Source organism: Bombina bombina, chromosome 2 (genome assembly GCF_027579735.1).
Source record: "Bombina bombina isolate aBomBom1 chromosome 2, aBomBom1.pri, whole genome shotgun sequence".
NCBI classification, from domain to species: Eukaryota; Metazoa; Chordata; class Amphibia; order Anura; family Bombinatoridae; genus Bombina; species Bombina bombina.
The window spans coordinates 516,085,683-516,374,040 of NC_069500.1; the positions used below are offsets into that span (position 1 = coordinate 516,085,683).

The following is a 288,358-nucleotide window of genomic DNA, read 5'->3' on the forward strand; positions in this document are numbered from 1 at the left end:
TTGAGTTAATTATCACTGATACTGATTTTTAGCACACATTTTTTAGTGGAATATATATACACACATTCTCTATAGCGCTATACTGATTTTTTATATACCGATTGACTTTTTTACACATACTGTTCGACTATTTATATTGATTAATTTTTTATACTGATTGGTTTTAGTATAAAATTCACAAAAAGTGATCCAAATGGACGAATTATCCTCCAATACCCCCCCACATATCCCCAAATCCACAATTAGTAGCCTAAGGACAGACATTAATTTTGATATAATTCAAGCCCTAAATAATGATAATAAACAGACTGATGGCCAAGTGGTGGATATAGATGCTACATTTAAAACCTTAGAGAAATTATTGATTTCAAAAACTAAGTACACTGCTGAAATATCTTATCTCAAAAAATGCTTGGAGTTAAACATTATCCCCAGGGGATTAATCGTACAGAAAAACTGTTCATTTAATATGGAACACCAAGCCTTTTCTGAAAGGTGGATTACTGCCACCAGAGAAATTTCACACACCTTGATGCAAATCATTATAGATTATTGAAATTATTTGTTAAAAGATTTAGATAAAAATATAAAAGAAGAAGAATCGAAGATGGAGCATATTAGTGATCTTAATATATTCAAGAGCAATTGTGCTCAAGAATTAAGAAAATCAAAGATGAGATTATCTCAAAGAAAACCAAGAAAATACATAGGGATCTTAACTTAGCTACACAGAGTAGTGTTGAACCTGAGTTAAACACTAACAACGAAGAACCAGAAGAAGTTGAGACCGTAAATACAAGGACTGAGTGGACAAAGGTGGCCTCAAAGAGAAATAACAATAGAAATTCACAGAGACAGTGGATACATAATGAGAATTATCATTATAATAATAATGATAATACGAGCAATAATGAAAGGTACTACCCAGAACCAAGGGATAGATTTTTTAGAGACCATCCCGATTCTAGAGATTACATGAAAGGCGATAATAGGGGACATCAACAAAGGTGGGACCAGACACAAAACCCACAGCACAAGTCCCCATCCAATAGACCACAAACAGGTTTCTATTATAATCATTATCAAAGTCCTGGGAACCGGTTCAGATATGGAGACTATGGAGTCAGATATCCCCGATATCCTACAAGGGAAGAATATATTAGAAATAGGTCTCCAAGACAATATATGAGGGAAGAGAGACCGAGTAACAGATCACCACCAAGGTGGGGCAATAGGTTCCAGACTAGATTCCCATCCTATGAAGGAAAAGGGAACTACACACGGGATTATTACCATAGACAAAATTATAGAAACACAAATCCCAGAGTACAATTTAAAGAGCAGAATGAGAGATTGCCCCAACCGAATGCACAATATACAGGTGCGAGGAATTACTGGGAAGAGACCCAAGTACCCACTAGAAACAGATTTGAACCTCTGACACATGAGGAGGGTATATATAAATCCACTCTAACAACCCCAAAACAAACAGCCAAAAATATATCCAGCAATATGGAAGTCCAAAATGAAAATCATTTTTTAGGGGAAGGGAATCTGGCCCCAATAGACAGAAACAAACAATCGAAAAGGAAAAATCGAACACAGGACATAGAAGAAAGTCCAATCATAAAAAGAAAAACCACAGGGGTAGAAGAGCAGGATTAAAAATACAACAGAAAAAGGGAAAGGAAGAATTAAAACAAAGAGATCTATTAAAAATTGAGTCCAATATAACACCGTCCACCAGCAAATCAGATCCTAAACAAAAAGGGATATATAATCTGAGTAAAGTCATTCTTGATCCTAGAGATATTGAGGTTTTATCTCTAGGCCTATCTTATGCTCCATCTAGAGGCCTCGACAAATTTCAGACATACACCCATGTAAAACAGTTAGTACGAAAACTCACCTTAAAAAGGTTTTTCAGTAAGACAGCATTAGAAAGATCCAACAATCCACCAAGAAATATTGAAATAGCAACACACAGTCAAGATAGACCGGTACACACAACTTTAAAACCAAAATCGACTTTTTTTCCTATCACACATAAAGGGCCCCACATTGAGACATTCGAAAATATTGTCTGCAATGAACTAAAGAAACTAAACAATACATCTCTTAAAAAATGTCATCACAATTTGAACAAAGTACAATTGGATACTATTGTAAATTTGGAGAGAAATAAAAATATCACAATCAAACCGGCCGACAAAGGGGGAGGGATTATAATTTTAGATAAGGATGATTATGTAAAGGAGTCAAATAGAATTTTAGGTGACTCCGACACATACAAGGTTTTAACAAAAGATCCCACAGAATCTTTTAAAAAAAAGATTTGGATAGTATACTTACGTCCGCTAAGAGTAAAGGAATATTGAATCAGCAAGAATACAGGTATATCAGGTATATTCTATTATTTGCCCAAAATCCATAAAAGTCAGACGAACCCCCCGGGGAGACCTATAATATCGGGCATTGGTTCAATTACCTGTAATTTATCAGAGTATATCGATAGGAAACTTCAAAAGTATGTCAAAGATCTCCCTTCCTATTTAAGAGACTCTACCGAGGTCCTTAATATATTGAATGACCTTGAATGGGGAGAGAATTATATTCTAGCCACATGTGATTTGACTGCCCTATATACAAGTATCCCACACAATTTGGGTATAGAGGCAGTCAACTATTTTTTAGAAAGAGACAATGGAGTAAGTCCTGATCAGAGAGAGTTCATTTTAGACAGCATCCATTTTATTTTAACACATAATTATTTTTATGATGGAGGAAAATTTTACAATCAAATTTGCGGTACTGCCATGGGGACCAGGTTTGCGCCTAGTTATGCAAACTTGTATATGGGAAAGTGGGAGAACCTTTTTTGGGACTCCTGCCCAGCAGGCGCAGACCTGGTCCTCTTCAAAAGGTACATAGATGACATCCTAATAGTGTGGAAGGGCAGTATTGAAGATTTGGAACACACTATACATGTAATGAATAAGAACACTGCAAATTTAAGATTCACTCACGAACTAAGCAAGACTAATATCCATTTTCTAGACTTGGACATATATGTGGAGAAAGGCAAGATATCCACCGCAACGTACTTCAAGGAAGTGGACTGTTGCAATTATATCCACCAAACCAGTTGCCACCTCCAAAGATGGAAGAACAATATTCCTAAAGGTCAAATGATGAGGATCAGAAAGAATTGCTCAGATGACGGGAAATGGAGGGAACAGTCAAAGATTATAAAGAAGAGATTCCTCGAAAGGGGGTATGAAGAGAATACCCTAGACAAAACCATAGAAGAAATTGAGAACATGGACAGGAAACCGATGTTACAATATAAATCAAAGAAAAAATGTGAAGAGACTACAGGATTGGAAGTACCGTTCATAACCGAATACAGTGAGAATCGATTCCTAATTGAAAACATCATAAGAAAAAATTGGCACTATTTAAAGGAGGATAACATTATTGGAAAAGACCTGAATGAAACACCCAGGTTTATTTATAGGAAGACAAGGAATTTGAAAAGCATCCTCGCACCAAGTGTCCCAAAGACTTTAAAAAACAGAGCAAACGACGATTTAGGTAATCAACTGAAAGGTTTTTTCCCATGTCACGTATGCAAAGCATGCAAACATGGTAGAAAAACAAGGACTTTTAAATCTAGAACAACAGGAGAGGTTTTTAATATAAGAGATATGATTAAATGCCAAGATAGTGGCATTATATATCTAATAGAGTGTGGATGTGGACTTCAATACATAGGTCAAACCTCCAGGAAACTTAAAGACAGGATAAGAGAACACCTGTTACAGATTAAGTGGAAAAAGGATGATTTTCCCTTATACAAACATTTCAAAGAAGTCCACAACAGTTCCAACAAAACTCTTAGATACATGGGAATAAGCAAAATTAAGAAAAATTGGAGAGGAGGGGATTTTGAAAAGTCACTTTTGAGAGAAGAATCCAAATGGATTTTTAATTTAGACTGCATATTCCCCAAGGATTTTAATGGTAACACAGAAATATTGCATTTATTATAAACAAAGCCATAGCCCTATATCTCCTGTTATATATCCTCTGCATTTTATCTCCCATTTTTTATCTCCAATTTTTTATCTCCAATTTTATTGATTTTTTTCATGTTCAATTTTTAAGTCCAAAAATAAGTTTACCTTTTAAAAGTTTTTTAAAAAAGTTTTAAAAAGTTTTGAAAATGATTTTTATCAATTTTATGACTGTCTGTTATATTTTAGGACCTCTCTATGGACAGATACTCCAAACCGTCTATGGATTTAATATATTGGATTTAATATATTGTATTTTTTCAGTGGTTTTTATTAACGTTTTTTACCACTATTTAAATTTTATCCATTTTTATTAACATTTTTTAACCACCATTTATATTTTATCCATTTCTAGAACGAATTTAACCATTCTATGAATGAATGATTCAATTGAGCTGAACATCACATGTGGCTTTAATAAACATTTTTAGGACGCTAAGTATATGGGATTTTACATATCAGTTTTTAAGAATATATTATTAGGTTTTAAATAATAATAAATATTCATGTACCATATTAAGACATTTTTTATATAGGATTTCATATATATTGATTATTTATATGGATTTTTATATGGATTTTTATATGTATTTTATATTGAATTGGTATATAGTTATAAATGCAATTTGATCTAAGGCTTTGAAGATGTATTTCTATGGATGTATTTTAATTAATGATTTTAATTAATGGTTCTATTAGATACATCGTAAATACATTTATATTTCCACTTTTAACAGTGGAAGATGTGTGTTAACACGAATGCAACCCTGTTTTTACACGATTGTAACCTAGCTTTCTATTAGGAACATTATTATGTTAAAGGAGCGTATTGGTATTGATATAACATAGATCGTTAATACCTGTGGCTATATAGTGTAAGGTAAAGGAACTCCCGATGAGGGACTTGAGCCATTATACCGCCCTAGGGATGTTATTCCCTCTAGCTGACACATAAAGAAAACGAAAACCCGGAAGTGACGTCACACGCAGAACGCCACTTCCGGTTTCGTTTTGTAGTACAACAAAGATCTGATTGCGAGATCCCACAGAGGACACAGACAGTGATGCAGGAACATAATAACACATATCCAATATATTATAAACATCCGGATCAGTGAAACAGCCTTTACTATTCCGGGTCCATATGGACAAATGATAATAGCGCATTTTTAAGATTCACTCACGAACTAAGCAAGACTAATATCCATTTTCTAGACTTGGACATATATGTGGAGAAAGGCAAGATATCCACCGCAACGTACTTCAAGGAAGTGGACTGTTGCAATTATATCCACCAAACCAGTTGCCACCTCCAAAGATGGAAGAACAATATTCCTAAAGGTCAAATGATGAGGATCAGAAAGAATTGCTCAGATGACGGGAAATGGAGGGAACAGTCAAAGATTATAAAGAAGAGATTCCTCGAAAGGGGGTATGAAGAGAATACCCTAGACAAAACCATAGAAGAAATTGAGAACATGGACAGGAAACCGATGTTACAATATAAATCAAAGAAAAAATGTGAAGAGACTACAGGATTGGAAGTACCGTTCATAACCGAATACAGTGAGAATCGATTCCTAATTGAAAACATCATAAGAAAAAATTGGCACTATTTAAAGGAGGATAACATTATTGGAAAAGACCTGAATGAAACACCCAGGTTTATTTTTTATATAGGATTTCATATATATTGATTATTTATATGGATTTTTATATGGATTTTTATATGTATTTTATATTGAATTGGTATATAGTTATAAATGCAATTTGATCTAAGGCTTTGAAGATGTATTTCTATGGATGTATTTTAATTAATGATTTTAATTAATGGTTCTATTAGATACATCGTAAATACATTTATATTTCCACTTTTAACAGTGGAAGATGTGTGTTAACACGAATGCAACCCTGTTTTTACACGATTGTAACCTAGCTTTCTATTAGGAACATTATTATGTTAAAGGAGCGTATTGGTATTGATATAACATAGATCGTTAATACCTGTGGCTATATAGTGTAAGGTAAAGGAACTCCCGATGAGGGACTTGAGCCATTATACCGCCCTAGGGATGTTATTCCCTCTAGCTGACACATAAAGAAAACGAAAACCCGGAAGTGACGTCACACGCAGAACGCCACTTCCGGTTTCGTTTTGTAGTACAACAAAGATCTGATTGCGAGATCCCACAGAGGACACAGACAGTGATGCAGGAACATAATAACACATATCCAATATATTATAAACATCCGGATCAGTGAAACAGCCTTTACTATTCCAGGTCCATATGGACAAATGATAATAGCGCATTTTTTGGCGCGCAAAAATCATTTGGCAGTTTTTGGGACAAACAGCCTATTTAAGACAAGGGACCTAGTAGAGCCATACCAGTCTTGAGAAAGATCCAGTAGGATTGAAACGCGTAGACAATACACTGGTATAAACGGCTCAGGTCCCCATCTGGTGAGTTTTTTACCAATTATAGCCATATTTTCTACTACAATATTGCACTATGTATTTTTATGTTTTATTTAGGACAATGAAGAGGCTTTAAAAACCGCACCTCGATTAACGGATCATTAGGAACATTAGGACAAACACCAATAATCACATCCCAAAGAGGATATAATCGGACACATATCACTTGGAAGAAATTTGGATATTCACAGCAAGAGATGTTTTGTTAATAACTTCACACATATATAGACTAATTATCGTTTATTTTCAAAAACATTTTTTAAGAATTTTTCAAAGAAAAACTTTTTTCAATTCTTCACATTTTTTCACTTTTTTCACAGATATTAGTCACAAGGAGAATACATTTTTTGTTTTTTGATTTTTGAAGGTGTACACCTAATTTTATGGTTGATTGAATTTTTATTTTTTATAACTATATGATTGTTTCACATGTGAGAATTCGCACTAACTTTATCACTGTAACTATATCATTCAGAAGCTTGATCATTATTCAGGAGTATGAATATTAGATCAGAGTCAAATTCTAATATCATTGTCTTTTTTTGTCAAATTCTAATATTATTGTCTTTTTTTATTATTTTTTTAGTTCATCCTTTGTTACAATAAATATGTATATCTTTTAAGGTTGGCTGACTTAGAATTCTTTGGGATCTCCTTGACTCTACTTAGCAGAGACCCCTACTTTAGGTTATCTCAGCGCTCCTTATAGCCACTATTCTCTCATACAGGCTTGTCCATTCAAAGTTTTACCCTAGAATAGAAAGGTGGGAGACTAGGGGAAGCTCAGATAGTTTCAATCACTTTGACTATTGCTATAGGAAAGTGCAATTGTGTAACTTCTGTGACTCTGTGATCTAGTTTTTAACTCATATTCAATAAGCAACTTATATGTTCTGATAGTATTGAAAGATGGATTATTTAAGTTATTCGAATTCTCTAATGTAAGATTTTTGTTAAAATCACCTGTACATATTTGCTGTTCCCATTATGTATAAGGGTAACAATCGTGAAACCAATGTTCGGCCAAAACCTAAGCTCACGTGAACAAAATTTGGCCAAAATGAAAGTTGGCAAAAATCTGAAAGAATCATTGGGACAAAACTATTTATTTTGCCCATGCACATCTCTAGTAATCTAGTAATAGTTTAGAATTTGTTTATTTATTTGTGACTAGTCCTAAAGCCCGTGTACACGGGCCAATTTTTTAGGTACCGCGGTTCCAACCCTCGCTCCCTCTCTCTCCCCCCTCTCTTTTGCGCTCTCTCTCTCTCTCTCTCCCCCCTCTCTTTTGAGTTCTCTCTCTCCCCCTTATTTTGCACTCTCCCCCCTCTTTTGCTCTATCTCTCTCCCCTTTTTTGCTCTCTCTCTCCCCTCTTGTGCTCTCTCTCCCCCCTCTTTTGCTCTCTCTCTCCCACCTCTTTTGCTCTCTCTCCCCTCTTTTGCTCGCTCTCTCTCTTCCCCCCCCCCTCATCTGCTCTCTCCCTCTTTTGCTCTCTCTCTCCCCTATTTTGCTCTCTCTCTCCCCCCTCTTTTGCTCTCTCTCTCCCCCCTCTTTTGCGCTCTCTCTCTCTCCCCCCTCTCTTTTTCTCTCTCTCCCCTTCTCTTTTGCTCTCTCTCCCCCTCTCTTTTGCTCTCTCTTCCCCTCTCTTTTGCTCTCTCTCTCCCCCTCTCTTTTGCTCTCTCTTCCCCTCTTTTGCGCTCTCTCCCCCTTCTCTTTTGCGCTCTCTCCCCCTCTCTTTTGCACGCTCTCTCCCCCCTCTCTTTTGAGCTCTCTCCTCCTCTTTTGTGCGCTATCTCTCCCCCTCTCTTGCGCTCTCTCCCCCTCTCTTTTGCGCACTCTCTCTCTCCCTCTTTTGCGCTCTCTCTCCCACCTCTCTTTTAAGCTCTCTCTCCCCCCTCTCTTTTGAGCTCTCTCCCCCCTCTCTCTCCCCCTCTTTCTCTCCCAGTCTCTTGCGCTCTCTCTCCCTCTTTTGCTCTTCCCCCCTCTTCTGCTCGCTTTCTTTGGTCTCTCCTGCCGGCCACGCCCATCCCGCGCGCTCCCACTAGGTCACGCCCCCTCGTCACACCCGCCAGCCACGCCCCCTCGTCACACCCATCACGCCCGTCGGCCACGCCCCCATCACGGTACGCCCAACGCCGGTCACGCCCCCATCAGGCAGCTTCCGCAGTGCACACTACTCTGCAGCTGAAGGCCAGGTGTGTTTGTCCGCGCGCAGTCTCTACTGCGCATGACGGCTTCAGACAAACACACTTGGCCTTTTATAATATAGGATGTTTGGAGCCAAAAGAAGTGGAGAAAGAGGGGGAGGAGCTATGTTGTTCAGCCTATCAGTTCCTTTGTTTGCAATTATGTACAGTAGGTTTAAACATTTGTGTCTATTGTCTCCTGAGCAATTCTGCAATAGTCTTAATAAATATTGATGTTACAGACAGCAAGTATTGCACTAAATGCTTGACTTTAGCCATACAGGCTTGTCCATTCAAAGCTTTACCCTAGCATAGAAAGGTGGGGGACTAGGGGAAGCTCAGATAGTTTCAATCACTTTGGCTATAGCTATAGGAAAGTGCAATTGTGTAACATCTGTGACTCTGTGATCTAGTTTTTAACTTATATTCCATCAGCAACTTATATGTTCTAATAGTATTGAAAGATGGATTATTTTAGTTATTCGTATTCTCTAATGTAAGATTTTTGTTAAAATCACCTGTACATATTTGCTGTTCCCATTATGTATAAGGGTAACAAATGTGAAGCCTATGTTCGGCCAAAACCTAAGCTCACATGAACAAAATTTGGCCAAAACGAAAGTTGGCAAAAATCTGAAAGAATCATTGGGACAAAACTATTTTTTTTTGCCCATGCACATCTCTAGTAATCTAGTAATAGTTTAGAAATTTCTTGTTTTCGCTAATAGATTGAACATATAAACCTTTGTGTTTTTTTGTCATTAGTATGTTGAAATTAGAACTTTAATTGTAGCTGCACATACATTTTATTAAAATAATTTATTAAAGTTAATTTTTAGCACAGGTGCTTTAACGTTTTCTTCATTCTGAATTTTGGCTCCCACCCATTTGCTTATCCACATCCTTTTTCCAGTTTTGCAGCAATCTGTTTTTGAATTACAATATATCACAGTGACTGGGATACCACAGTGATACAAACCTAACTGGTACTCATACAAAATCATTAAATAATATATACTATAAATAAAATCTACAATTTACAAGATATTTGTTCCATGGACCCAATATTGCTTATTTTATATTTGTTTCACAATACATATTTTGAAATCATTGAAGCAATGGGGAAAACAACAAGAAAACAAGGAATTTCTATCTAGTATCTGTTCAAATTGCTTTCATTCAATACTGTTCTGGAAACAAATGCAGTATCAATAGTTTGCTACAAATATGACAGGGCACATTTTCTTTTCTCTGAAAATTTTCATTATCACCTTTAGAAATATATTTATTGTATTCCACTTGATCCAGACTCAAGTGGAAGTTTTGTGACAGGGTATTGATGTTGTGCAGAAAAACTCGTTTTTGGAAGAGGAACAAACTTAAATGTCTTACCAAGTAAGTGACCATCCATGCTTGTGTAATTAGTCTTAAACAACTTATATATAAATGTAAAGTCAATTTGTGAATTCATTTTCAATAGTGAAAAATATATTTCTTGTGTGATAACACTTCTCTGTTACTGTATATCCTATAGGATAAATATAAGTATTGTTGCCATCAAATTATTATTATTATTTTAAATTTGTGCTCAGACATTAGTCAGTAAGGGAAACTAATTTATGTATGAAAAAGGCAAATATTATAACGCACTTTTCTCAAATCAAGACTTACCTAGAATACCAACTTTATGCTTAAGCTGATATAATTGTAATATAAAATATTACTGTGCAAAACACATTTACATTTTTATTTTTATTGTATGACTATATTATCACCATTGGCTATTAGGACACATGATCTTGTAATCTACTGGTCAACACTACTCATATATGCCTTTTGTTAATTGTTGTTATAAGGTGTATTTCTTTGGTCTGTCTCTTAAGGATCTGTTTAGTGGAAATTAATAATAGAGTTAGGATATTTTCCAAAATTTTACTTTTCAGTCTGCTCTTATTGGGATGCTTAGCCTATATAATCATGTAAAATACAGATTAACTGTTAATGTTCAAAATAAAAATAAAAAAAATCTTAGGGTATAGCTATGCATAAAAATAAGCTTGTTCTGTATTTTATTTACTGGTAAAAGACACCTATAAAAAAGGGTGGGTAAAAGAAAATAATCTATAATCTATCAAATGTTTGGAGTGATACAACACTGATCCTTTAATAGTAGTCACCAGTATGTACATTAAATGAAACTGTGAGTCTATTACTTATACAATACAACAATGCTACAAATGAAAAACTCCTTGCAGCTACTCATTATGTACGTGAACTGGCAAATACAGAATAAGAGAAAAAGCAATAGATATACATTGATGGAAAATATCTATCAAAAGATAAATAGATAGATAGATAGATAGATTTCCAATCCCAGTATATATCTATTGCTTCTTCACGTAGTCTGTATTAATACATGCAAAAAAAAATCACTTTATTTTGCCAGTCAGATAATATATATATATATATATGTATATATATATATATATATATATATCCCTCATACTTTTCCTTTGGTATCCAAACAAGGCAATACGATACATTTATGAGTAATTAATTGTCAATTAAAAGTGATATTGAGACAGAACTAAAGTGGAGATGGGAAGTTGTAAAAGTTTATAAGGATGTATGATAATACTGGGTATGAAAAATTGTTATCCAGACCATGGGGCCGAATTATCATTGTGCGAGCGGACATGATACGAAGTAGCGTATCATGTCCACTGCACATTGATAAATGCCTACAGCGTATGCTGGTGCAATGCCGCCCCCTGCAGATTCACGGCCAATTGGCCACTTGCAGGGGGTGTCAATAAACCTGATCGTATCAACCCGATCTGTCCGCTGCCTCAGAGCAGGCGGACAAGTTATGAAGCAGCGGTCTCTAGATCGATGCTTCATAACTTCTGTTTCCAGAAAATCCTGATTCATCTTTCACAAAACAAATTGGGTTTATAAATAAAATTGGGGGGAAAGGGGGTTATAGGGGCACAAGTCACATTTGTTATCTATATCATACAACTTAACTTTTGATAAAGCACCCTTAATACCTCCTAAAAAGCAGTATAATCATTAGTCAGGAATTAAATGCTATAAGTACACCCATTCTCAATGTTCGTGAAAAGCCATGCACCAAGGAAAGTCCTGCTTTTATGGCCAATAGCTGGAAATGTCAGCATCAGATAATGGTACACTCAACAAAAAGTGGTAAAAGGTAAAAATAAACAAAGCAAACAAAAGATAAGATTTTTTTGGCCTTTATCAAATGTATGTGAAATATTAAATCACAGTAAGCGCGTGCAAAACAATGGCAAAGATCAATTGGAATCCAACTACTCACTTCAAATTGGTAACTTCAAAAATTCTTAAATTTCTCTCGGGTCCAAATGGTTTGTTTTATTTTTTCCTTTTTCACTGAGGGTGTCACTTGACGCTGATGTTTCCAGCTATCAGCCAGAAAAGTGCGGCCAAACCCACAAAAGAAAATAGAAAGAAAACAAGACACCAGCCTCGGATTTATCAACTCATATTTACTTTGTTCTTCAGAAAAGCTTTTTCTCTTGATTGTTTGTGTTAGATATATTACATTTTATGATATACTATAGATAATAAATGTGACTTATATCCCTAATACCTACTTTCCTCCCATTTTTTTATTTTGCTATAAACCATTTTGAGGCAGAAAATTGTCACTAAATTATTATGACAATAAATTGCATCTGACAACAAAAATAAAAAATGTTCCTTTATTATCACATTAAAAGGAAATGCAACTTCAGTGTTTTAAACATGTTAAAAAGAAGACTGAATTGTAATAAAAATGCAGAATTAATTTATTTATTTTTTTGTCTGGGAGAATAAACCCCAGTAGGAACAAATAAATCATATTTAAATTATATGAAGATCATATTTACATGGATAGCAAAACATACATAGAGCTGCAAGGTGAACAAAAGAAGGTCCCTCCAAACTATAGAGTTTCAATTTATCCCAAAAGCTTACTTTAGCTCTGACAAAAAAAAATTCTATAAATAAGTGGGAAGTGATATAATTATTAGACGTGTACAAAGACAACAAAATGTTTTACATAAATTGTTTATCAAGAAAAAAATATTTATATTTTGCATTATCCTATATTTTGTACATGGGGTCATTCAGAATTTGTTTGTTATGAAAAACTCACTCACCAGATATTTACTATGGATAATGTCTATACGGTAGCAGAAGAGCATTTGGACATCAGCTTAAACGGACAGTCTAGTCAAAATAAAATATTCATGATTAAGATAAGGCATTTCATTTTAAACAACTTTACAGTTTACTTTTATTATCAAGTTTGCTTTGTTCTCTTCATTATCTTTATTGAAAGGTAAACTTCAGTAGGCTCATATGCTAATGTCTAAGCACTTGAAGGCCTCTTCTTATCTTAGTGCATTTTGACAGTTTTTCACAGCTAGACATGTGTGTCATATAAGTAACATTGTGCTCACGCCCGTGGAGGTATTTATGCTCTGATTGGCTAAAATGCAATTCTGTCAAAAGAACTGAAAGAAGGGGGCAGCCTGCAGATGCTTAATTACAAGGTATTTACAGAGGTAAAACTTGTATTAATATTTGTTATGCAAAACTTGGGAATGGGTAATAAAGGGAATTCTGGAGTAGATTCTTCCTTTAAATAAAGTTAGTAGTAATTAGTTATATATATATATATATATATATATATATATATATATATGTGTGTGTGTGTTGTCAGGATTAAGAACAGAACTGCTTTCATACTTATTAGCTTATTAGCTGACACAGGATTTAAATAACTAATAAGGGCATTGCTGGATCGCTATTGAATAATGTAAAACTGTAAAAAATTTGAATTTATCTTAAAATAAATGCACATATATAATGATTATCAAGGAGAGAGTAACATTATCTAACAACATATAAAACATGAATATACAATAATATATAACAGCTACAAGTATTAAATGTCTTACATATAACAATAATCAGAGGATACATTTCATGAAACACATCAGGCAAACTGTCGTACTTTCTGCAGGGTGTATTTTCACTGAAACACTCTCATTGCATGTTAAAGCTGGTAGAGAGTTTTTCACCACAGTATTGATCTATTTGTGATTAAATGTTGCATTTTCAAACTTTTTTTTCTCTACAAATAGTGCAATATCATAATCATACAGCTGCACAGAAAACCACATATGGGGGCCGATTTACTAAAGTGCGGACGGACATGATACGATGTAGCGTATTATGTCCGCCGCACAACGATAAATGCCAACAGCATACGCTGTCTGCATTTATCATTGCACAAGCAGTTCTGGAGAACTGCTTGTGCAATGCCACCCCCTGCAGATTCGAGGCAATTGGACGCTAGAAGGGGGTGTCAATCTGCCCGATCGTATAGGATTGGGCAGATTGAAGACCGCAGCCTCAGAGGCAGCGGACTAGTTATGGAGCAGACCGTTGCTTCATAACTACTGTTTCCGGCGAGCCTGAAGGCCCCATAGTATTCTATTCTATTATTTATTTATTGCCTGTATAATTTGCTCACATTGAAGCAAAGAAAGAGGGAGGGGATAAAGACAGGGGCAAAGCGGCAAGTTACTAAACCTGCAAGTAACAAAGCTTCCTGTAGCAACTGCCAACACAGGAGTTCATTGTTATCAATAACCACATGAGGGATCCTCAGAGCTGCATCTGGCAGGATACAGACAGTTTACCTTCTCTCCCAGCTCACTTTCTCTTCCTACAAGGCATTCAGCACTGCTCACTTTACCTTCCTTGAAGAGTTCTGGACAATACATTTATGTAATTATCTCAATGATTTTAGACTGTTTAATACCATTGTCAAATATATACTTCACTATTATTTATCAGTCAGGCAATTAATGGAGTTTTACCTTGAAAATACTTTTAGTCAACCCAAGGAATCATGAAAGCTTTATTTTCTTATTATTCTTTATCTTAAAGAAATAAGTTTGTGCAAAGCACTGAGTCACTGTGATGTGGGTGCAACATTTACAAGGACTCTGGTATTTGGAGCAGGCACAAGGCTAATGGTAGAGCCAGGTAAGGTGAGGCAGACACAGTAGTAAGGTTTGCAGTTTGCACTAATGTTGTTTTTATAGCAGCATCCTGTGTAGATTTTCTAAATATATTTAATACTCAGTATTACTTGCTGAATCAAAGGGCACTAAAATTAAAGGTACAGGCTGCTATGATAATTCATTGTAAGAAGCAAACTTTATGTATTATTGCTTTCAGTTATTGTGTATATTAGATATTGATCCCAATAGGACCCAGGTTTCTATTAAATAACATGGATCTGGGAATCCATAAGGCTCTAGAAGATGTTTACGTTCAATAGAGTTTATGAAAAATATAATATGCCTGTTAAGAAACATTCTAAAAAAGGAAAACAATATACAGAGGTGCAAGATGGAAAAAAACACAATATTCTGTACAAATGAACTAAGAACTGATACTCTCCTTTAGGTCAGACCGCAGCCTTCTTGCAGTCTCTCCCTTGTGACTGTGTATAGATAGATAGTAGTAGTAGATGGCGCTGGTCTATTGAGAGATTTTCTCTAGTAAGTGAAGAGAAAAAAGGCTTGATGCATATATTGAAGCCAATTAATATGGGTGCAGTATACTCACTCCATAAGATGAATCTTTACAGCTGAAAGGGAACGTAGCGTCAGATGGCAAGAGTCCACAGGTTCCTGGAGTTAAATACTGAATTTTCAGGTTTATCCAAAAGTGGACTATAAATGAATAGAGACCCAAATGACAAAAGTATCCAGTGTATAATTGAAAAAATGTAGTAACTTACTCCATAAATAAGGAGATTCCAGCTCAGCACAGCAAAACAAGATTTTGACAATCTTTCAACAAAGGATAAAAGGTTTTATTTGCTCAACGCGTTTCAACGTATTACACGTCTTTATCAAGAGCATACATTAAAACAAGTAAAACAGGTAAGTAAAACCAAGTATTGAGTGTGTCTCTATTCATTTATAGTCCACTTTTGGATAAACCTGAAAAATCAGTATTTAACTCCAGGAACCTGTGGACTCTTGCCATCTGACGCTACGTTCCCTTTCAGCTGTAAAGATTCATCTTATGGAGTGAGTATACTGCACCCATATTAATTGGCTTCAATATATGCATCAAGCCTTTTTTCTCTTCACTTACTAGAGAAAATCACTCAATAGACCAGCGCCATCTACTACTACTATCTAAGAAACATTCTAGTCTAAACTTATAAAATGTACTAATTAAATGCACAGATGGTCCATTCTACTCCATATGAGAATTTGGCCATTGATTGGAGGACACATATATATGTGTGTTCCTGATTTGCTCACTGTTCTTATCCTTATTGTGCAGTATGAAAACATGATTTTTTTTCTCAATATATATATATATATATATATATATATATATATATATATATATATATATATATATATATATATATATATATATATATATATATAGTAAAATCTTAGTTTAATGCTGTGTGGCTGAGAAAATAATTTAGAACCGTAAACTCAGATTTATTTTTTTTACAGAAAAATGTCCTTTTAAAGTGGTTCATGCTACTCCAAATGAAAATGTTGTGAGTGATTGGAATATACATATCTATGTGTGATTGGCTTAATGTTCTTATGATTCTGTGTGCTAGATAACTGATTTTAAAACCTTTTTTGTGGGGGGGGGGGGGGGTAAACTCACAGCATGAAAATGTGATTTGTTTAAAAATAAAATATTCTCACAAAATAGAGTTTTTTTTTAAAAAAAAAACAAATTACAGAAGAATATCCTTTTAAGATCTGTGAATTCAGGATATTTTGTTAGTTACCGAAAACAAAATCATATCAAATTCATAAAAAGTAATTGTAGTGCAATTACATTTCCTTATCATGGCATTGATAGGAAAAAGGGTACTTAATTTATATTAGCAATATAAATAAGTATTAATAATCAAGAAAAACTGCTGTTGTGATACCAAATACACTATCTACACAACATTTCCATGATTCATATTTCCAGTGTATACTGTGCTAAAAATTCTCTGGTCATTATTTTTTACCATGGGCTTGTAATACCAGATTGTGCTCTAATCTTAGCACAGTCCCACAGTCTTGATATTGCACCCAACGCCATCAATAGCGCTCCACTTGTAATCTAGGCCATAATGAGGCATAAGGGAAATACTTAATACTTATGTTTGTTTGCTTTTTTCCACAGGAGATAAAACCCACTCTTCACCCTCAGTGTTTGTGTTAAAGACTGAGAATGAAAGAGATGATACCACTGGCTGTCTGGCAAAGGATTTCTACCCAAAGTATGTGGAAATGTATATGAATTCTACATCACAAAACTCAGGTGTAATAAAAGCCTCCCCTGTTATCTCAAATGAGGGAAAGTACAGCGCGGTGCTTGTGGATAAATTTGAAGGAAAAGATGTACGTTGCCAGGCAAAGCATCAGAATATCTGGATAAAAGATGATATTTTCACTCCAATACAAGAAGGTAATTGTTGTGTTTATTTGTATATATTTGTAGTTTGATTTGTAAAAAGTAACAGAGAGATATCATGTGTGTGTATAATATATATATATATATATATATATATATATATATGTATATATATATATATATATATATAAATAAATATATATATATGCAGATGGGTGGAAAGAGAAATGTAGATCAGCCATTTAGCTCTCTAAGGCAGTATACAAAATGGAAGAAAATAAGTTGCACATATAAAGTTGGATAACTTCTGCTTTTATAATTGAAGGTGACTCTATAAAAATCTGTCTCTCAGTGTATTTTTCACAATCACTACTTTCATATGATGGGGGAAAGTCTACTCTCTCCAGCCAAAAATACTACCATATGGGATATATATATATATGGTATCTTATATGGAATTTAACATTTGAAAAAAACATGTTTGAATGCCAACTCTTTGGAGGTTTGTACCCCAAAGACAACTATTGGACCAATTTTATTCTGGTTTCATGTGCTTTAATGACTGGGCTTGTGTAGACAATAACATGTAATGACAGAAATATATCACAATGTTATTTTTGAAACAGACCCAGTAGATAAGGGAGAAACTCCAGCTGATGAAGACAGCAATTCCTGTGAAGAACCAACCAATGGTGACAGAAAAAATATTATTATTATTATTATTATTATTATCATTGTAATGTGAAACATGGTAACACAATAGAATGTGCCTTAATGTTTATATTTAGTATAAATAAAGAAATGTGCCCTGTACATAATAAGTGTTACTTTACAAAAATGGGTGCAAACAGGAAATATTTCATTCATTTTATAATGATGCAAAGAATATTGTAAGGGCAGCAGGAGGGAGTTGCTTGTTGGCATTAAAATATATATAAAATAAGTGGCTGCAAACGTTTGGAGGAAAATGAGCAAAATTCAGCGGGGAGGAAGCTTTTGTGTCCTTTCGCCCCCTACCCGATATCCATGTGTGTGTCATGAAAGTTCATATTTATGGTAGTGTAAGGTAGCAAGGTCTCCTGCAACGAAATTAAGGACCTGTGCCATCTAGTGGTAGTAAAAATCCCTATCAGTGTAGGTTATGGCAATTGTGTTGAAGTCTAAGGGGTGGGTCCTTACTCACCATCACCAGTTATAAATCATGGTTCAGGAGGATCAGGCCTCTTTTCCCTGGGATTTTTACATCAGTGGAAGTTTTCCCCACCCTCCTGCCCAGTTTTCAGATTGATGTTTACAGTTAGGTGGCATCATTCAGGCAAATGGCTTCCCCAGAAAATGCTGGTCAAGTTAGGCTAGAGGCAGAGATAGGGTTAATTGGCATAATCACTATAAGCCCTCAGCGTCGGCCATTGGTGCTCCCCAGAAGAATTGCTGTGGGGATTTTCATTCTGGTGCCTTATAGGTTGGAGTGTCCTTTCCAATATCATTATCCCTTAGTAGTGAGAGGTCACAGCCACAAAATATTTTTGGGTACAGAGTCTGCAGGGGTGACAGTAGGGCTAATCGGCGGGATGATGCCCCCAGGTCCTGCCCTGGGGGTACCCCCGCCCCACGGGTCTGCTGACTGAAGATCCCTTAGGACATCTGTCACTCATGACAGAATGGGGCGGAGCCAGGTTTCGGGTTCCCACTCCCCTTCAAAATTCCAAGAACACGTGGCCTGACCTCTGGCTATATGGGGCTAGATTTTGCTTGGCCTCAGATGCCACAACTGGTTTAATATGTTTATGACTTCTTGAAGTCGAGTTATTTAAATCTGTTAAATAAATGCAACCATGATATGGTCTTTAACCTAGCTCTTTGTGTCTGTATCTTATTAAAGGTTTATTTGTTAAGTTAAGGGTCTGGAACTAGCAAAGTTGGGTATCAGCTCTTATGTATTAAATCTAATTCTAGTTTTTCCCCAATCATTAAATTATTAATTTTAGATATAAGGCCTTATCAACATCTTTCCACCATGTCAGAACTTAGATATTATCCCCAGACCAGGGAGCTTTAGAGAATCATGTTCTAAGTCAAAATTTTAGTTAAGCTATATAAGCATCTATAGCTAGGACATTTTGTGAAACATTGCTTGCATATAGTTATTTTTACATTTTTTTTGGCTGTGTTTATGAACTGATGATGATGCAAACAATAATTTATTTTCTTTATTTTGCTCTGAAAACAGAGAAGGCTAACACATTATCCATGGCAGTCCTTGGTTTGAGGATACTCTTTGCCAAAGCTTTGGCATTCAACCTTCTTTTGACTGCCAAATTTTTCATCTGTTAAGGTGAGATGTTATGCAGTAAAAAAGGAACTCAAAGGAAGATTTTTTTATATACTGAAAATAATGATGTATATTTTATTGCTAACTTGTCATATGAATGATATGTGATTCTATGTTAAACATTAAAATAATCTACATGGCTCGGTATACACAACTGACAATCTATAGGCTACAAATGAATCCATTTAGACAAAGCATAAAAATATTAGATTCTTACTTACTTACTTAATTAGATGCTTACAATTAAATAGAAGCTAAATGCATGTCATTATGATTTTAACCAATCAGGGGTCTGTGAGCCTTTTAAATAGAAATAGATTTTAAAAAATGCCACCGCCAAAACATATCAGCTGTTACTTGTGAACTGTATTGCTTCCTACCAAATTCTTGTGGAGTTATAATTTTCATATTTGGTCTACAATAAAGTTTAATGTTTTTTTAAGCCTAAAATTGGTGCCACACACCATTATATACATTTTTAAAGTTAAATTTACTCATATTTAAAATGTGTTTTAGAATAAACCAATGGCACCACTTTTACTGAATTTTAAGCAAAATGTCTTTAATGATTTATGAAAAAAATTCATATATTCAGTCAGTTAGGTGCTGTGTATTAATAAGGAACCTTTATTTACACATCAGTCACTATATGACTTAAAAGAATACACATACTAGCACTCTTGTTTTTCCTTATTAATTATGAGCCAGCACTGCACTGATTAATTCTACTGCTTGAGCATTAACTATGCTAGAAGTAAGCTTTTTATGCTTGGCAGATTGTTGAAAGTAAACTGTTTTTCGCTCTTACGCTAACCCAACAAGTGCAAAAAGCCAAAGTTAGAATACCGCAAGAATGTGCACATATTACCCCATAGAAGTCAATGGAGAAACAAAGTGGAAAAAAACACTCCATTCTTGCACAAACCTGATCGTATATTCTCATTTGACCTAACCCAACATGAAAATATGAATATTTCACATTCCAATGTTCTTTACATAAAAGAATATTTCTATTTTACTCATAAATACATATTTCTACATATACCCAATGGTATTTTGGTACAGCTATTTCTATATATACAGTAGATGATTATATTTAGGTATAGATATATACAGGAATATCTATTTAGAAATAAAAAAAACAATTCTTCAGAATATTGGAATGTCGCATTCTATTGGCTGTTCCGATCAGCCAATAGAATGCGAGCTCAATCTGATTGGCTGATTGGATCAGCCAATCGGATTGAACTTGAATCTGATTGGCTGATTCCATCAGCCAATCAGAATATTCCTACCTTAATTCCGATTGGCTGATAGAATCCTATCAGCCAATCGGAATTCGAGGGACGCCATCTTGGATGATGATTAGTGTTAGGTTTATTTAAGGGGGGTTTGGGTTAGATTAGGGGTATGTGGGTGGTGGGTTGTAATGTTGGAGGGGGTATTGTATGTTTTTATTTACAGGCAAAAGAGCTGAATTATTTGGTGCATGCCCCGCAAAGGGCCCTTTTCAGGGCTGGTAAGGTAAAAGAGCTTTGAACTTTTTTAATTTAGAATAGGGTAGGGCATTTTTTTATTTTGGGGGGCTTTGTTATTTTATTAGGGGGCTTAGAGTAGGTGTAATTAGTTTAAAATTGTTGTAATATTTTTCTAATGTTTGTAAATATTTTTTTATTTTTTGTAACTTAGTTAGTTTATTTCATTGTATTTAATTGTAGGTATTGTATTTAATTAATTTATTGATAGTGTAGTGTTAGGTTGAATTGTAGATAATTGTAGGTATTTAATTTAATTAATGTAATGATAGTGTAGTGTTAGGTTTAATTGTAACTTAGGTTAGGATTTATTTTACAGGTAATTTTGTAATTATTTTAACTATTTTTAGCTATTAAATAGTTATTAACTATTTAATAGCTATTGTACCTGTTTAAAATAATTACAAAGTTGCCTGTAAAATAAATATTAATCCTAAAATAGCTACAATATAATTATTATTTATATTGTAGCTATATTAGGGTTTATTTTACAGGTAAGTATTTAGCTTTAAATAGGAATAATTTATTTAATAAGAGTTAATTTATTTTGTTAGATTTAAATTATATTTAACTTAGGGGGGTGTTAGTGTTAGGGTTAGACTTAGCTTTAGGGGTTAATCCATTTATTAGATCGGCAGATTAGGGGTTAATTATTGTAGGTAGCTGGCGGCGACGTTGTGGGGGGGCAGATTAGGGGTTAATAAATATAATATAGGGGTCGGCGGTGTTAGGGGCAGCAGATTAGGGGTACATAACTATAATGTATGTTGCAGCGGTATACGGAGCGGCAGATTAAGGGTTAAAAATAATATGCAGGGGTCAGCGATAGTGGGGGCAGCATATTAGGGGTTAATAAGTGTAAGGTTAGGGGTGTTTAGACTCGGGGTACATGTTAGAGTTTTAGGTGCAGACGTAGGAAGTGTTTCCCCATAGAAAACAATTTGGCTGCGTTAGGAGCTGAACGCTGCTTTATTGCAGGTGTTAGGGCTCTACGCTCCTTTTTTGGAGACTAACGCAGCCATTCTGTGAACTCTAAATACCAGCAGTATTTAAAAGGTACGGGGGGAAAAAAGCACGCGTAGCTAACGCACCCCTTTGGCCGCAGAACTCTAAATCTAGCCGTTAGTTAATATGCATCAGGTTAGCGCAATCTCAAAGCTCTGGTTAACATCAAAAATAAATTACAAACTACAGTTACATGAATAATAACACTATCTAATAAACAATGTTGAAAAAAAAAGTATGGCACATAAAATTAAAAGGGCTCAAAGATATGAAGTCTCATGTGTTAGAAAAAAAAGGCAGGCAAAGGGCTTTAACATTGGGATACATACATATACCTGTCTAAAGATGGATAAGTATATATATATATATATATATATATATATATATATATATGTGTGTGTGTGTGTGTGTGTGTGAGTAAATAAATATTTATGTATTTATATGTGTATATATGTATTTACAGTGATATATATACACATATAAACAAATAACTACATATGTATACATATATAGACATATATAGAAGTGCAATGGAGCCCTTTGAAGTTAAGTAGATGAAAACATGTTAAAACATATTTATGCAATACTCATATTTAATAAAGTGTTAATCCTGTGTATTTACTGTAAATATTTCACATTCCAATGTTCTGCACATAGCAAAATATGTTCTATGTATTTAGAAACATATATATATATAAAATTATATATATATATATATATATATATATATATACCTATATATAATCATGTATATAAATATATATAGGCATAAATATATATTTGTGTGCAAAAAAAATCATATATATATATATATATATATATATACATGCATTTATCGATAAATATAACATATGTGAAGAACATTGGAATCTAAAATATTAATTTTATCATGTCGGGTTAGGGCAAATGAGAACGTGCAATTGTGTTTGGTGACTTCTATAGGAGAATAGGTTATTACGCATGCATGCAATCTTCTAAATTTGGCTTTTTACGCAGGCCGCTAGTGCGCAAGCGAAAACAGTTTACTTTCAACTTCTAATATAAGTGCTACCGAACAGGAGCAAAAAAACCTTTTTCTAGCGGAGTTAACGCTCGATTGGGAGCATTAAATAACAATCCACTTGTTATCTGGCCATTAATGCAGCTGGAACAGATTACTTGGGTCTGTAAATACAGCAAGTCTCTTGAAAGGACATGTATTGATTGTACAAGCAATGAAAAATCGTACATGTGTATGTACGTGTATATGTGTGCGTGCGTCTACGTGTGTGTGTTTCAAAAGCGTTTTAAAAATGCAATAAGAGCAAACTTCATATAAAATGCAATGCAACTTTTATGTTTTTGAGATTACATTTAAATCCTACTGAATAACGAAGTACTGCAAGATTCTAGTTTAGTAACCTTAAGTTGTCCCCAGTATTAAGGGCTTTCTATTCTTAGAGAAAATAGAAGGTCAAATTTTAAAGGGACAGTTAAGTCAAAATTAAACTTTCATGATTCAGAAATAACATGCAATTTTAACCCTTTGAGTGCTAAGCACTTTCCCACCTGGGTGCTAAGATTTTTTAATGTTTTTTTATTTTTTTAACAATTCTTTTTTTTAACTTTTTTTTTTTCAGACCCCCCAAGACTTACACTGTTGGAAAGTTTAGGCGATTACCTTTCCAATGGTGGGTATTGGGGGTCTGTAGCTGCTTAGATGCCTGAGATACAGGCTTCTAAGCAGCATGACCCCTGCTCCTATACTTAATATTGTTAAGTATTAATAAAGTTGCGCGGTGAAGTCATCACGTTATTGCTCGTGACGTCATCACGCAAAACGGGAAGCCCCGGTGATGCCTGTCACTCTACAGGCACGATCGCCGGGGTAGGAGCGGGTGGGAGCCCCCAGATCTCCCTCAAGGTGGGAGTGCTAGTGATGGCTCTGAGCCGTCATTAGCACCAGAGTAGGAAACTCTGTGACGTCTCAGAGCCGTCATTAGCACTCAAAGGGTTAAACAACTTTCCAATGTTTTATATTATCTAAGTTGCTTTGTTTTCTTGATATCATTTGTTGAAAAGCATACCTAGGTAGACTCAGTAGCAGCAATGCACTACTAGGAGCTTGCTGCTTATAGGTGGCTGCACTTATATGCCATCTTGTCATTGGCCCACCTGGTGTGTTCAGCTATCTCACAGAAGTGCATTGCTGCTATTCAACAAAGGACACCAAGAGAATGAGCAAATCTAAAAAATAAAAATCAATTGTAAAGTTATTTTAAATGGTATGCTCTATTTGAAACATAAAAGTAAATTGTTAGGTTCCCTGTCCCTTTAAGATTGGTGTCTCAATTCTTATTGAATATAGCTTCCTTAGTTTTATTCCATTTCTTACTGAATTTGGTCAACTGTTTCCTTTTTATTTAATTTAATTTCACTGGTTTGTTTATTGCAGGTTCTAGAGCTAGCAGCTGAGAAATTGGAACGTCTGACTGTCTTTCTAGCACTTAAACATCATAGCCCATTGTTATTTGCAAAACTGCTGAACCATATTTCCAGCTTTTAAACAAATGCTCTCTATTCTATTCTATATCTTATTTTAGTTTTGTTTATTAAAAAAAAGTATATTAGTTTGTAAATGTATTACTATAACCATAATCATCATTTTCAGTTTCATTTAAGACTGTGTTGTAACCATGCTTGTATTTAAAATAATAGCAAAGTTTTAAAAAATTGTTTTTTTAGATGTAATAAGAACTATTAAAAGAATAAAATTAAATTCAATGTATGGTTGCCTTCTGGCTACTTGCAGTAGTGATGGCAGATAAGAACTGTCCATGGCCCAACAAATCTGCCAATGTTTTCTATAAAGTGTATTATTAATCAGTCTGTAATATAGCCTTATGCTTATCCTAGTCATTCGTTAAAGGGACAGTCTACACCAGAATTTTTAATGTTTTAAAAGATAAGTAATCCCTTTGTTGCCCATTCCCCAGTTTTGCATAACCAACACAGTTATATAAATATATTTGTTACCTCTGTGATTACCTTGTATCAAAGAGGCCTATCTATCAAGCCATCAACTGCGCTGCATTCGACAGCACCAATACGCTCACCTAACATCGCCTAACATTGCGGCCGCAGACCTGAATACGCTCTCCATATTTATAAAAAAAGCTGTCAAAAAGCCGCGCACCAAGTACTGGGTGATGAGCAGCGGACTGTTGTTAACTAGCAGTCATCGATCTCGCTGCTATTCGGCTTTTTACCAACTTTATTTATACCCTGTCACTTAACACCGCCACAATACTAAAATGTTTAACCCCTATCCCGTCGCTCCCGGACCCCGCCGCAACTTTAATAAAGGTAATAACCCGTATCCCACTGCTCCCGGAGCCCACCGCAACTCTAATAAAGTTATTAACCCCTATCCCTCCCCTCCCGGAGCCCACCGCAACTTTAATAAAGGTATTAACCCCATCTCCTGCCGCTCCCGGAGCCCGCCGCAACTAAATAAAGTTATTAACCCCTATCCCGCTGCTCCCAGAGCCCTCCACAACTAAATAAATGTATTAACCCCTAAACAGCTGGCCTCCCACATCACTACCACATACTAGACCTATTAACCCCAAAACCGCCAGCCCCCCACATCACCATAAACTAAATTAAGTTATTAACCCCTAAACCTAACAAGCCGCTAACTTTACATTAAATATTAACTCATCCCTATCTTATAATAAATTTAAACTTACTAAACTATATTAAACTATTAATTAACCTACCCTAACTATTATACTACACTTAAATTAAACTATATTAAACTATTAATTAACCTACCCTAACTATTCTACTAAAATTACATTAAACTATATTAAACTATTCATTAACCTACCCTATTATGCTAAAATTATATTAAACTAACAATCAAATTAACTATATTACATAATTAAACACCTAACCCTACTCAATTTTTTTTAAATCTACTATTAAAAATTACTAAGTTACACAAAATAAAAAACACTAAGTTACACAAAATAAAAAATAAATTATCAAATATTTAAACTAATTACACATAATCTAATTGCCCTATCAAAATAAAAAAAAAACCTAGCCTACAATAAACTACCAATGGCCCTTAATAGGGCCTTTTGCGCGGCATTGCCCCAAAGAAATCAGCTCTTTTACCTGTAACAAAAATACAAACACCCCCCCAACAGTAAAACTCATCACCCACACAACCAACCCCCCAAATAAAAACCTATCTAAAAAACCTAAGCTCCCCATTGCCCTGAAAAAGGAATTTGTATGGGCATTGCCTTTAAAAGGGCATTTAGCTCTTTTTCTTCGCCCAAAGTCCCTAACCTAAAATTAAAACCCACCCAATAAACCCTTAAAAAAACCTAACACTACCCCCCGAAGATCCATTTACAGTTTTTGAAGACCAGACATCCATCCTCAACGAAGCGGAAGAAGTCCCCAGCGAAGCCGACAGAAGTCTTCATCCAAGCAGGCCGAACTCTTCATCCAAGCTGACAGAAGTCATCCAGAAGGCATCTTCTATCTTCATCCATCCGGTGCGGAGCGTCTCCATCTTCAAGACATCCGGTGCGGAGCATCCTCTACATTCCGATTGGCTGATAGAACTCTATAATCCAATAGGAATTAAGGTGGAAAAAATCCTATTGGCTCTTGCAATCAGCCAATAGGATTGAGCTTTCCTCCTATTGGCTGATCCAATCAGCCAATAGGATTGAGCTTGCATTCTATTGGCTATTCCAATCAGCCAATAGAATGCAAGCTCAATCCTATTGGCTGATCTGTGTCGGATTGAGACCGGCTGATCGTATGTTACATCACAAATTTCAACTTTTGCCGGTCTGTAGACTTTGATAAATGGGGCGAATCAGGCTCGCCACAATTATGCTGCAGAATTCCAGCGTATTTGTGGTTGACAGCTTGATAAATATCCCTTTAAGTATCTTCTGAAAGCCCTCTGATCACATGACTTTTTATTTATTATCTATTGACTTGCATTTTACCAATTAGGGCTGTGTTGTGCTGACTCTTAAAGGGACAGTCTAGGCCAAAATAAATTTTCGTGATTCAGATAGAGCATGTAATTTTAAACAATTTTCCAATTTACTTTTATCACCAATTTTGCTTTGTGCTCTTGGTATTCTTAGTTGAAAGCTTAACCTAGGAGGTTCATATGCTAATTTCTTAGACCTTGAAGCCCACCTCTTTCAGATTGCATTTTAACAGTTTTTAACCACTAGAGGGTGTTAGTTCATGTATTTCATATAGATAACACTGTGCTCGTGCACGAGAAGTTATCTGTGAGCAGGCACTGATTGGCTAGACTGCAAGTCTGTCAAAAGAACTGAAAAAGGGGCAGTTTGCAGAGTCTTAGATACAAGATAATCACAGAGGTTAAAAGTATATTATTATAACTGTGTTGGTTATGCAAAACTGGGAAATGGGTAATAAAGGGATTATCTATCTTTTAAAACAATAAAAATTCTGGTGTAGACTGTCCCTTTAAATAACTCAACGGGCGTGAGCACAATGTTATCTATATGGCCCACATGATCTAGCAGTCTCCTGTTGGGTAAAGCAAATTAAAAAGCATGTGATAAGTGGCTGTATGTAGTGGCTTTGAAACAGGCAGACATTTAGAGATTTAAATGTTATAAAATATATTAATATAACAATGTTGGTTTTGCAATGCTGGGGAATGGGTACTAAAGGCATTATCTATCTTTTTAAACAATAACATGTTTAGTATTGACTGTCCCTTTAAGTCAAACAGTGTTTGCCTTTAGTTTATTCCATTATACAACTACCCTTTGGGGAATAAGTGCTTCTGCAGATTACTTCTGTACCTACTACCCATCAGCTGCTGTATTTGTGCAAAATACTTACAGCCTCGGCTATAATAAGCCTCTTTATATACTTAAAAGTTTATATCATATCACTTCTCTCTCTTCTCTCCTCTAAGCTATACATTTTAAGTAATCTAGTCTTCTTTTAAGTTTTATTTTTTTCAACCATCTGTCCTTTAAGTGGTCCTTCTGCAAACCGTATCCAGTTTATGGCCCCCATTTATCAAGCTGTGCATACGGCAGCTTTAGGGGCTGATCGCTGCAGGCTCGCATGAGTGAGCCTGCAGCCGAGAGTTTGGAAGCAGCAGTCATTACACCACAGCTTCCTAACCAGCATTCCTGCTATTAGCTAACTAATTAGATCTCCCAAGCTACGTTCACCCTGGAAGACTGGTAACCCACTACTTGTGTGCCATTAGGCTAGCACGAGCAAGGGGTGGCATTGCACAAGCAAATGCATGAGCGAACACTGTCTGTTCGGCAGTTGATAAATGCCTTCATATGAATTTAAAAAGGTTCTAGTCTATTAATGTCTTTCTGGAGATATAAGAATGAACACACCATTTGTAGTATGTGCAGGTGACATATTCAATGACAAAAAAAAAATGCTCTTATGTCATATGTCACTCTAAAAGGGGCACTTTTCTCTGGTGGGAAAGCTGGAGGATGCAGAGGGTCATTTGAATATAATTTAACATTTTTATTTTTTTTTGTCAAATCTTTTTTATTAAGGTAGCAATGACATACATAAAGAAAATCTCACAATGTAATGGCAACATACACATAAATCAGGTTTTGTATATCTAATACAAAGGTATGTCCTAGAAGTAATGAATAGTACTGGGTCCTGGACAAAAACAGGTTCAATTAGCCATAAGTAGCACCTCTTTTAAAGATAACCATTTGAACGTGGAAAGGATGTTTCTTAACGTGAATTAATTATGAGACCAATCTTTCTTGTAAGGAATCTAAGAAAAATGAGGTAGGTCTTTAGATATCCACACTATAGCCAACAGGATATAAATTGATCATACATAAAGCAGAAGAAATACTAGTAGTCATCTGTTTCGTGTTCTCTCCTCAGAATTCTGGGGAGCTTAAAACATTTCTTCAATTACCCAGAATAATATAGAACCTGATAGGCCACTTATGGGCCTTATATTTAACATAACATACCAACAGCTGCAGCTAATAAGCCGACTTATGTTTGTCAAAGAGTAACTCCCTAATAGGTAACACACAGCTGAGGATCTAGAATATGCAGATATGCTGTCAGTGTCTGCAATACATCTGTGACAGATTGCAGCTGTCAGGTACAAATATGTGAAGGACACCTGCCTTAGAGTCTTAGTAAAATTAGCAAAATAAGCTACAGATTATTATCTTAGGGTGGGGCAGAGACTCCCTAACTCTGCCTAGGGTTGCGGAGGGTTTTAGTCACCCCTATCCACTTAATTTCCCTATAAAAGGGGGGGGGGGCATATAAGGAAGTTACCACAAATACTATTACAGGAGATAAAACTTTTAAGATGTATGGGCCACTTTTGGACCTCTAGGTTATTAAGTAAATATTAGAATAGCATTCAGTAAAAGGCATAAAGCTTAACAGGAATAACAAGAAGTAGATCTCTGTGTCTAAGATACAGAACAATTGATAGGCATACGCTCTGTTAACCTATATTTATATAAATGTCATGACCTCAATGAAGCTCCAAATCCCACGCCCACACTGTAATGTAGTATAAGTTTTCTAGGCTTCTTATTAAGGCCTCTCTCATGTATAGTGCTAAGCGCTAAAGACAAACACAGCAGTAATGATACAGGTATCTAATCATATAGTACTAGTGAAGCCCTGCTATGAAAAAACAAACAGTAACATTCACACGTATATAGCATTTAGCAAACCTGGTAAATGGAGGTACAACTTAGGTGTCAAAAAACAGCAGAGTCCACATACAGTATACATATCCACATATCATGATTATGATAATTGTAAGAGGTCAAAGCTAAGAGGCAACAATACATCAGCTATAAGTAACAGTCTTGGTATGTGTGACTGCCGAAGTTCTGGTAAGTAAGTCGCAAGTAGAGTTTAATTCTTAGGCGCTGAGGAGAAAAATCCAACTGAGCACCGCCTGCTGCAAATTTGTCCTTAGAACTTAACCCTCGCCTCTACGCCAAGACAGCATACCATCTAATGCAGGCTGTGGGTTGTGTAATATATTATCGTCACGCACATGGGAGTTGGCCATACTCCCAGGCACCATCACCCAAACTTCATTTCAGGTTTCCATGAGGAGGTATACGATCATGTTCCCACTAACGTGGGAGAGACACAGCCTTCTGCTCACATCTTTACGCGGGGTGGGGCTGAACTGAGATACCGCTTTAGGAAGAGTAGACTTGTTTTGCGTGGGTCCAGCGTCTATATCCGGCTCCAAGATTTCCGTCTGCCCCAGATCAATCTCCAAGTCAGCAGACTTTTCATGCGTCGCCAACTTTGGCGGGAAGTAAGCAGTTAGTTCCCTCGTGGGCTGCAGAATTAGGATCAGTTTGTCGATCCTATTGCAAAGCTTCTGTTCAAGTTCATCCATCTTTGCTTGAAAGTAAAAGTACATATCCTCCATGATCTATGATCTATAGTACACTGAGTACCTCAAGGTCTTTATGCTGTGGTATAGACGTTACCTCTGAATATCTTGCCACTCATTGCAGAGCTTCTTATTCTTTACCGGCTCGCTTCCTGAAGCCCAATGCCCCTCCAGACCACAGAAATACTTTAGGAAGGTTATATATCCAAAAAAGGATATTTTTAGTGCCTAGATTCAGCTTTTATAATTTATGATGCACGGAGTTCACACACAGTACGTCTGCTTAGTATGGCAGCTCATTTAACATTTTTAAAAGAACTATATTCTATATTGTATTTAGCACATAAACATTTTTAAATTTACATAATTTAATGATTGAAAAGGCAGTGGTACACACTTATATCTACAATGCTATTTTCTATATTTGATATTCTTAAATAGTAAACTGTGCTGAGAAATAGAATATATAGTCCATATCCATCACTCTGAATTCCCCGTAAAGCCCTGGATTACAAGGGGAGCTCAAAAATATTAGCTCTGTTGAGCAGTAACACCTCAATAGTTACATCAATAGTGCTCTTACTCTTATTAAAAGATAAAAGTAAAAAGTTATCACTCAGATGAAGATCTTATACACTACATCTAGAGATCTGATAGCGCGGCCATGCTAAATTCCTCTCCCAATAGACTTCTTTGGGGTGCACTAAAAAAAAAGTTCTGGCTTTCGCTCGAGCTAACCTAAAGGTGTGCTAAGCCAATGTGCGCTAAAGCCAAAGGTACATTAAGAAACAGTTTAAGATTGCCTGAATCTCACGATCACCAATCCAAACGCAGAGCTACATATCTGTTCCTTAAGAATGGTGATAAGTGCGTCAGGCTCACTTTATATATATCTTACAGTTTCATACTTTTTTGTTTCATTGTGATGCATTGACCTATATGTTTAACTCAGTCCTAATTTCTCTTTAAACATTTAATTTATTTAAGAGGTTTAAGGGCATTTGCTGCACTATATATGTGTTTAACTTATAGGATTTTTTCCTACAGTGTTACTAATAAATAGAGGTATAGTAATCTCACACAGTGCTCACATCAACTACTGAGTATTATACAAGTGCGACACCTAATTACCCCATGCTAGGCACTTAATTTATTCTTTATATTCTAGGTCTAATGTTAAGGATATAGTGAGAGCCACTACCCTCAGAAGTTTCTCTATCCAGTTCTATAGGTTGTTGAACCTTATACTTATTTAGATGATATTAGAATGCTACTATAGTTTTCCAGCTCTATTTTAATCATAGATGTTAGCAGTACTCTGTAACATATACTGATATCAATGATTAGGATTCCTAATACCCTTCCACAACCCCTACTAGTTTCAGGCACAATTTAGTTATAGTGAAACATCTGACCGTAGGTCCACAAGCACAGTTTCTGCATTTTTTTATATTTTAATAGTCCACCTATTCTCATTATGTGGCAAGCCAAAGAAGCCATTCCCATATTTCGCTACTATGACTGCTGTGACTTATTCACCTACAACAAAGGCGTTGCCTGCGGCCGGGGCAGCTTTCTAACACATACAATGCCCAACAGCATAGTTGCTTTACAGTATATACTTGCTATGGTCCACTTCCCATATTGACAAATGCTTCATTAGTAACACCTATCCATACAGATTGTGCTTTTGCTAGATATCCAATTTAGCGCTCTTCTGTACACCTATACGGATTCTGTGCCCACTTCGCATTGTTGGCTGCTCTGAGTTCTTGGTGTGAGACATATTTATCAAAATCCTTAATATGAAGTGGCGTCCATTACTGTACAGTGACATACAGTTCCCTTTACCTACTACTGGTGCAGGCTGGTCCTGCTTGACCGCTATCATTCATTATCTTATTGTATATTATACCTTGACTGTGCTATATTCACTGTGTTAGTCTTGTAGGTACAGAACTAGGCCCTATCACGTCAGATGTACCATTAGCCCACTATGTAACCAGTTTATCGTTATCTTTCCCCTTGCTAACCATTATGTTCATAGGATTATATATGAGTATGCTGCCCTATAACACTGAAGCCTGCTTACTCAGTATTGGCTACTCATTATATTTATATAAATACCTCCCTCCCTAATAATAATGAGCCGTTTAGCTCCTAAGTTACATACTTTAATTACCATATTCACCTTACCACCTCCTCCTCCCTTCCCCCCCCCATAATAAACCTCCTATTCTAGGAGAGCTAACTACGCGGCTTGTCTTTCTCATGACGCACCCTAATTATAGTTCCTTTTTTTTACTAATAACCCCTGCAGTACAATATAACGCTGCCCTTGTCTACTATTCCTAGCTCAACAGAATTGCTTGGGTATCTAGCACAATATATTCACATGTCTAAATTCAGTTTATGTAAAGAAGGCTCGCATTTTGTTAATCATGTTGCATATTTATACCATTCCTCTGTTATCTTTATTCATAATATATTGCCCTTATGACATCTCCCTAGTTATATAAGGGTATTTCAGTGTCACCCTACCCTGTTAAAATATACATCAGAAATATAGTGTCAAAAAGTACAAAATAAGAGGTCCTTCACTTGGGGTCCATGAGTGGCTCCTTCGCATTAAGGCTTACCTACCTTATATTATGTTACTTATAACTATGTGGCCATTCAATTCATCTGATGGGTTTACAGTTTGTCCAGCAATCATTGCCTGTACTGAACATGTAATGTATACTGTACGTTTCCCTTACTTGTTTTCGTAGCCTACCCTGTAACAATTTGCTTTCTTTTGTATGCAAGTTATGGCAACTATTAATTGTTTGTATTGAAAAGAACCTCAATAAAAAAAAAAGAAACAGTTTAAAAACCTTTTTTGTTCACTCTGAAGAAAAATGTTATTTTTAAGAGATAGATACATAGGGCAAGATTACATGTGGAGTGCTAGTGAGCTTGCGGTAGCAATTAGCGCTTATAAAATTAACCAGAGATCAGATCTCTGGTTAATTTTTTAAATGTGCCCTGAATGCCCCCAAAATACTGTCTAGTGTATTATATTAAAAAATAAATATAGCTGCATCTTTATTTTTATATTATTACTGCACTAGGCAGTATTTTGGGGCTAAAGTTGCCTTTACATTGTAGTCAATGGGAACTGTTTGTTCCCATTAAATATATATGTATTGTATATGCTTATATACATTTATATTTATGTGTTAATATGTATATATATTAACACATAAATATATATACGTATATCAGCATACACATATATATTTAAGATTGCTGCCATCTCTGCACGATTAACCCACCTTGCTGCACAATGTTCTGATGCCATCTCCGACAGCATCAGAAAGAGGCTCCCATAGGAGCCTTTGGTAGTGCGCTCTCGTGAGCGCAATGCTTCCCAGCAATGCGAACGCGAGCTCTCATTCATATTGCTGTGAACTTGTAATACTAGCGCATATTAGCGTGTGCTGGTATTACTAAGTGGAGCGCTAATATCACTTTATAGAAAGCGATATTTAGTGCTCCACTTGTAATCTGGTCCATAGATAGATTATAGATAGATTGATATATGTATCTATATATATAGAGCTGAAGGACGAAGCACTCTCTGGTCTTATCAAGTGTACAACACATTTTTATTTACAGTGACATTTCGGGGTGTTCACCCCTTCATCAGACCAACCATATATATTATTTTTTATTATTATTATTATTATTTTTTTAATTAGTGAAAAACACAACTATGAGGTGTTAAAATTTCCAATTTACTTCGGACATCAAATTTGCTTGGTATCCTTTGTTAAAGATAAATCTTAGGTGAGCTCAAGAGTGTGCACATGTCTATAGCCACCTGGCATCTACCTAGCTTTACCCTTTAACAAATGATGTAAAGAGAGCAAGGCAAATTTGATAACAGAAGTAAATAGGAAAGTTTTTTTTATAAGTTCATACTCTATCTGAATCATGAAATTTTGACTTTACTGCCCCATTTACATTTTTTTAACAGGATATGGAACATGACAAGGTATTGGTTGGGAAGGGTTTAATACCTTGCCCTATACCATATCACTTTGAAACAGTGTGTGTTTTGTATAATTTTATTCTACACTTTACTTCAGGGTTCAAGTCATTTGCTTAGCCCTGTTACATGATGCACTCCAACACATAACTCACAACTTATAATATTAATGATGTTTAGTGCAGCCACAATATTTAATGAAATTATAGAGCGAGCAACAGATATGTTGCTGGTAATACTTTTTTACCACAGACAGATTGTGCGCTAATCTTAGAGTGGTCCTGCAATATTGATAGTGCACATATAACATGTCCGCTGCACATCGATAAATGCCATTCGCTGTCTGCATTATCATTGCACCAGCAGTTCCATACGGAGCTTGATAAATCGGCCCCTAGTACACTACTTCTACTCATTCACCTCTATGAGTACAGTCAGTTGACCGAAACCAATCAGACATTTTTCCTCTAACCCTGTGCTGGGGGATTTCTGCACTACATATTTTATGGATGTTACAATAAATAGCTATTTACGATATTATCCTTGGAATACTCATTTTGGACTTTTGTGCACTTTACATTTTGGAATGGCAGGGGTCCTTTTCCAATTAGCATTTAAGATATTGGCGTTACTGCATACTGCAGCCTCATTTTATGATGTCATTGGTTAAGTGGATTCAGCACATAGCGGTAAGTCCTGTGTACAGCAGTTACAATGAGGCAGCTCCATTCTGTGTTTTGGAAGTAGTTGGAGATATGTGGTATACTGTTACTTTAAGAAAAGACACTCTGGAACTGAGAGGGAACTCTATGGTCAGCAGCCATCTTCTCCAGTTTTCACTTACATTTCCTGTGAATTGCAGAGTATCTTGTGAACATGTCCATGCTGAAGCTAGAGAAACTTTGAATAAAGTCCTTGTTACAATCTCTTTACTCAGACAAGTGACTTTTTCAGCACTTCTGACACCATGTCATGTTTCTTGTGTGGGTATTTAGCATTATGAATAAGCCCTAATGGATAGTAGGTACACAGAGCAGGTCTTTATTCAGCTCAGATGTAAGCAACAACACACAACTGAACTAACTAAGAAACTATCTTAAAGAAGATGACTGCTGACCATAGAGTTCCCTCCCAGTTCCAGAGTGTCATTTCTTAAAGTAACAGTATACCAGCAAGACTCCAAAGAATGCTCTTGCAACAATATGACCTAAACATCATTTATACTCCTGGACATGATATATTTATATCTGATGGGCCCCAGTGGATCCATCAGGACAAGAAGAGGACAGGTTATCAGAAGAAAGGGTCATTTATACATTGTCATCATCAGAATCTATTGGGACTGAGATGTTATCTTATTTACAAACTTCCACAGCAGAAGAAGCAGACTTAAACAAATTTAAACAACTTCTCTCTGAAGGTTGGCCACAAAGAAAAAGGCAACTCCATCCAAGTCTGCAGTCATTTGGCAATTTAAGCACTTGCGCATGGAAGATGGTCTCTCATTGCTGGGCTAAAAGATTGTGGTTCCTCGGAATGCTCGCAGGAAAATTCTAGAAAGTCTGCATGAGTGCCATCAAGTTATACAGAGAACCAAAAGGGGGGTTCGGATGATCCTGTTCTGGCCCAGCATGCCCAAGGACATACAACAGATGGTACAGACCTGCAAGATTTGTGCTAGTCACCTACCAGTTAATCAAAAGGAACTGTTACTCTTACTCAGAATTCCTCACCTACCTTGGCAAAAAATGTCAGTTGACATTTTTGAGTGGAAGGGATTGTCATTTCTTGGGGACATCCAAAAACATTTTATGTGAAAATGGCTTAATGTAGCTTAATGAGTAAAAAAGTGGCCAAATGTAAATCAATTGCTGCATAATTTTTCACAACCCAAGATTTCCACTATCCAAGCCTATCCTAGAAGTTTCATGGATTATGGTGTCCCACAAGGCAAATGAGTGACATTAAGCTAGATTTTTGGGGAGCTTAATGTGGCTTAACGTACAAAATTGAACTTAACCAATTTCCCTCAAACTTCCCACAATACATTAATCTATCTTTTCAAACATATACTAAAAATTTCCGGAAATTTTATAAAACATACCAAAAGTTATTTCACATTTAACATTTTCTTTACAATCCTAAAACATTTAGGGGCCTATTTAACAAAGGTCTGTCGGACCTGATCCAACAGTGTGGGTCAGGTCTGACGGACCACGCTGAATGCAGAGAGCAACATGCTCTCCGTATTCAGCATTGCACCAGCAGCTCTTGTACCAAAATTCACCTAAACGTCAATCAATTGCCTTGAAACTTGGCACAAACTCAGTTTTTCCCATTCCAAACCTATCCTAGAAGTTTAATGGATTTTGGTTTCCCACAAGACAAATAAATGACATTAAGCTTGTTTTTTGGGGAACTTAATGTGGCTTAACGTACAAATTGAACTTAGATGTTAACCAATTTCCCCCAAACTTCCCACAATACATTAATATATCTATTCAAACATATTCTGAAAAAAAATACTTACCTATAAAATAAACCCTAAGCTAGCTACAATATAACTAATAGTTACATTGTAGCTAGCTTAGGATTTATATTTATTTTACAGGCCACTTTGTATTTATTTTAACTAGGTACAATAGTTATTAAATAGTTGTTAACTATTTAATAATTTCCTAGTTAAAATAAATACAAATTTACCTGTAAAATAAACCCTAACCTAAGTTACAATTACACCTAACACTACACTATAATTAAACTAATTACTTAAACTACCTACAATTAATTACAATTAAATTAAATAAACTAAATTACGAAAAAAAACACTAAATTACAGAAAATAAAAAAAGAATTACTAGAATTTTAAACTAATTACACCTAATCTAATCCCCCTAATAAAATAAAAAAGCCCCCCAAAATAATAAAATTCCCTACCCTATACTAAATTACAAATAGCCCTTAAAAGGGCCTTTTGCAGGGCATTGCCCAAAGTAATCAGCTCTTTCACCTTTAAGAAAAATAAAATACCCCCCCAACATTAAAACCCACCACCCACACACCCAACCCTAATCTAAAACCCACCCAACCCCCCCTTAAAAAAACCTAACACTACCCCCTTGAAGATCACCCTACCTTGAGACGTCTTCACCCAGCTGGGCACAAGTGGTTCTCCAGAGGGTCTGAAGTCTTCATCCTATCCGACCAGAAGAGGACCTCCAGACCGGCAGAAGTCTTCATCCAGATGGCATCTTCTATCTTCATCCTTCCGGAGCGGAGCAGGTCCATCTTCAAGACATCCAACGCGGAGCATCCTCTTCATCCGACGGCCGACGACTGAATGACTGGTCCTTTAAGTGACGTCATCCAAGACGGCGTCCCTTGAATTCTGATTGGCTGATAGAAGCCTATCAGCCAATCGGAATTAAGGTAGGAAAAATCCTATTGGCTGATTCTATCAGCCAATCGGAATTCAAGGGACGCCATCTTGGATGATGTCACTTAAAGGACCAGTCATTCAGTCGTTGGCCGTCGGAAGAAGAGGATGCTCTGCGTCGGATGTCTTGAAGATGGACCCGCTCTGGAAGGATGAAGATAGAAGATGTTGCCTGGATGAAGACTTCTGCCGGTCTGGAGGTCCTCTTCTGGCTGGATAGGATGAAGACTTCGGACCCTCTGGAGGACCACTTGTGCCCGGCTGGGTGAAGACGTCTCAAGGTAGGGTGATCTTCAAGGGGGTAGTGTTAGGTTTTTTTAAGGGGGGGATTGGGTGGGTTTTATAGATTAGGTGTAATTCTTTTTTTATTTTTGATAAAGGTTTTTTTTTGTATTTTAGTGTTTTTTATTTTTTCTAACTTAGCATTTATTTTTTGTAATTTAGCAATTTTTAATAAGGTTAAAAAGTATATTTAAATAATTTTAGTAGGGTTAGGGGTTTTTAATATGTAATTTAGTTAATTTAATTGCTAGTTTAATTTAATTGTAGGATAATAGTTAAGGTAGGTTAATTAATAGTTTAAATTAGTTTATTTTAATTCTATGGGTAAGTTTAAATTTATTTTAAGATAGGGATATTGTTCCTCAGTAGCCACATCCCATTGTAAAGGACTTCTAAGCAGCAAATCATTATGTCTGTCCCGGGACAGCCGAAGGATTGAGCCTCATGCACTCTCATGTTATTTCCCTATTCAGTTTAAGGAAGTTTACTATGAAATCTTATGAGAGTTAAGTGAAATCTCATGAGATCACAGTAAAAAAGTTCATGACCTCAGGCTGCTGTTCATTTCTTCACCGGGAGATGAGAACCACACAGCCAAAGCTATCAGTCTCAGTGCCTGCACAGTTACTGTCTAATAAAGTACCCAATCCATGAGTCTCTTTATGGTCCCATAAGAGTCAAGTGCCACCGTGTCTAAGAATTGTCCCCAGATACTAATGTCCGCACTTACCTACTCATCTGCCCGACAGTGAAAGCAGCTCCAGGTTTAAGAGGTCCTCTCCCTCCTATGGACCTGCGATAAAAGAAAACTGAGTAAGAACTCTCAGTATGTCAGAAGTAGGGCAGCATCAGTATAGAAGGCTCAGTGAGAATTATATCCCACAAGTTCTCATTGCTCTAAAGCCACCAAAGCTCTACTGAAGAGACTGATATGGACTACTGCTACACCCTAGAACAAAGCAGCACAAACGTGTACTACTTTAAAAATAATAAACTCTTTATTGAAGAATCTATACTAACACCTCACTTTACCACTTCCTATCACTAACATAGGCAAAGAGAATGACTGGAGTGGGAGGGAAGGGAGGAGCTATTTAACAGCTTTGCTGTGGTGCTCTTTGCCACCTCCTGCTGACCAGGAGGTGAATATCCCAATAGTAATTAAGATGATCTGTGGACTCATCGTGTCTTAAAAAAGAAAGTTATTTACATTTAACTATTTTTTTATAATCCTAAAACATATGGGGGCCTATTTATCAAAGCCAGACATCGCTGCCGCGGATCCACATACGATGCCCTTATTTATCAAAAAACACGTCAAGTACGGTGGGATGAGCATCAGACTGTTGTTAACTAACAGTCATCGATGTTGCGGTTATTCAGGTTTTTCCCAACTTTATTTATACCATTTCATTACTGTCCATGAACAAGCTCATTTCTCTAAAGCTAATATTTTATTTCTCATGTGTTAATGTCCAAGAAATAGCTTGATTTATACCTCAACAAACAATATCTCATAGCAAGTTATTTTTATATTTATTTGTTATATGATACTTTTACATAAATTAATGTGTATTTGTATTTCTAGAAGTCATGATATGCTTTTATCTCATGTTATTATTTTATAAATTATTATTAAAGGTACACTGAACCCAAAAATTCTCTTTTGTGATTCAGATAGAACATGCAATTTTAAGCTACTTTCTAATTTACTCATTTTTTCTTCGTTCTCTTGCTATCTTTATTTGAAAAAGAAGGCATCTAAGCTTTTTTTTGTTCAGAACTCTTGACAGCACTTTTTTATTGGTGGATGAATTTATCCACCAATCAGCAAGGACAACCCATGTTGTTCACTAAAAATGGGCTGGCATCTAAACTTACATTCTTTCATTTCAAATAAAGGTACAAAGAGAATAAAGAAAATTTTAAAGGTGCTTAAAATTTCCTGCTCTATCTGAATCACAAAAGAAAAAAATTGGGTTCAGTGTCCCTTTAATGCTAGAATTTGTATATATATATATATATATATATATATCTTTGCACATATTTGTGTGTGTATATACATATATATATATATATATATATATATATATATACATATATATATATATATATGTGTGTGTGTGTGTGTGTGTGTGTGTGTTATGTCAGAAATCTTTTGCAAACATATTTACATGTCCCTAAATTCCTTTTTTTTGTTCTAAACAATGTTGTCTTTCATATATCTGTGTTTATTTATAACACTATATATAGGGCAGTTTTCTCTCTGTACCTGTGTAACCCCTCCTGATTGCAATCTAGTCTTAAAAACCACCCCTACACATGTGTTATAAAATCGGATGGCATATAAGATGACATTTCTTAATGAAAATGAAATTCAAGAGATGGAAGAAATACACTAAAAATAGCAGGACAGTAAAGAGTTGATTTTAATTTCTGCTGTATCTGAATCATGACAGTTTAATGTTAGGTGGGCTATCCCTTTGAGCTATCAGTTTAAGTCTTTAATATTATTTTATAAATATAAATAAAACTTACTATTATTAACTAAATTATTCCTATTTAAAAATAAATACTTACCTGTAAAATAAACCCTAAGATAGCTACAATATAATTAATAATTATCAGCCAATAGAATGCGAGGTCAATCCGATTGGCTGATTGGATCAGCCAATCGGATTGAACTTCAATCCGATTGGCTGAGTGAATCAGCCAATCGGATTTTTCCTACCTTAATTCCGATTGGCTGATAGAATCCTATCAGCAATCGGAATTTGAGGGACACCATCTTGGATGACGTCCCTTAAAGGAACCTTCATTCGTCTTTAGTCCGTCGGGCCAGCAGGGTGTTCCACGTCGGAGGTGTGCAAGATGGAGCCGCGGTTGGATGAAGATAGAAGACACCGCTTGGATGAAGACTTCTACCGGATGGAGGACCTCTTCTGCCCCGCTTGGATGAAGACTTCGGCCAGATGGAGGACCTCTTCTTGCCCCGCTTGGATGAAGAATTCGGCTCGGCTGAGTGAAGACAACTCAAGGTAGGGAGATCTTCAGGGGGTTAGTGTTAGGTTTTTTAAGGGGGGTTTGGGTGGGTTAGAGTAGGGGTATGTGGGTGGTGGGTTTTAATGTTGGGGGGGTTGTATTTTTTTTACAGGTAAAAGAGCTGATTACTTTGGGGCAAAGCACCGCAAAAAGCCCTTTTAAGGGCTGGTTAAAAAGGGCTTATTACTTTGTAATTTACAATAGGGTAGGGCATTTTTTTTATTTTGGGGGGCTTTATTATTTTATTAGGGGGCTTAGATTAGGTGTAATTAGTTTAAACTTCTTGTAATTCTTTTTTTATTTTCTGTAATTTAGTGTTTGTTTTTTGTACTATAGTTTAGTTTATTTAATTAATTTTAATTTTAGGTAATTGTTAATTTATTTAATTAATTTAATGATAGTGTAGTGTTAGGTTTAATTGTAAGTTAGGTTAGGATTTATTTTACAGGTAATTTTGTAATTATTTTAGCTAGGTAGCTATTAAATAGTTATTAACTATTTAATAACTATTCTACCTAGTTAAACTAAATACAAAGTTGCCTGTAAAATAAATATAAACCCTAAAATAGCTACAATATAATTATTAATTATATTGTAGCTATCTTAGGGTTTATTTTACAGGTAAGTATTTATTTTTAAATAGGAATAATTTAGTTAATAATAGTAATTTTTATTTAGATTTATTTAAATAATATTTAAGTTAGGGGGTGTTAGGGTTAGGGTTAGACTTAGGTTTAGGGGTTAATAAGTTTAATATAGTGGTGGCGGTATGGGGGGCAGGATAGGGGTTAATACATTTAATATAGGTGGCGGCGGTATAGGGGGTGGCAGATTAGGGGTTAATAGGTATTATGTAGGTGGCGGTGGGGTCCGGGAGCGGCGGTTTAGGGGTTAATATATTTATTATAGTTGCGGCGGGGTCCGGGAGCAGTGGTTTAGGGGTTAGTAAGTTTATTTAGTTGTGGCGGGGTCTGGGAGCAGCGGTTTAGGGGTTAATAAGTATAATGTAGGCGGCGGCGGTGTAGGGGGGGCAGATTAGGGGTGTTTAGACTCGGGGTACATGTTAGGGTGTTAGGTGCAGACACTTCCCATAGGAATCAATGGGATATCGGGCAGCAGCGAACATGAGCTCTCGCTGCTGTCAGACTCCCATTGATTCCTATGGGATCCGCCGCCTCCAGGGCGGCGGATTGAAAACCAGGTACGCTGGCCCGGAATAGTGGCGAGCGTACCTGGTAGTAGTTTGATAACTACCAAAAGTAGTCAGATTGTGCCGAACTTGCATTCGGAACATCTGTAGTGACGTAACCATCGATCTGTGTCGGACTGAGTCCGGCAGATCGTAGGTTACGTCACTAAATTCTAGTTTTGCCGGGCTGTAGGGCTTGATAACTAAGGCGAATCAGCCATGCCACAAATACGCTGTGGAATTCCAGCGTATTTGCGGTTTACGGCTTGATAACTAGAGGCCATTGAATGTTTAAGTATTGTAAAAATATAGTTAAATGTGAATAACTTTTGGTATGCTTTATCAAATGTCCTGAAATTTTAATAATATGATTGAATGGAGAGATTAATGTATTGTGGTAAGTTTGGGGAAAATTGGTTAACATCTAAGTTCAATTTTGTACGTTAAGCCACATTAAGCTCCGCAAAAAACAAGCTTAATGTCACTCATTTGCCTTGTGGGATACCAAAATCCATAAAACTTCTAGGATAGGCTTGGATAGTGGAAATCTTGGGTTGTGCAAAATTATGCAGCAATTGATTAACATTTGGAAACTTTTTTACTCATTAAGCAACATTAAGCCATTTTCACATTAAATGTTTTAGGATGTCCCCATTTCTTGTCATAATAGACTATTTTTCCAATTATCCTGAAGTACTAAAGTTGTCTGATAAATCTGCAACAACAGTAATTACAAAGCTAAAAGCAACATTTAGTAGACATGGCATCCCAATAGAAGTTATCAGTGACAATGTACCCTTTGCCAGTGCTGAGATGAAGGCATTTGCTGCACAATGGAGTATTACATTTACTCATTCTAGTCCTGATTACCTCCAATCAAATGGACTAGCAGATAGAACTGTAAAAACAATTAAACTCATGCTCCAAAAAACATGGGAATCGGGGGTAGATCCTCATATCGCGTTACTAGAATTGCGCAACACTCCAATAACTGGAATGGCCAATTCCTCACCACAGGGTTTATTGGGTCAGACTCTAAGAACCAAGTTACCAGTTGCAGCTCCTGCATTAAAGCCCCAGATCTCTCAGAATGCACACCAAACATTGAGGGAGCTACAGCATAGGCAGAAAGTATATTATGATCATGGTGCTAAGTCACTACAAGCCTTCCAAAAGGGGATGCAGTGCGTATGGAGACATTAGCGGGTTGGCAGCCTGCACAGATATCATCTGTTGGTCCTGAGCCAAGATCATATGTAATTAAAACACCTGATGGCAGACAGTACATGAGAAACCGGCATCATCTCAGGATGGATTACAGGTATGAACAAGGTCACTCAGAGCCAAAGGTACTTGTACCCGAAAGAGGAGAAGAGTCACCAATCACTCACAATACTGACTCAGAGACTGAAATGCCAGGTTCAGATGCAAACCAAGGAGAATTTGTCCCTATACAGTCTGCAGAAGCTGGACACAAAACATCATGAACTGGAAGGGCAATACACCTTCCAGAGAGACTAAAAGATTATGTTGTAGGATAAAATAGATTGAGCCATAGGAGCACATTTTTTGTTTTTTGTTGTTAAGATGTGTTAAATGTTAAGAGGGGATTTTGAAGTAGTTGGGGAGATGTGGTATACTGTTACTTTAAGAAAAGACACTCTGGAAATGGGAGGGAACTCTATGGTCAGCAGCCATCTTCTTTAAGTTAGTTTCTCAGTTAGTTCAGTTGTGTGTTATTGCTTACATCTGAGCTGAATAAAGACCTGCTCTGTGTATCTACTATCCAGTAGTGCTTATTCATAATGCTAAATACCCACACAAGAAACATGTATAACATATGGCAACAATAACTATACTCTGTTGGGTGAGTCCTTGACACTATTGTATTAAGATTTTTGAGCATTGGATGTCCGGGGAAAATAACTTAAGCTTGTTTTCTGGTTCACTTAACCAGTTGTCAATTAAACTTGAAGGTACGTTTGTGGTATAGGGTAGGAGCAAACAAGGTCTGTGGTCCCCCACAAAAGGTTTAGCCTTGCAATAGTGTTTGTTCAACTGTCTTAGATAATTTTCACGCTGCTTTGTTTATTTAACTATGACAAGTGAGTCTCATAACAAGAGGCTGAGCTTTCTTTCTAATCTAGGCCAAACATTTTTATTGTGGAAGTTAAAAAAATATTCTTTATTTTTATTTAGATTATGAGTGGATCGCTAATGAGTGGAAACACAAAAAATTATCAGCACAACACATAGAAAACATGGCACTCACCAGCAGGCACACAGTAATGTTTAAAAGCAAAAACGGGAGAATCAGTTGCATTTAGCACCAAAGTTTCAAGCCCAGGACCAAGTCAAGGAGTTTCCTTTCCTGGGTCCCTAACCAGCACCTACACAATGCCTATTTTCAAACAAAAAAAACTGTAAACCTCCCAGGGTGACACAGGACTCTGTAATTTTCTATGAGTACATATGAAACACAGGAATGGATTGCACTCTCAGAACGGACAATGTACACATCCTAAGTAACTGTATACTCCACAGCCCTGAACACTGACAGACAGATGTACAGTTACTAGAAACCCAGGCAGTTAACCCCTGAGTTGCCTGGGTGACTGGCCAATAGGGAAACTTACGAAAAATTATCAACACAACACACTCAGATATATATATAGATATGTATTTTACATGAACAGTCTCAGATATATTTATATATATATATATATATATATATATATATATATATATATATATATTGGGAGGAAGAAAGGGGGGTCACCAGCGCTAAAACTAATATAGGAGAAATAGCTAGTAAGTTATAGATTGTGTAAAAAAGATCTTTCAGTGATTAAAGATGTGATGATTTTGTTAGACTGCACTCACTTGGTTGGTCGGAAGTACAACAAAACTTATATATATAGATAAGTATAAGAACTGAGCGTGCAGCCTAAAGTGTGAGTCAGTGTACCCGTGTCACTGAATGAAATGTGGGTCGAAAGAGAATATTCTCAAAAGTAAATAGGCGCACTGCTATACAATTATAAATAATGTAGTATTAATATACTATGTGGTGTATACATAAACAAAGTTCAAAACCAATCAGTTGGTACAGGTTAGTTCTTTCCCAGTAAAGTTCTGGTATAGGGTAAGTGATAGCGCTTACCAGAGCCAACCTCAATCCTATGAGGTAAGTGATCAGCAATGGAGTATAGATGATCCCTTTGGAACTGTGTGCTCTCGTGGAAATCTTTTGGTATCTGTTGCTCCTTGCCAATGGAGATCCTGGACTCTCTTATGAAAGCAAGAATGATTCTTTGGTTCTCTCTATGGTATTTGCTGAAGTACTGCAGGTTTTTAGAGGAACTTGTTGGTGAAATGGCAATCTTGGACTCTCAATGGATTACTTCTTCTTTCAGAAGCTTGGATGTCCAATATTCTCATAGATGAATAGAAAAAGAGAAAAACAACATAGAGTAGTACTGCAAAATGATTAAAGCAGAAACTAAATGTATGTCCTGGTGTAAAGTAAGTATATTGCGCTTACCAGAGCAAACCTCAATCCTATGAGGTAAGTGATCAGCAAGGTGTTAAAGATGGTGTTTTGGATGTTCCAAGAAATTCCTGGTCTTTTTTCATCAGAGGGAATGGCAATCCTGGACTCTCTTATTAGAGTAGGGATGGTCCTTTGGTTCACTCTTTGTTGGTATTATACAAAAGTGTCTTGAGTGACTTATATCGGAATGAAATCCTGGGCTCTCTGTGTATTTATTCTCTCTTTTGGTATTGGGATGTCACTTGTCTGAAAGTGTCATGGGTAAATCCCCTGGATCATTGCACAAGTACTTATACAAAATTGCTTGGGTCACTCTATTTTTAAAATTTATTTTTGGGTAGTGAGAGCCCAGGATTTCATTCCGATATAAGTCACTCAAGACACTTTTGTATAATACCAACAAAGAGTGAACCAAAGGACCATCCCTACTCTAATAAGAGAGTCCAGGATTGCCATTCCCTCTGATGAAAAAAGACCAGGAATTTCTTGGAACATCCAAAACACCATCTTTAACACCTTGCTGATCACTTACCTCATAGGATTGAGGTTTGCTCTGGTAAGCGCAATATACTTACTTTACACCAGGACATACATTTAGTTTCTGCTTTAATCATTTTGCAGTACTACTCTATGTTGTTTTTCTCTTTTTCTATTCATCTATGAGAATATTGGACATCCAAGCTTCTGAAAGAAGAAGTAATCCATTGAGAGTCCAAGATTGCCATTTCACCAACAAGTTCCTCTAAAAACCTGCAGTACTTCAGCAAATACCATAGAGAGAACCAAAGAATCATTCTTGCTTTCATAAGAGAGTCCAGGATCTCCATTGGCAAGGAGCAACAGATACCAAAAGATTTCCACGAGAGCACACAGTTCCAAAGGGATCATCTATACTCCATTGCTGATCACTTACCTCATAGGATTGAGGTTGGCTCTGGTAAGCGCTATCACTTACCCTATACCAGAACTTTACTGGGAAAGAACTAACCTGTACCAACTGATTGGTTTTGAACTTTGTTTATGTATACACCACATAGTATATTAATACTACATTATTTATAATTGTATAGCAGTGCGCCTATTTACTTTTGAGAATATTCTCTTTCGACCCACATATATATATATATATATATATATATATATATATATATATATAAATTTAAGAATAAAAAAGTAAATTATTTTCTAAGGCCTAGATTTAGAGTTGGGCGGTAGCCGTCAAAACCAGCGTTAGAGGCTCCTAACGCTGGTTTTTTCCGCCCTCTGGTATTTGGAGTCAGTCATTAAAGGGTCTAACGCTCACTTTTCAGCCGCAACTTTTCTATACCGTATCCTATCTTTTCAATGGGATCTTTCTAACGCCGGTATTCAGAGTCTTGGCTGAAGTGAGCGTTAGAAATCTAACGACAAAACTCCAGCCGCAGAAAAAAGTCAGTAGTTAAGAGCTTTCTGGGCTAACGCCGATTTATAAAGCTCTTAACTACTGTGCCCTAAAGTACACTAACACCCATAAACTACCTATGTACCCCTAAACCGAGGTCCCCCCACATCGCCGCCACTCGATTCAATTTTTTTAACCCCTAATCTGCCGACCGCCACCTACGTTATACTTATGTACCCCTAATCTGCTGCCCCTAACACCGCCGACCCCTATATTATATTCATTAACCCCTAACCTGCCCCCCACAACGTCGCCGCCAGCTACCTACAATAATTAACCCCTAATCTGCCGACCGCAAAGCGCCGCTACCTACGTTATCCTTATGTACCCCTAATCTGCTGCCCCTAACACCGCCGACCCCTATATTATATTTATTAACCCCTAATCTGCCCCCCTCAACGTCGCCTCCACCTGCCTACACTTATTAACCCCTAATCTGCCGAGCGGACCGCACCGCTACTATAATAAAGTTATTAACCCCCAATTCGCCTCACTCCCGCCTCAATAACCCTATAATAAATAGTATTAACCCCTAATCTGCCCTCCCTAAAATCGCCGACACCTAACTTCAATTATTAACCCCTAATCTGCCGACCGAATCTCGCCGCTACTGTAATAAATGGATTAACCCCTAAAGCTAAGTCTAACCCTAACCCTAACACCCCCCTAAATTAAATATAATTTAAATCTAATGAAATAAATTAACTCTTATTAAATAAATTATTCCTATTTAAAGCTAAATACTTACCTGTAAAATAAACCCTAATATAGCTACAATATAAATTATAATTATATTGTAGCTATTTTAGGATTTATATTTATTTTACAGGTAACTTTGTATTTATTTTAACCAGGTACAATAGCTATTAAATAGTTAAGAACTATTTAATAGCTAAAATAGTTAAAATAATTACAAAATTACCTGTAAAATAAATCCTAACCTAAGTTACAATTAAACCTAACACTACACTATCAATAAATTAATTAAATAAAATACCTACAATTACCTACAATTAAACCTAACACTACACTATCAATACATTAATTAAATACAATACCTACAAATAACTACAATTAAATAAACTAACTAAAGTACAAAAAATAAAAAAGAACTAAGTTACAAAAAATAAAAAAATATTTACAAACATTAGAAAAATATTACAACAATTTTAAACTAATTACACCTACTCTAAGCCCCCTAATGAAATTACAAAGCCCCCCAAAATAAAAAAAATGCCCTACCCTATTCTAAATTAAAAAAGTTCAAAGCTCTTTTACCTTACCAGCCCTGAACAGGGCCCTTTGCGGGGCATGCCCCAAGAAATTCAGCTCTTTTGCCTGTAAAAAAACACATACAATACCTCCCCCCCAACATTACAACCCACCACACACATACCCCTAATCTAACCCAAACCCCCCTTAAATAAACCTAACACTAAGCCCCTGAAGATCTTCCTACCTTATCTTCACCTCACCGGGTATCACCGATCGGTCCTAGCTCCAAAATCTTCATCCAACCCAAGCAGGGGCTGGCGATCCATAATCCTGCAGCTGAAGAGGTTCAAAAGAGGCTCCAAAGTCTTCATCCTATCCGGGAAGAAAAGGCGATCCAGACCGGCAACCATCTTGATCCAAGCGGCATCTTCTATCTTCATCCGATGAGGAACGGCTCCATTGTGAAGACCTCCAGCGCGGATCAATCTTCTTCCAACGACGTCCAACTGAAGAATGACGGTTCCTTTAAGGGACGTCATCCAAGATGGCGTCCCTCGAATTCCGATTGGCTGATAGGATTCTATCAGCCAATCGGAATTAAGGTAGGAAAATTCTGATTGGCTGATGGAATCAGCCAATCAGAATCAAGTTCAATCCGATTGGCTGATCCGATCAGCCAATCAGATTGAGCTTGCATTCTATTGGCTGTTCCGATCAGCCAATAGAATGCAAGCTCAATCTGATTGGCTGATCGGATCAGCCAATCGGATTGAACTTGATTCTGATTGGCTGATTCCATCAGCCATTTAGAATTTTCCCACCTTAATTCCGATTGGCTGATAGAATCCTATCAGCCAATCGGAATTCGAGGGACGCCATCTTGGATGACGTCCCTTAAAGGAACCGTCATTCTTCAGTTGGACGTCGTCGGAAGAAGATTGATCCGAGCTGGAGGTCTTCACGATGGAGCCGTTCCTCATCGGATGAAGATAGAAGATGCCGCTTGGATCAAGATGGTTGCCGGTCTGGATCGCCTCTTCTTCCCAGATAGGATGAAGACTTTGGAGCCTCTTCTGGACCTCTTCAGCCGCAGGATTATGGATCGCCAGCCCCCGCTTGGGTTGGATGAAGATTTTGGAGCCAGGACCAATCGGTGATACCCGGTGAGGTGAATATAAGATAGGAAGATCTTCAGGGGCTTAGTGTTAGGTTTATTTAAGGGGGGTTTGGGTTAGATTAGGGGTATGTGGGTGGTGGGTTGTAATGATGGGGGGGGTATTGTATGTGTTTTTTTACAGGCAAAAGGGCTGAATTTCTTGGGGCATGCCCCACAAAGGGCCCTGTTCAGGGCTGGTAAGGTAAAAGAGCTTTGAACCTTTTTAATTTAGAATAGGGTAGGGCATTTTTTTATTTTGGGGGGCTTTGTAATTTCATTAGGGGGCTTAGAGTAGGTGTAATTAGTTTAAAATTGTTGTAATATTTTTCTGATGTTTGTAAATATTTTTTTATTTTTTGTAACTTAGTTCTTTTTTATTTTTTGTACTTTAGTTAGTTTATTTAATTGTAGTTATTTGTAGGTATTGTATTTAATTAATGTATTGATAGTGTAGTGTTAGGTTTAATTGTAGGTAATTGTAGGCATTTTATTTAATTTATTTATTGATAGTGTAGAGTTAGGTTTAATTGTAACTTAGGTTAGGATTTATTTTACAGGTAATTTTGTAATTATTTTAACTATTTTAGCTATTAAATAGTTCTTAACTATTTAATAGCTATTGTACCTGGTTAAAATAAATACAAAGTTACCTGTAAAATAAATATAAATCCTAAAATAGCTACAATATAATTATAATTTATATTGTAGCTATATTAGGGTTTATTTTACAGGTAAGTATTTAGCTTTAAATAGGAATAATTTATTTAATAAGAGTTAATTTATTTTGTTAGATTTAAATTATATTTAATTTAGGGGGGTGTTAGGGTTAAAAGTTAGACTTAGCTTTAGGGGTTAATACTTGAAGTTAGGTGTCGGCAATGTTAGGGAGGGCAGATTAGGGGTTAATACTATTTATTATAGGGTTATTGAGGCGGGAGTGAGGCGGATTAGGGGTTAATACATTTATTATAGTAGCGCTCAGGTCCGGTCGGCAGATTAGGGGTTAATAAGTGTAGTTAGGTGGAGGCGACATTGGGGGCGGCAGATTAGGGGTTAATAAATATAATATAGGGGTCGGCGATGTTAGGGGAGCAGATTAGGGGTACATAGGGATAATGTAGGTGGTGGGGGTGTACGGAGCGGCAGATTAGGGGTTAAAAATAATATGCAGGGGTCAGTGATAGCGGGGGCGGCAGATTGGGGTTAATAAGTGTAAGGTTAGGGGTGTTTAGACTCGGGGTACATGTTAGAGTGTTAGGTGCAGACGTAGGAAGTGTTTCCACATAGAAAACAATGGGGCTGCGTTAGGAGCTGAACGCGGCTTTTTTGCAGGTGTTAGTTTTTTTTTCAGCTCAAACAGCCCCATTGTTTTCTATGGGGGAATCGTGCACGAGCACGTTTTTGAAGCTGGCCGCGTCCGTAAGCACCGCTGGTATCGAGAGTTGAAGTTGCGGTAAATATGCTATACGCTCCTTTTTTGGAGCCTAACGCAGCCATTCTGTGAACTCTAAATACCAGCAGTATTTAAAAGGTGCGGCCAGAAAAAAGCACGCGTAGCTAACGCACCCCTTTGGCCGCAGAACTCTAAATCTAGGCATAAGTGAAGAAAATATGAATGTAAAATATGCGTTTTGAGCATTAGGTTTCTCAATTTACATCTTAACGAGGTTGGGTTAGCGCACATGAGAACTTAGTATTCTTAAGGCGCATTATTGAACTAATGCACATAAAATATTTTTAAAATTCTATGGATTATTTAGAATATTTTACAGTATTTTTAATAATTGATATTATTTTTGTATTCTGTGCGTTATATGTAATATTTCAATAACGCACCTTAAGAATATTAACGGCTAGATTACGAGTTTTGTGTTATAGTGGAAAAGCAGCATTATCAGTTATAACGCTGCTTTTTCACTACCACTGGTATTATGAGTCTTGCAGATTTAGGGGCACCGCACACTTTTTTGGCCTTACTGCAAATCAACTTACGCAAATTGCGTATATTCCTTTTTCAATGGGATTGTAACAGCACTGGTATTACAAGCTTGCCCAGGGAGGCCAAAAAGTGAGCTGTACACCCTATCCCGTAAAGATTCGTAATGCATTCTAAGGTCTGTAGTTATGAGTTTTACACTACAAAGCTGTAGCATAAAACTCATAACTAAAGTGTTACAAAGTACACTAACACCCATAAACTACCTATTAACCACTAAACCAAGGGCCTCCCGCATCACAAACACTAAAATAAAATTACTAACCCCTAATCTGCCGCTCCAGACATCGCCGCCACTATAATAAACATATTAACCCCAAAACCGCCATACTCCCGCATCTCAAATACTAGTTAAATTTTATTAACCCCTAATCTGCCGCCCCCAATGTCGCCGCCACCTACATAAATTTATTAACACCTAATCTGCCGCTTCCGACACTAGAATAAACATTTTAACCCCTAAACCGCCGTACTCCCACATCTCAAACACTAGTTAAATATTATTAGCCCCTAACATCGCTGCCACCTACCTATATTTATTAACCCCTAATCTGCTGCCCACAACGTCGCCACCACTATACTAAATTTATTAACCCCTAAACCTAAGTCTAACCCTAACCCTAACACCCCCTAACGTAAATATAATTAAAATAAATCTAAATAAAAATTACTATCATTACCTAAATAATTTCTATTTAAAACTAAATACTTACCTGTAAAATAAACCCTAAGCTAGCTACAATATAACTAATAGTTACATTGTAGCTAGCTTAGGTTTTACTTTTATTTTACAGGCAGTTTGTATTTATTTCAACTAGGTAGAATAGTTACTAAATAGTTATTAACTATCTAATAACTACCTAGCTAAAATAAATACAAATTGACCTGTAAAATAAAAACTAACCTGTCTTACACTAACTCCTAACCTAACCCTACAATTAAATAAATTCCCTAAATTAAATACAATTAACTAAATTCAATACAATTAGCTAATTTACAACAACAAAAAACACACTGAATTACAGAAAATAAAAAACAAATCACAAGATCTTTAAACTAATTATACCTAATATAATAGCCCTATCAAAATAAAAAAAGCCCACCCAAAATAAAGAAAAACCCTAGTTTAAACTAAACTACCAATAGCCCTTAAAAGGGCCTTTTAGCTCTTTTACCTGTAAAAAAAAAAAATACAAACAACCACCCCAACAGTAAAACCCACCACCCACACAACCAACCCCCAAATAAAAACCTATCTAAAAAAACCTAAGCTCCCCATTGCCCTGAAAAGGGAATTTGAATGGGCATTGCCCTTAAAAGGGCATTTAGCTCTATTGCAGCCCAAACCCCTAATCTAAAAATAAAACCCACCCAATACACCCTTAAAAAATCCTAACACTAACCTCCGAAGATCCACTTACAGTTTTGAAGAGCCGACATCCATCCTCAACGAAGCAGGGATAAGTACTTAGCGAAGCGGCAAGAAGTCCTCAAGGAAGCCGGGAGAAGTCTTCATCTAAGCCGGCAGAAGTGGTCCTCCAGACAGGCAGAAGTCTTCACCCAGACAGCATCTTCTATCTTCATCTTTCCGACGCAGAGTGACTCCATCTTCAAGAAGCCTGGCGCGGAGCATACTCTTCAATCGACGGCTTCTTCTACAATGAAGGTTCCTTTAAATGACGTCATCCAAGATGGCGTCCCTTAGATTAATTAAGATTAATTAAGGTTGAAAAAATCCTATTGGCTGATGCAATCAGCCAATAGGATTGAGCTCGCATTCTATTGGCTGATTGGAACAGCCAATAGAAAGCGAGCTCAATCCTATTGGCTGATTGGATCAGCCAATAGGATTGAAGTTCAATCCTATTGGCTGATTGCATCAGCCAATAGGATTTTTTCAACCTTAATTCCGATTGGCTCATTGTATTCTATCAGCCAATCGGAATCTAAGGGACACCCTCTTGGATGACATCATTTAAAGGAACCTTCATTGTAGAAGAAGCCGTCGATTGAAGAGGATGCTCCGCGCCAGATGTCTTGAAGATGGAGCCGCTCTGCGTCGGAAGGATAAAGATAGAAGATGCCGTCTGGATGAAGACTTCTGCCCGTCTGGAGGACCACTTCTTCTGGCTTCGATGAAGACTTCTCCCGGCTTTGTTGAGGACTTCTTGCCGCTTCACTGAGGACTTCTCCTGGCTTCGTTGAGGATGGATGTCAGTGGATCTTCGGGGGTTAGTGTTAGGATTTTTTAAGGGTGTATTGGGTGGGTTTTATTTTTAGATTAGGGGTTTGGGCTGCAATAGAGCTAAATGCCCTTTTAAGGGCAATGCCCATACAAATGCCCTTTTAAGGGCAATGAGGAGATTAGGTTTTTTTATTTAGGATTTTATTTGGGGGGTTGGTTGTGTTGGTGGTGGGTTTTACTGTTGGGGTGTTTGTTTGTATTTTTTTGACAGTTAAAAGAGCTGATTTCTTTGGGACAATGCCCTGCAAAAGGCCCTTTTAAGGGCTATTAGTAGTTTAGTTTAGGCTAGGTTTTTTTTTATTTTGGGTGGGCTTTTTTTATTTTGATAGGGCTATTAGATTAGGTGTAATTAGTTTAAAGATCTTGTAATTTGTTTATTTATTTTCTGTAATTTAGTGGGGGTTTTTTTTGTAATTTAGCTAATTGTATTGAATTTAGTTAATTGTATTTAATTTAGGGAATTTATTTAATTGTAGGGTTAGGTTAGGTTTTATTGTAAGGCAGTTTAGTTTTTATTTTACAGGTAAATTTGTATTTATTTTAGCTAGGTAGTTAGTAAATAGTTAATAACTATTTAGTAACTATTCTACCTAGTTAAAATAAATACAAACTTACCTGTAAAATAAAAATAAACCGTAAGCTGGATACAATGTAACTATTAGTTATATTGTAACTAGCTTAGGGTTTATTTTACAGGTATTTAGTTTTAAATAGGAATTATTTAGTTATTAATAGTAAGTTTTATTTAGATTTATTTTAATTATATTTAAGTTAGGGGGTGTTAGGGTTAGACTAAGGTTTAGGGGTTAATAACTAGTATAGTGGTGGCGACGTTGGGGGCGGCAGGTTAGGGGTTAATAAATGTAGATAGGTGGCGGCGATGTTAGGGGCATCAGATTAGGGGTTAATAATATTTAACTAGTGCTTGCGATGTGGGAGTGTGGCGGTTTAGGGGTTAATATCTTTATTATAGTGGTGGTGATTAGGGGTTAATAAGTATAATGTAGGTGTTGGCGATGTCGGAGGCGGCAGATTAGGGGTTAATAAGTGTAAGATTAGGGGTTTTTAGACTCGGGGGTCACGTTAGGGTGTTAGGTGTAAACATAAATTTAGTTTCCCAATAGGAATCAATGGGGCTGCGTTACTGAGCTTTATGCTGCTTTATTGCAGGTTTTAGACTTTTTTTCAGCCGCTCTCCCCATTGATATCTATGGGGAAATCGCGCACGAGCAGGTAAAACCAGCTCACCACTGACTTAAGCAGCACTGGTATTGGAGTGCGGTATGGAGCACAATTTTGCTCTACGCTCACTTCTTGTCTTTTAACACCGGGTTTATAAAAACCTGTAATAACAGCGCTGTAGGTAAGTGTGCAGTGACAATAATGTGCAAGTTAGTACCGCACCCCTTTTACCGCAAAACTCGTGATCTGGCCGTAAGTAGATATGCAGGTATAGGTAAATACAATTGTATAGAAATATGTATATAAGAATAAAAAGGACATTATCCTGTAAGTGAAGAATATTGGATTGTGAAATATGTACAGTAAATATACAGTAAAACACAGAACCTTGCGCAGCAAAGAGGTAAGTAGCGTACCGATGGGCAGCAGTAAATATATATATATGACTATATACATATACACATATTAACACATATATCTATATATATATATATATATATATATATATATATATATATATATATAGTATATGTATATACAGCAGTTAGTAAATATATATGTATATGATTATACACATATATATTTATGAGTTAATATGTGTACTTTTCAGTGCCATTTTTTTCTAACACCCCACTCCCTCCAACTTTAAAGCCCCAAAACTGCCTAGTGCAGTTTTTTTTATTTTTTAAAAAAATGCTACTTTTTTTTAAATAAAAAACTAAAATGCCCTCTATTTTGAGGGCATTTGGGGCACTTTTAGAAAATTAACCAGAGATCTAGGGGCAGATGTAACAAGCAGCGGATGCTGCTTTCTACACCCATTGTTTCCGCCATTAGAAGACCTCTTCTCCTTAACTTCCGATATGATCAGGGTTATTTACACCCTCTAAGGGCCCATTGGCAGCTGGTGAGCAGGGGGCAGCGATGTACAAGCATTTCGCTAGAAATGCTTGTGCAATGTTAAATGTTGACAGCATATGCTGTCGGCATTTAGTGCTGTCGGGCGGACAAGCTCACGATAGCAATAACCAGCCACTTATAATGGCTGGTTAATTATTGTTTGTGGGAACACGATAATTTAGTGCTCCACTTGTAAGCTAGCCCTTTAAATTTTAAAGTTTCATGGTTAAACAAAGGCTTAGCTCGCTAAAGAGCAGGAAGCAACAGTGGTTGGAAGAAGGTGGGAGTGGGCAGAGAAACAGATATTAAAAGCTAGATGTTATCATGCAGTTTTCAGTTGAAGTGTGGTTCAGACCTGAGTTGTGGTTTAGCAGTGCAACTTGTAAAAAACAGCTCATATCTAGCACAACCTCAAAGCTTGCTTCATTTCACAAATTGTATCTTTTAAAAAGCTTGAGTGTGATGTACTTGCTTTTAATACAGGCATTTACATTGTTTTAGGAATCGCAAAATAAATACAGCAAAGCATAATCAAACCAACAGGATTATATATTTGGTTTTCATACGGCAAGTAACTCCTTTGTTGAAAGTGTTAATTACGTATATTTATAGCAAAGTTAGACATGAACCAACAATTTTAAAAAAGTTTCCAATTTACTTCAATTATCAAATTTGCTTCATTTTCATGTTTCATATTCTAGATAGAAGATAGATAGAAGGGATATTATCAACCTAGGTAGCGTGCACATGTCTGGGGCACTACATGACAGGAAATAGTGCTGCCATCTAGTGTTCTTGCTGATGTATAACATTGCAAATACGATTTTAAATCAATCTGATATACTGATGCTAAAGGGCGAATAAATCATCATATATTTTACAAAATATGAGGGAAAAAACATAAGAGCAATTAATCTCAAATTCATGTACAATGATATCTACCAATCCCTCTTATTTAGAGAACCTTCCTACTTCCAAAATATAATGTCACCTTCAAGTGGAAACAGAGTTAAAGGGACACTAAACCCAATTTGTTTTCTTTAATGATTCAAATAGAGCATGCAATTTTAAGCAACTTTCTAATTTACTCCAATTATCACATTTTACTTTGTTCTCTTGCTATCTTTATTTGAAAAGCAGGAATGTAAAGCATAAAAACTGGCCCATTTTTGGTTGAGAACATGGGTTATGCTTGCTTATTGGTTTGCTAAATGTCAGCTACTAATAAGCAAGCGCTATCCAGAGTGCTGAACCTAAAATGGGATGGTTGCTTAGCTTTAAATTCCTGCTTTTTATATAAAGATAGCAAGAGAATGAAGAAAAATGTATAGTAGGAGTAAATTAAAAAGTTGCTTAAACTTGCATGCTCTATCTGAATCATGAAATAAAAAAATTGGGTTTAGTGTCCCTTTAAGTTCACATACAGACAGTTACGTCTGCCAGTCTCTCTTTGTTAGGCAACAAATCTTCTTGAAAAAATAAAAATGGTGAGGAAATCACTGCTCCTTCCGTGATAATCCAATCATCAGCAACTGTAAAAACAAAAAACAAAAGAAGGGCGCCTCCTAGTGCAGATATCCCACAGTAAACCTCCACCATATGATACCCTAATGCGATTATACTCACAAAGGGCTAGATTACAAGTGGCGCGGTATTATTTTTTTCGCGATCGTGAAAACTAGGCTAGGATTTTAATTTATGCTCTTGTTGTGTTATGTTCGTATTACAAGTTCACAAAAAATTATTTTGCACTAGCGTTAACCAGAATAGAGCAAAAAACCTAACTTAAGTTTTCATGTGCAAGTACATGTACTTCCCCATAGAAATCAATGGAGAACACCCAAGATCACACAAATGCCATTGCATTACCGCATTCCCCATAAAAGTCAATGGAGAAAAAAAAATTGTATTTTTTATGTCTATATATGATTGTAAATGCATATATACAAATATAAATACATTACTAATATATGTACAAATATATAAATATATATACATACATACAAATACATCTTTAGCAATGTATATGAATGTGTCTCAATGTTAAAGCCATTTGCCTGCCTTTTTTTCTAACTCCAGAGATCTCCAATCTTTGAGTGACTTATACATTTTTTGTGCAATATTTTTATTAAAAAAAAATGTTTTTCAACTTTTTTGTTTTGGAAAACAGTTAACCACAGCTCTGAGGTTGCAGTAAGGATTTTGCTCCACTTGTAATATCAGCACAATGAATCTAAACCAAAATTGGCAGTAGGATCATTCAGGATCTGTAGTTATAACGCGTCTCTTAAACATCTTGGGCGAGATTACATATGCGACAAAAGCTCAAGCGTAACTGCTGAAACTTGCGCCACCGTAGTTTCACTTTGCACATCGGGGAATCGCATATACGGCGCCGGCAGTTCATAAAGTGCCGTAAGTCTGATAAACTAGTGATGTCCAGAAATAAGCGTAAATACAAATTTCTGGAGTCGCCAGTGACTTACCGCACTTTAGAAACTGCCAGCGCCTAAAAAAATAAAACATTTGTCAAATCTCCCATAAAAGTCTAACCCGCCTCCAAAAACGTAAAACCCCTATATCCGCCATCAAACCTACATCAGAACTAATAATAACATAATTTATGTAAGAACTTACCTGATAAATTCATTTCTTTCATATTGGCAAGAGTCCATGAGCTAGTGACGTATAGAATATACAATTCTACCAGGAGGGGCAAAGATTCCCAAACCTCAAAATGCCTATAAATACACCCCTCACCACACCAACAATTCAGTTTAATGAATAGCCAAGAAGTGGGGTGATAAAGAAAGGAGTAAAAAGCATCAACAAAGGAATTTGGAAATAATTGTGATTTATACAAAAAAATCATAACCACCATAAAAAAGGGGGGTGGGCCTCATGGACTCTTGCCAATATGAAAGAAATTAATTTCTCCAACATTGGTGTGTCCGGTCCACGGCGTCATCCATAACTTGTGGGAATATTCTCTTCCCCAACAGGAAATGGCAAAGAGCACAGCAAAAGCTGTCCATATAGTCCCTCCCAGGCTCCGCCCCCCCAGTCATTCTCTTTGCCGCTCTGAACAAGTAGCATCTCCACGGAGATGGTGAAGAGTATGTGGTGTTTAGTTGTAGTTTTTTATTCTTCTATCAAGAGTTTGTTATTTTAAAATAGTGCTGGTATGTACTATTTACTCTGAAACAGAAAGAGATGAAGAGTTCTGTTTATAAGAGGAGTATGATTTTAGCAGCAGTAACTAAAATCGATTGCTGTTCCCACACAGGACTGTTGAGCTGAGAGAACTTCAGTTGGGGGGAACAGTTTGCAGACTTTTCTGCTCAAGGTATGACTAGCCATTTTTCTAACAAGACTGTGTAATGCTGGAAGGCTGTCATTTTTCCCTCATGGGGATCGGTAAGCCATTTTCTTAGTTTCAAACAGAATAAAGGGCTTATTATGGGCTATAAACTGGTAGACACTTTTATGGGCTAAATCGATTGCTTTATGTCAGCCGCTCTGGAATCAATCCGGGATGTAACCCAACTGCTAGCGTGAATTGAAAGCACACGCTAGCACACTGAGAAATATCCAGGACGTGACCCACTCAGGAAGCAGATTAGAAGATAACAAAAATGAATATTGTTCCAGAATGCAGGAAAGCCACAAAGGATAAAACGTCCCTTTAAGTAGTACAAAGAACAAAAAGGAAATGCTCTTACTTGAAGCTTCTGAAAAAGGTCCTCTTTAGCAGGCTTGTAAAACAAAGGAAAAGTTCTCTTTTGCAGCTTGTAAAAGTATAATGTCCCTTTAAGCAGGTTTATAACAAACAGAAAGGCAAAGTTCTCTTTTGCAGCTTGTAAAAGTAAATGTCCCTTTTAAGCAGGTGTATAACAAACAGAAAGGCAAAGTTCTCTTTTGCAGCTTGTAAAAGTAAATGTCCCTTTTAAGCAGGTGTATAACAAACAGAAAGGCAAAGTTCTCTTTTGCAGCTTGTAAAAGTAAAATGTCCCTTTAAGCAGGTGTATAACAAACAGAAAGGCAAAGTTCTCTTTTGCAGCTTGTAAAAGTAAAATGTCCCTTTAAGCAGGTCTTGTTTATCAAAGAATAGGTTTAAAGGTAAAGGCAAAAGCAAGGTCAGGCAGGCAGAAGTCGGCATCCAAATATCAGCAAAAGGTAGAGGCAAAAGACAAGGTCAGGCAAGCAGAAGTCGGCATCCAAGTATCAGCAAAAGGGTAAAAGCTACAGGCAAGGTCAGGCAGGCAGAAGTCAATGTCCAAATATCAGCAAGTAGGGATTAGGCAAGAGGCTTGGTCAGGCAGGCAGAAGTCGGTACACAGAAGAACAAAACTGATATGGTACTCACAATCCAGGGAAACAAACAAACGGGCCCAGATTCAGATCTCCCGCCGAGATTTAAAGGGCAGGAGCGTAACCGTCATCAGAGGGTGTGAGAGGAAGCGTCATGTTGCTAAGCAACATGACGTCAGAGACACAGAGAAGTTCCGGGAGCCGCGGCGACACGGCGATGAACGGAAGCGTTCATGACAGCACCCCCTCCTCAAGGACCCCTCCGGGGGACAGGACCAGGTCTATCAGGATGAGTCTTGTGGAAGGTCTTGACCAATATAGGAGCATTTACTTGATGAGCAGGTTCCCAAGAACGTTCCGTGACTGGATAACCCTTCCAATGAATGAGATAATACAATTTCTTGCCCCGCAATTTGGAATCTAGAATATGGCTGATCTCAAACTCAGGATGTCCATGCACCAATAACGGTGGAGGTTTAGAAAAAGGCTTAGAATACCTGTTAATCATCACAGGTTTTAAAAGAGAAACATGGAATACCGGATGGACTTTGAGAGACTTGGGTAAAGCTACCCGATAAGCAGTGGAACATACCTGACCCAGTATTCGGAAAGGACCCACATATCGTGGTCCCAATTTGTTAGAAGGTTGTTTCAGGCGAAGAAATCGAGAGGAAATCCAAACTTTATCACCAGGGCGATATTTGGGAGCCTTCTTCCGTCGAAGATCCGAAAAGAACTTGTAACGTCTAGAAGTTACAGAAAGAATACGATGTATCTTCTGCCAATGTCGAGTTAATCTTCGGGCTGTAAGATCAGAAGCAGGATTCACTGTGGAGGAAGTATGCAAAGGGAATGTCCTAGGCTGATATCCGTAAGCTGCATGAAAAGGAGAAGTCTGAAGGGAGGAATTGTACCGGGCATTATGGGCCAATTCAGCCAAAGGAAGGTAAGAAGTCCAGTTAGAGTGATAATGATCCACATAATGTCTAAGATATGTTTCAAGACACTGGTTTACTCTTTCAGTCTGACCATTCGATTGTGGGTGGTGAGAAGTAGAGAGAGATATAGTAGTACCAAAATGTTTACAAAGTGACCTCCAAAATCGAGAAACGAATTGTACCCCTCTATCTGAAACAATATCTAGAGGAAATCCATGGATTCTTACAATATGTAGAATAAAAAGTTCAGAGAGTCTTTTGGCAGATGGTAATCCTGGCAAGGGTACAAAATGAGCCGTCTTAGTGAACCTGTCGACCACCACCCAGATAGTATTGTTCCCAGTGGACAAGGGAAGATCGGTAATAAAGTCCATGGATACATGAGTCCAAGGCTGGTGGGGTATAGGCAATGGTTGGAGTAATCCTGAAGGAAGTTGGCGTGGAGTTTTGTTCATGGCACATTGTGTGCATACTGAGACGTAATCCTTCACATCTTGAGAGAGTGTAGGCCACCAGACATGTTGTTTGAGGTTTCGAGTGGTAATACTGATGCCAGGATGTCCAGAAAGGGGACTATCATGAGCCCAAAATAAAATCTTGGAACGAAGGCGTTCAGGAACAAAGAGTAAACCATCGGGAGGTTTACAGGACAAAGGAAGATGCTCTTGAGCGGACTGTAATTCTTGTAACCAAGAAGTTGTTAACTGGGCAATGACTTCATGAGGTTGGAGAATGGTACCAGACTCAGGAACTGGGGTATCTTGAAATTGTCTGGAAAGTGCGTCTGCTTTAATATTTTTTGAACCAGGTATGTAAGACAAATTATAGTGAAACCGAGAGAAGAATAATGACCAGCGTGCTTGCCTGGAATTTAGTCGTTTGGCTGTTTGGAGATACAGAAGGTTCTTATGATCAGTAAGTATAGTAAATGGCAAAGAAGTACCTTCCAGCCAATGTCTCCATTCATCCAATGCCATCTTGATGGCAAGCAACTCTTTATTCCCTACGTCATAGTTAAATTCGGAAGGAGTGAATTTTTTAGAGAAAAAAGCAACAGGATGAATCCTTCCAGTCTCTGGTATTCGTTGAGACAGAACAGCTCCAGCAGCAACAGAGGAAGCATCCACCTCCAGAATAAATTGAAACTCAGGATTTGGATGACGAAGGATAGGAGCTGAGGAAAAAGCTTCTTTGAGAGATTCAAAAGCTTCTATAGCCTCAGACGGCCATACTTTACAGTTTTGTCCTTTTCTTGTGAGAGAAGTAAGAGGAGAAGTAATAGTAGCAAAATTCTTGATGAACTTTCTGTAATAATTGGCGAAGCCTAGGAAACGTTGTAAAGCCTTCAAAGAATCAGGTCTAGGCCAATCCAAAATGGCAGAAAGTTTAGTAGGGTCCATTTCGAATCCAGATGCCGATATTACATAACCCAGAAAGGGTATGGATTTTTGATGGAAAGAACATTTCTCCAGTTTAGCAAACAGATGGAATTCTCTTAGACGTTGAAGTACTTTCTTGACGTGGTGCACATGATCTTGGTGGTTCTGAGAAAAAATTAAGATGTCGTCCAGGTATATGATAACAAAAATATTCAAAAAATCACGAAAGATCTCATTTACAAAATGCTGGAAAACCGCCGGAGCATTGCATAGCCCGAAGGGCATGACCAAATATTCATAATGCCCAAATCGAGTGTTAAAGGCAGTCTTCCACTCATCTCCTTTGCGTATACGGATCAAGTTGTATGCACCGCGTAGGTCGAGTTTGGTGAAAATGGTGGCTCCCTGAAGATAAGTAAAAAGTTCAGGAATAAGGGGCAGAGGATAACTGTTCTTGATGGTAATCTGATTCAATCCACGATAATCAATACAGGGTCTTAATCCGCCATCCTTTTTTCCCACAAAAAAGAAACCGGCCCCTACAGGGGAAGAGGAGGGTCGAATAAATCCTCTAGCCAGATTGTCTTTTATATATTCTTCCAGAGCCATGTTTTCTGGTTTAGAAAGTGGATATGTCTTGCCTCGAGGATAGGCAGCCCCAGGAAGGAGGTCAATGGGACAATCAAAAGGGCGATGAGGAGGAAGACGTTCAGCTTCTTTTTTGGAGAAGACATCCACAAAGTCATGGTAATGCATAGGTAAGGATTCCGGAGTTTCAACTGTGAGAGCAATAGTGAGTGGTAACTTAGTAATCTTTTGAAGACATTTAGTCTGGCATGTAGATCCCCAGGAAGTGAGTTCACCGAAAGTCCAAGAAAAAATGGGATTGTGAATCTGGAGCCAGGGTAATCCCAAGATAATGGGAAATTGCGGAGTGGAAATGACATCGAAACAAATTGTCTCAGAATGAAGTATTCCTACGGTGAGGATTAAGGGTTGAGTAGAAAACTGAATGTATCCAGAACCCAAAGGATCTCCACTGACCGTAGAGACTGAAATGGAATACTCCTTCTTTAGTAAGGGTATAGAATGAGTAGAAACAAATGTAGAGTCAATGAACACACCTCCAGCACCAGAATCAATTAGAGCTTGGGTATAGATCTTCTTATGTCCAATTAGAAGAGTTACTGGAACAAAGAGTTTCTTGTATAGGGAATGACCACTATTTTGGCTTAACTCAGTTCCCTGGACTAGAGTTAAGCCCTGGCTTTTACTGGCCTAGTAGGACAATCCCTTAATAAATGTCCTTTAAGGCCACAGTACAGACATAAGCCAAGAGTCCGTCTTCTCAAGCGTTCAGTCTCAGTTAATTTTATACTTCCTACTTCCATGGGTTCAGCCTGATCAGTAGTAGGAGAGGCTGGAGTGACTGGATTAGAAAAACGAGGAGCTAAACGAAAAGGAGTTCGAGTGGAAGTCCTCTGTGTTCTATCCTTTTCTTGTTGGCGTTCACGAAACCTGGCGTCGAGACTGATACAGAGATTTATTAAGGCTTCTAAGGACTCTGGAAGTTCACGATACACCAATTCATCCTTGAGACGCTCAGAAAGTCCTTTACGGAAAGCGGCTCTGAGTGCTCCCTGATTCCAAGTGGTTTCAGAGGCAAGGGTGCGGAACTCAATTGCATATTGAGAGACTGGTTGATTTCCTTGACGTAAATCCAGGAGAGTAGCTTCAGCAGCGGATGACCTTCCAGGTTTATCGAATACGTTTGAGAATGTAGATAGAAATGTATCAACATCCAACAGTATAGGATCATTCTTTTCTAGCAAAGGTGACACCCAAGCCAAGGCTTTTCCTTTCATTAAGGAAATAAGAAACGTGATTCTAGAAGAGGCAGTAGCAAAGAGAGTAGGGCTATTTCGGAAATGAAGACGGCATTGATTCAAAAAGCCTCTACATTCTTCAGGATTCCCATCATATTTATCCGGAAGAGGAATCCTGGGACTTAGTTGTACCTGAGACTGATTGTTAGGAATCGGAGGAGGTAATGCCTCAATCGGATTTGGATTGGGATTAGGATTGGGAGGTGCGGTAGCAACCAAATTTTGTAATAGAGCAGTAATTTGATCAAGTTTAGTGTCCAGAGACTGCAAGTGAGTGGCATGAGAACCCAAGAGCTGTCCCTGGTGAGCCACGGCCATAGATAATTCAGTGGGGTCCATTTTTATGGCCCGTTTGTAATGTCAGCCACTCTGGAATCAATCCGGGATGTAACCCAACTGCTAGCGTGAATTGAAAGCACACGCTAGCACACTGAGAAATATCCAGGACGTGACCCACTCAGGAAGCAGATTAGAAGATAACAAAAATGAATATTGTTCCAGAATGCAGGAAAGCCACAAAGGATAAAACGTCCCTTTAAGTAGTACAAAGAACAAAAAGGAAATGCTCTTACTTGAAGCTTCTGAAAAAGGTCCTCTTTAGCAGGCTTGTAAAACAAAGGAAAAGTTCTCTTTTGCAGCTTGTAAAAGTATAATGTCCCTTTAAGCAGGTTTATAACAAACAGAAAGGCAAAGTTCTCTTTTGCAGCTTGTAAAAGTAAATGTCCCTTTTAAGCAGGTGTATAACAAACAGAAAGGCAAAGTTCTCTTTTGCAGCTTGTAAAAGTAAATGTCCCTTTTAAGCAGGTGTATAACAAACAGAAAGGCAAAGTTCTCTTTTGCAGCTTGTAAAAGTAAAATGTCCCTTTAAGCAGGTGTATAACAAACAGAAAGGCAAAGTTCTCTTTTGCAGCTTGTAAAAGTAAAATGTCCCTTTAAGCAGGTCTTGTTTATCAAAGAATAGGTTTAAAGGTAAAGGCAAAAGCAAGGTCAGGCAGGCAGAAGTCGGCATCCAAATATCAGCAAAAGGTAGAGGCAAAAGACAAGGTCAGGCAAGCAGAAGTCGGCATCCAAGTATCAGCAAAAGGGTAAAAGCTACAGGCAAGGTCAGGCAGGCAGAAGTCAATGTCCAAATATCAGCAAGTAGGGATTAGGCAAGAGGCTTGGTCAGGCAGGCAGAAGTCGGTACACAGAAGAACAAAACTGATATGGTACTCACAATCCAGGGAAACAAACAAACGGGCCCAGATTCAGATCTCCCGCCGAGATTTAAAGGGCAGGAGCGTAACCGTCATCAGAGGGTGTGAGAGGAAGCGTCATGTTGCTAAGCAACATGACGTCAGAGACACAGAGAAGTTCCGGGAGCCGCGGCGACACGGCGATGAACGGAAGCGTTCATGACACTTTATTTAGGTTTTATATGCAGTATGAAGTTGAATTTCACACTTTTATAACTTTGGGGAACGTTTTTTTTTGCGCCAGGCACTTGTTAAGACACCTTCCCAGTCAGGAAGGGCCTTTCTCTGTAGTAGGCAGAGCCTCATTTTCGCGCCATTACTGCGCAGTTACTTTTGAGAACAGTACATGCAGCTGCATGTGTGAGGGTCTGGAATTCACTGAAAAAGTTTCTAGAAGGCTTCATTTGGTATCGTATACCCCCCTGGGATTGGTGAAGTCACAGCAAAGGCTGAGGCTGGGACTGTAAGGGGGTTAAAATTGTAAATGGCTCCGGTTTCCACATTTTAAGGGTTAACAACTTGAAATTTGGGGTGCAATACTTTGAATGCATTAAGACACTGTGGTGAAAATTTGGTAAAGATTGAATAATTCCTTCATAGCTTTTCACATATTCAGTAATAAAGTGTGCCCTGTTTAAAATTTAAAGAGACAGTAACGGTTTTGTTTTAAAACGGTTTTTGTGCTTTATTAACCAGTTTAAGCCTGTTTAACATGTCTGTGCCTTCAGATAGATCATGTTCTGTATGTATGGAAGCCAATGTGACTCCCCCTTCAAATATGTGTGATAATTGTGCCATAGCGTACAAACAAAGTGAGGACAGTACTGTCACAAATAGTAAAGTTGCCCAAGATGATTCCTCAGATGAAGGAAGTAGACATAGTTCTACATCATCTCCTTCTGTGTCTACACCAGTTTTGCCCACGCAGGAGACCCCTAGTACTTCTAGCGCGCCAATGCTTGTTACTATGCAACAATTGACGGCAGTAATGGATAACTCCATAGCTAATATTTTATCCAAAATGCCAGCATTTCAGAGAAAGCGCGATTGCTCTGTTTTAAACACTATAGAGCAGGAGGGCGCTGATGATAATTTTTCTGTCACACCCTCACACCAATCTGAAGTGGCAATGAGGGAGGTTTTGTCAGACGGGGAAATTTCTGATGCAGGAAGACTTTCTCAGCAGGCAGAACCTGATGTTGTGACATTTAAATTTAAATTAGAGCATCTCCGCGCTTTACTTAAGGAGGTGCTATCTACTCTGGATGATTGTGACAATCTGGTCATCCCAGAAAAATTGTGTAAGATGGACAAGTTCCTTGAGGTCCCGGTGCACCCTGATGCTTTTCCGATTCCCAAACAGGTGGAGGACATAGTGAATAAGGAGTGGGAGAAGCCAGGCATACCTTTTGTCCCTCCTCCTATATTTAAGAAATTATTCCCTATGGTCGATCCCAGAAAGGACTTATGGCAAACAGTCCCTAAGGTCGAGGGGGCGGTTTCTACACTAGCCAAACGCACGACCATTCCTATTGAGGACAATTGTGCTTTCAAAGATCCTATGGATAAAAAATTGGAGGGTTTGCTTAAAAAGATTTTTGTACAGCAAGGTTACCTCCTTCAACCTATTTCGTGTATTATTCCTGTCACTACAGCGGCGTGGTTCTGGTTCGAAGAACTAGAAAAGTCGCTCAGTAGGGAGACTCCGTATGAGGAAGTCATGGACAGAATTCATGCACTTAAGTTAGCTAATTCCTTTATTTTAGATGCCGCTTTGCAGTTAGCAAGATTAGCGGCGAAAAATTCAGGGTTTGCAATTGTGGCGTGCAGAGCGCTCTGGCTAAAGTCTTGGTCAGCGGATGTATCTTCCAAGACAAAATTGCTTAATATCCCTTTCAAAGGTAAGACCCTTTTTGGGCCAGAATTGAAAGAAATTATTTCAGACATCACTGGGGGAAAGGGCCATGCCCTCCCACAAGATAGGCCTTTCAAGGCTAAGAATAAGTCCAATTTTCGTTCTTTTCGCAATTTCAGGAACGGACCGGCCTCCAACTCTGCAGCCTCTAGACAAGAGGGTAACGCTTCCCAGACTAAACCAGCTTGGAAACCGATGCAAGGCTGGAACAAGGGTAAACAGGCCAAGAAGCCTGCTGCTGCTACCAAGACAGCATGAAGGGGTAGCCCCCGATCCGGGACCGGATCTAGTAGGGGGCAGACTCTCTCTCTTTGCTCAGGTTTGGGCAAGAGATGTTCAGGATTCCTGGGCACTAGAAATAGTCTCTCAGGGTTATCTGCTAGAATTCAAGGAACTACCCCCAAGGGGAAGGTTCCACATGTCTCACTTATCTTCAAACCAAATAAAGAGACAGGCATTCTTACATTGTGTAGAAGACCTGTTAAAGATGGGAGTGATACACCCAGTTCCAACTGTGGAACAAGGTCAGGGGTTTTACTCAAATCTGTTTGTAGTTCCCAAAAAAGAGGGAACTTTCAGACCAATTCTGGATTTAAAAATTCTAAACAAATTTCTCAGAGTTCCATCGTTCAAAATGGAAACCATTCGAACAATCTTACCCACAATCCAGGAGGGTCAATTTATGACTACCGTGGATTTAAAGGATGCGTATCTACATATTCCTATCCACAAAGATCATTATCAGTTCCTAAGGTTCGCCTTTCTGGACAAGCATTACCAGTTCGTGGCTCTCCTATTCAGGCTAGCCACTGCTCCAAGGATTTTCACAAAGGTGCTCGGGTCCCTTCTAGCGGTTCTAAGACCAAGGGGTATTGCAGTGGCACCTTACCTGGACGACATTCTAATCCAAGCGTCGTCTCTTTCCAAAGCAAAGGCTCATACAGACATTGTTCTAGCCTTTCTCAGATCTCACAGGTGGAAGGTGAACGTAGAAAAGAGTTCCCTGTCTCCGTCGACAAGAGTTCCCTTCTTGGGGACAATAATAGATTCTTTAGAAATGAAGATTTTCCTGACAGAGGTCAGAAAGTCAAAGCTTCTAAACGCTTGTCAAGTTCTACACTCTATTCTGCAGCCTTCCATAGCTGAGTGCATGGAAGTAGTAGGGTTGATGGTTGCAGCAATGGACATAGTTCCTTTTGCTCGAATTCATCTAAGACCATTACAACTGTGCATGCTCAAGCAGTGGAATGGGGACTATACAGACTTGTCTCCAATGATTCAAGTAGACCAGATGACCAGAGACTCACTCCGTTGGTGGTTGACCCAGGATCACCTGTCCCAGGGAATGAGTTTCCGCAGACCAGAGTGGGTCATCGTCATGACCGACCCCAGTCTATTAGGCTGGGGCGCGGTCTGGGATTCCCTGAAAGCTCAGGGTCTATGGTCTCAGGAAGAGTCTCTTCTCCCGATAAACATTCTGGAACTGAGAGCGATATTCAATGCTCTCCGGGCTTGGCCTCAACTAGAGAAGGCCAGATTCATAAGATTCCAGTCAGACAACATGACTACTGTTGCTTACATCAACCATCAGGGGGGAACAAAGAGTTCCTTGGCGATGAGAGAGGTGTCCAAAATCATCAAATGGGCGGAGGATCACTCCTGCCACCTATCTGCAATCCACATCCCAGGAGTAGACAATTGGGAGGCGGATTATCTAAGTCGTCAGACTTTCCATCCGGGGGAGTGGGAACTTCACCCGGAGGTGTTTGCCCAGTTGACTCAATTATGGCGCATTCCAGACATGGATCTGATGGCGTCTCGTCAGAACTTCAAGGTTCCTTGCTACGGGTCCAGATCCAGGGATCCCAAGGCGACTCTAGTGGATGCATTAATGGCGCCTTGGTCCTTCAACCTAGCTTATGCGTTTCCACTGTTCCCTCTCCTTCCCAGACTGGTAGCCAGGATCAAACAGGAGAAGGCCTCGGTGATTCTGATAGCTCCTGCGTGGCCATGCAGGACTTGGTATGCAGACCTGGTGAATATGTCATCGGCTCCACCATGGAAGCTACCTTTGAGACAGGATCTTCTAGTACAAGGTCCATTCGAACATCCAAATCTAGTTTCTCTGCAGCTGACTGCTTGGAAATTGAACGCTTGATTTTATCCAAGCGCGGGTTTTCGGATTCAGTGATAGATACTCTGGTCCAAGCCAGAAAACCTGTGACTAGAAAGATTTACCATAAAATATGGAAAAGATATATCTGTTGGTGTGAATCCAAGGGATTCTCATGGAGTAAGATTAAAATTCCCAGGATCCTCTCCTTTCTCCAAGAGGGTTTGGATAAGGGATTGTCAGCGAGTTCTCTAAAAGGACAGATTTCTGTTCTATCTGTCTTGTTACACAAACGACTGGCAGCTGTGCCAGATGTTCAAGCTTTTGTACAGGCTTTGGTCAGGATCAAGCCTGTTTACAGACCTTTGACTCCTCCCTGGAGTCTAAATTTAGTTCTTTCAGTTCTTCAAGGGGTTCCGTTTGAACCCTTACATTCCATAGATATCAAGTTATTATCTTGGAAAGTTCTGTTTTTGGTTGCTTTTTCTTCTGCTAGACGAGTTTCTGAATTATCTGCTTTGCAGTGTGATCCACCCTATCTGGTGTTCCATTTAGATAAGGTGGTTTTGCGTACCAAGCCTGGTTTTCTTCCAAAAGTTGTTTCCAACAAGAATATTAACCAGGAAATAGTTGTTCCTTCTTTGTGTCTGAATCCAGTTTCAAAGAAGGAACGGTTTTTACACAATTTAGATGTAGTTCGTGCTTTAAAGTTCTATTTAGAAGCAACAAAGGATTTCAGACAAACTTCTTCTTTGTTTGTCGTTTATTCCGGACAAAAAGCTACTGCTACCTCTCTTTCTTTCTGGCTGAAAAGCATCATCCGATTGGCTTATGAGACTGCCGGACGGCAGCCTCCTGAACGAATCACAGCTCACTCTACCAGGGCTGTGGCTTCCACATGGGCCTTTAAGAACGAGGCTTCTGTTGATCAGATATGTAAGGCAGTGACTTGGTCTTCTCTGCACACTTTTGCCAAATTCTACAAATTTGATACTTTTGCTTCTTCGGAGGCTATTTTTGGGAGAAAGGTTTTGCAAGCCGTGGTGCCTTCTGTTTAGGTAACCTGATTTGCTCCCTCCCTTCATCCGTGTCCTAAAGCTTTGGTATTGGTTCCCACAAGTTATGGATGACGCTGTGGACCGGACACACCAATGTTGGAGAAAACAGAATTTATGCTTACCTGATAAATTACTTTCTCCAACGGTGTGTCCGGTCCACGGCCCGCCCTGGTTTTTTAATCAGGTTTGAAAAATTTCTTTCTCTATACACTACAGTCACCACGGCACCCTATAGTTTCTCCTTTTTTTCTCCTAACCGTCGGTCGAATGACTGGGGGGGGCGGAGCCTGGGAGGGACTATATGGACAGCTTTTGCTGTGCTCTTTGCCATTTCCTGTTGGGGAAGAGAATATACCCACAAGTTATGGATGACGCCGTGGACCGGACACACCGTTGGAGAAAGTAATTTATCAGGTAAGCATAAATTCTGTTTTATCAGGTAAGTTCTTACATAAATTATGTTTTCTTTCATATAATTGGCAAGAGTCCATGAGCTAGTGACCTATAGGATAGCAATATCCAAGATGTGGAACTCCATGCAAGAGTCACTAGAGAGGTTGGGAGAAAAATAAAAACAGCCATTTTCCGCTGAAAAAATGAATCCACAACCCAAAATATAAGTTAATTCTCATAAATGTGAGGAAAAAACTTAAATCAAAAGCAGAAAAATCAAACTGAAACAGCTGCCTGAAGAACTTTTCTACCAAAAACTGCTTCCGAAGAAGCAAATACATCAAAACGGTAGAATTTAGTAAATGTGTGCAAATCTGATCAACTGAAGCTTCATTCTTAAAAGGCAAGAAGTGGAAACTGATCTAGTAGAATGAGCTGTAATTCTCTGAGGCGGGGCTTGACCCGACTCCAAATAGGCTTAATGAATAAAAAGTTTTAACCACGAGGCCAAGGAAACGACAGAAGCCTTCTGACCTTTCCTGGAACCAGAAAAGATAACAAATAGACTAGAAGTCTTCCTGAAATCTTTAGTTGCTTCAACATAATGTTGAAGAAGAATAGAGAGAGGGCTTCAACATAATGTTTCAAAGCTCTCAACACATCCAAAGAATATAAAGATTTCTTCAAAGAATTCTTAGGATTAGGACACAAGGAAGGAAAAACAATTTCTCTATTCATGTTGTTAGAATTTACAACCTTAGGTCATAATTTAAATGAAGTCCGCAAAAGTGCCTTATCCTGATGAAAAATCAGAAAAGGAGATTCACAAGAGAGAGCGGATAATTCAGAAACTCTTCTAGCAAAAGAGATGGCAAAAAGAAACAACACTTTCCAAGAAAGTAGTTTAATGTCCAAAGAATGCATAGGATCAAACGGAGGAGCCTGTAAAGCCTTCAAAACTAAATTAAGACTCCAAGGAGGAGAGGTTGATTTAATGACAGGCTTGATATGAACCACAGCCTGCACAAAACAATGAATATCAGGAAGTTTAGCAATCTTTCTGTGAAATAAAACAGAAAGAGCAGAGATTTGTCCCTTCAAGGAACTTGCAGACAAAGCTTTATCCAAACCATCCTGAAGAAACTGTAAAATTCTAGGAATTCTAAAAGAATGCCAAGAGAATTTATGAGAAGAATACCATAAATTGTAAGTCTTCCAAACTCGATAATAAATCTTTCTAGAAACAGATTTACGAGCCTGCAACATAGTATTAATTACTGAGTCAGAGAAACCTCTATGACTAAGCACTAAGCACTCAATTTCCATACCTTCAAATTTAATGATTTGAGATCCTGATGGAAAAACGGACCTTGAGATAGAAGGTCTGGCCTTAATGGAAGTTGTAAAGGTTGGCAACTGGACATCCGAACAAGATCCACATACCAAAACCTGTGAGGCCATGCTGGAGCCACCAGCAGCACAAACAATTGCTCCATAATGATTTTGGAAATCACTCTTGGAAGAAGAACTAGAGGCGGGAAAATATAAGCAGGTTGATAACACCAAGGAAGTGTCAATGCATCCACTGCTTCCACCTGAGGATCCCTGGACCTGGACAGGTACCTAGGAAGTTTTTTGTTTAGATGAGATGCCATCAGATCTATTTCTGGAAGCTCCTACTTCTGAACAACTTGAGAAAACACATATGGGTGGAGAGACCATTCTCCCAGATGTAAAGTCTGACGACTGAGGTAATCCGCTTCCCAATTGTCTATACCTGGGATATGAACTGCAGAAATTAGACAGGAGCTGGATTCCACCCAAACAAGTGTCCGAGATACTTCTTTCATAGCTTGAGGACTGTGAGTCCCACCCTGATGATTGACATATGCCACAGTTGTGATATTGTCTGTCTAAAAACAAATGAACGGTTCTCTCTTCAACAGAGGCCAAAACTGAAGAGCCCTGAGAATCGCAAGGAGCTCCAAAATATTGATTGGTAATCTCGCCTCTTGAGATTTCCAAACCCCTTGTGCTGTCAGAGATCCCCAAACAGCTCTCCAACCTAAAAGGCCCGCAGCTGTTGTGATCACAGTCCAGGTTGGCCGAACAAAAGAGGCCCCTAGAATTATACAGTGGTGATCTAACCACCAAATCAGAGAAAGTCGAACATTCGGATTTAAGGATATTAATTGTGATATCCTTGTAAAATCCCTGCACCATTGGTTCAGCATACAAAGCTGGAGAGGTCTCATATGAAAACGAGCAAAGGGGATCGCGTCCGATGCTGCAGTCATAAGACCTAAAACTTCCATGCACATAGCTACTGAAGGGAATGACTGAGACTGAAGGTTCCGACAGGCTGCAACCAATTTTAAACATCTCTTGTCTGTTAGAGACAAAGTCATGGACACTGAATCTATCTGGAAACCTAAAAAGGTTACCTTTGTCTGAGGAATCAAAGAACTTCTTGGTAAATTGATCCTCCAACCATGTCTTCAAAGAAACAACACTAATTGATTTGTGTGAGATTCTGCAAAATGTAAAGACTAAGCGAGTACCAAGATATCGTCCAAATAAGGAAACACTGCAATACCCCGCTCTCTGATTACAGAGAGTAGGGCGTCTAGCACCTTTGAAAAGATTATTGGAGCTGTCGATAGGCCAAAAGGAAGAGCAACAAATTGGTAATGCTTGTCTAGAAAAGAGAATCTCAGGAACTGATAGTGATCTGGATAAATCGGAATATGAAGATATGCATCCTGTAAGTCTATTGTGGACATATAATGCCCTTGTTGAACAAAAGGCAAAATAGTCCTTATAGTCACCATTTTGAAAGTTGGTACTCTTACATAGCAATTCAAAATCTTTAGATCCAAAATTGGTCTGAATTAATTTTCTTTCTTTGGGACAATGAATAGATTTGAATTAAACCCCAGACCCTGTTCCAGAAACGGAACTGACATGATTACCCCTGATAACTCCAGGTCTGAAACACAATTCAAGAAAGCCTGAGCTGTTACTGGGTGTGCTGGAATGCGTGAGAGAAAAAATCTTCTCACAGGTGGTTTTACTCTGAATCCTATTCTGTACTCCTGAGAGACAATTCTTTAGAAATCATATCAGAAATAGCATCAGGAACTGGAAAAACCTCTGGAATAACCACAGGAGATTTATAAACAGAATTTGAACATTTGCTAGTTTTAATATTAAGAGGACTAGTTTCCTCCATATCTAATGTAATCAACACTTCTACAAATATACTCCATTTTAAACAAATAAGAGGATTTGTCAGTGTCAATATCTGAGGCAGGATCTTCTGAATCAGACAGATCCTCATCAGAGAAGGATAATTCAGTATGTTGCTGGTCATTTGACATTTCATCAACCTTATGAGAAGTTTTAAAAGACCTTTTACGTTTATTAGAAAGCGGAATGGCAGACAAAGCCTTCTGAATAGAATCAGAAATAAATTATTTTAAATTTACAGGTATATCTTGTGCATTAGATGTTGAGGGAACAGTAACAGGTAATTAACTACTACTGATGGATACATTCTCTGCATGTAAAAGTTTATCATGACAACTATTACAAACCACAGCTGGAGGTATAACCTCCACAAGTTTACAACAAACACACTTAGCTTTGGTAGAACTGTTATCAGGCCGCAGCGTTCCAACAGTGATTTCTGAGACAGGATCAGATTGAGTTATCTTGCAAATGTAAGAGAAAAAAACAACATATAAAGCAAAATGATCAATTTCCTTATATGGCAGTTTCAGGAATGGGGAACAATGCAAACAGCATTGACATAGACATAGAAAAAAGGCAAGAGGCAAATAGGAATGGGGACTTAAATCATGAAAATATTTGGCGCCAAGTATGACGCACAACAAACAGAAAAATATTTTTTTGTGCCAAAAACGTCTGGAAACGACACAATTGTGTCATAGATGACGCAACCTTGTGAAGGACTTGGTGTCAACTAAGACGCCGGAAATGATGAATTTGTGTCAATGAACGTAACTTCGCGCCAAAAAAATCTTGCGCCAAGAATGACACAGTAAACTTTGGCATTTTGCGCCCTCGCAAGCCTAATTCTGCCTGCGAATTTAAAAGACAGTCAATTTGAAAAAGAAACTATACCCCTGGTAAGAAATACATTTTTTTTATAAAAAAGCATTTCCCAGATATGAAACTGACAGTCTGCAAAAGGAAATATACTGGAAACCTGAATCATGGCAAATATAAGTACAATACATATATTTAGAACTTTATATAAATACATAAAGTGCCAAACCATAGCTGAGAGTGCCTTAAGTAATGAAAACATACTTACCAAAAGACACCCATCCACATATAGAAGATAGCCAAACCAATACTGAAACGGTTATCAGTAGAGGTAATGGAATATGAGAGTATATTGTCCATCTGAAAAGGGAGGTAGGAGATGAATCTCTACGACGGATAACAGAGAACCTATGAAATAGATCCCCCGTGAGGAAAACCATTGCATTCAATAAGTGATACTCTCTTCACATCCCTCTGACATTCACTGTACTCTTAGAGGAAATGGGCTTCAAAATGCTGAAAAGCACATATCAACGTAGAAATCTTAGCACAAACTTACTTCACCACCTCCATAGGAGGCAAAGTTTGTAAAACTGAATTGTGGGTGTGGTGAGGGGTGTATTAATAGGCATTTTGAGTTTTGGGAAACTTTGCCCCTCCTGGTAGGATTGTATATCCCATACGTCACTAGCTCATGGACTCTTGCCAATTACATGAAAGAAAAATGTATTACCCCTAAACTGACAACCCCCCACAACGCAATATGCCTAATTAAACTATTAGCCCCCTAATCCGCCATTCACACACATCGCAATCTACCTAATAATACTATTAACCTCTAAATTCGCCAATACCCAACATCACAAACTACCTAATACATGTATTAACTACTAATCTGCCATTCACCCACATTGCAAAGTCCCTATTAAAACCATTAACCCCCTAATCCATCATTAACCCACATCGCAACAAACCTTATAAATCAATTAACCCCTAATCTGCCAAACTCACACAACGCAAATACCTTATTAAATTACTAAGCCCCCTAACCTAACACCCCCTAACTTAACACACCCCTAAATTAACCCCTATAATTAGTAATTTAATTAGTTATTTGCATTGTGGGGGTTTGGCAGATTAGGGGTTAATAGATTTATTAGGATTATTGTGTCGTGTGGGTTTGGCGGATTAGGGGTGGCGAGGTGAAAATGGAGCAAAATTTCTTCTTTTTCACCGCATAAGTCCTTGCGCTGAATATGTGATACTGATTTGCGACGCGGTTATATGTTAGCTTATGGGAGTAAAAATTATGGGCGATGGGTGAAATATACGCGCCGCATTTATATGTGCCGCTCCATATGTGATACCAAAACCACGTAAAAACCGGCGTCGCCGGATTTTGCAGGCGACGCCGCATATGTAATCTTGCCCCTTGCAAGCAACATTTATTTGTTGTAAGCTTAATGGGTACATTGTAAGTTTGAGCTTACACAATATTTTGGATTCAAGCTATAACTACAGATCCTGAATGAAAGCTGATGGTGCATTCTGTAACAGGAGCAGAGACCTGGTTTCAGTGAGCAGGGACTCTGTGATCTCTTAGCCGGCTAAACACAATCTGGTGCTTTCAATTTTGTGAGTATCTAATTATGGTATCATATGGTCGAGGTCTACTGTGGGATATCTGCACTTGGAGGCGCTCTTCTTTTCTTTTACAATTAATGAATAACGTTGTTGCCAAACTGCTGCCGTCTAGTGCTGCAGAAACATGCAAACACCTGACCTTACCTTCCTGCTTTTCAACAAAGGATAACAAGTAAACTAAGAACATTTTAGAAGTAAATTGGAAAGTTGTTTAAAATTGTATGTTCTATCTAAATCATAAAAAACAATTTTGAGTTGTATGGCCCTTTAATAGTGGATTGAATAATGTTGCAGAAAAAGAGATGTAGGGCAAACTGAATTTATTAAAACAGAATTTATGCTTACCTGATAATTTAATTTCTTTCATGTTGGTGAGAGTCCACGATCCATTACACCTGGGAATTCTTCTACCCTACCACTAAGAGGAGGCAAAGATTCCCAAAGACCAAGAACTCTATAAAACCCCTTCCACTTCACCTTTACCTCAGCCTAACTTAAAGCCGAGCACAAAGTGGAAGGAAAAGTAATAAGAGCCAACAAAATAGGGGCAGGGAAAAAAAGATGTGCGCAAAAAAGGAAAACAAAAAACCCCAGAAAGAAAACAAACAGTGGACTCTCACCGCTATAAAATTAATGAATTTATCAGGTAAGCATAAATTATGTTTTCTTTCATACAGGTGGTGAGAGTCCATGATCCATTACTAATACCCAAGTTGTAGAACCCATGAGTAATAGCAGAAAAAGGGTCGGATCTAAGAAACATCTTTTTCACTGAGAAACTAAATCCACAATCCTAGCAGAGCCTAAAACAGGCAATAAAAGTAACCAACAGGATAAAATAAATCAATCCTCACATAACTTCATAAAGGACAACCTATCCAAGGCTGCCTCAGAAGAAGCAAGAACATAAAAATTGTAGCAAAAGTTGGTCCACTAATAACACATTCTGAGCAGAAAGTCATTTAGGTAGAGGATGACCTGCCGCCAAGAAAACTCTATGAAAGAAAAGCTTTAACCAAGAAGCCAAAGAAACAGACAAAATTATCTGAACTTCCTAGAATCAGCAAAAGGAACAAGCAAACTAAAAGTTAGTCTATAAAGCTTAGAAGTGTCAACATAACACTACAAAGCTCTAACAGAAACCAAACCATAATGAGAACACTGAATAATAAAGAAGGAATAACAATGCCCCAACTTATATAGACAGAAAACATATCCAAAAGAAAAATAAGAATAGGAGGAACAAAATAAAGAGTTTAAACAGATGAAATTGCTAAACTAAACTAAATTTCCAGAAAGAAGTTTAATATCCACTTGATGCATAGGCCCAAAAGGAGGAATCTGCAAAATCTTTAAGATCAAATAAAGGTTCCAAAGAGGAAAAATTGAATAAAAACCGGCTTAATTCTAGGCCAGACTAGGAGGCCTATCTATCAAGCTCTGAATGGAGCTTGAAGGGCCGTGTTTCTGGCGAGTCTTCAGACTCGCCAGAAACATCAGTTATGAAGCAGCGGTCAAAAGACCGCTGCTCCATAACCCTGTCTGCCTGCTCTGATGAGGCGGACAGGAATCGCCACAATTCAACCCGATCAAGTACGATCAGGTTGATTGACACCCCCTGCTGGCGGCCCATTGGCCGCAAGTCTGCAGGGTTCGGCATTGCATTAGCAGCTCTTGTGAGCTGCTGGTGCAATGCTGAATACGGAGAGCATATTGCTCTCCGCATTCAGTGAGGTCTTGCGGACCTGATCCTCACTGTCGGATCAGGTCCGCAAGACCTTTAATAAATTGGCCTCTAGGACTAAACCATGAATGTCAGTAAGATTAGCAATCTTCTTAAGGAACATAACTAAAAAGGACAGAAAATTAACCTTCCAAAGAACTGTCGTATAAACCCTTAAAAATAGCAAGAGATCTGGGAATACAAAAAGAATGCCAAGAAAACACTTGATTTGAAAACCAAGAAATGAAGACCTTCCAGACCTTTAAACAACAATTCCCCTAGTCACAGATTTATAAGCCTGTATAAGAAACTCAATAACTGAACAAATAGTTCAAAGGATTTTTGATATAATCTCCCTCCCATCAAACCAAGAGAACTAGAATCCATATAGAAAGAACAACTGAGAAAAATAGAAGGTCTGGATACAAAATAAGTAGTCAATGAGAAAACTGGACAACAGAACCAGATCTGTATATCAAATACTGTGGGAACAAGCTAGAGCAAAACAGAATCACCAAAGCTCTTCCTGCCAAATCTTAGCAATCACCTTGGAAAAAAAGAACCGAGCAACCAAAAACACAGTTCAAAGATCCCTGGATCTTACACAGTACCTGGAAAAATTGAGATTCAACTGGGAAGCCACCAGAACTATCTCTGGGCAACCCCAAAACTCTATTATCTGATAGAACATAACCAGATGAAGAGACCACTCTCTTAAACGGAAGAACTGAAGATTGAGAAAAAATGCTTTCCAACTATACAGTCCTGGAACATGAACATCAAAAATCAGACAGCAATAAGCTTTTGCCCAGGAAAGAAATAGAGGAATGACCAACAACATTCCGGCACTGTTGTTCTAATGAAGTTCATAATTCCAGGAGAAAAAGTAGTATATTCTTCCAGTAAGGAACAAACAGAAGAAGCAATAATACTCTTTGAAGCAAGAACAGTAGTAGTAATGGTCAGAATGCATTAAAACATGAATGCATTTATTGCATAAGATTGCTAAAGGAAATACCTTAGCATATAACAATATAAACATTTAACACCTGTAGAAAAATGTCCACATGATCCAGCTTCAAAGGCAGATTTAGGGACAGAATGACAAGGCTCTATAAATGCAAAAAAAAAAAAACCAACTAATAATAAAGTTAAATGCAGAAAACCACGTTTAATGATGATATCCCCATTACAAGAGCTCTTGAATAAAGGGAGACACTCCTTATGGAATAAAACTAAAAAAAACTTACAATTTGAAAAATCACTAATACAAGACGTACATCTTGCATCAAGATAGCACAGTTAAAAGTGAGGCGCCCGTCAAAATTACATAATATATTATAGAAAAGAGTGCCAAAAATTATGCAGACTATCATGCCAACACACCCAGAAACAGAAACTGGTGTCCGTTAACGTGCGTCAAAAAATGTACGTATGCAAAAAGAAACTAGCAGGAGTAAAAATACAGGGAGTGCAGAATTATTAGGCAAATTAGTATTTTGACCACATCATCCTCTTTATGCATGTTGTCTTACTCCAAGCTGTATAGGCTCGAAAAGCCTACTACCAATTAACATATTAGGTGATGTGCATCTCTGTAATGAGAAGGGGTGTGGTCTAATGACATCAACACCCTATATCAGGTGTGCATAATTATTAGGCAACTTCCTTTCCTTTGGCAAAATGGGTCAAATGAAGGACTTGACAGGCTCAGAAAAGTCAAAAATAGTGAGATATCTTGCAGAGGGATGCAGCACTCTTAAAATTGCAAAGCTTCTGAAGCGTGATCATCGAACAATCAAGCGTTTCATTCAAAATAGTCAACAGGGTCGCAAGAAGCGTGTGGAAAAACCAAGGCGAAAAATAACTGCCCATGAACTGAGAAAAGTCAAGCGTGCAGCTGCCAAGATGCCACTTGCCACCAGTTTGGCCATATTTCAGAGCTGCAACATCACTGGAGTGCCCAAAAGCACAAGGTGTGCAATACTCAGAGACATGGCCAAGGTAAGAGAGGCTGAAAGACGACCACCACTGAACAAGACACACAAGCTGAAACGTCAAGACTGGGCCAAGAAATATCTCAAGACTGATTTTTCTAAGGTTTTATGGACTGATGAAATGAGAGTGAGTCTTGATGGGCCAGATGGATGGGCCCGTGGCTGGATTGGTAAAGGGCAGAGAGCTCCAGTCCGACTCAGACGCCAGCAAGGTGGAGGTGGAGTACTGGTTTGGGCTGGTATCATCAAAGATGAGCTTGTGGGGCCTTTTAGGGTTGAGGATGGAGTCAAGCTCAACTCCCAGTCCTACTGCCAGTTTCTGGAAGACACCTTCTTCAAGCAGTGGTACAGGAAGAAGTCTGCATCCTTCAAGAAAAACATGATTTTCATGCAGGACAATGCTCCATCACACGCGTCCAAGTACTCCACAGCGTGGCTGGCAAGAAAGGGTATAAAAGAAGAAAATCTAATGACATGGCCTCCTTGTTCACCCGATCTGAACCCCATTGAGAACCTGTGGTCCATCATCAAATGTGAGATTTACAAGGAGGGAAAACAGTACACCTCTCTGAACAGTGTCTGGGAGGCTGTGGTTGCTGCTGCATGCAATGTTGATGGTGAACAGATCAAAACACTGACAGAATCCATGGATGGCAGGCTTTTGAGTGTCCTTGAAAAGAAAGGTGGCTATATTGGTCACTGATTTGTTTTTGTTTTGTTTTTGAATGTCAGAAATGTATATTTGTGAATGTTGAGATGTTATATTGGTTTCACTGGTAAAAATAAATAATTGAAATGGGTATATATTTGTTTTTTGTTAAGTTGCCTAATAATTATGCACAGTAATAGTCACCTGCACACACAGATATCCCCCTAAAATAGCTATAACTAAAAACAAACTAAAAACTACTTCCAAAACTATTCAGCTTTGATATTAATGAGTTTTTTGGGTTCATTGAGAACATGGTTGTTGTTCAATAATAAAATTAATCCTCAAAAATACAACTTGCCTAATAATTCTGCACTCCCTGTATGTGCATTATAAAGTTGAAGAGGCTAGTCTTTAGACTGCTGCTTCATAACTGCTATTTTCGGCGAGCCTGAAGGCTCGCACGTAAACAGGGGCATCAAGCTCCATTCGGAACTTGATAATTCGGCTCCAACAGCGTTTCCACACAGCCTTGTTTGCACAAACTCTATTTTATTGTCTGGTTTATATCTGCCCCTAATTGTTCTCAGCAGGAGAGAGGGACAAATAGAAAACTATTTTAAACATGGTGGTGCCCATTACTTCATAGAAACTAATGGAAATATTATGATACCTGTATCAGCGCTAACAGTCACTGGTAAGACCAATCGTAAAGCCAGTTGTCCCAAAATGGTATGTGAAGATTTGTTTGAACAATAGGTTCTAAATGTTGATAAATGTCAGACTGTAGTTCTCATCACCAATAATCCCATAAAAGATTGTCTGCAGCCTGAAGTATAAGTGAGGGTTTTTCCAAACCCACTGGAGTATGGTAAATACTGAAAAAGAGAAACACAGGCGCAACCCAACTCAGGTGCAAATCTGTTTCCAGTGAGCCATTCAGAGCTTGATAATTCGGCCCCTATGAGTGTTGCGCTAACAGTTACACACAAGTAAAAAGGGGTTTATTGCAGCTGTTTCCATGCATCTGATGTAGCGCTCATATTACAAGTTGAAACACGCAATTGTTTGAGCACAATTGAAGTCAACGTGCATCGGGATAGCAAGTCCTCAGACTTTGTTTTGTAAGTGAGTGCGTTAAAAACTGCTCCACTTGTAATCATGCCAATAATTGTAAAAATAAATCTACATATTCTAAGGCAAATGTTTGCTTTGTAAGTATGTATTTACTGTTTAATATTCCTTTTAACAGTAGAATCCTATAATCAACAAATGCATAAAAAAGATGATACAATAACACAACTTGGATTTGAAACAAGTAGTAGATTTTTTTCACAAATTTCAAGATTTCATTTTATTGCCCTTTTTTTATCACATGACATCCACAAACTCATATATGTATATGTTGTAAACACTTGCACAATTTGATGATGGAGGTTCTTTAAATGTTATGCTCTCTATCTGAATCATGAAAGTTTAATTTGAGTAGCATATGCCTTTAAGAGCCTTGCTCAGAGGTTTGCACTCTAGATCAGTAATTACAGATACACTGATGTGTCATAAATCGTGCATGGCGGTGACAGAAAATTTAGACTTGTAAAAATACAAGTAATATTTTCTTTCCTCAATTTGTCCTTGTAAAAAGTGTCTGTTACTTGACTTAAAAAAATGAGCCAGGCACATCAACAGGCAAACAGAAAACATAATTTATGCTTACCTGATAAATTTATTTCTCTTTTGATGTATCGAGTCCACGGATTCATCCTTACTTGTGGGATATTCTCCTCCCTTACAGGAAGTGGCAGAGAGAGCACCCACAGCAGAGCTGCCTATATAGCTCCCCCCTTAGCTCCACCCCCCCAGTCATTCGACCGAAGGCTAGGAAGAAAAAGGAGAAACTATAGGGTGCAGTGGTGACTGAAAGTTTAAAAATAAAAATATATATGCCTGTCTTAATAAACAGGACGGGCCGTGGACTCGATACATCACAAGAGAAATAAATTTATCAGGTAAGCATAAATTATGTTTTCTCTTGTAAGATGTATCAAGTCCACGGATTTATCCTTACTTGTGGGATACCAATAACAAAGCTTTAGGACACGGATGAAGGGATGGACAAGACAAGGACCTTAAATGGAAGGCACCACTGCTTGTAGAACCTTTCTCCCAAAAATAGCCTCCGAAGAAGCAAAAGTATCACTTTGTAAAATTTGGAAAAAGTATGAAACGAAGACCAAGTCGCCGCATTACAAATCTGTTCAAAAGAAGCCTCATATTTAAAAGCCATGTGGAAGCCACAGCTCTAGTAGAATGAGCAGTAATTCTTTCAGGAGACTGTTGGCCAGCAGTCTCATAAGCCAAACGGATTATGCTTTTCAGCCAAAAGGAAAGAGAGGTAGCCGTAGCCTTCTGACCTCTCCGCTTACCAGAATAAACAACAAACAATGAAGATGTTTGACGGAAATCTTTAGTTGCTTGCAAGTAGAACTTTAAAGCACGAACCACATCAAGATTGTGCAACAGATGTTCCTTCTTTGAAGAAGGATTAGGACACAGTGAAGGAACAACAATCTCTTGATTGATATTCTTATAAGAAACAACCTTAGGAAGAAACCCAGGTTTGGTACGCAAAACCACCTTATCTGCATGGAAAATAAGATAAGGGGAATCACACTGTAAAGCATATAGCTCAGAAACTCTTCGAGCCAAAGAGATAGCTACTAAAAACAAAACTTTCCAAGATAGAAGCTTAATATCCATGGAATGCATAGGTTCAAACGGAACCCCTTGAAGAACTTTAAGAACTAAATTTAGGCTCCATAGCGGAGCAACAGGTTTAAATACAGGCTTGATTCTGACCAAAGCCTGACTAAATGCTCGAACATGTGGCACATCTGCCAGACGTTTGTGTAGAAGAATAGACAAAGCAGATATTTGTCCTTATAAGGAACTAGCTGATAATCCCTTCTCCAAACCTTCTTGGAGAAAAGACAATATTCTAGGAATCCTAATCTTACTCCACGAGTAACCTTTGGATTCACACCAATAAAGATATTTGCGCCAAATCTTATAATAGATCTTCCTGGTGACAGGTTTTCTAGCCTGAATCAGGGTATCAATAACCGACTCAGAGAGAAACCACGCTTTGATAGAATCAGGCGTTCAATCTCCAAGCAGTAAGACACAGAGAAATTAGATTTGGATGCATGAACAGACCTTGGATTAGAAGGTCCTGCCTCATTGGCAGAGTCCATGGTAGAACCGAGGACATGTCCACTAGGTCTGCATACCAAGTCCTGCGTGGCCACGCAGGTGCTATCAGAATCACTGAAGCTCTCTCCTGCTTTATTCTGGCAACCAGACGTAGAAGCAGAGGAAATACATAGGCCAGATTGAAGGACCAAGGCACTGCTAGATCATCTATCAGTACCGCCTTGGGATCCCAGGACCTGGACCCGTAACGAGAAAGTTTGGCATTCTGACGGGACGCCATCAGATCCAATTCTGGTGTGCCCCCTAGCTGAATCAGCTGGGCAAATACCTCCGGATGGAGTTCCCACTCCCCCAGATGAAAAGTCTAACGACTTAAGAAATCCGCCTCCCAGTTCTCTACACCTGGGATGTGGATTGCTGAGAGATGGCAAGAGTGATCCTCTGCCCATCGGATTATTTTGGTTACCTCCATCATCGCTAGAGAACTCCTTGATGATTGATATAAGCTACAGACGTGATGTTGTCCGACTGAAACCTGATGAATTTGGCCGCAGCAAGCTGAGGCCACACATGAAGTGCATTGAATATCGCTCTCAGTTCTAGAATATTTATTGGGAGAAGAGATTCCTCCTGAGACCATAAGCCCTATGCTTTCAGGGAGTTCCAGACTGCATCCCAGCCTAGCAGGCTAGTATCTGTTGTTACAATGAGCCACTCTGGCCTGCGAAAACACATTCCCTGAGACAGGTGGTCCTGAGACAACCACCAGAGAAGAGAATCTCTGGTCTTCTGGTCCAGATGCAGTTGAGGAGACAAATCTGCATAATCCCCATTCCACTGTTTGAGCATGCATAGATGTAGTTGTCTGAGGTGTAGGCGAGCAAAAGGAACTATGTCCATTGCCGCTACCATGAGTCCGATTACCTCCATTTACTGAGCCACTGATGGCCAAGGAATGGAATGAAGAGCTCGGCAAGTGGTTAAGAGCTTTGATTTTCTGACCGCCGTCAGAAATATTTTCATTTCTACCGAGTCTATCAGAGTCCCTAGGAAGGAAACTCTTATAAGAGGGAAGAGAGAACTCTTTTTATGTTCACCGTCCACCTGTGAGATCTCAGAAAAGCCAACACAATGTCCATGTGAGACTTGGATAGCTGGAAAGTTGACGCCTGAAATAAGATGATGTCTAGATAAGGCGCCACTGCTATGCCCGTGGTCGTAGAACCACCAGAAGGGACCCTAGCACCCTTGTGAAAATTCTGTGAATAGGGATGTATAGATACGCATCCTTTAAGTCCACGGTGGTCATATATTGACCCTCCTGGATCAGAGGTAGAATAGACCGAATAGTCTCCATCTTGAATGATGGAACTTTGAGGAACTTGTTTAGAATTTTGAGATCCAAAATTGATCTGAAAGTTCCCTCTTTTTTGGAAACCACAAACAGGTATGAGTAAAAACTGGGATTGGGCGGATCACCCCCATGGTATGTAGGTCTTCTACACAGCGTAAGAATGCCTCTCTCTTTGTCTGTTTACAGACAATCGAGAAATGTGAAAGGGCCCCTTGGAAGAGAGCCTTTGAATTCCAGACAATATCCCTGGGACACAATTTCTAAAACCCAGGGATCGTGAACATCTCTTACCCAGGCCTGAGCGAAGAGAGAGAGTCTGCCCCCTACTAGATCCGGTCCTGGATCGGGGGCTACCCCTTCATACCCTCCTCTTAGAGGCAGCTGCAGGCTTCTTGGTCTGTTTACTCTTGTTCCAAGCCTGGTTAGGTCTCCAGACTGACTTGGATTGGGAAAAATTTCCCTCTTGCTTTGCAGAAGAGGAAACTGAAGAGGGACCACTCTTGGAATTCCAAAAGGAACGAAAATTATTTTGTTTGGTTCTCATCTTATTTGATCTATCCTGAGGGAGGGCATGACCTTTCCCTACAGTGATGTCTGAAATAATCTCTTTCAGCTCAGGCCCGAATAGGGTCTTTCCTTTGAAAGGGATGTTCAAAAGTTTAGTTTTAGATAACACATCAGCAGACCAGGATTAAGCCATAACGCCCTGCATGCTAAAATGGCAAAACCTGAATTCTTTGCCGCTAATTTAGCCAGTTGAAAAGCGGCATCTGTAATAAAAGAATTAGCCAATTTAAGGGCCTTAATTCTGTCCAAAATTTATTCTAATGGAGTCTCCATCTGAAGAGCCTCTTCTAGAGCCTCAAACCAGATAACAGCTGCAGTAGTTGCAGGAACAATGCACGCAATAGGTTGAAGAAGAAAACCTTGATGAACAAAAATTTTCTTCAGGAGACCCTCTAATTTTGTATCCATAGGATCTTTGAAAGCACAACTGACTTCAATAGGTATAGTTGTACGCTTAGACAGAGTAGAAATAGCTCCCTCCACCTTAGGAACTGTCTGCCACGAGTCCCGCATGGTGTCAGATATGGGAAACATTTTCTTAAAAACAGGAGGGGGAATGAACGGAATACCTGGTCTATCCCACTCCTTAGCAATAATATTCACAATCCTCTTAGGGACTGGAAAAAACATCAGTGTAAACAGGAACCTCTAAGTATTTATCCATCTTACACAATTTCTCTGGGACCACTATAGGATCACAATCATCTAGAGCCGCTAATACCTCCCTGAGCAATAAGCGGAGGTGTTCAAGCTTAAATTTAAAGGCCGTCATATCAGAATCTGTCTGAGGAAGCGTCTTTCCTGAGTCAGAAATTTCTCCCTCAGATAACAAATCCCTCACCCCTACCTCAGAGCATTGTGAGGGCATATCAGATACGGCTACTAAAGCGTCAGACTGCTCAGCATTTTTCCTTAACCCAGAGCTGTCCCGCTTTCCTTGTAAACCAGGCAGTCAGGATAAAACCTCTGTGAGGGTTGAATTCATAACTGTGGCCATGTCTTGTAAAATAAATGAATTTGACGCACTAGAGGTACTTGGCGTCACTTGTGCGGGCGTTACTGGTTGTGACACTTGGGGAGAGCTAGGTGGCGAACTCTCATTTACTTCTGACTGAGAATCATCTATTGCTCTATATTTAAGTGCTAATATATGTTCTTTATAGTTTACAGACATATCAGTACAATTGAGACACATTCTAAGAGGGGGTATCACAATGGCTTCCAAACATATTGAACAAGGATTTTCCTTGGTGTCAGACATGTTAAACAGGCTAGTAATGTAACAAGCAAGCTTGGAAAACACTGTAATCAAAGTAAATAACACTTAGAAATAAAACGGTACTGTGCCTTTAAGAGAAAAAAAGCTGCACAAATTCTGCAAAACAGTGTAAAAAAGCAGTAAACATAAAGAAATTTTTACAGTAGTATCATATAGCCTTAGTAACTTTGCACAGCTATGCAAATAAACAATTAACCCCTTAATGGCAAAACCGGATTGAAAAAACATTAAAACCAGTAAAAAAGACCTTCAGCACTTTGCCACAGCTCTGCTGTGGCTCCTACGTGCCCTTCAGAACAATTTGTGGGGGAAAAAACTTGTTTTACAGCCCTCAAAACACGGCAGGAACCTCTGGAGAAGCAGTTAGAAGTCTTAGAGGAAAAGAAACTGCACAACTGAGGCCCGAAAATAGGCCCCTCCCACCTCACTCGAGTTTTGAGGCCTAACAGACAAACACTAGAGTGTCTCTAAATTAACCATGTGGGTTAGAAAACTCAAAAACAAGCCACAATTACCCCTTTAGTCCCTTCAAAAAACTTTATAATTGCATCATTTACTGAATAAACAAAAATGTTTTTAACAAACAGTGTCACCAGTAACTAATAAGCCCTTTATGCAAGCTGAAATTCCTATCCAAGTGTCTGAATACAGCTTACCCTTCACTCATGGGGATATTGCCAGCCTTTTCTAGAAATAACATAGTCTGTCTAGAAAAAAATAGACTGAACATACCTTAATGCAGTTTAGCCTGCAAACCGTTCCCCCCAACTGAAGTTTTCCTGTACTCTTCAGCCCTTGTGAGAACAGCAGTGGATCTTAGTTACAAAGTGCTAAGATCATCATCCTCCTTGCAGAAATCTTCATCCCTTTTTCTGCAGAGAGTAAATAGTACACACCGGTACCATTTAAAAATAACAAACTTTTGCTTGAGAAAATAAAAACATTTTTGTCACCACACTCCTCTTTGCCTTCCTAGCAGTTAAGCAGGCAGAGAGAATGACTGGGGTGGAGCTAAGGGGGGAGCTATATAGGCAGCTCTGCTGTGGGTGCTCTCTCTGCCACTTCCTGTAGGGGAGGATGAATCCGTGGACTCGATACATCTTACAAGAGAAAAAGAAAGTAATTTAAGATCAAATAGCAATAAAATGCTTTCTAAGGGCTAGATGATATAAACTTAGCTCAAACCAAGTTTTTCTCACCTACACTTGCAGGGCTGCCCTGGGAGAATGATCGTAACGATCCTGCGAGTAGCGAGGTGGATCTTATTGAAAGTAATAGAGTTTGCTGGATAGGGACACTTCGCTCCTTAGAGTGAAGTTAGCAGTGAGCAGGGGGCGCACTTTAAAAATTAAATCCTGCAGCCAATATAAATCACAGTATGCTGCTTTCTGCATATAGCATCTTACATTTGCCTATATTTTATACATGTGTTTTTCTATTAGGGTATTAAGTATTGGTATTGTTTTGAGAAAAGCTCCCACCTTTTAGTTGGCGAGAAAAAACTGTGAGATCTACAGTGCGAAAATTATGCTGGGATTAGAGAGACATTTTTATATACACCAATGGAACACCCATGTTCAGCCCATTTTACAAAAAAACAACAATTACACTTTAAAAGATAAAGAGAACAAGAGGGGCGCCTCATGTGCATATCAATATGCTATATAGTGATGTAAATCAAGTAAGCCAAGTGGATACTCACATGCGGCTATAGTACACTTATGTACTAGTAGGTGCAGGCTGGAATCTAAGGTGTACTAACACACCAAATGAACAGTGGCACTACTCGGGCTTTTCCTCAGGTAGTATAGTTGTGTATACTATATTAGTCTCCTATAAATCTCTAGAGGAAATGGTGCTTGTGCATAAATCTAAATCCAAACACAAAGGAAAAATGATATAAAGAATACCAAGATTCCCAAAGTATGCACTTGCAACACTCTGGGCCCTGAACTAAAGGACGGAATATCCCAACAGGATTTTAAAATATAACCTTTATTATAGAAATTTAAAAAACCAAGTGGTTGGTTTATAACACACACAATTAAAATACACTCCAGTACCGAGATCAGTGTAGTAGGTAATATGTAAGATCACTAAATATTACGATTAGGCCTGTATAATATCACAGTTATAAGTGATCTCAAATGTAACCCAAAATGATCGCTAGTTTAAATTCACTCAAAGGCTTGCAGCAAACAAGCTAGAACAAAAATTATAATCAGGATAAATTATGATCTGAGAATCAGAAAGAGTGTTATAAGCTTATAGAGTTAGATACAAAGCTCAAAGATTATGAATAATACGTATATGTCTATTGGAATTAATACTAAATGATATTAGTGTATCCAATGTAACTTTAGTTAATATGCATATTAATGGTGAGCTGAGGATTATATCAAGTACGCTTATATTTCTGCCTGAATCTAAGCATCTATTAATTCAAAAAAGTTTTCAGTGTGCCAGTCTTATAGCAGTGATCAAATGCTACAGAACAGTAGCAATAACACAGTCACTTTTTGAGAAAACTTCTCTTTTATAAGTAAGAATACAAAATATGTGTAAACTTGTAGCAGTAGAGTCACTTTATTAAGTGGTAGAATATATTCTGTGTTAAAGCAAATAAATAGGAACCCCAATTTTCTGCTACAATAAAAATAGCTCAAAGATAATCAGTTTTCACTGCAGTGTATGTGACTGTAATTATAAATTTAGATAGAATCAAAATATTAATTCACCATCCAATCCATGTTTAGATCCACTTATAAAAAAACGTTTAAATCAACCTTGACTAAATACAAGGTAATTAGACTGGTTTATCTATATGGTTGATGCCACGAATGTGACAGAGTTTACTATAACCAAACTTAAATCTATATTCAGTTCGTATGGCCTTCCAGCGTTGTGGAATTACGCTGAGTTTGGCGCAACCCAGGCTATATTTGATAGATATCTTACAGCTTTTTAGCACAGCTTCTATACATGTGATGTAAAGGTTATAGAGGTAATGGATTTTGGAACCTGTACTAGTTAGAAAATAAGAGTAACACTATAGACTAAGTCTGGCACAACCCAGGCTGGTAGTAGAATTATTAATGTATAGTGAAATGAAACTACTTATGTTACTATTCGTGAAAGGTTAAATGCTCATATGGTCGATACCTGATAGATTCTATCACTGTTCATGTTTAGCAGTTTGCTAAATCCAACACCACCCAGGTGGTGTGTAAAAATAAGAATCACTCCGTTAATAGCGCTATATGCAGTCAGATTTTAATATATATATTTTGGATATTAATATTGTATATTCCGGAAGTAGTCCAGTCATGTAATAATTTGTACAAAAATATATAAAAAAATGTATTTCTTATATTGTAATAGCACTAGATCTGGCACAACCCAGACTAAAGATTGATTTAGTATTGCTCTATTAGTTAGCACTGTTTATATTGTGGATACAGTTTAAACTATTTCTGGCACAACCCAGATTAAATTAGTAACAAATAGTTCTCACAGCATCAATATGGCAAATGCTGTAAGTATCAAGCAGTTTAACAGTCATATAGTATTCCTTACATTCATCTGACATACATTTATCTATGTATATAGAGGCTATGTTGAATGATAGGCTAAGTCTGGCACAACCCAGGCTGTATATTTTATAGTATTACCAGCTAAATGCTGAAGTAGATGATTCTAAGTGAATCAATATAGCCGGTGCTGCGCTTCTCCGGTTGTTCAACATTCATACATGACTCATAACATTCACCAAACATTGCTATTGAATGGATTATTTTGACCGTTAAATTAATTAGGCACAAGCTATTAGTAGATATTAAAGTTAGATTCTAGAATGGCACCTCGGTGTAACAATACAGATCATTATTTGTTGTGAACAGTGTTCACTCATCTATATAGACCCTGATAGTCTGTGATCATGCTGAGTATTGCAAGTGAACTTAGCGGCACATAGATACAAGGTACTGGGCACTTAAAATTAACAAAAAGGATAGAGTGTGAACTCGTTCAGCACTCTCCCCTGACACGTTTTGCCTCTATAACCTTTACATCACATGTATAGAAGCTGTGCTAAAAATCTGTAAGATATCTATCAAATATAGCCTGGGTTGCGCCAAACTCAGCGTAATTCAACAACGCTGGAAGGCCATACGAACTGAATATAGATTTAAGTTTGGTTATAGTAAACTCTGTCACATTCGTGGCATCAACCATATAGATAAACCAGTCTAATTACCTTGTATTTAGTCAAGGTTGATTTAAACGTTTTTGTATAAGTGGATCTAAACATGGATTGGATGGTGAATTAATATTTTGATTCTATCTAAATTTATAATTACAGTCACATACACTGCAGTGAAAACTGCTTATCTTTGAGCTATTTTTATTGTAGCAGAAAATTGGGGTTCCTATTTATTTGCTTTAACACAGAATATATTCTACCACTTAATAAAGTGACTCTACTGCTACAAGTTTACACATATTTTGTATTCTTACTTATAAAAGAGAAGTTTTCTCAAAAAGTGACTGTGTTATTGCTACTGTTCTGTAGCATTTGATCACTGCTATAAGACTGGCACACTGAAAACTTTTTTGAATTAATAGATGCTTAGATTCAGGCAGAAATATAAGCCTACTTGATATAATCCTCAGCTCACCATTAATATGCATATTAACTAAAGTTACATTGGATACACTAATATCATTTAGTATTAATTCCAATAGACATATACGTATTATTCATAATCTTTGAGCTTTGTATCTAACTCTATAAGCTTATAACACTCTTTCTGATTCTCAGATCATAATTTATCCTGATTATAATTTTTGTTCTAGCTTGTTTGCTGCAAGCCTTTGAGTGAATTTAAACTAGCAATCATTTTGGGTTACATTTGAGATCACTTATAACTGTGATATTATACAGGCCTAATCGTAATATTTAGTGATCTTACATATTACCTACTACACTGATCTCGGTACTGGAGTGTATTTTAATTGTGTGTGTTATAAACCAACCACTTGGTTTTTTGAATTTCTATAATAAAGGTTATATTTTAAAATCCTGTTGGGATATTCCGTCCTTTAGTTCAGGGCCCAGAGTGCTGCAAGTGCATACTTTGGTAATCTTGGTATTCTTTATATCATTTTTCCTTTGTGTTTGGAATCTAAGGTGTACCAGCTAACCCTTTTAGTAGGACAAGGTGATCTCACAATGAAGCAATTCATGTGGCTGCTCTCCTCCTCATAGATAAAACCAGAACTGTATTGAAAATAATAAAGAACAAGAGGGGCGCCTCATGTGTACATCAATATATCCATATATATGAAAACAAAGAAAAGAGCCAAATGGGTACCCACAATTCGCCCAAGTACACTTATGTACTAGTAGGAACTGGCTAGTATCTTCAGGTGTACCAGCTAAACCTCTCCAGGTGAAGAGTAGATAGTGCAGGGGGATTCTATGCCAACAATTACACTTTCCTATGCCAACAATTGAACTTTGCATTTTCTATTTATAAGTCCAAATTGCTCTGTGATTTTTGCACATTCAGTTTACTAAAATTACGATTCCACTGTACATATGTAATATGAATTATTCCTGCATAAACTACATATAGATTTTACATTTTTGTTAAAATACGATTCTACAAAGAAGAATTACGAAGAATTTTGTTACGATTTTTGATGCACCTTAACAATACAATTTTTCTCTGCTTATTTTTGTGTGAATGGTTCAAATATTTGTTTTGCATAATGTTTAAAATAGGTATTTTACTGTGCACTTTTCATATGAAAATGCAGTATACGCCCCTTAGCGACACCCTGTTTTTAGATCATTCCACCAGGGAAATAGAAGGACTGGCGAGCATTCTTTAATAATCTCACCAGCCCAGAGAGCTTTCAATCATCGAGCCCTAAGTATTAAGAACCACAACCAATGTAGTCCAGGGCATAAACAAAAAAGAAACACAGTAAAAAACAATAAAAGACAAACTATGGGTTATAACAAGGACATTTACGTTCCTCTACATATGGACATGATGACTTAAGTGATTGCCTGTGCACCAATGCTGAGAATTTTAGTCTCCGAAAAGCATCTGTAAAAGCACTTTCAAACTCCAGTACAACTATATTCAAAGTCTATTATGTTGAGATCAATATTCTTGGTAATATATATGTTCACAATTACACACATGCACATCATTTAAAAGGGGGTGAAATTAATTATTAATATTAGGAGATTATTTGGGTAATATTTGGGTAAGAAATGAGTTCAAGTTTTGCTTGCACACAGGGTATAGAAAAACTTTCTGTTTTTTGCTATTTTTAATCACTTGAATGACATGTAGATAACGTTGGAGTAGCACAAATGTACCAATGGCACTACAGAACAAATAGTAGACAAATCCCTCATATATTTGGTACATAATGATACTTCATGGGGTGGTGCTTATGTACTTGTAATAGTATTCGATAGCTATTCCAGCATAGAGCTAGAGAGAGTACACATTTTAGCACTCAATCACCAAGATTACAAGTTGTGCACTAAATCTGGTGCATAAATAACCCCAAAAAAATAGCAGTATCGCACTCTCCAAAGAGCTGCCATTACAAGTTACTGAAAAACCTTCTTTTGTTGTGCTATATGGTGCGATAAGTCTCCATACCGCACAAAAGCCAAGGCCTGACTTTACGTGCTCGTGTATGTTTTCTCCCATATACATCAATGGAGAGAAAGTGTAAGAAAAAAAAGCTGCAATCGCGGAATGGAGATCGCTGTAACGCAACCCCATTGATGTCTATAAGGACACCCTAACATAAACCCCTAGTCTAAATACCCCTAATCCGCCACCCACCAACATTGCCAACCCTAATTCAAGTTATTAACCCCTAAACTGCTGCCTTCTGACATCGCGGACACTAAATAAACATATTAACCCCTAAACCGCCGGCCCCCCACTTTTGCTACTAATAAAATACATTTATTAACCCCTAAACCTCCGGCCACCCACATCGTTGCTAATAAAATAAAGTTTTTAACCCCTAAACTGCCGGCCCTCAACATCGCCAACACTAAATAAACCTATTAAACCCTAAACCGCCAGCCCCCCACATCGCCAACACTAAACATATTAACCAGTAAACTGCAGCCCCCCACATCTCAAAACACTAAATTAAACTATTAACTCCTAAACCTAACACCCCCCTAACTTTAAATTAAACTTACAATATAACTCTTAAAATAAATAAAAACTTACCTGTGAAAAAAACTGCCTAAGATTAAACTTAAATTAAATTATAAATTAACCTAACATTACTATTTAAAAAAAATAAAATTAAAATAAAAAGCAGCGGATGATCGCATGAAGAGGATGATCCATGTTGCTGAAGACCGCGGCCACTGAAGAGGACCAGCGCTCCAGATGAGGACCAGCGCTCCGGATCCGCACATTGCTGAAGACCGCTCCGCACCTCTGGGAAGAAGATAGAAGATGGTGCCGTCCTGGAGAGAAGATCTTCGCCACCTGGATGAAGACTTTGCCCCACTTGGACTTCAGGAACGGTGAGTAGATTTTCTGGGGTTAGTGTTAGGTTTTTTTATTTAGTTTTTTTTTGGTGTTTTTTTAGATTAGGGCATTTTTTTTATTGTAATAGGCACAAAAGAGCTGATTTGCTCATGGTTAGCTTAGGCTTTTTTTAGACCTAGGTTTTTTATTTTGGGTGGTTGGTTGGGTGCAGGGGTTACTTTTATGGGGGACTTTGTAATTTTTGTAGGTAAAAAAGCTGTTTAACTTAGGGCAATGCCCTATAAAAGGCCCTTTTAAGGGCTATCGGTAGTTTATTGATAGATTAGTGGGTGTTTTTATTTTTGGGGTGGATTTTTTTGTTTTTATAGGGCTATTAGATTAGGTTTAATTTTTATTTATTTGGATAATTAAACTTACAATATAACTATCTTAAAATAAATAAAAACTTACCTGTGAAAAAAACTGACTATGATTAAATTATAAATTAACCTAACATTACTATTTAAAAAAAAAAAAAAAGCAGCTCACATACTATTGGCTGATTTTAATATTTCAGCCAATAGGAGTGTGCGGTGGACGATCGCATGAAGAGGATGATCCACGTCGCTGAAGACCGCGGCCACTGAAGAGGACCAGCGCTCCAGATGAGGACCAGCGCTCCAGATCCGCACATCGCTGAAGACCACTCCGCACCTCTGGGAAGAAGATTGAAGATGGTGCCGCCCTGGAGAGAAGATCTTCGCTGCCTGGATGAAGACTTTGCCCCGTCTGCACTTCCGGACTTCAGGAACGGTGAGTAGATTTTCTGGGGTTAGTGTTAGTTTTTTTTAATTTTGTTTTTTTGGGTGTTTTTTTTTTAGATTAGGGCAATTTTTTTTATTGTAATAGGCACAAAAGAGCTGATTTGCTCATGGTTAGCTTAGGTTTTTTTTAGACTTAGGTTTTTTATTTTGGGGGGTTGGTTGGGTGCAGGGGACTTTGTAATTTTTGTAGGTAAAAAAGCTGTTTAACTTAGGTCAATGCCATACAAAAGGCCCTTTTAAGGGCTATTGGTAGTTTATTGATAGATTAGGGTTTTTTATTTTTGGGGTGGCTTTTTTGTTTTTATAGGGCTATTAGGTTTAATTTTTATTTATTTGGATAATTTCGTTTATTATTTTTTGTAATCATAGGATTTTTTTATTTTTCGTAGTTAGTGTTTTTTTTATAATGTTAGATTATTTTTAATTTTCATAATTTTACAGGGTTTTTTTTGTAATGTTAAGTTTTTTAAATTCTTCCGTAGTGTTAGGATTTTTTAATATTGTAATTTAGGTTTTTTTATTTTTAGTTTATTTTATTTTTTTAAAATAGTAATGTTAGGTTAATTTATAGTTTAATCTTTGTTTTTGTTTTTTTCACAGGTAAGTTTTTATTTATTTTAAGATAGTTATATTGTAAGTTTAATTTAAAGTTAGGGGGTGTTAGGTTTAGGGGTTAATAGTTTAATTTAGTGTTTTGCTATTTGGGGGCTGGCAGTTTAGGGGTTAATAGGTTTAGTTTAATGTTAACAATGTGGGGGCTAGTGGTTTAGGGGTTAATAGGTTTTTATAGTAGTAGCAATGTGGGGGCCGGCAGTTTAGGGGTGAATAGGTTTAGTTTAGTGTTGGCGATGTGGGGGGTGGCGGTTTAGGGGTTAATAAGTTTTTTTATAGTAGTAGCGATGGGGGGGGGCAGCGATTTAGGGGTTAATATGTTTATTTAGTGTTTGCTATGTGGGTGGGTGGCAGATAAGGGGTTAATAAGTTTAATATAGTATTTGCGATGTGGGTTGGCAGTTAAGGGGTTAATAGGTAGTTTATGGGTGTTAGTGTACTTTGTAACATTTTTGTTATGAGTTTTATTAAATATTTTTGTAACGCGAAATCCATAACTACTGGTCTAAGATCGCAGAATGGATCACGGCGGTATAAGATATAACGCTAGCGTTATAGCCAGACCGCACAACCTGTAATACGGGAGACCTCAAAATTCCACACTCAAAAATCATTTTTTGGAATGGAGAGTTGCGTAAAGGCTAAAATGCTAGCGGTATAGCTGTACCGCCACGACTTATAATACAGGAGACCTGCATATTAAGCGCGCAATGGCCAATTTTTCAGTGGTAGAGCCGTACAGCAACACTTGTAATCTTGCTGAATGTCTGCAAAAATGCTGCAAAATGAAGCCAATACAAAAAGAGTTTAAAACTTAAAGTGAATGTAAATCATATGCTTTCTAATGAACATTATTAATTCCTAATATACTTGCAATGTAAACCGCAATATTTATTTTGGAAAATAAGCATCTTGTGATATTATAATTTAATTTATAACTTATCTACGTCTTGAACGCCAACTCCTCCCATCCTTGACTTCCGGTATTGCTTATTTGCGCATGCGTTTTGAAACAGCTGTTAATATGCGCCGCAATCCCTAATAAAGTTATTAACCCCTAAACCGCCGCTCCCGGACACCGCCACAATCTACCTTAGCTACCCCGGCGCCATCTACCCCATCTACCCCGCCGCCATCTACCTTAGCTACCCCGCCGCCATCTACCCCATCTACCCTGCCGCCATCTACCCCGCCGCCATCTACCCCGGCGCCATCTACCCCGCCGCCATCTACCCCATCTACTCCGCCGCCATCTACCTTAGCTACCCCGCCGCCATCTACCTTAGCTACCCTGCCACCATCTACACTATCTACCCCGCTGACATCTACCCCATCTACCTCGCCGACATCTACCCCATCTACCCCACCGACATCTACCCCATCTACCCCGCTGACATCTACCCCATCTACCCCGCCGACATCTACCCCATCTACCCCACCACCATCTACCTTACCTACCCCCCGCCATCTACCTTAGCTACCCCGCTGCCATCTACCCCATTTACCCCGCCGCCATCTACCCCATCTACCCCGCCGACATCTAGCCCATCTAGCCCGCTGCCATCTACCTTAGCTACCCCACCGCCATCTACCTTAGCTACCCCGCCTTCATCTACCCCACCTACCCCGCCGCTATCTACCCCATCTACCCCGCCGCTATCTACCCCATCTACCCCGCCGCTAACTACCCCATCTACCCCGCCACCATCTACCTTAGCTACCACACCGCCATCTACCTTAGCTACCCTGCCGCCATCTACCTTAGCTACCCCGCCGCCATCTACCTTAGCTACCCCGCCGCTATCTTCCTTAGCTACCCCGCCGCTATCTACCTTAGCTACCCCGCCGCTATCTACCTTACCTACCCCGCCGCTATCTACCTTACCTACCCCGCGCCATCTACCCCATCTACCCCGCCGCTATCTACCCTAGCTACCCCGCCGCCATCTACCTTACCTACCCCCTAAAGTGAGCTCCTACCCCGCCGCCTGCTATATTAACTATATTAACCCTAATTATATTAGGGTTAATATAGTTAATATCGTTATTATATTATATATAGTATAATAACCCTATTTAACTCTAACATCCCTAACTAAACTCTGATTAAAATAAATCTAATTAATATTAATATTATTAATTACAATATTCCTATTTAAATCTAAATACTTACCTATAAAATAAACCCTAAGATAGCTACAATATAATTAATAATTACATTGTAGCGATTTTAGGGTTTATATTTATTTTACAGGCAACTTTGTATTTATTTTAACTAGGTACAATAGCTATTAAATAGTTATTTACTATTTAATAGCTACCTAGTTCAAATAATTACCAATTTACCTGTAAAATAAATCCTAACCTAAGTTACAAATACACCTACACTATCAATAAATTAAATAAACTACAAATTTCTAAACTAAAATACAATAAAATAAACTAAACTAAATTACAAAAAATAAAAAAAAAATTACAAGATTTTTAAGATAATTACACCTATTCAAAGCCCCCTAATAAAATAATAAAGCCCCCCAAAATAAAAAAAAATCTCTGCCCTATTCTAAATTAATAAAGTTCAAAGCTCTTTTACCTTACCAGCCTTAAAAGGGCCTTTAGCGGGGCATGCCCCAAAGAAAACTGCTCTTTTGCCTGTAAAGATAAACACAATACCACCCCCCAACATTACAACCCACCACCCACATACCCCTATTCTAAACCCACCCAAACCCCCCTTAAATAAACCTAACTCTACCCCCCTGAAGATCTCCCTACCTTGTATTCACCCAGCCGGGCAGAACTCTTCATCCGATGCGGGCGATGTCTTCAATCAAGCGGCTAAGAAGTCTTCTTCCATCCGGCGATGTCTTCAATCAAGCGGCAAAGAAGTCTTCTTCCATCCAGGCGAACTCTTCTTCCATCCGGCGATGTCTTCAAGCAAAGCGGCATCTTCAATCTTCTTTCTTCGCTCCTCCGCCGCGGAGCATCCATCCGGCATGAAGACTAAACGAGGAATGAGGTACCTTTAAATGACGTCATCCAATATGGCGTCCGTCGAATTCCGATTGGCTGATAGGATTCTATCAGCCAATCGGAATTAAGGTAGAAAAATCTGATTGGCTGATTGAATCAGCCAATCAGATTCAAGTTAATCTGATTGAAGCGAAGAAAGAAGATTGAAGATGCCGCTTTGCTTGAAGACATCGCCGGATGGAAGAAGAGTTAGCCTGGATGGAAGAAGACATCTTTGCCGCTTGATTGAAGACATCGCCGGATGGAAGAAGACTTCTTAGCCGCTTGATTGAAGCCATCGCCCGGATTGGATGAAGAGTTCTGCCCGGCTGGGTGAATACAAGGTAGGGAGATCTTCAGGGGGGTAGTGTTAGGTTTATTTAAGGGGGGTTTGGGTGGGTTTAGAATAGGGGTATGTGGGTGGTGGGTTGTAATGTTGGGGGTGGTATTGTGTTTATCTTTACAGGCAAAAGAGCAGTTTTCTTTGGGGCAAGCCCTGCTAAAGGCCCTTTTAAGGGCTGGTAAGGTAAAAGAGCTTTGAACTTTTTAAATTTAGAATAGGGCAGGGAAATTTTTTTATTTTGGGGGGCTTTATTATTTTATTAGGGGGCTTAGAATAGGTGTAATTAGCTTTAAAAACCTTGTAATATTTATTTTTATTTTTTGTAATTTAGTGTGTTTTTTTTGGTAATTTAGTTTTGTTTAATTTATTGTATTTTAGTTTAGATATTTGTAGTTTCTTTAATTTATTGATAGTGTAGGTGTATTTGTAACTTAGGTTAGGATTTATTTTACAGGTAAATTGGTAATTATTTGAACTAGGTAGCTATTAAATAGTAAATAACTATTTAATAGCTATTGTACCTAGTTAAAATAAATACAAAGTTGCCTGTTAAATAAATATAAACCCTAAAATCGCTACAATGTAATTATTAATTACATTGTAGCTATTTTAGGGTTTATTTTATAGGTAAGTATTTAGATTTAAATAGGAATATTATAATTAATAATATTAATATTAATTAGATTTTATTTTAATAAGAATTTAGTTAGGGATGTTAGAGTTAGATAGGGTTATTATACTATATATAATATAATAACGATATTAACTATATTAACCCTAATATAATTAGGGTTAATATAGTTAATATATATAATATAATAACTATATTAACTATATTAACCCTAATTATATTAGGGTTAATATAGTTACTATAGCTGGCGGCGGTGTAGGGGGATTAAATTAGGGGTTAATATTTTTAAAATAGATGGCGGAGGGGTAGGTAAGGTAGATGGCGGTGGGGTAGGTAAGGTAGATAGCGGCGGGGTAGGTAAGGTAGATAGCGGTGGGGTAGGTGGGGTAGATGGTGGCGGGGTAGGTGGGGTAGATAGCGGCGGGGTAGCTAAGGTAGATGGCAGCGGGGTAGCAAAGGTAGATGGCGTAGGGTAGCTAAGGTAGATGGCGGCGGGGTAGCTAAGGTAGATGGCGGCGGGGTAGATGGGGTAGATGGCGGCGGGGTAGATGGTGGCGGGGTAGGTAAGGTAGATGGCGGTGGGGTAGCTAAGGTAGATGGCGGTGGGGTAGATGGCGGTGGGGTAGCTAAGGTAGATGGCGGTGGGGTAGCTAAGATAGATGGCGGTGGGGTAGCTAAGGTAGATTGCGGCGGGGTAGATGTGGTAGATGGCGGCGGGGTAGATGGGGTAGATGGTGGCGGGGTAGGTAAGGTAGATAGCGGCGGGGTAGATGGCGGTGGGGTAGCTAAGGTAGATGGCGGTGAGGTAGCTAAGGTAGATGGCGGCGGGTAGGTAAGGTAGATGGCGGCGGGGTAGATGGGGTAGATGGTGGCAGGGTAGATGGGGTAGATGGGGGCGGGGTAGGTAAGGTAGATAGCGGCGGGGTAGATGGCGGTGGGGTAGCTAAGGTAGATGGCGGTGGGGTAGCTAAGGTAGATGGTGGCGGGGTAGATGGGGTAGATGGCGGCAGGGTAGCTAAGGTAGATGGCGGCGGGGTAGATGGGGTAGATGGCAGCGGGGTAGATGAGGTAGATGGCGGCGGGTAGGTAAGGTAGATGGCGGCAGGGTAGATGGGGTAGATGGCGGCGGGGTAGGTAAGGTAGATAGTGGCGGGGTAGATGGCGGTGGGGTAGCTAAGGTAGATGGCGGCGGGGTAGATGGGGTAGATGGCTGCGGGGTAGGTAAGGTAGATAGCGGCGGGGTAGATGGCGGTGGGGTAGCTAAGGTAGATGGCGGCGGGGTAGATGGGGTAGATGGCTGCGGGGTAGGTAAGGTAGATAGCGGCAGGGTAGATGGCGGTGGGGTAGCTAAGGTAGATGGCGGCGGGGTAGATGGGGTAGATGGCGGCGGGGTAGGTAAGGTAGATGGCGGCAGGGTAGATGGCGGTGGGGTAGCTAAGGTAGATGGCGGCGGGGTAGATGGGGTAGATGGCGGTGGGGTAGCTGGGGTAGATGGCGGTGGTTTAGGGGTTAATAACTTTATTAGGTAGCAGAGGGGTCCGGGAGCGGCGGTTTAGGGGTTAAACACTTTATTAGGGATTGCGGCGGGGGATCGCGGACCGCGGTTGAAAGGTAGATAGACATTGCGCATGCGTTAGGTGTTCGGAATTGTTTGCGCATGTGCTACATGTGAACGAGCATGGATTGTCAATGCCGATTTGTTAGGGAACGCATGCGCAGTTTGATCGCGTTACATGTGCAAAAAGGGGCTGGACGCCACGGGGTATGAGCTATAATTCGTTAAGGGCAATGTCAATCAAATTAGATACGAGGGACAAGATGGCGGGCGGAGGAAGAAAGTAAGCGAAGTAGGGTTATAAATCTTTCGATTATGGTTTTAGTCTTAAATTATAAAAAAATTATGAATTAAACTAACGTTTATTTTAGGTAATTAACAAGATGAGGAAGAGTGGTGAACGTGACTTGACATTCACTTTAACCTTTATTAGGTATAACAATAAAATAATGTTTTGATTAAAAATGCAAAAGCATACTCATATGATAATATCAGTAAAGAATGAAGAGTAAAATATAGTGAGAATATATTATCCAGAACCTTGTAATCGCCGTATGTGAACCACCAGGCTAAGTGCATAAGATGGTTGTAAGTAATAGCGTTTGCGAAAAGTTCTGAATTTTAAATTTGTTTAAATTATTAAATTGCCTCTAACAGGTTTTTTAACTATTCATAGAGTTATCTTTTGAACATTAAAAAAGAGAGAGCAGAGACGCCACTGATGCGTTTTGCCATTGTGGCTTTTTTTTAAATGGCAATCACATTCCCACCATATGATTGGAGTAATGTGAAATATTAAGCGCTTAAATTACATAAAAACCAAAGATAATCTTAAATGTATATGTAACTCGACATTCCTCCAATCATATGATGGGAATGTGATTGACATACAGGGAGTGCAGAATTATTAGGCAAGTTGTATTTTTGAGGATTAATTTTATTATTGAACAACAACCATGTTCTCAATGAACCCAAAAAACTCATTAATATCAAAGCTGAATATTTTTGGAAGTAGTTTTTAGTTTGTTTTTAGTTTTAGCTATTTTAGGGGGATATCTGTGTGTGCAGGTGACTATTACTGTGCATAATTATTAGGCAACTTAACAAAAAACAAATATATACCCATTTCAATTATTTATTTTTACCAGTGAAACCAATATAACATCTCAACATTGACAAATATACATTTCTGACATTCAAAAACAAAACAAAAACAAATCAGTGACCAATATAGCCACCTTTCTTTGCAAGGACACTCAAAAGCCTGCCATCCATGGATTCTGTCAGTGTTTTGATCTGTTCACCATCAACATTGCGTGCAGCAGCAACCACAGCCTCCCAGACACTGTTCAGTGAGGTGTACTGTTTTCCCTCCTTGTAAATCTCACATTTGATGATGGACCACAGGTTATCAATGGGGTTCAGATCAGGTGAACAAGGAGGCCATGTCATTAGATTTTCTTCTTTTATACCCTTTCTTGCCAGCCACGCTGTGGAGTACTTGGACGCGTGTGATGGAGCATTGTCCTGTATGAAAATCATGTTTTTCTTGAAGGATGCAGACTTCTTCCTGTACCACTGCTTGAAGAAGGTGTCTTCCAGAAACTGGCAGTAGGACTGGGAGTTGAGCTTGACTCCATCCTCAACCCATAAAGGCCCCACAAGCTCATCTTTGATGATACCAGCCCAAACCAGTACTCTACCTCCACCTTGCTGGCGTCTGAGTCGGACTGGAGCTCTCTGCCCTTTACCAATCCAGCCACAGGCCCATCCATCTGGCCCATCAAGACTCACTCTCATTTCATCAGTCCATAAAACCTTAGAAAAATCAGTCTTGAGATATTTCTTGGCCCAGTCTTGACGTTTCAGCTTGTGTGTCTTGTTCAGTGGTGGTCGTCTTTCAGCCTTTCTTACCTTGGCCATGTCTCTGAGTATTGCACACCTTGTGCTTTTGGGCACTCCAGAGATGTTGCAGCTCTGAAATATGGCCAAACTGGTGGCAAGTGGCATCTTGGCAGCTGCACGCTTGACTTTTCTCAGTTCATGGGCAGTTATTTTGCGCCTTGGTTTTTCCACACGCTTCTTGCGACCCTGTTGACTATTTTGAATGAAACGCTTGATTGTTCGATGATCACGCTTCAGAAGCTTTGCAATTTTAAGAGTGCTGCATCCCTCTGCAAGATATCTCACTATTTTTGACTTTTCTGAGCCTGTCAAGTCCTTCTTTTGACCCATTTTGCCAAAGGAAAGGAAGTTGCCTAATAATTATGCACACCTGATATAGGGTGTTGATGTCCTTAGACCACACCCCTTCTCATTACAGAGATGCACATCACCTAATATGCTTAATTGGTAGTAGGCTTTCGAGCCTATACAGCTTGGAGTAAGACAACATGCATAAAGAGGATGATGTGGTCAAAATACTCATTTGCCTAATAATTCTGCACTCCCTGTATACATTCACCAATCATATCACGTACATGATGATTGACAGCCCAAACAGCTAGTCGGAGCCCAACCAAGGGTATATGAATCACGTGAGAACACCGCGAGTTTGCCCTTTGAAAAAGCCACTACTGAGAAAAGAGTCAGTGGCATATCTGCTCTCTCTTTTTTAATGTTCAAAATATAACTCTATGAATAGTTAAGAAACCTGTTAGAGGCAATTTTTCAGGATATGATTTAAATTTAAGAATTTTTCCCAAACGCTATTACTTATAGCCATCGTATGCACTTAGCCTGTTGGTTCACATACAGTGATTACAGGGTTCTGGATAATATATCCCCACTAAAATTTGCCTCTAAATACTTTACTGATATTAATCTAAACATTATTTTATTGTTGCAGACATTGAGTGCTACATAATGTACTCTCTCTCCAGCTCGCTGGAATTGCTATTGAATATATATAACGTTCTCACCCCCGTGGAGTTATTTACGAGTCGCACTGATTGGCTAAAATGCAAGTCTGTCAAAAGAACTGAAATAAAGTGTCAATCTGCAGAGGCTTAGATACAAGGTAATCACAGAGGTAAAAAGCATATTTATATAAACATTTTGGCTATGCAAACCCGGAGAATAGTAATAAAGGGATTATCTATCTTTTTAAACAATAATAATTCTGGAGATATGAAACCAAACATTTGTCTTTCATGATTCAAACAGAGCCTGCGATTTTAAACAATGTTTCAATTTCCTTCTATTATCTAATATTATCTTAATATGATTCTCATGTTATCCTTAGTTGAAAAGCATGCCTAGGTAGGCTCAAAAGCAACAATGCATTACTTGGAGCTAGATGCTGTGGCTGCACACAAATGTGTAGTGCGAAGCTGCTCCTTCTACAAAGGATACCAAGAGAATTAAGTAAATTTTGATAATAGACATATATTGAAACGTTGGTTTAAATTACATGCTCTCTCTGCATTATAAAATACATTTTTGGGGTTTCATGTCCCTTTAATATATATTCTTGTGCACCACCTAGTGGCTGATATAATCACAGTATACATTAATAAGAAGCTCTGTCTGGTCTTGCTTTGTACAATAAAAATGTAAACAAATATTTACATAATGTATTTGCGTTATAGATGATGGGTAATAATATACATTTACTATACATTATTTATCACTGTAAAATAATGCTTATTGTGAGAACTCATTCAAAGTCTGAAAATGGGTCCAATGTCCAACTCAAGACTAAGTAAATGTCTCATGTCAGACATATATAACTTTTAAACAATATTATTTTAAATATAACAGTAAACAAACATATTGCATGTTCATAAACATTGTTACCACTAGCATGGTAAATTCAAATTTGGCTTGTCATGCAAGGTGAGGCAGTTGTTTGGTATAGTGACACAATATATATATATATATATATATATATATATATATATATATATATATAAATATATATATATGTTAATGTTCTTTAAACCTTGATTTTTGTGTCATATGGTTTAAGTCTATGACATTTTTTGTAGATAAATTATTTAATAAGTTTTTCTACAGGATTGTAATTGATCCCATAATTGATTCAAGTGACATGAAAGTTGAATATGAAATGGCAAAAATAGCTACTGTAAAAGTTATACATTTCTGTAAATTTAGAGTGAATGTAACCTGCCACCAATACAGAGGTAATTAGCTTTCACTGCCAGCATTTAAAGCCTCAGACTTAAAATGTATTAACTACCCTGAATTTGCAAGCTTTCTTATTATGCCCAGCATGCTACACACGCATATTAATAATAATAATAATGGAAGGAAAATAGGAAGTAAATTATACAGCCCACAAATGTTATGATCTAGACCAGGGGTATAAAGCTCATTGTATCCGGGGGTCATTGGCCAAATGTTCTTCTTCCATAGAGACCCTTGAACAGAGTGAGTGCTCTGAAACTTGAGATACTAGAAACTGGAAGTGACATTTACCCCAGTAGTAGTGCATGGTAGAAGCTATAGACCACAGTAGACATACACAGTGGATATTTATCTTGTCAAATGAAGTGATCATTCTGGAACTGTATCAAAAGTGGCATTTATCCAAGCAGTGCATGATGTGAGCCTACACTGGACAGCACATGCTTCTCTTTATATTTATCTTGTGAATGCCTATATAGAACACAAACGTATTACACCTCTTAGGACCCTAAAAAAATTGATGAGGCCAAATTAATAATTTGCCTAATAAATATAGGAGGGACAGATTAAACTATTTTGAGGGCCGTTTATGGTCCCAGGGCTGGTAATTTGAGACCACTGATCCAAACACAACCCTGTGACCCCTGTGAATCACTTTTACAAAAAAACATTTTTTGCAAACAACAGTATATTGCAACACATGCACCTAATCAAAATGAAATACACTCTTGTTTCTTGTGCATTTTATACTCAGCTGTAACATATATTTTTTTCTTATGACTTCTCTTTGTTACCAAGAAAATATAGGCCTTCACATTTTCAGTTTTTATGGAGAATTTAAGTCTACTTTAAAGGGACAGTATACACTCATTTTCATATAACTGCATGTAATAGACACTACTATAAAGAATAAGATGCACAATTACTGATATAAAAATCCAGTATAAAACTGTTTAAAAACTTACTTAGAAGCTTTCAGTTTAGCTTTGTTGAAAAGGTAGCTGGAAAGCCCACTGCAAGTGGGAAATAAGACACTTTCCCCCCCCCCCCCCCTCCCCCTTCTTTTGCATATGAAAAGACCCTTTACACAAACAGGAGCAGACTGGAGAAGGTATACATCAGTATTCACATAAAACTTTGGGGCTTGGTTAGGAGTCTGAAAATCTGAGCAATGTTATTTAAAAATAAGCAAAACTAAACATTTTTTTTTTAAAAAAACTTAATGGGCTATATAAATAGATCATCTACAAAACATTTATGCAAAGAAAAAATGAGTGTATAAAGTCCCTTTAAGGAAATTGGGATTTTTTTTAATGTATATATAGAGCTAAGGACGAACACATTTTCATGACACATTCCCCTATATTACAATCAGTTCTAAATAATTAACTCCAAATTAATCTACTGCTGACATCTTCTGGAGACGAAAAGTACTACAAGAACTGAGAACAGGAATATATCTTTACAGCATTACATGTATGAGAAAAACTACAAGTTGATTGCTAGACAGGGACAGAGCTCTACAGCATGAAGACAAAAAATTGTTTTATTCTTGACAACTGACTTTTTATTATGCCCAGGTACTTTCTGCAATATGAAAATGCAAATCTTACTTTTCTAGAACTGTTGCATATATTTGTAAGCAAAATCTAGTTTGCAAATCGGATTTATTAGAGATTCAAATATAGGGCTGTAAACAATCAAGCTGCAAAAATGTAACTTTTTTATAAAAACCCTGTAATCTATATTATTATTAACCCTAACCATCATCTGCTCTACTGAAATTAATTCTAACCATGACCTCACCCCAGAACACATTAAGGGCTAGATTACAAGTGGCACGCTATTTAGCGATTTTGCTTGAGTGTTAACACTGCCTGAAGTAATATTTTTGCGTGTGTGGGTTAGCGTGCATTTTACAAGCTGAAAGTAAAATATATAAATAAATAATGTAGTAAATGAACTTAGATTGTAAACTCAGTAGAGGAGGGCCTTACTACCCATGCATTAATTTGATTTATTTGTATCTGCTTTTCATTTTTACCATGAACCAATGCCATTGTTTACCTCTGCTCATCTAACTAGACCTGCAGTATTTCACAGTGTTTTATAAATTAATTGCAATATTCAAAAGTATAGTTAGCATTTAGGTTATTTTGATTTAACAAATTGCTAATTACATAATGATCTACATAAAGATAAAAGAGAAATTTACTAAAGTAGTCAAATGTATGACACCAACACAGGAGTATAGTTACAGTTTAAATGTAACCCCTTAATGACAGCTGTCTATATCACTTCCAGGGATGTTATTGTTTGAGTGCAGGTTGCCCAGACAGAGATGGAAGTATTTGTGGCAGCCGGCATACAGTGTACTAGCCTATGTTAAGGGGTTAAACAGCATTATTTACCTAACATTTTCTCAGGAAAAAAAACATTTTTTGAAGTGTAAAAGTTACTCTTTCATTTGTATGGCAGAATATAGCTTTAAGGCTCACTGTCTGATAAGCATATCTCCCATTACTTTATGCTGCAAGCATAAAAAAATGTTCTGTCTTTTTCTTTTCAGTACAGGAACATCAATTTGAAAAAAACAAATAAATAAGAAATTAGGAAGGTAAAAACGGAATAAACAATAATCATTTTGTTCCCTTTAAGCACGGTGCTATGCATAATTCTCACCAAGTTGCACAATGTCACCCTCTGCTGGTAAAAAATAATTACTACTGACCTCAATCCAAAAAAGTAGGATAAAAAAGTAGGCCAAACGTCTCAATACTTTTCCTATTTGAAAATTTACAGCTGCTACATTATGTTTACATATTTTTATCGTCAGTGTGTTTTTGTACGGTTCTGTAGCACTGTGTGCTGCTGTCGGAGAATGGATAACAATAACAGTATTGCCAATTAAGTTTTGTTGTAACTTCGCTGCTAACATTAAAGCCAATGAGTTTTGAGGATGGTACTCAAGGATACTGAAGCTGACTGCTGCTAAACCAGAGCAAGGACTATAAACTTTAGACAATATGGATACAGTGAACAAAATGTCTGAAAAACAGGTGAGTAAATATGAAATAATGAAAAACCTTAGGAATTAAATGAAATATATAAATAATACATATCACTGTAATAATCTCTTAAGACTTGGTTGTATAATAACATTTATGTACACATACAACATATCTATGCATCTATAGAATGTATATAAAGAATTGCACAGTGCTCATACCATACACCCTAATGGCTGAAACTGGCTAGGATAATGCTTATGTTCCTTAATATCACCATAATATATTTCTATTGCAGTGTAACATTTATAAATATGAGAGGAATTGCTTTATGATTTTGTTATTCTTTTAAAGATCTCCACACAACACATACACATTCTCCTTGCATTTGTGCCATTCATCTGAAAATTATCTATCTATCCCTCTGTCTGTCTGTCTGCTTGTCTATCTATCTATCTGCCTGTCTTTCTAGCTGTCTCTCTAGAAAGTAAGATGGATTACTAATAATACTTAAAATCTAGTGATGATTATTTGCAATGGGACACTTTTATGGGTTGCCTGAAATGGATTTGAATGCAAAGTAGGCTAACTACTGTAGACGGGTTCTGAAGGCCTGTATCAGATGCATATATTACTGTAAAGCAATGAACTTAAGAGGGAGCAAATTATGGAATGACTAATAAGATTATATTTGGCTCTGGAACTAAAGTATATGTGAAACCAAGTAAGTAGATGTTTATATCAACAAGGAAGACGGAAATGTAATTAAATCATTAAGTAGTATATATATATATATATATATATATATATATATATATATATATATATATATAAACAATATCTAAATGTAAAAGGTATTTTTCACTCAAATGGTCAAACAAATATATTTGACATATTTGTTTAACCTAATAAATTATTATTTAGTAATAGCAACAACATAATATTTGACTATTGTTATTCCAAATTATGGTGCAAATATGTAATATTGAATGATCCCTAAGTTACAAATGTTATTCAGTAATAGTCTCATGGTAAGTAGTTTTTGCTCACTAATACGTACGTTCTAACGTAATGCAGCGTGAAGCAAAATTGATATTGCAAGGCTGTTGTGTGTTCTTTGAAATTTTAACCTTGGTGTTTAAAAATAAAAATTAAGCCTGAATTATAATAATTTATGTATTTTATGCATTACAAGATATTTTTATTTGGCATTTAAAGAAGGGAATGTCAGTGAATACAATAAAAGAATAAGTAATAGCATGTAACTCTCTGACAGACACATAGATCAATTATTAATTTTGATGCCTAAAAATATGGTTTAATCAAAACCAAGGTTTACTGATTAAAGTCAGCCATGCCAGATTTAATAAGTGATACATCAGCATTACATTAAAGTGTTTAAAGATGTATAATTTGTCTTCAAAATTACCCATTAAAGTATTTTTGTGGATCAATTTTGTAATAATCTTTTTTATTAAATAAAATATATTTATTGTAAGCAAGTAATGTAGAGCACTGGTTTTCAAACCTGTTCTCAAGCCTCCCTAACAGGCCACATTTTGAGGATATCCATACTAGATCACAGGTGAAATAATCAGATGATTAGTAAACATGGTTATTTTATCTGCTCTCGCGGAAACAGGGGCATCAAGCTCCATTCAGAGCTTGATAATTCGGCCCCCATGTGTAGTGTGCAATGATAAATTCGGGCAACGTATTGCTGCCTGCTAGACACAATGGCGGGCAGACAGGGGCAGAAATATCCACCTATGTCCAATCGGGGCTTAGTAAATCTAGTCCTTAATATTGAGAGGTTTTTAGTGGCACACGTTAAGCTCACAACTGACCTCATAACATTTAAATTGTATAGAACCAAATTATTATAAATTATTAAAAAAAAGAGTCCTTGTGTATTTCTGGCATGTGCAAAATAAATTAGCAAAATCTCAAAAAATTCAGAATATGGTGTCCCAAAAGGAATTTTTTTCTTTCATGATTTAGAAAGAGCATGCAAATTTAAAAATCTTTCAAATGTACTTCTATTATCTAATTTGCTTCATTCTCTTGACATCCTTTGTTGAAAAACATAGCTAGATAGGCTCAGTAGCTGCTTATTGGTGGCTACACATAGATGCCTCATGTGATTTTTCACCCATGTGCATTGCTATTTCTTCAACACAGAATATCTAAAGAATGAAGCAAATTAAATAGAAGTCAATTGGAATGCTGGGTTTCATGTCCCTTTAAGGACTAACTGACATACAGTATCTGGAAGAGAGTAGATATGGCAGATTGCAGGGTCTATAGGTTTTGAGAGTATGGCATTTCACAATATGAAGTATAGCATTTTAGTTCAGAAAGGAAGAAGCAAGGAAACATTTAAAAATGGACACTGATTAAGTATAATATTACACTTTATGTCCCAAAATACTTTAAGATGATTACTTTGTGTCACCCCTTCTATTATATTATAACCTGCAAATAATTACCTGGATTAAAGAAAATAAACAGGAATTTCATATACTGAAAATCCCTAATATTTTCAAGAAAATGTGAGAGACAAAATCCTTTAGCTATGTGTAATGACATTTAACGGGATTGCCTTTAGTCGATGTCAACTTCAGATGGAAAATACTAAAAAGCAAATAGAGTATAATTAATAATATCCAGTTCAGCAAATTTCAAAATGGCTAAAACGTTCTAAAAAAATAAGTCTGGTGTGGGTCTGAGCTTTAATTTGGCTGAGGGAAGGCAACCTCTATGGCCGTCTATTGGGAGGGTTTATGTAATGTATGTAAGCACTGTGCTCAAGATGGTGTCAATAAGCTGACATTTGGGAAAGGGACCAGAATTAATGTGAGACCAAGTAAGTATCCCCAAAATAAAAAAATATATAGTTATATAAATAATATAACTATTGCATTGCCAGAAACTGCATGTTATAATGCATTGCTATAATTACAGACATAAGCCTACATATAGGAACTATATACTTCACATTGTTTATTTGTAGATTGTAATGATTGCTGCTGATTTCATTCTTTTCTCTCTCTGATATTTGTTTATTCCTTTCTTTTTTTTCTCTCAGGTTTCTGATCTAGATATTTGTAAAAAAAAATACTGTTTTTTTTTTGTTTTGTTTTCATACAAAACATATAAATATATCCTGAATTATTTCTCTCGGATGGTGAGCACGGTGTATGTGTTTCCTTTTTAGTTGCTCATGTTTTGGTAAATAAGCCCTTATGGATTTATGGACAGATAATGTAATGAGTTTACCCTAATGTAAAGACTTCTCATAAATTAATGATAAAACTAAGAAAATAATATTTGAAATTTAAGGCACATTGAATTTACATTGGCTCTAAAAGTAAAGACTATCTGTAGTGAAAGTTCTTAGGTGCATGTTAATTTATTTTTGGTGGAAAGGGTGGCAGCTTCCTAGTTCACTCTGTTTTATTACTTTTAAGTTGGTGTCTAATGGAGGTATTCTCCATTTTTCGTCATTCAGATCTGGAAGATCACATTTTTCCTCATTTAAATGAGGGGTCTCTTCACAGTTAAGATAGGGGAGTCCCATATGTTTAGATTTCATTTTGCTCAAGAAAATGATTCTGACTAATCACCTTAAATTTGGTTATGTAATGGTGCAACAATCAGAATTTTTCAAATATCCCCTGTCATCTCTAGAGGGATATGTAAAGAGTTAACCCCTCTTCTGGAAGACAAAAACATAATTTATGTAAGAACTTACCTGATAAATTCATTTCTTTCATATTAGCAAGAGTCCATGAGCTAGTGACGTATGGGATATACATTCCTACCAGGAGGGGCAAAGTTTCCCAAACCTCAAAATGCCTATAAATACACCCCTCACCACACCCACAAATCAGTTTAACGAATAGCCAAGAAGTGGGGTGATAAGAAAAAAAGTGCGAAGCATATAAAATAAGGAATTGGAATAATTGTGCTTTATACAAAAAAATCATAACCACCACAAAAAAGGGTGGGCCTCATGGACTCTTGTTAATATGAAAGAAATGAATTTATCAGGTAAGTTCTTACATAAATTATGTTTTCTTTCATGTAATTAACAAGAGTCCATGAGCTAGTGACGTATGGGATAATGACTACCCAAGATGTGGATCTTTCCACACAAGAGTCACTAGAGAGGGAGGGATAAAATAAAGACAGCCAATTCCTGCTGAAAATAATCCACACCCAAAATAAAGTTTAACAAAAAACATAAGCAGAAGATTCAAACTGAAACCGCTGCCTGAAGAACTTTTCTACCAAAAACTGCTTCAGAAGAAGAAAATACATCAAAATGGTAGAATTTAGTAAAAGTATGCAAAGAGGACCAAGTTGCTGCTTTGCAGATCTGGTCAACCGAAGCTTCATTCCTAAACGCCCAGGAAGTAGATACTGACCTAGTAGAATGAGCTGTAATTCTCTGAGGCGGAATTTTACCCGACTCAACATAGGCAAGATGAATTAAAGATTTCAACCAAGATGCCAAAGAAATGGCAGAAGCTTTCTGGCCTTTCCTAGAACCGGAAAAGATAACAAATAGACTAGAAGTCTTACGGAAAGATTTCGTAGCTTCAACATAATATTTCAAAGCTCTAACAACATCCAAAGAATGCAACGATTTCTCCTTAGAATTCTTAGGATTAGGACATAATGAAGGAACCACAATTTCTCTACTAATGTTGTTGGAATTCACAACTTTAGGTAAAAATTCAAAAGAAGTTCGCAACACCGCCTTATCCTGATGAAAAATCAGAAAAGGAGACTCACAAGAAAGAGCAGATAATTCAGAAACTCTTCTAGCAGAAGAGATGGCCAAAAGGAACAAAACTTTCCAAGAAAGTAATTTAATGTCCAATGAATGCATAGGTTCAAACGGAGGAGCTTGAAGAGCTCCCAGAACCAAATTCAAACTCCAAGGAGGAGAAATTGATTTAATGACAGGTTTTATATGAACCAAAGCTTGTACAAAACAATGAATATCAGGAAGAATAGCAATCTTTCTGTGAAAAAGAACAGAAAGAGCGGAGATTTGTCCTTTCAAAGAACTTGCGGACAAACCCTTATCTAAACCATCCTGAAGAAACTGTAAAATTCTCGGTATTCTAAAAGAATGCCAAGAAAAATGATGATAAAGACACCAAGAAATATAAGTCTTTCAGACTCTATAATATATCTCTCGAGATACAGATTTACGAGCCTGTAACATAGTATTAATCACGGAGTCAGAGAAACCTCTTTGACCAAGAATCAAGCGTTCAATCTCCATACCTTTAAATTTAAGGATTTCAGATCCGGATGGAAAAAAGGACCTTGTGACAGAAGGTCTGGACTTAACGGAAGAGTCCATGGTTGGCAAGATGCCATCCGGACAAGATCCGCATACCAAAACCTGTGAGGCCATGCCGGAGCTATTAGCAGAACAAACGAGCATTCCCTCAGAATCTTGGAGATTACTCTTGGAAGAAGAACTAGAGGCGGAAAGATATAGGCAGGATGATACTTCCAAGGAAGTGATAATGCATCCACTGCCTCCGCCTGAGCATCCCGGGATCTGGACAGATACCTGGGAAGTTTCTTGTTTAGATGAGAGGCCATCAGATCTATCTCTGGGAGCCCCCACATTTGAACAATCTGAAGAAATACCTCTGGGTGAAGAGACCATTCGCCCGGATGCAACGTTTGGCGACTGAGATAATCCGCTTCCCAATTGTCTACACCTGGGATATGAACCGCAGAGATTAGACAGGAGCTGGATTCCGCCCAAACCAAAATTCGAGATACTTCTTTCATAGCCAGAGGACTGTGAGTCCCTCCTTGATGATTGATGTATGCCACAGTTGTGACATTGTCTGTCTGAAAACAAATGAACGATTCTCTCTTCAGAAGAGGCCAAAACTGAAGAGCTCTGAAAACTGCACGGAGTTCCAAGATATTGATCGGTAATCTCACCTCCTGAGATTCCCAAACTCCTTGTGCCGTCAGAGATCCCCACACAGCTCCCCAACCTGTGAGACTTGCATCTGTAGAAATTACAGTCCAGGTCGGAAGAACAAAAGAAGCCCCCTGAATTAAACGAAGGTGATCTGTCCACCACGTTAGAGAGTGTCGAACAATCGGTTTTAAAGATATTAATTGATATATCTTTGTGTAATCCCTGCACCATTGGTTCAGCATACATAGCTGAAGAGGTCGCATGTGAAAACGAGCAAAGGGGATCGCGTCCGATGCAGCAGTCATAAGACCTAGAATTTCCATGCATAAGGCTACCGAAGGGAATGATTGAGACTGAAGGTTTCGACAAGCTGTAATCAATTTTAGACGTCTCTTGTCTGTTAAAGACAGAGTCATGGACACTGAATCTATCTGAAAACCCAGAAAGGTTACCCTTGTTTGAGGAATCAAAGAACTTTTTGGTAAATTGATCCTCCAACCATGATCTTGAAGAAACAACACAAGTCGATTCGTATGAGACTCTGCTAAATGTAAAGACTGAGCAAGTACCAAGATATCGTCCAAATAAGGAAATACCACAATACCCTGTTCTCTGATTACAGACAGAAGGGCACCGAGAATCTTTGTGAAAATTCTTGGAGCTGTAGCAAGGCCAAACGGTAGAGCCACAAATTGGTAATGCTTGTCTAGAAAAGAGAATCTCAGGAACTGATAATGATCTGGATGAATCGGAATATGCAGATATGCATCCTGTAAATCTATTGTGGACATATAATTCCCTTGCTGAACAAAAGGCAATATAGTCCTTACAGTTACCATCTTGAACGTTGGTATCCTTACATAACGATTCAATAATTTTAGATCCAGAACTGGTCTGAAGGAATTCTCCTTCTTTGGTACAATGAAGAGATTTGAATAAAACCCCATCCCCTGTTCCGGAACTGGAACTGGCATAATTACTCCAGCCAACTCTAGATCTGAAACACAATTCAGAAATGCTTGAGCTTTCACTGGATTTACTGGGACATGGGAAAGAAAAAATCTCTTTGCAGGAGGTCTCATCTTGAAACCAATTCTGTACCCTTCTGAAACAATGTTCTGAATCCAAAGATTGTGAACAGAATTGATCCAAATTTCTTTGAAAAAACGTAACCTGCCCCCTACCAGCTGAACTGGAATGAGGGCCGTACCTTCATGTGAACTTAGAAGCAGGCTTTGCCTTTCTAGCAGGCTTGGATTTATTCCAGACTGGAGATGGTTTCCAAACTGAAACTGCTCCTGAGGACGAAGGATCAGGCTTTTGTTCTTTGTTGAAACGAAAGGAACGAAAACGATTGTTAGCCCTGTTTTTACCTTTAGACTTTTTATCCTGTGGTAAAAAAGTTCCTTTCCCACCAGTAACAGTTGAAATAATAGAATCCAACTGAGAACCAAATAATTTGTTTCCCTGGAAAGAAATGGAAAGTAGAGTTGATTTAGAAGCCATATCAGCATTCCAGGTCTTAAGCCATAAAGCTCTTCTGGCTAAGATAGCCAGAGACATAAACCTAACATCAACTCTAATAATATAAAAAATGGCATCACAGATGAAATTATTAGCATGCTGGAGAAGAATAATAATATCATGAGAATCACGATTTGTTACTTGTTGCGCTAGAGTTTCCAACCAAAAAGTTGAAGCTGCAGCAACATCAGCCAATGATATAGCAGGTCTAAGAAGATTACCTGCACATAGATAAGCTTTTCTTAGAAAGGATTCAATTTTTCTATCTAAAGGATCCTTAAACGAGGTACCATCTGACGTAGGAATGGTAGTACGTTTAGCAAGGGTAGAAATAGCCCCATCAACTTTAGGGATTTTGTCCCAAAATTCTAACCTGTCAGGCGGAACAGGATATAATTGCTTAAAACGTTTAGAAGGAGTAAATGAATTACCCAATTTATCCCATTCCTTGTAAATTTCAGCAGAAATAGCATTAGGAACAGGAAAGACTTCTGGAATAACCGCAGGAGCTTTAAAAACCTTATCCAAACGTATAGAATTAGTATCAAGAGGACTAGAATCCTCTATTTCTAAAGCAATTAGTACTTCTTTAAGTAAAGAGCGAATAAATTCCATCTTAAATAAATATGAAGATTTATCAGCATCAATCTCTGAGATAGAATCCTCTGAACCAGAAGAGTCCAAAGAATCAGAATGATGGTGTTCATTTAAAAATTCATCTGTAGAGAGAGAAGATTTAAAAGACTTTTTACGTTTACTAGAAGGAGAAATAACAGACAAAGCCTTCTTTATGGATTCAGAAACAAAATCTCTTATGTTATCAGGAACATTCTGCACCTTAGATGTTGAGGGAACTGCAACAGGCAATGGTACATCACTAAAGGAAATATTATCTGCTTTAACAAGTTTGTCATGACAATTATTACAAACAACAGCTGGAGGAATAGCTACCAAAAGTTTACAGCAGATACACTTAGCTTTGGTAGATCCAGCAGGCAGTGGTTTTCCTGTAGTATCTTCTGGCTCAGATGCAACGTGAGACATCTTGCAATATGTAAGAGAAAAAACAACATATAAAGCAAAATAGATCAAATTCCTTATAAGACAGTTTCAGGAATGGGAAAAAATGCCAAACATCTAGCTTCTAGCAACCAGAAGCAAATAAAAAATGAGACTGAAATAATGTGGAGACAAAAGCGACGCCCATATTTTTTAGCGCCAAATAAGATGCCCACATTATTTGGCGCCTAAATGCTTTTGGCGCCAAAAATGACGCCACATCCGGAACGCCGACATTTTTGGCGCAAAATAACGTCAAAAAATGACGCAACTTCCGGCGACACGTATGACGCCGGAAACGGAAAAGAATTTTTGCGCCAAAAAAGTCCGCGCCAAGAATGACGCAATAAAATGAAGCATTTTCAGCCCCCGCGAGCCTAACAGCCCACAGGGAAAAAAGTCAAATTTTTGAGGTAAGAAAAAATATGATAATTCAATGCATAATCCCAAATATGAAACTGACTGTCTGAAAATAAGGAAAGTTGAACATTCTGAGACAAGGCAAATAAATGTTTGAATACATATATTTAGAACTTTATAAATAAAGTGCCCAACCATAGCTTAGAGTGTCACAGAAAATAAGACTTACTTACCCCAGGACACTCATCTACATGTTTGTAGAAAGCCAAACCAGTACTGAAACGAGAATCAGCAGAGGTAATGGTAAATATAAGAGTATATCGTCGATCTGAAAAGGGAGGTAAGAGATGAATCTCTACGACCGATAACAGAGAACCTTATGAAATAGACCCCGTAGAAGGAGATCACTGCATTCAATAGGCAATACTCTCTTCACATCCCTCTGACATTCACTGCACGCTGAGAGGAAAACCGGGCTCCAACTTGCTGCGGAGCGCATATCAACGTAGAATCTAGCACAAACTTACTTCACCACCTCCCTTGGAGGCAAAGTTTGTAAAACTGATTTGTGGGTGTGGTGAGGGGTGTATTTATAGGCATTTTAAGGTTTGGGAAACTTTGCCCCTCCTGGTAGGAATGTATATCCCATACGTCACTAGCTCATGGACTCTTGTTAATTACATGAAAGAAATATATATTTTAAAATAAGCTGTCCAAGGCCCCTCTAGAGCACAAGGGTGCTGGTCTATGGCTCTTTTATTGCCTATTCCCATCTTGCAAAAATATTTGCACGACTCCCTCTCTTTTCCTCCATAGATGTCAGTGCATTTGTTCTTAATGAAAAATAAAAAAAATCAGTTTGAGGCAAATCTGAGTTCAGAATGATGAGCGGAGGAATTATCTTTGATCCTGAATGCCAAGGGTTTTTGTAAAGTCTTTGTACACAGTGATAATACTGGTAACAACAAACACATCTTTGGAAAAGGAACTCGACTAGAAGTGAGACCAAGTGAGTGACCTTTCTATAGATAAACTATATGGTATTTAAGGTATATTAAACAGTACGAGATTGTAATATAAAATATAATTATGTTTAGTTAAAAAAAAACTTTGCAATATTTCTGTCCCATTTTTTTCCGTAATTTAACTCTGAATATTGGTGGTTTTCTAAATCCCACTGAGTTTCTATAAAGTAATGAGTGCCTCTATGTTTGAAATGAATTTGGCCCTTATCTGTTTCCCCTGCTAAAGACAACTAGAGACACATATAAAACAGGCAAAAAAAAGAGCCTGCCCAGACAAGGCTGTGTGGAACATAGGATAATCTAAAATGGATTCCACACAGTTTGATCAGAGTTAAATAGAAAAATGGCTGCGGTTGTTATTTTATAGAAACTAAACCTTTAAAAAAAATATATATATTTAAACAACTAATGTAATTGTAAAAATACACACAGACACACACACACATAATACATATATATAAAGTAGTATTTACTTTGAATACATCATTATGTCTAGCATGTATTTTCTGTTTAGTCAGTGCATGATTCAGTTGTATGGTAAATTGCTCATACAGTCTTTATACTTACCCAAATAAATATGTAATCCTTACTAACTTTCACCTAATATCTGTTGCTATACAAAGTGTACTAAAAACACTATTTGTTTCTGATATTTTAAAGCAAGACATATCATAGGTTATTATAAGTTTCCAATACAAACAAGGGTAATGCAGACAGCACCATGTCCTGATACTGCTCAATGCCCAGTTTGTAGGTTTTTGTTATGAAGAGTATTGATGTGGTAATAACATAGCAGGGAATAGGATTGTCTTTGGAAAAGGCACAAGACTTCATGTTATACCAAGTAAGATTCTATCATGCCATGTTATTTTTTAGTCTACTAATAGTAAATATATTTGATTGCAATTCTTGTGAAGTAAATGTAACAAAATAGTCAAACAATAATGTATTTACAAATAAGTGTAAGGAAACAGACACAATAGAATATCTATGTAAACAATGCCATAAATGTAGACCTTGCAGACAAACAAAGCATATTAACCACATATATAGTATTCCTTTATGAAGATACACAAATGTAATTACAAATAGCCTTGATCTACCAATAGAAATTGAATATATCTTGACGCAAAAGACAAATAGTATGTTCAATATATGGCATTGCTTTTCCATCAGACAAAATATACCACTTTATGAATATATTCATTAAACCCATGCTAACTACAAAACAATATGAGACCAAAATAAATTGGTTATCAACAACCCTATTTTTTTATACTGTTCCTTTGTCCTTACATTCACTTTGATGTGAGTATGCCTCTGGGGGCTTTTTGATAAACTAAAATGCTTAATGTGGTTCTACCGGTATTTGTACTGACACTGAGCACTGTGTTATGCTGGAACAGATAAGCTTGCTTTTGGAAAAGGGACCCAGCTCACTGTCAGTCCAAGTAAGTTTCCCCCCCCCCCCCCCCCGCATACTTTTGCAACGTGAAAATATATTTGGATAGTACTCAAGTTGCCACAATGTTGTGGACATAAAATGTACCAAACCAATAAAATTATTGTAAATTATATAGTAATACAGTCTACAAATTGTATAGATACAAATTGATTTCACATAATCTGTTATAATAGCAATAAAAAAATGCACTTATACACAATTAACTCTGATTTTTAGGATTGTTTGAATGCCTGTCAAGCATTCTGCTAATAATACTTTGTTTATTAGTTGTCATTTAATTGATTATGGTATATTATTCCCCATCTTACTATAAAATGGTTATAATGTAAATATAATACTCATTGTGCATAGTTTTGATATCACAGGTTTTCTGTGTATCACCAGCAGCTCTATATAATCCAATAGCTATAGCGCTGAACAAAACGCATAACAGCTACTTAAATATTCTTCTGGCTAAGCTCAGGAATACCCTGGTATTACATTTGATGTAACTGTTTTTATAAATGAAAGCACCATGCAAATCGTGTACTTTAAAATGAAAAAGTGATGACCAAGGAACTAGAATCTGATGACAGCATGCAAATTAACAAAACACACTTCAAACAATGGGATTAGGAACATATTTGCCAAAGTTGGTCAAAGAAATCTGCATCGGGTTGATTAAAAGTACACTTTTGTTAAAAAAAATATATGAACTTTGACTGACTTAAAAACATTCTAGAAATCTTATCTAAAGATAAATGTCTAAGGAAAGGGATAATTATGCTTAAAATGCATGTTCATATTTATTTTATAAAACTATAGTTAGTATCCATACATATTATGTTTAAATGAGGGGTAATCATTTTTATTTGTAAGCATCAATTGGCCTAGTTAACTGTATAAAATGAAATTAATGTTTTTTAAATCATTTCTGTTTCAAGCTAGTAGGTAAATATTATGAAAGTTGTCTGGCATTGACAAATTGACTACAAGTCAATTTTCAAATTGGTTGTAATTTTGCTATTTATGGATAGCAAACTTCCTATATATAGTATATATATATATATATATATATATATATATATATATATATATATATATATATATATATATATATATATATATATATATATATATATATATATATATATATATATATATATATATATATGTTTTGTTTTATAAAATGACATAACCTGGCTTTGGATATGTAAGTTAATTGTAAAGAATTAATTTACAACTGACTATTTCCAAGATGGCTATTTCAGTCAACATAGGCTAACCTGTGATGCAATCTGTGCATAGTCAAACTATTGAAAACAGCCACTTTTATTTTAATAAAACACTGACTGATATTATATTCACTGATATTATAAGTGAAAAACATATGACTGAGTATATGTAACTATTTCATCTGGCTTACTTGATATAGGCTCATTTATTTTAATCAGCAGAGTTTGTTATTTACAAACAGCTTCATTCAGGGTGGTGCACTGTTTGTTCTTTACTAGTAATCATGGTACTCACTGTTTAGCACGGTTATTGTTCAGGGATATAACAGTGTGGCAGATGTGGGTAATAGAAAACTTACATTTGGAAAAGGAACTAGACTAGCCATAAAACCCAGTAAGTATGAACATATCAAATGCTAAATGAACACTGTGGTATGTAATATAATTTGAATATCCATATGTTCTTCACTTTTGAAACCCAAATTAGTTTAAAAAACTAGTTCAAATCATTTAAATAATGTCAGACTTATTAAATAATGGTATAATAATGGTATAGATTGTGTTATCTGATGTTGTATCCAGTAAAATGTATTCATTACACAAAATAATTTCTTAGGAATGTTTGTGCTGTATTTGTACTGACACTGAGCACTGTGTGATGCTGGAGCAGATAAGCTAATTTTTGGAAAAGGGACCAAGCTCACTGTCAGCCCAAGCAAGTCCTGTTTTTTACTGTGGGTGCTATAAAGTATTTGTACTGACACTGAGCACTGTGTGATGCTGGAGCAGATAAGCTAGTTTTTGGAAAAGGGACCAAGCTCACTGTCAGCCCAAGTAAGTCCTGTTTTTTACTGTGGGTGCTATAAAGTATTTGTACTGACACTGAGCACTGTGTGATGCTGGAGCAGATAAGCTAGTTTTTGGAAAAGGGACCAAGCTCACTGTAAGCCCAAGTAAGTGTTGTTTTTTACTGTGGGTGCTATAAAGTATTTGTACTGACACTGAGCACTGTGGTATGGTGGTGCAGAGAAGCTAGTTTTCGGAAAAGGGACCAAGCTCAATGTCAACCCAAGTAAGTTTTTTGTTGTTGTTTTTTTTGTGTGCAAATTTTGCAACTATATATGTGATTAGTATTACACTTTTTTTTTTCTTTTTTTTTTATCAAAACTGCCTGAAATGTTATGGAATAAAAATGTTGTTATGAGCCAGCAGACCTTGATCATTGACCCCACTCAGGGTTTGGGTCATGAGCTGTATCAATGTGTCTGCTTCAGGGAATCTTAAAGTAACATTTGGAGGAGGCACATACCTATCAGTAAAGCCTGGTAAGATTTGATGTTTCACATACTGTATTTTGCAATTGTCCTTTAAAAATAAATATTTCCTGTAATGATATTTTATAACAAGATACAGTAAAACGAATGCATTGCGTTCATCTAACTGTCAACAGTATATACTACCAACTTATTTGCAATGTTTAACTCCGTTTTAATAAAAGTAATAAAATTAAATTTTAGTATTTTTTTTTATAATTTTCTTCTTCTTTGAATTAATAAAGGTATTAATTTAGATTTTTCAATAATAGTCTCATATTCAAAACCTTGCTTTACTAAAATATGTTTCTCCTTTCAAAATGATTGCATGATTTAAGATTTGAGGGGAAATTAATGGGAGGTCTGTTCACACAGCTTTAACCTCTCAGCTCACTTTTGTGCTAGAAAAAGTCAGGTAAATGGAGAGATAATATCATATATGCCCATAGAGCACCTATGTTCAGCCCATTTTACAAAAAATCAACAATTACACTTCTGTATTTTGTACTTAAAAGTATGATTTGCTCAGTTATTTTTGCACATCCAGTTTACTTAAATTAAGACTTACGCTGTGCAAATTTAATGCAATTTATTCCTGATTAATTTACATAAACATTTTACATTTTTCATAAAATACAATTTTTTGTTAAGATTTTTGATGAACCTTAATAATTCATTTTTTCTGCATATTTATGTGTAAATGGTTCTATATGAATTTTGTTGTGCACTTTTGTAATGTATGCATCTTTTACCCATACAAAAATGCAATATACGCCCCTTAGCAAGACATCCTATTTTCAGGGTAAAAAGTGGCTTTAGATCATTCGACCAAGGAAATAGAAGAATTCTTTTAAAAAATCTTGCCAGCCCAGTGACCTTAAGATCATCGACCCTATATATTGAGATTTCCAACTTTTTTATAATTATATCATTGTAAATAAATCTGCTGGAACTATGTGGCTCTTTTGTCAGGAGCTGTCTCACAGTGTTACTAGTTCAGGTAGCTGGAAATTTGTATTTAGCAGAGGCACCAAATTATCTGTTATGCCTGGTAAGCTTGGGATTTTATATACTTCATTTAACAAAGTTTTAATTGTTAATATATCTATTTAAGTATATGTGATATTATTTGTTATGGTCATATGGATATAGATTATGTTGGACAATTAGGGCACTATGTGGTCTATTTGTATTATTAGCAATATATATATATAAATATATATATATACAGTATATATATATATATATATATATATATATATATATATATATATATATATATATATATATATATATATATATATATATATATATATATGTGTGTGTGTGTATGTTTGTGTATTTGTATAATATGTACCAAAATAGCAGTAGCCCTAAAGCTAAAGTCTGCAACATTTTTTAGTTATTTATTTTGACAATCAGAGAGAGGCCAGTTGCTGCATTTTTATATAAATGCAGTTTAACTATGTAACTATGCCAGTGTTTACATAGTATAGTGTGTACTGCAAACTAATGTTTGTTAAATAAATGTCTTTCCAAGTGAGTTCAAAATATAACTCTAACAAGTCAAGCAGTAATACTGTCAAATATGTTTTATGTGCATGTGTCCAGTGTTTTTTTTTGTATAAGTGTATTGGTAACAGGAAAGACAATACAATTTAAATGAGAACAGGGGAATCAGCATATTTGTAAAGCTACTTACTACTGTGTGAAAAGTGGAGGTTGGGATAAACTAACCTTTGGTGGAGGAACAAAGCTGACAATTCATCCAAGTAAGTATTTTATTGTAAAAAAAAAAATCTGATTTTTAATTAAAGTATATTATTCTCCATTATTTAATACTTTAGATTCCAAAATGTGTATCATGCCTTTGTTGGTGATCCTGTGATTTATGCAATGAGCTTCCTATTATTATTATCATTATTATTAACATTATTGTTATTTTCACCTGTATTACTCGGGATTAAACTTTTTATCAACTTTAAAGATTAGCCAATAGGTTTATGATTTTAATACACTTTGGGCCAGATTAAGAATGGAGAGCAAAATATTGCTTATGCGAGTGCAATGTTTGAGCTCTACTCAGTAATACCAGAACACGTAAATGTGCACTGGTATTTCTAGTTGAGCACAATGTGAAGGCGACCTCGCATTTGAATTGCAGGGAAGCTTTGCGCTCATGAGAGCCTGCTCGTTCTCATGCGGTGATACATGGCTAAGAACCTAGCACAGCAAAGGGTGAAAGTCGCTCAGCGGTGGGCAGAAAAGTATAAACATATATGTATAAGAATATATACATATATATTTACGTGTTTATATGTGTATATGCACATATAAACACATAAATATATATATATATAAGCATATACATATATATTTACGAAAAACACACATTTCCCTATAGACTGCAATGTAAAGGTACTTTTCAGTGCCATTTTTTCTAACACCCCACTCTCACCAACTTTAACCCCTGACAAATGTTTTGTGCAGTTTTTGTTTTATTATAAAAAATACAATATACTTTATTTTGTGGGCAATTGGGGGATATTTTGTAAATTAACCAGAGATCTGATCTCTGGTTAATTTTCAGAGTGCCTGTAATGGCGGGTTATTAGCACTTGTAATCTAGTCCTTTATCATTACCTCTATATATAATTACATAATGTAGAATGTACAGTGGAGGAGAGACAGTTTTAAGTGCTGAGCAATTTTATCAATATATGCCTGTGTAACCTGCATATCACATCAATATAAATAAATAGCACATACACTAAGTTTGATTCTATACCCTTAAGTCCCACTACTTTATAATTCTCTAAACTATTTCCCGCTGTGCTCTACATCACCCAGTCATCCCTTAAAATGAATTCCAGAAACAGAGGAAACCAGTAACCCTCACTCCGCCACAGACAACATATATAAATTGATATTTTGCTTGGTAATATTTCAATATGCACATTTGAGAATTAATATTTTATCTGCAAGATATTTGTTTCACTGTTCATGCATAGTCCTCTTCATTCTCTTGCATTCCCCAATTGTTATCTGTAAGTTGTAAGATATTGTTGAAGTGCATACCACTGTGCCAATAACAACTACAAATATACATTTGGGGCAGGGACAAAACTGACTGTTTTACCAAGTAAGTATTATTGAACAGAAAATTGTATTTGTGTATAAACTCATAATAAATTATCATATTTAGCAAAGTACTAGTCACTGCTCTCGATTACTGAAGTTACTATTAGAAAAAAACAAGTACTTTACCCTAGAAAAAACAATGGAATATTTTAAAAGTATCATCTTTGGTTTGGGTATAACGTGATAAGTTTCATGGGAGGCTAAATGTAAAGTCAGAGCAGTACTTGAACCTCTTGTCCATCTTCAGGTATCCCTAGCAGGTCAGGTCAGTCAGTGGTAAGGTCTGAACCAATATCAAGCTCAAGATGCAACATATTGTATGTATTTAATTATATTTTGAAGTTTTTATTTATTAGTTATATTTTTATTTTTGCAAACCAAGTTATTGTTTGATAGGATATTTGAATGAGAGGTAAGACTATTATATTGTGTAATACCCAGTAGAAATCCAACCTAGTGGTTTATTTCTCTCTGATCCCAATAAAAAATTTATTTGCTGCAGATTTTTTTAATACACCTGTAAATAATAGATTTTCCTTGTAAACCCTGTTTTGATGCTTGGTACTGAATTTTTCCAAAGTCAGTATCCTTCTTCTGCTATTGTTGTTAATTTATCGTTTTAGCAGTTTATTAAATATTTGCCTAAATAAAATGTTTTTTAACCATTGAGCAGGCATAAAGAGTATATCTGTAGCAGTTATTTGTAATTAGCTTTATTGGCATGAGAAAGTGAGAATTTTCCATTAACTGAATTTCCTTTTTTTCCCTTCTTTTAAACAAAGTGATTTATTTCTAGAATTTTTTTATTTTTATTTAAAATCTTGTACTAATAACAATGAGGATAATATTAATATAAATGTGTAGAGCATTGCCAGTGAATAATTTACTCGATTCATAATAATGCTGTGAAATAATTTCCATTGGAAATAGTCAATTTTATAAGTATTAAATACATGCTTTTACTTTTAATGTAGATATTGAGCTCTAAGAATGTTTTCTAATCAGGCTTGCCTGTAGTTTATGTAATTGAATATGTTACAGTGTGATACTGGATCTGTGAATAAACTAATTTTTGGTAAAGGAACAGTACTATCTATAACACCAAGTAAGTGCATATCTTTATTTTGAAATGTTTATTTTATTCCATATCAATTATCTGGGTTTATTTAACTAAACTAGTGGTCAATTCCAATTTTTTTGAAAAACGTATCTATTAATTCTCTACAGAAAATTATAATTAAAGCCTATAAGGATTTTTTTTTGTAGATAATCAGTTGACAAAATTTTCTAAAGAATTGGAATAAATGCCCCTGTGGCTTATTTTTTTTAAATATAGATGTTCACTTTAATCGTCTTAATTTTTGTTTTAGAAATATACTAATTTGATGTCTGGGTGAGATGAATATAATATACATATATAAATGTTGAGTATTAGTTGTAACAAAGCAGCAAATCCTTGAATGTGTTCCCTTCAGTATAGATTTATATTTCTTTAATAAGAGATTTTATTCACAAATATGAAACACTGCTGAAATATCTCCTTATAATGAATATTTGTTTTTTGTCTCTCTACGTTTTATCTATTACAATTCTAATGTGGGTCAGTCTAATGTGTTGAATGTTTGTGTAATTGAGAATAACAGTGTGTGATGCTGGAGTTGGGACTAAACTTACATTTGGTAGAGGAACAGTGTTATCTATACTTCCCAGTAAGTACCAAGTATACCAGCCACATCATACACAATATAAGTTGTTTATGTAATTTGTGAGTATAGTAAGATTAGATTTGTAAAGAGGAGTCACGTAACTCAAATTAAAAGCTACAAAGTTGTTCAATATGCTGTTCAAAGTTTTTTTTTATAATATAATTACATTTCTAATAATCAGTAGTTATCGTGTTTTTTGAAAAACATAGTAATTATTATTATTATAAATAATAATAATAATAATAATAATAGTAATAAAAACATTCTCCAATAAATCCTGGTAAGTGCATTTGATTGAATTATTGGCAAATTAGATTGTTATTCTTTCTGGCAGATGTTAATATTTTGGAAAGGTGCCATATTTTTGGGATTCTGGTATATCCATACATTTTTAATAATCCCCTTCTGTCTGTTGATAGATATGAGATAGAAAGATTGATAGATAGATAGATAGATAGATAGATAGATAGATAGATAGATAGATAGATAGATAGATAGATAGATAGTAATTATAAACATCATAAACTAGTAATTTGGGGCAGGAGACATATTTGTAAGATTTTTAAGAAGCAAGATTTATCTTGGTTACTACTGTTACTGTTAGCAATATAAAAAAAGGCTAAATATGATATAAAGTTTGCCCATTTGGAAAATTTTAATAATATTCAGGAAGCAAAATGAGTAATAACACTTGAAGAAACTGACTAATGATAATATAAATAGTATCCAGCAGATACAATAAGTGTAGGGGAATTTTTGTTATGTTTTGTATTACTGTGGTACTGATCAAGTCAAACTAACGTTTGGGAGAGGTACAAAAATGACAGTGTTACGAAGTAAGTGTTTGGTTTCTAAGCTTAGCATGGCTTGTTGCTACTTGTTTAAATGTTCCATGTTTTATTTTATTTATTTTTTAAATTTGAAAAGCTGCTCACAACTTTAAATTAAATGTTAAGAAGGATTTAACCTGGTTTATGTCATCACTGATTTTGTCAATATAAAAATAATATTTACATAAATTTTACTTTATCTTGTCCAACATATATGCTGAAATACTTTTATTTCAACATCTAGCACATCTGTTAAATTTTAAGCTTATTTTTGCACTTACAGAAATATATGAATTTCCACTGAATGTTTGTGTGTGTATATATATATATATATATATATATATATATATATATTTATATATATTTATATTATATTATATATCACACTAGTCCAGATGAGTAAGAAATTGCAGTGGACAAATCCAACAATTTGACTTTTTATTATCATTAACATTGAGTCAACTAGTAACTTTTCCCCTCTGAGATACAAACTTTAAAACCATTACTAGTTATATGTATTTGTGTGTGTATATATATATATATATATATATATATATATATATATATATATATATATATATATATATATATATATATATATTTGACACACACACATTATTTAGCTATATGCTACATTGATGAGGTTTGGCTTCTGTTAGTCTAAATAACAAGCGATTCTGGAGAAGAAAAAAAAAATACTTAAAAGTTAAAAGTGTATATTTGCCTTTGTACTTAACTAATATACTGATAATAACCTGTGGCATATACTTCTCAGAAAAATAATTAGGGCAGTTTTAGGAAAAACAAAAACAATAACATCCCTTTTTTGTTTCTGTAAACAATAAAAATAATAATAATCACATGCTGACAGTTAAATATGGAATATAAAGCTAGGATTAAAGAGCACAGTTCTCATCTGTATTGTGGATGGGAGGGTCTATGTAATTAGGCAGTTAGTGGTATTATGCAAAGGTATTGAGCACAGTGCTTCTGGCAACCAACTATAATAAACTGAATTTTGGGAAAGGAACCAGACTGGAAGTGATACCAAGTGAGTGCTCACAATTCCACTGTATGGTGTAAATTGTATTGATTGTGAATATTTTATTCTGGGGTGTAACTGACCAGGTAGTATATGCAGTGCACAGCCTCCCAACTAAAATTCCCTTGTTCTTGCACTAGTTCTGCCCATTTAGGCAAACACAGCTTCTAATAAAGAAAACTATGTAATTGAAAGCTAATATTACTTTATTCCCCACATTCTTATACTTTTAGAGAATATTAGTCTAACATCTTATGTGATTATATGGTAATTCATGCTTCTCAACTACATTTTGTTTTGTGACAGATTGGGAATGGAGATGTACTGGTTCAGCGAGAATTATATAAGAGTAATTATCTAAACAGAGAAAATGATTTGTATTATTGTTAGAAGTTATGCAGATATTTATGTGCATGGTTATGTGATAGATATAAGGGTAACAGAAATATGGTTTAAATAGTAGTAGGGAGACTTAAGAGTGAAGCTATAATGGAGTATGCTGGAAGAGTTAACTAGTGAGTGTTTATGCATTGGTGCATGAGTTTTTGTTTATGTGTATTAGACTGTGTGAATACAGCTGGCTTTAAATACATTTTTGGATCTGGCAGCAAACTAATTGTAAAGCCCAGTAAGTAATACAATGCAAAATATGTTATGCATTTATATTTATTCCTTTTCATAGATATGTTTTAGATTAATGCTGTGATCTGATAAACTAATAAGTTGTAGTGGTTCACTACCAATTTACACATAAAACATAAAAATACAAAAAATAAGGTACCTAAGGATCCCCTCTACTGGGAAATCCTATGATAAATTGGTCAATTCAATTTTCTCACTTGTTTTTATATCCATTTTGTGCCAAATACATATATAAATAAAAAAAGTAACATGTAAACTAAAATACCCATAGATTATTCTTCACTGAACTACTGATACCATTTGTGTAATGGAATTGAGCAGTGTGAGATACCTTTGGTGGCAATAAGCTTCAGTTTGGAAAAGGAACCAAACTTGATGTTACACCAAGTAAGCAATTATATGTAATATAATGTGTAGCAGATGTAAATGACAACATTCTAATGATTACAACTTTTTCATTTTTTCTTTTTTCATAATGGAAGTAATTTCATAAATCCAATCTGAGTTTAAATATAGACTACCAATACACGAAAACAATAAGTAGATATTCAGATATAACAGGAAGGCTGTCAGCAAAGTCTCAATCCAGTTAAATTATGAAGCATAGACCAGAAGAATCAGTTCTTGTACGGTGTAAAAATATACTGTACACGTGGGATATATCTGTAAATCCATGTTTAGTCAGACATATTTGTAACTGTACCTATGTATTAATGAGTAACTACTCTTTAGACAAAGATTTTTAAAAATCTAAATATAGGTCATGCAGGTTATTCACACTGACTTTTGATTATAGAGTAAATAATGGTCTGGTCCATAGCTGACCCATTTTGTTGTTGATATATTAGCTCTCCTATTAGTTTCACTGTGATTATTTTATTTTTTACTTTGTTTATTTAAGAATAATTGTGGCAATTCCACAATCCCTGAACATATTTTAAAAATTATAGACTGGCATATAACAAGTGACTTAAAAATTATATAACTGACCCTAAATTATATGGCATAGTAACCCACTTTGGCAGTTATTAAGTGGATAATGGATATTGAATGGTCCAATATATCCCAGTCTAAGTTCTTCCTTTGTTAGGGCATTTTGTGAGTAGGGAAGAGTACTGGGCACCTGAATTATGTACTGGCGTGTATCACTGTGTACTACTGGAGTCAATAAGCCTATATTTGGAAAGGGGACAAAATTAAATGTGATCCCAAGTAAGTGTTTTTTTGTATCTTTTCAAATATTAGTTAATTGATTAAACCTTATCTAAAACTACCTTCTAAACTACAAGTATTTGAAATTATGCACTATTCACTATTTTATCTTTAATATTAAAATAATTTTCTATCTCCAGAGTTAGCTAAAAGCTTCCCGGGTATGTTACTTTTAGGAAAGGATTATTATTAAATAAATTATGATAGTTGTTAAACTAATTTCACTTTTTATCATTTAGGTCCCACTAAATTTTAATATGTGAGTGTTAATGACATGGCGGTATAATTAAGCATGTCCATGTCTGATGCTGATGTCTGAGCTAAATAGATATTTGAGAGAGAAACATTATTTTACATTATACTCGGTCTCAGAATGTAAAACAAAAACCGTAATTAATGCATATGGATTTTTTACCAGTTTACAGCAGGAATGTGATCAAACCAAAGTGTAGGCTACAAGTTCAGTGAGCAAATTGTTTGATCAGAGGATTAGTGAATATAAGAGGCAGCTATAGCACCTGCTCCACTGCCTAAGGTCAGAAATGTTTTCTTAAAATGTATTATTCAGTATTAGGCCACCTCATCTATAGATTAAAACAAATTGTATTCACAAGAAATATATTATAGTTCCTGTAATTAAACATAATATTTAATTAATTGCTTACCATAGATCAATGTCCATATGTCCTACATTTATTTACAGTGTTTGTTTTACATCTGCTTGAAAACTCGTTTATTTGGCAATTGATCTCTGAAAGTTTTACACCAAATAATTGTATTTAATTAGATACAATTATAGCTAATTTCTTATCCCCTTTTACTAAATATGCCTTCTCTTTTTATGCTATGTGGAAGAAATTGGTGCTCAAATATTGTTCAAAATAAATAAAAGATCCAAAGATCACAACATTCAGTTTTTTTTTTGTAGTTGTAATATAGAACATAACAGATGAGGTTGAAAAAACATAAAAGTCAATGGAGTTCAGCCTTAACAGAAAGGTGCATCTAACAATTCTTTATAATTCTCCCAAGCAAAGCTTTTCTAGTGTAAACAGACCCAGTTTAACTGACCTTTCCTCATAGATTGAATCATCCATTCATCTTTTTTCATAGTATAACAGCTGAGTTTAAGGTGCTAGGGTTGAGTAGTTTTCAAGTTAGGGATATGTATCTGGGTATGGATCCAAAATGTACCACCTGTGGCAGCGCCAACTGTGTCCTGTGATACCTCGCCACATATATAATAAATAAGACAACAGTGGTACACATAGATCCCTAACACTCTTACAAGGTCATAATTGTAAATACATCTGCTGTATGAGTTATGAACAGGTGTTAGGACCCAAGCTGGGGGATTTTGTCAGAAGTTGTCTCACAGTGTTTCTAGTGCTGGTAGCTGGAAATTGGTATTTGGAAGAGGCACCAAATTAACAGTGATACCTGGTAAGTCTGGGATTCCTTAGACCTTATTTACAATTGACATGAAACAAATATTTATTACATGAGACAATTGGGCAAAATGTGGTTTGATATTATTAACATTCTATATATTCACATATAGTTATTTGTGAAACAAAAATAGACTTTAATGTAAAAAATATATATATCAGCATATCTAAGCTATATATATTGTTGTGACAAGACAGAGGACAATTATTGCATTTTGATATAGATGCTTATATAGAGTGTATCTCTGTAAATATGTAAATGGCTGCTTAGTATTGTGTAAGCTGTAAACTGCTGTGTTAATGTTGGAGGTTACAACCAATTAATTTTTGGAAAAGGAACGAAATTGTCAGTCTTTCCAAGTGAGTATTAATTTCACTCTACTACATATGTATAGTATATACTGTATTTAACTGCAAGATTTGTGGGTGTGCTGTGTGTTTATGAGTGCATGGATTAAGTGCAGGACAGAGTTTAAATAAAACACAAGGTACTTTTATATTATTGTTATGTAGAAGGATGATCCTGGGATATACTCACATGGAAGAAAAAACTTTAAATAAGACCTTTTTTATTGAAAATATTCACAAATAATAATTCATTCTCTATTCGTCTAGTGATAGTTTTCCTGTATGCAGCATTTGTTTGGGTGATTTAGTATTACAAGCCAAGTGAAAATAGAAATGTGGGATTCTTTGAATATAATTTGATATATAAACAAATAATTAATAAAAAACAGTTGTATTTTAACCTCTTGGCCAATTTTGCTGTAGAAAGTGTGTTTCAGCTTATGAGTTAAATAGTATTTAAATGAAATCTAATAATTAATTTATATTAAACACTGTAAAAGAAATATTTTAAAGGAGAACTAACTTGTATTTAGTCAACAAATATATGTTACTTCAACATTATTATTTAACATTGAGGAGAGGAAATATTGGTAATATACAAATTCAAACTTATATATTATATTTAATTATGTATCACTGTTTCAATAAACAGGCCCACCAGTTTTTATCCATTTTAAGCTGATATGCCCTTTCTGAGATGGTTTTATGAGTTTTAGTTATTCAGGATGTCACTGTGGGGTTGCTGGAAGTAAACACATTTTTGGGAGAGGAACAAAGTTATCCATTTTACCCAGTAAGTGCCACCTTGTCAGTTGGTTACGCACATTAACATTCTATTAGACTTTTTTTACACTTAATATACTCAATCATCCTATAGATTCCTATACAGAGTTTACCTCTATATAAAGTAAAAGGTTTAAAGGAATATGAAACCCCCAAAAATGATTTTGTGATTCAGGCAGAGCATACAATTTAAAAAAAAAGTTTCCAATTTCTATCTTTTATCAAATTTCCCTTGTTCCCATGGTATTCTTTGTTAAAGAGATACCTAGGTAGGTGTCTGGAGCACTACATGGTAGGAAATAGTGCTGCCGTCTATTGATCTTGCAAATAGATAACTATTGCCATATAGTGTTCCAGACACAAACATGCTCCGGAGCTTACATACATGCTTTTCAACAACTGCTACTAGGAGAATGAAGAAAATGTGATAATAGAAGGAAATTAAAATGTTTTATTTATAATTTCATGCTCTATCTGAACTGAGAAAGAAAAAATTATAGTTTCATGCCCCTTTAATTAGCCATAAAGTTACCAACTGAACTGCAGTAACATTACATATCATTCACCCTATAAAAATACAAATAAATTAAAGAGGGACATTAAACTATTATAAATATTTAACATAAATTTAAATAATACTATTATAATATATACAAATATTATTTAATTATACTATTAAATGTACACATATTATTTTTCTTGGGTAAAAGTTATATTATAGCTTTTTAAATGCAATTCAATTACATAGAAGGTAACTAAATATTTATTGCCCTCTATCTACTATTCCCTTGGTGAACAGGAACTCACCTCCATAAGAACACAATGCTGTTTAATAAACATTAGCTTTACTTTTAAAATGTCAGTTTAACTACAACATAGTAATCAAATATAAAAAAGTATTGGAATGTGATGTGAGTTAACAGAGATATTATTGTACAGATATATATCAGTGTGTAATGCAGCCAGGAAAATTGTCTTTGGAGAAGGAACTAGACTAATTGTAAATCCCAGTAAGTAAGAAATATGTATACAAATAATAATACTGTTCAATGAACATATAATGAAGAATAATACTTTTTCAATGAGGAGTTTAATATAATTTACTTACTGTGTGTGATCAGACCCAGGGTTTCTAGGTTACAATATGTAATGTAGGCTTTGGTAGCTGTTTAATGAGCTTGCTAGGTATTAAGTAAGATGTATATTATTGTGTGAATACTGGTGGATATGGCAAGCTCATATTTGGCAGAGGAACTAAACTGACTGTCTTTCCAAGTAAGTGTTAATAAAAATTACTAACTAGCTAACTTGTAGAAACCATAGTCTGGCAACCTCAGGTTGTGGAATTGTAGGAGATAATTGTACTTTTTTTTATTGTATATTAAGAGGATATATTTTCTTGTCTAGGTTTGTTTAGTGCAAAATAAATAAAAAATACATTGAGTATCACATTTAGTTGCAAACTCCTCACAAATAAGTAGCACATAATAATAATAATAATAATAATAATAATAATAATAATAATAATAATAATAATAATAATAATAATAATAATAATAATAATAATAATAATAATAATATGTTATGGGATATACAGTAAGTAACTAAAATACCCCAAATACTAAATCTTCGCACTGCTGTTTAAAATAACTACAAAAGGTAAAATAAATATTTGCAAATCAACTTGTGTGTATCATTTGTTTCAGTGCCTAAAATGTAATGTTGAAGTTATTGTAGGTACAGTATATCTAGATAAAGTTGTGTTCAGGTGTTTTTGATTTTTGTTTTATGCATTTTTATTCTAATAGGGAGCTTCAAGTAGTTTTTTTTAAAAATATAAACATGTTTAAATGTTTTTATAAACACATAAAATGCTCAGTAGACACATTCTATAATATATATCCATCAGGCAAATAATAGCTCATATGTGTTGTTCAGCTACTACTATAATTGAATTGGGATTATAATTTGGATTATGTTTTCAAGTCTTAAAATAAACAAAAAGACAATTTTAGCTTCAAATAAAATACAAAATATCAGGAATGACATATATTGAATTAGTCTATGTGATATAGTATCTAGAAACATTTTAAAATTGTAAAAATTTAAAAGGAGTAGATTCAATGTTTTTTAAAACCTTGTCAAAAGATTTGTCTACAATGCCTACAAACTCTAATTGTAAACTTAGTTAAAAAACCTGATAAGCCCTTTAACTCTGAAAAATATTTCTTTCTGTGTATTGTGAATGTTTGTGTTATTGAGGGTTTCACTGTGTGATTCTGGATTTGCAAATAAACTTGTATTTGGAAAAGGAACAATATTATCTGTTATACCAAGTAAGTGCCAATATACAAGGTATTCTACTCTATAGCAAGGATTATTTTGTCCCTTTAGCCTATCTATTCAGAGTATCTATCATGTTTTTCTTAGACTTCAGTTATCTACTGTATTACATATTTGCCCCATATCTATATGTCTGAATAAGTTTCTGCTGGGAGAAAAGAGACCACATACCTCATAATTTAGAGAAAACAACCTAATAACCAGCATATAAAAATATAAAAGGTAATTTATTAATTATATTGAAATGTAAAGCTCATCAGATTTCATATTAGTATGATAAAAATATGTAGTTCAAATGTAGTCCATCAAAATCATAATTACATATGTCATCTCAGCATTTGAGAATATACCTTTGTTTGAGACACATTATTTGATATGCTGAAATCATAGGTCCTCAAATCGTCCTTATATTGTAGATTTTTTTTAATTATATGGAAGTTTTGATGCACAAATACAGGGTTTTAAGGAAAATAAGGTATCCGTACCTAGTTAGTGAGGCAAAAAAGCAGTTCCATTAAAATTGTGTGTGTTCTAGCATTTATTAGGTTAAATAGTGGCAACATGTTAGTTGTGGTCAAGTGAAAATAAATTTAATAACACAGATATCTTTAAATGGCGAAAGAGTCATTGGGGGCCGATATAAACAAAATTTAGTTAGACAGGGTTTGCTTCTATGAACTTTTTTTACCCGGGGTCGCAGAATTGTCCGCTTGTGCAATGCTGCCTTCTGGTCACACTAGCCCAATTGCGCATAAGTAGGGGCTGTCAGTCACTCAGGACAAATGTGTCCAGGGGGATTTTAATCTGCCAGCTAAGAACTGGTATAAAGGTTCAGAAGCAGCAGTGTGATGATTTTTAACTGCAGACTCATTCATGCAAGTCTGCAGGGAAGAGCCTCCAAAGCTATATACACAGCTTAATAAAAGGAGCCCAGTGAATTCAACTATTTCTCCATAAAATCTTTAGCTATTTGCAGTACAAAACATTGTAATCATAGTCTTAATAAATTTCACCAGGTTTTGTTGTTTACATTCAAAAATTGTGGATGCCCCCTCCCCAGTCCTATATCAGCTAAACCCATACCCTGCAACATGTTACATAATTATTGCTTGATCGCTATATAAACTAATTTGTACCTGTCAAAAGTAGCCAAAGCAAAAGAGATAAGATACCTACATATTAATAGGCATAGTGCTGGGGGGGGGTAAACTTTTGCACATGTTTATAATCAAATACCCATTTAAATACTTGGGAACATTTATGTTGTATGCAGATCATGTGCAATGCAGTGTTCAATTGCTGATGTATACTAAGCATCAGGGTCACTGTGAGAGTAGAAAAATAATTTCAGTCCATCAGTGTTTCATATAGGAAAAAGCCTAATTTGTTACTCGTCCAGTGCAATTTCATTATATTAGTAGACTATAGTAAATGACTATTAGAAATGTTTAGCCCTAACTACACTTATAAACAAATTACATTAATGTCCTGTCAAATAAATCAAGGAAGTTAGATACCTTAATTACAATTATAAATTAGAGAAAAAACATATTTAATGCAAAGCTAAACAAGCAGTTTAAAGAAGTATAACATTTAACATATATAACATCCAGGATACTGATCTATAAAGTCTTGCTTTTTGTAATGGCATGTATTACTGTGACAATAATAATGTCAAGCTCATATTTGGTAGCGGGACAAAGTTAACAGTTTTTCCAAGTAAGTACCCATATACTATATGTGAATTCTTGCAATTAAATATACAGTTAATTTTCCCTATTTAAGTAGAGGTATCTAAATATTTTCACATACCTTACCTTATTAGTACCTAATTCAGTTGTATTTAAAATATAATTGGCATAATAAATTGTAGATCATGAACATTGCACATTGTGCAGAACATAACGGTATAAACTGCAATCACAGGAGCAAAATATTAGAAAAGCCAATGTTTATTTGGGAATAAATTCAGCAAGGGTGTTTAAAGATGGTTTTCTATTTTTAGTAACATGGAAGATAACCAGGCTATATTATAAAAAAAGTATATTAAATTCTCATATAATATTGATAATAATACAATAAAATAATGAAATGTAGGGGAATAATAACATTTTAGTGACTTTTTGGCATGTATAAGAATGTGTATTTAAATTATATTTTTCTATTTATTTCTGTAATATAATAATTAAGAATATCTAGGCATACTATGAAGAAGTAATACATTAGTAATTAAGGCATCAATCATAATTCTTTAGAAAAGCTTGTCAACTGATTTATGTAGAAAAAAAAGGACTTTACTGGTGATGTTGTTGAAAAATCATTGAATATGTTTTCTAAAGGATTGTAATTGACCATAGAAATATGGTTTCTGTAATGAACCTTGTCACTGTGGCAATCAGGAGTAGCAGGTAAACTGCTATTTGGAAAGGGAACAAAACTCACCATCATACCAGGTAACAAATTATGGCAAATTATTGATCCTTTGTGAAACTTTATTTGTTTGAAACAATGAGTGATGACATGTATGGTATATTAGCAGCATATTCTGAAATCCCTTATCTCTAGTAGTTCTTTGTTTTCATTTAAAATCTACTTCATTTGGTAAAATATTTATTAGTGTAATTTTAAACTATGATTTCAGTTTTGTGGTATGAAATATTGAGGTCTATTCAATTGCAATTTTGCATTGAGTTTCAGTATCCAGACACTAACAGATATAGTGTGGATTTTAGATATTATTTTGAACCTAAATTTTGTTATTTTAGAATTTTTCAATAAAATGTATGTTTTAATCATTTATGACATACACGCCTCTACACAATTCATATAAGGGGTGACCATTGAGTGCTTATATAGTATTGCTTTTCTGTTCAGTTCTATAACTGAATTTTTGTAACTAATTATATTGATACATAGCACCTTCCAACCAAAACAATAGCATTCTATAGGTCAATTGATATACTTAGTGGTAACTCACCCCTATCACTTAAGTAGTGCCATCAACGTTTCTCTAGTTTAAGCAGTGCAAAGTCAGTAATAACGCCATAAAGTACAAAGTTAGTTAAAAAATTACTTTCTAGCTAAATATCACTTTATTTTTTTTTTAAAAAATTGCATGGAAAGCTTGTGTAGAATTGCATAAATACTCATTTTTAAAGCAATATTAAACAGTCAAATATTGCCCTAATTAATAATTAACATCTGCCTCTATTAATAAATATGTTATACCTTGAGTCCTAACTATGGCAAGTCTGTATGTGAAGAGGATGTGACTTGAAATCCCTTTAGATATTTTGCTTTAAAGTTGGCTGGATTTGAGAAATCTACCTCAAGTCAATTTACAAATCACTTAATTATGGATAGCTGACTTGCTATATTTATAATAGCAAACTATTTGTTCCCCAAATTTACTCAACGTGAGTCACAATAAGTTCATAGTTGCACTACTTTAAATAGATAACATATAGTCAAGAATAGCAGAGAGGCACAGTGGTGAAGTTTGCTTAATTAAGGTAAATGTAATGACTTCAAGCAATGTGCTAATGCTGGCTACACTAAGCTCACATTTGGAAAAGGGACCCGACTGCAAGTAAAGCCCAGTAAGTTAACAGTATGTGTATCTTTGTTTAACTATATTACACTAATAACAGGTTAGTTTACCAAGAAATACAATCCCACATTCCAAGGTAATATGGCATTTAGGTTATTGTTATGAGAAGAAATGATGTGCTAATAGTGGGGCAGGTTACCGGTTAACCTTTGGAGAAGGTACAAAGCTGTATGTTATACCAAGTAAGACACAATGTATTATTATCATTACTACTATTTTGCATTTGTTGGGGAAAAAATGTTTCTAATCAAAATAACTATTTCTTTTATTTTTAGACTGTAACTAAAAAACAAGAGCAACTTTATCTTATAAGCTATTCCTGGAAACATGAAGTTTTGTATTTTACAGAATTAACAATGACACAAGAGAGCATTTATATATGTTATTGTTTTCTATTTGCTTGTAATTGTGGTTTCTGTTCTATCATTTTTAAATTCTTCACTGTATCACTGCCTTGTCTTATTTACTACTTATTTTTTTTATTTTATATGACATAATACAGCTCTAAGAAAAGCTTTGCATAGGCAGACTTGTCTCCTGGACAGAAGTAAATTAGTCATTAGAGAGTCAATAAGTCAAATTAAACTTTGTCAAAAATATGAAAACACAAACACATTTGATAATTATTAAGTATTGTATTGATGTATATTATTAGTATGTTTTGAAATGGTTTCCCAATCACATCTGCTGGAAAGTTAGTTTACATGTTAACATGCTATTCATTCTTAAAAGTAGCTTTTAGTCTACTAAGCTATAAGTTTAACAGTTTTTCATGAATGCCACTTTCCATATTATCATTCACCCCAATATATGGAGGTCATAGGTCATGGTGAAGTTTTGAATAACATTTGACTTGAGACATCATGTTTTTTAGTGTTGTGTATAATAACTCATTGCGTCCTCTTTTTTCAAAAATAAGTTTTTCCAATGGCACTATCACATTATTTATAAGCACTTGATACCCAGCAATTTAGTGAATTATCTTCACTTGTTTAATGTAGGGTGAAGGTGCTATTTATCAATATTAACATTAATTTACTAAAGGTCAGATAACCACAAAGAATGATACATATTACATCACACTTTGGTCCTAGATATATATTTAATATTAACTTACATATATATCTAGGACCAAAGTGTTCTGTAATATGTATATTTTTTTGTGGTCATCTGACCTTTAGTAAGGTAGTGTTCTCTTTTTGCTATGAAGTAACACAATGTGGAATACATACAATAAATTAATATTTGGCCTCGGGACTAAGTTAGTCATTAAACCAAGTAAGTTTTGTATCACAGTTTTTATTTATTGTACTGTACACCTAAAATTACATCCATTGAATTTATGTAGAAACTAGCTGTTATTGTTAATTAAATCTGATGTGCTTGCTTCAACTTACAGCTTGCTCCAGGTATTAAATGAATATCTAATAACAGCAACTTTTTTAAAAAAAATAATAATAAATATATAGAAGTAGAAGGGAAACTTAGCAATTCCAACATCCGAAGACCATTATTAAAATGTTGATTTTTAATTAAGGTAGAACATAAACTGATTTAATTTGTTTTATAAATAAAAAATGATAAAATCTTTAGCAAAGGACATTTATTTTTTAGATTTAAACAAACAAACAAAAAAAAACAACATAAAGGCAGTGACCCTATACAAGTGTTAAAATAGGATATGGTAACTAAAAATAGTGTAAGATCAGCATTTAAATCGGTATAAAAATGAATCAATATTAATAACGTTAAATTAATTAATAAAAAAAAATCCTTGTTTAAACCATAAATGAATTGATAAAATATATACTACAGTGAGCTAAATTGTTTAAAAAAACATCTAATAATCTTGATTAGATTATTAACCAATCTAAAGTTCACTAATGTTTGAATAGTATTGGTTCCCTTTAGTATGGGGAGTAAGTGCAAAGCTTTGAGTTACAGTGTTAATACTGGTGGCAACTGGGGAAAGCTAGTCTTTGGAGCTGGAACAACACTGAAAGTCCATCCAAGTAAGATACTTTTGCTCTTTACCATTGTCTAACTTGACTGCAAAACATCAAAATGACATTTATTTTTTCCAGTCATTATATTTTACTATCATTTGAGGTGAAAGTTGTTTTGTTTGTTTTTTAACACACAGTAGACTAGCAAACAGGATTTACTGCCCTCTGACTTCAAGTATGAAATACTGAAAACTAAGTGACTGCACTAATGCTGCTAAATTACATCTTGGTTTTTTTCCATTACCCTGTAATCACCATTTTATCCAATCACAATGTTATTTCCTCACAATGTTATATCAGAAGGCATCTATTTTAATTAAATTACAATGTATTAGCTCTAGGACTGTGTCATAACATCTGCTAATAATGTAACTTGTACTTCCCAAAGTCTCTCCAGAATCCTTTCTGTTGCAATCTATCACTCTCGGTTGCGCTGTCTTGTATGTTACCTTGACATGACTCTGTCTAAGAGGAAACATGTTTCTAATATGAAATATCATGTATATAGCACTTTTTAATCCATTCATTACAGACAGAATTATACACAATATGTGTTTTAAATACACATTAAAAACAAGATTCTAAATCTGGAGTTATTTTTTAAAAAATAACTTGATACCATTATTTTACATTTTTACCAAAAAATTTCCAAAAGCATCCCCAAGGGGAATTTCTTTAGCATGCTTTAAAACTGATCATTCCATACTTGTTTTTGCCTGTGCATAAATTATTACCAACTTTTGGTAATTCAGGTAAATTATCCAACCAATCCGGGTATTCTCTAGAACAATGTTTCACAATAACAGTCCTCAAGGACATCTAACAGGCTAGATTTAAAGGATTTTCCTATCTGAGCCCAGATGATGCATTTATAATGATTGAGCCAATGAACAGCCTTAGAAGGGGAATAATTAAATACCTAACCTGTAAGGGCTACTTGAGGGCTGGAATTGAAAAACACTGCTCAGTCTGGAGGCAAGATAGTTTTAAAGTTTCCAATTACAATTGACTCACATATCCTCACTCACATAATCATTTTAAGTCAATTTAATCAGAAAAAGCTGACTTGTTAATACAAGTATACAAAAAGCAACTCAGCTATCCATAAAACACCAGCTTGAGAAGGACTTTTCATATATGTTACACTTTATTGCTAAAGTCTGTCATGTCAGATTCTCTACATCACTTACCTGCTATAATTAGAACTTGAAAAAATATTTATAACAAGCCTTAGGTTGTTATTCATTTCTCACATATAGCTGTCAGCTGTAACCATGTCAATATGGACAGGGAGACATATTTAAAAATAATGAACAATTATATTGTTAATTAAAAAATATATTTTTAATTATAAATTAAAAATAAAAGCATAATAATATTAAACATTAAAGGCAATAAAAACGACTAATTTGTTTTGCAAAATGTAATGTCATCTCTAAGTTTAAAGTCAAGCGAATGCTTCACAGCTGACCAGAAATTAATACAAAATGGGGGATTTTAAAGTAGGTCCAGGATGGATATATTTTTAAAAGTCAGATTTTTGTGGATAGCTCAACTTCAGGTCCGTATGTTTAACTGAACTCAGTTATATACACAAGTCAGGTGGAAGTTTGTGGATATTTACCACTGAGTCCCTAAGAACTGAAAATGATAGCATTTAAATTTAAACATTAAAATTGACAATAAAATAAAATTTATACTTCGAAAGGTACTGTTGTCATTGGTAATATTAGTCATAATAATAATAATAGAAGTGGTAAGATACATATTCTAATAATATTATTTTGTTAATTAAACTAGTAGTTAGACTAAATATGGAACTACTAAAAAAGAATTACATACATTTTATTTTAACAACAACTTCTGCATTATTCTTGTCATATTAGTAGACATTAAATCATAGCAGGTAACTGAGTCAGAAGTTCTGTTGTATTGCAGCTATAATGCAGGAAAACTCATTATATCTGTGGGCTGATGTCTTGATAGTATGTTTTACTGAGGTATCCTTAGTTTGTGTTAAGCTAAAAGTCAATGTGTGATTATGGCTCTGGTATTGGAAAGTTGGTTTTTGGATCTGGAACAAAATTAAATGTTATTCCAAGTAAGTTACCCTACAGATATTCTATTTTTAATAAAAATGAGAGACTAAAATACCATAACCAGATTGTAACAAGTTTATGTTTATATCTGACACTGTTCAACTATGATAATTGATACATTTTGGGTAACCAAATTGATGAACCTAGCTGTCTCTTTATTTATTTTTTTCTCATGAAATGGTTACTACAGCAATAATACAAAATAAAAGCTTCAAATCTGAATAAACATATTTTATCACAGTCCCATAGAATGTGGAGGATTTTTGTAATCAAACACAACACTGTGTTATACCTCTGGCTATAAGATTGTTTTTGGTGAAGGAACCTTGTTAACAGTTATTCCAAGTGAGTATCTGCACAAGTACACAGAACAAATTATACTATTAGGTAAATTACGGTTTTTCAAGTTTGTTTTTCTTTTTTTTTTTAATAGCATTGTTTTGTTTATACCAATAATGTTTGCTTCAGTTATAAAACATATTGAGGCTCCAAATATAAGATATTCTGCCATTTTTGTATGATCATCTTTGTTCCTAACTTCATCTTCAGATTTATACAAATAATCAGAAAACCTATAGCTTGTCACCTAATGGCCAGGTTCTAAATTTTGATACTTTTCTGATATTTTATAAGAGACTGAATTTTAAAATAATGGGATAGTTGTTGCTGCAGAGGTGATTACTGGTCTACATTAGCAAATAGAGTTCTTCAAAAGATAATCGCACTACTGTGTTTTGCAGAATATTTTTCTAAAAGTATTTTGTTAGTCTTTACCTTGTGCCTTTTCTAAGACTTGTAATTTGCTTGACATTTACAGGGCTTGTGCTACAGATACCTTGCAGATTTTGAGGTACACACCACTAGACACTTATCTGGAACTGCCACTAGATATTCCCTTAAAAGGAAATTCCAAACAAAATTTGGAATTCATATGGATGCATTGCAGTTTTGAATAGAAGCATTTTTGTAATATACAGGTATTAGCAAAAATGCTTCTAATAAAAGCTGTAGCTGTTTCAAAAGTGTATTTAAGTATCCACTGTGTGCCAGAATTCTAAACACAACCCTTACTCAAAGAGCCTAATGTAATTGTACCATCTGGTAATGACTCAATTTGTTAATTGCTGACATGATACAAGCCCCACTGGTGCTCTGAGCAGCTGCAGTATTTAAAAGCCTGGGGCACTGAGAATGTCTAACTATGTACATGCATATTAGTAGACATTAAATCATAGCAGGTAACAACTGAGTCAGTAATTATGTTGTATTGCAGCTATAATGCAGGACAACTCATTATATCTGTGGGCTGATGTCTTGATAGTATGTTTTACTGAGGTATCCTTAGTTTGTGTTAAGCTAAAAGTCAATGTGTGATTATGGCTCTGGTATTGGAAAGTTGGTTTTTGGATCTGGAACAAAATTAAATGTTATTCCAAGTAAGTTACCCTACAGATATTCTATTTTTAATAAAAATGAGAGACTAAAATACCATAACCAGATTGTAACAAGTTTATGTTTTTATCTGACACTGTTCAACTATGATAATTGATACATTTTGGGTAACCAAATTTATGAACCTGGCTGTCTCTTTATTTATTTTTTTTCTCATGAAATGGTTACTACAGCAATAATACAAAATAAAAGCTTCAAATCTGAATAAACATATTTTATCACAGTCTTATAGAATGTGGAGAAATGTGGAGGATTTTTGTAATCAAACACAACACTGTGTTATACCTCTGGCTATAAGATTGTTTTTGGGGAAGGAACCTTGTTAACAGTTATTCCAAGTGAGTATCTGCACAAGTACACAGAACAAATTATACTATTAGGGAATTTATGGTTTTTCAAGTTTGTTTTTCTTTTTTTTTTTTTAATAGCATTGTTTTGTTTATACCAATAATGTTTGCTTCAGTTATAAAACATATTGAGGCTCCAAATATAAGATATTCTGCCATTTTTGTATGATCATCTTTGTTCCTAACTTCATCTTCAGATTTCATACAAATAATCAGAAAACCTATAGCTTGTCACCTAATGGCCAGGTTCTAAATTTTGATACTTTTCTGATATTTTATAAGATACTGAATTTTAAAATAATGGGATAGTTGTTGCTGCAGAGTTTGGAATTCATATGGATGCATTTCAGTTTTGAATAGAAGCATTTTTGTAATATACAGGTATTAGTAAAAATGCTTCTAATAAAAGTTGTAGCTGTTTCAAAAGTGTATTTAAAGGGACACTGAACCCAAATTTTTTCTTTTGTAATTCAGAAAGAGCATGCAATTTTAAGCAACTTTCTAATTTACTCCTATTATCAATTTTTCTTCGTTCTCTTGCTATCATTATTTGAAAAAGAAGGCATCTAAGCTTTTTTTTTTTTCAGTATTCTGGACAGCACTTTTTATTGGTGGATGAATTTATCCACCAATCAGCAAGGACAACCCAGGTTGTTCACCAAAAATGGGCCGGCATCTAAACTTACATTCTTGCATTTCAAATAAAGATACCAAGAGAATGAAGAAAATTTGATAATAGGAGTAAATTAGAAAGTTGCTTAAAATTTCATGCTCAATCTGAATCATGAAATCATTTTTTTGGGTACAGTGTCCCTTTAAGTATCCACTGTGTGCCAGAATTCTAAACACAACCCTTACTCAAAGAGCCTAAGGTAATTGTACCATCTGTTAATGACTCAATTTGTTAATTGCTGACATGATACAAGCCCCACTGGTGCTCTGAGCAGCTGCAGTATTTAAAAGGCTGGGGCACTGAGAATATCTAACTATGCACATGCAGATAAAAAAATGTTGACACTAAAACAGTGATAACTTTTACTAGAATGACTGGAATGTTTCTTTAATAATATTTGCAACAATTACATTTACCAATTTTTCAAGAATGATTTAAGCATGCTGCCTATCAGAAGAGCTTCCAGCTGCAGGATATAGATGTATGTTAACCTGCAAGTTTGTGTAATGAGAGATGCAACTGTGTGAATAATAACCTAGGGAAGCTGGTGTTTGGCAAAGGAACAATGATTGTAGTAAGTCCCAGTAAGTAAAGATTTTAATTTATAGTCTTTGGCACATTGTGTTTGGCTCATATGATTGACAGTTTTAAAGCTTATCTTAAACATTAATAATTAATAAGGTAATATTTTAATTTGCAAGTTAGTATACATTCATTGCTAAAAGTCTGAAATTTAATATGGATGCAGAAGTCCAGTTGCTGGGCAAAATGTGTAGATTTTTAAAATATTTATGTATATAGTATTCTCTTCTTTGTAGCTAGTTAGTAAACAGGGCACATATATCATTTCCAATCTAATTTTAACATAATTTTTTTTACCTTTATTATCTAGTTATTTCTGCTTCTTCTAACCTAAACAAAGTGTCATGCACTAGTGGCAAAAATAGACTAATGAACACTTAATAAGTTTGATATCATTTGATATAGCATATTATACATATGATACGTATTTGTATAAAAAAATATCATAGCTGATTTAATAGAGCTGAGCTTAATATATTCAGTTTATTATTAATTTATTGTTTGTGGCATACTTAGTAATCGCTCAGTAATTTTAGTAGGTGGCTCCCAAAGTGTGCTTAATATTATATGTATATCTCTCCTTTCATCTGTCTGTCTATCTATCTACACATCTATCTTTTTATCCATGTCCGTCTGATGCAGCATTCATTCACAACATAGTCATTTTGCTACATTCTACACCCATTTTAAAGGAATTACTATTTCAACTTCATAAGATCCATCTTGTTTTTTTTTTTTTTTTTTTTAATCTTTGCCAACAACAGAGATAAAGAGCAATTAGAGGAAAGCCTTTAAGATAACCATTTATCAGTGAGGGTGACTAGGTTTTCGCACTGGGATTACTGACTGTGCTAATACTGGCAACTATAAGCTCATTTTTGGCAAAGGTACAAAGCTAAATGTTCACCCAAGTAAGTAAGAAAGAAACATTTTACTACACGCTTGAATATTTATTACAGAAATGTTCACAAGTTGCAAAGATATTTACAATGTATTATTTACTTGTATTTAAAATCTTAAAGGGGGGATTAACATGCATCAACAAATACGTATTGCTTTGAAAAATATTTGAATACAACAATAATATTTTTTAAACATTTAAAAACTGCCATTGTATTAGCATAATTTGTATGGTTTTGCAAATCAAGAGCAGTCAAGAGAGGCACCCCTTAAAAACCCTGATAAACACGTCTATCAGTGATAAATGAGCTCCTGCACGGATCTAAGTAATTATTGTGTGGAAATGTAGTTGGGTCAAGCAAACTGCTTGATAATGTTCAGGGTGAATGGTTAAGTTTTGTGAAATATTTTATAGCAAACGCAAACAAAATACATAATTTTCTTGTAGATTAAATTGTCAGTTTAATATCCTATTAAATACAAATATTCACATGGTTGCAGAAAGTTGCTTTTGAAAAAAAAAAAAAAGAGAACATAGATGTAATCATGTTCAATAATTTAATTATTCTGGAAATATTACTTCCTTCCTAACTTGACTGAGCTTTTCAGGGCCCCTATAGTGACCTTTATTACAAAATAAGTCAAGCATAACAACATAATATGATGTGAAATGATAAAAAGATAATTATAAAAACATGTTTGTTGAATAAATGCACAGATCAAATAAATGCAAGTTAAGCCCCAGGTTTTCAAGAATTTCAAATTAGTAATATCACTAAAGATATTAGGAAATATGTTGTTGTTTTTAACTATGGTATTGATTTTTCTTCACATTTGGGTGTGTAGTTGTCAATTAAAGATACTCTGATATTTCTGTTTTTGCTATGGGGTGAAATACTGTGTTAATGCAGCTGGCAATAAGCTTACATTTGGTTCGGGGACAAAGTTAGTAGTGATACCAAGTAAGTGCACAGTTTTAAGGATCATTTTATATTTTAAATGAATAAAAATGTGCTTAAATATCATAAATTTTCTACAATACAGTCTAAACTTTGTAGACAAATTGTGTGTTAAGCTTTTCAACTGGAATAGAATCCAACCAATAATTTTGTGGTGTTGCTGAAGGCGTTAGCTTTAAATATTTTATTAACGTTTTATTGATTGATTCTTTCATTTATTTATACATTTATTAATTTTGATTTAGTCAGGGCAGCAGATTCTACAGAGCACACACAAATTGACTTATAGATGACTTAGGTTTGGGCAAGAATTTCCCCAATGTAAATTCCTATCAACATTTTATATACAAAGAGGCGAGAAATCATAAAAATATAAAAAAAATTGACTTAAGTTACGTAATGGAATATCAGTTATTATATTGGCATAATATCTGCTTAGAATTAAGAATCATAGTAAAAATATAGGTACTCAAATAGGAACAAACCTTACTAGGAAGCTTGTTTTATAGGATTGTGTATAACCAGGATGTATCTTCTTTTAGCCCACTTGTGCTTTTCTCATAAGATAACACTTTTTTTTGCAAATTACCATCTGAGCTGAATATTTGAAAAGCTAACCCTACATTTTAACCTTGAAAGTGTAGTTGCAGTTATCCCTTTATCTTGCCATAGTGAGCAAGGTGTCCATATTTCAATGCCTGCTTACCTTTAGTGACTTTCATATTGTGCATGAAAAACAAAATAGACATGAGCAATAATGACATTCTCTCCTCAAGCCATCAAAATGGTTTTAAATGGGGATATTAAATCATCCTGGATGGAGGGTGATTGACCTTCTGATGAGTGACCATTAAGTCTACAGTATAAATTCAGTATGATTATTATTATTATTTATTTGTAGAATGCAAACAGATTCCAAAGTGTTAGTGCAAACTTATCCTTTTTAAGAGGCAAAAGAGAAGAGTGCCCTGCAAAGATTTGTCAGCTATTGTAGATAAAAATCTAAACAACCTTTATTGTTTAAAAAGATAGACAATCCCTTTATTTATACCCCAGTTTTGCATAACCATCACTGTTATATTAATATATTGTTTACCTCAGTGATTACCTTGTATATATGCCCCTGGAGACTGCCCCTTATCTCAGTTCTTTTGACAGACTTCTATTTCAGCCAATCAGTGCGGACTCATTAATAACTCAACGGGAGTGAGCACAATGTTATATATATATGGCACAGATGAACCAGCATTGTCTAGCTGTGAAAAACTGTCAAAATGCACTGAGGTAAGAGTTAGCCTTCAAGGGCTTAGAAATTAGCATATGGGCCTATCTAGGTTTAGCTCTTAACAAAGAATATCAAGAGAACAAACCACATTTTATGATAAAAGTAAACATTGCATGCCCTGTCTGAACCATGAAAGTCTACTATTGAATAGACTGTCTTTTTTTATAGTTTCATGATTTTAGCATTAAAAAAATACTTTTTGGACATCCCATTATTTTCAAGTTTCTATTATATATATATATATATATATATATATATATATATATATATATATATATATATATATATATATATATATATATATATATATATAAAATATATATATATATATATATATATATATATATAATGTATGTATATATATATATATATATATATATTTATATATATATATATATATATATATATATATATATATATATATCTTTCTTTTTGGAATGCTGCATTAATCACTGTATTTCAGTCATGCATGCAATCTTGACAGAACATTTGTACATGATCTCTATAATATGTTTTTGTAGTGACAGTAATCACTGTGTACTTCTAGTTACTCTAAACTTGTTTTTGGAAAAGGGACCAACCTTATTGTGACCCCAAGTAAGTCTTTATACCTTTACTCTTAGAAATGTAATAAATCGTTGAAAATGTAAAGTTGTTGATCAGTTGTTAATAGGCACATTACCCACCCTAAAAACCAATGCATATAACCCCTATTTAAAAGAGCAGACTCACAATAAAAGGTGGAATTAAAAATGCTAAATTAATTTCCTTCATACCTATTAATCTAATAAGTAACAAAAAAAAATGATGGCAAGCACTATAAAGCGTATTAAGATGAGTGAGCTCTGCCCCATTTATCACTGCTAAATAAAAGTTTAGTGTAGTCACTAAATTAGTAATAACGTTTAATAATTCTAGATCTTTCTATAATTAGTTGTGCTTAATATATTAATAGAACAAAATACACTATGACTCTAAAATAATTTAAAAAAAAATATATATATTTTTTTTATTTATTTAATTATTTATATTTGTTGGGAGTTTTTTTTTTATTAATATTTTTATGTACTTCTTTGGTTCCCATAGGAAATATTTTGTAGCAGGAACCAAAGTAGCATTCATATTTTATTCTTAACAATTCTGTCAGTTCTCAATATCTTTATAACTCCTCACTCCTCTATACTGTGCAAATATAAATGCTAAAATACTTCATGTAAAGTATTGTGCTGCAGTGTGAATGATGGCTACAGATACACTTTTGGCTCTGGAACTCAACTAACTGTAAATCCAAGTGAGTATTCCATCCCACTTCTTCCCTTTCAGTATGTGTCACAATATATTGCATTCATTTTTTAATAACATCAGGCGATGCAATAATATGTGGATCAACACATTAATCTATAGACACCAGTATACATAGCTACTTATAGTTATAGTCATGATTTCACAGTCATATTTAAAGTGGAATAGTCCATTGCAATCACTCATTAAATGACTAGCATACACCTTTTTATTAGGACCTGTAATTTCCATATTTTAAACTGCTGAATTTAATTTTTCTTCACTAAAAATGTGTTTGTGTATATATATATATCTATATATATATATCTATATATATATATATATATATATATATACTGTATATATATTATATTTCAATAAGTAAATCTACAACAGTTTTGAACCTTAATACTTGATAACAATTTGAACTGATACAGAGTATTAATATATTTTGTAACTGGATTTAGGATAATAATTTGGATAACCATTTTGCTATGTGTTTAAATTAAACTATTAACTTTATTTAAAGATTGTATCATTACGTAACTCAAACCTATTAGTGTGCAGTGAATTATAATGAAAATGTCAGTTTACATGCTAGTTTTCATTTCTAACTGCTTTAAGCCTCTGATAACTTTCTATCTGCATCCACCTCATGTAAAAATCAAAAACAAAAATTGATGTCATTTATTCGATGTGAAATATATTTTATATATTTTTGTATATTACTTAATCATAGAATGCATTTAATACAAAAATATTTTGACATACAGTTTTTATATATACAGTCGTATCTCTGTTTACAATTCTAAATTAACTTAATAAAAATAAAAGATGTGTTTGAAGAATGAGCTTAGCATAACACCACACAAAACTTGTGAGCACGGTATTGGGTTTATGCAAAGCTCACTTTGAATGTGTGAATACTGGCTCAGGATATGGAAAGCAAACTTTTGGGACTGGAACACAATTAAATGTTATCCCAAGTAAGTCCAAATTTCCTGTTCAAGACGCCTAAAATAAACTCAGTTTTAAAAAAAACTGATGGTGAAAAACAGTAAAGCAATATTTTGAACTACTACAATCATCGAAGTTGTAATAATCAACAATTTAGATTTACTCTGATTATTTATGTAAATAACTGCTATGCAAAAGAGATATGTTAAATGCCAAGGTGTTTGCCTTGAAAGGGCTCCAAAAATAATAATATATATGTATATATATATATATATATATATATATATATATATGTGTGTGTGTGTGTGTAAAAGGGGTAAAAAGGACATTGCCCGAGCACCTGTGTACTGTACTGTAATTCACCCATCTACACTATTTCTTTTGCCTCCGTCTGGAGGGTTCGATCCCCTTGAACCCCTCAGGTGGAGGCAAAAAAGATAGTGCAGATGGGGGAATTACAGTGCATGCTATAAATGTTTGATGCATGTGTATTTATGTGTTTATATGTGTAAATATGTATGTGCACATATACATATATATATATATTTTTTTTACAAAAAATATATATATATTGAAATATATTTAAAAAATAAAAATACAAGTCCTGAGTCTTTCGCTCGCATGCTAACTTTTTACTTTCAACTTGTAATACCAGCTCTAATCTGGCTGGGCTAATTATTTTAACTTGAGCGCAGTTAGTGCTAAAGTACGGAAAGAAAATAGTGCGCTATTTGTAATCTGGGCCTTTGTGTTAATGGCTTCTTATTTGTACTTTCAGATATATAAAAATCCACAAGGTATGTTACTTTAATGTCATGTGCATGTGTTTTTGCAATGTAATGTGCCACTGTGTGATTATGGCAACAAGCTTATATTTGGAAAAGGAACAAAATTAATGGTCATACCAAGTAAGTGTCTGGGCTTTGTATGTAGCACAAACCCTTTTGTAAACTCTGTACAGATTCCCAGAATGCTGATTTTCAAACAGAATAGAAATACTGATTTTCTAGGAATAAGTTAGAGAGATAGTATGTCTTAAACATAGATCAAGCATGATTTGTGTATAGGTATTTGTGACTGTGTGACTGGAACTACATATAAATTAGTCTTTGGCAAAGGGACAAAACTGACTGTCTGCCCAAGTAAGTAATGTCCTTCACCATACCAAACATATATGAAAATACATTTATTATGAACATGCACAGAAGTATAAAGACATAATTCTATAAATAATATATATAAAATAGACAATGCAGAACCTCAAATATTTACAAATACATTTTTTGAGATATACTCTAAACACTTCAATCCAGAAAATTATATTTGTATCAAGAATGAAAAAGTCTTGCAACTACAAAATATTTAAGTAAACAACAAAGACACATTAGGAAATTAAAATATATAAAGAATATGCTTATATGCTTTTGGATGATCATTCTAAACCGAGTAAGACCAAACAATACCGCTAAATATGTTCTCATACTTAACTTATTACACCAAATAATTATCATTAAGCAACAAAACATATGAGTTAGCCCAAGCCAAACATAAAAATATAGGCAATTAGATCAATTTTATCTATGTATTAGGTTTATTGCACCAAATAATTATCATTAAGCAACAAAACATATGAGTTAGCCCAAGCCAAACATAAAAATATAGGCAATTAGATCAATTTTATCTATGTATTAGGTTTATTGCACCAAATAATTATCATTAAGCAACAAAACATATGAGTTAGCCCAAGCCAAACATAAAAATATAGGCAATTAGATCAATTTTATCTATGTATTAGGTTTATTGCACCAAATAATTATCATTAAGCAACAAAACATATGAGTTAGCCCAAGCCAAACATAAAAATATAGGCAATTAGATCAATTTTATCTATGTATTAGGTTTATTGCACCAAATAATTATCATTAAGCAACAAAACATATGAGTTAGCCCAAGCCAAACATAAAAATATAGGCAATTAGATCAATTTTATCTATGTATTAGGTTTATTGAGATGCTCTTTATTTTAGTGCAATTACATTTTTGTAGTGGTGTTATTTGATGTGTGACTTCTGGTGGATGGAAATACATTTTTGGATCTGGAACCAAACTTTTAGTTCAGCCCAGTAAGTATTAAAATATTACTGGCTAAAATTGTAAATGCATTTACATAATTGTATGAACTGTATTCCCTTTGCAACAAGTCACTATTAAATTTAAAAAAACTATTAACCATATGTACCATGTATGTGCGGGGCTAGTAAAATGTCCCCACAGTTTACAAATTAGGGATAAAAGCTACTTCTGAGGAAAAATACTAGTCCACTCAGGATTTAAGGTAGGAATATGCCTATTTTTCATTCAACCACTGTCAATCAATCCATAAGTTAATGAATCCATCTTACTATCTTTGTCTGATGCAGTATTTCCCCAGACATGGTCACCATTTGCTACATATTATAACCAATTTGTAAGAACAACTTTTTGGACTTTGGATCTCATACGATCTTTTCATAGCTATATTTTACTATAAACCATGTCCAGCGACAAAAATAAAGGGCTTTGACAGAAGAACTTTCTAGATAAGCATTTGTCAGGGAGAGTTAGGAGGTTTATGCACTGGGATTTCTGACTGTGCTAATATTAACAACTATAAGCTTAATTTTGGCAAAGGTACAAAGCTGACTGTTCATCCAAGTAAGTTAGAAACATTTTACTATGCCCTTGAATATTTAACACAGCCAGTTAGTAAATGTTCGCAATTTATAAAGAAGTAATTTTTCAGATTTTTTGGGAGGGTCCCCATGGCAACACATTACAAAATATCTAAATGTAAATTAAATGTTTTAAAACTTTCATTTTGTTAGCACATTTTGCATGGTTTTCCAAATTAATAGCAGTCAAGAAATACATGCCTATCTTGTCACCTTTTATTATGGTGAGATAGAGATAATGTTAAATGAGCTTCTACAGTAATCTAAGCAACCACTCAGTAGAATGTAGCTGGATCGTGAAAACTGCACCTATCAAAGTACATAGTAGACACTTCACATCATCTAAGCTTAGAAATATTATTAAATAATTAATTGATATTGAAATGGTGTGTTATTTTCCTTAAAAACATATTTTTGCATGTTTAATTTTAAGTTAATGTCCGTTTAAATAAAAAATATTCTGGAAGACATTCACTTAGACCTTTTTTTGCACAAAAATATTTCCATGTGCTTGGTCATGAAGTTGGTGTTTTGGAACAGATGCCTGTTTAGACTGACTAGACTGAGATGCAGAGAGTCCATATAATGTCCTTTCTTTCATACCAAAATAAACTAGATAAACTAATTATAGAAACAAAATTGAAATAAAGATTTGTGTGAACAAACTTTATTGCCTGTTTGATGAACAAAGGCATAGTCCAAACAATTGTAAGATAAATTATATTTTACTGTTTTTGAGAATTTTAAATAATGGCTGAACTCCCTGATACAGTTCTACAACTTGGAATAAAATGAATTCAGTTAAAAGTAAATATGTGGATGGCTGTGCTATATTCTTGGCATTGGATGTTCCTGTTTTTGTTAAGGGGAGACATACTGTGTCAATACAGCCGGCACAAAACTTACCTTTGGCTCCGGGACAAAGTTAGTAGTGATACCAAGTAAGTGCATTATATTCAGAATAAGGGTCTGTGTATGTTTCCATGACTCAAAAACCATCTTAAATTCAACAGACAATGCTCTTAAAACAGCAAAATAGGGAATAATATGAGGTTAGATTGCCAACTTTAAAGATTGTCATTATTTTTCTCAATTAAAGGCCTATGGGAATTTGTGGATATAAATTATGTGTGAAGTTTTTCAGCTAGAATAGAATCTATTCCATAGTTTTGTGGTGGTGCTGCTGTTTCATATGCATTAAAAATACATTTTCCCACATCATAAATTGTAACTTAGGGTGAAGGCTTTAACTTCAGATATAAAGCTTGTTTCTCTTCTTTAGAATGATTTACTGAATGCTTGCTTGATTGAATCAATGGTTTTTGTTTTTTAAACTTTAAAGTCAGGATAAATTGTACAGAGTGAGAAGGATAATTCAGTCCTGAGATACTAATCAATTGAATATTTGTACAGCTAACCTTAGACTTACATTTCAGCCTTTAAATTGTAGTTGCAGCTATATTCCTTTGCTTTGGCACAGTGTAGAAGAGGTTTATATTACTGTCCCCTTATGTGATATGTTTTATTAATAAAAGTAAAAAAAAGAATACCAGCTTATATTCGTGGTCGCAGTGACACTTTGGTAGTTTGAAATTAGGTTTAAAAAACCAAAATGGGGATGTGCAATAGAGACATTCTCTCTCCAACCCATTAAAATATTACATATTATCAGTGTCACAATCCATATTGCCTCATGAATGCAGGCACTGAAATCTAGTTTTGAAACGATTATATAATTTAGGACGGGTATTAATGCAACCTCTGTGATGAACCTTGAGTAATTTAAAAGGACAAATAAGTCAGTATTAAAATTGCATTATTGAGATAGAGAGTGACAGAATACCTAGGTAGGCTAAAAAATATGCATGTGTCCTGGTCACTATATGTATTATTACAACTATTGTTGCAAACACCGCTGCAGTATGGTGCTCAAGACATGTACTTAACTCAGTATAATCTTATGGAAAGAAAATTTGACAATAAACTTTTTTTTTGTAATATTGCGCACTCTATCGGAATCAGAAGTTTATTTTTTTTACTTCCAGTATAACGGTCTCTTTCTCTCAGGATTTCTGTCTTTATCAATGTGTTTCAGTCTTGTATGTGATAGAATAAAATGGTCTCTCTGATAATAGTACAGGATGCTTGAAATGTTGGAGTTCCTATGTTTTTGTAGAGATGGTGATGACTGTGTACTTCTGGCATCAGTAAACTTGTTTTTGGAAAAGGGACCAATCTGATTGTGACCGCAAGTAAGTCTTTATACCTTTACTCTTACAAGCGTAATGTATATTAATAAGGTAAAGTGTATGCATCAGCTGCTAAAAGACACGTTATTTAAATAAATAAAAAAATAATAATCTTGTGTAAGCTAGCACCCGAGTACATTAGTACAGACTTACATTAGAATACAGATAAAATGCCACACTAATTCTCTTCACAACTATTAATCTAATTAGTAACACAAAAGAAGCTATACTGTACATCTGTTAAAGTGAGAGCTCTCCCCTGTCTCTATTACTCCCTATTAATTACGCCTTGGGAGATTCTTACCATCTTCATTGCTAAGTGTGGATTTTGTTTTCCAAATAGTAAATTCACCTAATTAGTAAGCTTGTAATTAAAATTTGAGGTATTAAAAACATAATTTATGTAAGAACTTACCTGATAAATTCATTTCTTTCATATTAACAAGAGTCCATGAGCTAGTGACGTAAGGGATATACATTCCTACCAGGAGAGGCAAAGTTTCCCAAACCTTAAAATGCCTATAAATACACCCCTCACCACACCCACAAATCAGTTTAACGAATAGCCAAGAAGTGGGGTGATAAGAAAAAAAGTGCGAAGCATATAAAATAAGGAATTGGAATAATTGTGCTTTATACAAAAAAATCATAACCACCACAAAAAAGGGCGGGCCTCATGGACTCTTGTTAATATGAAAGAAATGAATTTATCAGGTAAGTTCTTACATAAATTATGTTTTCTTTCATGTAATTAACAAGAGTCCATGAGCTAGTGACGTAAGGGATAATGACTACCCAAGATGTGGATCTTTCCACACAAGAGTCACTAGAGAGGGAGGGATAAAATAAAGACAGCCAATTCCTGCTGAAAATAATCCACACCCAAAATAAAGTTTAACAAAAAACATAAGCAGAAGATTCAAACTGAAACCGCTGCCTGAAGAACTTTTCTACCAAAAACTGCTTCAGAAGAAGAAAATACATCAAAATGGTAGAATTTAGTAAAAGTATGCAAAGAGGACCAAGTTGCTGCTTTGCAGATCTGGTCAACCGAAGCTTCATTCCTAAACGCCCAGGAAGTAGATACTGACCTAGTAGAATGAGCTGTAATTCTTTGAGGCGGAATTTTACCCGACTCAACATAGGCAAGATGAATTAAAGATTTCAACCAAGATGCCAAAGAAATGGCAGACGCTTTCTGGCCTTTCCTAGAACCGGAAAAGATAACAAATAGACTAGAAGTCTTACGGAAAGATTTCGTAGCTTCAACATAATATTTCAAAGCTCTAACAACATCCAAAGAATGCAATGATTTCTCCTTAGAATTCTTAGGATTAGGACATAATGAAGGAACCACAAGTTCTCTACTAATGTTGTTGGAATTCACAACTTTAGGTAAAAATTCAAAAGAAGTTCGCAACACCGCCTTATCCTGATGAAAAATCAGAAAAGGAGACTCACACGAAAGAGCAGATAATTCAGAAACTCTTCTAGCAGAAGAGATGGCCAAAAGGAACAAAACTTTCCAAGAAAGTAATTTAATGTCCAATGAATGCATAGGTTCAAACGGAGGAGCTTGAAGAGCTCCCAGAACCAAATTCAAACTCCAAGGAGGAGAAATTGACTTAATGACAGGTTTTATACGAACCAAAGCTTGTACAAAACAATGAATATCAGGAAGAATAGCAATCTTTCTGTGAAAAAGAACAGAAAGAGCGGAGATTTGTCCTTTCAAAGAACTTGCGGACAAACCCTTATCTAAACCATCCTGAAGAAACTGTAAAATTCTCGGTATTCTAAAAGAATGCCAAGAAAAATGATGAGAAAGACACCAAGAAATATAAGTCTTCCAGACTCTATAATATATCTCTCGAGATACAGATTTACGAGCCTGTAACATAGTATTAATCACGGAGTCAGAGAAACCTCTATGACCAAGAATCAAGCGTTCAATCTCCATACCTTTAAATTTAAGGATTTCAGATCCGGATGGAAAAAAGGACCTTGTGACAGAAGGTCTGGTCTTAACGGAAGAGTCCATGGCTGGCAAGATGCCATCTGGACAAGATCCGCATACCAAAACCTGTGAGGCCATGCCGGAGCTATTAGCAGAACAAACGAGCATTCCCTCAGAATCTTGGAGATTACTCTTGGAAGAAGAACTAGAGGCGGAAAGATATAGGCAGGATGATACTTCCAAGGAAGTGATAATGCATCCACTGCCTCCGCCTGAGGATCCCGGGATCTGGACAGATACCTGGGAAGTTTCTTGTTTAGATGAGAGGCCATCAGATCTATCTCTGGGAGCCCCCACAATTGAACAATCTGAAGAAATACCTCTGGGTGAAGAGACCATTCGCCCGGATGCAACGTTTGGCGACTGAGATAATCCGCTTCCCAATTGTCTACACCTGGGATATGAACCGCAGAGATTAGACAGGAGCTGGATTCCGCCCAAACCAAAATTCGAGATACTTCTTTCATAGCCAGAGGACTGTGAGTCCCTCCTTGATGATTGATGTATGCCACAGTTGTGACATTGTCTGTCTGAAAACAAATGAACGATTCTCTCTTCAGAAGAGGCCAAAACTGAAGAGCTCTGAAAACTGCACGGAGTTCCAAGATATTGATCGGTAATCTCACCTCCTGAGATTCCCAAACTCCTTGTGCCGTCAGAGATCCCCACACAGCTCCCCAACCTGTGAGACTTGCATCTGTTGAAATTACAGTCCAGGTCGGAAGAACAAAAGAAGCCCCCTGAATTAAACGATGGTGATCTGTCCACCACGTTAGAGAGTGCCGAACAATCGGTTTTAAAGATATTAATTGATATATCTTCGTGTAATCCCTGCACCATTGGTTCAGCATACAGAGCTGAAGAGGTCGCATGTGAAAACGAGCAAAGGGGATCGCGTCCGATGCAGCAGTCATAAGACCTAGAATTTCCATGCATAAGGCTACCGAAGGGAATGATTGAGACTGAAGGTTTCGACAGGCTGTAATCAATTTTAGACGTCTCTTGTCTGTTAAAGACAAAGTCATGGACACTGAATCTATCTGGAAACCCAGAAAGGTTACCCTTGTTTGAGGAATCAAAGAACTTTTTGGTAAATTGATCCTCCAACCATGATCTTGAAGAAACAACACAAGTCGATTCGTATGAGACTCTGCTAAATTTAAAGACGGAGCAAGTACCAAGATATCGTCCAAATAAGGAAATACCACAATACCCTGTTCTCTGATTACAGACAGAAGGGCACCGAGAATCTTTGTGAAAATTCTTGGAGCTGTAGCAAGGCCAAACGGTAGAGCCACAAATTGGTAATGCTTGTCTAGAAAAGAGAATCTCAGGAACTGATAATGATCTGGATGAATCGGAATATGCAGATATGCATCCTGTAAATCTATTGTGGACATATAATTCCCTTGCTGAACAAAAGGCAATATAGTCCTTACAGTTACCATCTTGAATGTTGGTATCCTTACATAACGATTCAATAATTTTAGATCCAGAACTGGTCTGAAGGAATTCTCCTTCTTTGGTACAATGAAGAGATTTGAATAAAACCCCATCCCCTGTTCCAGAACTGGAACTGGCATAATTACTCCAGCCAACTCTAGATCTGAAACACAATTCAGAAATGCTTGAGCTTTCACTGGATTTACTGGGACATGGGAAAGAAAAAATCTCTTTGCAGGAGGTCTCATCTTGAAACCAATTCTGTACCCTTCTGAAACAATGTTCTGAATCCAAAGATTGTGAACAGAATTGATCCAAATTTCTTTGAAAAAACGTAACCTGCCCCCTACCAGCTGAACTGGAATGAGGGCCGTACCTTCATGTGAACTTAGAAGCAGGCTTTGCCTTTCTAGCAGGCTTGGATTTATTCCAGACTGGAGATGGTTTCCAAACTGAAACTGCTCCTGAGGACGAAGGATCAGGCTTTTCTTAGAAAAGATTCAATTTTTCTATCTAAAGGATCCTTAAACGAGGTACCATCTGACGTAGGAATGGTAGTACGTTTAGCAAGGGTAGAAATAGCCCCATCAACTTTAGGGATTTTGTCCCAAAATTCTAACCTGTCAGGCGGAACAGGATATAATTGCTTAAAACGTTTAGAAGGAGTAAATGAATTACCCAATTTATCCCATTCCTTAGCAATTACTGCAGAAATAGCATTAGGAACAGGAAAGACTTCTGGAATAACCGCAGGAGCTTTAAAAACCTTATCCAAACGTATAGAATTAGTATCAAGAGGACTAGAATCCTCTATTTCTAAAGCAATTAATACTTCTTTAAGTAAAGAGCGAATAAATTCCATCTTAAATAAATATGAAGATTTATCAGCATCAATCTCTGAGACAGAATCCTCTGAACCAGAAGAGTCCAAAGAATCAGAATGATGGTGTTCATTTAAAAATTCATCTGTAGAGAGAGAAGATTTAAAAGACTTTTTACGTTTACTAGAAGGAGAAATAACAGACAAAGCCTTCTTTATGGATTCAGAAACAAAATCTCTTATGTTATCAGGAACATTCTGCACCTTAGATGTTGAGGGAACTGCAACAGGCAATGGTACATCACTAAAGGAAATATTATCTGCTTTAACAAGTTTGTCATGACAATTATTACAAACAACAGCTGGAGGAATAGCTACCAAAAGTTTACAGCAGATACACTTAGCTTTGGTAGATCCAGCAGGCAGTGGTTTTCCTGTAGTATCTTCTGGCTCAGATGCAACGTGAGACATCTTGCAATATGTAAGAGAAAAAACAACATATAAAGCAAAATAGATCAAATTCCTTATAAGACAGTTTCAGGAATGGGAAAAAAATGCCAAACATCAAGCTTCTAGCAACCAGAAGCAAATGAAAAATGAGACTGAAATAATGTGGAGACAAAAGCGACGCCCATATTTTTTTGGCGCCAAATAAGACGCCCACATTATTTGGCGCCTAAATGCTTTTGGCGCCAAAAATGACGCCACATCCGGAACGCCGACATTTTTGACGCCGGAAACGGAAAAGAATTTTTGCGCCAAAAAAATCCGCGCCAAGAATGACGCAATAAAATGAAGCATTTTCAGCCCCCGCGAGCCTAACAGCCCACAGGGAAAAAAGTCAAATTTTTGAGGTAAGAAAAAATATGATAATTTAAAGCATAATCCCAAATATGAAACTGACTGTCTGGAAATAAGGAAAGTTGAACATTCTGAGTCAAGGCAAATAAATGTTTGAATACATATATTTAGAACTTTATAAATAAAGTGCCCAACCATAGCTTAGAGTGTCACAGAAAATAAGACTTACTTACCCCAGGACACTCATCTACATGTTTGTAGAAAGCCAAACCAGTACTGAAACGAGAATCAGTAGAGGAAATGGTAAATATAAGAGTATATCGTCGATCTGAAAAGGGAGGTAAGAGATGAATCTCTATGACCGATAACAGAGAACCTTATGAAATAGACCCCGTAGAAGGAGATCACTGCATTCAATAGGCAATACTCTCCTCACATCCCTCTGACATTCACTGCACGCTGAGAGGAAAACCGGGCTCCAACTTGCTGCGGAGCGCATATCAACGTAGAATCTAGCACAAACTTACTTCACCACCTCCCTTGGAGGCAAAGTTTGTAAAACTGATTTGTGGGTGTGGTGAGGGGTGTATTTATAGGCATTTTAAGGTTTGGGAAACTTTGCCCCTCCTGGTAGGAATGTATATCCCTTACGTCACTAGCTCATGGACTCTTGTTAATTACATGAAAGAAATAAGAATATTGAAGAGAATTGGAAAGCATTTTTGCTTATGTTGGATTATTTAAATGGCTGTTATTTACAGGTAGTTTATTGTTTTAATCAAAGTTAATATTATTTATTCTTAAACATTTTTTCACTCATCTATATATTCAGCTGTACTGTCCAAATAGAAATCATGTCAGAACATTTCATGTAAAGCATTATGCTGTTGTGTGAATGTTGGCTACAGATACACTTTTGGCTCAGGAACACAGCTAACTGTGAATCCAAGTGAGTATTTATAAACAATTCTTCCCTTTAATCCTTAATTTTTTTTAAATGTAATAAATATTTATTGAAATTCCAAATATGGTACATACAGAAATAATACAGCAAACCAATCAATACCACTGATATCATAACATACAGAAATAGCGTCCATCAAACTGATTTGTAAGTTGAGTGGTACAATAGCTGCACAACAAAGGTGATACATTAGCCCACCTATCAAGTCCAATACAGCGCATACTGTATTAACTGGACCGTAGAATCAATTAACATATATGTAAGTGTACCCTTTATAGAAAAATACTAAGTGAAAGACTAGCATATGATACTAACAAGTCCTGAAAACAACAGAAACAGAGCAAAAGAAAAATAACCATGGTTGACAAGACAGTATATAATTATATCCAACAAGGCACCAAATTAAATTAAATTTCTAAGAAAAGAAAAAAAAAAGTTGTAGTTACCAGAATCTCTCTCATATATACTGTATCATGATATTGTAAACATGTTATTATATACAGATCATCTTTAAACCCAAATATTGTCACCAATATAAAATAGTCATCTATTTCCTAGACATACATAGTTAATAAGAGAACATTCTCAGGTAAGCCCTGACTATTTAATTTGCACATACAAAGTGGAATCATATGAAAGTCATAGGTCTGATATATAGATAAAATCAAATCCAGAATACTGATATATTCCCTCATTAGCGTTATAAAACTCTTAATTATTTGGAGAAAAAAAATGTTTGCTTCAGCTGAACTGTTAACTTCAAGTGAAGATTTTAGAATTATGATTTAATTTGAAAATGTTAGTTTAAGTAGATATTTTTTGTGACTTTTGTGTGATGTCAATATATTTTATTAGGTTTTCTACATTCTTTGATCACATAATATAATTAATACTAAGGGCTAGATTAAAAGTGGAGCGCTAAAGTATTGCACGCCTGCAAATTTGCCCATTTGTGGGCGCGCAATAATTAACCAGGTACAAATGACTGGTTGTTGCTACCACGAGCTCCTGATCCGATCTCTGGTTAATTTTTTAAAAGTGCCCCACATGCCCTCAAAATAGAGGGCATTATACTTTCTAATTAAAAAAATAAATAAACAAATATGCTGCCACTTGTAATCTGGCCCAAATGATTTGTTCAGTTGCAATTCAAAAATCTATAAATATTGGCTTTTGTTATTTCTATTTAGAATTCCCTAACAAAGCTGCTAGGAATGAGAATGTTTAAGACTTATATTAGCATCTGGTATTTGTGCCACTTTTAGTGCACCTGGGTTTGTGTAAAGTTTGTTGTGAATGTGTGAATACTGGCACAGGCTATGGAAGGCTGATCTTTGGGACTGGAACAAACTTAAATGTTATTCAAAGTAAGTCATAATAATCTGTTTGAGATACATACAATAAAAAAGTGCAATGAAAATGGTTTTATTACAAAAAAAGTGGTTTAAATTGATTGATTATAATGCATTTGACAACTGTAATTATGGCAGAGTTAAAAACATACATTTATAATAATCACCATTTTCCTTGAGGCCTTTAGCCGATCTTTACAAATTTGGTACCATGGTTATAAGCCAATCACATAATTAATGATACTAGCTGAAATAACCTGGTTGGTTTTCTTCACCTGGAAAGAAAATTAAGATCTATTAAACAAATTTCAAAATTCAATATACAAAAATTTATGTTTCCTGATTATCAATACACACAGCTTTAAACATACATGAAATGTCAAGTCTATTTGAAGGTTATATTTTCTATGAGCTATGTAAATCATACCTAGATCCATTAATGTGGAACTTGACTTTAAAACAAAAAAAGGAGCAGCAAACACAAGCCTACTGTGTGTTTAAGGGTTCATTGTTATATTAGACAGGTCAGGTTCTGCAAGTCATTTGACCTATAATTTTACTTAAAATGGACATGAAACCCAACATTTTTCTTTCATGATTCAGATAGAGAGTACAATTTTAAACAACTTTCCAATTTACTTCTATTATTTAATTTGCTTCCTTCTCTTGTTATCCTTTGCTGAGAGGTTAATCTAGGCAAGCTCAGGGGCAGCAGAGAACCTAGGTTATAGCTGTTGATTGGTGGCTGCATATATATATATATTGATTGTGATTGGCTCACCCATGTGTTCAGTTAGAAACCATTAGTGCATTGCTGCTCCTTCAACAAATGATACCAAGAGAATGAAACAGATTAGATAATAGAAGTAAATTAGAAAGTTGTTTTAAATCAAGAAAGAAAATGTTTGGGTTTCATGTCTCTTTAAATTCAAAAGAAGGTGTTTTTTGCAAGCTTATATATCACTGTGTGATTATGGCAACAACAAGCTTATATTTGGAAAAGGGACAATGTTAACAGTTATACCAAGTAAGTACCTAGGTTATCACATACACCATTAATAAAATGCATGCAGCTATAAACCTACAAATTATCAATATACATATCTTACAAAAAATATAAAATACTTTTTCAGAAACAAGTTATAATTTACACAAAACTTTAAGTATTTATACATCAGCAATAATTTTGTTTGGGGATCATGTATGATTCATTATCCAGTCTTAGATAAGTTCTTAGTGCATAATATTTTCGTTTAATCTAATACAATAATAAGCTATAGTGCTTAATATACATATAGCATTACATTTGTAATATCAAGGCTATAGTACAATAATGTTTTAATTTGACAACTGTAATGTAATAAGATTACAAAACAACAAGTTTATTATAATAGATTACTTTCTATTGTCTTACCCAGTATTACCCAATTTGTGTTTATGAATCCAATGCATTTTGTATGATTAGGGGTTGCATAAGTACAATGCCTCAAAAAGATTTTAGTCTGTAGGAGATGATATACAGGGACTAGGAATTCTACAGCTATAGATCAAAAACAACAAAAAGCAGTTTTAAGATGTTTTGATGGTATTTTGTGAGTTTCTTATTAATTTTACTTTGACAGAAATCTTTCTTAGGGTCCTATCTCAATCCATTAGAAAAACATATAAAATAATTTATCTACAAACTTCCCCATAGATTTTAATGTTGATTTTCTGTAGAAAAATAATTTGATACATTTTTCTAAATGATTGTGATTGACCCCTAAGTCTGGATTATGGTTCTGCTGAAGTTTATATGGTGCCTGAAAGGCAACCCCAGATGATTGTTGCAGCCACATTTCTCTAAGCACACTGAGCAAGGAGTCCACGTCTGGTTTTCCATTTTTCCCTTAGGGAGGCTAAATACATACAGGGCTCAATGACTGAAAGCTCTCTGAGCTGGCGAGATTATTATTTCTCTGGTGGAATGATCTAAAGCCACTTTTTACCCTGAAAACAGGGTGTCTCACTAAGGGGCGTATACTGCATTTTTAAATGTAATTTGCACAACAAATTTTGTATTTTAAACATCATACAAAACAAATATTTGAACCATTCACACAAAAATAAGCAGGGAAAATTTGTATTGTTAAGATGCATCAAAAATCGTAACAAAATTCTTCACCAAAAATCGAATGTTAACAAAAAAGTAAAATTTGTATGTAATTTACACAGGAATAAATCAAATTAAATATGCACAGCGTAAATTGTAATTGTAGTACACTGGATGTGCAAAAAGCACACAGAAATTTGAACGTATAGATACAAAATGCAAAGCATAATTGTTTTTTTTTCCGTAAATTGGGATGAACATTGGCGTTCCATGGGCGTATATGAAAATGTCTCTCTAATCCCAGCGCAATTCTATAAAGATTTTCACACTGCAGATCTCACAGTTTTTTCTCGCCAACTAAAAGGTGGCAAGCTTTTCTCAAAACAATACGAACACTTATAACCCCAATAGAAAAACAAGTGCATACTGAAATATAGGTGAATGCAGGATGCTCTATGCAGACAGCAGCATAATGTGAGTTATATTAGCTGCAGGATTTTAATTTTAAAGTTCTCCCCCTGCTCCTTGCTAACTTTGCACTAAGGAGTGAAGTCTCCCTATCCAGCGAGCTTCATTACTTTTAATAGGAGCCATCTTGCCACTCACAGGGACTCAGTAGGTTTGAGCTGGCGAAGATTATATCATCAAGCCCACAGAGAGAAGTGCACTCTCGGGAACAAGCAACCAGCTAAATAACCAGCTACGGAAATTTACCACCTGGGTGCTGCTTCATTTAACCCAGTGCAATTTCTAAGTCGTCCGGGACCCATGGATATATATATATACATATTTAAAGATATATATTATATACACAGTATATATATATATATATATATATATATATATATATATATATATATATATATATATATATATATATATATTTATATATATATATATATATATATATATATATATATATATATATATATATATATATATATATATATATATATATACTGTATATATATATATATATATATATATATATAATTGCATTATATTAACAAAAAACATATTATACACAATTTTATATCTTAAATATTGTGAATTATGAAAGATTGTTTTTGTTATTGCATAAATCATTGTGTATATACTAGTGGAGGGTATAAACTTATATTTGGCAAGGGAACCGTGTTAACTGTAAGACCTAGTAAGTATATATAATATTATGAAGTAATGTATGTTTCCTTGCTTTTAATTTGTTTTCTCTTATTATTCTGTTGTTATTTTGCACAGAAGAATAAGGTTTATGTACTAGTGCCTTTTACTGTGTGAATAGTAACAACATAAAGCTGGTCTTTGGCAAAGGGACACATCTTATTGTTCACTCAAGTAAGTCATAATTTTACAACAATCTTTATATAATATGATGAGTTTTTAAAGAAATGGTCATATCGTGAAGATAAAAGGTAATGCCAGCTTATAATAATAGCATGTTATACAGTATTAACCATAAGGACAATTAATTCTGTTCTGTGTGTTCTGAGGCATGGACACTGATGCTTTTCACTAATATATTTTATTTACAGCATAATATGTTGTGATCCCTTACACTAGCAATCTACAAGGTAATATAAATAATATATCATCTGATCAGCAGTATAAAAAGGTTCTAAAAGTTACTGTGAAATTCACTGATCCTCACATAAGGACATGTTACTAAAACTACCCAGCAGTTTACATATTTAAGTAGATCCAAATCTGTGTTTGTCCATATATTATAATCAGTCTTATTTTTTTTCCATAAAAAATTAAGTTTAATAAATTACTGTACAAATTCAAATTGAATTTTAAGAAATCTAGTAGACAAATATGTGAACTGTTGTTTTTGACTAATGATACTTTTAATAAATCCTAAAGATAATAAGATAAACAGCATATTAAGAAATGTGTAGGACCCTTACTTTAATTCAGGACCATAAAACTTATTATAATCCTATAATTATCATGTAAAAAGTCTGTGTAAAAGACAGATGTACTGTAATAAAGATATTCCTTAAGTTAATGCATACATATAGTAAACAATGCATTCTAAGCATATATGTAACAAAGTATAAAGCTAATTTTCTTAATACAATATTTTTCAGGAAAAGTCTAATTCATTCAAATGCTTTTGCTTTTTTCCCCCATAAAATTCTTATTACAACTGTCTTATTATTTGGTTATGTTACAAGATTAATTTGTAATCAATATCAATATTATCATTAATAAAATATCATAAGAGTCTTACAAACGCAATATATTAAGGTAAATGCTACAGAATGAAATACAAGGGCTGAAACTAAAAAACAATGAAAATAATCAATAGTAGCTGAGATGCAGCCAGAGCAAGCATAGTTTGTGCAATTATATGTGTTACTGTGCTAATACTGGTGTCGGCTGGAAGCAAATCTTTGGCAAAGGTACACGCCTGATTGTGAATCCCAGTAAGTGTATAGTTAGTATTCATTTGTCAGTTTGCTCAAAATTATAAAGTAAGATCCTGTTCAACAATTTCATCATAGGAATAGTGTTGCGTGTTAAATTAATTATATTTCAATTAACTTTTGTAATATCATACCGATAACTTACAATTAAGATGGAAAAAAAATTGCACAAATAATGTTTTGTTTTTACCAGGTTAACAGATAGACTTTGAAGGTTAAAAGTTAAAGGATTCAAAGGTTATATTTAAAGAAATGAGTTCTTTTATTATTTATGGCAGGGTTCTTTCATTCCTTGCATCATGACATACTAACAGGTTAATTATTCTAGATTACCTTGTATGAGTACATGTTACTAAATAAGCACAACTAGGGAGCAAATAATTATATCACATTTACTGTGGTTCAGAAATTCTGAAAATCTGGCCTGTTAGTAAGTCTTGAAGACTGGAATTAAAGGATCATAATAAATTAAACTGATTTCTCACAGACAGTTAAACTTTCAAAACTTCACTAAAAAACTCTCCCTGGAAGAGAAAGGGAATTTAAGTTAGCACCACCTTTAAGCCTCTTTGACCATCAAATCTAATGTACAAAACGTAATTGAACAATAAAAAAAGGATTAACGTAATTGCATATAAAGGAGATTGTCATAGTAAAAAGATAAATAATACTAATTTCTAGAAGAGTTAAACATGTTTCACATTTCAAAATATAAAAAATGCGAGAAGTAAACAGAAAAAAGAAAAACTTTATATAGACCAAGCAGAGATTATGTATAGAGATTTGTGACTGTGTGATTGGAGGCAATTATAAACTGGTCTTTGGCACAGGGACCCAGCTCACTGTGTACCCCAGTAAGTATTGTCCTTCTACATACCAATCTTATATGACAAATTTCTTATACAAATACCAAGGCTCAAAACATAATTCTTTAGGATATAGGATGCACATTCTAAAAAACACTGACAACATTTCTTCAGCATATTATGAAACAGTTATGTCTACCAGGCTAAATCATCTTAAAGCCTGAAGGCAAAATGTGACTAGTGTTTTTCTACTTTCTACTCAATAGATGCATACATTTTTATTTAAAGCAGTAGATTTATTTTTTTAAATTTATTACCATTCTTGAAAGTAAAAGGAATGACAATGTAGTTGTTTATTTAAAACACATATGATCTGTATGTATTTATGTATTTAATTACTACAAATAAAACATGATATAAAATGAGACCTGCTTCCCGATATTTTAGGAAACAAGGTAGATACAATAGGTAGTCCAAATATAAGATGGTCCTCTAAAACAGACTAAGGTTAAACAATAATAGTTTCTCATTAATATGGCACCAAATAATCCATGAGGTATCCTAAACTACACATAGTAATATAGGCCCAGATTATTAATCTGGGGAATTTAGCTTTTTCTGTTGTCTAGTTGCAAATAGCATTGTGGTCCTAAGTATGTCAGTAAAAATAATGTTCATCTAATTTATTTCACAGTAGGTATACCTTCAAATGACTCTCAGGGTTTTTGTAGTGGCCTTTTTTTATGTGTGAATATAGGTGGAAGGAAGGTAATTTTTGGATCTGGAACCAGCCTTTTAGTTCAGCCCAGTAAGTAAGAAAATAACTCTGAAATGTATAAATCCCAAATGTATTTACCTAACTGTAGGATATTTACTCCTTTCCCAACAATATAAGTTGGAATCAAACAGAATTGGTATTAGCCACATAAAATATATATGCACAATCTTTCAGCATTATCATTATAGTTTACCAGTCAGTGGAAAAAGTTGCTTAACAAGAAAGAAAGAAAATGACTCATTCACTCAGCCATGTGTATGACCAGAAATATTAAATTATATATAAATTCAGCGTAAAATACATATTTTCATATTGTGTCAGACTCTACCCATCTACAATAAACTACATTACTTTATGGGCCATTAATGCTCCACAATATTTTTTTAATATCTTTAGAAATTGTGATATGCAGTTATATGTAGGCTTTTGTGTTGATTTAAGATAAGATTCTCAATTATTGTTTATAAGGATTGCAGCTGTTTTATAAGCTTCAAATTTCAATATGTTGTCAATAAAGCACAATTTAGATGTTAAATGTGTTTAATGTAGAAAAAAATATATTTCACCATGATATGTAATTTTTTTATGGTGGCAATTAATAAACCTATGAGTTGTAGCCACATCACTTTGTGGTTGTTGTAACAATCTTTAATATGATTATCAGTTGTCTTCAAATCATCTTATATTTTATCCTGCAAAGCAAATAAGAAAATCCTGTAGGTTTTTCTTTTAAACATATATATCATGTGTAAAGTATCGAGTTTTATTGTAGAAATGTGGTCTATAGTAAAACACAAGGATTACAATATCTATACTTAAAAAGACTTACAGACTTAAAGAATTACAGAATTTCTTGCCATACTTTTACCCATTAAAAATACAGTTTAACTGTATAACAATTACAATATCTTTCTGCACATATTAACCATGTATTCATCTTCAAATGAAATAAGTCAGTTGTATTTGTTAATTATGCCATTCTTGCCCATAATCCAGAATACTTTCATGTTATAAAAAAGTAGTTTTATAAAAAAAAGTATAAGAAAGTATTAATTTTGTTGTGCAGTTGCCATAATACTCCAATGGTCTCTCTGCCCTGATGTCTTGTATTTCACAGACCAACATTTGATTGATGGTTCCTCACACTATAACCAGTTTGCTTTTAAAAACTTAAATCTCAGGGCATATAAGCTTTATTTTCTAGTTTATCTATCTTACATTTTCATCTCTCATCTAATTGGAAGCATTAATCCGGATAAAATCCAACTCAAATTCATCCGATACCACAATAAGAAGGCTATCATAGGATCAGCCTAGCCATCTTATTATCTTATGTTAATGGATACAATGTAATGTTAGAAACCATATTTCTTTTAGGGTAAGAAGGTCATATTTTGAGTTCCATATTTCTAAAAGTTCAAAATGATGTAAAGCACTTTACAGATGCCTCTCTTTATATTTAAATTATATGTCTCCCTATAAAGCCTTTAATGGATTATTTTATAAATAACTTATTGGGAAACAAAATCCATATTATATAAAATATAATATCAAGAGTTGATGTATCAAGAGTAGAATGTTAATGCTCTGGTTAATAGATCTAATAGATGACATAATTGCACATGTTTAAATTTACCTGTTTAGTTAGAAGGTATGTGTAAAGCTGTTTGTGACTGTGCTAATACTGGAAGTAACTGGAAGCTGATATTTGGCAAAGGGACAAAGTTGTCTGTCCTTCCTAGTAAGTAATCAACTTAAATAAACATTGGTTAATGTAAAAGAGAGGATATTTTGACACTGTTTAAAATGTCAGCGTGGAGGATTAAATATGTACCTCAAAGGTGCTTCTATAGATGTTACTTTCATTTTACATAATAATGTGGAAGATATGGTATTCAAAATCAATACTTTAAGTTTTTATTAAATATTTGTAATATATATGTAGATAAATGTAATCATTTTGTTTGAGTCTAGGACAATATAAGTTGAATCATTTTCACAGTTCAAAATATGTTATGTTAGAATGGTTGTGAAAACAAGTTTTACAATTTTCCTTTTTTTTCTTTCATTTAGTAAGTCAATTTATACGGCATGAAACACCACAGTACATTTTTCCTTGCTGGAAAACTATAGAAACAGCAATTGCTGAAATACGTTAATTAATAAAGATGGTATATCTTGCATGGGAAAATGCAGTGGGAAAAAATTCCTTTTAAATTTGATGCAGTTTCCTTGGAACATTTTTTGTTAGCCAGGACACTTTGATTAGGGATTACATTAAAACAGCAGATTTTAATAAAAATTTAAGATACCCATATACTATACTTTAGTCCATATATTTTTTTCTGAATTTCAATTAATTTTGTTTTAATTGTCTGAAAACAGATGAAAATAAACTACCCTGACCCACCATAGTGTATAACTGTATATCACTGTGCTTATAGCAGTGGGTCTTATGGGAAACTTATTTTTGGTCCTGGAACCAAATTGATGGTTAAACCTGGTAGGTAAATTAATTATTTAAAACAATAATGAGTTTCTTATTGAAATTTTTAATCACATTGTAACTTTTGGGGCTTCTCTGTCTCATATGGATCGTTTGAATATTATAGGTGCAATACGTCTGAGTTTTTATATTTTAAATATTTTAAAAATAAATAAATATATTTTCCAAAAGAAAAAATAATTACAAAATTGAGTATACTAGTATAAATAGGTGCATCATAGTAAATAGGGTGCTTAATATATTGTGCAGCAAAAGGATTAGTTATATTTCTGTAGGAATTGAAGGAAACGTTGGTACTGGGGAGATATATGTTGTATTAGTGGAAGAGATTACAATATATATTTATGCTTAGAGGTAGTATAAATTACAATGATGCAGGAATGTATATTAAGAGTAAAAAGCAAGTATTGATGAAGTTATCCATGGTATGATAGTTACTGTAATGGTGTTTCTGGCTGTGTGACAAATAACTGGAAGTACATATTTGGATCTGGCACCAAACTAATGGTGCAACCCAGTAAGTAATAACATATGACTTTTATTATTGAATTATTGCAGCGTTGTAAAATACAAATATTATGTTGCATCTGTTGATACCTTTAAATGTACCAAAGTAAGATTTATTTTTTTTGTAGTAAAGAAAATTCAACTCAAAACAAAATATATTCTTTAAGTATAGAACACCAAAAAGTAATGAAGTATTGCAATCTACAGTTGCATTTAATACTGGACAAACATTCCATATTAAAAGACAAACTTTAACAAATTAATGTCTACCCTACCCTTGTCTAAAGCACTACTGCAGTAATATTATTGTGTTGTTATTTTTGTCTGTGACAGGTATTTGAGTGTATACAATTGATAGAAAAAATATTTTAAAAAGTCTAAATACTTTTTAAAACAAATTCTTCCAATTCATAAACTGATTTTATATTGGCTAATATTCTCAGCATTCATTTATGCAATATTAAAATATTTTTCTAAAACTTACAAAGCTTTAAATAAGTCATAAATATGGATTTAAGAATTCAAAATAGTTTTTGGAGACTGAACAGCAAAAATATGAATGCTTTAATATTATTATAATCTAAAATCACCCTTAAAGACAGAAAATATTTATTGTATTGTATAGAAAACAGCAAAATATTTTATTTAAATAATCAGTCACCCTCATTAACAGTTGATGTTTTCTTAAGCATCAGGCTATAATAAACTAATTATACAATTAGTCTGGAAGTTTCAACACTGGCATTACAAAGTAGCAAGTACATCTGTATGATTTGTGTAAATAACTATTTCACTGTGGGAATTTTGCTGATAACCGTTTGATCTTTGGATCTGGGACTATGCTGACAGTGAGACCTAGTAAGTATGAACCTATAAGATTATTATTTTTAATGGACTCCTGTATTGCTCCATTAATTTTCAGGTAAGTATCACATCTACTCCATCATTTGTTAAAGGGAATGTTTTGGGTTTGTTTTTATTTCACACAGTATTGGCTTCTGAAATCTAAGTTAAGATGCCATATTCAAAATGTAATGTATTGTAATTTTATATAAATTAAGCACCTTTAGCAGTTTTAAATAACATTAAATGGCATTCAAATATACAAATAAATTCCAGTATATGTATATTACATTTGAACAACTTCTTTTTCCTCTAGAATCTGTCATGGAAAAAATAAGAAGAAACATTTTTTTGTACAAATAAGTCAGTTTCTAAAATTAAATATACAAAATAAAAAGTTCTATATAAATTAGCCAGTTTTATACATCTAATAATAATACCTGATATCTGCAAAGCATTTTCAAGAAATCTGCTATAGTTAATGTAATGGGAATTCCAGTTATGTGAATACTGGTGTCAACAAGTTAATTTTTGGAGTTGGGACAAAGCTTTATGTGCAGCCAAGTGAGTTTATTGATTTCTCTATTGACTTTTCATTTATTATTTAACTCTGTTATTCTGTTTACATTATTTTAAATGACGTCAATCATTTGTTTTTTTTTTTTGCTTTTTTCAATTCCTCTATTTTTGTGATGCTTTATAAATACATGATAATAATAATTTAAACATAATTTCATATTAATTATATGTTCTAATTTGTCCTAATTCCTTTAATAATCTGGGATATCAAAATACACTTTCCCTTTGTTAATTTATCTCACAATCCATCACAATTATCTTTTGTAATAAATTAAATTAAATTAAATGAAATAAACTATAATAATGACTAACATTTTAGTGGATTTTTAAACACAATTCACCTCAAGGGAACAGAGGGACATTTATGTATTTTTATAAATATATAATATATTTCTGCAATCAGCAAAACATGGCAAAATATTGGCATACAAAATATATGTTTTGTAAGCATTTAAACCTTCATTTTATTAGCAAAAATTGAATTGTTTTGGTATCTCAGAGCATTCCAGGGATATAAAACCTTTTAAGTATATTTAGATAATCTTATCTGTGTCCTATTATGGAAAACTCCTGCACTGATCAAGTCATCACTGTGTAGCAGGTAAAAGGGTTAGAATTCTGAAACAAAATATTTAGTTATAAATAACATAAAAAGCAGGCAAAATAAATAGTGAGTACTTTACCCTAAAATCTGAATGTTGACAACTATAAAGGAAGTCTGCTAAGGTTAATGTAATATGGATTTCTAGTGTGTGAATACTGCTAACCGGAAGCAGATATTTGGACCAGGCACCAAACTAGATGTTCAACCCAGTAAGTTGTAATATGCCCTTTTAGTTTACTGTCTGAATTTATTTAGTACATATTTCTCACATCTGTTTACATAATAAATTGGTTTTCTTAAGAGTAAATATAAAATTACTCTATAAAATGTATTTTCAGCTAATTTATCTTTCAAATTTGATTTAATTTTTTTATTTGTATGATAATACCTCTACAAAACAGTCATTAACAATTTTAAAGATTGAAAAATAAAGCAAATATTACCAGGCATTCATGAAAATGTTGACTGTTATTGGAATGATTACCCAAGCCTAATATAAGCGAGCAATATTTATATAAGATTATTGATTTTTATTGTAATTCTAACACGGGTTTGTGAGAATATGCAATTTACCTTTTTATTGAAATATTTTATTTATCTGTTACATTGATTATATGATTGGTGTTTGAAAAACATTAGTCGTCAGACTACATGTGCAAACCAGTAGAGTGTTGTCATATTAGTTTGTGATGTGTGATCACATATTTAATATGTTTTAAATAACTAAAACATGCAGTTTACCAAGTGTTCTAGAAGTTTTTTATTGAAGAACATCTACTTACATCTAATTCTCTTTGCTAATGTAACCTTCTCCAACTCTAAAGTGGAATTTCTCAATTACCCCAATCTTTCTGTTTGGGCACAACTGGCCACAGTGGCTTGTGCAATGATAAATGTGAGGCCCCAATGCCAGGTGGACTGTTGGTAAATGGAATCCACTATATAGAGTGCCCAACATATATGGCTAAAGAGTTAGTTTTCACTACTATTCTATATTTTTTCATCAGGTAATGTATATATTTTTATTGCATAATCTATTAAATACCATAGGATGCCATAGGTGTACTTTTAAAGCCAGTATTCATTCTAAACTAATCCCACTTAGGGCGCAAAACAGGGTTCCATGAACATGTTGTTGCTAAACTGTGTACCAGGTGAGTTACAGTTTATTTTACAGCAAATAAAAGATAATCCATATTAACTGTTAGTGACCAGGGAGAACAAATGACTCTTTACTATTTGTGACCCTTCACTTTTTCTTATCCAGCATGATTAAAATAAATTTAAAAAATGTATGAATGGTACCACAATTAAATAGCAATATTAAAAAACTATTAATATTCATAGCCCCATGTCCTCTTCTCTATTTTCATCATTCAAAAAGCAACACAACCTTTTATCTTTAATACATCTTTTTCTTTTGTCAACCACAGCCTTTATCAGATGACTGACCTTAGGCAGTGTCCAACAGACATGTTTTAAGACTTATAAGCCTGGCAGGCTTGTACATATATAAATACAGTATATCTGTTTTGGGACAACATAAGGCACATTAGTGTATGGTAGTGTTTGGTTTAAGGGAACTGAGGCTGTATTGGTGAGCATATTATGTTGTCCGAGGACTATTTCAGTACACCTTAAGCAAGCAGTCATATTTACATATATAGCACTCTGCTCAAATATTTACAATGCCCTTGTAAATCTAAACAGAAACCAATCACAAAGTCCCTTCATCTGTATTAAAATATATCTCATTAAGTCAACTAATTACCTTTTAAAACAAAAATACTGAGAGGTGAAACACTTTTAGCTGTAACAAGTGGAAGAAGTTTTACCTGATGTTTTCTGAACTTAGAGAAGCAAAATGTTTTAATAGTTGTCAGTTAAAGGATTTATGATGTATATAGATAAAAAGGTTTGTGTATTGGTTTTTTTGGATGTGTGAATATAAATGGATGGAGGTACATTTTTGGATATGGTACACAATTAAAGGTTCAGCCCAGTAAGTAACTAAATAGTCAAACTGACATATAATGTAATATTCATTTAATTTAAACAATTAGATATTGAAATAAGTTCAATTAATTGTGCACACATATGGCATGTTTTCCACAGAGATTATTTTGGTAATCTATATATCCATATGTGACAGAAATACTGCACCTCTGTTTATATAAAACATTCATAAAAATATATTGTTTATGATATCTTATAGTTGAGAAACTAAATGCTAATCATATACAAGACACAGAGCAAAGAATTCTGAAATAAACATTTTCTGTTGTGATCTTGCATTAAATAATATCTGCAAGTTATTTGTAATCTTTTTATAATCTTGGATAACAAAGAGCATGTCTTTGGAAAACAGATAATGTTGATAAGGGGCACAGTAAATTATAATGTCACTATAAAAAAACTAATATACCATTTCAAATATAGTAAATGGGTAAAGTGGCATAAATCAAGCAAATGTCAAAACATCACTATAGAACAATGGTTTTCAAACCTGTCCTCGGGCCTCCCAAACAGGCAACATTTTGAGGATATTTGAACTGGAGCACAGGTGAAATAATCAGCTTAATAGTAAACATGGTTATTTTACCTGCTCTCATCCAAGGTAATCCTGAACATCTGAACTGTTGGGGAGACCTAGGTACAGGTTTGAAAACCAGTGCTATAGAACAAATAACATGTTAGTGAATTGGCCTCCTGTATTTCCAATTATATTTTATTAATTGATTGATTTATATACATTATTTGTAATTTAAATTGTCAGAAAAAAAATCCAATTTTAAAAGTGTTTAAACTAGTCTGAAAATGAATCCCTAATTCCTGTATTACCAATGAAGTCTGCTATGGTTCATGTAATGGGGATTGTCATTGTGTGAATACTGCTAATTGGAAGATAACTTTTGGATCAGGCACCAGACTACATGTTAATTTAAGTAAGATGACATATTTCCATATATTTTGTAATTTCTAATCATGCTGTAAACATGCTTTACACCAGCGATCTTTAATTAGTTTCATTCCCTACATATTTATATGAATATATTTTTAGTAATTTCATAGGAGCGTATATTTTAGAAATGTAACATAAAAAGTACACTTGGCAGACTTCACAAGTCTAACCTTGACACATATCTGTAAGATGCAGTAGGGGACCAGATAAGGAACTGTAAAATAGGAATGGGCAAAAGTTTTGCAACATTCATAAAATGAACCAAATTTTAAAACATTTGAATTTTGGATGTTTGTATAGCATTCTAACATTCATTTAATTTAATAGTATTTCTAATGCATTCTTTAAATTTAATATTCAATTAGAATGTTTCTTATTCAAATATTGCAGCATTTGAATCAAATTATGCAATATTCGAATTACATTTTTTTAATCCATATATTTTAATAGTATTTCTAATGCTTTCTTTAAATGTAATATTGAATTATGCAATATTCGAAATAGAAAAATTTTAATCATTATATTTGTATCTATTATGTATCAATTTACTAAATTCCCTACCACATGAACTATTGAACTTGTAAATAGTATTTGTTGGAATTTTCCATTAGAAATTTTTAATTTGTATATTTGACCTAATTATGAACATTCAAAAAATAAAGTAACATTCCAAAATCGGAAATAACATTTGTTTATTAATTTTAGGGGTTTTAATCTTTATCGCCATCTGTTTGTCCAAAACGAATGTCCCTAGGTTTATTCGTTTCACCAAACGAATTGTACTTTAGACACATTTGCCCATCCATACTGCAAAACAATGATAGTGTGCTACAAAAATATCAGCAGCTAGCTCCGGTAATGAGTCCAGATTAGCTTTTCAAAGTAATACAAGTGGAGGGGGAGTTTGGGTATTGAAAAGCAATTGCATTATGTATTATGCACATTAGCAAACTCTTTAATAAGATGCACTCAATGTAGTTAGAATCTTTTGCTTTCTTTCCCAAATACGTGTTCATTTTAAACTATTTCTGAAAAAAACACGTGTACATAATGTAAATTTATTTTTATGTTCTTAAATAGTTGTTGGATTTTTTTAGTAGTTGGGCCATTTTCTATGTGTTGTTATCATGAGCCAATATGTATGTATTTGAACTGTTGTGTACCACAGTGTAGCGGAAACCTTGGTAAACTTATATTTGGGAAAGGAACACAATTAAACATGAAAGCAAGTGAGTTTCTTTTTTATTAAACAATCATGTCTGTCAATAGATTAATAAATTGCATTTGGCAGAAATGGAGGTACTAGCATTCTGTAACCTGTGTATGGCTAAAGTAAATGGTACCATTAGAGATCATGTGTAGTATTATTTTAAATTTGAAAAATAATATCAGAATATTGGTGATAGGTGACAGAATAGCAAATATGTAAAATATTTTTTTTAGTTAACAAGATACAAATTATGCTGCATAACAGAAATTATTGGTAGCAGTATAGCAGTAGTAAGGGACCTGCTAAAAGTAGATCTTACAAACTATAGGAGGATACAACCTGTGAAATCAAGTAGGGGAGGACAGTAGTTGCAGGATGCAGTCCTGTTAAGTGTAGGATAAATTGGGAAAACTGCAGAGATGGGTCTGTTTTCTCTAGAAAAAGATGCTTGAGAGGTGACAATATATTCCAAGAAAATTGTTTGTGACAAGTGGTCACAATTTAAGGCTGGAGGAAAGGGGATTTAATCTCCAGCAAAATAAACATTTTTTTTCACTGTAATAACAATGAAATTGTGGAACTCATTACCTAAGGAGGTAGTAAATGTCAATAACTTAGTTACATTTAAAATGGTTTAGATACATTTCTGGCTAGAAACAGAATTCAGGAATATGATTGATTGTGTTTAATAGAGTTTTTTTTTCGTAAGTATATTAAGATTTGTATAGGTTGAACTTAATGGACTTCTGTCTTTTTTCAATTTGAAATACTATGTTATGATATGGATGTACCAAGGTTTGTTCTAGTATACCAATAAAATGGGTCTTTATGTATTCTGATAAAAAAATTACAGTTTAGAGACTTTAAGTATTGTAAGCTTACCCTAAATAAATTGCCTGCCTTGATTCTGTAGATATATCTACAATAATCATTATGTAAATGTGTTCACCCCTGTGTTTCTTCAGGTGAAGGCTATGGGAATATTATTTTTGGCTTGTGAGCAAACTTGATCGTTAATCCGCATAAGTATATTTAAATAACATTTATCCACTTGTCAGCTGTATGAAGAGTGCAATATATATAAATCAGATATAATGCAATACAGTATATTTTATTGAATTGTAACATAGTTATATATATGATTATAGATCATGTATTTTCTAAAGGCATTTAAAAAAGTAAAAAAAAAAAAAAATCTTTAGGTGTTTGAAAAAATCTGAACATAACCTTTGAAAACAAACACCTGATCCATCAAAAGGTTTTGCAATCTGCAAAATATCATAATAGTTATATAAATTAAAAGGTTGAAATATATAGTGTAAGTAATATATTTCACAGCAGTATGAAGGGTTTATATCATGGCATGTTATAACATAAAAAGGATTACACTAGTATTTTATACATGCAGGTATCTTTCTAAAGCTATTTTTTCTTAATTAATTTACATTGACAAAAAAAACAACAACATTTTGATCACTTCATATGGCTAGAAGGAAAACAATCTTCTAAAGCAAGACTAATTTTTAAAGTTTATTTGTGAAGGTGAGATTTTATCAGCAGAAATTAAAGGGCAAGCGTGGGATGTATAATTTTGTAATGGCATCTGAAACTGTGTGAATTGGGGAGGAGGTGCTGCCAAGCTAATATTTGGAACTGGAACTCAACTAATAGTAAAACCTAGTAAGTTACATGTTTATTTAGAGTTTGGTCAATTTGAAATGTTTTATATATATTCTATAAATGCTTTTTGATATTTTAACATACAGTATATCTGTCTTAAAGTGATATTCAAGCTCAACAAATTAATAAATAACCTCAAAAAGGGGTTATACATATGGCTGAAGTGATTAGCAGAACATGAGCAGTGACCCAATTAGGATCAGCTTGCAGATACAGCCAGCAACCAGCAGTATCATATTTAGGAGCTGCAATGTGCTGGGGATCACAATCAGGAATTTAACTATTTGTTTGTGTTAAACACATAGGGATCACAATTCTTTATCCTTTTGAAAAGTTAATTAAATTATTTTTGCACAAATTCACAGTTAAAGACTAAAGAGGAGTTTTGTAGATAAACCATATGATGAGGCCATTGAGTGCAAGAAATCTAGTGTTAAAATAAACTGTACTAATTATTAGAGCCTTTTATTTTATATTTTAATGTGCTCAGAAATATGACAATAACAATCTATCTGTCTATATATCCATATCTATCCATCTTGTTAGTATATGAAAAGGTAACTTAATAAATACATATAACACTTGGTAAGCTATAAATAATCTATTTCCTCTCAATTTGTCTGTGTTTTCACTTGAGAAATATTTTATTAAAAATCACTTATTTATTATATATAGTATTAGAACAGGTAATATAGTAGACATTAGAAGAACAGCCATTTTAAAGAAATTAGTAAAACCAGAATACTTTCATATTTATTATGAAAAGACATCTGTTTTACCCATACAAATAATAGTTTAGGTAATATTTATGTCATGACAACTTTATAGAAAGTACCAAAAACTCTTGCCTCATGATTTTTTCTAATGGACACATCTACGGTAACTGGTGATATTTCTTACAAATCAATAACATTCACTTTTATTTTAATCATTTCATAAATATTATGCTATAATTAAATACCTGAAGTACACTTACTTCCAAGCAAAGTTAATGTTAAATCTAATTTACAATGTTTATAATTCTAAAACAAATCTAAAAAAAAGACTGTTGATAGGCAAACCTCAATGTTTATCAAAGTGTTGTTATGTAGATAATTCATCTTAGTCCTCTTTTTACATAAATACCTTGATTATTCTAAATCATACATTTCCAGTATATGGGTTCCTAGGTCAAATATGAGAACTGCAAATAAGAGTTTAGACCAATAGCCTGTACTAAAGTAGAACAATTATTAAGAAGCAATAAAAGACATATATTTATCATTAATAGAAAAATGGTAGTTAATTTACCTAGTTTTTCACACAAAATAAAGTTAAAGAAAAGGCAAATAGTGTACAGGCAAGTTTGTGTTATGAGAGGTCACACTGTGAGAAATCTGTAGGATTTAAAATCACTTTTGGATCAGGAACCAAATTAATAGTTCAACCCAGTAAGTTTACATTTCTCATTGGTCTTTTACCTCTCAAACCCAGCAAGCTCTTTATTTTATTACCTGAAGGTTCTCATTTATCTTACATTAATTGAGAATATCAGTAAAATTATGTAAATATGCACGTATGATTCATTATTCTATCAATTATTCTGTTCTTTAATTTAATGTATTATGGTGTAAGGTTAAAATTGGATGTGAGATGGGTTTTGATAAGCTTACTTTGATTTATATAGGGAAGTCCATGTTTTCCTGATCTAACTAAATGCCTAGGGATAATATATAAAAAAATCATGCATATTTTAGGTTTGCAAACTTGGATATAAAGTTTACATCAACTACTCTTGTGTAACTATATTTCAATAAGCTCTCTTGGAAGAAGGCCCGCAAATCAACCACTAACTTTCTATATTTTTTATTAAAATTTGTTTTTATCATTTTATTTTATTTTACACTGGTGCATTACAAATCATGGATATCAGTATGTAACATAGAATACCGTTTTATTGATATAATTTAAAAGGGATAGATAGCATCTTGTAACTGGAACACACTTCCGTTATCCTGCTATATAATACCATATCAAGTCTAAATACACATAGAGAGAGGTGCACTATCAAGTCTAAACATTTTTAAAGCAAATTAACATTTTTGTTTTTTGCAATTTTCTTTCAATACTTTACTAATATATTTAAAATACCTTTTTTAGATGCAGTCAAGAAAAAATTCAATACCCTTGCAAGTATAACCAAATTGTTTTGTTTTGAGACTCTTTTAATGATTACAGGGACTCACTGTTATCATTACTCAGTGTCCACAATGTATCAAGTCCACAAAGTGAAGAGCAAGAAAGCGCTTTAAAAGTATCAAAATATGATTAAAGTCAAATTAAAACCAGGCAATAGACAAAAAAAATACAAATAGATAGGGAGATACAGATGTCTTAACACACACACATTTTGTGATCCGCACACTTGTTCGCTGCTAAGTCATCAACCTCTCACTATATAAAGCCTTCTAATTAATCTCAGCTGGACTGATATCATTGACACCTTTTTACTAAATTAGGACACAACATTGTAAGAAAATTTGTATTTTGCCTTATTTTGGTACCACATCCCGTTTCCTTGGGAATCACTCTGTCTACTACAAATATTTACAAAACAAAATAATTTTGTGGCTGATGAAAACTCCCTTCATGAAAAGAAAACTTAAACAGTTACATGAATTGACTTAGTGTACATTTAAATGAAAGACTAATTCATAGTAAAACCATTGTTGAAAACTATTCAGACATGTGTGTGTTCCACTGTATGTTCTAGCTAAGGTATTTACCACAGTGCAAATACAAATTACGCAAACTATGTATTTGGTCAAGGAACAAAATTAGTTGTGAAACCTGGTGAGTTTTTTTGATTGATTTTTAATGCTTGAACAATCAACTTAAATTTGAATGGCTATTTTAATGCATTAAAAAGCAAGTATCCAATCGAGACCCACAGTCAGACCTTAATGAGCAGCCTTTTAACTAACCTGTAACAGAATATCACTCCTTAGAGGGATGTTTCATTTCCTTGGCAGATTTGAATTTATTACTGACCAAGAAACTTTACTGGATGTCCACATGTGTACAACTTAATTAATAAAATCCTCACAAGTGGAACAAATTTGGATGATACTAAACCCTTTAAGATAAACATTGAAAGGAGATCCTACTGTATATGATAAGATTAATCATAGTGTAGACAGTGGAACAATGGTAATTTGTGTTTTATTTTATTTGTGTGCATGTTATTGGAAATTTTGTTTATATCATTTTCTTTTAACTAACAATTACCAGAAATCTTTACAAATCCAAGAAAGAGCTTCCAGTGTTCTAAAGTTTTATTCTTTGTGTTTTATATTGAAAATGTTTGAGTTTAAAAAAATAGTTCAGTATTTGATTTCTGAGAATTTTTCAGTTGGTGATCTAGATAGTGTTGTTAAAGGGTAGTAAAGGAGCAAAAATAAAATGTGCTAGAGCATGTTACTGGTGCTACATTGCTTGAACAGAAATGTATGTTTAACCCATGCAAAATGTTAAAAAACATCCTTAGTTGAACATATGCATACGCACATATGCCACCTCTGATTGGTTCAGCTGCGAACACATAGTGTGCTGGTGTTTAACCCCTTTATAAACTATGTTATTTTTGCTAATTTAGGACCCTTGAAATTTCAGTCCTCAGCAACCAGCCATAAGCCATATTTTCAGGATTACATTAAAGAAAAAAGCATAAGATTACAATTACAGTGCAACAGATTTAGGTTATGTTTGTGTCACAGTGTGACGGGATACAACAAACTAATTTTTGGTTCAGGGACCAAATTAATAACTATACCAAGTATGTATTTATTTCCTTTTCTATGCGAGTGTTTTGAAATTATTTTACACTTAAAATAAATAAATAAATAATCATTTTATTTGTATTCCTTTTCTGAATTGTTAGAATGGAGTGTATGCATACTAAATAATATGTACTAATTTGTATTAATGTTAACTGAGCAGATTCTAATTAAACTAAAAGTACAGTAGTTAAAAGATATGATTTTAGATCAAATAGAAATTTGCTTTTAAAAAGAGGGGCAATCAGACTATATGAACCAAGCAAGTAATCTGGAATTCTTAAATTGTATCTAGGAAAAAGGCTATGATAAATATATTATGGAATTTGTTTGTTATTTTTTGCAAAAAAATGTATCAAATTTAGAATATAATCCAACAGGAGTTAGAGAAGGAAAGAAGAGCATTCCGGTTTTGTAATAGTGTTCAGTATGCCGTGAATTACGGCGTAGTGAAAAATGTATATTTGCAGTAGGAACATGGTTGCAAATCAGACCAAGTATGTTTGAATTTATTAAAATGACAGGTTGTGCTTATAACAGTTGCCAATTTCAATCATATTTATTAAATAAATAAATATCCAAATCATAATAAGCCTCAATGCATCATCCAATAGACTAAGTATTTATAAGAAACAGTAGTAATTTGATTTGTTAATGTAATTAAAAAAACATATTCACAATCTTGATAAAGAAGTTACTGACTAATATAAAATAATTAATAGAATTGCCATTATTAAACCTAAGACAAAATGATGCAGACAACAGTTAAGATTGTTCTGATCTCAAGGTCTAATAAACTTAAATGCATTGCTTCTGATTACTTTAAAGAAATAATGAATATGTACAAAACATATGTTAACTGGTATAAACCACATTAGATAGATCAATAGATAGATAGATAGATAGAAAGAAAGAAAATAGATAGATAGATAGATAGATAGATAGATAGATAGATAGATAGATAGATGATTGTATTGGGGAAGAGTCATTTTGGAATACACATAATCAGTACAAGCCCCATGCTTTTATTGGCTATTTCAAATTTAGACCTTATAAAGGGATCATATAACTGAATACAAAGAGGAGAATTTATATATTTGTCTAATTAGCTCAGCAAAGCAGTGATTTATAACAATTTAAAATAGATTTGCAATTGGTTAGTCTGATAAAGCTCTTCTTACATTGTATTTCTAATAATTATTTGACTTTGTAATAATTAGAACTGGCTTTTCTATTACTGATAATACAATATTTTAAAAAGAAGAAAAAAAATACAAGAATTTTTGTAATAAGTCTTCAAGGTAGGAATGAGGTGGTGTAAGGAAATGTAAAGTTATGTACCATTGTGTAAATGACGGTTTAAGGAAAATCATATTTGGAAGAGGAACCTTTTTGTTTGTGAGCCCAGGTTGTAATTCTACTCGAAATTTTGCTTCATTCTTCTTTACATCAACCTTATATAAACCATATTATTTGCAAAATATTCTCATATTTAGAAAATACTGACCAATTGAAAAAAATACAGTTAAATCAACCTATTTATATTATATGTGTAAAGATCTATTTTTGTGTTGGTAATTCTGTTGTTAATGTTCACTGAAATATATTTGTATATGGAGCCATAGTGACCATAATAGCCAGTGTATTTGTCTATTGAACTCTTCAAACACCACAGAATGTCTATGCCTTAGATGGAAACCGAACATTGTAGAACTTGAAAAAAAGAAAAAAAAATGTATTTAGAAGGTAATTCATTAAGATATTGTAGCAATCAAGGGGTAGATTTATTAAGCAGCGGATGCTGCTGTTCCCGCGTGAGCCTTCTGGCTCGCTGGAAACATAAGTTAAGATACAGTGGTCGTAAGACCGCTGATCCTTAACTCATCTGCCACCTCAGGATGATTGACATCCCCTGCTAGTGGACAATTGGCCATGAATGTGCAGGGGGCGGCATTTCACAAGCATTTCACCAGAAATGCTTGTGCAATGATAAATACCAACAGCGTATGCTGTCTGCATTTTTCAATGTAGGGCGGACATGATCCGCTACAGCGGATCATGTTCGCTCGACATTTGATAAATCTACCCCCAAATGTTAACTTAATGCATGGATATAAAACAATCTTTATAAAATGTTGCTTATTCATTGTTTAAAGTTTGGGGAGTAAGTGTATCAGATTTAACAAAGTGAAATCCACAAGGGCTTGGAAAATGTATTTTTAGATAATCTAAATTCATATGATTACTGGTGTGGTTTGGGTATTACAGGTTTTAGCTGTATCTGTGTGATAAAATCACTAATAAGATATAATTAGCGCTGCAGAATCTGTTGGCGCTCTACAAATACTTGATGATAATAATAATAATAATAATAATAATAATATAATTATTTATAGTGATAGGGTATTCATCAATTCCAAAGTAATTGTGTACATCTTTCTCATTAAAATGTGTAACACCTCTTTTTTAGAATATGTAATACTGTATTGGATACCAAGCGAATTAGAGAGATTAAATGGCATTAAAGTTAGTTTAATATATAGATCACCATGCAAAGTCTCAATTTGTATTGATTTGTAGTCCACTTTTTGTGTATGTTTATCTCATTTGCTTTACTGTGTTCAGCAGATATAAATTAGCTTCTGCACTGATCAAGCAATCATATTGTAGAAGGTTGCAGGTTCAGAAAAACTAGGTAAAGTTAAACATGCTATGCAAAGTTCAATTTTGAGTTTAATGTCTCTTATTAGAGATAGTAAAGTCAAATTTAAACTTCCATGATTCAGATAGACCATGCAATTTGAAACAACTTTCCATTTTACTTATATTATCTAAATTGCTTTGTTCTTTTGGTATCCTTTGTTGAAAATTATTCACAGGTAGACTCGTAAGCAGCAATGCATTACTGGGAGCTAGCTGTTGATTGGTGGCTGCGCATATATACATTTTGTCATTGCAACACCAGATGTGCTCAGCTAGCTCTCAGTAATGCATTGCTGCTCATTCAACAAAGGATACCAAGAGAATGAAGCAACTTTGACAATGTGAGCAAATTAGAAAGTTGTTTAAAACTGAATGCTCTATCTGAATAATGAAAGAAAATGTGTGGGTTCTGTGTCCCTTTAAGAGATAAACTAATCTGTTTGGTGTTTGTTTTGTTCTTTTTTCACAGAGATTGAAGATTCAGTAAAACCTACTGTAAATATCATAAAAAATAAGGAACAACCACCTAAGAGTGCATGCGTAGCCACTGGTTATCCCTCTCCTGAACAAAATACAACAGCAACTGTGAATGATAAGGAAATGAAGCTGGATGATAAATTTATATTGCAGAATTTTAACAACAAATGGATATATAGTACCGTTGTGTGGGATCACTCAGAGGAATTGAAGTGCAGCATTAAATATAAAGAGACAGATTATGAGGAACAATCCATTCTAGGTACATTAATAAGTGAATATACAAATCATCTTTTGTGTTAGCACATAGATTTGAGAGCAGCTAGTGGTCTATTATACTTACTTGACACAATGCTGTTTTTGATGGTATAATAAAGCTGTTAGATAACAAATAAATGTGATTATTAATGGTACATTGTTGGGATAATAGCTCATTTAACTGAAAGTAGAATAATTGTATAGGTGTTAAAAGGATATTCACTCAGACAAAAAAAGTAATAGCTGTCTGAGCTTAAATTGAGAATTGAAGGAAACACCTATTTGTCCACAACTGATGTCTAGGCATACCTTACTTACTGGCTTACATTGTATTAAATGGCACGTCACCCACAAAGCTAACATTACATGAAAGAAAAAATGGTTAAAGAAAACTTTATATCAGTATCTCTTCAATCTATGTAAATCATTATATTTTTTAAATAAAATTGTATAAAGAATGACTCCCTAATGTGTGTGTGTATATATATATATATATATATATATATATATATATATATATATATATATATATATATATATATATATATATATATATACTGTATATATATTTCTTCAAATTTCAACTAGAAACTGTCTACATAATCACAACCACTCCAAATACACACACACACACACACACATTATATATATATATATATATATATATATATATATATATATATATATATATATATATATATATATATATATATATATATATATATATATATATATATATATACTGTGTATATATATATATATAACATATATGTACATATTTAATCCCTATTAATAACTAATAAAACAATTGATTGTCAAGTGTGATTTATAGATTTAGAGACCAACGTTATGTTTTGTTGAGATAATTTTATTATTTTTTTATTTTCAGATGAAGATTCAGAGACATGCTCACTAGTGTCAGAAGTTAGTTCTTTCTTTGAAACAGGTGAGCAAAATATAAATATATATTTTTTACTTTATTTACTCTGCCTCATATTTGCTGCATAGGGTAATGAGATATGTGGTGAAAGTTTTGCACAATTTCAGTTACATACATAATGGCATGAATGAATATATAGAATGGCAGAGGATGTACATATATTATTCCTCCATATTCATAAAGACATATATGCACATATTGCTTATCTAAATTGTTTGTGTCATATATATATTGTGTGTTTGTGATACATAGGGCTCAATGATTGAAAGCTCTCTAGGCAGGCGAGATTAACCCCTTAACGACCGAGGACGTGCAGGGTACGTCCTCAAAAAAAAGGCAGTTAACGCCTGAGGACGTACCCTGCACGTCCTCGGTGTGGAAAGCAGCTGGAAGCGATCCTGCTCGCTTCCAGCTGCTTTCCGGTTATTGCAGTGATGCCTCGATATGGAGGCATCCTGCAATAACTGTAGATGGCCATCCGATGCAGAGAGAGCCACTCTGTGGCCCTCTCTGCACCGGACATCGATGGCCGGTATCGTTGGTGGGTGGGAGCCGACATGGGAGGCGGGTGGGCGGCCATCGATGGGCCGGGTAATGTAGAGGGGGGCGGGATCGGGAGCGGGGCCGATGGGGGCGCGCACGGGCGCGCGCGCGTGCACGACGGGCGGGCGCGTGCACGGGGCGGGAGCGGGTGGGAACCGCTACACTACAGAAAAGACAGCACTAAAAGTGTCAGAAAAAAAGTGTATATTTAAAAAAAAAATAACAATCAAAGGTATCTAGGAGGGGTTGGGGGTTTGTTCTTTGGTGGGGGGGGGAGCTACACTACAGAAAATGGGGAAAAAATAAAAAAGCAATTATTTTATTCTAAACTGGGTACTGGCAGACAGCTGCCAGTACCCAAAATGGCGGCCATTAAGGCAGAGGGGGAGGGTTAGAGAGCTGTTTGGTGGGGGATCAGTCAGGTTGGGGGCTAAGGGGGGCTCCTACACAGCAGCATATGTAAATATGCTTAACCCCCCCCCCAAAAAGCCTAAATATATATTTTATTTTAGTACTGGCAGAGTTGCTGCCAGTACTTAAGATGGCGGGGACAATTGTGGGGTGGGGGAGGGAAGAGAGCTGTTTGGGAGGGATCAGGGGGTCTGATATTTCATGTGGGAGGCTGAGCTCTACACTAAAGCTAAAATTAACCCTGCAAGCTCCCTACAAGCTACCTAATTAACCCCTTCACTGCTAGCCATAATACACGTGTGATGCGCAGCGGCATTTAGCAGCCTTCTAAGTACCAAAAAGCAATGCCAAAGCCATATATGTCTGCTATTTCTGAACAAAGAGGATCCCAGAGAAGCATTTACAATAATTTGTGCCATAATTGCACAAGCTGTTTGTAAATGATTTCAGTGAGAAACCTAAAATTGTGAAAAATTTAACTTTTTTTTTAATTTGATCGCAATTGGCGGTGAAATGGTGGCATGAAATATACCAAAATGGGCATAGATCATTACTTGGGGTTGTCTACTACACTACACTAAAGCTAAAATTACCCCAAAAAGCTCCCTACATGCTCCCTAATTAACCCCTTTACTGCTGGGCATAATACACGTGTGGTGCACAGTGGCATTTAGCAGCCTTCTAATTACCAAAAAGCAACGCCAAAGCCATATATGTCTGCTATTTCTGAACAAAGGGGATCCCAAATAAAAATTTACAATCATTTATGCCATAATTGCACAAGCTGTTTGTAAATAATTTCAGTTAGAAACCAAAAGTTTGTGAAAAAATTTGTGAAAAAGTGAACGATTTTTTGTATTTGATCGCATTTGGCGGTGAAATGGTGGCATGAAATATACCAAAATTGGCCTAGATCAATACTTTGGGTTGTCTTCTAAAAAAAAATATATACATGTCAAGGGATATTCAGGGATTCCTGAAAGATATTAGTGTTCCAATGTAACTAGCGCTAATCTTGAAAAAAAAATGGTTTGTAAATAGCAAAGTGCTACTTGTATTTATTGCCCTATAACTTGCAAAAAAAGGAAAGAACATGTAAACATTGGGTATTTCTAAACTCAGGACAAAATTTAGAAACTATTTAGCATTGGTGTTTTTTGGTGGTTGTAGATGTGTAACAGATTTTGGGGGTCAAAGTTAGAAAAAGTGTGTTTTTTTCCATTTTTTTCTCATATTTTATAATTTTTTTATAGTAAATTATAAGATATGATGAAAATAATGGTATCTTTGGAAAGTCCATTTAATGGCGAGAAAAACGATATATAATATGTGTGGGTACAGTAAATGAGTAAGAGGAAAATTACAGCTAAACACAAAGACCACAAAAATGTAAAAATAGCTTTGGTCCCAAATGGACAGAAAATGGAAAAGTGCTGTGGTCATTAAAGGGTTATTAAAGAATGATCGCTAGTCTTTCAATTTCCCTGGTGAAATGATCTAAAGCCATGTTTTACCCTGAAAACAGGGTGTCTCGCTAAGGGGCGTATACTGCATTTTCATATGAAAAGTGCACAATAAAATGTGTATTTTAAACATCATGTGAAATAAATATTTGTACCATATAAGCAGGGAAAATTTGTATTGTTAAGGTGCATCAAAAACCGTAACAAAATTCTTAACCAAAAGTCATATTTGAACAAAAACTTAAAATTTATATGTAGTTTACAGAATAATAAATTGTATTAAATATGCACAGTGTAAATTGTAATTGTAGTACACTGTATGTGCAAAAATCACATAGAAATTTGTACTTATTAATACAAAATGCAAAGTGTAATTGTTGTTTTTTCGTAAAATGGGCTGAACATGGGCGTTGCATGGCTGTATATGAAAATGTCTCTCTAATTCCAGCTTTATTCTGTAAAGATTTTCGCACTGCAGATCTCACAGGTTTTTTCTCGCCAACTAAAAGGTGGGAGCTTTTCTCAAAACAATACCAATACTTAATACCCTAAAATAAAAACACATGCATAAAATATAGGCGAATGTAAGATGCTATATGCAGAAAGCAGCATAATGTGATTTATATTGGCTGTATGATTTCATTTTTAAAGTGCGCCCCCTGCTCACTGCTAACTTCGCTCCATGGAGCAAAGTGTCCCTATCCAGTGAGCTCCATTACTTCAAAAGGAGCCATCTCGCCACTCGCAGGGACTGCCCCTTTTTTACGATCATTCCACCAGGGCAGCCCTGTGAGAATCGGCAAGAAAAACTAGGTTTGATCTGGCAAAGTTTATATCATCTAGCCCATAGTCATTTGAATACATTACCGTTTTGCAAATCTGGATCTAATCTAGTTGTTTTGTTAATTAATAAATATGCAAATAATTTTCTTTCCCTAAATCTAGAATTCTTTTGTTACAGATACAAAGCTAAACTCATTGTCGTTGACAGCTCTTGGGTTAAGGGTCTTCGTTATCAAAGCATTAATATTCAACCTACTAATAACCCTACGACTTTGGTCATCTTAAGGTTTGTAGCATTATCTTGTAAAATTCACATTTTACTAGCTTGTATGAAGTTTTTGCTTTCAAATTAAGTTGCTTGAGTGCACGTTCCTCCAGGTTTAAGATCAGTTAAACTGAGCTGTGTTTAACTAAGAGTTCAGCTATGTAAATAAATTTGAATTGTAAAAAAAAGAAAGAAAACTTTTAAAAGACTTTAAAAGATACTAACTTCTCATTTGGTTTACTTAAACAGTTTTTTTAATTGGCTGTAAAGCATTTGCTCCATTTCAAGTCTAGCTGAAACAAAAACACATGCATTCAATTAAAATACACTCAATAGTATATTAAAAGAAATACATTAATTAATAAATAATTTAAAATATTTTAATATCTTTACTTATATCTTTACTTATATATCTTTCACTTATACTATATAACAAGTCAACGGACAAAGATTATACAACCTGAAATCGCAGCCTTTTAAACAGTTACAAGTCATTGTTTTGTGAATAGCCAGATTGCTATAGTTCAGCAAGCAAGTCAGCTGATTTTCTTAAACAGTCAATTTAAAGGGACATGAAACCTAAACATTTTCTTTCATGATTTTGACAAAACATGCAATTTTAAAAAAATTTCCATTTTATTTATATGATCTACTTTTCTTTGTTCACTTTGTATCCTTTGTTGAAAAACATACCTAAGTAGGTTAAGGAACAGCATTGCACTAATGGGAGCTGCTTTTAATTGGTGGCCGCACATACTAGCTCCCAGTAGTGCACTACTGCTCCTTCAATAAAGGATACCAAGAGTATAAAGCAAATTTGATCATAGAAGAAAATTATTCAAAATTATATGCTCTATATGAATAATGAAAGAAACATTTTCGGATTGCTTTAAGTCAACTTGAATTGTCTTTGAGAATAGCCATTTATAAACGGACTCTGTATTATGTATTTATCATGCCAAAGAATATCAATTTAAATTATAACTATTTAAATTAGTGATTCAATTTACAGTAGTACGGAATAAAAAAATAAAACTAGACAGTCTAAAAAGAATAAAATATTTGTTCATTTGGTAATAAATTACACTAAATGAGATAAGTGTTTTATTTACTTACTAGTGAATGTAGAAATACAAATGTAATAGCTTCATTTTACTCATACTCTGCTGTATTAAATAGGTTTCTCAGTGTCAGAGAGTGGGCTAAATAAGGCATTTTTTCTTTATCTTAAAAAGAAAAAACTCAAGTCCAACAAATTTGTATTTTGACCATGTTAGTAAGAAAGCTGGCAAGGTGGTTTAAAGTGATGGTAAACACAGCATTTACTGGATGTAAATATAAATTTGTTGTTAGAAAAAAATGGATATGGGCACCTTTACTTTATTTCAAGATCGTACCTGGAAGGGTTAAAAAATAGTAGGTCACTTAGAAAACATCTTTTTTTTCAGCGATAACATATTCATCTCTCATCTAATGTTTGTGCGAGTGGTAAGGCAAGATTTAAATTCTTGCCGTACGACTCGCACAAACATTGGATGAGCAGTGAATACATCACCACTTGAAAAAAAGGTGTTTTTTAAGAGGGATGGCAGTGGTGGGAGCGAGTTTAATAAAGGACTATTTTTAACCCTCCATTTACGATCTTGATCTATAAAGTAAAGGTGCCCATATCCCTTTTTGGCAACAATTAATTCATATTTACATTCAATAAAGGCTGTTATAATAATTTTAATGAAAGAAACATTACATTATGTAAAATTGTATCCAGTTTCCTCACTGTGTTTTAAAGAAAATGTATAAATAAATATTTGTATTTTATTTTTAAAACCGTGCCAGGTGCTACTACAAAAACATTTGCACCACCTCTGTGTAGTCCTTAAATAAAGAAGGAAATTAGGCCCATTAATTGTCTAAATGAATGATCCTGCAACTCTCTGTCACTCTGAAGTTCAATCACTTAGCTTAGAAAGGTCTGAGAGCTTTATTTTCACAGACCTTGCAAACTTTATTACATCTAGCCTAATATTTTATCTGCACATTCATTTTCTACAGATTGTCCATTGTCAAAAGATAATAAAATTAGCTTTTTTCGCATTCACTATAAAAAAATGTAACTAGTCCATCACCAATAAAGGGTGAAATATCCCATTACTGGCAGCAGTGGTAGGATCAGAGTTTCTCAAATTTTTGTAGCAAGTAATCATAAAGGCATAACTCTTTATCCCAAGTACACCAGCTGGAACATGTAAATATCAGTTTAAAACAAAACAACAACAAGAGAAAAATGTGTATATCCCAGAAATTGTATCAGATAGAACTTATTCACATACACTGTACATGGCACATTTCACTATGGAATAATTACCTTGTGATATTTCAGTGTGGCGCAAATTTGTGGCACCTGGCTCTAGAAAACCCTTTCATATTGATATACACTTTACCTGTTGCTTACCCTGTGACAATCTTTAGATCAGCATTTCTCAGTCTACTACCGACCAAATTCAAATCCCTACCTGAGTGCAAGTGAGTCAGTCACACTGAGTGAGCAGCTGGCCAGAGAGGCAGGGAAAACAATTTGGCTTGTTAGTTGTACTTGAGAGTGGAACTGAGAAGAAACACTGACTGTTTATATAATCTGCATCATGGTAAAAGGGCAAGTACTTAAAGGGACATGAAACCCACATTTTTTCTTTCATGATTTAGAAAGAGAATGCAATTTTAAACATCTTTCTAATTTACTTATATTATCTAATTTGTTTTATTCTCTTGATATTCTTTGCTGAAAAGCATATCTAGATATGCTCAGTAGCTGCTGATTGGTTGCTGCACATAGAAGCCTCATGTGATTGGCTCACCATGTGCATTGCTTTTTCTTCAACTAAGGATATCTAAAATATGAAGCAAAATAAATAATAGAAGTAAATTCTAATGTTGTTTAAATTTGTATTCTCTATCTGAATCGTGAAAAAAAGATTTTGGGTTTAGTGGCCCTTTAAGTACACCTTACAAATGCTCATGTTACACCCAGAAGTGAAAGTACCACAGGTTGAGAAACAAGTGCAAAGGTGTACAAACTTATTTTTTTCTGTGTTGCATCTGAAAGATTGCCTGTTTAAATGTATTACAATGTTTTTAATGCAGGTTCCTGTATTGAGAAATCCACCAATAAAGCAGTGTGAGATCTAATTAATACTTAAGACATAATGATCAAAAACTAGTTGGCATAGATAAAAATAACACAAAAATATCTGGGGACTTTTTCAACATTATACTGTATTATATGTGTCTCTCCTTCACAACCAGAACCTTGTATGGCTAGATAAACAGTTCTCAAGACAAAACGTGTCTTTATTGGTGGGAACTCACAGTATTGCTGAGACTTTTTAGATCATCTCACGTGAAGACCTTCAGATTGTCAAAGCTCTAGTAAGCAACCAATCAAACCTTAAGACCCAATTGCAATTGCTTTACAGGGACATGAAACCCAAATATTTTCTTTTGTGATTTAGGTAGAACATTCAATTTTAAACAACTTTCTAGTTTACTTCTATTATCAGATTAGCTTTATTATTTTGGTATCATTTGTTGAAGGAGCAGCAGCACACTACTGGTTTCTAATTGAACACATGGGTGAGACAATGACAATCGGTATATATATGCAGCCACCAATCATCAGCTAGAACTTTTCTTTGCTGCTTCTTAGCTTACCTAGATAAACCTTTCAGCAAAGGATAACAAGGAGAGGAATCAAATTAAATAATAGAACTAAATTGGAAAGTTGTTTACAATTGTATGCGCTGTCTAAATCATGAATGTCTAATTTTGACTTTACTGTCCCTTTAATTTAACCTTATATTTTGCAAAAAAATATTTTAATCTGTTTAAATTGTGCCCTTTCATAAACACATTTTTAGAGTTTCTGTTTGAGTATTACAGATATAATACACTTAGATTGCAAGTATTTTACAAACACAACTAACAAGCATTTTATACTCATCTCAGTACCAATGTAACAACCTATTGTCTCTATCACTGTAAAGAATCACCCACAATCATGTTCCTGTAAATGGTAGTTGTACTTTACTAATAATCTCTCTCTTTCTCACTCTCCCAACAGAATTGTATATACGAGGCTACAGAAACAACATGGCAAAAGATGATTTCTCTCAGCAAGCCTAGAATTTTCATTTAGGATCTTCACATTTTATTTCTCCCTGAATATTATCTAGATCTGCCTTCTATTTACCAACATTGGACATTTTTATGATATTGAAAAATATGCTATACAATGCAATAAATGACCACAATAGCTATTTTATGCTATTACTATTATTTTGCATGTTTCCTGAATTCTGCAACCCTTTGTCACTTCTAATTGTCTTGTGTTTGTTTTTTAGTATTCCATTTACACCTGTAATATAAATACATTAGTTATTAACTGATGAACACAAAAATAAAATACATATTCTAATAGTACAAATACATAATTATGTACTTATACAAATATTAGAGAGAAAAAAAGAGTATATGTAATGCATTATGATTTTTTTGAATAATGTAAAACATTCTTGAGACAAATGTAAGAGAAAGGCTACATGTAGGGTACGGTTCTTGACTGTGTCTATTTTTTTAGAAGAGTTTGTAATGACATTTATGCATATAACAACAACAAAATATTCAAGAGTGAAATAGTATTTTAAACATAATGTAAATCTCTGAAATAAAAGAAAAAAAAAATACTGACATTAAATGTACTTTTAGACATCCATAGAATTTTTTTTCCCAGGTTGGTGGACAAAATAAATTCCTGAGCATAAAATATCAGTGCAAAATAAGCAGCAGGAGAGAGTTACTTGTTGTACACATCTGGTGGTTCCATGGCATAAAAAGAGCAATTCAAGTGGGGGCTTATGCTTATACCAAGCATTTGTCCCCTCTTGCCTCCTATCCTCACCCATGAATGTACTGCATGTGCACTTCAAACTCCAACTCTCTGAGCAGGCATGGAGCTTAAGGATGCACAGGGCATGCAGAGCAAGTGTTTATGCTGCTGAAACAATACAAACTCTTAGAGGTATTTTTGCTAATACGAGTAAATTACAAATAAGCTTCTATTCAAAATTGAAATGCACTTGTACACATTTCAATATTGGCTGTTATGTGCCTTATAATTAAATTAACAGGCACAGACATACATCTATATTTCTAGATATACATTATCTATACATTTTCCGACATAGCCCACAGAGCTGTATAGAGTGGTAATATGTATATCAATGTCTTAGATCTCATGATACTGATACTTCTATAGAAAAAATAGATTTTTTTATTGTATGAATAAGATTTGTAGCTGATTGTAATATTTCGTACTTTAGACTTGGTTACAAACTACCAAGTAGATTAGTAAATTTCCAAATCGTAAGGTTTTTATTGCACTTTACCACAAAATGTAATGTAATTAGTTGCCCACCTCTGTTTATAATTTCCTTTCTTTGTATAAATGGTTTCTTTTCTTAGTATAATTTCACTTTAACCTTTTTCACTGTGTACAAAATATAAATATATAAAGATTATATCATGTTGTTATATACTGCTTGTGGGTATTGTATACATATTTTCTTTATGTTTTAATAAAATGATCATAAATGAAATTTGACTGTCATAAATTAATAAATAAATATTTCAGAATAAAGCATCATTGATTGTTTATATTCTTAGCTAGTAAAGCATTGTATTTTAAACATTAAAAAAAATCAAAGCAGCAAGGAAATTCTGACATTTATATAAGATTATGTACAGAATAGTATTATTATTATCATCATTATTATTTGTAGTGTGCCAAATTAATCTGCTGCACTTTACTGAGGTCGTTGCACCAGGGAGAGTGTTTAAAAGGGAGAACATTGAATTAATCAGATCACTTTTTATTGAAAATTGATACTTAAAGGAACATAATACTCATATGCTAAATCACTTGAAACTGATGCAGTATAACTGTAAAAAACTGACAGGAAAATATCATCTGAGCATCTCTATGTAAAAAGGGAAAATATTTTACCTCACAATTTCCTCAGCTCAGCAGAGTAAGTTCTGTGTAAAACAATTATACTCAGCTGCTGCCCAGCTGCAGGTTAAAAAAAAAAAATCTGAAGAAATGAATAGCAGCCAATCAGAATCAACAGTGCTGAGGTCATGAACTCTTTTACTGTGATCTCATGAGATTTCATAGCAAACTTCCTTATACTTAATAGGGAAATAAGATGAGAGTGCATGAAAGCTCACTCCTTCCGCTGTCCCAGGACAGACATACTGATTTGCTACTTAGAAGTCCTTTACAATGGGATGTGGATACTGAGGAATTTTTGAGGTAAAATATCTTTCTTTTTTACATAGAGATGTTCAGGTGATATTTTCTAGTCAGCTTTTTACAGCTATGCTGCATCACTTTCAAGTGTTTAACACTTGGGTATCATGGCCCTTTAAAACAAAGCAAAAAGTATACATTAGGCAATATTTACTTCTAGTAGTTCATCACTGGCTAATTGTTAAAGGTATCATACACAATCAGGTAGATATATCACTGTAATTAAACACAGCATGAACTTCATCTCATCAGGTGCCAAAACAATTTGTGGAAAATGTTTTAGCAAAGTCTCATCTCAACAGGAACAGGACACAAATTCCTGATTCAATTCTGTGTAAAGGGTTAAATCTGCTGTATTGCTTAGAAGCAGCTCTGCTTACAAATCTTGCAGGTTTCTGAGTTCAGTTAAAGTCTCTGTTCAAGTTACATCTGAATACAGGTTTATGGGCTTACAAAGACTTGCTCAAAACACATCATCATCTAGACTCCTCTCATTTCAGTCCACGATTTTATCTCAATTTAGTTTCAGTTTTGAGAAAATGTTAAAACTATACTCTTTCAACAAGCAGTGATGCCCCCTGCACAGTCTAAGAAACATGTATTCATATTAACAATGATTAGTTCTCATGCTACAGTTGTATTTAAAAAACTTGCACTAGATATACGTCAAGGCCAAAGCCCTTAGAGTCTGGGATTTTACAAACTTTAGAGCCTGAAGATCAAAAACTTGCTTTCATGGAGAGAAATTACATAAAAAACTTTGGGGATCTTTTAATAACATTATATTGTAATCTACTAGATATCCAGCTCTCAAGCTGAAGAGCCTCACATTACCGAAGGGTCTTCTTAGATGATCTCGCCAGAGTGGAAAGCTTTCAACAGGCCCTAATAAATAGTGTGCAGCAAGTCTGGCACATAAACATATTGCTTGCAAAATAAATAAGAAAAAAGATCTTATTTGTGTTATCATTTTTACTGGCTCATCCAATAATTAAAACACCCTTGTCAGTAACAATACCAGCTCCCAGGTCATCAGCATCCTGTTGTTATTAAAACAAAACAAAACAAAACAAAAACTCCTTACCCACAGCCGGACATATCACAATCCATTTGTTATTAAAGTAATGATAAACTTTCCCCTTTGTATAAACAGATCTGGAATGTTAGCAATATTTTAGATCGAGTTCAATTCATCAGTTGTCATAAAGATACACTTTGACTTACTTTTAAATGTAGCAGTGAAGTTTACGATCACTTTAATTGTTAACTATTAGCAATCATTTCCCAAAACATTTTTCATTACACCTGTTCAAAGTTTGAGGAAACTCCAGCCAATAGTTTATAAATCTGATAAATCTGTGGCTCCCTGAATTAATAATATTTCTTTAACAATGTTTTAATAATTGAAATATTAAACTATTGTTTGAAAAACATATAAATATGATCCAAGGTTAGTTATGAAACAAATAAGGTAAGACAAGTGAGGCAAGAATGTAAAATGGAAAAGTCCCAAAATAAATTTACATTAGTCTATCATTTAGTCTACTATCATTTAGTCATGCAGTCATTTAGTCACGCTAGCGCTTGCTGATTGTTGGCTACATTTAGAAACCAATAAGCAAGTGCAACCCAGGTTATGAGCCAAAAATGGTCTGACTCCTAAGCATACATTCATACTTTTCAAATAAAGATACCAAAAGAACAAAGAAAATCTGTAAATTAGAAAGCACGCTCTATCTGAATCATGAAAGTTTAATAGTGTCTTTAGTGTCCCTTTAATAAAGTGTTATAGTGTGTATGCATTGCAAATATTTCACATTCCTATGTTCTTCATAAAGGGGAATATGTTCTATGTATTTATAAATAGATAGTCATATATACAGTGTATATATATATATATATATATATATATATGTGTGTGTGTGTGTGTGTGTGTATATCTATCTATATTTATAGGCATAGATATATATTTTAGCAAAAAAATAAATATATATATATATATATATATATACATATATATATATATATATATTGAAATATGTGTTTATGAATAAATAGAAAATAGTCTTCTGTGAGAAGAACATTAGAATGTGAAATATTAATATTTAATTCAGGGTTATCACACTTGGTTAAACACAATCGGTTTGCACAAGTGTCAGGTTTTTTTCCCCACTTTTCACGCTCCATTGCAGTCTATGGAAAAATATGTTAACACATTCTCTATATTGTGACTGTGGCTTTTTGTGTGTGTTGGGTTAGCACGAGGGAGAAAACTTTTTACTTGTAACTTGTAATACTTGCAGTACCCGATGCGCGCAAAAAGCCAAAGTCAAGCACACTTAGAGCGCAAGTGGGAGTAATAAATAGCGCTCCACTCATAATTTAGCCCTATGTGATATTCTGGATAAAAGGAACTTAGAAATAGGTAGCACATTGCTTTTTATAGCAGCTACAGTACCATCTGCACTGTGATTTTGCGCACACACAGCAATATTCAAATTGGAGTTTCTGGACATAACATATAAAAAAGTCATACAGACATAAACTGTAGCTAAAATGTATGATTCTATAAAGCAGTTTTACTCAGATATTAAACTAATCATAAGTTTAGAAGGCTACTTGGTGGTCAAGTTTGTGGTTCTCCCTTAAAAATATTGCATAGCAATAGAGGTAAACAAGATTCAGGACCATTCTAATCCTTTAAAAAAAAAAACTGATTTATCAACAAATTATATAATCTATCTATCTATCTATCTATCTATCTATCTATCTATCTATCTATCTATCTATTTAGTATCTATTTTTCTATTTATATATCAATCTATCATCTATCTATTTAATCTATCTATCATATATCACCTATCTATCTATCATCTATCTATCTGTCATCTATCTATCTATCTATCTATCTATCTATCTATCTATCTATCTATCTATCTATCTATCTATCTATCTATCTATCATCTATCTATCTTCTAAAACATCAAACTTATTCAAAGAGATTATAATTTGTTGGTTTCCTTCTGTTTTCTTCTGATTCTACCACAGGTCCTGCTTTAGCCATACTGTACATGGAAATGCCAAACTTTTTCCTGTCTTGATTTTTTGGGAAAGCACATCATTATTATAAGCATTACTCTAGATAACATAAAGTATATGTGCTTCTACTAAATATAAAAAATAAAATAGAATGATAAAAGTTACGTATTGACTATACATAAATACTTTATATGCAGTTATACATGCTGCAACAGACAAAGGTTTAGGCTGATGTCTTTAATTTTTTTTTTATTTTGGTTTTACACTATCATTGTGCAATGCTAAGAAATAAGAAAAAACAAAGCACAAAAAGCTTAACATATGGTAGGTATGGTAAGGTATAGTAAGGAAAACAAACATACATAGAGGGATCTGATAAAGGATATAATATATTTCAAAAGTAAGTGAGAACAGAGTTCTGACATCCAGGAGTTTATATGAGTTTCAAGAGATTGTAGATATATCAGAATATGGGATATATGGGAATTTCCTAGTAGAAATAGCCACTTCAGTGTGAGTACCAAGAACTAAAGGTATTTCTCAATACATACACAAACCAGGAGTTCTGTGCAATTCACTACCTACTATTCTTTCTCCATGTTTGATCTACTTTTTTTTTTATATTATTCTTGTAAACAATTGCCATTTCAACAGTCTGTTTCTCTGATGGTGCAAGAAAGAGGGATAGGGCTAGCAACTGACAATAATAAGATTGCTAATGCTCTTTAATGTGTGGATAAGGAAGGTTGAGCACATATAAAGATTTTGTGAGGGAAGGTGGAAATGGGATTTATGGGAGACAAAAATATTGAGGTTAGTTGTAGGACAGTGTGTACTAAGGAAGAAATTAGTTAATTAGAATAGACCAGGGGGAAGAAGGTGTATATTCTGTGATTTAAAACTGATGTTGTTTGTGAAGGTTCAGAGTAAAGATGAATACATACAGTATCTCACAAAAGTGAGTACACCCCTCACATTTTTGTAAATATTTTATTATATCTTTTCAAAGTAGTGAGTGTACAGCCTGTATAACAGTGTACATTTGCTGTCCCCTCAAAATAACTCAACACACAGCCATTAATGTCTAAACCATTGGCAACAAAAGTGAGTATACCCGTAAGTGGAAATGTCCAAATTGGGCCCAAAGTGTCAATATTTTGTGTGACCACCATTATTTTCCAGCACTGCCTTAACCCTCTTGGGCATGGATATAACCAGAGCTTCACAGGTTGCCACTGGAGTCCTCTTCTACTCATCCATGACAACATCACAGAGCTGGTGGATATTAGAGACCTTGCGCTTCCCCACCTTCCATTTGAGAATTCCCAACAGATGTTCAATAGGGTTTAGGTCTGGAGACATGCTTGGCCAATCCATCACCTTTACCCTCAGCTTCTTTAGCAAGGCAGTGGTCATCTTGGAGGTGTGTTTGGGGTTGTTATCATGTTGGAATACTGCCCTGCAGCCCAGTCTCCGAAGGGAGGGGATCATGCTCTGCTTCAGTATGTCACAGTACATGTTGGCATTCATGGTTCCCTCAATAAACTGTAGCTCCCCAGTGCCGGCAACACTCATGCAGGTCCAGACCATGACACTCTCACCACCATGCTTGACTGTAGGCAAGACACACTTGTCTTTGTTCTCCTCGCCTGGTTGCCACCACACACGCTTGACACAATCTGAACCAAATAAGTTTATCTTGGTCTCATTGGACCACAGTAATCCATGTCCTTAGTCTGCTTGTCTTTAGCAAACTGTTTGAGGGCTTTCTTGTGCATCATCTTTAGAATAGGCTTCCTTCTTGGACGACAGCCATGCAGATCAATTTGATGCAGTGTACGGCGTATGGTCTGAGCACTGACAGGCTGACCTCCCACCCCTTCAACCTCTGCAGCAATGCTGGCAGCACTCATACATCTATTTCCCAAAGACATGATAAAGCCTGTTTGCAGGCAAAATGCGTTGATGGCATACTGCTACCAAACAGTGTACTGAATTTGTTACAAACTCTGCGCAGAGTGAAAAAAAGACACTGTGATTTTTTAACTTTGAAAATACCGCAAAACCGCAACAGCCGAAATTTGGACGCACGGATTGGGTACAGCATTCCATGTGACCAGGTGACGCCACTCACAGCCCATCCGGACCGCACACAGAGCAGTTACAGAATGAGGAAAGCGAGAGAAAAAACGTCACACTCCCACCGCGAGCGTGGTGCCAGATTATCACTTTATCCAGGCCGGGGAGGAAGATACATTCTAAAGCTAATACTGTGGAAGGAGGACGACCTAAAAGGTCTGACATCCAAAGGCGTAAAAGTGGAAAGGTAACACAGTCCACTACAGGCTACATTTGTGTTTACAAGTAACATTTACTAAATGCATCAAGTTGAGGAGGATTTTTTAAACCTATCAGCAATACTTAGAGGTGAACAACTAAACATCACTATACTCTTACCATATTGAATATACATGGTGGATTACCTTATAAAAGGTTTGTTTGTGATTGTACAATCAGTCTCTCAAGCTGCACTTTTTCAACCTTTTTTGGCCTGAAATAGCGATATTCCTATATGATGTAGTAATGTTTTAGCATGTAATTTATTATGCTAGTGACCGGTCACTTACTGTTTATTCTGTAACTCATTTATTTTAACTTATTGTATCCTTTTTTTATATAAATACATTTGATTGATATTTCGAGAATTTTCCTTTCTCTGTTGTCTCTTTATGCATGAGGTACACAGCAGATTGTATAGATTCAATATATATAGTTAGCATAACGAATTATTGTTTACTCACTATATAGTGAAGGATTGGGATTTTTTAGTATATTAACCCCTAAGGTTTAATATCTGGCCAGACACTTTATACACTATATCAACATAGAGTGATACTAGTGACTTCCCTCTGCAGCATTGCACTCCTCTGAAATTACTCTACACAATTCTAATGTTTCTAGTCATAGGGGTGACCTTTTTTATCTCTAAGGAGCTATAGTTGAGTTTAGACAAGGTTATGCCCCTGGTTTCAGAGCTTTTAGAGATACTAAGTAAACACCATTGACCTAATGGTATGAGTCTTTTACATTTTATGACAAACCACTTACATTTACTGGGACTTCAGTCCTTTTTATGTGGGGCCAGTTGCAGGATGCTTAACTGGTATGTAACAATAAGTAATCAAAATTATGTATTGGGTCTAGACTGTCCACTTTTAACCATTTTCAATAACAATTTTTTTGTTTAAATTCCTTCAGTCTTTTTAATCGTACAAGTCTCTCTCTCTCTCGTAAAATCCTAGGGGGGGGTTAGGCGGGTGTCTGTGGTGCGGCGGCTGACCGGGAGTTCCAGGGGCCCGGCCAGCCTAGGAGGGTTTACCTGGTCATACACCAGTTTTTCACAAGACAAGCAAACCAAAGCTTCCAGGGATTGTGGTTGCTCTGAGGAGCCCAAAACCACTGATAAACAACAGGGGTGAGGTTATAGGGGGGAGGGGTTTAATCCTTGCAGCCTGGTATCCATGACATCTCCCCCCTCCAGTTAGGCAGGCCCGGCTAGATCCACATACGGGTCGGCCTGGGGATGTCCGAGGAATTTATGCCACTTCAGTCTGCCGGGAAAGTCGGTCAGCATTCCTATTGCTTTTTCCCGGTCGGTACTGAATGTCAAAGTTAAATGGCTGCAGGGCTAGGCTCCATCTCAACAGTCTCCCGGAAACTTGGTTGAGCCATACAATGGGATTATGGTCAGTGAGGACGGTGAAGGGTCTTCCATATAGGTAGGGCTGCAACTTCTTCAAAGCCCATACCAGCACCAGACACTCTTTCTTGACCGCTGTGTAGCCTATTTCCCAGGGTAGCAGCTTTTGACTGAGGTAGGCAATGGGGTGGTCCCTTCCTTCCTCGTCTGCCTGACTTAGTATGGCCCCCAACCCGAACATGGAGGCATCTGTGTGGACAGAAAAGCGTTTGGCTGGGTTAGGAGCGGCCAGTACTGGAGCAGAGATTAAGGCAGACTTAAGACCCTGGAAGGCTTGTTCACACTCGGGGGACCACAGGACCTGTCGGGGAAGTCGTTTACGGGTCAGGTCAGTCAGGGGTTTAGTAGGAGTCAGGGCAGTAGGTCTTACCTGGGTCCCCGGAGTTGGTGAGGTGGCTTCGCATCTGGCCTGCTGGCGGGTAGTCACAGGGCAGGTGTCCGGAGAGGTATTCCCCAAAAAGGCAGAGACAAGGCGGCCGAGGTTGTTTCCCAACAGGACCTCGGCAGGGATGTTTTGCATAACCCCCACTTCTACATTGCGGGCGTCAGTTTTCCAGTCCAAATGGATCCAGGCTGTAGGAACCCTCAGAACAGCACCTCCCGCTACCCCTACACCGAGGGTCCGTCCAGTGCAGCCAGAGGGGGGAACAAGGTGAGGCTGAATCAAAGAGATGGTGGCCCCCGTATCTCTAATTCCTTGAGCCGCCTGCCCATTGACCCAGACATCTTGCCGATGTTGGTGTCGGTTGTCTTGGCCCACTGAGCTGACGTGGTGCAAGACACCCACTTCTTCTCCTGTCCACTCAGCATAGGGGTCGGAGCTCACTGTATGCGCACAATGGGCAGCGACCTGGTAGGTGCGGGCTTGAGGAGTCCCCCACAGAGTTGGTGCAGGGTTCCTTGGTGGCTGGGCTGTGGGGTTTCTTTGTCTTGTTGGGCAGTTCCGTACCACATCGACGGGGTGTCCACACCCATAACACCTCCGGGAATTGCTGCCTCCAGCCGGGTACACAGGGGGTGGGCGGGTCTGGGGCTGCCTAAAAACTGTTGGTGGTCATGCTGGGGCTGGAGCGGAGCGGGTTGCTGGCCGGAGGTGTGTGGCCGCCTGGTGACGGGCATCCACATACTGATTGGACAGGGCGGCGGCTTGGTCAGCTGTTCTGGGTCCCTTGTCCTTTACCCAGTCCCTTACCTCTGCTGGGTTGCGGTTGTAGAACTGCTCCAGGAGGAGGAGTTGAACAGCTCCATCTAGGGTGGTGATGTGGCACCCAGTAACCCAGGAGTTCAAGGACCAAGCTAAGCGGTGGACAAACTCAGTATACGGATGCTCCTATTGTCTTTGTAGCCCCCGGAATCTTAGCCAGTGAGCCTCTGTTGTGAGTCCATACCAGGCAAGGATACGCTCATTCACCCCGTCATAGTTGTCTTTGTCCTTGGAAGGGACAGTGTGGAAAGCCTCCAGGGCCCTACCGGACCGTTTCCCAATGAGAATAGTAACCCTGTCAGCACCAGTGACCCCATGCATCTGGCACTGGGTCTGGAACAGCTGTAGATAGCGGTCAATATCCTTGCTCTCATCATCCTGGAATGTAGGGAAAACCCTGTGAGGTAGTTTCTTGGGCTGTGAAGGGGAGTACAGGGGATCCGGCATGACCCCCCCATAGACTTCTGAAGCTCCAATATATGTACCTTGGTGGCATCAGTCCCTATCCGAGTAATGATCTCCTCGTGGGGGTTAGGTCCATAGAGAGCCAGTTGCCACTGTACCTGCCGCTGCATGTCGGACACTGTAGTTCCTTGAGTGGAGGCTGTACTTGGCCGTCCTCTGCTTTGGTCGCTGTCTGACCCACCAGCCTGTTCACTAGCCCGATCGTCCTCCATCAGTTCGGCTACGAGTACTGCCTTTGTTGCCAGCGACTTTCCCTCTAGCCTGCAGCAACGTTCTAAATTCTTCCTTCTGGAGCCCATGGTACTGCTCCATCTGGCAAGATCTTCAGTTGGTGGTTTGGACGTTCCAGGTAGACGGAAGCATCCCACCGCTGCCAACCAATATGACAGATCCCCGGCTACCCCGGCTGGGTAGCTCCGCCAAACGGGTCCTTCCGCTGCCTTGAACAAGCTGCTATGTAGCCCAGGAAAGTGATTCCTATGTAGCCCAGGAAAGTGATTCTAGCCGGAGCCCACCTAAATGACTAGACAGACTAGCATTCAGGTGAAAAAAGAACTGCCATTATTGGGACAAACACACATCTTTTATACACACACACATCTTGATATTACAGGGAGACAATGCCACAGTTTTCCCGCCATTCCCTCCAGACTGACTGGCGCCTCCATAGCAACCATAGTCCCACAGAATCCCAGGACACAGTGGTGATGGTTTTGGGGTGATTGACCCCACATCTGTACAAGATGAAAAAAACACATCTGGATGAAGAACACTCCCCCGGATATAAAGTCTGACGGCTGAGATAATCCCCTTCCCAATTGTCTACACCTGGGATATGAATCGCAGAAATTTAGACAAGAGTTGGATTCCGTCCAAGAAAGTATCCAAGATACTTCCTCCATAACTGAAGGACTGCGAGTCCCTCCTTGATGATTGACATATGCCACTGTTGTGATATTGTTTAAAAACAAATGTAAAAGTTGTCTCTTCAATAGAGGCCATGGGGCCTATCTATCAAGCTCCGAATGGAGCTTGATGCCCTGTGTTTCTGGTGAGCCTGCAGGCTCGCCAGAAACAGCAGTTATGAAGCAGCGGTCACAAAGACCGCTGCTCCATAACCCTGTCCACCTGCTCTGACCAGGCGGACAGACATCGCCGGAATTCAACCCGATCGAGTATGATCGGGTTGATTGACACCTCCCTGCTGGCGGCCCATTGACTGCGAGTCTGCAGGGGGCGGCATTGCACCAGCAGCTCATGTGTGGGTGGTGGGTTGTATTTATTTTTTACAGGCAAAAGAGCTGAATACTTTGGGGCATGCCCCGCAAAAGGCCCTTTTAAGGGCTGGTAAGGTAATAGAGCTGTTAACTTTCGTAATTTAGAATAGGGTAGGGCATTTTTTTATTTTGGGGGGCTTTGTTATTTTATTAGGGGGCTTAGATTAGGTGTAAGTAGCTTAAAATTGTTGTAATACGTTTTAAATGTTTGTAACTTTTTATTTTTTGTAACTTAGTTTTTTTTATTTTTTGTACTTTAGTTAGTTTATTTAATTGTATTTAATTGTAGTTATTTGTAGCTAATTTATTTAATAAATTTAATGATAGTGTAGTGTTAGGTTTAATTGTAACTTAGGTTAGGATTTATTTTAAAGGTAATTTTGTATTTCTTTTAGCTAGGTAGTTATTAAATAGTTAATAACTATTTAATAACTATTCTAACTAGCTAAAATAAATACAAAGTTACCTGTAAAATAAATATAAATCCTAAAATAGCTACAATGTAATTATTAATTACATTGTAGCTATCTTAGGCCTAGATTTGGAGTTCGGCGGTAAAAGGGCTGTTAACGCTCCGCGGGCTTTTTTCTGGCCGCACCATAAATTTAACTCTGGTATCGAGAGTTTAATCAAATGCTGCGTTAGGCTCCAAAAAAGGAGCGTAGAGCATTTTTACCGCAAATGCAACTCTCGATACCAGAGTTGCTTACGGACGCGGCCGGCCTCAAAAACGTGCTTGTGCACGATTCTCCCATAGGAAACAATGGGGCTGTTTGAGCTGAAAAAAAACCTAACACCTGCAAAAAAGCAGCGTTCAGCTCCTAACGCAGCCCCATTGTTTCCTATGGGGAAACACTTCCTACGTCTGCACCTAACACCCTAACATGTACCCCGAGTCTAAACACCCCTAACCTTACACTTATTAACCCCTAATCTGCCGCCCCCGCTATCGCTGACCCCTGCATATTTTTTTTAACCCCTAATCTGCCGCTCCGTAAACCGCCGCAACCTACGTTATCCCTATGTACCCCTAATCTGCTGCCCTAACATCGCCGACCCCTATATTATATTTATTAACCCCTAACTTGCCCCCCTCAACGTCGCCGACACCTGCCTACACTTATTAACCCCTAATCTGCCGAGCGGACCTGAGCGCTACTATAATAAAGTTATTAACCCCTAATCCGCCTCACTAACCCTATCATAAATAGTATTAACCCCTAATCTGCCCTCCCTAACATCGCCGACACCTAACTTCAATTATTAACCCCTAATCTGCCGAGCGGACCTCACCGCTATTCTAATAAATTGATTAACCCCTAAAGCTAAGTCTAACCCTAACACTAACACCCCCCTAAGTTAAATATAATTTTTATCTAACGAAATAAATTAACTCTTATTAAATAAATGATTCCTATTTAAAGCTAAATGCTTACCTGTAAAATAAATCCTAATATAGCTACAATATAAATTATAATTATATTATAGCTATTTTAGGATTAATATTTATTTTACAGGCAACTTTGTAATTATTTTAACCAGGTACAATAGCTATTAAATAGTTAAGAACTATTTAATAGTTACCTAGTTAAAATAATAACAAATTTACCTATAAAATAAATCCTAACCTAAGTTATAATTAAACCTAACACTACCCTATCAATAAATTAATTAAATAAACTACCTACAATTACCTACAATTAACCTAACACTACACTATCAATAAATTAATTAAACACAATTCCTACAAATAAATACAATTAAATAAACTAGCTAAAGTACAAAAAATAAAAAAGAACTAAGTTACAGAAAATAAAAAAATATTTACAAACATAAGAAAAATATTACAACAATTTTAAACTAATTACACCTACTCTAAGCCCCCTAATAAAATAACAAAGCCCCCCAAAATAAAAAATTCCCTACCCTATTCTAAATTAAAAAAGTTACAAGCTCTTTTACCTTACCAGCCCTGAACAGGGCCCTTTGCGGGGCATGCCCCAAGGATTTCAGCTCTTTTGCCTGTAAAAGAATAAATACAATACCCCCCCCCCCCAACATTACAACCCACCACCCACATACCCCTAATCTAACCCAAACCCCCCTTAAATAAACCTAACACTAAGCCCCTGAAGATCTTCCTACCTTGTCTTCACCATACCAGGTTCACCGATCCGTCCTGAAGAGCTCCTCCGATGTCCTGATCCAAGCCCAAGCGGGGGCTGAAGAGGTCCATGATCTGGTCAAAGTCTTCATCCAAGCGGGGCAGAAGAGGATCTTCCATCCGATTGAAGTCATCATCCAGGCGGCATCTTCTATGGTCTTCCATCCGGAGCGAAGCGGCAGGATCCTGAAGACCTCCAGCGCGGAACATCCATCCGGACCGACGACTGAACGACGAATAACTGTTCCTTTAAGGGACGTCATCCAAGATGGCGTCCCTTGAATTCCGATTGGCTGATAGGATTCTATCAGCCAATCGGAATTAAGGTAGGAATTTTCTGATTGGCTGATGGAATCAGCCAATCAGAATCTAGTTCAATCCGATTGGCCGATCCAATCAGCCAATCAGATTGAGCTCGCATTCTATTGGCTGATCGGAACAGCCAATAGAATGCGAGCTCAATCTGATTGGCTGATTGGATCAGCCAATCGGATTGAACTTGATTCTGATTGGCTGATTCCATCAGCCAATCAGAAAATTCCTACCTTAATTCCGATTGGCTGATAGAATCCTATCAGCCAATTGGAATTCGAGGGACGCCATCTTGGATGACGTCCCTTAAAGGAACAGTCATTCGTCGTTCAGTCGTCGGTCCGGATGGATGTTCCGCGCTGGAGGTCTTCAGGATCCTGCCGCTTCGCTCCGGATGGAAGACCATAGAAGATGCCGCCTGGATGATGACTTCAATCGGATGGAAGATCCTCTTCTGCCCCGCTTGGATGAAGACTTTGACCGGATCATGGACCTCTTCAGCCCCCGCTTGGGCTTGGATCAGGACATCGGAGGAGCTCTTCAGGACGGATCGGTGAACCTGGTATGGTGAAGACAAGGTAGGAAGATCTTCAGGGGCTTAGTGTTAGGTTTATTTAAGGGGGGTTTGGGTTAGATTAGGGGTATGTGGGTGGTGGGTTGTAATGTTGGGGGGGGGGGGGTATTGTATTTATTCTTTTACAGGCAAAAGAGCTGAAATTCTTGGGGCATGCCCCGCAAAGGGCCCTGTTCAGGGCTGGTAAGGTAAAAGAGCTTGTAACTTTTTTAATTTAGAATAGGGTAGGGAATTTTTTATTTTGGGGGGCTTTGTTATTTTATTAGGGGGCTTAGAGTAGGTGTAATTAGTTTAAAATTGTTGTAATATTTTTCTTATGTTTGTAAATATTTTTTTATTTTCTGTAACTTAGTTCTTTTTTATTTTTTGTACTTTAGCTAGTTTATTTAATTGTATTTATTTGTAGGAATTGTGTTTAATTAATTTATTGATAGTGTAGTGTTAGGTTAATTGTAGGTAATTGTAGGTAGTTTATTTAATTAATTTATTGATAGGGTAGTGTTAGGTTTAATTATAACTTAGGTTAGGATTTATTTTACAGGTAAATTTGTTATTATTTTAACTAGGTAACTATTAAATAGTTCTTAACTATTTAATATCTATTGTACCTGGTTAAAATAATTACAAAGTTGCCTGTAAAATAAATATTAATCCTAAAATAGCTATAATATAATTATAATTTATATTGTAGCTATATTAGGATTTATTTTACAGGTAAGTATTTAGCTTTAAATAGGAATCATTTATTTAATAAGAGTTAATTTATTTTGTTAGATAAAAATTATATTTAACTTAGGGGGGTGTTAGTGTTAGACTTAGCTTTAGGGGTTAATCAATTTATTAGAATAGCGGTGAGCTCCGGTCGGCAGATTAGGGGTTAATAATTGAAGTTTGGTGTCGGCGATGTTAGGGAGGGCAGATTAGGGGTTAATACTATTTATGATAGGGTTAGTGAGGCGGGTTAGGGGTTCATAACTTTATTATAGTAGCGCTCAGGTCCGCTCGGCAGATTAGGGGTTAATAAGTGTAGGCAGGTGTCGGCGACGTTGAGGGGGGCAGATTAGGGGTTAATAAATATAATATAGGGGTCGGCGGGGTTAGGGGCAGCAGATTAGGGGTACATAAGTATAACGTAGGTGGCGGTCAGCAGATTAGGGGTTAAAAATTTTAATCGAGTGGCGGCGATGTGGGGGGACCTCGGTTTAGGGGTACATAGGTAGTTTATGGGTGTTAGTGTACTTTAGGGTACAGTAGTTAAGAGCTTTATGAACCGGCGTTAGCCAGAAAGCTCTTAACTCCTGCTTTTTTCAGGCGGCTGGAGTTTTGTCGTTAGAGCTCTAACGCTCACTTCAGAAACGACTCTAAATACCGGAGTTAGAAAGATCCCATTGAAAAGATAGGATACGCAATTGACGTAAGGGGATCTGCGGTATGGAAAAGTCGCGGCTGAAAAGTGAGCGTTAGACCCTTTAATCACTGACTCCAAATACCAGCAGGCGGCCAAAACCAGCGTTAGGAGCCTCTAACGCTGGTTTTGACGGCTACCGCCGAACTCCAAATCTAGGCCTAAGGGTTTATTTTACAGGTAAGTATTTAGTTTTAAATAGGAATAATTTATTTAATGATAGTGTAGTGTTAGGTGTAATTGTAACTTAGGTTAGTTTTTATTTTACAGGTAAATTTCTCTTTATGTTAGCTAGGTAGCTATTAAATAGTTATTAACTATTTAATAGCTATTGTACCTAGTTAAAATAAATTGAAATTTGCCTGTAAAATAAAAATAAATCCTAAGATAGCTACAATATAATTATTATTTATATTGTAGCTATATTAGGGTTTATTTAAAAGGTAAGTATTTAGTTTTAAATAGGATTAATTTAGTTAATAAGAGTTATAATATTTAGATGTATTTAATTAATATTTAAGTTAGGTGGGTGTTAGGTTTAGGGTTAGACTTAGGTTTAGGGGTTAACATATTTATTATAGTTGCGGCGGTGTAGGGGGGGCAGGATAGGGGTTAATAAATTTATTATAGGTGGCGGCGGTGTAGGGGGGGCAGGATAGGGGTTAATAAATTTATTATAGGTGGCGGCGGTGTAGGGGGGCAGGATAGGGGTTAATACATTTATTATAGGTGGCGACGGTGTGGGGGGGGCAGATTAGGGGTTAATAAGTTTAATATAGGTGGCGGCGGGGTCCGGGAGCGGCGGTTTAGGGGTTAAACAATTTATTTAGTTGCGGCGGGGTCCGGGATCGGCAGGATAGGGGTTAATAAATTTATTATAGGTGGCGGCGATATGGGGGGGCAGGATAGGGGTTACTAGGTATAATGTAGGTGGCGGTGGGCTCCGGGAGCGGCGGTTTAGGGGTTAATACATTTATTATAGTTGCGGCGGGGTCTAGGAGCGGCGGTTTATGGGTTAATAACTTTATTTAGTTGCGGGGGGCTCCGGGGGTGCCGGTATAGGGGGTAGAACAGTGTAGTTTAGTGTGAGTGATTAGTGACAGGGGTATCAATAAAGCTGGGAAAAAGCCGAAGAGCAGCGAGATCGGATGAGTGATAACTATCACAGTCCGCTGCTCATCGCCCCGTACTTGGTGCGCGGCTTTTTGTCAGCTTTATTGATAACTTTGGCGAGATTATTCAGGTCCACGGCGGCGATGGTAGGCGAGCTTAGGCGGGCGTATTGGGCCGGCAAAGGCAGGTAAGTAGACACGTTGATAACTAGGCCTCTTAGACTGCAAAGGGAAATAAACATAGACCTGACTCATTGCAAATATATGCAATATATATTAAAACTTTAAAATATAAAGTGCCAAACATAGCTGAGAGTGTCTTAAAAAATAATATATACTTACCTGAAAGCACCCATCCACATATAGCAGGCAGCCAAACCAGTACTGAAACATATCAGCAGAGGTAATGGTAGAGGAGTATAATGTCGATCTGTAAAGGGAGGTGGCAGATGAATCTCCACGACCAAATTTACAGAGAGCCTTAGAATAGATTTCCCATAGGTGAAAACATGGCATCATCAGGCAATACTCCACGTCCCTCAGACAAACACTATACTTTTTTGTATAAAGCACATTCATTTTTCAAGTTCCTCTTTTTGTATGAGATTTACTCCTTTTTTTTATACACCTCACTTCTTGGCTATACGTTAAACTAAGATATGAGTGAGGTGGGAGGTGTATTTATAGGCATTTTGGTTTGGGAAACTTTGCCCCGTCATGGTAAGAATGTACAGTATATCCCATACGTCACTAGCTCATGGACTCTTTCCACTTACATGAAAGAAATGGTGGATGCATTCATTTTCTCTGGTAAATCTCATTAACTTTTGATTTGTAAAAACAGATTTCTATCAATAGCGCTCTGCGGTATACCAATTCAAATGTATCATTTTTTTATTTTATAACATTTAAGCCTAGTTTACAAGCAAACGATAAAAGCATGGTACAGAGCCATACTTAATTTTAGTTATCCGAGGAAGTTTACAAGACTCACCTAATCCCCAGTGTGCAAATCTGTGTTGTTGTTTTTTTAATCAACAATAGAACTAGTTCACAGCATTAGCAAATGCTCTACTTGATGGGCATACACATATTTTCAGATGTTTGCTATGCATTGTTCTTGAGTTTTCTAATGCTGATAATGCCAGAGGCTCTAAGGATGGCAATTCCAGATTGATTCACCAATCATGTTCAATAGTGGTATGCTAATGAGGCTGTGTCAAAATATGGTACAACCTTGTTAAGGAACTGTAAAACATAAAGCTACAAGTCAAGCATGAAAATGTACCGCTTGCATTTTTTCACTCATTTACAAGTTAAAGGTTAAGATTTGTTGTGAGTGTGGTAGTATAGTGTGCACTACAGCATTCATGATTGATAATACAGATGCATGATTTCTCTCATATAAAATACTTATTTGAGGGTCCACATAAAAATATTAATGTCACCACAAAGAGGTCTAAAGACCGCTGCTCCATAACTTGTCCGCCTTCTCTGAGGCAGCGGACAGAAATCAACCCGATCGAATATGATCGGGTTGATTGACACCCCTTCAGGGTGCGGCATTGCACCAGCAGTTCACAAGAACTGCTGGTGCAATTTTAAATGCTGACAGCGTATGCTGTCGGCATTTATCAATGTGCGGCGGACATGATACGCTACTTCGTATCATGTCCGCTCGCACATTGTTAAATATATCCCTTTGAGTTTTACTCTTTATTTTGGAAAATAAATCAAATTCAACACAAAAAGGTTGTTGATAAACTACAAAACTGACCTTTTTAATATGTTTGACAGTGTTCCAAGACAATTTTGAATATTTATGCTATGTCATGCATGTGGAATACCCTCTGAAATGGTCACCCCATTTTAGATGTATATATCAATATATTTTCTAGATTTACTAAAATATACAAGAGAAGTGCTTAACTGGGGAGGGATGATGCTTAATAGTCCACCCTATGTGATAGTACCCACCAAGGGTGCAGCTTCTTTCTGCCCAATCTGTGCTTTCCACAGAAGAGAACTTTCCTGTAGTATATCAGTTTGACTCCATTCAAATGGACAGTCCAGCCCCAAAATATCAGGCAATTCTCATCTGAACAAAGGATTTGTACAGCTAACTCCAGGCATATGTTTCATCCTACACAAGCTTCATCAGTGGAGGTCCAGCTATATCCTTCTAGGCAAGGGGTCCACATCTGGTAGCCACCATTACCCTTAGAGACAAAAAAAATAGATAAGAAAAGTGCTCAACTGGTGACAGATGGTGCTTAATATCCCACCCTATGGGATGGTACCCTCCCAGGGTGCAGCTTCTTTCTGCCCAATCTGTGCTTTCCACAGAAGAGAACTTTCCTGTAGTATATCAGTCTGACCCCATCCAAAAGGACAGTCCAGCCCTGAAATACCAGGAAATTCTCATCTAAACAAAGGATTTGTACAGCTAACCCCAGACGTACGTTTTGGCTTATATAGGTTTCATAAGTGCAGGTGCAGCTATATCCCTCTAGACACAGTGACCAAGGGGTACACATCTGGTTGTCCCCATTACACTTAGGGAGACTAAAATACATATTTTCTAGATTCCTTATTGCAGTAATGTATAGTTCCATGGTAGTTGGTAGGAAAGGCATTTACATATTTATATGTATTTATTAGACATATGCAGTAAGTTATATCTTGAACAGATAAGGAGATCTGCAGGAAACATGAGAAAATAGAAATCAAGACCTCCACATGTGGCAATTGTGGCAATTGTGCTCTTAACATGTCTGTATTTTGGTTCATAGTCCTATTTTCATGATTCTAAGTGACAGTAATTTCATCTTTATAAAGGGGATTACTATCACCAATTGTATATTTTTTATAGAGATTTAACAGTTTGTTGTCCTTCTTCTTTATTGGTAAACAAAATCTTTTGCACAGATTTTTAAATTAAACAGAAGTCCCAAAAATGGTGTGTTTGTAAAAGCCATGATTTACAGTTTTTAGAACCTTGTTTCCCCATCTTCTTATGTAATAGATATTCGGCAAAGACAAACCTTTTTCCACATAGATGCGATATACAGCCTTGAATAATTTTGCGGCGCTAATCAAATAAATAATAATAATAATCATACAGGCCCGGATTACGAGTTGTGGGGTATGGCTTTACCACTGACAAAATGGCCTTTGCGTTCGGAATGGTCACCTACTTGATATCACAAGTCGCTTTTCCACGATCGTTATGGCCTATACCGTAACAATCCATTCTGCATTCAAAGACCTGTAGTTTTGTGTTTTGCAAAATAAAAGTTTCGCAAAACACATCAAAAATATGTTTCAAAGTACACTAATACCCCCAAACTTAAACTAAAAAAAAACTTACATTACTTGTTTTACAAAAGTAAATTATACCAAAAATAAAAAAAACTACATTACCAAAAAAATAAATAAACTTAACACTACTAAAAATAAAAAATACTTAACATTACCAAAAAAAACTACCATTAAAAACCCCCCACTAAAATTACAAAAAATAAGAATAAGCTACCAATACAAAAATGAACAAAGGAAATTATCCAAAATAATAAAAATGATTCCTATTCTAATTCCTATTCTCTTCATGCAGTCCCTAGCCACACACTGAAAATTGAATGCAAGGTACTCCTTTTATATGGGGTTACCCTTGCATTGCTATTGGCAGGCAAATTCAAATCAGCCAATAGGATGAAAGCTGCTTGCATTCTATTGGCTGATTTGAATTTGTCAGCCAATAGGAATGCAAGGGTACCCCCATATAAAAGGGGTACCTTGCATTCAATCTTCAGTGTGCAGCTAGGGACCGCATGAAGAGGAGCTCTGTGTCACTGGTTTAAAGAGGAGGAATGACGTTGCAGATGACATAACCGGAGGACTTTGTGGTCGCCAACGGGATAAAGATACAAGATGGACCGCTGGATGGATAAAGATTAGACAAGATGCTCCGCTGAAGGATGGAGATGTTTCACTGATTGGGATGAAGATGGAGTGCCGCCATTCATCATTGGTGAGTACCAATTTGGGGATTAGTGTTAGGGTTTTTTTATTTTTCGGGGTGGATTTTTTCTTAAGATTAGGGATTTTTTTTTATTTTTGGGGGGGCTGAAAAAGAGCTGAATGCCCTTTAAGGGCAATGTCCATCCACATGTCCTTTTTTGGGGCAATGGTTAGATTAGTTTTTTTTTTTATTAGTTTTTTTTTTTATTTTGGGGGTAGTGGTGTGGGGAGTTGTAATGTTAGGGGGTAATCTGTTTTATTTTATTTGCAAAAGAGCTGTGAACTTTAGGTCAATGCCCTACAAAAGGCCATTTTAAGGGCTATTGGTAGTTTATTTCTAGATTAGGTTTCTTTTTTATTTTGGGGTGTTTTTTTTAACGGGGGTATTAGAATAGGAATCATTTTTATTATTTTGGATAATTTCGTTTGTTATTTTTTGTAATGGTAGCTTTTTTATTTTTTGTAATTTTAGTGGGGGGGGTTTGTATTGGTAGTTTTTTATTTATAACGTTAGGTTTTTTTTATTTTAGTATTGTTAGGTTTATTTTTATTTTTTGATAATGTAGTTTTTCATTTCGATATAATTTATTTTTGTTAAACAAGTAATGTTATTTTTTTTTAGTTTAGACTTAGGTTTCAATTTTGTTTCACAGGTAAGTTTTTATTTATTTTAAGGTATTTAGTATATTGTAACTTTAATTTAAGTGTATTTTAATTTTATTAAAGTTAGGGAGGGTTAGGTTTATGGGTTAATAGTTTAATTTATGTATTTGCGATATGGGGGAACTGTGGTTTAGAGGTTAATAGGTTTATTTAGTGTTACTGCACAACTTGTAACCTGGGCCAGTGAGGTTTGGACCTTTGGGTGACATTTTAACCCCCAAAACATATAATAAACATCACTATATCCAATTGTTAAACACACACATACAGACTCCATTAACCTATTTGTGATTGCAGTGATTGTTATCCATTATCAGCAGTTTTGAGTGCTGTTGTGAGAAAATAGAAATCAAATCTCTTTTGAGTTAAGAAACTTGGCTGCGTTTGACTTGAAAAGATTGTAATCAGTTTGTTAACAACAAAAAAAGTCAATTCACATTTTTCCAACATCAGGAAAAAAATGAATTCTTGTAATTAAACCCAAAGTGATAAAAATGCTCTGTTTTGTGTTTCCAGGATTCTGACCTTGGCCTGATTCTTGACTTCTTTGCCTCAAGCCCTTGTGTACTTTGCCTGGAATTGTGCTCTCTACTTGCTTGTTGTCCCTGTACTCCAGTATCCAGTTCTGCAGAGAGTATCTGCCAATCGTCAGTAGCTTGCTCCAGTATCAGGTGTTCAGCTGGTACGGGTTAGGCATCACTATCTTGCTCCAGTACCCAGCCCTGCAGAGTACATCTGCCAAACATCAGTATTCTGCTTCAGTACCCAGCTCTACAGAGAGTCTTTCAAGCATCAGTATTCTTCTCCAGTAACCAGCCATGCAGAGGGTGTCTGGCAAGCATCAATATTCTGCCTCAGGACCTGGAAGTTCTGCAGAATATAATCATTGCATCTACCACTTGCAATATCTCTTGAACATATTCAGAGACTTCTGAAGCCACAGCCAATGAATCACTAACTGCTTATAAATTTCCATCTACAAATCAACAATTAATTGTGCTGGACTTGTAATTTTGGTGAAAGTGTTTAGAACCAGAAGAGAATGCAAATTAAAACTAAATAAGGGTAGAAAATTTGTATTAATTTTAAGGGACATAAAGGGAAAAAGTAAGGGCTAGATTACAAGTGGCGTGCTGTTAAGCGCTCCCGCACGAGCGTAAACATCCCTAGAAGTAATATATTTTCATATTGAGGTAAGAGTGTGTATTAAAAGTTGAAAGTAACAGTTTTTCATGTGAGCAAAACCTGTTGAGCGTTAGCTTAAAAACTTTGGATATCGAGGTAGCACTATTGCATTCGCTCCATAGACTTCAATGGAGAGCGTAGAAGAAAAAACCTAACACTTAACAATCACGGGCTAATCCGACAGGAGTTATTAATACTTTATGTTCCAATGTTCTTCAAATACAGGAATATGTTATTTTTATTGTAAATACATATATATATATATATATATATATATATATATATATATATATATATATATATATATATATATATATATATATATATATGCTCTCCTTGTAACAGCATTATTAAGGGTAATACAATAAGTCATCCCCATTCAGGAAAAATCTTTCATATTAAAGGCCATTTCACTTGTAAATCATCTTATGTGGTGTATGCTCTTAAGTGTCCGTGTGGACTATTATATGTCGGTGAGACGACACAGAGTGTCAAGGAGCGACTCACCCAACATAAGTCTACTATTAGGAACTCCAAAATGAGACACCTTCCAGTCCCCTTTCATTTTTTTGAGAGGGGACACCAGGTGAATCAGTTGAGATTTATGATACTTGACTCGGTTTCAAAAGGTTCTATTGGCTTTGACAGGGAAAGGATGTTGCTAAAAAAGGAAGCTATGTGGATACATAGACTTAGCACATTACATCCTAGGGGGCTTAATAGAGAATATCATTTGGCAGGTCTGTTTTAATACACTTTAGGTTAGAGAAAGGATAATAAGTAGCAGTAATAAAGAAATAATAAAAAAACAAAAAAACAAAAAATAAAAAAGTAATATTAATAACATAACAATAAATATCTCAAATATATGAAATGTGTATGATATATGTTTAAGGTATTAACAGAGAGTGAGGCATGAGAAGTGGTGATTTTTCATGCTTTAATATTAGATTATATGAGATTGGTTGTATAGTGTTATTAATTGAATGTTATAAAAAAGGTGTGCATTTTCTTTGTATATTTTTTTCTTTTGATGATGTCATAATTGACAATTGTTAATTGGGGGTGGGTCTATTTGGCTATATAAGATGTACATTTGGCATTTGTTTGTATTGAGCCTGAGGAGGGGGTAACTTACCCCGAAACGTTGCTCTGTATGTGCTGCTGCCTATAGTAAAGAAACTTTGATTCAAATTGATTCCTGAGTGTCTGCCTAATTTCTTTGACATATCTATATATATATATATATATATATATATATATATATATATATATATATATATATATATATATATATATATATATATATATATATATACCTGTATATCTATTCATATACATTAGCATTATCATATATATAGAAATATATCAAATAATTTGATAAATGTTTATACTAATATTCAAAGATACTAGTAATTACTAATCGGTAAAAACCAATCTAAAACAACATAAGAGATCACCATTACCAACCGGCCACTACAAAAAGCACTGATAGCCATGAGACATGTTAAGTCCCTTTGGATGCATAGTATCCAAATTGAAAATCCACTGGGACTCTTTGTAGTAAACGTTTGGCTCTATCACCTCCCCTAGATGGAATAGGTATGTGGTCTATTATAATATATCTCAGATCTGAGACACTGTGTCCATTCTTCAAAAAGTGCCTGGCTACCAGCTGGTCGGATTCTCCATTTTTAATGGTACTGCGAATAGCAGAACGGTGGTTGGCCATTCTAGTCCTGAGATCGTCCTGGGTCTTACCCACATAAAACCTGCCACACAGGCAGTGTAGCAGATAGACAACAAACGTGATTGTACAAGACCTCCTGTTCATCCAAGGGTGTACAAAAAAGTTTCTTTGGGTTAGACCCTCACAAGTAGTACATCCACTACACCTGAAACAATCTTTCTTGGTGGTACTTAGCCAAGTACTGCTGGTGTAGCTCTCTCTATGGTCCGGGCATAATAAAAGATCCTTCAAGGAGCGCCCACGTCATCTGAAACCAACCATAGGAGTGTCAATCCGTTCAAATGGTAAAGATTTGTCTGTGGCCAGAATATCCCAATGTTCTTTAATGGCTTAGGAAAATGTATCCTTTCAGGGGTAAAGGTGGTTGTAAAGATCATCCTGCTCTTATTCTCTTCTTTCTTCACCTTAGACAACGCCTGGTCCTGTGTCATGTCCAAGGTGTCCCTCAAGACCTGATGAGTTTTAGTAGCGCCAAAAGTATACAAGTCTCTAGTCCTGGGAAAATGTTTAGACCTACAGAACCTTATTGATTGAAATATTTACAGAACGATTTCCCCAGGACTAGAGACTTGTATACTTTTGTTTTTATTACTGGTGGAGGTTTGTGCACACATGTTATTCATTGCAAAATGAGCCAGGAGGAAGGACAGCTTGACATTGCAGATGATGATAATATTGAAGAAGCAACTGTATTCCAATTTACTGAGGCTGATGCCTGTAGAATCAGATTTGATGCTCTAACCATAAAAGCTACACAGGAGCATCCGGAACAACTGTTTAACCATCTACTCAAGCGAAAAAGAGTAGATTTGAAACTACATGACTGCTACCTTTCTGAGTGTCACAGAAAACTTTTTATTCCTAAAGGCTTCAGAATAAAAACATACCCACTATTGGTCATAATAACCCACTATTTTGTAAGAAATTGTGTGGGATTCTGACTAAGTGCTCTCTTGACCTTATGTTATTGGTGATTGAGGAGGTGGGAGAGCAACTCAGAGTATTGCAGACTGAGATACAGAGTTTTGAGACTGCCCATCTGAACAAATTGATTGAAGACCCCACTAATACATGGTTGGACAAAGTAAAACAACAGCTTGAAAACTATGAGAGTGAATTGATCAGCTTCAAAGAAAATAAGTGGGAGGTGGTTACCCCTGATTATAAATAAAGAAGGATTTATAGTTGGGTATTGGACCCACAGGAGATAAGCTATTACCCTAGGAATAGAGGGGCTAGAGTCACTAAACCTAGGAGTTTGACCACAGTGGAAATTTCAGATAACAGTTCAGATAATGACGGTGGCACCCTTGACTCTGGTGAGGGGGTTCAAGGATCCCAAGCTATGACTATCTGTTCAAAATCTGGCAAGGCAGAGGCCACACAAACGCAGGGGCGGGAACAGGCAACAGGACAAAGGGACGACCACCACGGCAATGGCGCAAGTAGGTACCACCACAGTGAGCATCATTATGAATCTGAGTTCACACATTTTAACTGAATCTTAGCATTCTTTATTACAAAAGGGGTTCAAGATTGTCCCTACCATCTATGCTGATGATTTCTTTCTGAGTGTGAACAAATTTCAGAGATCATTATGGCTGAAAGAGCATTTTGGGATTTCGGCTGCAGTTACTACTGAATTTAGAAGAAAAGTGAAATTTGATCCCAAAAGTAACAACTCTAGCATCAATACTTATTCAAGGTTTGTTAAAGGTTGTATGATTGAAGATCACCGCACAAAAAAGAACACAGTTCACAACAATCTGACCAAATTGGAAAGACAAACCCTCAAAGATCTTCAAGGAAATTGCGACTTGGTGCCTTGGTGCTTCAGGACTATGTGGATTACAAAGGTGAAATCATGACTCAACTTTCTGATACCAATACCTATAGACAACTACTCAGGGACCCCACAAAGTCCTTTAAAACAGAGATTGACACCTATCTCGAGTGTCTCCTACAACAGGACATCATTATAAAGTCATTAAAGGACTATCTACAAGTGAGCTTCCCGATAATACCAGTAATTTACACCTTACCAAAGGTACATAAGAACCCTACATGTCCCCCTGACACACCTATTGTTTCTGCCAGGGGTTCTATACTTCAACCTCTAGCAACCTATGTGGACTCGATCTTACAATTCATGGTACACAGTATTCCATTATTTTTGCTCGACTCCATGGAGCTCATAAAAATATTGCAGACATGGCCAAGTTATTCTGCTGATAACATTCTGGTCACACTTGACCAGAATGTGACTAGTCTGTATACAATGATCCCTCATGAACAGGGCATGATGGCTGTCTGCAAATATATTGGTTCCCCAGTGGATGCAGTCATACAGCTCTTGGATTTTTGTCTAAAGTACAACTACTTTAAATTTGAAAAAAAGAGTTTTACTTGAAGATTTCAGGCACAGCACTGGGGTCCAATGTGGCCCCATCCTATGTCAATTTGTTTATGTCTCATTATGAGATGGAAGAAACTCACCTGTTCACAGACACAAGGGTCAAAATCTTCAGGAGGTACAATGCCTTGCAAAAGTATTCACCCCCTTAGCATTTTTCGTGTTTTGTTGCCTCACAACCTGGAATTAACATGGATTGTTTGAGGAATTGCATCATTTAATTTACAGAACATGCCCACAACTTTGAAGATTTTTTTTTTATTTATTGTAAAGCAAACAACAAATATGACAAAATAACAGAAACAGTCAATGTGCATAACTATTCACCCCCCTAAAGTCAATACTTTGTAGAACCACCTTTTGCAGAAATCACACCTCCAAGTCGCTTTGGATAAGTCTCTATGAGTTTGCCACATCTTACCACTGGAATTTTTGCCCATTCCTCCTTGCAAAACTGCTCCAGCTCCTTCAAGTTGGATGGTTTGCGCTTGTGAACAGCAATCTTTAAGTCTGACCACAGATTTTCTATTGAATTGAGGTCTGGGCTTTGACTAGGCTATTCCAACACATTTACATGTTTCCCCTTAAACCACTCAAGTGTTGCTTTAGCAGTGTGTTTGGGGTCATTGTCCTGATGGAAGGTGAACCTCCGTCCTAGTCTCAAATCACACACAGTGTGGTACAGGTTTTGCTCAAGAATATCCCTGTATTTAGCACCATCCATCTTTCCCTCAACTCTGACCAGTTTCCCAGTCCCAGCTGCTGAAAAACATCCCCACAGCATGATGCTGCCACCACCATGTTTCACTGTGGAGATGGTGTTCTTTGGGTGATTTGATGTGTTGGGTTTGCGCCAGACAAACCCAACACATCAATTTTAGTCTCATCAGACCAGAGCACCTTCCTCCATACATTTTGGGAGTCTCCCATATGCCTTTTCGCAAACTCAAAATGTGCCATTTTGTTTTTTGTTGAAAGTAATGGCTTTCTTCTGGCCACTCTGCCATAAAGCCCAACTCCATGGAGCGTACTGCTTATTGTCGTCCTATGTACAGATACTCCAGTCTCTGCTGTGGAACTCTGCAGCTCCTCCAGGGTTACCCTAGGTCTCTGTACTGCCTCTCTGATTAATGCCCTCCTTGCCCGGTCCGTGAGTTTTGGTGGGCAGCTGTCTCTTGGCAGGTTTGCTGTTGTGCCATGTTCTTTCCATTTTGTTATGATAGATTTGATGGTGCTCCTGGGGATAATCAAAGATTTGGATATTTTTTATAACCTAACCCTGACTTGTACTTCTCAACAACATTGTCCCTTACTTGTTTGGAGAGTTCCTTGGTCTTCATGGCAGTGGTTGGTTAGTGGTGCCTCTTGCTTAGGTGTTGCAGCCTCTGGGGCCTTTCAAAAAAGGTGAGTATATATAATGACAGATCATGTGACACTTAGATTGCACACAGGTGGACATAATTTCACTAATTATGTGACTTCTGAAGGTAATTGGTTGCACCAGAGCTTTTTATGGGCTTCATAACAAAGGGGGTGAATACATACGCACATGCCAATTTTCTGTTTTCTATTTCTAAAAAATAGTTTTATGTATATATTTTTCTCATTTCACTTCACCAACTTAGACTATTGTGTTCTGATCCATCACATAAAATTCAGATTAATAAAACATTGAACTTAAGGCTGTAATGTAACAAAATAGGTAAAAAGTCAAGGGGGGTGAATATTTTTGCAAGGCATTGTACATAGATGACCTGTTTGTGATCTGGGGTGGTTCCACTTCAGAATGTCTTCTCTGGTTTGAGGAACTAAATAAAGTGAATAACTATGTTCAGTTCAAAATGACACATCATGCCGAACAGATTGACTTTCTCGATCTTAGAGTGTACAAAGGGGAAGCTAGATTCTGCACCATACTCTTTCAGAAAGAGATGGATAGGAACTCTTTTCTAGAAGTAACAACCTGTCCCCCACCTAGCTTGAAAAGGGCATTAATGAAATCGCAATTCAAGAGAGTGGTGCGTAATAACACTGATTATAAGAAGAAGAGGGACCAATTGTTAGCTATGAAACAGCGTTTTGAGGAGCGAGGATATGGCACTACTCAAACTCATCAGGCCTTGAGGGACACCTTGGACATGACACAGGACCAGGCATTGTCTAAGGTGAAGAAAGAAGAGAATAAGAGTAGGATGATCTTTACAAACACCTTAACCCCTGAAAGGATACATTTTCCTAAGCCATTAAAGGAACCTTGGGATATTCTGGCCACAGACAAATCTTTACCATTTGAACGGATGGACACTCCTATGGTTGTTTTCAGATGTGGGCGCTCATTAAAGGATCTTTTTTAATGCCCGGACCATAGAGAGAGCTACACCAGCAGTACTTGGCTAAGTACCACCAAAAAAGGTTGTTTCAGGTGTAGTGGATGTACTACTTGTGGGGGTCTAACCCAAAGCAACTTTTTTTGTACACCCTTGGACGAACAGGAGGTTTATTATCAGATACAGGGTGACTTGTACAACCACATTTGTTGTCTATCTGCTACACTGTCCGTGTGGCAGGTTTTACGTGGGTAAGACCCAGGACAATCTCAGAACTAGAATAGCCAACCACTGGTCTGCTATTCGCAGTGCCAAATAAAAATGGATAATCCGACCAGCCGGTGGCCAGGCACTTTTTGAAGCATGGACACAGTGTCTCAGATCTGAGATATCTTATAATAGACCACATACCTATTCCATCAAGGGAAGGCGATAAAGCCAAACGTTTACTACAAAAAGAGTCCCAGTGAATTTTCAATTTGGATACTATGCATCCAAAGGGGCTTAACATGTCTCTTGACAATCAATGCTTCTTGTAGTGGCCGGTTGGTAATAGTGATCTCTTATGGGTATGTAGATTGGTTTATTGTATTCAGTGTGATTAGTAATTACTAGCATCTTTGAATATTAGTATAAACATTTATCAACATAGTGGTTGATTGTTAAATATAATTCAATAACTTATAGGTGCGCAAACCAAAAGAATGCTAAAGTTAATAGTGTAAGAGGTGAAAAGACTTGACTACAAATGGTATCAGAATTTCATTGGATAGCCATGTGCATCTTAAATTATATAACCACAAAATAAATATGTCTCAACCCCAAAGAAATAATCCAAGCTCATAAATAGATTAATTTAAATTTAAATGAATCAGTTTATTAATGTTTTTAATATAAGCATGAAATAAGCCTAAATCGACACCAAAAATAGGAGATTCAAAGATTTATAGTATATAGAAATTCATTTAATTAATAAACTCTCATAAAAATAAAATAAACTCTCAAATAATTAAATATATAAATGCACGTAAATTCATAAACTAATCTAACCAAATTTAATGACCGGTCCTAACTAATTAAAATTGATATAGGCTAATAGATACACAAATTTCATATATTTAAACACCAAATGACAAGAAACATATAATATAATTTAAAACATATGGTATAAAAAGTTGCTTCTTATACAGAAGCTGATACTCTTAAAATAAGCTTCCAATTAAGCGTGTTCATCCAAAACGTCCTCCAAAGGCTTTTCCACAGGATAGATACAAGGTGAAGATCTTTGAATCCTCCCAGAGGGTGAGCGTATCCTGGACAATGTAAGCCGTCTAAGTGGGAAACAGAAGCGTCTGCTTAGGTAGACATCAAATGCTTCTCAAAGAAAAAGCGCATCGGTACTTACACATTAGTAACCGAAGATCTGCGTCGCATCCGACTCTCCTTTCTGCCAGGGGTCTCGATTCGTCCTTGACACTCCACAGATCAACTCGGAGCTCAGACACTGACCACTTCTGAAGACAGACTCAGGGGAGATCCGGAAAGAACGCCAAACAGAAGAGCAACACCTGTGTAGGTGGAAAAAAGCTGCAAACAGCCCTTGATTACAAGATCAGTTTGTGAGCACACAGTAACAAACGATACACAGTCACTGAGCAACGCGTTTCAAAGTCTTTGTCAAGCTCCTGATTGTTAAATATACCAGGATAGTTTGTAGTATTATATGCAATTGAATGATTATCAATGATAGGTTGCATATTAACGCACTAGACAGTGTAATTTAGTTAGTATATACTAATATGATATGCAGTTCCGTTGGATCAGCTTAGTCCCATTTTGAAATATGGGTCTGGCCATCCTGGCCAATCAGGTTTGTCAGGCTGTCATAACAATGGCAGTATATGTAGTAAGCGATACTGTATTTTGAATATGACTAGCTAAATCACTTTTTGTTATTATATAGGATGATACTTGCAATATTATCAGATCGATCAATATTTCACTTGTAAACAGGAATGTATAACTGTCAGGGATTGTCATCCTACACCTCTCTGTACCTTTAATTCCTAATTACCATATCAGTATTTAAGGCTCCACATAGTGTTATACCTTGCTTGGTAATTTACTCAGTTTCTCTGTGTATACTGTTTGTTGCATACCCAGCCATTCCCTGCTGTCTAAGTTGGGGATTTCCTTATTTTGGAGTTCTTACCTAAATATCTCCAATCAAACTATTTGGGCCATTTCCAGCTCCTCTCCTGTGTTTGATTGCACTGCAGTCTAATACTTGGTATTGTTCATTTGCTGCCTGTATCCAGATCTCACTTGCCTGCTTCGTTACTGGCGTGTGACATCACGCCCGGCTTGCCTCCTCACTCAACGGCTGCTGCCGCACACACACACACTCCTCCAGCTCACGCTGACTGCTCTGCTGCTCCTCCGGACTACCGCTCAGGTCACCCGCTCCACAAGCTCATTGGAAAAGCCGGTCTGTACTAATCTTCACTCACGATAAGCCGGTCTGTATGTAAATTGTATGGCTAAGGATATCATTGTCTCTCCATATATATATCTCTCAGCCTCTGGTAACCTAGTTTGTCTTCCTCATTAGTTTGCTTGAAGAGTGTCTTATCCTATAGCAAACTTGTTTCTCTGCTTAAAGCTGTTCACTCACACGCATTTAACCGCTAAGCTTGCTAATTGTGCCTGTGCTGACTCCTGCATATTTGTTTCAGAACTTTTATTGCCTCAATATAAACCACAACACTTACTTTGATACTAACCTGCACAACTAAGGGCTCCATGTACTAAGAGGCGGGCGGACAGCTTCTTAACTCGCGAAGCTGTCAGCCCGCCTCCGCTACACACGGGCAGCGGATCTATTGATCCGCTTGCCCGTATGTATCATTACACACTCAGCGGAGTGTGTAATGCCCGCCCCTTCAGTCGCGCGACCAATCACGCGACTGAAGGGGCTGTCAATCACCGAGAGCGAGCGAGCTCTCAGTGATTTTGCTTCGCCACCTAAGAGGTGGCGTAGGGTGTAGGAAGCAGCGGTCTAATGACCGCTGCTTCTTACATTGCGGGAAGCAGGCTCGCATATGCGAACCTGCCCTGCAAAGGCTCCGGAGCAGCTTTCGCTGCTTCGTACATGGAGCCCTAAGACTGAAGTTTGTGTGTGCGTGTGTGCGTGCAAATTCTTGTAAATATTTTATATGACTGGATTGGTAGATTGAACTTAACCCTGAGAAGAGACTTTCATTCATTTGATTTATTCAACCTTTGGAATTGGAGATATCCTATATCAACAGCCATATCACAGGATTGACTCATTCCTTATTATACTTTATATCATTTTCACACTGTATCCTTACAGTAGTGACCCTCAGATCTATGAGCACAACAGGGTTCCATAAGTTAGATCTTAGTGAACCCGAGGTAAGGTGTGAGACTGAGTGGTCCTGCAAATTATCAGGATACTAGTTGTAACATATCATTACAATAAAGAGCGCCTTTCTGTGTAACTCCTGTTGCTATGCATATTGTTTACGTGGTAACCAGTTTCACAATGCTTTTCTTGCTTGATTTTAGTCTTTTGTCCCTACTGGAGTTCCTCTTTGGCCTTAGCGCATGCGCAGTTGCGCTATTTGGACGTGCAGGAGCCCAGCTGTATGAATTACATAGTGGAGGTCTTCAAGGTCTTCAAGGTGCATAAATATGTTCATGAATGTCCCCCAAATATAGTCCACTTAATAAAAGCACCCTCAATCCAATGAGGTTAGATCATCACATGAAAAGTAAAGATAGTGCACATCTAGTCGGTGTGTTGGTAGTCCTCCAAACAGCAGCAAACAAAACTTTCCTTCAGTGCTCTTATTATCAGTATTTCATTCGATGGAAAAAGCACAGCCCAGGAGACAACAAATAAACTGGACATAGTGTAATATTGCTTTTATTTACTTCCAACTACAACCAACAATTGCACTTACACATAAAAACCTCAATCAATATGACGTAAGTTAGCCATAAAACATGAGCCCAAAAAAATCCAAGTGTCTGAGAGAAACACTGGGCTCAGTTCAGTAAGTTATTGCAGTAGATACAGTCAGTCCATATAACAAAAAAGCTCTAATCAATAACATGTAATAAAATTAGAATACATTTAATTTAAAAGGCATAAAAACATAATTTATGCCTACCTGATAAATGTATTTATTTCCGGATATGGTGAGTCCATGGAATTATCAATTACTAGTGGGCATATCACTCCTGGCCAGCAGGAGGAGGCAAAGATAACTACAGCAAAGCTGCTATGTATGTCACTTCCCTTACCCATAATCCCCAGTCATTCGGCCGAAGGAAAATCGAAAAAAGAAGATAACACAAAAGTGTAGAGATACCTGAGGTTTTAGAAAAAATAACTGTCTTAAATAAAGGGTGGGCCGTGGACTCACCATATCCGGAAATAAATACATTTATCAGGTAAGCATAAATTATGTTTTCTTTCCTAAGATATGGTGAGTCCACGGAATCATCAATTACTAGTGGGAATCAATACCCAAGCTAGAGGAAACAGATGATAAGGGAGGGGCAAGATAGGTAGACCTAAACAGAAGGCACCACTGCCTGAAGAACCCTTCTCCTAAAAGAAGCCTCAGCCAAGGCAAAATTATCAAATTTATAAAACTTTGAAAAAGTATGCAAAGAGGACCAAGTTGCAGCCTTGCAAATCTGTTCCACGGACGCTTCATTTTTAAATGCCCAGGAAGAAGAAACAGTCCTCGTGAAATGAGCAGTGATTCTATCAGAAGGTTGCTGTCCAGCAGTTTCATAGGCCAAATTAATAATACTCCTTAGCCAAAGAGAAAGAAGTAGCCGTAGCTTTCTGACCCTTGCGCTTCCCAGAAAAACAAACAAACAAAGCAGAAGACTGAAGATAAAACTTCAAGCACGCACAACTGACCAGGCCAGTGCAACAAACGCTCCTTAGGAGAAGAAGGATAAGGACACAAAGAAGGAACCACGATCTCCTGATTAATATTCTTGTTTGAAACAACCTTAGGTAGGAAACCTAATTTAGTACGTAGAACTACCTTATCAGAATGAAAAATAAGATAAGGAGAATCAAACTGCAGAGCCGAGAGTTCTGAAACTCTCTGAGTAGAAGAAATAGCAACAAGAAAAAAAAAGCTTCCAAGATAACATCTTAATATCCAAGGAATGCATAGGTTCAAACAGAGCCTGCTGTAAAACTCTAAGAACAAGGTGAAGATTCCAGGGAGGAGTAACGGGCTTAAACACAGGCCTGATCCTAACCAAGGCCTGACAAAAAGATTGCACGTCTGGCGCATCCGCCAAACGCTTATGCAATAAACTAGACAACGCAGAAATCTGACCTTTCAGAGTACTAGCTGACAAACCCTTCTCCAGACCCTCCTGGAGAAAAGACAAAATCCTAGGAATCCTAACTCTACTCCAAGAGTAGCCTCTGGATTCACACTGATACAGATATTTACATCATATCTTATAGTAAATTTTTCTTGTCAAAGGCTTATGAACCTGAGTCATGGTCTCAATGACCGACTCTGAAAACCCATTCTTAGATAAAATCAAGCGTTCAATCTCCAAACAGTAAGCTTCAGAGAAACGAGATTTGGATGAAGAAAAGGACCCTGAAGTAGAAGGTCCTTCCTCAGAAGAAGTCTCCATGGAGATAGAGACGACATTTCCACTAGATCTGCATACCAGATCCTGCGAGGCCACGCCGGCACTATGAGAATCACCAACGCCCTCTCCTGCTTGATCCGAGCAATGACTCTTGGCCGGAAAACGAATGAAGGAAAAAATGTAAGCTAGACTGAAATTCCAAGAGACCGCCAGAGCTTCTATCAAGAAAGCCTGTGGATCCCTTGACCTCGAGCTGTACCACAGAAGCTTGGCATTCTGCTGAGAAGCCATACGATCCAGTTCTGGCTGCCCCCAATTGAGGATTAAACTGGAAAATACTTCCGGATGGAGTTCCCACTCCCCCGGATGAAAGGTCTGTCGGCTCAGAAAATCCACCTCCCAATTTTCCACTCCTGGGATGTGGATCGCAGAAAGACAACAGTTGAGAGACTCCGCCCACTGGATTATCCGGGCAACCTCTGTCATGGCCAAGGAACTCCAAGTTCCCCCCTAGTGGTTGATGTATGCCACCGATGTTATGTTGTCCGACTGGAACCTGATAAACCGGGCTAAGGCTAACTGAGGCCAGGCCAGTAGAGCATTTAAAATCACTCTCAGCTCTAGAATGTTTATAGGGAGACACTGACTCCTCCTGAGTCCAAAGACCCTGAGTCTTCAATTACCCCCAAATTGCTCCCCAACCTAGAAGGCTGGCATCTGTGGTCACGATCACCCAGGAAGGTCTGCAAAAGCAAGTTCCCTGGGAGAGGTGTTCCTGAGACAACCACCACAGAAGAGAGTCCCTTGTCGCCTGATCCAGAACTATTTGTGGAGACAGATCTACATAGTCCCCGTTCCATTGCCTTACCATGCATAACTGCAGAGGTCTGAGATGGAACCGAGCAAACAGAATGATGTCCATGGAAATTACCATCAAACCAATTACCTCCATACATAGAGCCACTGATGGCCGAGGAGAGGACTGAAGGACAAGATAAGAGCTGAAGATCTTTGTTTTTCTGACCTTTGTGAGAAATATCTTCATTAGAAGGGAGTCTATTATGGTCCCTAAAAACACTACTCTTGTGGCTGGAATCAGAGAATTCTTTCCCCCAAGACCGGATAACTGCCAAAAAATCCCCCAGGACCTTTGAGAAAATTCTGGGAGCTGTGGCAATGCCGAATGGAAGAGCCACAAACTGAAAATGATTGTCTAAGAAAGCAAACCTTAAAAACTTGTGATGATCCCAGTAAATGGGAACATGAAGGTACACATCCTTTAAGTCTATGGTTGTCATAAACTGACCCTCTTGAACCAAAAGGAAACATGGAATGTATAGTCTCCATCTTGAAGGACGGTACTCTGAGGAATTACACTTTGGGGGATATTTATCAAAGCCTCAACTATGCTGCATTCGCCGGCACCAATACACTCACCTAACATCGCGGCCGCGGACCTAAATATGATCTTCATATTTATAAAAAAAGCCGAGAAAAAATGTTTAACCCCTATCCCGACGCTCCCGGATCCCGCCACCACCTAAATAAAGTTATTAACCCATATTCCACCCCTCCCGGACCCCGCCGCCACCTAAATAAAGTTATTAACCCCTATCCGCTGCTCCCAGACCCTGCCGCCACTAAATGAAGTTATTAACCCCTATCTCGCCACTCCCGGACCCCGCCGCAACCTAAATAAATGTATTAACCCCTAAACCTCTGGCCTCCCACATCACTACCACTAACTAAACCTATTAACCCCTAAACCGCCAGCCCCACACATCGCCATAAACTAAATTAAGCTATTAACCCCTAAACCTAACAACCCGATAACTTTAAATAAAAATTACAACCCCGCCGCCACCAACATAATGTTATTAACCGAACAACCAGCTAACTTTAAAATAAAATTACAACATTCCTATCTTAAAATAAATGGTCCTCTTAGCCAAAGTGGAAATAGCTCCTTCCACCTTAGGAACTGTTTGCCATGACTCTTTAATAGAGTCAGCAATAGGAACCATTTTCTTAAAAATAGGAGATGGAGAAAAAGGAATACCAGGTCTCTCCCACTCCCATGCAATAATCTCAGAAGCACGCATGCAATAATCCAGCCCGATCTGGAACAGGAAATACCTCCACCGTAGAGGGAACATTAAAATGCTTGTTAAGCTTACTAGACTTCTTAGGGTTAATAACGATAGTAGTATCGGAGTCATCCAAGGTAGCCAAAACCTCCTTAAGTAACAAGCGAAGGTGTTCCAACTTAAATCTGAAGGACACAACTTTAGCATCAGCAGAAGGAATTATACTGCCTGAATGCGAGATTTCACTCTCAGATGCACCCGAAGAATCTTCATCCTCAGACTTCTGAGAGAAAATACTTTAATTAGCCACTTTAGGATCAGAAACCTTAGTTACTGTTTCTTTAAATTTCCTTTTGCGTTTTACCTGCAGCATGGGAAAAGCAGACAGCGCCTCAGATACCGCAGAGGATACCTGGGCAGCAATATCTTGCAAAGTAACCCCAGACAGAGTATGAGAGGAAACGCAGGGCACTGCATGTGCAGATGAATAGGATTGGAACGCTTGAGGAGACAGCTGCGGCATATCTGAAACAGGAGGCTCCTGAACAGCATCCGCCTTAGCTAATGGCTCAGGGTCAAAAAGTCTATTTCTATAAGCTAAAGTTCAATACATGAAGAACAAAAATGTACTGGGGGTTCCACCTGGGCATCAAAACATAGAGGTCTATTTATCAAGCCGTCAACTATGCTGCATTCGCTGGCACCAATACGCTCGCCTAACATCGCCTAACACCACGGCCGTGGACCTGAATACACTCTCCATATTTATCAAAAAAGCTGTCAAAAAGTGGCGCACCAAGTACGGGGCGATGAGCAGCGGACTGTTGTTAACTAGCAGTCATCGACTCGCTGCTATTCGGCATTTTCCCAACTTTATTTATACCGTGTCACTAAACACCACCACTATACTAAAATATTTAACCCCTATCCTGCCGCTTCTGGCCCCGCCGCAACTAAATAAAGCTATTAACCCCTATCCCGCCGCTCCTGGAGCCCACCACAACTCTAATAAAGTTATTAACCCCTATCCCGCCGCTCCCGGAGCCCACCACAACTCTAATAAAGTTATTAACCCCTATCCCTCCGCTCCCGGAGCCCACCACAACTAAATAAATGTATTAACCCCTAAACCCCTGGTCTCCCACATCACTACCACTTACTAAACCTATTAACCCCTAAACCGCAAGCCCCCCACATCGCCATAAACTAAATTAAGCTATTAACCCCTAAACCTAACAACCCTCTAACTTTACATTAAAATTAACTCATCCCCCAACTGGAGTTGAAACGGACTCAATGTACCCTCTCCAAGCTAAAACAACTGTTCTATCATAAGGGAAACAAGGCTGATACGCTCCTAGCTAATAAATTGCGGAACAAACATAGTGCCACCCGCATCTCACAAATCTTACATAACAATAGGCTGCACAAGAAACCGTCCCTGATAGGCGAGAGTTTTGCAGATTTCTATTCTAAACTTTATAACATCGGCATCGAGGAAGGCTCACAACCGTCCTCCGTAAGCGAAATTAAACAGTACCTATCCAACCTGAATCTGCCCGCACTCACGACAGAGCAGCAAACCGCGTTCACTTTGCCAATTTCCCTGCTTGAAATCAAGCACACCATCAAGCGCATGAAGCCCCTTAAGGCTCCTGGGCCTGATGGGTTCCCAGCTCAGTTCTATAAACAATATATCCACGAACTAGCTCCGTATCTACTCAGGTTTTTTAACCTAGCGAGTAGTACTGGGTCTTTAAAAGAAGAATTTCTTCAGGCCGCTATTGTCACAATACCCAAACCGGACAAAGACCCCTCTCTCTGTTTGAATTACAGACCGATTTCCCTGATTAACATGGATGTTAAGATCTATTCCAAGATTTTAGCCACCCGCATTGGTAAAATGCTACCGGACCTAATTATTCCTGATCAAGCAGGGTTTATTTACAACAGAGAGGGCCCTGATAACACCAGACGCCTCATTAACATCATGAGTGAGTCAACCAGGATGAATAAGCCCTTCTCAGTCATCTCCTTGGATGCTGAGAAGGCTTTTGATCGAGTTCAGTGGGATTACCTATGGGAAACGCTCCAAGCCTTTAACTTCCCCCCCGAAATTTGCGTGGCTATTAAAGCTTTGTACTCGGCCCCAACGGCATTTGTCAGAGGTTTGGGATTCCAAACCTCGCCGTTTAGTATATCAAATGGCACTAGACAGGGGTGTCCACTTTCACCCCTGTTGTTCGCCTTAGCGATTGAACCTCTGGCCACGATAATCCGGTCGGACGCGTCTCTGCCAGGGATCAGACTATCTGGCACGTTACACAAAATTGCACTGTTTGCAGATGACGTTACCGTTATCACCACAGACCCCGCCAAAGCTATCCCTCGATTGTTGGAGACCCTGAGGATATTTGGAGATCTCTCCTACTACAAACTCAATACAAATAAAACTGAAATCTATTGGTGGGGATACCCGCAACCCTACATTCGTGAGTTGAAAGACAAATACCACTTCAAGTGGTTGACTGAGCGGATTACCCATTTAGGAGTTAAGCTGTCTCCTAGTGCCAAACAAATGATAAAAGAAATTACTCCCCCTTACTAGCAGAACTACGCCAGTTAAAGAACATGTGGGACCATAAGTCCATATCATGGATGGGGAGAATAACATCGCTTAAAATGTCTTTCCTCCCTAAGTTAACATATTTATTTCACTGCTTGCCAATTAGAGTCCCAATGCATCTTCTCTCCCAATACCAGAGTGAGTTCACAAAGTTAATTTGGCAAGGCAAGACCCCCCGAATCGCTCATAAGACTCTGCAATTCCCCGTTCCCTTAGGCGGACTCGCATCACCGTCGGTGGTGAAATATTACGAAGGAGCTATGCTAACGCATATTTCTCAGTGGGGAGTACTTCAGTCTCATGACAGGTGGAGAGAACTTGAGCAGGCATCATTGCTGCCCAGTGTTCTCCTTCGAGATGTTATTTGGATCCCACAACATAGTCGTAGAATGTTGAGCATAAACAACCTGGTCATCTTGGAGTGTTTATAAGTCTGGGACAGGCTTAGACATCGCCAGCTCATTGCTCCCCATCCCTCCCCTATAACTTCGGTAGCCGGACTACTCATGAACTTACCTGACACTCACCCGAACACGTGGGCTCGGTTAGGGGTTACTAAAGTCTCAGATTTTTGGTCCACCCCAAAGCCGGATGAGTTTATAACCCTAATGCAACTAAATCAGCAGGTAACCATCCCTCAGTTCCTCACTTTTGAAATTTTTAGGGTTCAGAGCTTTCTAAGAAGCTGGAACTTTCTTCCATCCGCTTCCCACCCCCTTACTCCTTGGGAGTCTATCTGGCAACGTGGACGTAGACTTATCCGGCCATTATCGAGGCACTACGCCCTTTTGGACAGCACCTCTCCGCCGACTTTGGCCCCGCATCTTCTAAGATGGGATGCCCTCCTGGGTACTGAAACCCCTATTGATTCTTGGAAAAGAGCCATTCAGCTGACTAAGAAGACTTTACATTGTGTAACAATGTTTGAGACGTATTACAAGGTCCTCTCTCATTGGTACTTTGTCCCAACACGACTGTCTAAAATGTTCCCAGGAGCATCTCCTTTGTGTTGGAGAGGCTGTGGCCTTCGTGGTAGCTTACTGCATATCTGGTGGGAATGCCCCATTATTAGACCTTTATGGGAAAGAGGAATACGTACCCTCTTAGATCATGGCATTAGAGTCTCTGCTGGTCCGGCGCTTGCCCTTCTCCATTTAGATCTACACGCCCTGCCCAGACACCAAGGTCTCTTTGGAGTCTATCTCCTGGCCTCAATCAAAACCAATATAGCCAGGGCTTGGAAAAGGGATGTTCCTCCTAGCTGGCAGGATATTATCCACACAATGGCCTATTTGTTCACCATGAAAAAACCCATATACTTTGATCTTAACAAATCTGACCTGTTCGAGATGGCTTGGGCCAATTGGAAGGACGATCATGACACCTTATGGCACCCACAGGTTCTGGCGACTGACACCTAATCTGACAGTTAGCGACTTGACTACTTTGCCTGACAGGTACCGTACGCAGGTATCTAGAAACACTGACTGTAACACACTTCCCCCCCCTTCCCTACCCCACACATATGAGCCCCCCCACTACCTCCCCTCCCTCCCCTTTTGTTTTTTGTTTTTACATTCAAACATTTTATCTAAAGTGCTCTGCTGTATCATTATTTATTTTCTTTTCCAAATGTGCAGAATTTTTTGTTTAGGGTTAGATGACCCAATAATCTGATTATTTCCATTACTGAAAAAGGGGTCCTGCGAGTCCCCAATTGTTATGTTATGTATTTGCAAAAATCTTGAATAAAATATAAAAAAAAAAAAAAAAAAAAAAATTAACTCATCCCTATCTTTAAAACTTCAATTTAAACTTACCTTTAGAATTAAATTAAATTATATAAAACTATTAATTAATCTACCTTAACTATTATACTAATATTATATTAAACTATATTAAACTATTAATTAACCTACCCTAACTATTATACTAAAATTACATTAAACTAACAATTAAATTGTTACCCTACTCAAGTTATTTAAGTCTACAATAAAGAATTACTAAGTTACAAAAAAATAACAACTTAGTTACAAAAAATAAAAAACACTAAGTTACACAAAATAAAAAAGAAATGATCAAATATTTAAGCTAATTACACCTAATCAAATTGCCCTATCAAAATAAAAAAGCCCCCCCAAAATAAAAAAACCCTAGCCTACAATAAACTGCCAATGGCCCTTAAAAGGGCCTTTTGCGGGGCATTGCCCCAAAGAACTCAGCTCTTTTACCTGTAAAAAAAATACAAACACCCCCCCCCAACTAAGCTCCCAATTGCCCTGAAAAGGGCATTTGGATGGGCATTGCCCTTAAAAGGCATTTAGCTCTTTTTCCGTCCAAAGTCCCTAAGCTAAAAATAAAACCCACCCAATAAACCCTTAAAAAAACCTAACACTAACCCCCGAAGATCCACTTACAGTTTTCGAAGACCCAACATCCATCCTCATCCAAGCGGCAGAAGTCCTCAGCGAAGCCGGCAGAAGTCTTCATCTAAGCTGGTCAAAGTCTTCATCCAACCGCAGGGGCGGACTGACAAGTAGGGCAAATCGGCCTTTGCCCGAGGGCCCCGCATCTTAAGGGGGCCCCACCCCATGCATGATGAATTACTGCAGCAGGCAGCGTTTTATTTTTTATTTATTAAAATTGCACCAATTTTTTTTTTTCTCATTTGGATTTTCTACTGGGGGGAGGGGGGGGTCCACTTTCACTTGTGGGGCCGGTGGTCAACTTCACTTGTGCAGCCGGTGGTGGGTCTGGGACCGGGTGATAGAGATTATACTGATATCCTGTGGCTCCTGCTCAGCTCCACACATGTGTCGGCCATGCGCACACTGACTCAAACAGTACGTACTTGTTAGAGGCGACACAGTGACAGCTGCAGGCAGTCAGTATAGCAGCGTGTGGGCACGTGGTGAACTGAACAGGAGGACTGAGCAGTCAGGAGAGAAAAGGAGCCGCCGGAATCCGGATCATCAGATCTCTGAGGGAGTACCCTATAGTCAAGAAATTACTGATAAGGTAAGAGGCAGCGGCAGGGTCACTGGCAGTATCAGAAGACAGAGGCTGGAGAGCCTGCTTCTAGGAAAAATCAAAGTATTTACAGTGTTCCCAGTGTAATATGAAGTGTTGAGAGAGCAAATTAGCAAAATCAGCTGCCTTTAAATCTCTAACAGTATTTGTTGCAGAGAAGATATAACGTGGCAATTACTTGTTCTTTCCCCTTACTTGTTAAGCGCTGCATGTCTGATAAAGCTTTTGTAACCAGCCTCCTCTACTATTTTTTAGCACTGTTCTGTTACTCAGGAGCACTGCAGGAAAAACCTTTTCCTGAAACTGTTTAAAGCACTTTTTCACCAGTCTCAATCTGTGTTTTTTAACACTTGGCTGCCAAAACTGAGAAGCTTGGCCGCGATCCGATATACGTCGTAGTTTGGGGCGCAAGCGAGGGAACCCGCGCCGCCCGTAATTTCACCTCGCAACTCGAGCTATCCAATATACTGCGCCGTCAGATGCTAAACTGGCGTAAGTAGGAAAAACCGGCGATCAACTAAAATGTGCGCAAATACACATTTTAGTCATCGCAAGTACTTACGCCAGTATTTTGTTCACGTAAAGTCTCAATAAAGTGTAGTTTTATGCAAATTAGGCTACGAATCATAAAAAACAATGGCCAGTTCTAAAAGATGCGCCACGTAATTACGCCATTCAAAATTCATACATAAACCCATGCGCAGCAGCCATTTTCTTTAGTGTGTTTGGTTGGTTCTTGGAGCTACAGCACATTACAGCGAGTAAAGAGATTAGTGGTAAGAGCAGTGAGAGAGGAGCATTTCATTCAGTTAGTTAGGTCGGATTGTTGGATTGTTAAGCCTGTACATTTACTAACACTTTTTTTTACATATTGCACACATTTTGCATACACACATATACAAAATACACAACACTTTTTTTTATAACACCTCACACATTTTATTTATCTTTTACAGTGTGATAGGCTGAGTGTTTGGTTGTGATTGTGTGTGATTGAAGTGGGAGTGAGTGTGAGTGTGTGTAGTTTGAGGATGACAGGGAGAGCGAGGGCAGGGGGGAGGAGGGAAGGGGAGTTGCAGGGAGAGGATTATGGACAGGAAGAGCAGCAGGGTCCCCGTCAGGGAGTGAGTGGAGTGGGGAGAGGGAGAGTTAGAAGGGAGGATGGGAGTGGGGTTGCCCCAAGGCCAGGCACACTCAGAAGAGGGATAGAGGGTGCACATGGGGATAGAAGGGGGGAGGTGGGAGAGGATAGGGAGGAACCCACACCAGGGACATCCCAGGGAGGGAGCCAGGCGGCCCAGGACGAGGAGCGCATGAGGTGCCCCAACTTCTCTTTTGCCGAAAACCTCGCGCTAGTCCAGGCTGTCATGGAGAACCACACTGCCCTCTTTGGCCAAGAGAAGGGCAAAGGAGTTGCCCGAAGGCGTAGAGATGCATGGCTGAAGGTCGAGGAGGCAGTCAACAGCGTGGCCCAGCAGAGGAGGAATGTGGATTGGCTAAAGAAAAGGTGGAATGACTGCAAGAGGCGGGTGAAGGAGAAAATGGCCAAGAAGCCATGTACCAGAGGGGAACAGGCGGTGGTCCTCCCCAGGAGGCGGAATATAATGAGTGGCAGGAGATCATTCGCAGGTCCCTGAGCATCACAGCAGTCCGTGGACTTCCAGGGGCTCGTGACTCAGGGGCTGCAACATCAGCACAGCATGCTGGTGAGTAACATCCCACACACCAGTATTATATGTATTTGAGATATAACATCCTTTAATGTGTTGGGGCGGAGCCAACTGTGGATCAGAGAAGACGCATTTAGATAGAGCTCTGCATAAAATTTATAAAAAAACAGTGTTTAAAACCTCCAATATATTGCAAAGTAATGTAAAAAGCCTTAACATATACTCTGGAATACATCAAGACACTCTGGTGTCAATTAGCTAAGCTGTGAAGTGAATCGGAAGAGACTGACGCAGATACACCTGCTAAGGCATTGGGAAAGACCGCGGCTGCGGCCTGCTACGGAAGAAACACTCTGGCGGACCTCAGGCACCGTACTCCTAAACGGCACCTAATCAATCTTTGCTCTCAAGGGGAACGATCAGTGGGACTCCAACAGTGGTTACACTGATACCGCCTTGATCTGCACTAAACATGAAGGATCCCCACACGACTATACTAACCCTCTTTCGGGACTATGATCGCTGGCTGATGGGCAGATTGGATCGACTTTTAATGGTTATCAATTCCCAATGTGCGGAGAAGGGGGACATTGAACTGTGTGAGCTGAAGCCTACAGATTCCACTACGAAAAGGATCCCTAAGCAGATCCAAACTGAGGTTCGCACAGCGGATTCCGTACCGGAGACAGCTTATCCTCCAGAGTCCGCCTTGGCCTGCGGGAGCAGCAGTTGCTCACTATACCCCTCTGTTCCGGGGAATGTGGCTGATGATCGGAAGCTAGGTGAGACCTCAATGCACCTGCAGGAGGGAATAGATGTGGTGAACACTGTAGAGGAAGTCCCTGCGGTGCTGGGAGAAGGTGTCATGGCCCAGCCCGAACAGGAGACTGCAACTACTGGGGTACACTACCTTGCCAGGTGGACATTCTTTTTACACAGCCTGGGTTTGATAAGCAGCTGTTTTACTAAGCACACTCCTGTGCGGACTTATCTGAGTCCTGGAGAAACTGGCCGCACTACTATTAAAGTCGGAGTTGGATGACTGATTTGCTGTGGCAGCGAATGCCAAATGCTTTAGCATGCAGCCAGATTCTTATATACTCCGAATTAAGATTGTCTGTACTGAAGCTGTAGAGGTGTGTGTGGTATGTAATTTCTGCAGCAATCGCCAAATTCAGCCAGATGATTTTGCCCTGTAACTGCAGTTTTACATGACGACCATGAGGTCTGAATTTACAGTTTCAGCGTTGAGACCGTCTTGCTTTATGGCCTCAGCAATCTTAAAGTACTCTAGTTCAACGGAGATGTGAGACTTTTTATCCTAATTGCCTATTTGACTACCTTCGGTCTAAACATGTAATTGTTATGTTTCCCTTTTATTTGGAAAATTACTACTATTTGCCCTTAGACCTTTCTTATTAGTTATTATAAGACAGAGCAGTATTTCAAGTTATTGCAGAGCTCTATGAAACAGGAGAAAATCTCAGCATGACAAGTTGCTATGGGTTCATTGGGGGTTCTGCGAGGATGTCTACCATTTTATAGTTGAAAGCCTATAACACATTGCCTCACAGATAAATTATTAACTTTAGTGCGGGTTTTATGTTTTAGTTAATGTTTCTGATGTCTCTCTATTTAGCTGCACACACTGATCTATGAACCCTCACCTAGCTGAGCACATAGCCTTAATTGAGACAGGCCCCAGGGTTTATATATTTACGCAGATGGACTCCTAATAGCTCCCAGCCCTTCCCTAAGGTGTACTTGCGAGTTTAATTGAGCAGCCCCGTAGCCCTGTAACTAAGTGTGACATTAACTTACTCTATAATTATATAGTATAACTAACTAAGAGTATAGTTTTCTAGTACTCATAGCACACAAATTTACACAGATTGCTTTATACACCAGCATAGGGATCTGGACTCAGAGACCAATCGGTCGTGCATATTAACTGTGTACTATTTGCTATTCTGTGTTATAGGTTTATTATTTAGCCTCCATCACATAGAACCGTGAGTTTCACTTAACCACTACCCTCACGATCAGTTTTAAATGATGTTAAGTTACTATATTAATATTCTATGTTTTTTAGTGTGATTCCAAGGTTGTTTAACGTGTTAGATATGTTAATTAGCAACAGAAGGACATGATATTATTGACCTACCCTCCGCCCCCCACCACTCTTGTGCGGTCAGGGTTAAATCCTTTCTCCTCCGCACATCTTTTTGACAGAGTATAGTAGTCTCTGTCCAGCCCGCAGAGCCATGACCCAGTCTTTCCCTGCATTTATGTAAAATGGCTCTCGGGGTTCCAATACAGGAAATTTAAGTTTGTTCATGAGTTCCTGCTTCCCTGAAGTGTACCCATGATAATAGTCTTAATAATGTTTATACTTCTATAACTGCTCAGTGTTAATAGATAACTTGGTTTATATTTCTCTATTTTGATATTGTGTGTTCATTCCATAATTTGTATTTACCCCGTATACGCTGAAACTGCAATTTTTACTATTATCTCCATTAACATGCCCTCAATTGCTTTGTTTAGTTTCTGGTCCCCTGATTGGACCTGTTTGTTTGAGGACATTACGAACCTACAAGATTCAAAAAATGAGGTGCCTAAAATGATAAGTCATGTCAGTATAATGTATATTGTGAAGTGTAACCTGTTGATGAGACTATTGTGTATATGCTATTTTAACCTCAATAAAAAAATTTTTTAAAAAAAATAAATAAATAAAAAAAAAACATCCTTTAATGTCACACAATCATGTACACAATGAGGAGCATGGTATTTGGCCTACTAACAAAAACATCTACAATTAGATTTCACATTAAAGGGACATTAAACCAAATCTTTTTATGTCATTATTCAGATAGAGAATACAGTTTTAAACAACATCCCAATTTACTTCTATTATCTAATTTGCTTCATTATTTTGTTATTCTTTGTTTATTAAATATCAATGCACATGGGTGAACCAATCACATGAGGCATTGATGTGCAGCCACCAATCAGCAGCTTCTGAGCCTATCTAGATATGCTTTTCAGCTAAGAATATCAAGAGAATGAAGCAAATTAGGTAATGGAAGTAAATTACAAAGTTGTTTAAAATTGCATGCTCTAGCTGAATCATGAAAGAATAAAAATGGGTTTCATGTCCATTTAATGCTATTTAACACATTGAAATTCATGATATAAGGTGGAATAGTTAAATACTAACATGTCTCAGAGTAACACAGGCCACAAGTCACATGTAGAGTTTTCAGTAAATGGACAATATAGCCATCACAATACTTTTAGCTCAAGAAAGCACGTCAGGCTAAAGGAAATTGTGTGACCATAGTGTCACTTAAAGAACACATTTTCTCCATCACTGACATGTACACAGAACTATTGTATGAAACACATACATGTATACTTTGCATATTAAAATCCCTCATATCACAAATCACAATGTGCACATGCATGTTATAGAGTTTGACATGAGAATGAGTATAGGCCCTAGCATGTATCAATGTACATTGTATGCCCACATGGATATATATATATATGATTGTACTAATACCTCTCATCATTTGACTCCTCCACAGAACCTTTTGTCACCAGGGTGCAAACGGGCATGCATCCACTGCAACCACCAGACCAGAGAATGCCTCCACCGCAACCACCAGGCCAGAGAATGCCTCCACCGCAACCACCAGGCCAGAGAATGCCACCACCGCAACCACCAGGCCAGAGAATCCATCAACAGTATGCTCCCAGGCATGAGCTGGGTTGGATTGCCTCTGTTGAGGACCCATACGTCATGCCACCAACTTTGGAAGAGGAGCCCTGGCAGGATCCCTGGCCGGAGGACTATTCTTTTGGTTTTGAGGGGGAGCCAAGTCATCCCCAAAGGGTAGATGTCTTTACCCCCCCCCCTCCCAATATCAGGCCAGTCAGGACTTTTACCAACAGGACATACAAACTGGACAGGCTGAGTGGTCGCACACCAGTCGGCAATGGGACTACCAGTCCACCCGGAGAGCTCCACCATCCGCTTCCCTTGGAAGAGCTACAGCATCTGAAGAGGAGCATATAGCTGTCATAGTTCCTCATGCAGCACCAGCTGTCATAGTTCCTCAGCAAGCACCAGCTGTCATAGTTCCTCAGCAAGCATCAGCTGTCATAGTTCCTCAGCAAGCACCAGCTGTCATAGTTCCTGAGGAAGCACCAGCTGTCATAGTTCCCGAGGAAGCACCAGCTGTCATAGTTCCCGAGGAAGCACCAGCTGTCATAGTTCCCGAGGAAGCAGAAGCTGAGGATGTTCAAGATGCAACAGCAGCTAGAGGTGAACCTGCGCCTAGAATCCCTGCTGGTCAACAGCCTGTAGATCCTCTGTCTTCTGAGCTGGGCGACGAATACATTGCCCTCCACAGGAGGCTCATAGCAAGCTGTGAGAGAAGACAGAGAGACCAACGCAGGTTTTACAGGAGCCAACAGACCTTACTCCAGTGTTCCATTGAGCTGCAACGGGACATGGCAGCATCTTTAAATGGTATAGTCCAGAACCAATCTCAGATGATGAGAGTCATTTCGGATATGCAGATGCAGACTGACAACAGATGGCGGGAACAAAACCAACTGTTGGGTGTGTTGGTGGAGCATTTCACACACCAGCAGGACACTGCCTCCAGCCTCTCATCTGTGGCCAGCACTCCTGCAGAATCCTCTGAATCCACACAACCCAGGAGACCCAGGAGAGCCACTCCAGGCACCTCAGCCCCCTCATCTAAGAAGCCTAAAAAAAAAATAATATTGTTATATTTCAGCCTAAATCTTGTCCTCTGTTATTTACCATATAATTGTCATCCACATCCATGTGAGGGGTGTTTTAGTACACTAATATTTTTGAAACATATAATAAGGCCTGTGTGGAAATGGCACAAAAAAGGTAATATCATCATGTTTATGGCATATTCATGTTCTATAAACCACATCACATAGTTGTGTATGAAGGGTACATATAGTGATATTCACTTTTAAGATGTAAATCAAGGTTTCTCACATCCAATAGAAATTGACACATGTGCAGGGATAGGCATGAGCCAAGGCTGTGGCGGACATTTTCTAAGGTAAAGACCTTTAGTGAAGGACACCTTGCCTATCCCTGCACATGGGTATATATATCTAAATAATAATGTTTTTACAGAAGGTGTGAACATAAGGTATAAACATCCATTTTCATTCCTCGAAATGATAGTCAATAAATCATAGTGACCAAAACATGAATTAAACTAATGATATATTTTCAGTAATTAGGGTGGTTAAGGGAATGGGGGTGGGATGTAGTAGTTTCACTTACATGCAGTGGAAATCCACAGTATGTAATTCGATGACCAGCTGCAGCAGGGGCAGCACCATGACCAGGGACCTCACCAGCAACTATAGAATCAGCATGTGTAGACGGAACAACAGGGGATTGTAGGGCTTCCAGCACCCCTTGTGCCCCATGATGCACCCTTTTGCCCAATGATGCACCCCTTGTGCCCCATGATGCACCCGTGTGTGTCGAGGAAGGTGAGGGGAGGGGTGCAACCGTGCATCGTGTGTGTAGAGTGAGGGAAGGGGTGCAACAGTGCAGCATGTGTGTAGAGTGCGGGAAGGGGTGCAACCATGCAGCGTGTGTGTAGAGTGAGGGGTGCAACCATGCAGCGTGTGTGTAGAGTGAGGGGTGCAACCATGCAGCGTGTGTGTAGAGTGAGGGGAGGGGTGCAACCGTGCAGCTTGTGTGTAGAGTGAGGGGAGAGGTGCAACCGTGCAGTGTGTGTGTAGAGTGAGGGGAGGGTTGCAACTGTGCAGCGTGTGTTTAGAGGGAGGTGAGGGGAGGGGTTCAACCGTGCAGCGTGTGTAGAGGCAGGTGAGGGGAGAGGTGCAACCATGCAGCGTGTGTGTAGAGTGAGGGCAGGAGTGCAACCGTGCAGCGTGTGTGTAGAGTGAGAGGAGGGTTGCAACCGTGCAGCGTGTGTGTAGAGGGAGGTGAGGGGAGGGGTGCAACCGTGCAGCATGTGTGTAGAGGGAGGGGAGGGTTGCAACCGTGCAGCGTGTGTGTAGAGGGAGGGGTGAAACCGTGCAGCATGTGTGTAGAGTGAGGGGAGGGGTGCAACCGTGCAGTGTGTGTGTAGAGTGAGGGGAGGGATGCAACCGTGCAGCGTGTGTGTAGAGTGAGGGGAGGGATGCAACCGTGCAGCATGTGTGTAGAGGAAGTTGAGGGGAGGGGTGCAACCATGCAGCGTGTGTGTAGAGGGAGGGGTGCAACCATGCAGCGTGTGTGTAGAGGGAGGGGTGCAACCGAGCAGTGTGTGTGTGTAGAGGGAGGTAAGGGGAGGGGTGCAACCGTGCAGCGTGTGTGTAGAGTGAAGGAAGGGTTGCAACCGTGCAGCGTGTGTGTAGAGTGAAGGAAGGGTTGCAACCGTGCAGCGTGTGTGTAGAGGAAGGTGAGGGGTGCAACCGTGCAGCGTGTGTGTAGAGTGAAGAGAGGGTTGCAACTTGCAGCGTGTGTGTAGAGGAAGGTGAGGGGAGGGGTGCAACCGTGCAGCGTGTGTGTAGAGGAAGGGGAGGGGTGCACCCGTGCAGCGTGTGTGTAGAGGGAGGAGAGGGGTGCAACCGTGCAGTGTGTGTGTAGAGGGAGGTGAGGGGTGCAACCGTGCAGCATGTGTGTAGAGGGAGGTGAGGGGTGCAACCATGCAGCGTGTGTGTAGAGGGAGGTGAGGGGTGCAACCGTGCAGCGTGTGTGTAGAGGGAGGTGAGGGGTGCAACCATGCAGCGTGTGTGTAGAGGGAGGTGAGGGGTGCAACCGTGCAGCGTGTGTGTAGAGGGAGGTGAGGGGTGCAACCGTGCAGCGTGTGTGTAGAGGGAGGTGAGGGGTGCAACCGTGCATCGTGTGTGTAGAGGGAGGTGAGGGGTGCAACCGTGCAGCATGTGTGTAGAGGGAGGTGAGGGGTGCAACCGTGCAGCGTGTGTGTAGAGGGAGGTGAGGGGTGCAACCGTGCAGCGTGTGTGTAGAGGGAGGTGAGGGGTGCAACCGTGCAGCGTGTGTGTAGAGGGGGGTGAATAGAAACTTAGAACTCAATAAAACAAAATGTATTTTTTATGTTATTGAACACAAGTACTATTGGTTCAAGAGCATACTTAATTATCCCTAGCCAAAATATGATTTTATATAATGCATTTGAGAACATTCTTCATATATCTAATATTAGATCCCCAATTTAAAGACATTTTTAAATTGTAGAAAGCAAAGAGAATCTGGCATTAACTCGCGGTTTCTTTTACATTGTAGATTATGCCAATGTGAAAATGTAATTGTTATTAGGAGTATATATATAATATGTTTTAAAAACATGAAATTCTGGTCTTTTCTCTAAAGGCACATAACTGATTTTCTACTATGATGTTTAATACTAATCATAAGATTGCTTGCTATAAATTAACAAGCATTCAAATTATGAACACTTGCAAACAAGTATTTCCTGCATGCAAACAATATTATGCTCAGGACTAGCAATTACAGATGAGTTATTCACAGAAACACATGTAAGCACCTAAGTCACAGCATCTCTCAGGCTATTAGAATGATAACATAAATAATAAAAATAAATAAAGACTTTATAGGTATCATCTGTTGTTAGGGTTACCTGCATTAGTTGTATGATTCTGTATTGAGATATTAATAAATTCATGTGTCTATATATATATATATATATATATATATATATACACACACATACAGTATATAGATATACACAATTGTTGCATGAAATATATTCACAACCCTACATATGACTAAGGCACCATAAACTATAGCATGCAGACTTGTAATGTATAATACCATTGTTCATATAATTACCTGTGCAACAATATATTATTAGTAAAAAATCAAGGCACAGATTGTGCTGTACCTAATAAAATAATATATATAGTATTTTTTTCACTTAATACAGTATTATTTTAGCTCTTATCATATTTAAACGTTTGTGAAAATCATCAATATTTTATATGACAATCTTCAAATTACAGTTTAAAAGCTGGTTCAAGTAATTAGCTGAAACATTAAAAATATACAATCCTGAACACACATGAGGGATGTAAAGCATTACCACAAAGCTAACAATAAATGTGTACATGGTAGGGGGCGGAATATAATCTTATCCAATTCCTGTTTTCAAGTTTGAGGTGCTTCAGTAATGAATGAGGTGCATAGCAGAGGGAGAGAGTGTAAAATGCCTACTAAACTCAGATTAAAAAGAAATTGCAATGAACTTGAAACGTTAGGCTTTACCCTATATTTAGCATTGAGTCTCTCCAGATAAGTAAAGTGTTCCCAGCCTGTTAATAACTATCTATCTATCTATCTTATTGAGAGTAAATATAAAGTTTGCAATGATGCTTAAACTATTGTATCTATTACTATGTGATTCATCACTATTTGCTATACTTACAAGGTATGCCTTTTCTCTGCAGTGAATATATTTGCACACAATATTAGGAAATGATTTATTTTGCACTGCCAGTGTACAAGGACCCTTAACAGCACACTTTGTACCAAAATCCCACAAGGCCATTTCTCACCTGTATATGCCAACCTGCCAACCTTGCACTTAACTCAGCCCTCTCATTGCCCAACCAGAGATGCTACAGACTCAAAATACTATTAACTGTTTGGCTGCTAGAATAGGTGCTGACATAATGTATCTGTAATATTATAGTTTAATTTTCACTTTCTGTCCCTTTGAAAGACCATATAACTCCCTTATTTAAAAAATTATTTTCAACCAAGCATCACATGCCCCAGGCTAAGTTAAAGTTACTTTTTATATTCATCCTCAAAACCACTCTAGCTGCCCTACACCAATATACTGGACAATCTGTGATGGGCACAGTGATAGTTGCGTCACACCATGTCCCACCTAACAGCACTACCTTAGCCCCAATGTTAATCCCATGATGTATTTTTTTTATAACTAATCAGTAATGCTACCCCTTGGCTGCCAGTAACATACAAATTAATGATTGTACCTCTTTAGCTGTTAGTAACAAGTAAACAGAAGTGATTTTAACCCCTTGGTCCCTCACTACTTTCTGCTCCATACTGTAGTGCATATATGCATTTTGGCACAAGCACTTGTTAATTTGCAATATTTAGTTCTTATTAAACAAATTTAAGGAAAAAATGTATTCTTTATATGTCAATTAAAAACATGGTGGGGAGGGGCATATGAGGTGGGAGGGGCAAGGGATGTGGGAGGGGCACAGGAGATAGGAGGGGCAATAGGTTAGAGGAGGGGCAGAGGAGGTAGGTGGGGGGCCCTGCCCCACTTTTGCCCGTGGGCCCTGGTTTGTCTCAGCCTGCCCCTGTCCAACCAGACATCTGGCGGGAGCATCCTCTTCTTATGATCGCCGCTGAAGAATGAAGTTTCCTTTAAATGACGTCATCCAAGATGGCATCTCTTAGATTCAGCCAATAGGAATTAAGGAGGAAAAAATCCTATTGGCTGTTGCAATCAGCCAATAGGATTGAGCTTTCATCCTATTGGCTGATCCAATCAGCCAATAGGATTGAGCTTGCATTCTATTGGCTGATTGGAATAGCCAATAGAATGCAAGCTCAATCCTATTGGCTGATTGGATCAGCCAATAGGATGAAAGCTCAATCCTATTGGCTAATTGGATCAGCCAATAGGATGAAAGCTCAATCCTATTGGCTGATTGCAACCGCCAATAGGATTTTTTCCACCTTAATTCCTATTGGCTATTGAGCCAATAGAATGCAAGCTCAATCTGATTGGCTGATTGGATTCTGATTGGCTGATTCCATCAGCCAATCAGAATATTCCTACCTTAATTCCGATTGGCTGATAGAATCCTATCAGCCAATCGGAATTCGAGGGACGCCATCTTGGATGATGTCATTTAAAGGAACCGTCATTCGTCGTTCAGTCGTCGGCCAGGATGGATGTTCCGCGTCGGAGGTCTTCAGGATGCTGCCGCTCTGCTCCGGATGGATGACGATAGAAGATGCCGCTTGGATGAAGACTTCAATCGGATGGAAGACCTCTTCTGCACCGCTTGGATGAAGACTTCTACCGGATGGAGGACCTCTTCTTGCTCCACTTGGATGAAGAATTTGGCTCGGCTGGGTGAAGACGACTCAAGGTAGGGAGATCTTCAGGGGCTTAGTGTTAGGTTTATTTAAGGGGGGTTTGGGTTAGATTAGGGGTATGTGGGTGGTGGGTTGTAATGTTGGGGGGGGGGTATTGTATGTTTTTTTTACAGGCAAAAGAGCTGAACTTCTTGGGGCATGCCCCGCAAAGGGCCCTGTTCAGGGCTGGTAAGGTAAAAGAGCTTTGAACTTTAGTAATTTAGAATAGGGTAGGGCATTTTTTTATTTTGGGGGGCTTTGTTATTTTATTAGGGGGCTTAGAGTAGGTGTAATTAGTTTAAAATTGTTGTAATATATTTCTAATGTTTGCAAATATTTTTTTATTTTTTGTAACTTAGTTCTTTTTTATTTTTTGTACTTTAGTTAGTTTATTTCATTGTATTTATTTGTAGGAATTGTATTTAATTTATTTATTGATAGTGTAGTGTTAGGTTTAATTGTAGATAATTATAGGTATTTTATTTAATTTATTTATTGATAGTGTAGTGTTAGGTTTAATTGTAACTTAGGTTAGGATTTATTTTACAGGTAAATTTGTAATTATTTTAACTATTTTAGCTATTAAATAGTTCTTAACTATTTAATAGCTATTGTACCTGGTTAAAATAAATACAAAGTTACCTTTAAAATAAATATTAATCCTAAAATAGCTATAATATAAATATAATTTATATTGTAGCTATATTAGGATTTATTTTACAGGTAAGTATTTAGCTTTAAATAGGAATAATTTATTTAATAAGAGTTAATTAATTTCGTTAGATTAAAATTATATTTAATTTAGGGGGGTGTTAGTGTTAGGGTTAGACTTAGCTTTAGGGGTTAATACATTTATTAGAATAGCGATGAGCTCCAGTCGGCAGATTAGGGGTTAATAATTGAAGTTAGGTGTCGGCGATGTTAGGGAGGGCAGATTAGGGGTTAATACTATTTATTATAGGGTTAGTGAGGCGGATTAGGGGTTAATAACTTTATTATAGTAGCGGTGCGGTCCGCTCGGCAGATTAGGGGTTAATAAGTGTAGGCAGGTGGAGGCGACGTTAAGGGGGGCAGATTAGGGGTTAATAAATATAATATAGGGGTCGGCGGTGTTAGGGGCAGCAGATTAGGGGTACATAGCTATAATGTAGGTGGCGGCTCTTTGCGGTCGGCAGATTAGGGGTTAATTATTGTAGGTAGCTGGCTGCAATGTTGTGGGGGGCAGGTTAGGGGTTAATAAATATAATATAGGGGTCGGCGGTGTTAGGGGCAGCAGATTAGGGGTACATAAGTATAACGTAGGTGGCGGTCGGCAGATTAGGGGTTAAAAAATTTAATCGAGTGTCGGCGATGTGGGGGGGCCTCGGTTTAGGGGTACATAGGTAGTTTATGGGTGTTAGTGTACTTTAGGGCACAGTAGTTAAGAGCTTTATGAACCGGCGTTAGCCCAGAAAGCTCTTAACTACTGACTTTTTTCTGCGGCTGGAGTTTTGTCGTTAGATTTCTAACGCTCACTTCAGACACGACTCTAAATACCGGAGTTAGAAAGATCCCATTGAAAAGATAGGATACGCAATTGACGTAAGGGGATCTGCGGTATGGAAAAGTCGCGGCTGAAAAGTGAGCGTTAGACCCTTTTTTGAATGACTCCAAATACCGGCGGTAGCCTAAAACCAGCGTTAGGAGCCTCTAACGCTGGTTTTCACGGCTACCGCCAAACTCCAAATCTAGGCCTTAGTGTTTTTATTTTTTGTAACTTAGTTGTTATTTCTTTGTAACTTAGTAATTTTTTATAGGTTAGGTTAGGTTTTTAAATATGTAATATAGTTAATTTAATTGTAATTTTAGTCTAATAGTTAGGGTAGGTTAATTAATAGTTTAATATAGTTTAATGTAATAGTAGTATAATAGTTAGGGTAGGTTAATTAATAGTTTAATAGAGTTTAATGTAATTTTAGTATAATAGTTAGGGTAGGTTAATTAATAGTTTAATATAGTTTAATGTAATAGTAGTATAATAGTTAGGGTAGGTTAATTAATAGTTTAATAGAGTTTAATGTAATTTTAGTATAATAGTAAGGGTAGGTTAATTAATAGTTTAATATAGTTTATTTTAATTCTAAAGGTAAGTTTAAATGTATTATAAGATAGGAATGAGTTAATATTTAATGTAAAGTTAGCGGGTTGTTAGGTTTAGGGGTTAATAGCTTAATTTAGTTTATGGCGATGTGGGGGGCTGGCGGTTTAGGGGTTAATAGGTTTAGTAAGCGGTAGTGATGTTGGAGGCCAGGGGTTTAGGTGTTAATAAAAAAATTTAGTTGCGGCGGGGTCCGGGAGCGGCGGGATAGGGCTTAATAACATTATGTAGGTGGCGGCGTGGTCCGGGAGCGGCAGAATAGGGGTAAATATATTTATTTAGTTGCGGTGGGGTCCGGGAGCAGTGGAATAGGGGTTAATACATTTATTTAGTTGCGGTGGGGTCTGGGAACGGCGGGATAGGGGTTAATAACATTATGTAGGTGGCAGCGATGTCGGGGCGGCAGATTAGGGGTGTTTAGACTCAGGGCTTATGTTAGGGTGTTAGGTGTAAACGTAACTTTTATTATACCATAGAAATCAATGGGATATCTGGCAGCATCGAACATAAGCTTTCGCTGCTTTCAGACTCCCATTGATTCTTATGGCATCCACAGCCTCCAGAGTGGCGGATTGAAAAGCAGGTATGCTGGGCCAGAATAGTGGCGAGTGTACCTGTTAGAAGTTTGATAAATGGCAAAAGTTGTCAGATAGTGCCGAATTTGTATTCAGAACATCTGTAATGACATAAGCATCGATCCGTGTTGAACTTAAACCGGCGGATCGTATGTTACGTCACAAATTTCAACTTTTCCCGGTCTGTAGGCTTTGATAAATGAGGCGAATCAGGCTCGCCACAATTACGCTGCGGATAGGTCTCATAACAGCTACAGGTAACATCCTGCACAGCCTCTTGATCCATAACACACAAAAAAGAAGTAAATCAAAAATCTAACTTTTTTTTTTTTTACTTTTTCTTTTTTATCTTTTAACAAAGGATATAATACAGAACAAAAAAAGTTCATAAATAAATATTCCTAATAAATTTACCAAATCAAGAAAAATATACCCCAGGGAACACTCTACACCTCAGCAGAATTACTGAGGTGCCCTACCTGTCCTGCAACCCGCAGCAAACTGAGGAAAAAAATGATCCCATTTACAATCCGGATTCCAGAGAAGCAAAAACAGCAAGAAGCCTTCTAATCAGCAGAGCCATCTGAAATGCGCACCTCACTCTTGCAGGAAGTGAAGAAAAGCGCCAAAAATAAGCTCTGATATCAAAGAATCAGAACCTCCCTAAAAGGGGCAGTCCTACAGCTGACAAAAAAAGAATTTTTTTTTTAAAACAACTTTCTTGAAAACAGGCTTAAAAACTAAAAATCTACCACTCCGGACATCGCTGCCTCTATAATAAACATAAAAATATATGGATGGCCTCAGCGCCTGATGGAAACCTGTAAGCCTGGGGGCGGGTAGCTCCTAGCAGTTACCCAAAAATTGTATTGGAAAGGAGATAGAGCCCAGGCGCCTACATGAAGTATAATTTTAATTGTCTTTATATTGCTTTTATTACTGTCTTTTAAATTTAGCGACTATTGCTTATTGTGTACACCTATTGCACTTTGATTTTACTTACATGTAGAATGTAATAAAAGTTATTTTTACCAATTTGATATCAATCACTCAAACCTAGCCTTCCTAGGGTAGGCGCCTGGGCTCTATCTCCTTTCCTCTATAATAAACATATTAACCCCTAAACCGCCACACTCCCGTCTCGCAAACATTAGTGAAATATTATTAACTCCTAATCTGCAGTCCCTAACATCACCGCCACCTATCTACATTTATTAACCCCTAAACCTAAGTCTAACCCTAACCCTAACACCCACTAACAAATATAATTTAAACAAATCTAAATAAAACCTACTATTATTACCTAAATAATTCCTATTTAATACTAAATACCTGTAAAATAAACCCTAAGCTAGCTACAATATAACATGTTACATTGTATCTATCTAAGGGTTTATTTTTATTTTACAGGCAAGTTTGTATTTATTTTAACTAGGTAGAATAGTTACTAAATAGTTATTAACTATTTAATAACTAACTAGCTAAAATAAATACAAATTTACCTGTAAAATAAAACCTAACCTAAGTTACACTAACACCTAACACTACAATTAAATAAATTGAATTAAACGGTATCTTACAGCGCTCAAAATATCCCAATCTTGCTTTTTGATAATGGGGTACCTAGCTGCCCCTGAGATTGAATATGTATTAGTGATGAAATATCAGAAAGCGCCTAACTAGAGGCTATTGGGAAGTGGGTTTAGAAGATTCTATAAGCTTCTCTATCAGGTGTAGATATTCTTGGTAAAATATAACACAAGGTTGTATAAAGATGAATATATAAGCGATATAAAAGTTTGACAAATTTAATACATAAAATAAAATTAAAATTTAGCATACAATCAGTTAAAAACATGGATCCATGTACATATTATAGAATATTGTACAATATTAATCGGTTAATAACAATTGTTTTAAAACGATAAGTAACAGTTGTTTTAAAACACAAACTTATTCTAAAAATCACAAACTTCTGTAAAAATTACTTTAAATGTTACAAACTTCAGTAAAAATTACTTGAATATTTGTTGTTATTCAGTTCCTTAAAATGTAGTTTGGGTGTATTGCACCAATTTATTGAATGTCTCTAATTCCTTAGTGGGAATATCCTCCTCCGTTAAAAAATGTGATAAAACAATGATGATATATAAAAATATAAGTGATTCCTTTAAAGTGTTCCAGAAAAAATTCTGTGTTAGAAAAAAATATTAATAAAAAATGTGTGTTTAAAAACAAAATTATATTGGTGTTCTAAAAATCGGAAATATGTGAATCAAAAATATATAACTCAAAAATTGAACTCAAAAAACGTGTGGTGATCCAAAAATGATGATGGTGAAAAAATTAGTTAGTGGAGAAAAATGTGTAGGTGTAGCTCCAAATCCTTAATCAATGGTTATTTGATGGTGTAAAGTAAATGTGTTGATAATAATGATGATTAAAATCCTCCTTTCCTTTCTGGCGAATGCTTAGTTGTTGGAGTGTTTTCTAGGGTATTCAGTCTATATTATAAGACTCTATCCTCATAAACCTGCAATCAACAACAAAACAACATAGTGCAATAATGCTACAAATAGAGAAGAAAGTAATGAAATATTGCTCACCAAATTCTGTCAACGCGTTTCGGCCTCTCAGTTAGGCCTTTTTCAAGACTATGTTTTCTGGTGAGTTATGGTGGCTATTTAAAGTATGTTTTACCAATCAGTGGGTCGTGTATTTGGCGCCAAAAAACGTTAGCCTCACTTGACCCGGAAGTATTATCTTTCCCTTACGGTTTTTTTATGAACTCTTTTTTAGGGGTAGCACCAAGAGTAACCAAGGACCCGGAAAGGGGCTCAACAAAAAGAAAGAACTCTCACCAAGAAGAGTTTCATACACCAACAGAAAAAAGAAAACTCATAGGGGAAAGAGAGGGGGAAGAAAATTAAACAAGAAAGAAACAACAGACCCCCACATTTCCACTAACCCTCAAAATGAAGGCATATTTAATCTGAGTTCCAAGGAACTAACCAAAAAAGAATCTTCAGTTCTAAGTTATGGTCTTTCGTTTGCCCCTTCAAAAGGGTGAAACAAGTTCAATACCTTCATAAATGCGAAAGAATTTGTCAGGAAACTGACACTCAAAAGACATTTTATGAAGTCTCCGCTGGAAAATTACACATCTCAATATGTAAACAGTAGTAACAGTCCTTATCTACACACGGATCTAAAACCTAGATCCAACTTTTATCCGGTTGCCAGCAAAGGCAACACTATAGAGACCTTTGAAACAATGATATGCAATGAGATAAGAAATATAAAACCAAAGAGTTTGAATAATCACAAGCATAATCTTTCGAAAGAACAGATGAATACCATCAAGTCCCTTGAAAAGAATCGCAATCTGGTTATAAAACCAGCGGACAAAGGTGGGGGCATAGTCATCTTGAATAGAACTGACTATGAGGAAGAATGCAATAGAATACTATCGGATCAAAAAACCTACGAAATTCTGAAAAGAAACCCTATTGAAAACTTTAAGAGGGATTTGGATGTAATTTTGGAGGATGCACATAGCACTGGGGTTCTTAATGACAAGGAGTTTAAATACATCAGTATAAAACATCCTATAACCCCAGTATTCTATTACCTCCCAAAGGTGCATAAATCCCTAGAAAGACCTCCAGGCCGACCGATAATTTCGGGGATAGAGAGCCTCTCAAGTAACCTATCGGAATATGTGGACAGGAAGTTACAAAAATATGTAACCAAATTACCATCGTATCTGAGGGACTCCACCCAGATATTAAATATATTGGAGGGTATAGAATGGGAAGAACATTACATACTGGTCACGTGTGATGTAGCCTCCCTATACACCAACATACCACATAAGGGTGGGATTGAGGCAGTCAACTTCTTCCTAGAAAAAGATGAAGAACTACCCGAATTACAAAGACAATTTATTCTGGATGGGATACAATATATCCTCACGCACAACTATTTCTCTAATAATGGGATTTTTTATAAACAAGTATGCGGAACAGCCATGGGGACCAGGTTCGCGCCCAGCTATGCGAATCTGTATATGGGCCACTGGGAACTGATCTTTTGGGAATCATGCCCAGCAAGCGCGGACCTGGTCCTCTATAATAGATATATTGATGATATAATTATGATATGGAAAGGTTCCATGGATGACCTGCAATATACATTAAATGTTATGAACAAGAACGAAAATAACCTCACATTCACGTATGAAATGAGCAAAAAAGAGATCACCTTTTTGGACCTCAGAATTGAGATCGCGAATGGGAAATTAGAGACGTCCACTTTCTTTAAGGAAGTGGACTGCAACAACTATGTACACAAAGCAAGTTGTCACCTCGAGAGATGGAAAACAAATATACCGAAAGGACAATTTCTAAGGCTTAAAAAGAACTGTTCCAACCCAAATAGATGGGAAGAACAAGTGACCACTTTAAAAGAAAAATTTTTGGAAAGAGGCTACAACGAAGAAAGTCTCAATAGGAACATCGAGGAAGTACGACAGAGGGATAGGAAAGAACTTTTAATATATAAATCCAAGAAAACGAATATAAACCCAGAGGAAGATCACCTCACCATTCCTTTCATCACGGAATTCAGTGAAAACAGGAGAACTGTGGAAAAAATCATAGAAAAACACTGGCCACTTCTTAAAGACGACGAGGTGTTAGGAGACAAGCTAACCACCCGACCAGTCTTTATATACAAGAAAACAGAGAATTTAAAAAACAAACTATCACCTAGTGTACCGAGAAGTATAAAGAACAAAACCAGAGATGTATTCGGGAAAGAAATTAAAGGTTTCTTCCCTTGCTTGAATTGCAAAGCATGCAAAAGAGGCATCAAAACAAAGGAAATTATCTCGCATAACACAAAGGTCAAGTATAGGATCAATGACCTGATAAGATGCACCAGCAAGGGAGTAATCTATCTGATATGGTGCAACTGTGGGCTCCAATATATAGGACAAACATCCCGAGTCCTTAAAGATAGAATCAGGGAGCATCTACTGAAAATCAAACATAAAAACACAGAAACTGCACTATACAGACACTTTACGAATCATCACCAGGGAAATAAGAAAGATTTCCACTATACAGGAATACAAATAGTGAAACCGAATTGGAGAGGAGGAAACTACGAAAAAAGTCTACTAACTGCCGAATCCAGATGGATCTTTGACATGGACAGTTTATACCCTAGGGGATTGAACAACAGGGAAGACCTCTCACACTTATTTAATCTCAAATAAGAAATTGGTAAAACTGTAGTGACAAATTACACGAATCGTTACGAGATGACACATAGCCAATCAGCATGTATTTTCATACTAGCTCCCAAAGCTATCGGTCAGCAGACACTTCAGCACCAACATAGGGCTAACCTAAATTAAGACTGAGTAGGAACCTCACGTTGGGAGTAATAGTACCTGTAAAGGGAAAGATCTAGATATATCCATAGAATACTTATCTTCAGTTTTATTCCCAGACATACTCCTAACAATATTCGGATAATTAGCACCAATTAGTAAACTCAATCTCAGCCTAAGAGACTATAATAATCAGTGGACCAGATCATCCAAATAATATATTAATAGATAGATGAGAAGCAAGAATTAGGATCTCATTATTTACGACATTACTATTTTTAGAGACATTTTAAGAGTTTTAGATTTTAATATATCACCTGCACCAAATTCCAACATTTTTTAATACGTAAAATAAACATCCAAAGGGTCTCTTATTATATATTAAAATCCTACAACCAGCTATAGAGTTCTTATCATTTTTTACTAATTTTATACTAAGTTCCAAGCTCATCCCATCCCCTTTTTTAAGTATTTATTTCTTAGTAAAAAAAATTTCTATAATATGTTCGTTCCACGTTCAAGCAAGCAAGTTTTTACCATATTATTTATCAATTTTATATTAATTATTTAATTTATAAGCTCATTTCGATCCCATTTTAAAGTATTAATTTTTTAGTATACTCTTCTTTAGTACGATCGCAAAAGGCATCCATGAACCAAACCTTTTTGTACCCAAAATACTGAGAAATCTCCGCTGAATTATATATCACCTACACAAAAAACAACACCGGAGGTATTGTCATGGCAACCGGCAATGTTTGTAAACACGGGGTAGACCGGAAGTGACAGACTAGACGTCACTTCCGGTTTTTGCTTAGATACAAACATCCGGTTCAACGAGTGAAACCTTTCACATCTGACACTTCCGGTTTCACTAAACCACATCCGGTTTTACGAAGGAACAAAACAAATGAAACATAAGCAATAAAGTAAAAAATAGTAAACGGAATCCCAACATAAAGAGAATCATTAATAGAACACTTAAAAAGAGTTCATAAAAAAAACCGTAAGGGAAAGATAATACTTCCGGGTCAAGTGAGGCTAACGTTTTTTGGCGCCAAATACACGACCCACTGATTGGTAAAACATACTTTAAATAGCCACCATAACTCACCAGAAAACATAGTCTTGAAAAAGGCCTAACTGAGAGGCCGAAACGCGTTGACAGAATTTGGTGAGCAATATTTCATTACTTTCTTCTCTATTTGTAGCATTATTGCACTATGTTGTTTTGTTGTTGATTGCAGGTTTATGAGGATAGAGTCTTATAATATAGACTGAATACCCTAGAAAACACTCCAACAACTAAGCATTCGCCAGAAAGGAAAGGAGGATTTTAATCATCATTATTATCAACACATTTACTTTACACCATCAAATAACCATTGATTAAGGATTTGGAGCTACACCTACACATTTTTCTCCACTAACTAATTTTTTCACCATCATCATTTTTGGATCACCACACGTTTTTTGAGTTCAATTTTTGAGTTATATATTTTTGATTCACATATTTCCGATTTTTAGAACACCAATATAATTTTGTTTTTAAACACACATTTTTTATTAATATTTTTTTCTAACACAGAATTTTTTCTGGAACACTTTAAAGGAATCACTTATATTTTTATATATCATCATTGTTTTATCACATTTTTTAACGGAGGAGGATATTCCCACTAAGGAATTAGAGACATTCAATAAATTGGTGCAATACACCCAAACTACATTTTAAGGAACTGAATAACAACAAATATTCAAGTAATTTTTACTGAAGTTTGTAACATTTAAAGTAATTTTTACAGAAGTTTGTGATTTTTAGAATAAGTTTGTGTTTTAAAACAACTGTTACTTATCGTTTTAAAACAATTGTTATTAACCGATTAATATTGTACAATATTCTATAATATGTACATGGATCCATGTTTTTAACTGATTGTATGCTAAATTTTAATTTTATTTTATGTATTAAATTTGTCAAACTTTTATATCGCTTATATATTCATCTTTATACAACCTTGTGTTATATTTTACCAAGAATATCTACACCTGATAGAGAAGCTTATAGAATCTTCTAAACCCACTTCCCAATAGCCTCTAGTTAGGCGCTTTCTGATATTTCATCACTACTACAATTAAATAAATTACTTAAATTAAATACAATTAAATAAATCAAATACAATTAGCTAAATTACAAAAAAACAAAAACACTAAATTACAGAAAATAAAAAACAAATTACAAGATCTTTAAACTAATTACACATAATCTAATAGCCCTATCAAAATAAAAAAAGCCCCCCAAAATAAAAAACCCTAGCCTACAATAAACTAAAAGGGCCTTTTGCGGGGCATTGCCCTAAAGAAATCAGCTCTTTTACCTGTAAAAAAAATACACACAACCCCCCAACAGTAAAACCAACCACCCACACAACCAACCACCCAAATAAAACCCTAACTAAAAAAACCTAAGCTCCCCATTGCCCTGAAAAGGGCATTTGTATGGGCATTGCCCTTAAAAGAGCATTTAGTGCTATTGCACCCCAAAGCCCTAACCTAAAAATAAAACCCACCCAATACACCCTTATAAAATCCTAACACTAACCTCTGAAGATCCACTTACCGGGAGAAGTCTTCATCCAAGCGGCAAGATGTCCTCAACGAAGCCAGCAGAAGTGGTCCTCCAGACGGGCAAAAGTGGACCTCCAGATGGGCAGAAGTCTTCACCCAGACGGCATCTTCTATCTTCATCCTTCAGACGCGGAGCGGGTCCATCTTCAAGACATCCGGTGCAGAGCATCCTTTTCCAATGACAACTACCCAATGAATTAAGTTACCTTTAAGTGATGTCATCCAAGATGGCGTCCCTTAGATTCCGATTGGCTGATAGAATTCTATCAGCCAATCGGAATTAAGGTTTAAAAAAATCCTATTGGCTGATCCAATCAGCCAATAGGATTGAGCTTGCATTCTATTGGCTCTTCCAATCAGCCAATAGAATGCAAGCTCAATCCTATTGGCTGATTGGATCAGCCAATAGGATTGAAGTTCAATAGGATTGATTGCATCAGCCAATAGGATTTTTTCAACCTTAATTCCGATTGGCTGATAGAATTCTATCAGCCAATCGGAATCTAAGGGACGCCATCTTGGATGACATCACTTAAATGTACCTTCATTCCAGGAGAAGACGTCGATTGAAGAGGATGCTCCGCGCCGCATGTCTTGAAGATGGAGCCGCTCCGCGTCAGAAGGATGAAGATAGAAGATGCCCGTCTGGAGGACCACTTCTGCCGGCTTCGTTGAGGACATCTTGCCGCTTGGATGAAGACTTCTCCCGGTAAGTGGATCTTCAGGGGTTAGTGTTAGGATTTTATAAGGGTGTATTGGGTGGGTTTTATTTTTAGGTTAGAGCTTTGGGCAGCAATAGAGCTAAATGCCCTTTTAAGGGCAATGCCCATATAAATGCCCTTTTCAGGGCAATGGGGAGCTTAGGATTTTTTAGTTAGGCTTTTATTTGGGGGGGTTGGTTGTGTGGGTGGTGGGTTTTACTGTTGGGGGGTTGTTTGTATTTCTTTTTCAGGTAAAAGAGCTGATTTATTTGGGGCAATGCCCCGCAAAAGGCCTTTTTAAGGGCTATTGGTAGTTTACTTTAGGCTAGGGATTTTTTTTATTTTGGGGGGCTTTTTTTATTTTGATAGGGCTATTAGATTAGGTGTAATTAGTTTAAATATCTTGTAATTTGTTTTTTATTTTCTGTAATTTAGTGTTTGTTTTTATTTGTAATTTAGCTAATTTTATTTTATTTATTAAATTGTATTTCATAATATATTTAATTGTAGGGTTAGGTTAGGTGTTAGTGTAACTTAGGTGAGGTTTTATTTTACAGTTAAATTTGTATTTATTTTAGCTAGGTAGTTAGTAAATAGTTAATAACTATTCTACCTAGTAAAATAAATACAAACTTGCCTGTAAAATAAAAATAAACCCTAAGCTAGATACAATTAGGGGTTAATAAATGTAGGTAGGTGGCGGCGATGTTGGGGGCAGCAGATTAGGGGTTAATAGGTATAATGTATGTGGCGGCGATGTCCGGAGAAGCAGATTAAATAGGTATAATATAGGTGGCGGCGATGTCCGGAGCAGCAAATAAAAATAAACCCTAAGCTAGATACAATGTAACTATTAGTTATATTGTAGCTAGCTTAGGGTTTATTTTACAGGTAAGTATTTAGTTTTAAATAGAAATAATTTAGGTAATGATAGTAATTTTATTTAGATTTATTTAAATTATATTTAAGTTAGGGGGTGTTAGGATTAGACTTAGGTTTAAAGGGTTAATAAATTTAGAATAAATTTAGAATAGTTGCGGCGACGTTGGGGACGGCAGATTAGGGGTTAATAAATGTAGGTAGGTGGCGGCGATGTTCGGGGCTGCAGATTAGGGGTTAATAGGTATAATGTAGGTGGCGGCGATGTCCGGAGCAGCAGATTAGGGGTTAATAAGTATAATGTAGGTGGTGGTAATGTTAGGGGTGGCAGATTAGGGGTTAATAATATTTAACTAGTGTTTGCAAGGCGGGAGTGCGGAGGTTCAGGGGTTAGTATGTTTATTATAGTGGCAGCGATGTCGGGAGCGGCAGATTAGGTGTTAAAAATTTTATTTTAGTGTTTGCGATGTGGGAGGGCCTCGGTTTAGGGGTTAATAGGTAGTTTATGGGTTTTAGTGTAGTTTTTAGCACTTTAGTTATGAGTTTTATGCTACAGCTTTGTAGTGTAAAACTCATAACTACTGACTTTAAAATGCATTAGGAATCTTGGCGGTAGAGGGTGTACCGATCACTTTTTGGCCTCCCAGGACAAACTCGTAATACCGGCGCTATACAAGTCCCATTGAAAAAAGACTTTACGAAATTTACATAAGTTGATTTGCGCTAAGGCCAAAAAAGTGTGCCGTGCCCCTAAACCTGCAAGACTCGTAATAGCAGCGGGCGTAAAAAAGCAGCGTTAGGACCTGTTAACGCTGCTTTTTCAGCTTACCGAAAACTCGTAATCTAGCTGTTTCTCAGGCTATCTAAATAGGGCAGCAAAATGTTTTTTAGGAAAACACAGTGAGGATTGAACCCCACAAGTTCCCAACTGCTCAAAAGCCACCACTGCTCTACTGAGGAGACTGACATGGGCTAAAGCTAGACCCTTAGAAAGATCAGAGCAAACCTCCTCTGCTTTTAAAATAAAAAAAATGTTGATTGTAGATCAGACACCAAAACTTCACCTCCACCTGCACCGCAGGCAAAGAGAATGACTGGGGATTATGGGTAAGGGAAGTGACATATATAGCACCTTTGCTGTAGTACTCTTTGCCTCCTCCTGCTGGCCAGGAGTGATATTCCCACTAGTAATTGATGATTCCGTGGACTCACCATATCTTAGGAAAGAAACAGTCCTTACACATCTCAAAGGGCAGTATTTCCCTTCTTCGTCAGAATGAAATATTTAGAATTTTTTACAGTATCTATAAAGTATATTTTAATGTATTTATGTTGTGTTTGGTGCAACTTTGTTTTATCCCTTACCCTTTACGGGAGGTCTTCAGTTGCGTTAACCCGATGTGCGTTAAATGCGATTGCACTCAAGTGAATGCATATACTTTCAACTTGTAATACACGTGCAAACTAACACGCAAACAATATTCTTTGATCATGTGCACTCTAACGTTAGCGCACTTCTTGTAATCTAGCCCTAATCATGTACTTATTATATAAATTTACATCCAATATCAATATTAGTTTAATCTCTTGGTAATCTGTTTTAAAACTTTGCTTCTTTCCATGACAACATAACTAAGTAAGCCCAAAAGCGTGCATGTGGCTTGAACATTGTGTAGCAGCAGTGCCTGCAACAATGTTTGTAATACATTTCTATAGGAGAAGGCACCTTTAATAGTAAAAACAGCAGATTTATTAGTAAATTTAGTGGAAGAGCTCAGGTTGCTCATTGCTTCCTATATCTCTATACCTTGTGGGGTTATTGGACCTTCCACAATAATGTAATTTCAATAGTGCAGACAGGAAGTAATGTTGCTTTTAAAACAATTTTGGTAGAAATAGGTATTTTCATTTGGTTTTAATAAGTGTGCTTTTGAGGCCTCTGCACACCCATGTATGTAGTACAAAGTCATCAATTCAGGAAAGCACAAGGCAGTGTTATCATGATATATGAACTGATATCCTCAGTGATATTATATGCACAGTCTACCTTTGGTTAGTGAGCATAGATACAGTGCTCCAAATTCATTAAAACCTCTTTCTTCTGTTTCCCCAGCCTCTCCAACTGCAATAGGTTCCTTGCTATTCTGCCCGATTAACACCCTAATGTAAATAGATACATAAGCACTAATAAATCAACTACACAGAATGAAATATGTGAAGCTGAAGAGACTGTCATGGCTGGAGAGAGCTATAACTGAAATTGTTGTGTATTAGTAGTAGAGGTGGTTCTAGCTCATATAATTTTGGGTGAAAAAATATAACCACAAAGCTATCACAATATCAAGGGAGCAGCGGGTACTTTATCATAAGCTACCTGCTCCTATTTTATTTCTTTAAATTCCTCTTTCTCTCTTCTTTACTACTAGGAATGAAAAAAGAAATGCAATGGTTTTGAACAGCATTCCCAGAAATTAATTATTACTATATATATATATATATATATATATATATATATATATATATATATATATATATATATATATATATATATATATATACATATCTACACACACACAGACAGAGTTTATCACTTCACAAAAATAGTAAAAGTAAACACATACTGATACTTAAAATGAGTTATGTGTATAATCAGCATTCAATGCAGTATATTTCCTGCATTCAATGTATTCATAAAAAATGCATACAAGCCATACTGAGTGGATTTAAACTTATATAACAATATACACTATATTTATAACATAACATGACACATGAATAAAACTGTACTATGTATATATTTTATAAATTATAAATGTTGACAACCCCCTTTTTGGTATACTCTGGATAAACATAGCTTTAGAAGTGGAGCGCAATCGATCGTGCAATACGTTATCTTTTGAGTGAAATGTTAATGCACAATAGCACTAATATTTTTGCACCCAATTGTAATCTAGCATGTAATGTATATTTAAAAGGGCATGGTAGTGGAAACAAAAAACATCTCCATTTTAGTTTAAACAAAGTCCTTTCTTTTACTATAGGTTAAATACATAGTAAAAGTTGTGCTTTTATACAACTCCATATGAGGAAATTTTCACAGAAATAAGCCGTGCACCATGACACAAAGATGGCTGCCATGGTTAAACCAAGTAAAATAAAAATTTAAGAAAACTGTTGGTTTTGCAATACCAATACAAAGAGGTAATCACCCGGAATTGTTTTTTAGGAAAATTAAAACTGGTTAAGCAACCTATGTTGGACAACTTGAGATGAATTGACCCACATATTTTTGTGTACATATCTGTAGTCCAGTTAATTTCGACAAGATTACGGGGGGACAATTGGCCGATCACTATTCCCAGTTTATTACATGGAATTACAGCTAAGATCTGCATAAAACGGATGATGAGGGAATCATCAAATTATTTTACCCTCCAGCTTTTATAACTTAAAGAGCAGAATTGCCTCATAAATCTTGGTTAATCTGTTGCATTTGATGTTATATGAATTAGAGATTTGTCTCAATCCCAAGTGTTTTTAGTTTTGAGAAAAAGCATGTATCTGTATAATCCCCATAATTATTAATGGAATCTTTCTTTGTACATGAACCTTCTTAAGCTTTAAAGAGTCTTTGAAAAAATTAGATATAAAAACCAGAAAAAAATAAGGGTTATTGTAAGGCATGACAGATTATAAATGACAACTATCCACCAATCATTAGTCAATAATAAAATATTGTACACAACATTTTAGATTCATAAAAACTTGATGATACTTTCTACCAAAAAAAAGAGACTTTTGCAAAAAATCCTTTACAATAACTAGTGAGGATGGAACATTTTCAAGTTCAAAGCTATGTTTTTTGACATAACTAAAAGAAATATGGGTTATATATGTCTTTTTAACTTTTTTTTAGACTGGCATATTGTCTGCGGCATACGTCTGCCCGTTTCTCTGACGTCAGTTTTTCCGATTGCTCTCCTTTCTCAAGTTGTCAAGTTTAAAAATAAAAACTGGGTTAAGAATGGTAGGCGCCCAGTGGTTACTGACAGGTGCGATGGAGCAAAGGGTTAGTAGGGTAACTGCACAGTATGCAAAACTAGGCCACCTTTGAAGCCTCTGTCAATTTGTCAACCACATCCTATGGAAAGTAACAGAGTTAAAAATACAGAATAAAAACAGCGAGATACAATAAACAGTAGAAACGTCATCAGCGGAGAAGCAAGGCAGATGGGCGACCACAATTGTGTGTTATGCAGTGGTTAAGAATTACACGTCTGTGTAAGAAAAAATATATATATATATTATTGTAACATTAGTAATGGTATTTTTTATTTGATTATTTCATGACAAATCATTTTTGCTAGTAAATATATTTTACACAATGAACATTTGCCAACATATATATATATATAATGCTATAGTTTAAATACAGTGTCTCCTTTTTCAGAAGTAAACTACTGCAAATATAAAGATGCTTCAAACTTTACCCTAGGAATTTGAATGCCCTTTAGAAAATTAAAATACATTAAATAAATTAAAATTAAAATTGTTGGTTTACAGTTCTAGTCATAAATGGCTAATGTTCAACTAAGTTATTTATTAATAAGCCATAGTAAACTACATTTCCTATTTAGTATATTTTTATATGGAAAGCCTTTAGAGTAAATATAAGCATTTTGTTACTTAGAATTAGCAATAACACTACAGCATTAACTTCTGATGACAGCATAATTATATTAAATAGCAAGTCAGGAACGGCTGTTGCACATAGCTGCAAATACTTTCCATGTCCTGCTCTGGAGCTTTGCGTTGGATAAACACATACTTCTAATGATTTACATCATATCATATTGAATGTCCCATCAATATATAACAAAGATATAAATGTAGGTATTAGCTATTAAAATACACAATTATGAAGAGGTAAAATATACTATAAGCAATATTAAGTGAATATCCTATAATGAATATTATTAACAAATATGCATTTATATTTCCATCATGATAGCAAACAACAAAAGGGTTAACTTTGACCTACATTAAGGGAGGAAATATATATTTAACCTGTCAGACTGGTTTTCTTATACAGCTTTGTTGTGTGGTTTTAACCCTTTACACTATGCCTGGTGGAAAACATATTTTTTTCACAAGTTACGCCTGCACTTAATGTAACAGAGTGAACTAAACCCCTGGACAACAGTGCCCCCTACCCACAGGAATTTAAAACTGCACAGTTTAGTAGAAACAAGGCCAGTTAGATATAGCCTAAATCTAAATCCTCTATTACCTTTAAAATAAAACATTTCTTACTTAAACTTTAAAATTTATTTTGGAATTTATAAAAATATTCTTCCCAGTGATCACAATAAAGATTACAGATACTAATGTAGCAGGCCCAATATTAATATTACAAAAGTAAAGCACTAGACAATAGCTGAGTAGAAGCTGATAACAACAGGTTCCCCACATACTGACAGCCCTGTTGCTACTGATTGTGGTTCATATGCAATCAAACAAAATAGTGATATCTGTATAGTGGCCTCTGATGCAATATATTGGCAGCTTGAGTTTCAAAGAGATTGACTAAAGGCAGTTTTACATCGCTTCTTAATCCTATTTCAGTAGAGCATATTAAATGTGTCTCTGTCCCTATCTGTTTTTTTAATTGGGGCTTCAGAACATATAGGGCTATCCCTAATTTAACGTGTGCCTCCAAATGGGCAAATTTGAGTGCAGGTTAAATAACCAGCCAATACAAGTTGCTGGTTAATGCTACCGTGAGCTCCAAAAAAATGTTTAAAATGTTCTCCAATTACCCCCAAAATACAGTGTAGTTTTGCTTTTGAAAATAAAAAAGTAGCATTTTTATTCTTTTAAATAATAACTTCACAAAGCGGCTTTAAGGGCTTAAAGTTTGCGGGTGTTAGAAAAAAAAAAACACCTTGAAAAGTGCCTTTACATTGCTGTCTATAGGGACTGTGTTATTGCTTAAAATATATATGTACATGTTTATAAGTTATATACATATATATTTAAGTGTTAATATGTGTATATACACATATAAACACAGAAATATATATATATGTATATATTCATATAATTTTACAATTTGCTGCCCATGACTGCACGACTTACCATCTTCACAGCTCTAGGTTTTGTGCCGTGTCTCAAAGCATCAGAAATAGGCTCCCATTGGAACCTATGGAAGACCGCTCTTGTGAGAGCAAAGCTTCCATGCAATGCGAATGCGAGGTTGCTTTTGCATTACGCTAAATTTATAATGCCAGCGCACATTTGGGTGCCCTGGTATTACGAGTGTAGTGCAAATATTGGGCTACATTACAAATGGCGCATTAAATTTGACTCACACATTCGGCACTCTTCTTGTGAACCAATAACCAAACATGACCAAGTTTTGGGTACAAAAGACCGCAGCCCGCATTTATTAAACAAACAAATGTTTACAAATAACACAACCACCTAACCAATGTGGTTACAAAAAACCCTGGGGTGCTGTCCATCATCCACCACACGTGCCTTCCACTGGCTGCTGCCAGGCACGCCCCCTTTTTTTAAACTCTCCCCATCGTCCGATGAGGCACCATTACCACATAAAACTCGCCTGATAAGGCCAGCACCCGCCCCCAGCTGCGACTTCCAAATTCTTAAAAAAAACAGGGAGGGAGGGAGGGAGCTTTTCCCGCTTCAAAAGGGAAACTGATGCTGGCTTCCGCCTCACAACCCTCAACACTTATACCAGCTCCTCCTCCCCTAAACTCTGCCTAGCAACCCACTGCTATTGGCCTGTAGTGTGGTCACATGCCCCTGCTCTCAATTCATTCCTTCCAGGGCTTCTTTGACTCACACATTCGGCACTCTTCTTGTGAACCAATAACCAAACATGACCAAGTTTTGGGTACAAAAGGCCGCAGCCCGCATTTATTAAACAAACAAATGTTTACAAATAACACAACCACCTAACCAATGTGGTTACAAAAAACCCTGGGGTGCTGTCCATCATCCACCACACGTGCCTTCCACTGGCTGCTGCCAGGCACGCCCCCTTTTCTTAAACTCTCCCCATCGTCCGATGAGGTACCATTACCACATAAAACTCGCCTGATAAGGCCAGCACCCGCCACAGACCGACCTACCGTCGGACACCGCCCAACCGGGCTAAGGCCTTCTGTACCCCTTCTTTTAGGTTAAAATTAAATAAGTGCAACCCTACTTCGTTGAGATGCACCCCATCCTTAATAAAAAAGCATCTGCCTGATTCCCCTTCAAATTCAACATGGCGAATGCCAAAACCCCCCAACTGAGAAACAAAACCTGATAGAGTCCTGTTAACCTTTCTTCTGGATAAGTCCAGCCTCCTGACATCCCAAGCTGAACGCCATTCCAACCTTGTCTCAATTTCTGACCACACAATTATCACCTTCGGGAACAAAACCTTCAACCTACGCATGCCACCCTTCAACTGGTCAATCAAATCTTTTTGAGCCATAAATCCCAAGTCATTTCCTCCAGCGTGTATCACCAAAATGTCAGGAGGCTTGTACAGCCTGGCATACTTACTCACTGTAGCCACTACCCCTTCCCATCTGAGACCTCTTACCCCAAACCACTTTACCCCAACCTGTTCCCGAGGAAGTCCCAACTGGATTCCCCCTTCCTTTGTTGCTGCTGCCTTTCTCACCCAGTAAATGAAAGAATGTCCAACTATCCAACACTGAACTGGACCTGTCAAGAAAAACAAAACTATACTATCATGTTTGGCCGAACATAACGTTTAAAACACCCGACTTCCACCTTCCCACCTTCTTCACAACTTCCTCACTCAAACCCAATTCATGCGCCTCAGTTGCCGCGCCTATTCTAAATGAATGGCATCCAAAGTCTTTCGGATCCACCCCTGCCACGGACAAAGCCCTCCTAAGCACCGCCCCAAACTGATATTTTGACAATGCTCCTCCATCCTCATGCCTCAGAAGAGGGCCCTCACCTCTTGGCCTGATCCTCAGATAGTCCACCAGTGAACCTACCGGGCAACAAACACCCCCGATAGCGAATAACTTGATTAAGCGGCCCACACCCTCCTGATCTGTCTTAGATTTTCTAAGCCAAATAGACACTTCCTCCCTTGATATCACCACATCTCTCAACCCGATACCACCATTGTCCTTTCTATTGGCCCCTACCAATTCCAACACCCTAAAAGCCCCGAAAAAAGCTAATACAAAAGCCACGCGGAACAAATAATACTCAAACTTCAAATTGCACACCTCCTCCAAAGCCCCAACTACCTTTAATAGTAAACCAAATACAAGTGGACGTCTTTTGTCCCCCATAGCTCCACCTCTACAAACACCTCTCACCGCCAATTTTACCCAAAACTCCTTTGTTAAATCGACCCATCCCATCAGCTTAAACAGAAAGGCTAACGCCGCCACCTGACGATTCACCATGGATTTTGACATCTTCGCCTCTTTCCATTCCTGCACCCAATCAACTAAGTACCACACCCATTCCTCTTTTGACAGCCTGATCCTATCCCTGTACAGCCTACAAAACCACCGTTTCCATACTGGCACGTAAGCTCTTAACGTACTCTGGGCTAAAGCCCCTCTCGCCAATTTCAAACCTTTAAGAAGTCCATCTGCCACAATGCCCTTGGGCATTCTTCCCCATCCAACTTCGCCTCCGGGGCTGCTTCCCGAAACTTCTGCCATTGCAACCGGGAAAGAGAGTCAGCAATCACATTTTGCTTCCCGGGTACATGCACCGCCCGAAAAAACACATTCCCCCTCAAGCATTCCAGGACAAACACTCGGAGAAGCCGAATCACCGGCCTCGACTTCGCTGTCAACTTATTGATCGCAAATACCACTCCCAGATTGTCAGAGTGGAAAGTCACCTTCCTATCCCTCAGCTCACCATTCCATACCATCACAGCCACCACCAACGGAAACAATTCTAGAAACACCAAGTTCTTGGTTAAACCTTGTTCCCTCCATTCCTCAGGCCATGTATCCACACACCATCTGCCGTCAAAATATGCCCCAAAGCCATGGGCTCCTGAAGCATTCGTGTATAGGTGCAACACCTCATCCGATACCGGCCCCTCCTGAATGAGCGACCGCCCATTGAACTCCTCCAGAAACACCAACCACACTCTTAGATCCTCCTTCAAATAATTTGAAAGCCGGATCATGTGGTGCGGTTCCTTCACCCCAACCGTAGCCAATGCCAGGCGCCTTCCAAACACCCTTCCAACTGGGATCACCCGACAGGCAAAATTAAGCTTGCCCAGTAGCGATTGCAACTCTCGCAACAACACTTTCACCTTCCCAAGCATCCCATTTATGACCTTTCTCAGATCTACCACCTTCTCCCAAGGTAACGAGCACTCCATCAAGACTGATTCAATCTGGATCCCCAGAAAACTCAACTTAGTCACCGGCCCTTCCGTCTTTCCTGGTGCAATCAGAATCCCGAATTGCTCAGCCACTTCAACAAATGTTTCCAACAATGTTTCACAAACTCCAGAACCAGCCTCCCCCACAAACAGGAAATCGTCCAAATAATGGACCACCGATGACCTGCCCGCCTTTTTCTTCACCACCCATTCCACGAACGTACTAAATTTTTCAAAATACGCACAGGATATGGAGCATCCCATGGGTAAACACAAATCCACGAATAATTCCCCTTGAAATTGGCAACCCAATAAATGATGACACACTGGATGGACTGGTAAAAACCGAAAGGCTGCCTCAACATCGACCTTTGCCAACAATGCTCCTACCCCCGCTCTCCTGACCACACTCAATGCCTTATCAAATGATGCGTAACGTACTGCAGTCAAAGACGGGTCAATCCCATCGTTAACAGACGAGCCCTTAGGATGAGACAGGTGGTGAATCATCCTAAATTGTCCCGCCGTCTTCTTTGGGACCACCCCTAGCGGGGACACCCTCAAGTTCGGGAATGGAGGGTCCTTGAAGGGGCCCGCCATTCTCCCCAGCGCCACCTCCTTTTCCAACTTAACTTGAACCACCTCTGGGAATTGCTCAGCCGATTTCAAATTCCCAGGCACACCCGATCCCTTTGACCCTTCGAACGGGATACGAAACCCTGAACTGAAGCCCGTCAGTAACAGCTCTGCATCCCCCGCTCTACCCTTTGTCTTACCGTACTGTCTTAGCCACGGGGCCATCTCTCTTACCCTCACCGGGGTCCGAGCCCGCAGCAGCACCCTCACCTCCTTTTTCCATTCCCTTTTCCTTTCCAGAAACATTTTGCCCCAGAGTGCACACCTCCACATCCTGAGCACTCATGCTTGTATTTGCACGCCCCTCCAAACCTACACACCCCTTCATTAAACTGGAAGCAGAGGCCTTTTTTAATTGCCACCGCTGTGGCCCCCACGGCCGTTCCACTAGCCCCCGTTCCTCCGCTCCGAAAGGACTGCCCCCTCAAAGGAGTCATCAACTCCAACCACACCCCCATCTCCCTGTCATCCCACCGCATCTCTGGTCGTACCGCCAGCCTCTGGCGGAACTGTTCATCGTACCGCCACCAGGCAAGACCCCCATATGTCCTCTGAGCCCCTGCTATTTCATCAAAATAGCAAAACATAGCCGAACTCTGCTCGGGGAATTTCTCCCCGATCACGCTGGCTAATATGCAAAAGGCCCTCGTCCAGTTTGAAAAAGTTTTAGGTAATTTCCTCCACTTTTTCTTTCTCTCCTCCTCTTCCTTTTTGCCCTGTTCCCCCTTTGGATCCTCCTTTATCTCAATAAAGTGGTCCAACTGCAACAATGAAAAAACCTCTACAAACTCTTGTTTCCATATCTTTTCTTTAACCTCTTTACTCAGATGGATCCCAAGCGGTCTCCCCTTAGCTTGCCCTTTTCCAGCACCTCCTCTTCCCCTGCCCCTACATCTTCCACTATTCTCCCCCAATACCCCACTGCCCCTGACAACATTCCTATCCTCCTTTTCCCTCCCCTCCCCTCTCCTAATGTTCCCTCCAATTCCTCCGCTGCCACTCGCAGCACTTACAGTTTCCTTATCCCTCCCCTCACTGCTCCCGAAGCTTACGTCTGCTCCTCCAATAACCCTAACGCTTCTCTCATTCTCACTCATCCCCTCCCCTCCTCTCATTCTATTCACACTAGCACCCTCAATGACCAAACCATCTCCCCCCCTCTCACCCCCCTTTCTACTTATACCGCTCCTGGCTACTGCCACCGCACCCTCCCTGCTCCCCGCACAAACCTCTTGTGCCTCAATTACTCCCCCCTCACCACTGCCTAAGCTCGTCCCCAGCAACCTAGGCCTCAGTGTTCCCCTCCTACTCCCTGCTGACACTGGAGATGTGCGCAGCTCCTCCACAGCCCTTCTCTTGCCTCCCGACCTTCCGCTACCTCCACCTCTGGCCGTATCAGACCTCCCTTGTCCCAAAGCTCCCCTCCTGTCATCCGGACTAAGCCGCACCGGCGGCTTTGACCGCCTCACCGGCCGACCGTACCGCTCCTGACCTGATGTCCCCGCTGGCTCGACTGCCGTCATCCCTGCACCGGAACCGCTGTCCTCTGAAAAGAGCCTCTGCTGGAGCCAGGTAACACCTTTTTCCGCTACCAAGGTCCTTACCTGTTCCAGCAAAAGGCTCACGCTCTCCATTCTGGCTGTCAGCTTTTCCCGCTTCAAAAGGGAAACTGATGCTGGCTTCCGCCTCACAACCCTCAACACTTATACCAGCTCCTCCTCCCCTAAACTCTGCCTAGCAACCCACTGCTATTGGCCTGTAGTGTGGTCACATGCCCCTGCTCTCAATTCATTCCTTCCGGGGCTTCTTATCACATGCTCGATATAGCAATATAGAACTTGCATCAATTTGAGCATGTATTACAAGTTGATAGTATACAAGTTTGCTTGAGCGCAATCAAATTTAATACTTGCCGGGTTAGCACGTGCATCAGTTAGGGCTAAAATAAAAGTTGCACCAAAAACAACATAAATACAATAAATACATAAAAATAAACAGTTACACTCATATTAACACTATCTGATAAAAGGGTTAGCACACATGAAGAATTAGTGTACTCCTGTCAGGCTTATGTGCACAAAACCCAACAGGATTTCACTAATTCTTCATGTGCATTAACCCGACATGAGTTATATTAAGGTGCATTATGTGTTTATTAAATAAAAAATATAGATTTTTTTTAATAATTAATATAAATAATTATTATAGAGAGAATAGATAGATAGATAGATAGATAGATAGATAGATAGATAGATAGATAGATAGCAACTAGACAAACTAGTTGTAACTGAGAGTACAACAAAGTTATAAAGAGAGAGTAAATCCACTAGTGTCTAATAACACTATCACATCTACTGATATCATAAGGTTTTCCAAAAAAAATAGTGTTGAAAAATTGGTTCCCATTCATTCATACATTATAGTTTATTAGGCTAAGGAACTCACACTCATACAAGTAGCAAAAGCTGTGAATTAAAACCACTTGAACTCTGTGATTAGCATAATAGCCTTAAAGTTAATATGTCACTATTAGATATCCTCAATCCAAAAGATTTAAAGTTAACTAAGCCCTTACAATCCGAGGGCTGTTTTACTTTTACATATGCAATAAATGAGGATATAGTATTAACTATTGGTACATAATATGTCACAAGAGTAAGCAAAGTTAAAAACGGACGATAGGAGAGACAAAGCTGCCCCTATCGGACCCCTGACGCGCGTTTCACGAACGCTTCCTCAGAGGGGGCTTCCCCCTCTGAGGAAGCGTTTGTGAAACGCGCGTCAGGGGTCCGATAGGGGCAGCTTTGTCTCTCCTATCGTCCGTTTTTAACTTTGCTTACTCTTGTGACATATTATGTACCAATAGTTAATACTATATCCTCATTTATTGCATATGTAAAAGTAAAACAGCCCTCGGATTGTAAGGGCTTAGTTAACTTTAAATCTTTTGGATTGAGGATATCTAATAGTGACATATTAACTTTAAGGCTATTATGCTAATCACAGAGTTCAAGTGGTTTTAATTCACAGCTTTTGCTACTTGTATGAGTGTGAGTTCCTTAGCCTAATAAACTATAATGTATGAATGAATGGGAACCAATTTTTCAACACTATTTTTTTTGGAAAACCTTATGATATCAGTAGATGTGATAGTGTTATTAGACACTAGTGGATTTACTCTCTCTTTATAACTTTGTTGTACTCTCAGTTACAACTAGTTTGTCTAGTTGTTGTTAGGTTTCCTAGTGAGTAATCCACTCCAGGTTTTGCTTCTTTGCAGAATCAATAATCTCAATATCTGAATATTATATGTAAAACGTCAATTCAGGTAAAATCTGGCAATATTTTCACAAATCTACTCCCCCCAACCCTTTATCTCTAAATAAGATAGATAGATAGATAGATAGATAGATAGATAGATAGATGTATATTACAGTAAATATATGTATATTACAGTAAATATAATTATTAATAATTATTATTAATATTTTTTTCAATATTTTATATTTAATTTTAAAAATTGCACCTTAAGATAACTAATTCTTCATGTGTGCTAACCCGACACCACGTTAGACCTACAGCGCATAACATGAAGCACATTATGCATATTTTACATTCCAATGTAAAAAATATATTTGTTAGTTTTAAATATATCCTATAATATATAAGGACAAGTGTGTTTGTCCGAAGCTGTCATGCGCAGTAGAGACAGCGCGAGGACAAACACACCTGGCCTTAGAGTCTACCTAATCTGCTGTGATCTGCTGTCCGCGGCGTGACAAAGGTGGGCGGGAGTGAGCGTGGCCGACCGTGAGTGAGTGTGGCGGGGGGCTGGGCCGGGCGCAGTAGCGTGCATGTGAGAGAGACAGATCAAAAGAGAGGGGGAAGAGAGAGAGAGAAAGAGAGGGAGAGAGCAAAAGAGATGTGAAAGAGCAAAAGAGAGGGAAGAGAGAGCAAAAGAGAGGGGAGAGAGCAAAATAGAGGGAAGAGAGAGCAAAAGAGAGGGGGGAGAGAGAGCAAAAGAGAGGGGGAGATAGAAAAATAGAGGGGTAAAGAGAAAGAGCAAAAGAGAGGGGGGGAGAGAGAGTAAAAGAGAGGGGGGAGAGAGCAAAAGAGAGGGAGGAGACAAAGAGCAAAAGAGAGGGCGAGAGAGAGTGCAAGAGAGGGGGAGAGAGAGCAAAAGAGGGGGAGAGAGAGCAAAAGAGGGGGAGAGAGAGCAAAAGAGGGGGAGAGAGAGAGAGCAAAAGAGAGGGGGGAGAGAGAGAAAAAGAGAGAGTGAGAGAGAGAGAGAGCAAAAGAGGGGGAGAGAGAAAAATAGAGGGGTAAAGAGAAAGAGCAAAAGAGAGGGGGGAGAGAGAGTAAAAGAGAGGGGGGAGAGAGCAAAAGAGAGGGAGGAGAAAAAGAGCAAAAGAGAGGGCGAGAGAGAGAGCAAGAGAGGGGGAGAGAGAGCAAAAGAGGGGGAGAGAGAGAGCGCAAAAGAGAGGGGGGATTGAGAGCAAAAGAGAGGGGGGAGAGAGAGAAAAAGAAAGGGTGAGAGAGAGCAAAAGAGGGGGAGAGAGAGCAAAAGAGAGGGGGAGAGAGGGGAGGAGAGAGAGAGGTGGAGGGAGAGAGAGAGGGGGAGAGAGAGAGAGAGAGAGAGCACAAAAAAGAGGGGAAAGAGAAAAAGCAAAAGAGAGGGGGATAGAGAGAGCAAAAGAGGGGGAGAGAGAGCAAAATAGAAGGGGGGAGAGAGAGAGAGAGAGAGAGAGAGAGAGAGAGAGAGAGAGAGGAGGTGGAGAGAGAGGGGGAAGAGAGTGAGGGGGAGAGAGAGCAAAAGAGAGGGGGGAGAAAAGGGAGGAGAGAGAGAACAAAAGAGAGGGGAGGAGAGAGAGCAAAAGAGAGGGGGAGAGAGCAAAAGAGAGGGGAGAGAGAGAGAGCAAAAGAGAGGGGAGAGAGAGAGAGAGAGCAAAAGAGAGGGGGAGAGACAGAGTACAAAAAAGAAGGGGAGAGAGAGAGAGCAAAAGAGAGGGGGAGAGAGAGAGAAAAAGAGAGGGGGAGAGAGAGTGCAAAAGAGAGGGGGAGAGAGAGCACAAAAGAGAGGGGGGAGAGAGAGAGTGCAAAAGAGAGAGGGGAGATAGAGCGCAAAAGAGAGGGGAGAGAGAGCAAAAAAGAGAGGGGGAAGAGAGAGAGAGTAAAAGAGAGGGGGAGAGAAAGCAAAAGAGAATCATTCAATAGAATGAGAGCTGCTTAAATCCTATTGGCTGGTTTGAACAGCCAATAGGATTTTAGCAGCTCTAATTCCTATTGGCTGATTCAAAATATTCAGACAATAGGAATGCAAGGGACGCCATTTTGAATCGCGTACCTTGCATTGAAGATTCAGTGTGCGGCGGTGACCGTATAAAGAGGATGCTCTATGCCGGATGTTTTCAGGATGGACCCGCTCTGCGATGCTGGGATCAAGATAGAAAATGCCACCTGGATGAAGATAGAAGAGGCCGCCTGGATGAAGACTTCTCGCCGCCTGGATGAGGACTTTGCCGCCTGGATGAAGATAGAAGAGGCCGCCTGGATAAAGATCGTTCAAGCGGGACTTCAAAAACTGTAAGTGGATCGTCTGGGTTTACTGTTAGGTTATTTTTAGGGTTTTTTAGGTGGGGGTTTTTTAGATTAGGGTTTTGGGAAGCAAATGAGCTAAATGCCCTTTTAAGGGCAGTGCCCATACAAATGCCCTTTTCAGGGCAATGGGTAGATTAGGTTTTTTAGATTTTTTTTTTTTTTTTTGGGTTTGGGGGATGGGGGTTTGTAATGTTAGTGGGTCTTTGTAAAAAAAAATTCAGGTAAAAGAGCTGTTTAACTTAGGGCAATACAAAAGGCCCTTTTAAAGGCTATTGGTAGTTTATTCTAGATTAGGTTTTTTATTTTGGGGTGTTTTCTTTTTAAAATGGGTATTAGAATAGGAATAATTTTTATTATTTTTGATAATTTGTTTGTTATTTTGTATAATGTATTTTTTTTTTCGTTTTGGGGTGGGTTTTTATTTTTAGATTAGGGCTTGGGCAGCAAAGAGCTAAATGCCCATTTAAGGGCAATGCCCATACAAATGCCCTTTTCAGTGCAATTGGTAGATTAGGTTTTACTTTATTTTTAATGTGTGGGTTTCGGGGTGGGGGTTTGTATACTGTTAGGTGTTTTTTGTTTTGTATTAGAAGAGCTGTTAACTTTAGGGCAATGCCATACAAAAGGCACCTTTAAGGGGCCCCAAAAGGTCCTTTTAAAGGCCCTTGGTAGTTTATTATAGATTAGAGGTTTTTTTATTTTGGGGTGTTTTTTTTTTTTTAAAAAGGGTATTAGAATAGGAATAATTTTTATTGTTTTGGATAATTTTGTTTGTTATTGTTTGTTATTTTTTGTAATGGTAGGTTTTTTTATTTTTTGTAATGTTAGGTTTTAGTGTAAGGCAGCTTAGGTTTTATTTCACAGGTAAGTTTGTATTTATTTTAGTTAGGTAGTTAGTAAATAGTTAATAACTATTTACTAACTAGTCTACCTAGTTCAAATAAATACAAACTTACCGGTGAAATAAAAATAAAACCTAAGCTAGCTACAATATCACTATTAGTTAGTTATAATGTTTTATTTCACAGGTAAGTATGTATTTAGTTTTAAATAGGTATTATTTAGTTAATAAGTGTAACTTTAGTTTAGCTCTATTTTAATTACTGTATAGTCTAGGGCTTTTTCAGTAAAACAATAATAATAATGATTATGTATTTCTGTAGTGTAGGGACCCCTCCTTACCCTCCCAGCTCTCTGATCCACCACCCCCCCCCCCCCCCCCCCCAACAGCTCTCTTACCCTCCCCCTCCTACTGCCTGTCGCTAGTCTGCAAGTAAAATGACTTTTTATTGTTTATTTTTTCTTATTTTTTCTTTTATTTTTTCTGAAGTGTAGCAGCTCCCCCTCAAAGCATATTGTTTTCCAAAGCATAGGGCCACCCTCCCCCTTCAGCATTATGTGCTATAGTGTCACCGCCCATCCCCCTGAACTCACATATTTTTTCTGTAGTGTTGGGAACCCGCACCATCCTACCCACTACCGAAGATCACTGCTCACCCACCTAGATCACCTCCCACCCATTCCAGTCACAGTCCTTCACCAACAACAGTATCCGATACAGGCAGAGGCATTGTCTGTTTCAGATTTGCCTTCATATGGTAATGGAGCACAATTATTGTTTGTCACTAACAGTACAGGCATCTTCATAACCAGGCTTTAAAATGGGATTGCGCAATTTGGTATCTTTATTTTTTTTAACAGGAATGTAAGCTTAGGAGCGGGCCCATTTTTGGTTCAACACCTGGGTAGCGCTTGCTGATCAGTGGCTAAATAGAGCTACCAATCAGCAAATGTTACCCGTGTGCTGAACTAAAAATGGAGTGGCTCCTAAGCTTACATTCCTGCTTTTTAAAAATAAAGATACAAAGAGAACAAGGAAAATTGATAATAGGAGTACATTAGAAAGTCGCTTAAAATAAAAAGCTCTGTTTCAATCATAAAAGAAAAAATGTGGGGTTCACATATCTTTAGTGACCGGGTTTTATAAGGGACACAGCTTCATGAACGCTAATCCAAACATAGTCACAACAGTGAGTTTCAAAGTGCTTGAACCTACATTATTGGACTCATGTTGTGAACATTGTTGTAAACATGCATTGAGGTACACACCTTATAACACCCGGTCTTGAGAGTGCAATCTTGTTTGAAGGTTTCCAAGGCAGATACAATGTTGCAGGGCAGCAGGTTCACACTTTATAATTTCAGTTATGTTAAAATACAGTATAAGAAGATAAGTTTTAAAGTGACCATATAGCAATAGAAAAATGGTGCACTGTCTGCACATCACGACAACATATATTATGCATTCAGATGATTTAGCAGTGGTGAGGATGCAACAGGGTCCTATGAAATTCGCAATTCTGCCATCCTGTTTTAAAACCCATTATGAAGGTGCCTGTACTGTTAGTGACAAACATGGCACTGCAAGTGTGACTTTAAATCAAATATTAAAATTAAAAACACGGAGTTTGTAGATGTTGGGGTGCTGAAGTGACTTACTTACAACACACACACATATATTTATATATAGTAAAAACTGGCCTTTAAAAGGTGTTGAAAAGTCACTCGAAAATATATTGTGATTGCTTAGCCCTTCAGAAAAATAGGGCGTTTAGTGAGGAGCTGAAAACACTCTATTGCTATTGCGTCAAATCTAAGAGGTCTTTTTAGTCAAAAAAAGAGCCGAAAAGGCCTCAGCAGATAGATTGTGATCAAGCCCATAACTAGAAGTAGGCATTCTATGTAATAGAAAGTAGTTAGGTCTTCTTAAACTGCTAAATATCATAATTCAGAGAATTTCTCCTAAGTCTCTGCTAGCAGGGGGTGTCGATCAGCCCGATTGTATAGAATCAGGCGGATTAATATCCGCAGCCTTAGAGCAGGCGAACAAGTTATAGATTATCTTTAGACCGCTGCTTCATATCTGCTGTTTCTGTCGAGCCTGAAGGCTTGCGCGGAAACAGGGGCATCAAGCTCCATTCTGAGCTTGATAATTCGGCCCCATTGACTTCAGTAGTTTGCATATTAACTGAGTTACTATAACCCACAAATAAAGATTTAAAGGTAGTAAATTATGAGCATGTTTATATCACTTATTTGTACATAAAGGTACTAAAGGCTAGTGTTTCTTAAATAGCATATTTATACTTAAAAATAAAAAGGCATTGTGTCATTTCATTAGTACTGATCTAGGAATTAATTTAAGAATCTATCTAAGCCAAACAAACTCTGACCTACTTTCTTTTTGAGCTGCTAAAATTTAGTTGCTATAAAAAAAAATCTAGCAAATGGAGATTATTTAAATGCACAACTTTATATAAACAAATAAATATTGGCTGCTTACGAAAGGTCACAATAACATGCCTGGTAAGGAATTTCTGACCCCATCCCCAATAATAATTAGACCTATATTATATAGGTACCATTGCAGATGAGGCACCATTGCAGATGATGTGACCAGTAACGTTAATGTGTCTTTCTTCCAAAAACTGCAAACATTCTTTAGGAGTTGAGGGTATTAAGTTGGTAGTTACATAAAGTGTTCCTTATGCAGTAGATGAGTGGATTGTTGTGGGTGGATATTTAGGGATATTACAGTGGGGATTTGATTGAAACTGGGACTGAAATATTATTAGGGTGTAGGTGGTTAGATTAATATGAAGAAGTTTCATAAAGGGGTTTGGGATTCAAGTAGAGAAGTATGGGTAGGTTTTTAAGGTGGGGTGGTCACAACTAGGTTTTATTACTCTAGGGGTGTTGGGGTTAACTCATTGTCTAGGTCAGGATCATTCTTAGTTAATCGTCCACATTAATATTTAGCCTTTGTTATGACTGTTGTAAGGACTTTTTACCAAGTCTAGGCAGGCATCATAAAAAGGGGTTTGTGGGGGCTTGTTATTTAATCAGCTCTATAGAATAATCAGAGGAGCATGATACTCCTGTTTGTTCAGTGAGGTTATCTACAGTACATATACCTAAAGGGCCTTTTTATGTGGTATCTCATTCTTCTTTTTACAACACGGTTTAGGGGGAAAAAACACACCCACTCTATTTTTTACAACCAAGTTTATTAAAATTTGAATAAAAATATACATTTTGTTTGCATATTTTGTTGAGCTCTCACCTATCCTGATATATACATAAAATAATGCTATGGGGGATATTTATCAAAGGTCTGGCGGACCTGATCCGACAGAGCGCTGCTTTATAACTGTTGGCTCGCCATGAACATGGGCGCTCAAGCTCCGTCCAGAGCTTGATAAATGGGCCCCATAGTGTGAATCTGCTGGGTTTGCTGAAAAAACATTAAATAATATGTATGTGTTTCCTACTGGCAAATGATCTACAGTAGGGCTTAAATGTGAGCAGCATTTAAAAATTCCATAAGAGCTCAGCACGAGTGAAAATGGTTCAGCAGTTAAAGGGTTAAACTGCACAGCATTGCACTAGTGTTATTTTGTTGATGGGAAATACGTTACTTAATAATCCTAATTTTATAGCAGAACCCCAAATCATAATTTATAAAACTTCTATATAAAATCAATTCTTCTCAATTCTATATCTAACTATGGCCATTTCACCTTATCTTAAAAAAACAAAACTATTCCTCTAACACTAACCTATTCATACAGCATTAAGTCATTTCATTAGTGGGCTACAACATTAACACTATATTCAGGGGTGAGGTTTTGTCATTGTTGCTAGTGCAGACCCCAGTACACAACATAAAGTTCTTGTTATTAGGATACAGCAGGTGTCGCTACAACATCATTTTATGACTTTGTTTTCTAGACTCTTTCAAACACCAGAGGGAGTCTAACTTGCTAGGAGTTACATTGGCAATAACTGCTAAGTGAGCTCTTGCAAGTAAAAGGTATGAAGCAATTCAATTAAAATATATTGAATATAACATTTATTGTAAGTTTTTTTTGAACAGCAATACAAATTAACAAATTAATTAAGAACATTCTTGTGAAAGTCATTAAGAGGAGAAACACCTCATTGGAGTTATGTTTGCTTTTTACACTGTTTGTAGATGTTTCTTTCAGCCTCTTATACCTTGACAATGACATACTCGGCTTACATGTGGCCCCGGATCGCCATTTTAAAGAGTACAGTATTATTATTAAAATCCTTTAAAAAAAAAAAAAAAAAAAAAGGCATTTGACACCAACCTAACATTGGCAAAGAGCATAATAACCAGGCTGATACAGTAACAGACTTGTAATAGAGCATCTCATGGGAATGTTAAAAGATGTTTAGATCAATCTTGGAAGGCTAAAGTCCTAGGAAAAGTAAGTAACAATTGTAAAGGCTTGTTCCAATCTTCATAATTTAGCACAATAACATAGACTGATAGATTTTATCCAAGCCCGAGGAAGATGAAAAGGAGGATGGGGACCAAAATTTAATTGATGAGCTAAATCTACACAGAGTTAATGATAGTGAAACAAGAAGAGCATTCAAGTCCATGCTAAAGAAGAATTACTAGAGAATGTGTGTGTGTATATATATATATATATATATATATATATACACAGGGTAAAGGAAGGCACTCACTGGTCTTTTCATCAAATATTTATTATCAAGCGTGACGTTTCGGGGACACACTCCCCTTCCTCAGGCCTGAGGAAGGGGAGTGTGTCCCCGAAACGTCACGCTTGATAATAAATATTTGATGAAAAGACCAGTGAGTGCCTTCCTTTATCCTGTATATTTACCTGCTGGCACTCTGGCACTAAAGAATTTTGAAAGTGAGAGTGCTCTCTCTCTCTCTCTCTATATATATATATATATATATATATATATATACTGTATATATATATATATATATATATATATATATATATATATATATAAAAGTCAGTATTAAATGCAGCACTCACTGGGTCTTAACATAAAGAATTTAAAGAATATTTATTCCAACCTGTAACGTTTCGCGGTTGCTCCCGTCCCCCTTATTTATTCCAACCTGTAACGTTTCGCGGTTGCTCCCGCCACCCTTAGACTCAGACCTCACCGTTGCCGTTGGCATTCCGGAAATGACGTCATGACTCTACTGCCCACATGTTTCAGGCCGGCATGTGTTAGTCGTCATGGTAACCAGAACGCCACACTCGCAAGCGGCTATCAGGATTCTGTAGTCTCGTGTACTGTTAAAAACAAAATAGAGAAGGGATAGAGTGATGCTGTCAATAACAATTTAAGCTTAATATTAAAAAGCAATACTGGGGCTATAGTTTGTATAGCCACTTAGGCCATGTGTAAGCATATTAGCTTTTAAACCAACGTAATAATGTTTATATAAAGATTACATTAATTAGTGGGGAATCTTAATTTCCTTTTCATATACTTATGAAGGTTTCTTTTAAATATAAACTTGTAATTATACAATACAGAGCAGATATATGGCTAAATAATCAAGATATTCCCTACAGAATTCTATTTATACTAAATACGCAATATCTATTTCCATGTACACAATGTTGCCAAAAACGCTGGAGGGTGTCCCAAGTGGTTTAAGTTGAACATAGTGTGCTCAAATCAGACATGTAGGAATCTAAATAAAGCAATGCCAGTCCAGGCTAGTATTTAACCCCCTGGGGTTCAAATTCCCAAGGGTAAAGATCCATCAGGATTCAGTTTGTAGGAGCATTTTTGCTCTATCCCCTCTCCTGTGTGGAGCTGGGATGTGATCAATTATTGTATAGCATAGCTCATTTACTTTGTGACCTGCCTCCAAAAAGTGTCTGGCCATCGGCTGTTCTGATTCCTTTCTACCCAAGGCTGCTCGTATGGCTGTTCTATGGTTCGCCATCCTAGTCCAGAGGGTATCGACCGTTTTCCCTACATAAAACTACACACAATACACAGGAATGGACCA

General features: G+C 36.6%; 1 protein-coding gene and 1 gene segment (V, D, J or C); both read left to right on the forward strand.

Moving 5' to 3' along the window:
• LOC128647128 (T cell receptor alpha chain MC.7.G5) overlaps positions 1-17,989 on the forward strand; it is a 172,686-nt gene extending 154,697 nt beyond the window's left edge. Inside the window, exons 3-5 of the mRNA XM_053699944.1 lie at positions 14,762-14,829; positions 17,014-17,298; positions 17,871-17,989. Coding sequence (XP_053555919.1) covers positions 14,762-14,829; positions 17,014-17,298; positions 17,871-17,989 — 472 coding nt within the window. The remainder of the gene's footprint in view (positions 1-14,761; positions 14,830-17,013; positions 17,299-17,870) is intronic.
• Positions 17,990-87,122: 69,133 nt separating this feature from the next.
• On the forward strand, positions 87,123-199,897 carry LOC128647129 (T cell receptor alpha chain constant-like; the record flags this gene model as incomplete). The annotated part of the segment is given in 6 exon segments: positions 87,123-87,170; positions 173,301-173,397; positions 189,535-189,804; positions 190,690-190,746; positions 194,119-194,226; positions 198,323-199,897. Coding segments are annotated over 5 exon segments (579 nt in total), but the record flags the coding sequence as incomplete, so codon positions are not given.
• Between the last annotated feature and the right edge of the window lie 88,461 nt (positions 199,898-288,358).